This window comes from Dendrobates tinctorius, unplaced genomic scaffold (assembly GCF_039654945.1).
Source record: "Dendrobates tinctorius isolate UK_male_01 unplaced genomic scaffold, ASM3965494v1 ptg000069l, whole genome shotgun sequence".
In the NCBI taxonomy this organism is placed as follows: Eukaryota; Metazoa; Chordata; class Amphibia; order Anura; family Dendrobatidae; genus Dendrobates; species Dendrobates tinctorius.
In genome coordinates, this window is record NW_027361737.1 from 26,172,136 (window position 1) to 26,460,493 (window position 288,358).

Consider the following 288,358-nt stretch of genomic DNA (forward strand, 5'->3'; position numbering starts at 1 on the left):
TGAACCGACACGGATACACCTGCCACTGGTATTTGGTCCCCTCCGACCAGTCTCACTGCCTCGCTCACCATTTGCTCTCCCTGACCCCATCCCCGGGATCCACGCCCCCACCGGTGACACCCCGGACACTCCCCGGGTACTCCCGCCGCAGGTGCTTGCTCCCCTCCAACCGGTCCCAATGCCTCACCCGCCATGGCTGGCCCAGGCCCCGTCCCCAAGGTCCATGCTCCCACTGGTGTCACCCCGGACCCGCTCGCCGCCCCACCTTTCATCCTCCTTAAAATTTGTCACATGCTAAGCAAAATATCACACAGGCAAGGCGCCTCTGTTCCAATCGCTCCCCCTATCTACCGATCCAGACCCCCGACTCACTCCTGCTACATTAGTTACAGCCCCTATGGGCGACAGACAATACATAGACTCATGCTCACCAAGCTGCGCGGGTGCTGCGTCCCCGCCAGCTGGACATCCTGAATCCTGCCGCTCTCCGTCCTGCTGCTGCTCACTGGTGGAGTCGGAATCTTCTGCGCCGCTCGGCTGCCCCAGGCCCGCGCCCCTGGCCTTCTCATCACCAGGGGGGACCGGAGCGCCCGCAGCGCACAGCTCCACCGACTGCAACCTTGATCGCGAACGTGTCCGCCCGTGAGACCCAGGCAGACCAGCCTGGTCCGACCCACGTCCTCTGCCAGGTAGCTCGTCCCTGCTGCCCGCCGCTCCCCGGCCAGCTGCTAAGTGCCAGGGCCTGGCAGCAGAGCATCCCACTGCTGCTGCCTGCCCGCCGGAGTCCTCTGCCTCGTGGTCTTCTTCGCTGGCCCCCCTCTATGGCCACCAGGGGTGCCAGCTGCGCCGCTGCTCCCAGCGTCCACGACGACATCTTGGCTGGCCGCCGCCGGCCTCCTCGCGGTCACCGCTGCAGGTACGTCCACTTCCCCTCTCCCGGGTGTGCAGCGGGCCCTTGCCGCCGCCCTGCACAGCGGTGACCCGCCGCCTCCCTGCGCCTGCCGGCCGGCTGCTCTGGTTCCTGCCGGAGGTGGTGCCGCGGGAGGGAGCTGCACCGCTGCACCCAGCCTCCACAGGGTCCCCGGAGCCCAGGGGCATATCTAGGGGGGGCAGCCGGGGCAGTTGCCCCAGGCGCAGCCGGCAGGGGGCGCAGTCCGGGCCGCAATGCAGCGGTCCGCAGTGTCCTCCCTGGTGGCTGCGTTCTGCCGCCCCCCCTGGCCTGGGAGTCGGCGGTTCTCTGTGTCAGCTGTCAAGCTGACAGCTGGCGCAGAGAAGGTGCGCGTGCCGGCTCCCAGGGAGCAATTGTACTGGCGTCTGTATAGACAGCAGTACAATTGCAGCTCTGACCGCCGGGCCAGAGTGACGTCAGCAGCGTGACATGTCATGTGATCACGCTGCTGACGTCACTCCCCGGCGCTCAGAGTGCTCAGTGAACGCTCAGCGCTGGTGGTAAGTGTGCTCCAATGTGGAGCTGAAGAAACCACCGAAGATGGGGGGGTGTTAATGTGTGGCGATGGGGTTAGTGTGTAGTGGGGTTAATGAGTGGGGATGGGGTTAATGGATGGGGGTTAATGAGTGGGGGGGGTTAATGAGTGGGGATGGGGGTTACTGTGGGGGGGGGGTTAATGTGTGGGGATGGGGTTAATGAGTGGAGATGAGGTTAATGGATGGGGGTTAAAGAGTGGGGATGGGGGTTAATGTGGGGGGTTAATGAGTGGGGATGGGGGTTACTGTGTGGGGGGGTTAAAGAGTGGGGATGGGGGTTACTGTGTGGGGGGGTTAAAGAGTGGGGATGGGGGTTAATGTGGGGATGTGGGTTAATGTGTGGGGGGTTAATGAGTGGGGATGGGGGTTATTGAGTGGGGGGTTAATGAGTGGGGATGGGGGTTAATGTGTGGGGGATTTGGAGTGGGGGGTACATAATGTGTGGGGGGGATTTGGAGTGGGGATGGGGGTTAATGAGTGGGGGATGGGGTTAATGTGTGGGGGATTTGGAGTGGGGGGTACATAATGTGTGGGGGGGATTTGGAGTGGAGATGGGGGGTTATTTAATGTGTGTGAGGGATTTGGATTGTGGATGGGGGGTTACTTAATGTGTGTGGAGAGATTTGAGGACACAGAGTATGTATGAGGAAACAGTATGGGGTTGGGTGCAGACAGTATGGGGAGCGAACGGGTTAATGTATGTGGACACAGTATAGGGAGTCAGGGGTATGTGTGAGCAGACAGTATAGAGAGTGAGGGGGTAAATATATGATGAGACAGTATGGTGAACAGAGGGATGTTAGAGGAGGAAGGGGAATAGTGTGAGGCGACAGTATATTGCAGACATTTGTATTTAGGGGCATTATAATGACACTTTTATCTTTAAGGGCGTCGTGTGGAGATTTGCTGCAGAAGACCGGAGAAGATGAAAGTCTGCAGAGACGAGATGTGGGTGAGAAAACTCATCATGGGGTCTGGACAAGAAGAAGAAAAGGAGAACGACTCCAGAGACGTCATCTATAAGGTTCCTGGTTGTAAATGTTATTTGTGATACTGACTAATTGTCATGTTTTTATTTGTTAGAAACATTAAAGGGGTTCTCCAGGTTTGCGCTGAGTCTGCAGTCATTCTATGTGACTGCAGACTTCTGAATTCTCACAGTGCTCACTGAACGCTGTTAGGATTCTCTTATGTCGGTAATTTACATACATACGGTCACATGCTGACTAGACGTGTGTGGCCTCACTCAATGAAAATGAACAGAGCGAGGCCGGGCACGTCTAGTCGGAATGTGGCCAGAAATATATAAATCACATACTTGTGCTGACATGACTGTTCATCGGCAAGGGAGAATCCTAAAAGTGTGCAGTGCATTCGTTGTGAGAATTCAGAAGCTGCAGTGTCAGGATTCAGCTCTGCAGGTTCCAGTAGTCATCACACGGACACTTTACTCATATGCAATTTTCATACTTGACAACGAGCTTCTCTTCCTGCTTCTCTCAGTTTTTTACTGAACATTGAGAGCATTAGGGAGAGCAGCTCGTGGGTACATGGCTAAGAGTGCAAGTCGCATATGTACTTGCGGGGCGCCGAACTAAATTCTTGCCCCGGGTGCCAGGAAGCCTAGATACGCCTCTGCCGGAGCCTGCGCCTGCCGCGCGTGGCTACCTCCGGAGAAAGTCTCTCTGGGGGCCGCGTTCTCCTCCTGCCCGCGTTCTCCCGGGTCCCGGCTTCACCCAGCAAAGAAGACAGCTGCTCTTCCAGCCATCCTCCCCTTCTGGACCTCGCCACGTCCCGCAGCCTCCCGACCAGTGCCTCCACAGACTCCATCCAGCCAGGTCAGTGATGTCTTCTCTCGGTGTCCTCCTGTGCAAGAGTGTGGTTCTCCCTCACTTTTCCCCCCCAGCATCCTCCGCTCCTCCCTTATCCTGCCTCCACCAATCCCCTCCAAGTCCACCCTGTCTTCACAAAAAACTCCACACTGATGAGGGGCACTACCCCGAAACAGCTGTCTGTGGATGGATACCATGTTTTGGCATAGGTGGTTTCCTTCATTGGAGACTGCTCTTCCCGTGGTTGTTCCCTTCCGGGGAAAGACCTGGCTAGTCGTTGCTTGCGCTGAGAAACATGTGATGGTGTCTCCGCGGCTTGTGTTCTGCATATATTTACATATTTCCCATAAGGGTGGGGGCATTGTCCTAGAATCACTGCATTGAGAAACATGTGATGGTTTCTCCGCAGTGTTGGATGTTGATCTCCACGAGTTCATTCATCCTCATTTTTCACAAAAAACCCTGACCTGCCCAGCGCAGTCATGGGGGGCCTCCATCTAGCTGCGCTTATTTCCAGCCGCCGTCTGGAAACATACACTTGTCTCATGAAAGGGCTACACGGTGGCTCAGTGGTTAGCACTGCAGCTTTGCTGCGCTGGTTCCTGGGTTCAAATCATACCAAGGATCTGCAAGGAGTTTGTATGTTTTTCCCCGTGTTTGTGTGGATTTCCTCCGGTTTCCTCCAACATTCCAAAGACATACTGATGGGGAATTTAGATTATGAGCCCCATTGGGGACAGTGCCAATAGTGTCTGTAATGCGCTGTGGAATTAATGGCACTATATAAATGAGTAAAATAAAAAAAAAATCTCCACACTGTGTCCCTGAATACAAACGTACCCCACCATTAATATGTAATTAGCTACATACCATTCAAAATATAAATTAATAAGCACTAAGCAGTAGTGATGAGCGAGTACACTCGTTGCTCAGGGGTCCTCCGAGTATTTTGCCATGCTCAGAGATTTATTTTTCATCGCCTCAGCTGCATGATTTACGGCTGCTAGACAGCCTGAATACATGTGGAGATTTCCTAACAAACAGGCATTCCTCACATGTATTCAACCTGTCCAGCAGTCGCAAATCATGCAGCTGCTTCGACAGAAACGAAATCTCCGAGCATGCCAAAATACTCGGAGGACCCCCAAGCATGCTCGGGAAAACCCGAGTATACTCGCTCATCACTACTAAGCAGCACTGTGTCCCCCAATAAGCGAAAACATTTTGATGTCCAATAAATATAAATTAATCAGTCACAATGACACTCCCGCAATTCTTTTTAAGTCCTTGTCCTGTGTTATCTCTTTCCATAATTCATTATAAGTACCTGTTTCATGTCATCTCTTCCCTAAATTCATTATAAGTTCCTGTCCTGTGTATAGCATCCTCTCCCACTCCTTACTTCATTATATGTCCCTGATAGAACTCTCCCCATCAGTCAATTAATTATAAGTCGCTGATAGCATACGCCTCCTATTCATTATAAGTCCCTGCAAAATGTCCTCCCCACCTTCCAAGTCATTATAAGTCCTGTGACAGGGTCACTGGCGTGGTATATTGGATGGGAGACGTGTCACTGTGCATAACGGCGTCAGTAATGTAAAACCAGAGTATTTTCCTCCAGCACACTATGTGTTGTGAAGGTTTGATTAAAGTTGCATACATGGGCTTGTTTTAGGTGGATATCTAATATCTATAGTGTGGGAAGATGCCCAGCTATCTCCACCTGCAGGACCTGTGTGATTTCACAGTCATGTGATCAGTCACATGGTCTGGGTTTAAATGGCAGACCTTGAGAGGAAGTGTGTGCTGTTTTTGGAGAGGAAAGACTCCAAACAGTGGCTCCAGGTGGAGCTGAAGACACATGGTAGTCTGAGCGGGCAAATCCCTCAGACAATTGGACTTTGTTATAAGTTATCTTTTTTGTTTTGCCGTAATTCCTGAATGGCTCTGTTTACTTTGCTGAACCCTGCTATGATTTATGCTGTTCCCTAATAAACCAGCAGGTGTTTTACCACAAGAAGCATTCCTGTGTCAACCTTGGGAAGCAGCCGAGTGAGTCAACCCCTTACACGAGGTATTTTGAGTGCGGGCAGCATTCCAGGAACATGCATAGAGGCTGCAGACAACTGCATGTCCTGGGTAAAATCCTCCATCCAGTACGAGACGTTCGGCAGCATAGAGTAACTTGTGAAGCATCTGGTCCTGGTCCAACAGCAGCACCAGCTCGCCAGTCAACAGCAGCAAATGATGCAACAGGAGACAAATAAACTGTTGGCACAGCAGCAGGAGGCGCTAACGTAGCAAATGGGACTGCTCGCAAAGGCGGTTCATGGAAGGCTGGCCGTCTCCTCCCCAACTCCAGGTCATAACTCGTACGTCCGAAAAACGGTAAGACGAGCCATGCAAAAAATTACCCCAGGTGATGATGTGGAAGCCTTTTTGAGAGGGTGGTTGAATGGGAGTAACTTCCACCAGAGCAGTAGGCGGAGGTGCTGGTGCCTTATTTGTCGGGAGAACATCAAAAAGCATATTATGATTTAGCCCTCCAGGATGCCAAAGAATACGCCAAATTAAAAACTGAAATCTTGGCATGCCTGGGAGTTACAATGTCCGTTAGAGCTCAGCGAGTCCACTGCTGGGCGTATGCTTGCAGCAAACCCCCTTGCCCGCAAACGTTTGCGTGGTTGTACTTAGTCCAAAAGTGGTTGCAGCCGGAGACTTCCTCTCCTGCCCAGATAGTCGAACGGGTGGTAATAGACAGGTTCATCCACTCCCTTCCCATGCCAATACAGACCTGGGATGCCCAGAGCGACCCTTGGAATGCGGACGACCTGGTTAGCCTGGTTGAGAGATACCAGGTTGTTGAGAAATCCCTCGGGAAAGCAGACATTGCCACTTCTCCATACTAGGATACCCAAAGGGGGGCGCGCTCACCATAGAGGGTGGCTAGAGCCACAAATGGGCGGTGTCACAATCCCGTTGAGAGGTCTAATAAGGCTGTTGTTAAGTATGTGGTCTGTTGGTGCTGTCACAATCCTGGACACGTAGTCGGCCAGTGTCATATGTCCCCTGGACCAATGGACTGCAGCCTAGACAGGCACTGCTCCCATTATGCCTATCAGGCCTGCAGTGTGGACTGTCAACCCAGAGAGGGGCCGAAGTCGTGTACTGTGTCATCAATGGGATAATGGTTGTTGGACTTTTTGACTCTGACAGTCTAGTGGCCCTAATCAGCGCTACACTGCCCCAACAGTTGATCCCTAATAAGTTTGCGGGCGTCCGTTGCATACATGGAGATGCCAAGGACTAACTTGTAGCTAGAGTAACCATGGAAATAGACTGTAGTAGTAAGTCCCATGAGGTTGGGGTAGTAAAAAACTTAATACATCCTGTCATACTGGGGCAGAATTTTTCACTGTTTAGGAACTTGTGGCATAGGGGATGAACAGAGTGTTCCAGACAAAAGCCAGGTCCCCCTGGAAGAGACTCCATCAAAAGTAAAGATGGAGTAGTTTCCTCTTTGCGTCCTCCCTGGAGAGGAAGATGAGATGATAACAGAGGAGCCCATCTTCTCTAAGTTGGAAGTGCCTGAAGAGTACTTTGGGACTACTCAACTTAGAGGTCTTACATTGAAGGGTGAATTTGATAGGGCATTTGATAATAATACTGTATGTAATGGGGTTGCTGTCAATGGCAAATTGTTGTATTGTGAGGGGAGGTGAGATAGTGGAGCAGCTGTTAGTTCCGGGACCCTACTGGCGGAGGGTTTTAGACATGGCCCATTCGCATGTTTGGGGGGATATTTGGGGATAGAGAAAACTCAGGAGAGAGTAGTGAGGAGGCTCTATTGGACAGAATATTACCAGGAGATCCTAAATTATTGTAGGTTCTGCCCCACCTGTCAGACAACCGCTCCTACTTCTCACTTCCGAAGTCGCTTAGTCCCATTGCCGGTGATAGAGGTCCCCTTTGAGAGGATTGCCGTGGACCTAGTAGGTCCCCTAGTTAAGTCTGCACGGGGCCATCAGTACATCCTAGTGGTCATGGACTATGCGACCCGGTACCCTGAAGCAGTGCCACTATGGAACTCTTCGGCTAAGAGTATAGCCTGGGAGCTGGTCCATATCTTTGATAGGACGGGCCTGCCAAAAGGAGAGTTTGACAGACCAGGAAACCCCCTTCATGAATAAAGTGATGAGGGAGCTGTGTAGAGTCCTCCAGATTGCCCAGCTGCGAACCTCAGTTTACCATCTGCAGACCGATGGCCTGGTGGAGCTTTTCAATAAGAGGGTCAAGAGGGTCAATGAGAAGGACGGTTGAGACTGGGACTATCTGCTTCCATTTCTGCTTTTTTCCATCAGAGAAGTCCCTCAAGCCTCCCCTGGGTTCTTGCCGTCCGAGCTCCTGTATGGACGACATCCGCGAGGGCTCCAGGACATTGCCAAGGAAACCTAGGTAGCCAAGGTCATGACGCACTGGAGCGTCATCGAGCATGTCGCTCAGTTGCAGAAGAGGATGGTGCTCGTGATGCCAATTGTGAAGGAACATCTTCTCCAGGCACAGGAAGCCCAGGCAAGGGTATATAATCGATCAGCAAGGTTGAGGCAGTTCAAGCCCGGGGACTGCATGCTAGTGCTTATCCCCACAGCGGAGAGAAAATTCCTAGCCAAATGGCAAGGCCCATAAGAGGTGGTGGAAAAACTCAGTGAGGTGAATTACAAAGTACACAAGCCTGGCGGTCACAGGAAGCCACGCCTAGTGTACCATATGATCTTGCTCAATCCATGGCGAGATCAGGAATCACTGAAAGCTCCTTGCCTGGGGGCCCACCCCGAAGCCAAAGTGGAGGAGGTCACAATTGCTGAGACACTAATGCCGACCCAGAAGCAACAGTGTCAAGAACTGCTGCAGCGGAACCATGACCTACTCTCAGAGTTGCCAGGGCATATACAGGTGGTGGAACACAACGCGTTAATAGAGCCACATGTAAGAGTGAACCTCAAGCCCTTTAGAATCTCCGAAGCATGCTGGGAGATAATATAAAAGGACGTGAAGAGAATGCTAGACCTCGGTGTGAAAGAGGAGTTAAAAAGTGGATGGTCAAATCCCATCGTCCTCGTGCCGAAGCCCGATGGTGAGTGGCGATTTTGTAACAACTACCACAGGCTCAATGAGGTGTCCAGTTTTGATGCGTTTCCGATGCCCTGCGTGGACGAACTCATTGAGAGGCTTGGGCCGCGAGGTACATCACAACCCTAGACCTGACAAAGAGGTACAGGCAGATCCCGATGTCTCAGAGTGCCAAGGAGAAGAAGGCCTTCTTGACGCCTGATGGACGTTTCCAGTACACCAGTGCGGTGGTCTGAGTGGGCGAATCCCTCAGACAGTTGAACTTTGTTATACGTTATCTTTTTTGTTTGTTGTAATACCAGAAAGGCTCTACTTAGTTTGCTGAACACTGCTATGATTTATGTTGTTTCCCAATAAACCAGCTGGTGTTTTACCCCAAGAAGCATTGCTGTGCGTACCTTGGAAAGCAGCTGAGTGAGTCAACCTCTCACAGTCCCTAATAGGGTTCTCGCCATCACCAATTCATTATAAGTCCCTGTATAGCCTCCTTACCCACCCTTAATTCATTATAAGTCCTTCTGTAGCTTCCTTCCCCACCCCTAATTAATAAGTCTCTGATAACATCCTCCTTCACCCTTCAATTCCTTCAAAATCCTTCTATAGCATCCTAGAGGAATGGACTGGTACTGAAATGTCAGAACTGTCATTTGAAAGCACTCAGGCCCATGCTGTCCCCAGTCACAGAAGGGTTTACAGCCCAACTTTTCAAGACATGGTTATTTTACCCTTACTGAGGCCAGTTAGTGTTCTCATCTCCTTCCATTGACCTCATAGAGTATAGTGAACATAAAATGTCTCCACATTCCTGCACCTTATGATTGCACCACATACCCCAAAGACCCACAGCTCTACAGCCAATTATACCCACACAGTATGATATCAACACCCCACAGACTATGCTGGTCCCCCCCATAATGCATATTGTTCCCTATACAGTCCCCTTTTACATATGGTAGCCCTAACTCAACCCCCATATTGTATGATATTCCCCACACAGACCGCCATAACATATGCTGGTCCCCACACAGCCCCCCGTATTGTATGAAGGTCCCCATGCGGCCCCCATAACATATGATGTCCCCCAGACAGCTCCCCATAATGTATGATGGCCCCCACACAGCCCCGAAAGGAGTATGGTGTTCCCCACACAGATACCAATAAAATATGTTGGTCCTCACACAATCCTCAATAACATGTGCTGGTCCCTACACAGCCTCCCATAACATATGCAGGTCTCTACACAGGCCCCAATAATGCATGAGAGTGCTCATACAGCCCCCTATAATGTATGATGTTCCCCACAGATCCCCAAAAATTAGTCTGTGTAGTCCCATATTCTGATGCCACCACAGCTGTTGTTGCCATCTCTTCTTGTACCTTGTCTCACAGTAACTGGCGCAATGCAGTGCTTCCATATGGGTATGTTGATGGAAAAAGTTTTGTTTTAAAGGGTTTCTCCACTACCTAGGCCAACAATATCTGATTAGTGGGGGTGCGACACTTGGCATGGTGGTGATAGGAAGTTCTCGGATGTTGTTGGATCGCAGCAGCTCTGTCATTTCTTTAGTGGCCGCGGCCAGGTACTATAGAATTACCCCCTATTAGTTTGGATATAGAGGGGATCTATAGTACCTGGCCATGGCTACTGTAGTTTTAATGGAGCTGCTGTTTTCCTGCAGGATCCAAGACCTTGCAGCCAACATGGGTAACATCTGATCAATGGGGTGCTGAGTCTCGCACTCCCAGATATTGATTGCATATCCTAGGGAAAGCAATACAAAAGTAATGGTCAAACCCTTTAAGTATTTTGCTTTAGTATTTGTAAGTCAAAATGAGTATTGGATACAAAAAAGAGACGTTAACATGAATCTTTCTAATATATTCCCCCTCTGTTTAGGATCCATTCCTAGTTTTGGCTTAGAAATACCAAGCCTCCCAACCGTCCCAGATCTAGCAGGACAGTCCCGATTATGACTGCCTGCCCTGCTGTCCTGGGCGGGAGCTTATTATTCCTGCACTGCACTGAGCCGCCACACCCCCCCATGCACCGACCCCTTCCATTCCTCGCCCTCCCAGAGACCTACTGCAGCCCCTCACTGATAAATCCCAGCAATGACGTCACTGGGCTGCTCTGTGTGCACAGGACCTGTGATAAGGTCACAGGAGGGGAGGAGTCAGGGGTCAAATGATCAGGGGCCTCAGTGTATGCAGGACTCTGCTGTGCTGGTTGTCAAGGTGCTGGATGTGGGGAAGTTTGTGTGGTGTCAGGAGGGGGATACAGGGTGGATGTAGTAGAGCGATGTGTGTACGATGTGTACGGAGCGGAGCTGCGTGTGTATGGGGTGTGCAGAGCAGAGCTGTGTGTGTACAAGATGTACGGAGCGGAGTCGTGTGTGTATGAGATGTGCCGAGCAGAGCCACGTGTGCACAAGATGTATGGAGCATAGTCGTGTGTGTACGAGGTGTACGGAGCAGAGCCATGTGTGTACTTCGTGTGAAGAGCGGAGCCGCGTGTATATGTGGTGTGCGGAGTGGAGCTGCGTGTGTACGAGGTGCGCGGAGCGGAGTCGCGTGTGTATGAGGTGTGCGGAGCGGAGCCGAGTGTGTGCGAGGTGTGAGGAGCGGAGCCGTATACGTACGAGGTGTGCGGCGCGGAGCCGCGTGTGTACGAGGTGTGCGGAGCCGTGTGTGTATGAGGTGTGCGGAATGGAGCCCTGTGTATATGAAGTGTACGGAGCCATGTGTGTACGGGGTGTACGTAGCGGAGCCGTGTGTATACGAGGTGTGCGGAATGGAGCCCTGTGTGTATGAAGTGTACAGAGCCATGTGTGTACGGGGTGTACGGAGCGGAGCCGTGTGTATACGTGGTGTACAAAATGGAGCCCTGTGTGTGCGAGGTGTACGGAGCGGAGCCGTGTGTGTACAAGACATGCAAAGCAGAACCGTGTGTGTATGAGGTGTGCAGAGCCGTGCGTGTACAAGGTGTATGGTGAGGAGCATTCATACCTCCCAACCGTCCTGGATCCAGCGGGACAGTCCTGATTTTGACAGTCTGCCCCCTGTCCCAGACGGGAGCTTACTTTTCCCGTGGACACAGGCGTACACGGTGAAGCCCTGAGGAGCACTTTAAAGCTCGCACGTGACGTTCCACCGGAAGTGATGTGCTGGAAGCTGACTGGAAATGAGGTAATTTCGGGAGGAAATTGTGACGGAACCATGGAGGCACTTCAGGGAATGCTTTAGATCCATCACCGTGTCCTCCTCCGACAGTGCGGACAGCGGTATCGCCTTGGAATAGGTGGAGGCTCGGGTGAGCATTACAATGGGAGTCGGACTGCTATAGTATCTTCATAAAATCTTTCTCTCTGTTTCTTTCTCTCTCTCTGTTCTTTCTTTCCTTCTCTAATCTTTCTTTCTCTTGCTGTTGCTTTCTTTCTCTGTTCTTTCTTTCATTCTCTCTGTTTCTTTCTCTCTCTGTGTTCTTTCTTTCCCTCTCTAATTTTTCTCTCTGTTCTTTCTTTCTCTCTCTGTTCTTTTTTCCCCTCTTTCTTTCTCTCTCTTTTCTTTCTCTCTTCTCTTTTATCTCTCTTTCTTTCTTTCCCCTCTTTCTTTCTCTCTGTTCTTTCTTTCCCCTCTTTCTCTCTCCCTCTGTTCTTTTTTCTCTCCCCTCTTTCTTTCTCTCTCTGTTCTTTCTTTCTCTGTTCTTTCTTTCTTTCTTTCTCCTCTTTCTTTCTCTGTTCTTTCTTTCCTTCATTCTTTCTATTCTTTCTTTCCTCTTTCTTTCTCTAACTCTGTTCTTTCCTTTTTCCCCTTTCTTTCTTTCTTTCTTTCTTTCTTTCTTTCTCTCTGTTCTTTCTTTCCTTCCCTCTCTCTCTGTTCTTTCTTTCTCTCTCTGTTCTTTCTTTTTTTCCCCTCTTTCTTTCTCTCTCTCTCTGTTCTTTCTTTCTTTCTCTCTCTGTTTTTCTTTCTTTCTCTCTCTCTATTCTTTCATTCTTTCCCCTCTTTCTCTCTCTATTCTTTTTTTTATCCCGTCTTTCTTTCTCTCTCTGTTCTTTCTCTGTTTTTTCTTTCTCTCTGTAATTTCTTTCTCCACTTTCTCTCTGTTCTTTCTTTCCTTCTTTCTCTCTCTCTGTTCTTTCTTTCCCATCTTTCTTTCTCTGTTCTTTCTTTTTTCCCCTTTCTTTCTTTCTCTCTGTTCTTTCTTTCCTTCCCTCTCTCTCTGTTCTTTCCTTCTCTCCCTGTTCTTTCTTTTTTCCCCTCTTTCTTTCTCTCTCTCTGTTCTTTCTTTCCCCTCTTTGTTTCTCTCTGTTCTTCCTTTCTTCCCCTTTTTTTCTCTCTTTCTGTTCTTTCTTTCCCCTCTTTCTTTCTCTGTTCTTCCTTTCTTCTTGCTCTGTTCTTTCTTTTTTCCCCTTTTTTCTCTCTCTCTGTTCTATCTTTCCCCTCATTCTTTCTCTCTCTCTGTTCTTCCTTTCTTCTCGCTCTGTTCATTCTTTCTTTCTCTCTGTTCTTTCTTTCTTTCTTTTGCTCTCTTTCTTTCCCTCTGTTCTTTCTTTCCCTCTGTTCTTTCTTTCCCCTTTTTCTTTCTCTCTCTGTTCTTCCTTTCACTCTCTTTGTTATTTTTCTTTCTTTCTCTGTCTGTTCTTTCTTTCTTTCTCTGTCTGTTCTTTCTTTCTTTTTCTCTCCTTTCTTTCTTTCTCTGTTTTCTTTTTTCTCTCTCTGTTCTTTCTTTTGCACTCTGTTCTTTCATTCTTTCCTCTCTTTCTTTCTCTCTGTTCTTTCTTTCTCTCTCTCTGTTCTTTCTTTCTCTCTCTCTGTTCTTTCTTTCTCTCTCTCTGTTCTTTCTTTCTTTCTCTCTCTCTCTGTTCATTTTTTCTTTCTCTCTGTTCGTTCTTTCTCTCTCTGTCTCCTTTCTTTCTTTCTCTCTGTTTTTTTCTCTCTCTCTGTTTTTTCTTTCTTTTCCTCAGTACCAGTCAGTGTGCCCACAGTACCAGCCACTGTGCCCATAATGCCAGCCACTGTTCCCTCGGTAACAGTCAGTCTGGTCAGCAGTGCTAAATGGGTGCGGTTGGGGCATGGACATGGGTGTGACTAGTCGTGAAATGGGTTTGGTCGGGGGGGCATGGCCTACAATTTGCCACGGCACGCTGGGTGTGCCGCAGCCTTTGTCCCTCTTTCCCTTCTTCAAAAGATGGGAGGTATGGAAATACTGATGAAAAATACTAACCAAATGTGCAGTATGTGGATGAGGACATATGACTCCTATATTGTTGCGCAGTTTTATCCATAGAAGACTGTTTGCTGGTGGCAGCTTCAGTGTAAAGCTTCCCATCTCATTTACTAAATTCATCCCGCAGAATTAAAAATAACTACAATTTGAGAAAATTGCTCCTAGTAAAATCCAGCTGCCTGGTGCTATAGTACAAATTTGTCATGCGTTTCAGCCACCCCCTCCCTTCTCAGCTGTGGTTACAATAAGGAAGTCCCCATGTTACTGTTTCCTTTGCATCTCTGCGTTTAAAACAGGAAACAATGTAACACACCGAGAACAAGAGAACTTAGGGAGAACATTTGGACTCCTGAACAAGTGCAGAAATTGATCCTGACTGCAGAGAGGACAAGCAAGGGGGAGACCTATGGAAATTCTGCATTGACACTTCCTGAGATGTCTTTAAGCTGGTACCATGGGTACATCACTCGCTCCAAAGCTGAAGATCTGCTGTCACAGGCTGGCAAGGATGGCAGTTTCCTTGTGCGAGATAGTGAATCTGTGTGCCGGGCATATGCTCTTTGTGTGCTGTAAGTGACATGCTACTTATTGCTATTATTGTTATATTGCCCTTATCTTGGAAACGCCAAGACGTGTTTTCTGAATTTGTCCAGTGTTGCAACTATAAATACTTTAGGGTATTTTTTTATATGCAGAACGCATGTTGCAGACATTTCTGCTAGCTTGGGCTTGTTCACATGTTGCGTTTTTGGCATCAGTTTTTTACTGCGCATTTTCGCCGCTGAAACAAGCAGTATTTTACAGTGCCAGCAAAGCGAATGAGCTTCCTAAAATCTCATGAACACGCTGCTTATTTATTCCTTGAAGATTTGAAACTTCAACACGTATTTTCAAAACTTTTAGTGTTTTTATGCAGCGTTTTTCCTGCCAACACGCTGGTTTTTGCAGCTGAAAAAATCTGCTGCAAATACTAAACGTGTGCACATAGCCTTAGTATTTGGCCCACACATATGAATGGAGTTTGCTCTGTAGCAGGTGCAATGATTCTTCAAGCCCCATGTAGATGAATGGAACAGCAGCAGGAATCTTTGCAAATATTTGCCATGTTTGAATATATCTTCATACGTTAAAAGGATGTATTGGATAGTTTTTTCTATGGTTCTGTTTAGTAATTTCTCAATCTCATATTATGAGGAACTGGGTAATTGCAACTTGTATAAATTACTGCAGATTGTATCAACTTTGGGAAATGAATTTTAATAAAATTGGGTGAAATCCAATATGCCACCATTACATGTCTCCAGCTTTTCTATATATGTACTACAAGCCATCTGTTACATGTCAATGCAAAATGCAAATCAAGCTAATAGAAGAGGAAGTAGAATGGCCCTTTCAAAAGTTGAGGAAAGCTTGGTGACAACCCAAGAGGAAGATGCTGCTTTGAACATTTTGGTTCGAAATTTTCATTATTTGTAAATAATATAAAGTATAGAAATCTTAACGACGTGACAGAATGGAAAGTCTCAGGGATGTGTATCTATAAAAAATCTATACATGCCTTATATAAAACAGTTAAGCTAGTAATAATGAAACTGTTGGAAAACCCGGGAAAGTTATCACAAAGTTTTTTTGGTAAGAATAAAAGATATTTTCATTGACAAAAGATTTCTCACTAACCATTACACTGAGATAACTGACAGTGATATTTGGTTTCCACATCACATGATTCCTCGGTAACTAGATGTCTGCTATTATTTTATTCATATAAATTATTTCACAAATTTACATTTTCCTAAATTTGTGTTTTGGCACCAACCAGACTACAATGAATTTAAGTTAGACCCCATTCACAAGTCTTTGTTTCACGCACGTGTTTTATCCGTGTTTTTCCATTAGAGTCTGTGGGCATGTTCAGGTATCATTTTTTTTTTTGCAGACCACAAATACCTCAAAGACTTGTCCCTTTTTTATCCAATTTGCAGATTAAAAATGGTTATTCAGGTCAATGATTTCATGACAACACCGGAATCCTATTCACAGGGCTGGTTTTAGACAAAGTGGGGCCCTAGACAAAAGTTTAAAGTGGGGCCCCAAATGCTAACATTGTAAAATCACACATTTAGGTTACATTACATGAGCAGGATGTGGATACAGGTGGCAGAGGGGCCTGTGCTGGCACTGTGGCCCCCATATTCAGGGGCCTTATATCAGCCAACGGGTCTGCCACTATTAGCATTACACAGGAGCGTTGCTAGGGTCAGAAACGATTGGGGGGCCCAAGCCCCAAGACAAAGAGTTGTCCCCCAACCCCCTCTTAATTTTTTTTTAACACTGCAGATAACACAGCAGAGCTCCCAACTGTCCTGGATCCAGCGGGACAGACCCGATTTTGATACTCCCACTCGCTATCCCGGTCAGGATTGTAGTTTTCCCGCACTGCGAATCAGCCACCACGCCCACCTGTCATTTCAGAAGGGGCTGTGTACCGATCGCCATACAATTCCCTCTATGCACAGCACACTCCAGAACAGAAGCCCTCCCCGGCTCACGTGACCAGTCACATGACTGTGACCTCATCCTACGTAACACCATAGATAGCAGTGATAACTTTCTGAGAACAGATAATATAGTAGATATCACCTGCAGTCCTATGTAACACCACAGATAGTCTTACTCTGAAACGCTATGGCTATGTTCACATGCATTTTTTTCAGTAGCCAAAACTTGTTCTATTGGCAGTAAAAATGTTGCTTTCAAAACACCTGTTTTTCAGCTTGTTTCTGGTGTTCTTTACACTTTTTTCAGCTTTTTTTAAAGTGAGGATGTTTGCATTGTCTACAGTATGTTTAAGGCCACGTTCACACGTTGAGTATTCGGTCAGTATTTCACATTAGTATGTGCAAGTCAAAACCAGGAGGGTGAGAAATACAGAAGTGGTGACGTGTTTCTACTATAGTTTTCCTCTGATTGTTCACTGCTGTTTCTGCATTACAAATCCTGATGTGAAATACTGACCAAATACTGAACATGTAAACGACACTTAATAGTTTAATTCACCAAAACCACTTAAAAAATTGCAGTGAAAAATGCCGTTGCAATATCTGCAGCTTTCTTTTTTATATTCTTTCATTGCTTTCTACGGGTGAAAACACACTGAAAGAAGTGACACACTGCAGATTTAAAAAGCGCTACAGTTCTGAAATTCAGTCAGAAAAAAAGCAAGCGCATGCAGGAGATTTCAGAAATCTGATATGTTTTGCTAGTACTTTAAAAAGCCGTTCTTGGCCATGTTCATATGCAGAATTTCTGCAGCTTTTTCTTCTGCAAATAAGAAGTTTACAGCACAAGCAAAGACTGAGATTTTCAGGAATCTCCTACACACCCTTTTATTTTCTCCTGACTGAATTTCACAACTGCAGCAATTTTTAAATCCGCAGCGTGTCACTTCTTTCAGCAATTTTTTTCACCCATAGAAAGCAATGAAAAAGTTTTAGAAAAGCTGCAAATGTCGCAACGTTGTTTTTCGCTGCGTTTTTGGTGAATAAAACGAACTTTATTAAACATGTACTGTAGACAAAATTAATACTATCCAAAAAAACCCAGCAAAAGCTCTAAGGGTCTGTGTCCACAATCAGTAAACTCTTGATGCTGCGTACATCCGCAGCATCCAACCAGCAGCGGCCAGATGTTACAGCATAGTGGAGGGGATTTCTAGAAATTCCATGTCCATTATGCATGCACATACGCCCGCACTTCACCTGCAGAGACGGACATGCAGCACGTCTCTCCAGACCGCAGCATGTCAATTTATCTTGCATAGATGTGAGTCTCCGCAAGAGAAATCTCACCCCTACGATGTATTGGGTGTGGTGATTCCGCACGGTTCAGTGACCACACGCAGAATCACCTGCATTCAACAGATGGCATTACTTTAGACGGAGTACATGTCCACTGCATCCAAAGTGCTGCCATTTCCGGATCGTCTGCACATACCCTAAAAAATGGGTGTTTTGAAAGCAGTGTTTTTACTGCCAAGAGAGCAGGCTTTGGCTGCAAAAAAATGCTCCAAAAACGCTGATTCCTATGCACACCTGTACTATATATATGTATGGTTTACCCTTATTATTTCACATGGGAATTCATTTATTTCCATATCATAAATCCCCTGACTCAGCAGACAATATCCCTGTCTTGTGTCATCCAGACAGTAGTGACAGGAGGTCGTCCTGTCACGTTACAAGCAGTGATTAGTGACTGTGGTCAGAGCTGATGCTGATCGCTGCTGTATGTGGCTGTGAATCCTGATCCTGCAGCGATCAGCACAGAGCTCCGGACCACAGTGAGGAAATCACTGCACTCTGACCTGTTATTGCTGCTCTTACCAGGTTCTATGGCTTCACTTAGGCATATCCATTCTCACGACAGTGCTAGGAGCAGCCATGATCAGGACTCAGGAGGAGACATACAGAGCTTCAGGCATCTTCCTGGCTGTCACTGTGCTGTAATCGGCCCCTCCCCCTCACTCTCAACTTTTAACCTGACTGCAGGGAGAAAGAGACAGGGGGGCTCAAGGGGCTTTGCGAGAGATGCTCTGGGACTTCAGAGCAATGCACAGCATTATTCACTGCTGTACACCCTCTGGGCACTTCATAAATGGACTGCAGATGCAGGGGGCCCCCTTGTAGGTGCGGACCCCAGGCATCTGCCTGGTCTGCGTGGTCCAAACGCCGGCCCTGCCTATTCATGTTGTATGTGAGTACTGTCCATTTTTTCATTGTCTAAGTGGTAGAAGAAGTTGGGAAACTTGTTTGTTTCTCTTTTTTCATGCAAAAAAAAAACAATGTCACCCTTATGGTAAAATGGAGACAGGCTGAAAACTGTATGAAAATCAGGAGAAAAACAGAAATTCAATCATTTTTTCTTCTACACAGATATAAAGACCCATAAATGAGGCGTAAATGGTAGACTACAGACCACGGTGTCTGATTTCACGTCCTCCTTCACTAATTAAAAACACTTCTCCACCTTATTAAACAGTGCAGGTTTCTGCTAGCAGTGCAGGGATTAATCTGTTCAGTTGAGAGCTCCTAGAGCCTTCCTGCTTTGATGGTTCAGCTATTCAGTATTAGCCACTTCCTTCTTCTATATATACTCATCTCTGGCAATCAGGAAATGCTAGTGTTAGTTTCATACTGCCTGGTTCTGGAGTTGGAGGTGCTGGTTGTTTGAAGAGGCGTTTGGAGTGTTGTTCTGAAGACTGTTGCATGGTGATTTGTATTTGTGCATATCCTCATCCTCTCCTATCTGGATTTTCCTTCCTTTACTTCCCAGTGTTCCACTCTGTTGTTTGTGAGTGCATATTTGTATGATTAGTATTTTCATTTATCCCTTTGCATCTTCCATTGTTAGTCTGGTTTGTGTATTCTAATGCACTACAACTCCCCACTTACCTGGGTGGAGGAGGGTACAGATAAGGGCTGGTTTAGGAGCTAAGCAATGCACATGGCCCCGACGTCTTCACCATCAGAAGTAGTCCAGGGAGCAGTGATAGCTAGGGTTCCCCTAGCTTTAGGGATAGAAAGGGAGCCCCAAGCCCTGGGATATCCTGCAACAGTGCCATTACATTAACACTAACCCAAACCATTTTTTATAATCCATTATGGATCCAGTGACTGCTCTGGCAGGGCAACTACAGCAACTCAGCATGGAAATGGCAGACCTACAAATGCTGTTTTGCAGTGCTCAAAAACGTCTGGTTTAGGGACCACGACTCCCAGGCAACCCCTTGTGGAGCCCAATATCGCTTTGCCTGTCAGGTTCTCTGGGGGGTGAAACAAGATTGTTGTTTTACTTTCAATTACGTCCTCACTCCTCAGGAAACTGAGGATCAACGAGTGGGAATCATAATTTCTCTCCTTCAGGGTGACCTCCTGTGAGGTCCGAACACAGGTATATCCAGAAAACAGCACAACATATAGAATACAATGGGATGACAAAGAGAGATAAAGGCCCTAATGATAGGGAGCGAGGGATGGGACAACTACTGATACCAACCTGTGTTGGACCAAAGGAAGAAACTACATTTAAATTCCCAGAGCTGCCACAAATCACTTAATGATTCATGACACCCCCAAGCCTGGGCATTTTCTTTCCCAGCAGACTCTCAGTCACTTCAGAAGGTTGAAGAATTTTTTCAGGCTCTAGGTCATATAGACGACGACCCCGACCGTATCTCCTTGACTGAGTATACACTACGTCAGCTTCAGCAGCAAGACCGATCAGTGGAGGAATATTGCTCTGAGATTCAGATGTTGTCTACAGATACTTAGTGGAATGATTCTGCACTCCATACCCAGTTCTGTCAAAGGCTAACTGTGAGGGTAAAGAATGCCTTTTCTCTGTTTGAGACTCTGGTTTCTCTTGAGGTGGCCATGTCTCTGGCTATTTATATGTACCACTGTCTATGCCAGAGACATAAAGAAACCCTCCAATTAGCTGGGGGTCTGGGGTCAAGGGAACCTAGGTCTGAGTCAACTGAGGAACCCATGCAGTTGGGTGAGGCGACTCATTCTTTTGGTCCAGCTGTAGTTTGGCGTAAAGGGGGAGTGTGTTTTTTCTGTGGTGGAAAGGGTCATATAGGCGGGGAATAAAAACATTAAGGCAGATGCCTTATATGGTGTTTTCCTGGGGTTGGAGATAATTGTGAACCTGTTCCTCTACTACAAAAAGGGTGGTTATTGCATCTATATGTTCTGACCCTGAGAAATTGGTGGTAGAGTCTCAGTGGGATACCCCTGCTGCCTGTCCATTAGGTAAACTGTCTGTACCGGACATCTGGGTAGTAATGCCACCACAGATTTCCTTACTTGGCTTTTTGGTGGTCTGGGGTACACCAGTATGTTCAGGAGTAAGGAGCAGACTGCAGTGTTTGTGAGGTTCCAAGACCCCTCATACTAGTTCATCTGAGTCTCTCCAACCATTGGCGATTCCCAGTAGACCTTGGACTCATTTATCGGTCGATGTCATCACTGTGGACAGATTCAGCAAGATGTCTCATTAATTGTGCTACCCGCTTTACTCAATGCCAAGACCTTGGCACAAATTCTTATCAAAGAAATTGTGAAATTACATGGGATTCCTACCAATATTGTTTCTGACCAAGGGGTGCAATTTGTTTCCAAATTTTGGAAAGCATTTTGCGCTCGTTTGGGGATCCATCTGTCATTTCCTTCAGCTTTTCATCCACAGTCTAATGGGCAAACTAAACGTGTTAACCAGAATTTTGAGACTTATCATAGGTGTTTTGTGTCTGAGAATCAGGAGGATTGGGTTATTTACTAACCTCTAGCTGAATTTGTGGTGAATAACCATTGTCATGAGTCTACTGGTAAGTTCTTTGGGGCATATGAGTTTCATCCTCAGTTCTGCTCTTTTAATAGGAATCATTCTTCAGGGATATCTGAAGAGGAATGGTTTTCATCTTCTATTACATCTATGTGTCATGGAGTTCTGAATAATTTGAAGAGGATAGGGTCCAAATATAAATGTGAGGCTAATCGCAGATGCTTGGTGGGTCTGGACATGTACAGTATGTTGGTGATTTGGTGTAATTGTCCTTGAGGAAAATTAAATTGAAGGTTCCTTCTTGAAAATTGGAGCACAGTTTCATCGGACCTTATAAGATTGTTGCTGTCATCAATCCAGCAGCTTTCCGCCTTCCTTTGCCATCCACTTTTAGGATTCATAATGTGTTTCACCAGTCTCTATTCCAAAAATATGTTGTGTCCTCTGAACCATCACTACCAACTCCATCCCCAGTCATTGTTGATGGGAATTTCAGATAGCTAAGATCATTGATTCTCATTTGGTTCATCGGTTTCTTCAGTATCTGGAACACTGTAAGGGTTATGGTCCAGAAGAGAGAATGTGGCTACAAGTATCTGATGTCCATGTGGTTAGGTTAATCTAGACTTTTCACGTCGCACACCCTGATAGACCTGGCCTGAGATTCCGGAGGTTCCTCTTAGAAGAGGGGTATTGTCACAGGTTTACAGAGAGGTGCCAGAAGACCGCGGTTCCTGATTTAACATACTCCTGCACTGTTTAGAAGCATTTCACCATCATATTAAACAGTGCACATTTCTGCTAGCCTTGCAGGGGTTAATCTCTTCAGTTGTGGGCTCCTGGAGCTTTCCTGCTTTGATGGTCTCAGCTATTCAGTGTTGGCCTCTCCCTTCTGCTATATATACTCACTTCTGGCATTTAAAGATTGCCAATGTTGGTTTCATACTGCCTGGTTCTGGAGTTGGAGGTTTTGGTTGTTTGAGGAGATGTTTGGAGTGTTGTTCTGAAGACTGTTGCATTGGTGATTTGTCTGTGTGCATATCCTCATCCTCTCCAATTTGTTTTTTCTTTCTCTTCCTGGTGTTGTTTGTGAGTGCATATTTGTATGATTGCTATTTTCTTTTATCCCTGTACGTCTTCCCTTGTTAGTCTGGTTTGTGTATTCTTGTACAATACAACTCCTTCTTGAGGAGGGGACAGATAAGGGCTGATTTAGGAGCTAAGCAAGGCACATGTCAGCGTCTTCACCATCAGAAATAATCCAGGGAGCATGGATAGCTAAGGTGCCCCAGCTTTAGAAATAGGGAAGGAGCCCCTGGCCTTGGCATTCCTATCACAGAATTTTGTGGCATGGTTTTGTGCATAAGTAGGATAATCTTCACCTCTGATGCCAAAATACTTCTCCTGTTCTTACCAAATTCCCATTTTCCGGGGTGGAGGAGGAAGGTGGGGTATGCTCCCGAAGATTGACAGTTCAGATGAGTGGCATGGTTGCGCTTCTCCCTTGGCTTCTCTGTACCATGCTAATATCAGAGGCAGTTTTGTGTCTACAGCATTGGAGAAGTATTGGGAAACTGTAGCAGGGCAGAGTCAATGATCCAGTTGCTTCAGAGCGGGGTATGTAGGCTCTAAAGCAACCAGCTACTTTTCATTGACACCTGAGCTGCATAATGCAGATAACAAGACACCAGTCTACACTTAGATGTTCTTAGAATGCACTGGGCTTTACCTATGTACCAGATCTTTAAGGACTGTGTAGTTAACATTAACTGCTGTAACAGGCTTTTAATTTAACATCACAACCCACTGGCATACACATTTCCTAAGCAGTAACATACAAGCAGAACAGTTTTACTTCCTTTAGATGAGAATGAGAAGGAAGCCAGAGGGAACTATGCCCAACTTTAAATAGTCTTTGACCCTGTGCTTTGCCCGATATTGCTTGGGGGTACTATAGTGGGCTGCAAATGTACCACCCTAACAGCCTTTTCTTTAATATATATATATATATATATATACAGTTGTGGACAAAAGTATTGACACCCCTGCAATTATGTCAGATAATACTCAGTTTCTTCCTGAAAATGATTGCAAACACAGATTCTTTGGTATTATTATCTTCATTTAATTTGTCTTAAATGAAAAAACACAAAAAGAATGAAACAAATAGCAAAACATTGATCATTTCACACAAAACTCCAAAAATGGGCCAGACAAAAGTATTGGCACCCTCAGCCTAATACTTGGTTGCACAACCTTTAGCCAAAATAACTGCGACCAACCGCTTCCGGTAACCATCAATGAGTTTCTTACAATGCTCTGCTGGAATTTTAGACCATTCTTCTTTGGCAAACTGCTCCAGGTCCCTGATATTTGAAGGGTGCCTTCTCCAAACTGCCATTTTTAGATCTCTCCACAGGTGTTCTATGGGATTCAGGTCTGGACTCATTGCTGGCCACCTTAGAAGTCTCCAGTGCTTTCTCTCAAACCATTTTCTAGTGCTTTTTGAAATGTGTTTTGGGTTATTGTCCTGCTGGAAGACGCATGACCTCTGAGGGAGACCCAGCTTTCTCACACTGGGCCCTACATTATGCTGCAAAATTTGTTGGTAGTCTTCAGACTTCATAATGCCATGCACACGGTCAAGCAGTCCAGTGCCAGAGGCAGCAAAGCAACCCCAAAACATCAGGGAACCTCCGCCATGTTTGACTGTAGGGACCGTGCTCTTTTCTTTGAATGCCTCTTTTTTTCTCCTGTAAACTCTATGTTGATGCCTTTTCCCAAAAAGCTCTACTTTTGTCTCATCTGACCAGAGAACATTCTTCCAAAACCTTTTAGGCTTTTTCAGATAAGTTTTGGCAAACTCCAGCCTGGCTTTTTTATGTCTCGGGGTAAGAAGTGGGGTCTTCCTGGGTCTCCTACCATACAGTCCCTTTTCATTCAGACACCGACGGATAGTACGGGTTGACACTGTTGTACCCTCGGACTGCAGGGCAGCTTGAACTTGTTTGGATGTTAGTCGAGGTTCTTTATCCAACATCCGCACCATCTTGCGTTGAAATCTCTTGTCAATTTTTCTTTTACGTCCACATCTAGGGAGGTTAGCCACAGTACCATGGGCTTTAAACTTCTTGATGACACTGCGCACGGTAGACACAGGAACATTCAGGTCTTTGGAGATGGCCTTGTAGCCTTGAGATTGCTCATGCTTCCTCACAATTTGGTTTCTCAAGTCCTCAGACAGTTCTTTGGTCTTCTTTCTTTTCTCCATGCTCAATGTGGTACACACAAGGACACAGGACAGAGGTTGAGTCAACTTTAATCCATGTCAACTGGCTGCAAGTGTGATTTAGTTATTGCCAACACCTGTTAGGTGCCACAGGTAAGTTACAGGTGCTGTTAATTACACAAATTAGAGAAGCATCACATGATTTTTCGAACAGTGCCAATACTTTTGTCCACCCTCTTTTTTATGTTTGGTGTGGAATTACAGTATATCCAATTTGGCTTTAGGGCAATTCTTTTTGTGTTTTTTCATTTAAGACAAATTAAATGAAGATAATAATACCAAAGAATTTGTGTTTGCAATCAATTTCAGGAAGAAACTATTATCTGACAGAATTGCAGGGGTGTCAATACTTTTGGCCATATCCTCCATCCCATAGTCGAGTGCCCATATACCCATCACACATCCTCCATCCCATAGTCCCATGCCCATATACCCATCACACATCCTCCATCCCATAGTCCCATGCCCATATACCCATCATACATATCTACGATCCCATAGGCCCGTGCCCATATACCCATCATACATATCCTCCATCCCATAGTCGAGTGCCCATATACCCATTACACATCCTCCATCCCATATTCCCATGCCCATGCACCCATCACACATCCTCCATCCCATAGTCCCATGCCCATATACCCATCATACATATTTGCCATCCCATAGTCGAGTGCCCATATACCCATCATACATCCTTCATCTCATAGTCCCATGCCCATATACCCATCATACATATCCTCCATCCCATAGTCACGTGCCCACATACCCATCATACATATCCGCCATCCCATAGTCCCATGCCCATATACCTGTCATAGAGATCCTCCATCCCATAGTCCAGTGCCCATATACCCATCACACATCCTCCATCCCATAGTCCCGTGCCCATATACCCGTCATACATATCCTCCACCCCATAGTCCAGTGCCCATATACCCATCACACATTCTCCATCCCATAGTCCCGTGCCCATATACCCGTCATACATATATAGTCCAGTGCCCATATACCCATCACACATCCTCCATCCCATAGTCAACCATTATGACACCATAGTGAGCGGCGGGGCTTGCAACCTATGATGACATCAGCGTCGCCATGGCAACCATTATGACATCATAATGAGGGGCGGGGCTTGATACACACACTTTTTCCCCGTTATGTAGATAGGGGCAAAATTGTTTGGTGACTTGGAACGCGCGGGGTTAAAATTTCGCCTCACAACATAGCGTAGGACACTCTCGGGGTCCAGACGTGCGACTGTGCCAAACTTTGTGACTGTAGCTGCGACGGTGCGGATGCCAATCCCGGACATACACACACACACATACACACATACATACATACATACATACATACATACATACACACACTTGAGCTTTATATATCTAATATATAAAGCTCAAAGTGTGTATGTATGTGTGTGTGTGTGTGTGTGTGTGTGTATGTCCGGGATAGGCATCCGCACCGTCGCAGCTACAGACACAAAATTTGGCACAGTCACACGTCTGGACCCCGAGAGCGTCCTAAGCTATGTTGTGAGGCGAAATTTTAACCCCGCACGTTCCAATTCACCAAACAATTTTGCCCCTATCTACATACTGGGGGAAAAAGTGTGTGCGTGTCAAGCCCCGCCCCCATTGTGATGTCATAATGTCCCTATTTGCATACTGGGGAAGCAGTGTGTGCGTATGAAGCCCCGCCCCTCATCATGATGTCACAACGATTGCCATGGCAATGCTGATGTCATCATAGGTCACAAGCCCCGCCGCCGCTCATTATGATGTCATAATGGTTGACTATGGGATGGAGGATGTGTGATGGGTATATGGGCACTGGACTATGGGATGGAGGATATGTTTGACGGGTATATGGGCACGGGACTATGGGATGGTGGATATGTATATGGGCACGGGACTATGGGATGGAGGATGTGTGATGGGTATATGGGCATTGGACTATGGGATGGAGGATATGTATGACGGGTATATGGGCACGGGACTATGAGATGGCGGATATGTATGATGGGTATATGGGCATGGGACTATGGGATGGAGAATATGTATGATGGGTATATGGGCATGGGACTATGAGATGAAGGATGTGTGATGGATATATGGGCACTCGACTATGGGATGGCGAATATGTATGATGGGTATATGGGCATGGGACTATGGGATGGAGAATATGTATGATGGGTATATGGGCATGGGACTATGGGATGGAGGATGTGTGATGGGTATATGGGCATGGGACTATGGGATGGAGGATGTGTGATGGGTATATGGGCACTGGACTTTGGGATGGAGGATATGTATGATGGGTATATGGGCATGGGACTATGGGATGGCGGATATGTATGATGGGTATATGGGCATGGGACTATGGGATGGAGGATGTGTGATGGGTATATGGGCATGGGACTATGGGATGGAGGATGTGTGATGGGTATATGGGCACGGGACTATGGGATGGAGGATAATTATAATTTGCTACAACTAACCACAGTTAGTTACTATGCCCAGGCAGCGCCGGGCTCTTCAGCTAGTTAGATATATATATATGATATATATATTTACATTTTCAATCTGTCACCTTAGAGATCTTGAACCTGTAACAGTCTGATCACCTATACAATAGACTGCTATACTGGTGCTGTGAATGTGCAGACATGAGGGCCTTCAGTAGACTCAAAGCTGCTGTGACAACCTGTCAGCACCTCACTATCATGTTGTGTGAAGGGGGGGCCATGAGATCAAAAGCAACTGGACACTTTTTTGTCTCCCAAATTCCTTACCACTTAAAGGGAACAGCTGATATATGAAGCCTGATCCACGAACCATACATTTGTAACTATGAACTGCTGAAGACTAATCGGACAGGTGGCTTCTCCCCTCCTACTACTTTAGAGTGACAGGTCTTTCCACACATGAGTGTATAGACAGATACCTACCACTCCAGGGCAGCGGATGGGGAGAATCCGCCGGGTACCCACCTGTCACACTAGTTTCCTGTGCGGCTCTGTCCCTGGCGACTTTTAAATTATGTTTTTTTTTTTAAACTCTGAAACGTTTTATACTTAAAACTATATGGATGAAATCATATAGCCAGTGGCTGATACATGCTGCCATGGATTGGGTAACATGTTTAAGCTGCCTGGTTTACTTTCAATGCTGATGTCACAATTCAATCACAGGTAATAAGGTCCCCACACGCATTAGTCTAATGTCGCCCATTCCTGCCTATATCGATGGATTCAGCCAACAGTCTAATGTATATGGGGGCGCCGGCAGATTGATATTCAGTGGAGTTGTTGATCGAGCATGTCTGATTTCAGATTTGCAATCACATTGTTCTCTCAGTGATATTGCGCCTGTCGACAGCTTTCTCATGGAAAACAGAGGAGCGCTGTACTGAACAAGAGCTCCTGTGTACAGGAGAGTCGGCTGAGATGGCTGTCGACTGCATGATTGGCTTAAGTATTGTTTGACTGACAGCCATTGAATGTGTATGGCCAGTTTTACTCTTGCATGCCAACAGTATATAACAGCCAGCACCCTTGCTATGTAGAGTAGGCTTATCTCCTGAGTCTGCTCCATTTAGTGATGGCACATATCACCAAGGGGTTAATTGATTTAAGGGGTTGTTTCATAAAGAAATCTCCTTCTTATAAGCTGCATTAGTAGGCTGTATAGATACGCTCTAGAAGACAGAGGATTGCTAAGTAAGAGCATCTCCTGCTATTTCAGACTGGTCTGGGTATATAATAATAATGTGTGCAAAACTGTAAAGCGCTGCGTAATATGTTAGCGCTATATAAATAGAGATTATTATCATTATACAGTATATTATATATTTGGCCATTTCTCCTGCAGTGAGAAAAAGCCAATATTATAAGCTGGTCTTATTAAAATGTGACAACCCCCTTTTTTTTTAATCCCTTAACGACCACCCATACGCCTTTTAACGGCCGCAGTTAAGGGTACTTATGCCTCAGCGCTGCTTTTTAATGGTGCTGAGAAATAAGTGTATAGTGCCCCCAGCGTCGGAATTTCTCCAGCGTCTCGGCTACCCGGGGTAGCTAAGGCTAGTTTCACACTTATGTTAGGAGGCACAGCGCACGGCCGCTGTGCAGCTCTGCCCACTGCCGCGCAACCTCCGGTCAGCTCCTCCTATGGGCGCATGATGCTGCTTGCGACCTGCATACCCTATCTTTAGCATTGGGTGCGCAGGCCGTGCGCTGGTATACTTTTGGCGGCGCAAGCGCCCTTTTAACGGTGTGCCGACGTGCGCCAAACGCACCGTGTTGCATTGTGTACTCAATGCTAAAGATAGGGTATGCAGGTCGCATGCAGCGTCATGCGCCCATAGGAGGAGCTGACCGGAGGCAGCGCGGCAGGGGGGGAAGCAGCACAGCGGTCGTGCGCTGCGCCTTCTAACGCAAGTGTGAGACTAGTCTAAGACCCCAGAGAACATGATTCGGGTCGGTTTTTATCGACCTCAGTGTTGCAATCACCGTTATTAATGCAAAAAAAAAGTTTGATTTCCCATTTAATTTCTCTCTCCTATGATGTGATCGTACATTAGAGGAGAGAGAAATGGAGTCCCCTGATCGCCCCCATACCTCCGGTGTCCCTGCATCCCCCCGTGTAGTCCCTCGGCCCCCGGCGTCTTCTTCCTGGCAGAAAATGGCGGGCACAGTGTGTCCACCAAGATCTGCCAGCACCCGGCAACAATAGGAAATTTTTCCTATTGGTTCATTTTGATCACAGTGATAGACCCTATCACAGTGATCAAATTAAAAAAAAATAGTAAATCAAACTCCCCTTTCTCACCTCCTTAGTTAGGTAAAATAATACAATGAAACAAATGTATTTATTTAAATTTTTCCATTAGGGTTTGAGTTGGGCTAAAGTTAGGGTTGGGCTAAAGTTAGGGTTGGGGCTAGGGTTATGGTTAGGGTTGAGCTAAAGTTAGGGTTGTGTTATGGTTAGGTTTGTGGTTATGGTTATGGTTGGGATTAGGGTTAGGGGTGTGTTGGCGTTAGGATTGTGGTGAGGGTTATGGTTGGGATTAGGGTTAGGGGTGTGTTAGGGTTAGGGATGGAGTTAGAATTGGGGGTTCCACTGTTTAGGTACATCAGGGGGTCTCCTAATGCATCATGGTGCCACCATTGATTCCAGCCAATTTTGGCTCCAAAAAGTGAAACTGTGCTCCCTCCCTTCTGAGCCCTGCCATGCGCCCAAAGAGTGGCTTTCCCCCACATACGGGGTTTCGGCATACTCAGGAGAAATTGCACAACAAACTTTGTTGTCCTTTATCTCCTGATACCTTTGTGAACATAAAAAAAATTGATTCCAAAGTAAATTTTTTGTGAAAAAAAGTAGAATGTTCATTTTTTCCCTCCACGTTGCTTTAGTTCTTGTGAAGCACCTGAAGGGTTAATAAACTTCTTGAATGTGGTTTTGCACACCTTGAGGGGTGCAGTTTTTAGAATGTTGTCACTTTTGGGTATTTTCTGTTATATTGATCCCCCAAACTCATTTCAAATGTGTCGTGGTCCCTAAAAAATGGTTTTGTAAATTTTGTTTTAAAAATGAGAAATCGCTGGTCAACTTTTAACCCTTATAGCATCCTAACAAAAAATATGTTTCCAAAAGTGTGCTGATGTAAGGCTACTTTCACACTTGCGTTTTTTTGCTGCGCGTTTTTTGCGCACACAAACGCATGAAAAAAACGCATCATGCGTTTGTGTGTGTTTTTTTGCGGGTTTTGGTGCATTTTTTTAAAAAACGCATGCTTTTTTTGTGCATACGTGCGCATTACAATGCGCACATATGCGCACCCATAGACTTTAATGGGTGTCTTGCTGTAAAAAAAAAACGCATTGCGTGCGAATACGTTTTTTTGGGGCAAGTCGGATGCAAAAAAAATGCAACAGGATGCATTTTGTGCGCCCGAGCGCACACTGAAAAATGCGCACCCATGTTAAAGTATAGGGGAAAAAACGCATGCGTTTTGCACTAAAAAGGCTAGTTTCACACTTGCTTTTTTTTGCAGCGCGTTTTTCCCGCAAAAAAACGCATTGAAAAAACGCATACATAAGCATACAACTGCTGCGTTTTTTTCAAGCATTTTTATGAGCATGCATGAAAAAAACGCAGCGTTTTTATGCGTTTGTATGCGTTTTTACTGCGTTTTTACCGCGTTTGCGTTTTTTTCCAACATTTTTAGGTGGCCCCTCACACTACCCAAACCATGACTTTACTAACCCTAACCCTGACCCTAACCCTAACCCTAACCCTGACCCTAACCCTTAACCAAATCATACTTAACCCTAACCCAAACCCTAAACCCTAACTAACCCTAACCCTAACCCTAACCCTGACCCTAACCCTAACCCTGACCCTAACCCTGACCCTAACCCTAACCCTAACCCTAACCCTGACCCTAACCCTAACCCTGACCCTAACCCTTAACAAAACCATACTTAACCCTAACCCTGACCCTGACCCTGACCCTAACCCTAACCCTAACCCTAACCCTAACCCTAATCCTGACCCTAACCCTGACCCTAACCCTAACCCTAACCCTAACCCTGACCCTAACCCTTAACAAAACCATACTTAACCCTAATCCTGACCCTAACCCTGACCCTAATCCTTAACAAAACCATACTTAACCCTAACCCTGACCCTAACCCTAACCCTGACCCTAACCCTAACCCTAACCCTGACCCTAACCCTAACCCTAACCCTGACCCTAACCCTTAACAAAACCATACTTAACCCTAATCCTGACCCTAACCCTGACCCTAATCCTTAACAAAACCATACTTAACCCTAACCCTGACCCTAACCCTAACCCTGACCCTAACCCTAACCCTAACCCTGACCCTAACCCTAACCCTGACCCTAACCCTTAACAAAACCATACTTAACCCTAATCCTGACCCTAACCCTGACCCTAACCCTTAACCAAACCATACTAAACCCTAACCCTGACCCAAAACCCAACCCTAACCCTGACCCTGACCCTAACCCTAACCCTAAACCCCCTTAACTAACCCTAACTCTAACTCAAACCCCTAAATTCCATGGTTAAAAAAAAAAACGCATATGCAAAAAAACGCTTACATGAGCATGCCAGTGCGCACATATGCGCATCCATAGGCTATAATGGCCATTTTTAGCGCAAAACGTGCGCATATGTGCGCATGCGCTTTTTTGCAGGGCCAAAAAATGCAACATGATGCGTCTGGAAAATCCAATCGCACACCCCAAAAAAACGCAGCGCATGAAAATCGCATACATGCGCTTACAAGCGCGCAGGTATGCGCACCCATGTTAAATATAGGGGAAAAAACGCATGCGCAGGTTAGCGTTTTTTTCCAGCGCTAAAAAACGCAAATGTGAAACCAGCCAAAGCAGCGCAAAAAAACGTAAGTGTGAAACCAGCCTAAAGTAGGCATGTGGGAAATGTTATTTATTAACTATTTTGTGTGATACCACTCTCTGATTTAAGTGTACAAAAATTAAAAGTTTGAAAATTGCTAAATTTTCTAAATTTTTGGCAAATTTCTGTTTTTTTTCATAAATAAACCCAAGTTATATTGAAGAAATTTTACCACTAAGGCCGGGATCACACACAGCGAGATACGGCCGAGTCTCGCAGGTTAAAACCAAGCTCTGGCACCGGAGCGGAGCTTGCAGCCGCACAGCAATACGTGGAGCTGCACGCTCCGCTCCGGAGTGCCGGTGCCAGAGCTTGGTTTTAACCTGCGAGACTCGGCCGTATCTCGCTGTGTGTGATCCCGGCCTTAGTGGTAAAATTTCTTCAATATAACTTGGGTTTATTTAGTGTGACTCCGGCCTAACATGAAGTACAATATGTCCCGAAAAACTCTCTCAGAATCAGTGGGATCCGTTGAAGCGTTCCAGAGCTGTAACCCCATAAAGCGACAGTGGTCAGAATTGTAAAACTTGGCTTGGTCTTTAAGTACCAAATTGGCTCTGTCACTAAGGGGTTAATATTGTAAAACAAAAGTTATACATAGCACCTGCTGGAAAGTAAGGAGGGTGCAAAGCTATTTTCGAAATTCTACCCATCAACATTATATCTTTTATTTCTCCAGTTTACTACATCTGAGCACACATGAATAGAAAGTTCTGAAACAAGCATAAATCTAAATGTTCAGTCAGTCAGCAGAGCAAATATATTGAAGAACGCCTCCAGGATCGGATGGGTTAAAATGACTTGTGTATCTTCCAAGGTACTAGAGTAAATGAGAGGAAACTCTATAGAGTGAGGATATTACTGAGTGAGGTCCATACTATGGATATTGTGTGACAGTACAACTTGTGATTTCAGATTCCAGAAGTGCGTCTATACATACAGGATTTTACAGAACAATGAGAACCAGCTTACAGTGCAGGTAAGAGACATTTACATACATTTATTTATATGTAAAAATCCTTATTAGTGATGAGTGAGTATACTCGTTGCTTGGGTTTTTCCGAGCATGCTCGGGTGTTCTCCGAGTATTTTGGAGTGCTCGGAGATTTAGATTTTGTCGTCTCAGCTGCATGATTTGAGACTGTTAGACAGCCTGAGTACACGTGTGGACTGCCTGTTTGTTAGGGAATTCCCACATGAATTCAGGCTGTCTACAAGTCGCAAATCATGCAGCTGTGGCGACACAAACTAAATCTCCGAGCACGCCAAAATACTCAGAGGACACCCGAGCATGCTCGGAAAAACCCGAGCAACGAGTATACTCGCTCATCACTAATCCTTTTCAAATTCTATTCTCAAATAACAATGGCCTAAAAGAATTCTCTAGAAAAACAGATATAATGTGTTTTGGCAGGTGTCTGACCCAATGGCATTGCATATACACTACCACGGTATCTTTTGTCATGTACCACCATTTACACCCCGCAGTAAGCATACAACAGAATATGTGTTATTTACGTACATATATTTTTATTACTTGGTGCAAATGCCTCTATTCTCCAGATTTTGGCATCATTTTTTATTTTTTTCCTACGCCTCTCCATTCCTGAGATATGGCCATCTTCTTCCTGTATTTAAAACTAGTTGTGAAAACCAAGTGGGCGTGGCCCTCAACTCTTCCCAGTGGGCGTCATCTCGAGGACCACGCCCAGTTGGCTAATAAGACTAGATTTACAAAATAGGGAAGGGTGGGGCCATATCTCAGGAATGGAGAAGAGGAGGACCAGAAGGAAAACAAAGCCACATTCTAGAGAACGGCAACATTTCTACCAGATAAAGTACATATCTACAGCAGGGGACAGGTCCTATTTAACGTCCTGTTCAAGAAACACTTTTAAATGACGCTGATTGTTGTCTGAATGTTAACTGACATTGTCATCCTGTACATCTGATCAATCATTGGTCACTTTTTCCCACTTGGTTTGTAAAATTTAATGAAAAATCAAGCAGCAGGTGACATACAATCATCCAGTGTGCTATCAGAGAAACACATTGCGCAAACTTCATTAAATGATTCACTTGATCCCAGTGATCCCACCTTTGTAGTGTCCATGCCAATATGGGTTGCGCTTATTGAAAAGTTGCTGGTGAATGACGAAGATTTTGAATGCAGTGATTTGATTTTGTCTCAAATCTTGTTTAGATGTTGGCTGGCACGTCCTTAAGGCCATGTGCACACGCTGCGGATCCGCAGGTAAAATGACCTGCGGTTTTACCTGCGGATTGGCCAGCGGTTTTCCCCTGCGGTTTGACACCTGGACAATGGAATAGGTGGCAAACCGCAGCGGAATCCGCAGAAAGAATTGACATGTTAATTCTTTCTGCGGATTCAAAACCGCAGCTTTTCCGCAGTGAAAAAAACGCAGCATGTGCACTGCGGATTGTAAATCACATAGACTTACATGCTACTGTACACTGTCTGCAGGACTGCTGCGGATCCGCAGAGGCCAAATCCACAGCAGGATCCGCAGCGTGTGCACATGGCCTTAGTGTTATGAGTAACTCTGTGATCATTTATTACCTCTCCGATACAATACTGGTCTAGTGCAGCTGAAATTCTGAGGACCTAAGAATAATTCAGGAATATTTGTTTATCCAAAACCTTCCAAACTCGAAATGATGATGTTGGGATGTATTACTGCAGTTGATGTAGTAGTGCCTGTTGTGTACTGCGCCTTCTGTTCACGTCACGTGTCATTACATGAAGCCCTGCTGTTTAGTAAATATGGCTGATCAGCACACAGGATACCATTACCACATATCATTACCAGGATCTCGGCTTATCTCGCTGCGAACAAAGTTGAACTGATCTTTACAGGTTGTGAGTCACCCATGTGAATTGTCAGTAAATACGGTATATTTATAAGCCTCTGTGTTAAATAATCTCTGCACATTTCCTAGAATGGCTCACCATTCTGACTTTGTGTTAAATGCTTTAATCTAAATTTAAATAATTTCCTTTCGGAAAAAAAAATGTAGTATGAACTGACTTGTATAATCACCAGCAGCGGATAGCATGGTGATTACATGGTGGCATGGGCCCGAAAATGTTTAATTTTATGTGGTTTGTTTAATAGCTTGTGCTATTTGGCAGTGCTGAAGTCAGTGTGGGCATTTAAGGGTTAATGCCCTTCATGTGGTAACACGAGCAGGCTGCTGTGATTGGTCAGCCTGCTGCGTTGTGTTTAATGGTGTAGCTATGGAAGATTAATTTTGGGGTTAATCTGCCCTCAGTGAGTAACGCGAGCAGGCTGTGTGATTGGACAGCCTGTTGCGCGCCTATTTTTGATTTATGCTATTGGTGGAGAAAGAAAAAGCACAGGAGCCTTACCTTTATAAGGAGCCAGCTGTGAGCCAACTGTGTCAGTGACAGTTGTGAAGCAAGAAGAATCCAGATGGAGTCCCTGCTGGAGCAGATGATGGCCCGGGTCGGCGCAGCAGACGGCGAGGAGTGCTTGAAGAAGTGTCTGGCACCGGTGAATGAAGCCGCTGAAGTACCCCTGGTTCCAGCTCCGGCTCCCGCTGAGGTTTCTGCGCACATGGAAGAGCTGCTGCAGTCCGGGGATGGAGAAGATGTCCGGAGGTCCCTGCGAAAGAAGAAGAAGAAGAACGAAGTATACTCACCGCCTGAATCCTGTTCCCAACGGTTCAGTGGAGGGAGGAAGAGGTCGGCGTCTGCTTGCGGTCGGCGCGGCTCCAGGAGGAAAGCGCCAGAAGCATCACGAGAGGCAGGAGTGTCAGCGAGAGGAGGGATCGTGACATCGCGAGATCGCACACGAAGCCGACGAGGCTTGGCCACGTCATCGGCACACGATTCACAGAATGCCCGGCAGGCGATTATCCTGGAAGTCTCCGCCGGGTATGCCGCATCAGCTGCTGTGGCCAGGCACAGCGCGAATGCGGCGCCGCTCACAGGCCTGCACGTGCCGTCAGCCCCATTGCAAAAGAGCTCTGCTGGGGTTTTGGCGGCGGCAACACAGGTATGGAACACATCGGAGGAGTCAGAAGAAGACGTCGAGGCAAGTGGCGGTCGGCACCCCCTGCACGACGCGATGGATGGATCCAGGAACGAAGGACATGGTGAGAGCCCCCATGCTGGAGCACTTATTGTGGGTAGTGATTGTGTTAAGGACATTGTCTTTAGGACTTTGTCTGATCTGCTTGGGGACAGGTCGTACCTCAGGCGCCTGCTGCTGAATTGTCTATTCAGGACAGGTTCCCTGGGGTGGCTGAGACCCATTTAAAAGAAGCACTGACATGTGATGTTTCCCCTTTGGGCTTTCATCTCAGTGCTTCCATTAAAGAGAAGATATGGAAACAAGAGTATGTGGATATTTTTTCTCTGTTACCGGTTGCTAGGGAACTGCATCATAAAATGGAGAGGCCTGAGGGAAAACAGGAGGATTCAGATAGAAAGAAAAATTTTAAATAATTTTATTCATGGTTGCAGGCCTTCTTCATTTATGCGGCAGTTTTAGGGGAAAAGTTTCCAAAATTGTGTTCAGGTTTGTTTCAACACCAAGACTGTATTCTGGAGGCTTATCGTAATTTCGGCGGTTTAGCCTGGCTGAATTATGACGAATCCTTCAGACAAAAATTGGCTGTTCACCCTGCTGTCAGGTGGGGTGGGAAAGATGTCGGGTTGTGGCTGAATTTAATGCTACCGCAGCGACAGAACCCCCATAGGCCGCAAGTGAATGTCATTGCGAAGAAGGGGGTGTGCTTTGCATTTAATGAGTCCTCGTGCAAGTGGCAGAATAACTGTCGCTTTCACCACGAGTGCTCGTATTGTGGTGGGGCCCATCCCTTGTTTAAATGTTTTAAAAAGCATGGTCAGTCCACAGTACAGCCATCTGGTTTTAGGGAGCAGTTTTTCAAAGGCTCAGACTCCAGTGAGCCTGGAAAGAATGCTTCCCTGGCTAGGCCGTTTTCCAGACAGGCTGAAAGCGGCGCTGGTACATAAAGGTTTTCAGTCGGGTTTTCCTGTGCCTTCTTTTGAAGGTATAGGTTGTACTGTAACAAAGAACTTAAAATCAGTAGACTGTCACAGGGAGGTAGTCAGGGCACACATTGAAAAGGAACTGTTGTTAGGAAGAGTGTCTGGTCCTTTTGAATTTCCTCCATTTGCCAATTTTAGGATATCACCTTTGGGAGTTGTACCCGAGAAGGAGATTAATTCTTTTAGGATCATACATCACTTGTCGTATCCAACAGGTAGCTCACTGAATGATGCTATTGATCCCAATGCTTCTTCGGTGAATTACACGTCATTTGATCAGGTGGTGGATTTGTTGCGGAAGTTTGGCCGTGATTGTTTCATGGCCAAATCAGACATCAAGTCTGCTTTTTGGCTTTTACCAATTAACCCTTTGGGTTTTAATTCTTTGGGTTTCTGTTTTGAAGGTTCGTTCTATTTTGATAGGTGTCTCCCTATGGGATTTTCGTTGTCATGTTTTTATTTTGAGTCATTTTCCACGTTCTTGCATTGGGCGGTTCAGGATGGGTTTTTAGAAGGGGGTGTGTTACATTATCTGGATGATTTTTTGTTTGTGGGTGGGCCGAGTCATTGTTTGAGGTTATTGAATAAATTTTTGAGTTTGATGGAATGGTTTGGGCTCCCGTTAGCCCATGACAAAACAGTCGCCCCTTGTAAAGAGCTTGAGTTTTTAGGGATTGTGTTAGACTCAGAAAAAATGGAATTGAGAGTCCCTTGCCAAAAGATTGTGAAGTTGAGGTATTGTATTGCGGGTTTTTTAGTGAGAAAGAAATGTACCCTTCGAGAGCTTCAATCTCTGTTGGGTTGTTTGAACTTTGCACTAAGAATTTTACCAATGGGGAGGGTCTTTTCTAGGCGTTTGTATGATGCAACTAGAGGTGTTAGATGTTCTGGGTCACATATCAGAATTTCGTGGGAGATGAAAATGGATTTAAGAATTTGGGATTAATTTTTACGAAGTTTTAATGGCATTAGTTGCATTCAGCAAGATTTTGTATCGTCTCAGGATTTATTGTGGTTTACTGGGATAACTAGTGAGGTTGGTTTTGGTACAACTTTTCAAACGCATTGGTGTTTTTCTTCGTGGCCCTCGTCTTGGTCTGCTCAAGGTTTGTTAGACAAACAGGTTTTCTTGGAGCTCTTTACAGTTTTTGTTTCACTGCATATTTGGGGGGAGGAGTTAGCGAATAGGAGGGTTATGTTCGTATCTAGTTGCCAAGGTCTGGTTTTTGCTTTAAACACATTGGCGGTGAAATGCAGGTTTTTAGGCAGTGTTTTACGGAAATTAGTCCTTTTGTGTTTTGAAGTGGAACATTTGGTTGAAAGCTCGTTTTTCCCCGGAGTACAGTAATGCTTTTGTTTTTCATCTCTCTTCTCAGCGGTTAGAGGATTTCAAGAAAAGTACAAAAGAAATGGATCCCCTACCGACTGTCTGCCCGTCCCAATTATGGGAGGCAGTTTTGAATTAGTGTTCGAATCTATTAGAAACTCCCTTGCGCCAGGGACATGGAGAGCATACTCGGCTGCTTGGCTTACATGGAATCAATTTTGTGTTGCCAGGAATCTGCTTCCTTATAAGTGTGATGTTACTACAGCACTTGGTTTTTTGAATTTTTACATAGGTTTAGGTTATCGTTACACTTTTTTGTATAAATCGTTGTGTGGGGTCTCTTTTTTCTTAAAATTGTATGGCGAAGAGTCTTTATTAAGCCTTTTTCCGGTTCGACAAGCTTTAAAAGGTTGTAAAAAAGGTTGGTCTGTGCCTGATAGCCGCAGGCCTATATCTGTAAATCTATTAGAGAGGTTATGGTCGGTGTTATACGAAGTTTGTTTTAATAATTTTGAGTTGTGTTTATTTCGGGCAGCTTTTGTTATTTGTTTCTTTGCAGCTCTTAGGATTAGCGAATTGTTGTCTCATAGTCGGTCCAACACCTCGGGTTTGTGTAGAAATGATGTTAGTTTATCCGATGCTCGGGCTATACTGTTTATCAATAGGTCTAAAATGGATCAGCTGGGTAAGGGGTGTGTTTTGAAGTTGCGATCTTTACAAGGTTCGTCTGTATGCCCTGTCACTAATTTGTTTAACTGGCTTTCATTACGGGGGGATACTCCCGGTTTGTTATTTTTACATGAAGATGGTTCTCCTGCCACTAAGTTTCAGTTTAATGCCATATTAAAAAATGTATAGTCAAATTACAGTTGGATAGCTCTAATTTTTCATCACATTCCTTTCGTATCGGGGCTGCAACCGAGGCAGAAAGAGCAGGCCTTAATAGAAAAAGTATCTGTAAAATTGGTAGATGGGCGTCGAACCGATATCAGTTGTATATCCGTCCCAATTTATTATAATTAATTTATATTGTTTCTCTCCAATTCTAGGCCCAATGGTCATTTGGCTGGTAGGTCACTAATTTATACATTGGGCGCAGAGGAGAGCAGCTTGCAGAAGCTACACAGAGAACCTATCTTTTAAGTATGACATGGTTAACGTTTTTTGGTATGGTGTAAGAGGTCTGAAATTTTCAAATTTAGTGGCCAGCTTAAAAAGCATGCTGTTGACTCACCCTTATCCTGATCTCATAATTGTTCATATTGGAGGTAATGATTTAGGAAAGATTAAAACATTGGAGTTATTAGCTAATTTCCGCAGGGATTTTGCCTTAATAAAGAACATTTTTCCTGATTCATCATTGATTTTCTCCGAAATTGTTCCGAGATTGGCCTGGAGTGGTACCCAGTTTGCCTTTTTGGAAAAAATAAGGAAACGGGTAAATCGGGAAATGGCAAAATTTTCTATTAATTTGAGTGATTTTTCATATCGCCATATTGACTTAGAAGGTTTCACAGCTGGCCTTTACAGATCGGATGGTGTGCATCTTTCTGATGTGGGTCTAGACATTTTTAATGTGGGTATTCAGAATATGATTGAGAAATGGCTGTGGTGTTTGGGGGGGCCTCGTATTTTTAATACTCGGCCGTTTGGGGTAAAATCGCCCAACTATGTTGGGTGGATTGTGGTTTGTATATGTGTTTTGGTATTTATGAATTTTTATGGTTACTAATGATTTTAATAATATGGTGATTTATTCTAAATTATAAAGTTACCAATAGTAAAACACCACGGCCATTTTTTATTCCAAAAATAACGTGTCTGAGTATTTATTTATTTAGTGACAGTAATTTAAAGGGTTATGGTGGGCTTTATGCTACCATGTATAATCACCAGCAGCGGATAGCATGGTGATTACATGGTGGCATGGGCCCAAAAATGTTTAATTTTATGTGGTTTGTTTAATAGCTTGTGCTATTTGGCAGTGCTGAAGTCAGTGTGGGCATTTAAGGGTTAATGCCCTTCATGTGGTAACACGAGCAGGCTGCTGTGATTGGTCAGCCTGCTGCGTTGTGTTTAATGGTGTAGCTATGGAAGATTAATTTTGTGGTTAATCTGCCCTCAGTGAGTAACGCGAGCAGGCTGTGTGATTGGACAGCCTGTTGCGCGCCTATTTTTGATTTATGCTATTGGTGGAGAAAGAAAAAGCACAGGAGCCTTACCTTTATAAGGAGCCAGCTGTGAGTCAACTGTGTCAGTGACAGTTGTGAAGCAAGCAGAATCCCCCGCCCACCCTCCCATTGTTAAGATTATGTTTTTTAACGTTTCTTATTTTTGCCGTGCTGTTTTATTAGTTGGGGTAAAATCGCCCAACTATGTTGGGTGGATTGTGGTTTGTATATGTGTTTTGGTATTTATGAATTTTTATGGTTATTTATGATTTTAATAATATGGTGATTTATTCTAAATTATAAAGTTACCAATAATAAAACACCACGGCCATTTTTTATTCCAAAAATAACGTGTCTGAGTATTTATTTATTTAGTGACAGTAATTTAAAGGGTTATGGTGGGCTTTATGCTACCATGCTAGAATGCACTCATAATGTAGGGGTGTGCAACATGGAACTATCCAAGCAGGAAAAACAAAACAGTCTAAGTTTGTAAAAGGGCCTCCACTGCTGCAAACATTTGTATTCCTTCTATGTCGGCATTGTGACATTCCGCTATTATTCTACCGGTCAGGCCGAGTTGTCCTTCAGTCATCGCACAGAGGCCGGACAGACATCTGTCTGGGATGATTTAGTGAATTCGGCTTTGAGCAGGGGGTTGGACCAGATGGCCCAGGAGGTCCCTTCCAACTCTACCAGTCTATGATTCTCTCATCTGGGAGAATATGGCCAATTATGCTAAACTCTGATCAGAATGTGATCATAGTGTGATCCGATTTTATTGGATGAGGAGAAGATGAAAATGAAATTTTTCCATCTTTTTCATTTTGTCAATCTGTGAGATTCAGACTACACTCAGATGTCATCCTAGTGAAGTCTCATGTTTTCCTATCACTCATTGACTGGTATGGCTGGGTACGATCCGAATATCAGATGCAAATCGTGCATGTTGTGTTTATAGTGATGAACGAATGTGCTCGGATAAGGTCCTATCCAAGCGTACTCGTGTGCTAACCGATTGTCTTCGGCGTGCTCAAATAATATGTTCAAGTCCCCGTGGCTGCAAGTCTCGTGGCTGTTCAACTTTCACAACACATGCAGCAATTGCCTGTTTGATAGGCAATCCCTCCATGTGTTGTGGCTGTTTATCAGACATGTACCTGGCCCCGAAGAATAATATTGGTCCAAGTGCGATCCGATGTTACAGATAATACGGGTATCTGCGCAAGCCCTAAATGATTAACTAATTAACAACGGGTGTTACATTTCCTTTTATTAATAGAGTGTTTGTACACATACTGTCATTGCCACAGTCCTACATTGCCAGGGGGCAATACAGAGGAACAGCAGAGTTCTAACATAAGATGCTCCAGAATGAATATTATATGGGGATTACAAATACTTACCTAAAAAGAGATCAAGACTTTTGAGAGGTCAGAAAATGTGTAATATTCAAGGACTGTTGAATTGGTAGTTGATGGCATTTCATCTCATAATTTTATGAGTTTGATATTAAAGTCGATCTGTCACCAAATTTTACAATACAAACTGCATACAATATTAGATTGATGTCTTAGACCTAATAACCTGATGCCATTTACTGAGCCAATCCTTTACTAATGGTTGTATAAAACTTTTTGAAAGTTTAAACTCAATTTCCAAATTGACAGCTCCTCAGTGTGCTTCATCCCTGCAGCTGCTGAAATCTCACACTGCTCAGTACAAGCTGCAGATGTCAGTCACGCTGGGTAGGTGGAGACCCTACTGAGCCATTTAATAATATATACAGTTTCTTTTGTGAAATCTGGTGACTCATCAGCTTTTAATAGGATTTCACATCCAAGTATCCTCCAATTATGGCAACAATTCTCCATTTCTGACCATTCCTTCATCTGATCTGCTGTAGATGACCCTTAACTTCTCTCACAATGGCATGCGAAATGACAAACCACTATTTCTTATGATCAATAGCATCAGTCAGTAGAATCAATAGCATCAGTCAGTAGAATCAGGCCAGTTTCAACCAACCATATTGGTCCAATTCTGATCTAGGCTTGGTTCAGTAGAACCACTTGCTATCACTGTTGCAGTTATATTATGCCCATCTGAAGCTAGCCTTATGCAATTATATTATTATTAACCTTTCTGAAACTAAAGTGTTCTCAATCCAAAAAAATAAGCTTATAGGCTGCAGCAGTTTGCACTCCTTTTCTTGTAAACTCGTCTCCTTGTGCTCCTACTTCTGCTTTCAGTTTTGGAACAGCAGTGTCTAACAACCACGATTGTGAGCTATGATGAAGAGCTCATGACTAGTTTTTTCTGTTCCCTGGTAAACCAGAAGGCTTGCCACATGTTTGGTGTGTCTCCCAGGTGGCTTGTTGCAAACTTTAAACAACACTTTTTATGGATATCTTAGAGAAATGGCTTTCTTCTTGCCACTCTTCCATAAAGGCCAGATTTGTGCAGTGTACGACTGATTGTTGTCCTATGGACAGACTGTCCCACCTCAGATGTAGATCTCTGCAGTTCATCCAGAGTGATCATGGGCATCTTGGCTGCATCTCTGATCAGTCTTCTCCTTGTGTGAGATGAAAGTTTAGAGGGACGGCCGCTTCTTGGTAGATTTGCAGTGGTATGATACTCCTTCCATTTCAATATGATCGCTTGCACAGTGGTCCTTGGGATGTTTAAAGTTTTGGAAATCATTTTGGATCCAAATCCGGCTTTAAACTTTCCACAACAGTATCACGGACCTGCCTGTTGTGTTCCTTGGTCTTCATGATGCTCTCTGTGCTTCAAACAGAACCCTGAGACTATCACAGAGCAGGTGCATTTATACGGAGACTTGATTATACATAGGTGGATTATATTTATCATCATTAGTCATTTAGGACAACATTTGATCATTCCGAGATCCACAATGAACTTCAGGAGTGAGTTTGCTGCACTGAAAGTAAAGGGGCCGAATAATATTGCACGTCCCACTTTTCAGTTTTTGACTTCCTACAAAAATGTAAAATAACCAATAAATTTCGTTCAACTTCACAATTGTGTTCCACTTGTTGTTGATTCTTCACCAAAAATTTACATTTGGTATCTTTATGACCATTCGCAGTGTGGTACAGTAAAGGGTGTTTTACTGGATGGGAGATACATTTCTCCCAGCAGTTTAATGTTTGGCCGGGTTTTTCCCTAAAGACAGGACCTGCGATGATGTCATGGTCACGTGATCAGCCCATGTGATGTTTACCTCACTTGTAGGATGGGGTTATGGGCTATGTAAGGGAGGTTGGTGTTTGGCACATAGTGAGTGTGTGTCTGGAAGTTACAGGAACTTGGCTGGACTTAGCCTGAACTTGTATACAGGATCCCCGTGCTGCAGGACTATAGCAACAAGACTCTCAACAACCCTGGGAATGGCACCTGGTGGATGCCGTGGACCTGGCAGCCGCTTAGTTAAGCCCAACCCGTGCAAGGGGTGAGTCTGGGACCAGTGGTTCTCCAAGCTGGAGTATATTTATGTTTTTCCTTACTTACTGTTAATCTGCTATTTGCAACGTGACATTAAACCACTGAAATTGGACTTTAAGCCTGTGTGTTGCCTCGTTACTGCAGCCCTGCCATTACCTACCAGAGCGAATCCCTACAGCAGATTTGGCTTTCAGTATCATCTTTATGCTGATGACACACAACTATAGACGTCATTCCCTGACCTTACCCCCGCTGTACTACAGAACGCCAGTGACTGTCTGTCCGCAGTCTCCAACATCATGTCCGCTCTCTATCTGAAACTCAACCTCTCCAAAACTGAACTTCTTCTGCTCCCGCCGTCTACTAACCTTCCTAAATCTGACATTTCCCTCTCTGTAGGTGGCACCACAATAACACCCCGGCAGCAGGCGCGCAGTCTGGGTGTTTTGTTTGACACGAATCTCTCCTTCACATCCCATATACAATCTCTTGCCCGCTCTTGCCACTTACCGCTAAAGAACATCTCTAAAATCCACCCTTTTCTCACAATGGAAACAACAAAAACCCTCACTGTAGCATTGATCCACTCCCACCTGGATTACTGCAACGCTCTATTAATTGGCCTCCCCGTTACTCGACTATCCCCTCTCCAGTCCATACTTAATTGTTATGAGCTGATTTTCTGCTCCACCAGTTGAGAGTTCTCCTTCCATTCTCCCTCTGGTGGTGACAGGAGGCAGTGAGGTTGGTTTAATTGGTAGTGATCTGCCACCTGATGAGGAAGATAACGATTGGATTTCTGGAGTATTAGACTGGATATAAGACAGCCGACGCCTTATCCTGTTGCTGGTGATTCAGTCTGCTTCTCAGGTCTTGGACCAGTCTTCTCAAGTTAAGTTTGTTTTTGCTAATGTTCACACTTGATCTTGTTGGTCAATTCAGCTTTTTGTGTGGTCAGCCAGCCCGGCTGGGCTGGGCTGAATTTCCACTCTTATTTATCTGTATTTGCCAATTTGCCTTTTTTTTGTCCCTTTATTAGATTGGCCTCTTTTTGCTCTGTCTCAGAATATTTCAGAGTGCTGATATCTTAGGAGAAGTCTAGTGACTTCAGGGTTAATTTTGCTATCAGTTGTGTTGGACATTATTTTTGGTAGGGTTTTTGGCAGATTGCAGACAGTGGCTTTCCTTTCCTGTCCTTTCTAGTTGGTCGGGCCCCATCGTTTGCTCAGCCTATTTTCCTGCCTTTGTGTGTGTTTTCATCTTGTTTCACCGTCAATACATGTGGGGGGCTGTCTTTCCTTTGGGGTCTGCTCTGGGGCAGTTAGGTTTCCTCTTTTCCTGCTTTAGGCTTATGTAGCTCTCCGGGTGTGACGAGGCATCTAGGACCAATGTAGGAACGCTCCACGACTGCTGCTAGTTGCTGTGGTTAGAATCAGGGATCTGCAGTCTGCACAGTTACCAACTTCTCTGGTTTTCTGAGACTTAGCTTGTGTTGCTTTTTTTTTCCTCGGTGACCCATTCATAACAATCACCAGCCATACCGCAGATTCTAGGGTACTCAAAAGCAGGAAAAAGTTGTTAAAAAAAAAAAGTGTCAGAATTTTTTATTTTTTTTTTCCTCTTTTTTTTTTTTCTGGGGCCGTAGGAGGATATTTTTCCTAATGGAGATTAAGCAATTGTCTGATCATGTGGAGCAACTTGCTGCTGAAATGCAGGGAATTTTCACCTATCTCATTCAGTCACATGCTGCTGAACCTAAGATCCCTACTCCTGATGTGTTTTCTGGGGATCAGTCTAAATTTCTGAATTTTAAGAATAATTGTAAATTATTTTTTGCCTTGAAGCCTAACTCATCGGGGAGCTCTGTGCAGCAGGTTAAAATTGTCATCTCCTTGCTGCGCGGCGATCCCCAGGAATGGGCGTTTTCTCTGACACCTGAAAATCCTATTCTGACTAATGTGGACGCATTTTTTCAGGCCTTGGGGTTGTTGTATGATGAACCTAAATGCCATTGATCAAGCTGAGAGAACCCTGTTGGCATTAAACCAGGGTCAGGATCCTGCAGAGTTATACTGTCAAAAATTCCAAAAGTGGGCGGTCCTTACTACATGGAATGATAGTGCATTGGCAGCCCTCTTTCAGAAAGGTTTATCAGAGACCGTAAAAGATGTTATGGTGTTCCCTCTGGTCTGGATGGCTCTATGTCATTAGCCATTCAAGTTGATCAGCGTTTACGGGAACGTAAAACTACACGGGAGGCGCTGCCACCTTTTGAACAAACGTCTGAACCTATGCAATGTGATGGGGTTTTGTCTAGGGTGCAATGTCAGGAGTTTAGAAGGCGTAGTAAGCTGTGTTTTTTCTGTGGAGACGCCTCTCATACTATTTCTGTCTGCCCTAAACGAGAGAAACGTTTTGCACACACATTTGCTGTGGGCAGTGTACAACCTAAGTTCCTTTTGGCAATTACTCTGATCTGCTCCTTGTCCACGTTTTCCACTAAGGCTTTTGTGGATTCAGGAGCAGCTCTGAATCTGATGGATTTGGACTTTGCTAAACGTTGTGGTTTGTCCATGACACCTCTGCAGACACCTATTCCTTTGAGGGGTATTGATGCCACTCCTTTGGCGGAGAATAAGGCCGGGGTCACACTGGCGAGGAATACGGCCGAGTGAGAGGCGCTAAAAGCACGCATTAGACACGGACCAATGATTCTCTATGGGGTCCCTCGCACCAGCCGTATATTTCTCATCCGTATTCTACGCTCCGTGCCAATCGCAGCATGCTGCGATTGTCAGCGTACTACGGCCGTAGTACGCCAATGCAAGTCTATGGGTGCGCAAAAAATACGGATTACACACGGACCACACATGTGACTTGCGAGAAATACACACCAGGTGTCTTTTAGCAAAGGCGGCAATTCAGTGCGCTATACAGTAAACTCACACTGACAGGTTTAATAAAGAAACGAAAGAATAGATATAGACACATAGAATACATATATATATGTATTCTATGTGTCTATATCTATTCTTTGGTTTGTGTTATAAAACCTGTCATAGGGATCCATTATATGTCCATTTTGCAAGCCTGCGAGAAAATCTCGCCATACAGATGCCATACGGATTACACACGGATGCTTACATGCGCAAAATACGCGACCACACCTTGATTACGGATGACATACGGAGCACCGTTTAGGGGCCATTCATCCGTATTACGCATGTAAAATACTGACCGTATTTTGCGTCGGTTAGTGTGACCCTGGCCTAAACCTCAGTTTTGGACCCAGGTGATAATGCGAGTTGCCCCAGACCACCAAGAGAATTGTAAATTTTTAGTGCTGCATAATTTGCATGATACTATTGTTCTGGATTTCCTCCAGTTGCAAACTCATAACCCATTTTTGGATTGGAGATCTGTGTCTGTGGTGAGTTGGGGTTGTCAGTGTGTTCTTAGGGACGCTCCTGTGTTCTCCACCGCTCCTCAGTCTCATGATATTCCTGATTATCTGGCTGATTTCTCTGATGTATTTAGTGAGAGTAAGTCTGCGTCTTTGCCCCCTCATAGGAGTTATGACTGTGCAATTGAGTTGCTGCCTGGGTGTAAATTTCCCAAGGTTCGGCTTTTCAACTTATCTGTAACCGAACATGATGCTATGCGATCCTATATTAAGGAGTCGTTGGAGAAGGGTCATATTAGACCATCCTCGTCACCTTTAGGCGCTGTTTTTTTTTTGTGGCCAAGAAAGATGATTCATTAAAACCGTGTATTGATTATCGTTCCCTTAACAAGATGACGGTTAAATATCAGTACCCGCTACCTCTGATGTCTGATTTATTCTCCAGAGTTAAGTATGCCTGCTGGTTTACTAAGCTTGACCTCAGGGGGGCATATAATTTTATTCGCATCAAGCACGGGGATGAATGGAAGACGGCGTTTAATACTCAGGAGGGACATTTTGAGTACCTGGTGATTCCTTTTGGGCTCTCTAATGCCCCTTCTGTCTTCCAGTCCTTTATGAATGATATTTTCCGAGACTTTGTGGATAAGTTTTTGATCATCTATCTGGATGATATTTTGATCTTTTCTAGTGATTGGGATTCCCATGTGGAATATGTCCGGACTGTGTTCCGGATTTTGAGGGAGAATTCCCTGTTTGTTAAGGGATCGAAATGTCTCTTTGGTGTACAGAGGATTTCATTTTTGGGATTTATCTTATCTCCATCGACTATTGAAATGGACCCGGCCAAGGTACAGGCCATTTATGATTGGGTTCAGCCTACTTCTTTGAAGGATCTTCAGAAGTTTTGGGGTTTTGCTAATTTCTATCGTAAATTTATAGGTAATTTTTCTAGTATTGTCAAACCGCTGACTGATCTGACCAAGAAGGGAGCTGATGTGCTGAATTGGTCTCCTGAGGCTGTCTCAGCATTTCAGGAGCTTAAGCGGAGATTTACTTCAGCTCCAGTTTTACGGCAACCTGATGTCTCACTTCCATTTCAAGTGGAGGTAGACGCTTCTGAGATTGGTGCAGGAGCTGTTTTGTCCCAAAAAGACCCTGTGACTTCTAAGATGAATCCCTGTGCCTTCTTTTCTCGAAAGTTCTCCCCATCTGAACGCAACTATGACGTGGGGAATCAGGAATTGTTGGCCATGAAATGGGAATTTGAGGAGTGGAGACATTGGTTGGAGGGAGCTAGACATCAATTTGTGGTCCTCACCGATCACAAGAATCTGACTTATCTGGAGTCGGCCAAACGCTTGAATCTTAGACAGGCTAGATGGGCCTTGTTTTTCACGCGTTTTAATTTTGTGGTCTCTTTTCTTCCGGGCACTAAGAATGTTAAGGCAGACGCCCTTTCTAGGAGTTTCTTTGCTGATTCTCTTAATGTGACTGAGCCTACTACTATCCTAGGTGAGGGGGTAGTTCTTTCTGCCATTTCGCCCGATTTGAGACGCGCCCTGGAAGAATTTCAGAAGGATAAACCTGAGCGTTGCCCTATGGGAAGATTGTATGTTCCTGACCAGTGGAGAAAGAGAGTGATGTCTGAAGTCCATTGCTCCGCATTGGCTGGTCATCCAGGTATTTTTGCTACCAGAGATTTGGAGAGTTGGTCGTTTTGGTGGCCTGCCTTATCTCGTGATGTCAGGAATTTTGTACAGTCCTGTGGGACTTGTTCTCGGTCTAAACCCTGTTCTCGTTCTAGTGGGTTGCTGATGCCCCTGCCGGTGTCCAAGAGGCCATGGACCCATATCTCAATGGATTTTATTTCTGATCTTCCTGTCTCTCAGAGAATGACTGTTATCTGGGTAATTTGTGATAGATTTTCGAAGATGGTCCATCTTGTACCACTCCCAAAATTGCCATCTTCCGCTGAGTTGGTGCCCTTGTTTTTACAACAGGTGGTTCTGTTACATGGGATTCCTGAGAACATTGTGTCCGACAGAGGAGTCCAGTTAGTTTCCAGATTCTGGAAAGCCTTTTGATCCAATCTGGGAATTCAGTTATCCTTCTCCTCCGCGTTTCATCCCCTGACCAATGGGCAGACTGAGAGAACAAACCAGACCCTGGAGTCTTATTTAAGATGTTTTATATCTGCTGATCAAGATGATTGGGTCTCATTTTTGCCCTTGGCCGAATTTGCGCTGAACAATAAAGCTAGTTCTGCCACTTTGATGTCACCCTTTTTCTGTAATTTTGGGTTTCATCCTCGATTCTCTTCGGGGCAAGTGGAATCTTCGTCCTGCCCAGGTGTGGACACTGTGGTTGAGAGAATGCAGCAGATATGGGACCAAGTGGTTGATAAATTGTCACTCTCTCAGGAAAAGGCCCAGCATTTTTCCAACCGACATAGGACCAGTGGTCCCCGGATTAAAGTGGGTGATATGGTTTGGTTGTCGTCTAAGAATATTCCTATGAAGAGGTTGCATCTCCAAAATTTAAGCCAAGATTTATTGGACCTTATAGGATTTTGGAGATTCTTAATCCTGTTTCTTTTCGATTGGCTCTTCCAGTTACGTTCAAAATCCATAACGTATTTCACAAATCACTGTTGAAGAGGTTTGTTGAGCCAGTAGTTCCTGTGGCGGCACCTCCTGACCCTGTATTGGTTAAAGGCAATGTGGAATATGAGGTAGAGAAAATATTGGATTCTCGTTTGGTTAGACGGAGACTCCAGTATTTGGTCAAATGGAAGGGTTATGGCCAGGAGGATAATTCTTGGGTCTCTGCCTCTGATATTCATGCCAATAAATTGGTTCGTGCTTTTCACCGGGCCCATCCTGATCGGCCTGGTGGCATGGATGAGGGTTCGGTGACCCCTCCTCAAGGGGTGGGTACTGTTATGAGCTCATTTTCTGCTCCACCAGTTGAGAGTTCTCCTTCCGTTCTCCCTCTGGTGGTGACAGGAGGTAGTGAGGTTGGTTTAATTGGTAGTGATCTGCCACCTGATGAGGAAGATAACGATTGGATTTCTGGAGTATTAGACTGGATATAAGACAGCCGACGCCTTATCCTGTTGCTGGTGATTCAGTCTGCTTCTCAGGTCTTGCACTCAGCTCTGTTCCAGTCTTCTCAAGTTAAGTTTGTTTTTGCTAATGTTCACACTTGCTCTTGTTGGTCAATTCAGTTTTTTGTGTGGTCAGCCAGCCCGGCTGGGCTGTGCTAAATTTCCACTCTTATTTATCTGTATTTGCCAATTTGCCTTTTTTTTGTCCCTTATTAGATTGGCCTCTTTTTGCTCTGTCTCAGAATATTTCAGAGTGCTGATATAGTGGGAGAAGTCTAGTGACTTCAGGGTTAATTTTGCTATCAGTTGTGTTGGACATTATTTTTGGTGGGGTTTTTGGCAGATTGCAGACAGTGGCTTTTCTTTCCTGTCTTTTCTAGTTATTCAGGCCCCATCGTTTGCTCAGCCTATTTTCCTGCCTTTGTGTGTGTTTTCATCTTGTTTCACCCTCAATACATGTGGGGGGCTGTCTTTCCTTTGGGGTCTGCTCTGGGGCAGTTAGGTTTCCTCTTTTCCTGCTTTAGGCTTATGTAGCTCTCCGGTTGTGACGAGGTATCTAGGACCAACTTAGGAACGCTCCACGACTGCTGCTAGTTGCTGTGGATAGAATCAGGGATCTGCAGTCTGCACAGTTACCAACTTCTCTGGTTTTCTGAGACTTAGCTTGTGTTGAGCCAGGGTCATCTATCTGGCTAATCGGTACTCGGACATGTCCACTCTTCGCCAGTCCTTACATTGGCTGCCCATTCATTATAGGATCCAGTTCAAAGTACTTGTTCTCACCCACAAAGCTCTCCACAGTGCAGCACCCCCCTACATCTCCTCCCTTATTTCTGTCTATCATCCTAACTGACCGCTGCGCTCTGCAAACAACTTTCGACTAACCTCTGCACTAATCCATACCTTCCTCTCCCGACTCCAAGACTTCTCCCAAGCTGCGCCAATCCTCTGGAATGCTCTACCCCAAGAAATTAGATGTGTACCTTGGTTACAAGCTCCCTGCATCAGCACGCTGGTAACTAAGGTACACATCGGGTTTCTAAGCACAGCCCGGTGCTTAGAAACCCTGTGTTTACCTTAGTTACCAGCGCGCTGATTGCTGGTCTCCCGCCTGTCACACGCAGCGATGCGTGCTGGCCAGCGGGAGACCAGCTATCACAAAAATGACTCAGCAGCGATCTCGCTAGCGAGATCGTTGTGTGACGGGGGCTTTAGCCACTACTGTAAGTTTTTAGCCCCATAGGAAACGAAAGTCCTGGCTAACCTCTTTAAGTGTTGTCTTTGAATATATATATATATATATATATATACACTGTGTATATATATATATATATATATATATATATATATATATATATATATATATACACTGTATATGCACACTGGATTACTGTGTATTCATGACTGTTGGATAACTAATCTGCTTAATTTCAAGACTGTTTGATCTAAGTTGGTTTACTTTCTGCTAAAACTGTACACCTCAAATCTGACATCTGTTAGATCACAGTGTAGGAGGAAGTGTCCCCGCTGTGTAGCCAGGCCCTAACCAAGGGGACTGTCACCAAGGTGCCTAGGGGGACTGTTTCCGGGTGACCTAATTAGAGGACGGACCAGAGAAAGTTCTAGAAGGGATGGGGGCGGAGCAAGTATAAAAGGGGCTGAGGGCGCCAGCAGGGGGCACTCGACTGAGCAGAAGAGAAGGAGCAGGAAAGCTAGAGGGCACCAGAGAGCCAGAGCGAGAGCCAGAGCAAGAAGAAGAGAGCAGCGACTGGAGGGACTGGAGAGAGACTCACCACAGACAGGAGAGAGACGTCACCGAGCCATCCAGCAGAGACACTGACTGCCCGACCGTGCTCCTCGCGGCCGCCACCACCCGACATCAGCCCGCGGCTGCTGTCTGCCCGCTGCTGCCCGCTGCAGCTCCACTCCAGCCCGTGGCTGTGGCCTGCCCGCTGCCACCCGCGGCCGCCACCGCCCAACTCCAGCCCGCGGCTGCGGCCGCCGGAGCTCCACTCCAGCCTACGGCTGCGGACTGCCCGCTACCGCTTGCGGCCACCACAGCCCGACTCCAGCCCGCGGCTGCGGCCTGTTCACGCCTACCCGCGGCCGCCGCTGCCCGTCCCCAGCTTGTGGCTGCGGCCTACACACCCCGGTCCCCGGGCAACGCCGTCCCGCCTCCACTGGGAGGCGCAACGCAGAGGAGCTCTTCAGGGGCCTGCTGTGCCCCCGCTTCGCCTGGGCGTAGGAACGCCCGAAGTCTCCGCCAGATCCTCGTCGGCTGGGCCTGGCGGCTGAAACGCCGAAGCAGCACCGACCACCACTCTGACGGACGTCAGAGAGGATAAGTGACACGTTGTAGTTAATACCCAGGACCCGTAGTCGGTCATACCGCGGCCCTATAGTGACCAGTCTTGACTGGGTAGTTGTGTTCATGATGTAGGAGGAGAGGCCTCCGCCGAGTACCCGGGCCGGAACCGAGGGGACCGTCTTCCAGGTTCCTGGGGTATCTGTTTCCAGGGAGCAGAGCTAGGGGATGAACTGCTGAGACTGATAGGGCAGTTGGGGGAGGAGTCCAGAGAAGAGGGGCGGCAAGGGCCAGACTGTGTGAGTCAGCAGAACGAGGGAGAAGGAGGTGGAGACTTGGGGAGGGCCAGAGAGCGAGAGCCACGAGCAGCTTCCAGAGAGGAGGACAGCGACAGGAGGGAGGCTCTCGGTGGACCGCAGGGAGACGGCGCCGAGCTTACCGACAAAAGAAGACTGCCTTCTCACTCCAGATCTCGGCTGCGGCCTACTCGCAGCCGTCCGCAGCCAACGCCGCCTCATTCCAGCTCGCGGCTGCGGCCTCCTCACTGCTGCCCGCAGCCACCACCGCTTCACTCCTGACCATGGCGGTGACTCCTCCTTTGCCGCCCGCAGCTGCCACCGCCCCGCTCCAGTCTGCGGTAGAGACTCAGCCTGTGCCCGCTGCGGATCCTCAAGTGCGGCTGTTGGCTGCGTAACAATAGCCCTAATGGCATTTATCTATAAAAGTTAACATTTAAAGTCATTTCTGTCTCGCGTCTTGTGACTGCATCCTGCGTACTTGCTATTACCACATTTGGCATAGTCGGCAGGATGCAGTCTCCGAGCGCGGACAGTGGCTCCCCAGGCCAGAGTGGGGCCATAGACACAGCAAGCAACCAGGGACGCCGGTCCAGCATTTCTCTGGGGGCTATGCTAAACAACCTGCCCAGGTTCTCAGGCTCCAACACCATGTTGTGGAGCTGGGCAGAGCGAATGCGAGGCCTCTTCTGAATGCATCCGATGACCCCTGACCTGGAAGCCGAGGTAGCTCTCATGGCATTAGAAGGGGAGGCCCGGGTCTTGTGGATACTGGAAGAGACCCATGGGAATCCGACAGATGTGGGAGAGTTGAGGACCCGGTTGTTCAGTCGAATGCAGGGAGAGGGGGAGACTATTACCCAGCATTTGAATGTCCTCCAAGAGTTATACACGGCCATTGAGCAGAAGGACGGTGTAGGGGTAGGACCCATCGACATTACCCTACGCGACTTGTTAGTGACTGGACTCCGAGACCCGTTGATAAAGCAGGCACTATGGGAGCAGGTCTGAGAGAACCCACATTTAGCTTTCTCTGAGGTGGGGAGTCAGGCGCCTGCACGAGAGCAGGAGCAGGGAATGACGGTACCCGTGGGGAAGGTCCGGAGTGTGGAGGCCGCTGTGACTGCTGTCGGAGAGCCCCAATGGATAGAAAAGATGAAACAAGAGCTGAAGAACATCAGGGGTGAGTTGGCCGAAGTGAAGAGAAGAACCGAGGTCACGTCTGGGCGGCCTAGTCTCAATCCTGGGCCCTGGGGGCCTCGCAATGCTCGGAGCGGCCAGCCCTCACAACCCCAGTTCTATGAGTGCGGGGAGCTGGGCCACTTCGCACGAGAGTGTCCGCGGCATGGGAGGCACCCACCCCAGTCGCCGTTAAACTAGAGGGCTCCGGGCTGGGGGGATGCCACTCGGAGCCAGAAGCCACGACATGGGGTGGTGGAAGTCCCGAAGATCTGGTCGCAAAGTTTCCGGTGGTATGGGCAGAAGTCGAGGGCCATGCCATACGGTGCCTAGTGGACACGGGGTCGCAAGTTACGACCATGCCTGCAACTTACTTTCGGCAGCATTTCCCTGAGGCAGTGAGACCCCAGTGGGGACCCATGCTAAAACTGCTGGCCGCCAATCAATTACCGGTCCATGTCGCCGGGGTGGTTTGGGTGCAGATGGCGCTGTGTGGAAAATCCCTCGGACGCCGGGGAGTGGTCCTGACTCATGGAGAAACCAATGACAAACATCCAGTTATCCTGGGCAAGAACATCCTGCGGGAGTTTAGCAATTTACTCCTCAATGACCCCACGCAAGAGACTCTGAACCAGTGGGGTTCCCGCACGGCCCAAGGGCAGGTCTTCCAGCAGTTGGTGCTGGAGACGCGAGTTCTCCAGGACTGCCAGGAGGACGAGGGCAGACAGTGGTGGCCCTGCCCATCCAGGCCCCGGTGCCTCTGGAGGGCGTGGAGATGCAGGTGGAGCCATTCTACTCGGAACACCTGCCTCCTGGCATACTGGTAGCCCGCTCCCTGGCCACTGTGCGGAGAGGGACCGTCCTGGTGCGCTGTGTCAACCTAGAAGACCAAGACATCATCTTAAGGCCCCGGGTTGAGATGGCCTAGCTAGTGAGGCCGTTGGAAGAGGTGCTGCCAGCCCCTATGGTCCAATTGAAGGTTCAATCCGAGGACCCTTGGGCAGTGACTATTCGAACTCTGCAGGCTGCCGAGTCCTCGACTCAGGAAAAGGGCCGAAACATCCTGGAAAGAATGCGGGCTGAACTCTCTGTCCTGGCTCCCGCCCAACTTCTCCAGGTAGAATGCTGCGGAAGGGGGTCATACGAGAGAGCCAGAACCCCTGGGCGGCTCCCATCGTGTTGGTCCGCAAAAAGGATGGCACCCTGCAGTTCTGCGTGGACTATAGAAAGCTGAATGCCTGTACCATCAAAGACTCGTACCCGTTGCCTCGTATAGAAGAATCCCTGTCCTCCTTGGGGAAGGAGAAGTACTTTTCAACGTTAGATCTGGCCAGCGGGTATTGGCAGGTGCCGATGTCGGAAGAAGACAGGGCTAAGACGTCATTCATTCTTCCTATGGGACTGTTTGAGTTCAATCGAATGCCGTTCAGGATGGCCAATGCCCCGGGGACCTTTCAGTGGTGTCTGGGGGATCTCAACTTCGAGGCCACGCTGATATACCTGGATGACATAATCATCTATGCCGCCACGTTTGAGGACCACCTGCGGCAGTTGGGGCAGGTGCTCGGCCGGCTGCAGAAGTACGGGTTGAAGGTGAAGCCCCAGAAATTCCACCTGTTTCGCACCCAGATTGAATATCTGGGGAATGTCGTCTCTGCCGAGGGTGTTAGACCGCCCCTGGAAAAGGTTGCTGCCATTCAGGGATGGCCTACCCCCGAGACGATAAAAGACGTGCGGGCCTTCCTGGGGCTGGCTGGATACTATCGTCGTTTCGTAAAGAATTTTGCACGCCGGGCTCGAGCCCTGCAGGACCTACTAAAGGGGGCTCCTGCCGGGGTGAATGGACGGAAAACCCAGTGGCAACAACCGCAGGAAGAGGCCTTCCAAGACCTTAAGGCTGTGCTCTCGGGTGCCCCATGTCACGGTCACGCGTGGCTGGACACAGCGCCTCCAGCAGGGCGGATTTAGATGACACGTGTGAACCTGGATACACTGCCTCCAGTTGGACGAATTTAAATAATAATAAAACGTGCAGCTGGATACGCCGCCTCCAACAGGCGAATTTCGGAAATACACGTATGTCTGGAAACCCCGCCTGTTATGAGCTCATTTTCTGCTCCACCAGCTGGGAGTTCTCCTTCCGTTATCCCTCTGGTAGTGACAGGAGGTAGTGAGGTTAGTTTAATTGGTAATGGTCTGCCATCTGACGAGGAGGATAGTGATTGGATCTCCGGAGTGTCAGACTGGATATAAGACAGCCAACGCCCTATCCTGTTGCTGGTGATTCAGTCTGTTTCTCAAGTTTCGACTTCAGCTCTGCTCCAGTCATCTGAAGTTAAGTTTGTTTTTTTGCTAATGTTCACACTTGCTCTTGTTGGTCAGCTCAGTTTTTGTGTGGTCAGCCAGCCCGGCTGGGCTGTGCTGAATTTCCACTCTTATTTATCTGTATTTGCCAATTTGCCTTTTTGTCCTTTATTAGATTGGCCTCTTTTTGCTCTGTCTCAGAATATTCCAGAGTGCTGATATAGTGGGAGAAGTCTAGTGACTTCAGTGTTAATTTTGTTATCAGAAGCTTGGACATTATTTTTGGTAGGGTTTTTTGGCAGATTGCAGACAGTATCTTTCCTTTCCTGTCCTTTCAAGTTAGTTTGGCCCCATCGTTTGCTCATCCTATTTTTCTGCCTTTGTTTGTGTTTTCATCTTGCTTCACCGTCAATACATGTGGGGGGCTGTCTTTCCTTTGAGGTCTGCTCTGGGGAGTTAGTTTTCCTCTTTTCTTACTTTAGGCTTATTTAGCTCTCTGGTTGTAACGAGGCGTCCAGGACCACCGTAGGCACGCTCCACGACTGCTTCTAGTTGTGTGTTAAGATCAGGGCTCTGCAGTCTGCATAGTTACCAACCTCTCTGGTTTTCTGAGACTTAGCGTGTTTTGTTTTTTTCCTCCTCGGTGACCCATCATAACACCCGCCTCCAGTAAGGCGAATTTAAACAATAAAAGGGAAAACCTGGGTAACAATAACAATGGTGGCCCTGTGATAGGGAACGGGGAAGTGGCGACCTCCTGCACTCCCCTGAGTCAGTGTCTCTACACTCCTAACGTTCCCTAGGCCAGTTCCGCACCGGGCGCCACTCAGAATACCTTTAAACCCTAGCTCGCCCTCCACCTACCCCTTTCTAGTGAAATGGCCGGTGCGGAAACTAATCCCACCACTGCACTAAAACACACATAAGGAAAAGAGACAAAACAGGGAAACACTACTTAGCTTTGCTCTGTTGCTTACGCTCACAGCAACAGAGCCCACCACCTGCGTGCATCTTTTCCTCCGACTGGATCCAACACCATAGTGCAGCGTTGGAGCAAACAGAGTCCACCACCTGCGTGCAGCTGTCCAGAAACAGAGTCCAACATATGAGTCCAGCTTTCCAGTAAAAGAGTCCAGCATTTTGAGTCCAGCTTTCCAGCAACAGAGTCCAGCATCATGAGTGCAGCTCTACACCATAACTGCCACTCCACCAAGCCATGCAAGAACTCCTTGCTAACACCATAGCTGCAACTCCACCAAGCCATGCCAGCCCTCCTCGCAGACACCATAGCTGCCACTCCAGGACTCTCACTGAGCTGCCCGGGACTCTCCTTCAGCTCCATCCTTCACCCAGGCTTGCTTGTAACTGAGGACTATCACCAACGCTGATTGCAACACCTGTGACTCTTTTATAGCAGAGCCAGCAATCACACCTGCAATCTAATCATGTGCACTTAACTAAAGAAACAGAGTGCAATGACGCTCACCACCACCGGGGAGCAAAACTAGGAAAAAGACACCACCGTGTAATAACCCTTAATGGCCACTGGGGGCAAAACCAACCCTGAGCAAACAGCTCACAGGAAAAAAAAAGGTTACTTGTGCATTTTCTCTGTCATATCCAATATGGATCATGACACCCCAGTGTTAGCTTATGCGGATTTCTCGCAACCGTTCATACTACACACTGACAGGAGCCTCCACTGGCAAGGAGCTGTATTGTCACAAGTTCAGGACGGCCGGGAGAGAGTGATCACGCATGGTAGCCGATCACTTCATGACTCCGAGCGAAACCCTGTCAATTACAGCGCCTTTAAGCTCAAGCTCCTCGCAGTAGTGTGGGCCATGACGGAGCAGTTCGAAGAGTACCTGGCGGGCTCCAAGTGGTGGTGCGGACCGACAACAACCCGCTGGCCCACCTGGAAAATGCCAAATTGGGGGCTCTGGTGCAACGATGGGTGGCCCGGATGGCCAAGTTCAACTACAAGATCATCTACAAAAGAGGAGCAGAAAATGTGCACGCGGATGCCCTCTCCAGAATCCGGCACACAACGCCAGGGAAAAGTCGAGATGAGAAGAGACACCGTATGCCCTCACTGAAGTTGTGCTCACGGCTGTCTCGCAAGAAGGACCCCCAAGGGGTGTGCTGGAGCAATCACATGATAGATAGATCCAACAGCAGCAAGAAGATGATGAAATTGGGCTCCTACGCCGATGGGTGACCACCGGCAGACTACCCACCGATTCCCAGAGACAGACTTCATCTCAGGATATGTTGCTGATGCTACACCAATGGGAGAAACTAGTCATCAAGAAAGGACTGTTGTATCGTAAGACAGTATCACGGGTGACGTCTGCAACAACTTGGCAGGTAGTCGTGCTCAGAGCCCAACTCAGTGAACTGGCACGGGAAGCCCACGAAAAGGGGGCTCACTTCGGAGTCCAGAAAACCTTGCAATGGTTCCAGCAGATAGTTTACCATCCGCGCTTGCATGCTGCTGTGGAAGAAACATGCCGGGCCTGCTGCCTATGCGAACTAGCTAAACCACCCGCACAACGGGCCCCGGTGCAAACGATAGTGACATCAGCACCCCTTGAGCTCTTGACGGTGGACTATGTGACCATTGACCCTGCATGCCAGGGGTTTGAGCATTGTCTCGTCATGGTGGATCACTTCACCAAATTTGCCGTGGTAACCCCCACCCGAGATCAAACTGCGGAGTCAGCCGCCTATGTAATCTGCAAGAACTTTATCCAAGTGTACAGCTGCCCTCAACGGATACATTCAGATCAGGGAGCATGCTTCCTGGGGAAGGTCATGGAGGAGCTACATCGTCTCTATGGTAGCAATAAATCTCAGACCACACCATACCACCCACAGGGAAACGGGGCCTGTGAGCGCTTTAATCGGACACTAATTCAAATGTTGCGTACCCTGGAGAGTGACCGGTAGGCCCGCTGGCCTTAGTATGTCCCGGAACTAGTGTGGGTCTATAACAACCGGGTGCACCGAGTTACCGGCTATACCCCCTACTCACAGCTATTCGGGCGAGAAGGCAAAGGGATCACGGAGGTAGAACTAAACCCGGAGGAACCCCAACCCTGGTCTGGAGTGTCATCATGTCATCATTTGTCCGAAACCACCGACACTGGCTACAGACCATTCACCACATCGTCCAGACAAAACTCCAGGACCTAGAGCACCCAGGGGGGACTCTACCTCCACCCACAGACTTTCAGACTGGGGATCGAGTACTCATACTAGACCAGCACCCCCAGAACAAGCTAGAACCTCGGTGGGAAGAGAGTACTTACTGAGTATTGTGCCGAATAAGCCCCGATGGGCCTATGTACGAGATACGACCTGAAAGGGACGGGGCACTTCCCACTCATACTGTGCACCGTAATATGTTGCGGCCCTGTACATCCAACGATCCCGTGCAACCTGAACCCACTCCTCAGGCCCCCGAACCAATGCCCACGGTCTGGGACCTAGATGACAAAGAAAATAGCCCAGCGGTACAAGTGGGCCATCCAAGGAACAATATCTCAGCAAGTCACGCCAGCCCACCAGAATTGGCCAGTCCACCACCGGCCACAACCCCAGAAAGCTCCACCACAGTCGAACTAAGACGCTCAGAGCGGTCAACAGCCGGCAAACCCCCGAACGCTACGAACAGGATCAGTTCGTATGGCAACAGGAACTTTTGTCTCAAAAGGCCAACCCGAGCCTACCAAGACCCTCGCCCGAGGACTGGCAAGCATACAGGATGGGGGAGTGTAGGAGGAGAGGCCTCCACCGAGTACCCAGGCCGGAACCGAGGGGACCGTCTTCCAGGGAGCAGAGCTAGGGGATGGACTGCTGAGACTGACAGGGCAGTTGGGGGAGGAGTCCAGGGAAAGGGGCGGAGAGGGCCAGACTGTGTGAGTCAGCAGAGCGAGGGAGAAGGAGGTGGAGACTTGGGGAGGGCCAGAGAGCGAGAGCCACGAGCAGCTTCCAGAGAGGAGGACAGCGTCAGGAGGGAGACTCTCGGTGGACCGCAGGGAGACGGCGCCGAGCTTACCGGCAAAAGAAGACTGCTGCCTCACTCCAGCTCTCGGCTGCGGCCTACTCGCAGCCGTCCGCGGCCAACGCCACCTCACTCCAGCTCGCGGCTGCAGCCTCCTCGCTGCTGCCCGCAGCCACCGCCGCTTCACTCCTGACCATGGCGGTGACTCCTCCTTTGCCACCCACAGCTGCCACCGCCTCGCTCCAGCCCGCGGTAGAGACTCGGCCTGTGCCCGCTGCGGATCCTCCAGTGCGGCCTCAGACTGTGCCTGTGGCCTATCAACCGCCACTTATCACCGCCGCTGCCAGTCCCTGTCAGGAAGTTGCAGCCTCCACTCTCCCACTCCCAGGCGGTATCCCGCTGCCTCCGCTGGGGGACATCCCGCCAAAGAACACTCCACGGGCCTGTTGTGCCCCTACTCCTCCTGGGCGTCGGAACGCCCGAAGACTACGCCAGATCTTCAGCGGCTGGGCCCAGTGGCGCAGACACACCATGGAACAGAACGCCGAGGGACGTCAGGACGGATAAGTGATACATAGTGACTAAGGACCCGTAGTCGGCCATTCCGCGGCCCTATAGTGACCGGTCTTTGCCGGATTAGTCGTGTTCTCCCAATCCTTGTTTATGTGTATTGGCTCCCTGCGAGGACAACTACTGTTATTCTGTTGGTTGCGTAACAGTAGCCCTAATGGCATTTATCTATAAAAGTTAATGTTTAAAGTCATTTCTGTCTCGCGTCTCCTTACTGCATCCTGCGTACCTGTTATTACCATAGTGTTACCAGTGTATTCTTGTTTTGATCACTGCGAGGATAACTGTTGTTAGCTTGTTGGTTACTCAGGATAGCCCTATAGGTATACATATATATAAAAGTTACATCTTAAGTTCATCTCGTCTCCCGTCTCGTCACTGCATCCCGTGTACCTGCGATTACTACAACTGTGCAATTTTTTTATTTGCAGTATACGGTGATGGGAGCATTATATGCAGCAATGCATGGCACTATTATTTGGGTATATGCCTATGCTTATAATTAGACACTGACATGGCTATTTGTCCAGTGTGTGTGTGCCCATACAACACATGGAAGGGAGCCAAGAATAGGAGCTGTTCGGGTCATCTTCCAACTGACACAGGCGCTGTGGAGTCCTGCACCCAATAATACCGACACAAAGCAACCGTCGCTGACTTTACTTCTTCCTCATTTTCAAAACCACAATAGTTATTAATGTTAATTTTAGAGATGAACAATGAACCATAAAGAAAGTGAAAAAGAGCTGGAAACTCTGGTGTGACTGAGGTTTAAAACATCACGGTTATTCTGAGCCATTTTTCTGGCCTTGCTATAGATATGACTTTTTGTAAGAAGGTTCGGAGAACATGGCTGTGCTGCTTGCCTAAGGCTTTCAGTGGGAGTTAGCAGACGGATTCTGGCTACGGTACAGTGATTAGATACTTCCCTTTTTTTGTTTCACATGTACAGTTTGTTCTACATTACACAAGTCATTTTTACAACAATGACACAAGTTGTGGATTTTACACCCCTATTTTATTACAGAGGAGCTAAACTAGATTCGGTATGTAGAAATTGCTAGAAAAAGTGCCAGAATATCTGTGGAGCTCAACGATGCTAAAGCTTTCTCTATAGCTGCTATGTTCTGCAAATTCCTGGCTATGTGAGATCATAGCCTTCACCAACACGATCCTTTTACATGAACCCTGAAACAGTTGTCTGTAAATGGAGGTTGTTTTCTTTTGGAGAAAGAGCTGTCTACCTATGGCGACAATTTTGTATTCTTACATAAATGCATGTATTTTGGGCTAAAAATAATGTTTTTTTGTAATTGGGTGTCATTCAAAATTTTGCATCATTTGCCATCTTTAGATTTTGTGCTGCACTGACTATTGCTGGCTGCAACTGAGAATCCGTCAGTGTGAGCTTGTCCTGACAATCTGATGGGGGGAGTTTCTTTTTCTGAGCTCCTCTCGGATGATTTCTCACCACAGACCACATCAAAGTTGCTTTTAAAAACAAAATGGTGCCAAATTGTTAATAAAATCAAATTGCAAAATTGATTTTTAGCTCGAACTTCTTACATTTAAGTAAAAATTTCTCAGAAATAGACAATTCCTTTAAGTTATAAGGCAAGGATCTTTAAATCAGGGTTCCCCAACTCCGGTCCTCAAGGCCCACCAACAGGTCATGTTTTCAGGATTTCCCTTGTATTGGACACGGACAGGTGATGCAAATATCACCTGAGCAATACTAAGGAAATCCTGAAAACATGACCTGTTGGTGGGCCTTGAGGACTGGGAGTTGGAGGATTCTGCTTTAAATGATCACTATTGACATCTAAGATTGTTACTTCCAGTAGGTGGTGCTAGAGACCCAGTTCGCTGTGAAGAGGCTATAGGTATCCTTTGCATATCTATGACATGTTGGAGGGTTGTCTTGAATTATCTTTTCCCTTATTGACGCCTGCATCTATGGCCATTAGGACCCCATTACTTTAACTCCTTACTGACATATAACATACAGTTACATCATACACCGGCTCCATGACTTTGATGTTGGCTCAGGAACTGAGCCTGCATCTTTTCCAGCAGATGATGGCTGTGATATTCGTCCATCATCTGCCTCTAACAGGCAGCGTGCCTGCGGCTGTTAAACTGTTAAATGCAGCTCTCACTCTCTGACAGGGGCATTTACATGTAACTGGCAGGGATGTACGTCATTCTATGCACCAGTCCACGCCCCCGTGATGTGATCGTGATGCGCCAATGATTGGCATGACACCCGGGGTTCTGCTGAAGACCCCCGTGTCTGTCATGACGGTTCTGCTGTGGACACTAACTTCTGACTGGTGTTCACAGGAGACTGTGATTTTTCCTTTATACAGCAAACTGTGCTATTGCTCTATGCAGCACAATCATTCAAATGATCATTGGTTCAAATCCCCTAAGGAAACTAACAAGTACAGTGAAAAATAAAAAAAAGTTTTTTAAAATATGAAAAAATTGAAAAATTTCAAAATTCAAATCACCACTCTCTTCCCCCCTATTAAAATAAATAAAAATACACATTTGTGGTATTGTTACACCATTAAATGTCCGATCTATCGACACACCCCCATTGACCAAAAAAATCGAAAATGTTACTGGGTTGAGGGTCAATCAGAGGCCAGTACCTGATGTCACCGTGCATGTGACTGGGGATGCAAGGCAATGAAGTCATGCGCTCCCATTATTTGCACGCTAAAGACAGCTGCAGGCTTCAGAAGATGACACCGGGTGGAGGAGGAATGGAAGGAAGATGAGTGTAATGATTTTTTTTTCTATGCATTAAAGAGTAGCGGCAGAATAGGGGACATATACCAGGAGGGCTCAGGATGGGGAACATATATATCAGTATGCAGTGTCGGACTGGGGTGCCAAGGGCCCACTAGTAACATTGACTTTGGGGGCCCACTTTTCACCTGCATACAAATATTATATGACCCTGGTTCACAAATTTACCTTTATCTCTATATAAAAATAAACTGGGTAGTTTGGTTCATGAATGATGAGATGCTGCTTTTTTTCTGTACAGAGTGATTCAAGTGAATTATGACAAGTACTGCCCATACAGTAAGGTTGGGGCCCAGATCTGCACAGGGGCCCACCAGAGGATTCCCCTGTTCCCCTGTGGGCCAGTCCGAGCCTGTCAGTATGAGGGATATATATACCAGGATGGGGCCTAGGGTAAAGGATATATATACAGCTATGGCAAAAATTATTAAAGGGAACCTGTCACCCTACCCAGGGCAATTATCAGTTAAAGAGCCACCTTCAGCAGTACTAAGGCTGCTTTCTGTGAAGGTGGCTCTTCTTTTTCTGACCCCCAGTAATGCCAAAATATTGACTTTTATAATTAGCTCCTCATACCTGTAATGTGTCCCACAGGTATGTTGTGTCCCCCTCTATCAGCAGCCTACCATCCGTCCATCATGCCTGTCCAATGCCTCGGCGCCGCCCACGATCTGTCCATCATGATATCCCTGTGCGTCGCTGCCTCCTCTTGATTTGAATCCCGGTACCTGCGCTATAACAAGTGTTCTCGGGCATGCGCAGTGCTCGCTGCCTGAGAACCGACATCAGGCTACTGCGCCTGCGTGTTGTGGAGGCCCCAGCCCCGCAGTGTGAATACATCATAACACACTGCGGGGCGGGATCTGGGGCCTCCACAATGCGCAGGCGCAATAGCCTGATGTCAGTTCTCGGGCAGCGCATGCCCGAGAACACTTGTCTCTACTCTCAGTCTTCCGATTCAACTGTCAGTGATTTATAATTCTGTCTCAAAGCCATGTTATCTTCAATGTCGAGGATATATGTATGAAAGTAAGCGTACTACACTCTGAATCCATTACATTTATGGTGTTTCCTTCTTTACTTTTAAAAGTAATGTTATGCTTACCTTGGTTAGTTAAGCACAATTCTACTATTAAATTGGGATACTCGGGAGGTTAAGTCTTGGGGCAACTCTTGTTTTTCAGGTTGTTTAACAAAGTCCTTGGACTCTTTGAGGTCTCACCTTCCAGAATTCATTCAGGATTTTGATGATGTGTTCTCTGAGACATATGATTGCGCTATTGGATTCTTACCAGGTGCTAAGATGCCAAAGTCTCGTTTGTTTAGCCTCTCAATTCCTGGGAGGGAGGATTTGAAAGAGGATATACAAAAAAGTCTGGCCAAGGGTCATATAGGGCAGGGTTCCCCAACTCCAGTCCTCAAGGCCCACCGGCAGATCATGTTTTCAGGATTTCCTTAGTATTGCTCAGATGATAATTGCTTCACCTGTGCAATACAAAGGAAATCCTGAAAACATGATCTGTTGGTGGGCCTTGAGGACTGGTGTTGGGGAACCCTGATATAGGGCATTCCACCTTTTTAGTCACCATGGGGGGTTTTCTATGTTAAGAAAACAGATATAGGGTTCCTTCCATACTTGAACTATAGAGAGATTAATAAAATCACGGTTCGCATTCCCTATCCATTACCCCTTATACCGGAAATCTTTAATCAATTAGTTGGAGCTAAATGGTTTTCTAAACTTGACTTGGGGGGGCATATAATCTCATACGTGTTTGATATGATGAACTTTTTTGTCCTCAGATCGACTTGGTTCGAAGAAAAAAATCGGACATATGCACGACCCCATAGATTAACGTAGGGATGAGTGCTATATTTTAAGGTTGTGTGCAGAAGCTCTAAGGATACACTGTCAACGTTAAAATACCAGAGAGCCAATTTAAAAACTTTGGTTTAACTTTACCATCCTGGATAGTTGGCTTCATTTTGAAGCATATTGTTTCATTTCAAGCCACTCCCTTTCCTGGCAAACCACAACTCTTTATATATGGTCATGCACCATTGTTGAATAAGACGGAAACAGTGCTGGAAACCTATAAATAATGTAGTGCGCGGCATGTGTGACAGGTTGGGGTGTAAATTGAGACAGAATTCTGATGCATTTGCGGTAGCTTTGTAAATCTCTTATTTGCGCTAACAAATTGTGAAATCCGAATCTAAGAGAAAAAAAAACAAAACATACCATGCAGTAAATTCAACTGTCATGTCTGGATGACAACTTTTATGCATGTTTATTACTGTATATACTCGTGTATAAGCCGACCCGTGTATAAGCCGACCCCCCTAATTTTGCCACAAAAAACTGGGAAAACTTATTGGCTCATGTACAAGCCGAGGGTGGTGCTGCACAAGGGTTAATGGTGGTCCAAAAAGATGCTCCATAGATAAATACCCCCATAAAATGCTGCACAAGGGTGGCCCAACAAGATGCTCCAAGGATAAATACCCCCCATATATTGCTGCACAAGAGTTAATGGTGTCCCAAGTAGATGCTCCATACATAAATACCCCACATATATTGCGCCAGCTCGAGGTTTTCGTGGCCCCGGGCAAAAGAGTCTCAGTGGGCCCTTTAACACATGCCACAATTCATGATGCACACATACAACAGAGAAATATAGGTATAGTGCCATGCCAAAGATTTCACCTACTTCTTCTTACGTTACATAAGTGACACCAATAGCTCAGAAACCAGACAGTACAGGGTGGACCATTTATATAGATACACCTGGGTGGGCCATGTATATGGATACCCCTAAATAAAATGGGAATGGCTGGTGATATCCACTTCCTGTTTGTGGCACATTAGGATATGGGAGGGGGAAAACTTTTCAGGATGGGTGGTTACCATGGTGGCCATTTTGAAGTTGGACATTTGGATCCAACTTTATAAATGGCCCACACAGGTGTATCCATATAAATGGCCCACCCTGTATAGTCCTCCATACAGTATTACGGGCACCACATAGTGCTCCATACAGTATTATGGGCACCACATAGTGCTCCATACAAAATAATGAGCAAATATATTTCTCCATACAGAATAATGAGCCCCATATAATGCTCCATACAATATAACGAGCCCCATATAATGCTCCATACAGGATATGATGGGCACCATATAATGTTCCAGTATATGATGGACACCATATATTGCTCCAAACAGAATGGGCCCCATATAATACTCCATACAAAATATGATTGGCCCCATATAATGCTCCATTTATAATTTGAGCCATAAGATGCTCCATATGTAATTGGCCTCATATACTGCTCCAAATATAATTGGCCATATATACTACTCCATATATAATTGGCCCCATATATTGCTCCAAACATAAAAAAATGAAATACTCACTTCTCCTTGCTGGCCGCTACTCTGCACCAGACTCCTCAGTGTCCCGAGGGGGCACACTAGTGATGTCATCGCGCCCTCTGACCTGAACATCACAGTCAGAGGATGAAAGACTCCTCAGTGCAGGAACAGGGACAGGTGAGTACCGCAAGTACCGGGGCCCGGAGCAAGCAGCAGGTGCCGACACTGGCACAGGCAAAGGGCTTCCATAGCATGCCGGTGTTCCCGACAGTGAGTTGGCCCCCCGCCTGCTCAGGGCCCAAACACTTGCCAGGGTGCTGATGCCGGCCCTGAAGGTGGCCTACAAACGTGAATAAGTTACACCAGTTTTGTCAGGGGAAATGGGCCCAAATTCCAACCAACTATTGTGAGAAGCTTGTGGAAGAATATCCCAAACATTTGACCTAAGTCATTCAGTTTAAGGGCAATGGTACCAAATACTAACAAAATGTATGTAAACTTTTGACTTTGCAGTAAGTAATAAAAATGCCTTAAACATTCCCTCTTTCATTATTCTGGCATTTGGCAAATATTAATAATTTAAGAATGGTTTATTCTGATTTCATGTCAGATATTGAGAAAAACATGGATATGTGTCTTTTTATGTAGTGTATGTAAACTTCTGATTTCAACTGTAAATAAAAATGGTATCACTCAAAACATCATCTTGTCCCACAAAAAAACAAGCCACCATTCAGCTCAGCGGAAAAATTAAAGTTATAGCTCTCAGAATAAAGCGATGCAAAAATAATTCTTTTATCTATAAAATAGATTTTATTGTGTAAAAGCACCAAAACATAAATTATATATATGTATTATCACTGTAATTGTACTTACCCGAAAACCACATGCGGAACGGCATAAAAAAACTTTAAAAAAACAATTCCTGAATTTCTTGCTTTTTTTCCATTCTGACTCCCCAAAATTAGAATAGAAAGCGATCAAAAAGAATCATGTGCCCGAAAATGGTTAAACGTCAACTCGTCCCGCAAAACACAAGCACTCATATGACTCTGTTGGCAGAAATATGGAAAAATTATAGTTCTCAAAATATGGCAATGCAAGTTTTTGCAAAAAAAATTGTCTTTTAGTGCGTGACAGCTGCCAGACATAAAAAATCAATATGAATTTGGTATCACTGTAATCGCACCGACCCGAAGAATAAAGTTGTCTAATTACTTATACTGCACAAGGAACAGCGTAAAAAATAAATAAAACCAATTCTTGACCTACTTTTGATTTGTTCATTCTGCCTCCCAAAGATCACAGTAAGGCTCTGCTAACATTTATCCTGCGCGCTACGCTGTGCGCTGACACTGTTGTTTTCGTGTAAATCTCTGAAATCCACGGTTTAGACAGAATCCCAATAAAGAGGCAGATGGAGGCACTGTGGATGCCGTCCAGCCTTTGACCTGGCGGTGACCGTCAGCCACAGTTTTGTGCACCTTTGAAAAGGACACTGCTGAACAGGGGCCAGACAGAGTCCAGAGTAACTCTGCTGGACACGTTATAGTGAAGGGATCCTTTGGGGGTTTCATATGAATCGGGTCATTTGTCGATTTGGATGGAAACCCCAATATAAGTGCTAAGCATAGAGCGCCGGATAAATGTGATCCCACATGTTATGTAAAATGTTCCCAGTAAAAAATTCAACTCAGTTCACAAAAAAAAGCAAGTCCCCACTCAGGTCCGTCATCTGTTAATGGAAATATAGGGGGTTTCCACGTTACTGCTAGTACAAAGGCTCTGGAAAAGCACTATGGCTCCTAGACCCCCAAAAGAAAGCCAGCAAATTCTGCACTTCCAAATCCAAATGCCTCTCACCCTTCTGAGCCCCACGGTGTGTCTAACCCACATTTAACATCCACATGTTAAATGCCCACACATACTGAGCACTACACCATACTGAGCACAACATGGGGTCACTTGAGGGGGGATTCTGCTCTTCCAGCACTTAGGGGCTCTGTATATGGAGTCTGCAAACTATTCTTGGAAAATTTGAGCTCCAGGATGCTAATAGCGCTCTGTCCTCGCCGTGTGGATAAGCAGGACTGTACAGCCAATTTTCCATGTGAAAATGTCAAATCTGGAGCTAAAACAAAATTTTTGTTGTAAAAACATTATTTTTTCTTCACTGCCCAATGGTATAAAATTCAGTGGCACACCCATGGTGTCAATATGATCACTGCACCCTTAAATGAATTGATTGAGAGGTGTAGTTTGTAAAATGAGGTCACTTATGGGGGGGTTTCTAATGTTCTGGCACCTCATGGGCTCTCCCAGTGGGTCATTTCAGCTGCAAACCATAACAGTAAAATCTGCACTAAATGATGCAAGTTTTGCACTGTGCCTCAAATGTAGTTCCTGATAACATTGGCATACTCAGGAGAAAATACACAACAAACTCAGAGGTCCATTTTTTCCTATTAGTCCTTATATAACAATTAAAAATGTGGGGCTAAAACAACATTTTAGCAATAAAAATGTAATTATTCATTCTTCACTGCCCAATGGTATACATTTCTGTGAGGCTCATGTGGTGTCAACATGTTAACTGCACCATAGATGAATTCATTGGGGGCTGTAGTTTTTAAAATGAGGTCTCTTATGAGGGGTTCCTTTTGTTTTGGCACCCTCAGGGGCTCTGCCAATGTGACAGAGCACCCTCAAACCATTCCAGCATAATCTGAACTCCAATATAGCGATTCTTCCTTTCTGAGCGTTGCACTGTGCCTCAAAAGTAATTTTCATCCACATATGGGGTATTGGTATACTTGGGAGAAATTACACAAATACATGGTGCCATTTTTCATGTTACCTTTGTGAAAATAAAAAATTAGGGCTAAAAGAACATTTTTGTGGAAAAAATGTGTTGTTTTTTATTTTCACGGCTCTACGTTGTAAATTTCTGTCAAGCACCTAGGGGTTCAAGGTTCCCATCACACATCTAGATAAGTTCCTTGAGGGGTCTAGTTTCCAAAATGGGTTCACTTGTTGGGGTTTCCACTGTTTCAGAGGGTCTCCAAACGCAACATGGCGTCCGCTCTTGATTTCAGCCAATTTTGCATTCAAAAAGTCAAATGGTGCTCCTTCCCTTCTGAGCTCTGCCATGCGTCCAAACAGTGGTTTACCCCCACATGTGGGGTATCACTGTACTCAGGAGAAATTGCACAACAAATTTACTCCTGTTGCCTTTGCAAAAATAAAAAAAATGTGGGTTGGAACTAAAAAAAAATTTGAAAAAAAAGTAAACTTCATTTTTTCTTTCTACATTGCTTCAGTTCCTGTAAAGCACCTGAAGGATTAATAAACTTCTTGAATGCAGTTTGAGGGGTGAATTTTTCATAATTGTGACAAATGTGGGTATTTTCTGTCATATAGGCCTCCCAAAGTAACTTAAATTGTAATGTGGTCCCTAAAAAAATGGTTTTGTTAATTTTGTTGGAAAAACTTACTAACTCTTAAAAAACATGTTTCAAGAATTATGCTGATGTAAAGTAGACATGTGGGAAATGTTATTTATTTCCTATTTTATGTGATATAACTCTTATGGGCATAAAAATTAAAAATTTGAAAATTGCAAAATTTTTGCCAAATTTCCAGTTTTTTTCACAAATAAACGCGAGTCATATTGAAAAAATTTTACCACTATTACAAAGTACAATATGTCACGAAAAAACAGTCTCAGAATCAGTAGGATCCATTGAAGCGTTCCAGAGTTATTACCACATAAAGTGACATTGGTCAGAATTGTAAAATTTGACCTGTTCATGAAGGTGAAAACATGTTTGGGGTATGAAGGGGTTAACTCTTGCTCCATAGTCTGGAACAAAAATCTTTTTTAGAACTCATCCACATGCGCTAACATTTGCTGGTGGACTGATCTAATAAAAAGCACCTTATGTAACCACTACTCCTCACATCCTGAATTATAAAAAGGGGAAGTGAAGTTTTACATGATGCAACCTGAAACTAGAAGGAAGTTCATTTCATATAATCAGTTATATATTGTGTGATTATTTAGAGGCAGTGTATATCACCTCTATAACCTACAACAGTCCACAATGGAAACACTGTAATAAACTGATCATTTTCCCCAGACAACTCCTACTATGACTGGAACATAATTTGCCATTTTCTATGAGCCATAGAAAAAATTGACCTGCATAATGTTTAGAAAATGAGGTGCCGGTGTAGGACCTATTACAGTCAAGACATCCAGGAAAATAAATCACTTGTTATGAATAGTAATTTCATTATTTTGTTATGATGTGACATTTGACATTTTTTATGTTACGTTAATGAATTAACATTAAAAAGGTCCAAGGTGATCAAAACTTCTGATGCTCACCAAGTGGCTAACATACTGTTCTTCTTGTTGCCTAAGCTTGGATAATTTTGTGTCATTAAAAAAAGGATTAGGTATTAGACACACTTGCCTTCAGGAACATTAGTAAACTCTTTAGTAACAAGGAGTAGGAAGAAGATTTTGGACAGAAAGCACAAGGTCATGGTAGACATACCAGGAGATTAGACTCAGCATTAGAGCAGGTGCAGAAGACCATTTTCTCTCCATCCAAGAAGATCGGTGTTGTTATTCTAATCACAATCCGATCAGAGTGGGATCCGATTTTCTTGGAGGTGGAGAGAAAAAAAAGTTTTTCCACCATCTCCATTATGTCAAGTCTGTGAAAATTGGACTGCACTTGGATGTCATCCGAGTGTGGGTCAATGTTTGTTTTGAAGGACTCAAAGACATGAATGGGCTTCCTAACGTAGAGCCTGTAGTCAACAGAGAAGTTGGCCCAGTTCTCCAGGATCCCAAAACTCTCCTTCCTACACCAAATTCTGAGATCTAAGCTACTGCTGCCTCTCTGACGTGGCACGGGCATTTCTGGAAATACTACCTTCAAGGTCCTTGCCTTAAGTTTATGACTTAATTCCCTTAGGCTATGTGCACACGTAGATTTTGGTTCTGCGGATTTTTCCGCGTGGATTTGGAGAAATACGCAGGTAAATTCTCAGGTCAAAAGACCGGTTTACCTGCGGATTAGCCTGCGGTTTATCTGCGGATTAGCCTGCGGTTTAGCCCTGCGGTTTCACACCTCTACAATGGAGAAGGTGTGAAACTGCAGCAGAATCCGCACAAAGAATTGACATGCTGCGGATTTGCAGCAAATCCGTGTGGAAAAATCCGCAGCATGTGCACAGCGTTTTTCAGTTTACCATTGAAAACAATGGCACTGTACAACGCACCCAAATCTGCTGTGGACCCGCAGAGCCTGAAACGCTGCAGATCCGCAGCAGAATCCGCACCGTGTGCACATAGCCTAAGGGTATGTGTCCACATTCAGGAATTGCTGCGCTTTGGAGGCAGCGGATACCCGCTCCGCCCAAAGCGCCGCCCACTGTTGTATACACGGTGATTCCGCATGTGTTCAATGAACACATGCGGAATCACCGCATCCTATTCATAGAATAGCGCTATTTATTGTCAGGATCCCCAGGACTGTTATACCAGACCAGTGCCTTGGTCCCGATGAGTATGTGGTTATACAGGGGCTTACCCACAGTGTGGGGAGTAGCGTGTCCAGGTGCGACAGTCAGCATGCAGGGTCTACGGCACGTGACTGCCGGGGGGCGGAGGCTGAGGCGGAGCCAGCCGCGGCTCTCCCAGAGGGAGCAGCCACTGAGAATGCGGCCGCACAGGAGACGGAGCTGACAATGACCGGCGACCCGAACGGGCAGATGAGCCAATGAGCGCAGAGTATAAGGGAAGACCTAAACAGAGCCAAGGGTCCAGAAGTCAGGATATCAATGCAAATGTGGCGACCCTGAGGCCTCAGTCGCCACAGAGGTACTGCACCTTCTCCTAAGGCGTAGTGTCCCACTATCCAGGTAGGCTGGGAACTCCTTTCCGCATTCCAACACCTGCACCCCACACACAGGATAGTTCAGCAGGGACACATCCATGCTTTATGCTGGAAAGGTCATAGGGTGCCTTTTGTGGTCCCTGGCTTCGTAACACGAAAGGTGCTGGGGAGGCGGGTGGAGTTAGATATAAAAGAGAGGGAAGGTGTAGGATTTCAGGTCATTCTGGGGTGAGTCCCAGAGAAGGAAGTCAGTCAGACAAGGGTCTGAGAGAGAGAGAGAGAGAGCAGGCTGACAGCAGGTCAGCCTGAGAGGAGCTCAAGGAGGAGGAAGGCAGTCAGTCAGGAGAGGCTGAGGACTGGTCTTAGTGGAACGAGCTTCCTAGGGAAGGAAGAGAAGGAGAAAGAGATGTACACTGGAGACTACAGATTCCATAAGAGAGATAGAACAGATCGGAACGAATGAGAATTGAAGGACGGTGGGAAGCTGGTTGAAGAAAGATAGAGAACCCTTCCTGTCCAGAGAGCGCAAAGGCCGGGGCCCGGTCCCCGAGATTGATTGGATCTTTATGTCCGGCAACAGACATCGGAGGAGTAGTGAGCCGCTAACGCCTTGCTCCCATCATAGACTTGGGACACAACAGCAACTGAATAGAGAGCCGGGACGCAGTGAGGAGTCCCCGAAGCAGGCTACAGCTGTCTGTCATACAAGTAAAGACTAGGAACACCTAGAGAGAGGCATTCCAGGGTAACTAAGTACTGGAGTGCTTCGCACCTAAAGGCGCATTGGAGGAATCGTTCAGTATGTTGGCGGAGTGTGGAAGGGAGAATCCTATCCTGCCTGGAGGTTGGCTGGAGCCCTGAACTGGAGAACACGGTACAGAGGCAGGCAGTTGAGTGAACTGCAAACAGTGAGTAAAGCTTTGGAACCGCATACCCGGGTGTCCTCCAGTTATTCCTGCACCGCTACACCTGCGTACCAGCATCTATACCATCCTGCGCCTCTCCTCAGCCATTGCACCTACACTGCCCTGGGACTACAGCTCCACCTGTGGGGAGCTACACCATCTTTGCTGCACCACACCATCAGTCCCAGTGGATCTGCATGCAGCGTTGGCTCAACATCTTACTTGCCAAACACCACGGGTGGTGTCACGAACTATTCTAATAAACTTTAACACCATTAACATCACCGCCATTGATATTGGGCGCCCAGGGCCACGGACCGGGTCACCGCTGCTGTGACACATTCCCACCTTGACACCAGCCCGGTACCGGTTACCCCGCTGCCCTGGGTGTGCGAGGGCGACCCACAAACACCGGAGGGAAAGACAGTAGAGTAGTCGGGGAGCAAGCGGAGGTCAGGCACCAGAGAGTAAAACAGATAGAACCGAATCAGCAAGCAAGCACACAACGGTGATGGACCGGGTCAAAAGCCAGAGATCAAACACAGAAGCAGGCACATGACACTAGCACAAATACACAGGTGTCTCTTAACTAAGCCGAGGGCTAAAGTATAACTGAGGAGGATGGAGGTCCACAGTGGCTATAAAAACCCTCCCCATGCCCAAAACAAGGCCACAGAGTTAACCTCCGAGGCTCCAGGTCAAACTTCACCACAGGATCATGACATTACCCCCCTCTCAACGGGGGGCCACCGAACCCCCAGGTTTCCCCGGATGCCTGGCATGAAAAGCTCGAACCAGACGGTCAGTGTGCACTAAGCGAGCAGGAACCCACAAGCGATCCTCCGGCCCATACCCCTTCAAGTGCACCAGGTACTGTAAAGAGCAGCGCACCAGCCGAGAATCAATGATGTGCTCAACCTCATACTCGCCATGACCCCCCCACCAACACCGGAGGGGGCACTGACCCTGATCTCTCTTTGACAGACCCCAACGGTTTTAACAGGGATCTATGAAACACATTGGACAATTTGAATGAGGCTGGAAGGCGCAACCTATAGGCTACCGGATTGATTATCTCAGTAATCTTGTATGGCCCAAAGAATTTAGGACCCAATTTGGCCGAAGAGACCTTCAGACTGATATTCCGAGTAGAGAGCCAAACCTTCTCCCCAACCTGAAACATGTGACCCGGTGCTCTCTTTCTATTGGAAAACAACTTATACCTCCCCTGGACCCTGGAAATATTACGCCGCACCTCAGCCCACAGATCCTTCAACCGCTGAACAGACCCCTCCGCCCCAGTCAAATGGAATCCAACCATGAGAATTCCTCAAATTGAGGACTAAAGCCATAATTGACCAGGAATGGGGACATACTAGTGGACTGACATACTAGGTTGTTGAAGGCGAATTCAACCAATGGTAATGCGTCATATCTTGTCTAAAAGAGGTCAGACACCTAAGAATCTGTTCCAAGGATTGATTGGGTTTGTTCAGTTTGTCTATTACTCTCCGGATGGTATGCGGAAGAAAACGACAAAGAAATACCCAATTTCTTACAGAACACCCTCTAAAACTTGGCCACAAACTGCACACCTCTGTCAGACACAACATTCAGGGGTACCCCATGCAATCGGACCACATGCTGCACGAACAACCTGGACAAAGTCTCTGCTGAGGGTAAAAATGCCAAAGGGATAAAGTGAACTTGCTTGGAAAACCTGTCCACATGTTTGGCAGCTCACTAGCGACCATTTAGCGATGCACCAGCGATCCTGACCAGGTCATATCGTGGTCGGGATCGCTGGTGCATTGCTAAATGTAACGGGGCCTTAAGTCTGACTTGACTTATTAGTTGCAAACCCATGCTGACTCTGTTTAATCACTTCATTCTTATCCAGGTACTTACATACATGTTGTTTAATAATTTGTTCAAAGATCTTTCCTGGTATAGAAGTCAGACTCACCGGCCTATAGTTGCCTGGGTCCACCTTCTTCCCCTTTTTGAAGATAGGAACAACATTTGCTCTTCTCCAGTCTTCTGGGACTTCTCCTGTTCTCCAAGAATTTTCAAGTAGTAGTCCGGGAGCCATCGGAGGTCAGGCACCAGAGAGTCAAACAGATAGAACCGAATCAGCAAGTAGACACACAACGGGGATAGACCGGGTCAAAAGCCAGAGATCAAACACAGAAGCAGGCACACAGCACTAGCACAAATGCAAAGGGGTCACTTAACTAAGCCGAGGACTAAAGTATAACTTACCAGGATGGAGGTTCACAGTGGCTATAAAAACCATCCCCATGCCCAAAATGAGGCCGTAGAGTTAACCCCCGAGGCTCCAGGTCAAACTTCACCACAGGATCATGACATTTATGTTGCAGAGACCGTGCGTCTCCGCAAGATAAATAGACATGCTGTGGTCTAGAAAGACACGCCGCATGTGCGTATGTAATAACGAGCAGGAGCGATATATGTCACCATGGAGCAGGCAGACCAACAGTAAAAAGGGAGGTTTATTTACAAGGCGCAATACAGGTAAAACATAAAGTATACCAGAGAAAATGCTGTAAAAGGTTTTATCGGGAACAGAAGAAATATAAGGGGTGCAAAACAACAAGAAGTTATTCTATTATGGGAGGAATCTTATCAGTTCTCCGAGATCTTGATTGCAGAGATCACTCTTCTCCAACGTAGGCACCGAGGCACAAGCGGTGCTTGATGTCCTCTGTCTCTGGGGTCCTGGATATAGTCCAACTGGAATATGGGGGGTTAACGTGGGAGCCCAAGGGGTATGCGGATAGCGGTATCCCCCTGTGCTCAAAGTCCTTCCCTCTGCAGCGACGGCGGCGTTCTCTCACCAGAGTCAGGGGCTCTGCCTGGGACAGTCTCTCTTGGCAGGTCAGTGTCTCGTTATGGTATGTTCCTTGGTCACAGGGACGCGTCTCAGGGTAAGATAGAGTTCCTCTGCAGGGGAGCGTCTTGTCAAGGTTTGCGGTCTGTCAGTGTGACAAAGTCTCTACAAGGAGGGGAGCGACCAGCCCTCCAAGCGGTGCAGTGACAAGCTTCTCGTACTCAGTCTCGTGCTCAGTGCTCACCGCCTGTGTCTGCGGTCCCTCAGTGTTCCGTCGCTGCACCCGTCTCCTCTGCCCTCCTGTGTCAGCATCCTCTCTGCTCCCGTCCCTGCGCGGCTCTGCCGAAAGCCCATGCAATTCTCCCGCTCCCAGACCTGCACTCTTCCTGTTCCTGGAGACAGTCCCATCCTCTAAAGCATCCCCCGGGGAACCTAAAGACCTGCTCGATGGTTTCGGGCACGGACCCAGGAAGGCAACTCCCTCTCGGCTCCTCTGGTGCTTCACCCCCTTACACGTATACGCAGGGAAGCCGGAGGCATCCCTGCATGCATAGTGGAGATGAGATTTCATAAAATCACCTTCACTATGTTGTAACATCTGTACCATGCAGATTCGGCGCTGCGGCTGTACTCAGCGTTCAATCCGCAGCAAATCCTGACCGTGGGAACATACCCTAACATTATTTTTAAGGACTTTCCATCTACTTGTAATTTTGTCATTGGTGCTGATGTGTAGCCTTTCTGCAACCTTCCCTTTATCCCGCCTAATTGTCCTACAGTATGAGAAAAAAGAAACGTCACTCCGAAATATAGTTGAGGGGTGCTCAGAGAAGGATACCAGTCCCAATCTAATATAGAGGAAAAAATCCGGCACTCCCAAATGCAGAAAAATAGAAGATTCTTTTTATTCACAGCTTAGTAATCCCCACGGTGTACATTCAATATGTGCGTAACGTTTCGGTCACTATTATGGACCTTCTTCAGACATGTGGAGCTGTGAAAAAAGCCACGATTGAGAAGGAAAGCGCTGTCAGGTATGTGCTATCATGCTGATGAGAAGTGCGCTGCATGTTACTGTCTTCCCCCACATCTACCTTAGTGAGCATCTGCTCAGTGAGAAGCAAACTACTTTCCATATTGTCAATGGGTCTCAGGGTTGCAAGCTGCAGAGTCAGGCCCAGTACCTGGGCTTCCAAATGTACAACGTATGTACCCTTAAAGAGTTTCTCTGAGAAACTCAATAAAATAAAAAAAATACATTTAAATTTTACACATTTTACTAAACATCTTTAATTAGCAACATTTTTGCAAAAAGGTAATCTTTAGTGAACTGTCAGGATTTTAAATATGTTAGCGTCCATTTATTTTTATTTTACTCACTTACTGTATATAGAGCCATTAACCCCATCGCCAAAATGTGCTGTATATGTATGGCGCTGTGGGATCTGCGTTCCCGCAAAGCACCATACGTATACTGCTTCACGATCGCATGGGTTCACGCTGAGCGTGATCAAATGCAGGTATCAGCTCTGTATGAGAGCTGACAACCTGCAGCAACTCCCACGATCAGTGCTAGCACAGATCGCGGGTGTTTAACACCTCTGTTACCACTGTCAATAGTGACAGCGTCATGGATGAGCATCGCAGAGAGAGGGAGCTCCCTCTCTGCTCCCATCAACACATCGCAATTGAAATTGCATTGTGCCGATGGCCTCCCTGGTGATCCTGGGCCGAAAGATCGCCGCGGGGTAACCCAGTACACTCTTCCTCTCTGCCTGCTATGCACAGATCTAGTGCACTGCAATGCAAAAACATTTCAGAGTATTGGATCATGATCAGGGCAGGGAAAATTGAGGTCCCGTCCTGTAAAAAAGTTTAAAAAAAGTTATTAAAAACTGTGAAAATATATTTTTTTTAAATCATAAAATAAAGAACAAAAAAAAAATGTAAAAAATATTATTCCAATTAAAGTACACATATTTGGTATCGCCACATCCAGAACAACCTGATCTATAAAACTCTCCCACTAGTTAACCCCTTCAATGAACACCATAAAAAAATTAAAAGCAATGCAAAAACTATGCTTTATCATCATACCACCAAACAAAAAGTGGAATAAAATGCAATCAAAGAGATGAATGTAAATAAAAATCTTGGCCCGCAAATACAAGCCACCATACAGCACTGTGAGCTGAAAAATAAAAAAAAAGTTATAGCTCTCAGAATAAAGATGTGCAAAAATAATTATTTTTTTCTATAAAATAGTTTTTATTGTTTAAAAGCATCAAAACATAATAGATATATATGGTATCACTTTAATTGTAGTGAACCTAAGAATCAAGCTCCCTTATCAATCTTACCACATGCGTAATGGCATAAAATAGCACAAAACAACAACTGCTGAATTGCTGTTTTTTGTTCATTTGCCTCCCAAAAATCAGAATAGAAAGTGATCAAAAAATGTGATGTGCTCGAAAATGATACCAATAAAAATGTCAACTTGTCCACCCCAAAAAAGCCACCGCATGATTCTGTCAGCTGAAATATGGAAAATTTATACCTTATACCATATCTAAATATGAGGATGCAAAAACTTGTTTTCGCAATCAAAAGCATCTTTTAGTGTGTGACAGCTGCCAATCATAAAACCCAATATAAATCTGGTATCACTGTAATCGCACTGACCCGAAGAATAAAGTTGTCTAATCACTTATACCATGATTCAGACAGAACCTCCAGCAGAAGATTCTCTATAATGAGGGAGATGGATGCACTGTGGCACTGTCTGACCTGTGATCTGGCGGTGATCGTCTTTTTAGGCATACATATAAGTGCCGTCGGCCACAGTTTTGTGCACTTCTGAAAACTAGGACACCACTGTACAGAGGCCAGACAGAGTTCAGAGTAACTCTGCTGCCTCATTATAGTGAATGGATCCCTCGGAGTTTTCATCTGAATGACGTCACTCAGAGATTTAGATGGAAACCCCAAAGAAAGTGTTCAGCATAGAGCGCAGGATAAACACGATCCTAAATGTTACGCAAACTGTTCCCAACAAAAGCTTCAATTCAATCCAAGAAATAAGGAAGTCCCCACTCAGGTCCGTCATCTGTTAATGGAAATATAGGGGCTCCCACGTTACTGGTAGTACAAAGGCTCCGGAAAGCACTGTGGCTCCTAGCCCCCTAAAAGAAATTCAGAAAATTCTTCGCTCCAAAATCCAAATGCCCCCTTCCTTTCTGAGCCCCAGTGTCCCTAAACCACATTTAGTGTCCACGCATTTGGCATTTCTGTAGCAATGAGAGTCCACCTAATTTACAGGTGCATGTCTCCAGAAGCCTGAACTGGGCACTACAAAGTACTGGGCGCTACAACGTACTAGTGACGACAACATACTGGGCACCACAATGGTTGTTTGCAATTTTCACTTAGCAACATCTACTACTGTTTTTTTTCTGGAAAACACCCATGGAGTCAAATCAGCACTACATCTACTGTATAGATGAATTCCAAGGGGTATAATTTCAAAAATGGGGTCATTTGAGAGGGGGATTCTGCTCTTCTAGCACTTAGGGTCTCTGTATATGGAGTCTGCAAAGTATTCTAGGAAAATCTGCACTCCAGGAGGCAAATAGAGCTCCGTCCCTCCCAATTCTCGTCATGTGGCTAAACAGTACTGTACGGCCACATATGGGGTATTTCTACATTCAGCAGAAATTGTGTGACATATTTTGGTGCTATTCTTACCCATTTTCCCATGTGAAAATGTTAATTCTGTGGCAAAAGTATAATTATTTTTTCTTCACTGTCCAAATACATAAAATTATGTAACACACCTGTGGTGTCGTTATGATTACTGCACGAATTAATTGAGAAGTGTAGTTTGTAAAATGGGGTCACTTATGGGGGATTCTGCTGGCACCTCAGGGCCTCTACCAGCGTGATATGGAACCCTCAAACCAGTCCAGCAAAATCTGAACTCCAATATAGCGCTTCTTCCCTTCTGAACTTTGCACTGTGCCTCAAAATTACCACATATGGGGTATCGGTGTACTCAGGAGAAATTGTGCAACAAATTTTGCTGTCCATTTTCTGCTATCCTTGTAAAAATGAAAAAAATTGGGGTTAAGGCAACATTTTTGTGGGAAAAATATATATTTTTTAATTTTCACAGATCAACGTTGTAAAATTCTGTGAAGCACCTGTGGGTTCAAGATGCTCACCACACATCTAGATTCATTCCATGAAGGGTCTAGTTTCCAATATGGAGTCACTTGTGGGGTGTTTCCACTGTTTAGGCACATCAGGGGCTCTCCAAATGCAACATGGTGTCCGCTAATGATTCCAGGAAATTTTGAATTCAAAATGTCAAATGACACTCCCTCTCTTCCAAGCCTTGCCGTGCACCCAAACAGTAGTTTTCCTCTACATATTGGGTATTGGCGTACTAAGGAGAAATTACACAACAAATAAAAAAAGTGGGTCTAAAGTAATATTTATGTGAAAAAAGTTAAATGTTCATTTTTTCCTTTCCACATTGGTTCAGTTCCTGTGAAGCACCTTTTTTAATGTGGATTTGAGCACCTTGAGGGGTGCAGCTTTTTTAATGGTGTCACTTTTGGATATATTCTGTCATATAGACCCCCTCAAATTTACGTCAAATGTGATGTAGTTCCTAAAATAAATGGTTTTGTAAATTTTGTTGGAAAAATGAGAAATCGATGGTCAACTTTTAACCCTTCTAACTTCATAACAAAAAAAATTATGTTTCAAAAATAGTACTGATGTAAAGTAGACATGTGGGAAATGTTATTTATTAACTATTTTGTGTGACATAGCTCCCTGATTTAAGGGCATAAAGATTAAAAGTTTGAAAATTATAATTTAAATTTCTGCTTTTTTCACAAATAAATGCAAGACATATCAAAAACATTTTACCGCTATCATCAAGTACAATATGTCACAAAAAATAATCTCAGAATCAGTGGGCTCTGTGGCAGCATTCCAGAGTTATTACCTGGTAAGAGGATTGAAGAATGTTACTGCTTTCCCTTTCCTTCTCAGGTGGTCCCGGTACCGCATGTTTGTAAATTCTACGTATGATTGTTGATATATTGTGGTATTGCTACATGAGTAAATGTATTACCGCCTATAAGTAATGGTACTGCTACACGATTATGTGTATTACCATTCACTGTAAAATGTAGAGGGTGGCCGCACCCAATCTCCAGCACAGGCCTCAAGCCGTGGTCTTTTCTGCTGGCTGTGATTGCACGGAGGTGGGTGGGCAGGCAGCGGCGGGATCTGGCGCGTGTAGTCAGGCGGTGGGTCCTGGCGGAGGTCCGGCGGCAGCATCCTTCTCATTACACCCCCTTCATTAAACCCCTCTCGTGTGATCCCAGTGGCGATCGGGATCGCAGCGGCATTCGGGATCGCAGTGGCGGCCTGGATCTGAGCGGCATCACTTGGGTGTTCCATAATGGCGGTCGGCGTACTTCCGAGGCGGCGCGGTGGATTGTGGGATTTGGGGGCATCCAGATGGAAGTGGATGACAGACAATTTAAGGCAATTATATATATAGATGTTATACAAGTATATTCCATGCCTGGATGAGTGCATCGTCATGTGTGTGTAACTGCATTTTGCAAGTTTGCTTTTCTATTCCCCTGTTCCCCTATTGGTGTTATGCATTTTAAAGTATTTTTTCATAATAAAATTTGTATTGATTATTTGATAATTTGGCCTTTTGATCATCGTTTTTTGATTTGGCTCTATGAGGTAATTGATGATAGGCTCTACTAATCCCTATGGACACATGGAGAATGTGAATTATAGGCATTAATTGATACCATGTGTCCATGTCATACTTGCTATGTTTGTTCTACATGAGTAAATGTATTACCGCCTATAAGTAATGGTACTGGTACACGATTACATGTATTACCATTCACTGTAAAATGCACATATCATACTATGTTCCTTTACACTGTATATTGTAGTAATGTAAATTATAGGGAAAGTGTAGTGCTCGCTTTTGGCCACTAGATGGGGGGAATTCTAGTGGGTACAGTTGTAACTTAGGAATTAGTAGAATAAATGGTTAAACATAGGAGGGGCTGCTGTGTAATAAGCCAGGGTAAGTGTTAGGTTAAGCCAGAGGGCGAGGGATGCCCGAACTGTCCACATGGGCTATAGGTGCCGGGCACCACATCAGCTTAGCAACATTAACCCCTTCACGACCTTTGACGCCACGTAGGCGTCATGAAAAGTCGTGCCAGAACGACCCATGACGCCTATGTGGCGTCATGACTTTAAAGCCCCCCTGCGGGTCTGGTGACCTAGGTCACTGAAAGGTCACCCGACCCGCAGATACAGGGGGCTTTGTTCATCGCCACAGGGGGCGTGGCTTCGCCCCCACATGGCTACGATCGCTCTGATTGGCTGTTAAAAGTGAAACAGCCAATCAGAGCAATAGTAATATTTCATCAATGAAAATTGATGAAATATTACAATCCAGCCATGGCCGATGCTGCTGTAGCATCGGACATGGCTGGAGACACCGATTCCACCCCCCCCACCGGCGATCGCCCCCACCCGCAACTGAATGACAGCGGCGATCTGCCGCCGCTGTCATGATCTGCCCCCTCCCATTCCCTTCGCTCCCCGCCAGCTTCTGATCCCCCCCTTACCCCATCTCACCTCCCCCGGCACCTTCTAAGTCCCCCCGTCGCTCCCGGTGTCCGGCGGGTCCGGTTCATGGGCGCCGCCATCCTAGAAAATGGCGGGCGCATGCGCAGTGCGCCCGCCCGAATCTGCCGGCTGCAGATTCAATTCTTTCATTTTGATCACTCTCACAGTGATCAAAATGAAAGAAAAAGTAAATAAACCCCCCGATTATCACCCCCATAGGTAGGCACCACTAATAAAATAAAGAAAATATTTTTATTTTTCCATTAGGGTTAGGGTTAGGGTTGAAAAGAGGGTTAGGGTTAGGGTTGAAAAGAGGGTTAGGGTTAGGGTTGAAAAGAGGGTTAGGGTTAGGGTTGAAAAGAGGGTTAGGGTTAGGGTTGAAAAGAGGGTTAGGGTTAGGGTTGGAAAGAGGGTTAGGGTTGGAAAGAGGGTTAGGGTTAGGGTTGGAAAGAGGGTTAGGTTTGGAAAGAGGGTTAGGGTTAGGGTTGGAAAGAGGGTTAGGGTTAGGGTTGGAAAGAGGGTTAGGGTTGGAAAGAGGGTTAGGGTTGGAAAGAGGGTTAGGGTTAGGATTGGAAAGAGGGTTAGGGTTGGAAAGAGGGTTAGGGTTGGAATTAGGGTTAGCGTTGGAATTAGGGTTAGGCTTGTGGTTAGGGATGTGTTAGGGTTAGGGCTGTGGTTAGGGGTGTGTTGGGGTTAGGGTTGGAGTTAGAATTGAGGGGTTTCCACTGTTTAGGCACATCAGGGGGTCGCCAAACGTGACATGGTGCAACCATTGATTCCAGCCAATTTTGCGTTCAAAAAGTCAAACGGTGTTCCCTCCCTTCCAAGCCCTGACGTGTGCCCAGACAGTGGTTTACCCCAACATATGAGGTATCAGCGTACTCAGGAAAAATTGCGCAACAACTTTTGGGGACTAATTTCTCGTGTTACCCTTGGGAAAATAAAAAATTGGGGGCTAAAAAATTATTTTTGTGGAAAAAAATGATTTTTTCATTTTCACGTCTCTGCATTATAAACTTCTGTGAAGCACTTGGGGGTTCAAAGTGCTCACAACACATCTTACATATGTTCCTTGGAAGGTCTAGTTTCCAAAATGGGGTCACTTGTGGGGGGTTTCCACTGTTTAGGCACATCAGGGGCTCTGCAAACATAATGACGACCGCAGACTATTCCATCAAAGTCTGCATTTCAAAACGTCACTACTTCCATTCCGAGCCTTGACGTGTGCCCAAACAATGGTTCCCCCCCACATATGGGGTACCAGCGTACTCAGGACAAACTGGACAACAACTTTTGGGGTCCAATTTCTCCTGTTACCCTTGTGAAAATAAAAAATTGCGGGCTAAAAAATCATTTTTTGAGTAAAAAAAGATTTTTTATTTTCACGGTTCTGCATTATAAACTTCTGTGAAGCACTTGGGGGTTCAAAGTGCTGCTCACCACACATCTAGATAAGTTCCTTGGTGGTCTAGTTTTGAAAATGGGGTCACTTGTGGGGGGTTTCCACTGTTTAGGCACATCAGAGGCTCTGCAAACGTAACATGATGCCCGCAGACCATTCGATCAAGTCGGTTTTTCAAAACGTCACTACTTCCCTTCCGAGCCCCGACATGTGCCCAAACAATGGTCCCTCCCCACATATGGGGTATCAGCATACTCAGGGCAAACTGGACAACAACTTTTGGGGTCCAATTTCTCCTGTTACCCTTGTGAAAATAAAAAATTGCGAGCTAAAAATTCATTTTTTGAGGAAAAAAAAGATTTTTTATTTTCATGGCTCTGCGTTACAATCTTCTGTGAAGCTCTTCGGGGTTCAAGGTGCTCACCACACATCTAGGTAAGTTCCTTGGGGGGTCTAGTTTCCAAAATGGGGTCACTTGTGGGGGGTTTCCACAGTTTAGGTACATCAAGGGCTCTGCAAATGTAACATGATGCCCGCAGACCATTCCATCAAAGTCTGCATACCAAAACGTCACTACTTCCCTTCCGAGCCCTGACGTGTGCCCATACAGTGGTCATCCCCCACATATGGGGTATCAGCGTACTCAGGACAAACTGGACAACAACTTTTGGGGTCCAATTTCTCCTGTTACCCTTGTGAAAAGAAAATTGCGTGCTAAAATTCATTTTTTTTGAGGGAAAAAAAATGATTTTTTATTTTCACGGCTCTGCATTATAAACTTCTGTGAAGCACTTGGGGGTTCAAGGTGCTCACCACACATCTAGATAAGTTCCTTGGGGGGTCTAGTTTCCAAAATGGGGTCACTTGTGGGGGGTTTCTACTGTTTAGGCACACAGGGGCTCAGCAAATGTAACATGACACCTGCAGACCATTCCATCAAAGTCAGCATTTCAAAATGTCACTACTTCCCTGCTGAGCCCCAACGTGTGCCCAAACAGTGGTTCCCCCCCACATATGGGGTACCAGCGTACTCAGGACAAACTGGACAACAACTTTTGGGGTCCAATTTATCCTAGTACCCTTGTGAAAATAAAAAATTGCCAACTAAAAAAAATTTTTTTAGGGAAAAAAAAAGATTTTTTATTTTCACTGCTCTGCATTATAAACTTCTGTGAATCACCTGGGGGTTCAAAGTGCTCACTATGCATCTAGATAAGTTCCTTAGGGGGTCTAGTTTCCAAAATGGGGTCATTTGTGGGGGAGCTCCAAAGTTTAGGCACACAGGGGCTCTCCAAACACGACATGGTGTCCGCTAACGATTGGAGCTAATTTTCATTTCAAAAAGTCAAATGGCGCTCATTCCCTTCTGCGCCCTGCCGTGCACCCAAACAGTGCCCCCCCCCCACATATGGGGTACCAGCGTACTCAGGACAATCTGGACAACAACTTTTTTGGTTCAATTTCTCCTGTTACCCTTGTGAAAATAAAAAATAGCGTGCTAAAAAATCATTTTTGAGGAAAAAAAATGATTTTTTATTTTCACTGCTCTATGTTATAAACTTTTGTGAAGCACTTGGGGGTTCAAAGTGCTCACTACACATCTAGATAAGTTCCTTAAGGGGTCTAGGTTCCAAAATTGTGTCACTTGTGGGGGAGCTCCAATGTTTAGGTACACAGGGGCTCTCCAAACGCGACATGGTGTCCGATAACGATTGGAGCTAATTTTCCATTCAAAAAGTCAAATGGCGCTCCTTCCCTTCCGGGCCCTGCCGTGCACCCAAACAGTGGTTTATGACCACATATGAGGTATCGGTGTACTCAGGAGAAATTGCCCAACAAATTTTAGGATCCATTTTATCCTGTTGCCCATGTGAAAATGAAAAAACTGAGGCTAAAAGATAATTTTTGTGAAAAAAAGTACTAATTTTTTTTTTACGGATCAATTTGAGAAGCACCTGGGGGTTCAAAGTGATCACTATGCATCTAGATAAGTTCCTTGGGGGGTCTAGTTTCCAAAATGGGGTCACTTGTGGGGGAGCTCCAGTGTTTAGGCACACAGCGACTCTCCAAACGCGACATGGCAAGCGCTAAATATTCCAGCATATTTTCCATTCAAAAAGTCAAATGGCGCTCCTTCCCTTCTGAGCCCTGCCGTGCGCCCAAACAGTGGTTTTTGACCACATATGAGGTATCGGTGTACTCAGGGGAAATTGCCCAACAAATTTTAGGATCCATTTTATCCTGTTGCCCATGTGAAAAATGAAAAAATTGATGCTGAAAGAAAATTTTTGTTGGAAAAATTAAAATGTCCTTTTTTTCCTTCCATGTTGCTTTAGTTCCTGTGAAACACCTAAAGGGTTAATAATCTTCTTGAATGTAGTTTTGAGTAGCTTGAGGGGTGCAGTTTTTAGAATGGTGTCACTTTTGGGTATTTTCTACCATATAGACCCCTCAAAATAACTTCAAATGTGAGGTGGTCCCTAAAAAAAATGGTTTTGTAAATTTTGTTGTAAAAATGAGAAATCGCTGGTCAACTTTTAACCCTTATAACTTCCTAACAAAAAAATATTTTGCATCCAAAATTGTGCTGATGTAAAGTAGACATGTGGGAAATGTTATTTAGTAACTATTTTGTGTCACATAACTTTCTAGTTTAACAGAATAAAAATTCAAAATTTGAAAATTGCAAAATTTTCACAATTTTCACCAAATTTCTGATTTTTTCACAAATAAACGCAAAAATTATCGATCTAAATTTACCACTAACATGAAGCCCAATATGTCACGAAAAAACAATCTCAGAATCGCTAGGATGCGTTGAAGCGTTCCAGAGTTATTACCTCATAAAAGGACACTGGTCAGAATTGCAAAAAATGGCCAGGTCATTAAGGTCAAAATAGGCTGGGTCATGAAGGGGTTAAAGAAGTATAGCCAAGTCATCGACAGTATCAGGACATCTCAGCAGCGGGCAGACACAGTTGGGGAACCAATAGTGGTTCCAGTATGTGGCAACTCATCGCATGGGCAGATAATCTAAGGGCCTGGGCAAAATGGCTGGAGGAAGCTCCAGATGCACTGAGTTTGGACAGAAAGGACGTGGTGCAAGTGCAGGGAACAACACAGATGGGCAAGTCGCTCTCCAAGTGTCTACTGACTCCGGGAAATAATGATCTTGCGTCTGGGGTGAAACAGAGCAAAGGATGCATATCCGTAGCAGAGCTGTGTAGAGATGATGCTGAGGAATTGTCAGGGACGGTCCAACCCTGGCCTGCGCCTTGTGACCATGAGAGTAGCGCCGGGAAAGAAAAGGAATATTGTTTTGCGAAGCCTGTTGTAAAAGCTGTGAAGACTTTGGATCTGCTGTGTAACTAACCCAGTAAAGATGTTCTTGTTAAAGTACAAATGGACTGTGTCTCAGTTAATGTAAATCCACCTGGAGAGTGTCCCCCGTGACGTAGGGAAGATCCAGAAGGAGCCAGACCTGCAGACACAGGTATGCTGACCAGTGGACATTATTTTTCTGAGGGGGGAGGCCAGGACACTAAAGCTCAGATGTCCTCAGCTACGACTACTGTCCTGGCCGAACCTTACAACCTCATAAAGTGACAGTGGTCAGAATTGTAAAATTTGGCCTGGTCATGAAGGTTAAAATAGGCTCGGGGTTAAAAGGGTTAATTCCACAGTGCTTTACATACATTATCGCTGTCCCCATTAGGGCTCACAATCTAGATTCCCTATCAGTAGGTTTTTGGAGTGTGGGAGGTAACAGGAGAACTCAGAGGAATCCACGCAAACACGGGAAGAACATACAAACTCCATTACTATTTCCCAGCCGTCCCAGCTGTGACGAAGTAGGATAGGTTGCGTAAAAACATTTGCTCTTGACTTATGTCGGGTGACACCAGCATCCTCTCAGGGATCTTTCGGAATGTGTAGTCCTCTGTTCACTGAAGCTGACAGGACGAGCGGAGGAGTATAGCGACTGAGCAGAAAAAGATAACCTTTCTTTACCTGACTGAGAACATTTTTGCCATTCATTCTGATAGGTTCACCTGCATGCTCCTCTGTACATGCTGTATTGGGGCCATTACTGTGTAAGAACCTGGGCTTAAGAGTCTAGTCTCCTGGATGGCTAGATTGTCCCCAATTGAAACTGAAAACACAGCTGCCTGGTTGTATGGTTCCATTTTGCAGCCATGTAACATATCGCTGTACTCCTGGGTTTATATAAAAGCATAAATCAAAGGAAAAGAGAGAAGCTATGTGCCATAGAAGTATAATAAGACAACATTTTATTGGAACAATAATAAAATTACCATAAAAACAGTTACAGAAAATGGAGACCCAATGCACAAAAAGGTCACCTAATTAAAGTAAGTAGGCTAAAAAGTATGCGAGAGAAGCCCATAGGAAAATGTTTAAATGGTCTGTGGGAAAAAACCCTCACTCAAATATACATATGTGGCGCCCCCAGGAGTATGGTCGCCACAGTGGCATTGCCTTCCTCCAGGGAGGGTGATGTCAGGCTTGGAGGCAATGAAGGGTCTCTCTAACAGTTAACCATGTGATGCAACACAGTTCCCACTCCAGGCCAGCAGAGGGAACTCTGAACCAGGATTGGGGGAGGAGTGCTCTCTGAGGGCCAGGAAGGGAAATGAGGAGTTAGTGTGAGGAGGGCAAAGAGTGTAGACATGTGGAGAGAAGCTGGAGGTTGAGCCGAGGATAGAGTGCTCCCTCCCAGTGACAGTGCATGATCTGGAGCCTGGTCTCCACAGTTGTATGGATACTGAAGGTCCTGCAACAGAAACCAGAGGAATAGGAAGCTGTAAATGCTCTATTCCCAACTTAGACTCGGAGGCACAACAGTGACGGGTGAGCCAAGAGAGATAGAGGGCTACATCTGTCTGCCATACGAGGTAGTTCTAAGAGAAGATAAGAAGGAGGAACTTCAGTGTAACACTGTACTGGATGTACCTCAAGCCAGTGCTAGGAAGGAGACTACACAACCCATCTGATAGAGAGATCCCTGAGTTGCTTCCAGGCTAGCCTGCTCCTGTGCCATCTGTAACTAGGACCCTGGACTGCGTTTGCCAAGTAAAAGTAAAGAAATTGCACCCTGTTGTGTCCTTGCCTCCTTCTTGCAACATCCTCAGCACTGCTACATCTCTGTGCCAAATACTGCACCCTCTTCCTAAACATTCCGCTACACTGCCCTGGGACCAATAGCCCTACCTGTGGCGGGCTACAACATCATTGCTGCACTACACCATCTGTCCCAGAGGATCTGTCTGCAGCGTCGGCTTAACACCTCCCTTGCCTAACACCACAGGTGTCATCACAAATCACTTATAAACTTTATTCCAACTCAGCCCCTTTTACATGGGCGCCCAGGGCCACGGACCGGGTCACCGCTGCTGTGACAATCCCCTCTGAGAGACCGGCCCGGTACCGAGTACCCCACAGCCCTGGGAGGGCGACCCATATACAGCTGGCTCAATCAGCAAAAATAACGGCCTTCCATGATATATATGAGTCCCAAAGTGTAAATGCACAACTGTATAGACTAGAATAAATATAGCTTAAATGAGCAGAAGTAAACAGAAATAATCTGAGAAAATACCAGCCCCAAAAAATATATATGACAAATTGAGAAAGCTGAAATAAATAATGGAGGAAAAGGTGTTGCCTACATTACCTCAGGCGGTGGCGGTACCCCGACGCACGTTTCGCTAGGTGCTTTTTCAAGGGGAGTGTGAAAATACCTTTATATAAAAGGTATTTCCAATCATTAGCATATTTTAAAAAATTTTTAGGAATGCCCTAATGTATATAGATCCACACTTGGTAAACCTATTCATTTTAAGTGTTGCTTGTTTGTATTTAAACACTCCTGAACTTTTCTTTACCCTGAAACCACAACTTTAATTCACTAACATCTACAAGCTTTATCTGTCATTGTAGATACACAGTAATATCTCATATATTTTCTGTCATTTCTAAAACCAATTTGAATGGCAGTATGCCAACGACAGGACTGCCATATAGCCTGTACGAAGAATACACTAGTGACGTACATAAAAGAATAGGTGTTAAATAGCTGTAGCTTTGGAATCCGCTGCCCCACTTACACATACCAAAACTCGCAAAATCAACAGACAGCCCTGGCACACCAGCCTGACCAAAGAGCTGAGGCGAGCTTCCAGGGCTGCTGAGCGCAGATGGAAAAGATCCCACTCCAACGAGCACTTCATCGCATTCAAACAGTCCCTCACTACTTTCAAGACCACACTCGCCACAGCTAAACAAACCTACTTCTCATCTCTCATATCCTCCCTGTCTCACAACCCTAAACAGTTATTCAACACCTTCAATTCTCTCCTCCGCCCCCCAGCACCTCCTCCCTCCCCACTCATCTCAGCTGAAGACTTTGCCTCATTTTTCAAGCAGAAAATTGATAACATCAGGGACAGTTTTGGTCAACAACCCCCAGAGCCCTTCCTCCCGACTTCCCAGCCCTCCACCTTCAAAACCAACTTCTCCACCATTACAGAAGATCGACTCTCCACTCTACTCTCAAGATCACATCTCACCACCTGTGCACTCGACCCGATCCCATCCCACTTCATCCCAAACCTCACCACAGTCTTCATCCCAACCCTAACCCATCTCTTCAACCTATCACTAACAACTGGTGTTTTCCCCTCAAGCTTTAAACATGCCTCCATCACACCTATCCTCAAAAAGCCCTCTCTTGACCCATCCTCTGTATCTAGCTATCGCCCTATATCACTTCTCCCATACGCCTCCAAGCTACTGGAACAACACGTCTACCTTGAACTGTCCTCCCATCTCTCTTCTTGCTCCCTCTTCGACCGCTTACAATCTGGCTTCCGGTCACACCACTCCACTGAAACTGCCCTTACTAAGGTCACCAATGACCTCTTAACTGCCAAGAGCAAGCGACACTACTCTGTCCTCCTCCTCCTGGACCTGTCGGCTGCCTTTGACACAGTGGACCATTCCCTATTATTACAGACCCTCTCATCCCTCGGCATCACAGACTTGGCCCTCTCCTGGATCTCATCATACCTAACAGACCGGACATTCAGCGTCTCCCACTCACACACCACCTCCTCACCTCGCCCTGGGACAGCTCATAGAATCTCATGGCTTTCAGTATCATCTTTATGCTGATGACACACAGATCTACATCTCTGGACCAGATATCACCTCCCTACTAACCAGAATGCCTCAATGTCTGTCCACTATTTCATCCTTCTTCTCCACTAGATATCTGAAACTCAACATGAACAAAACAGAATTCATCATCTTTCCCCCATCTCACGTGACCCCCCCTACGAACCTATCAATTACAGTAAATGACTGCCCACTCTCCCCAGTCCCACAAGCTCGCTGCCTCGGAGTAATCCTTGACGCTGATCTCTCCTTCAAACCACATATCCAAACCCTTTCCACTTCCTGCCGACTTCAACTCAAAAATATTTCACGCATCCGTTCATTCCTCGCCCAAGAATCTGCAAAAACCCTAGTCCATGCCCTCATCATCTCTCGCCTTGACTACTGCAACCTCATGCTCTGTGGCCTCCCCTCAAACACTCTCGCACCCCTCCAATCTATTCTAAACTCTGCTGCCCGACTAATCCACCTGTCCCCCCGCTATTCCCCAGCTTCTCCCCTCTGTCAATCCCTTCACTGGCTCCCAATTGCCCAGAGACTCCATTACAAAACCCTAACCATGACATACAAAGCCATCCACAACTTGTCTCCTCCATACATCTGTGACCTCGTCTCCCGGTACTTTCCTGCACGCAACCTCCGATCCTCACAAGATCTCCTTCTCTACTCCCCTCTTATCTCCTCTTCCCACAATCGCATACAAGATTTCTCTCGCGCATCACCCCTACTCTGGAACTCTCTACCACAACATATCAGACTCTCACCTACCATCGAAACCTTCAAAAAGAGCCTGAAGACCCACTTCTTCCGACAAGCCCTTAACCTGCAGTAACCACCGATCGACCAAACCGCTGCACGACCAGCTCTACCCTCGCCTACTGTATTATCACCCATCCCTTGAAGATTGTGAGCCCTCGCGGGCAGGGTCCTCTCTCCTCCTGTACCAGTTATGACTTGTATTGTTTAAGATTATTGTACTTGTTTTTATGTATACCCCTCCTCACATGTAAAGCGCCATGGAATAAATGGCGCTATAACAATAAATAATAATAATAATAAATAAAAAAAAGTGTGCAGAACTCATTGTGGTTAAAGTGTATCAACAAGGGATATGACAAGAATAGAAGACAAACATACAAGAAATATTGTTCTATGCATTATCATGTACATAAGCTGAACATGCACACAAATGAATGAGAATGTACACAGCTACAAGCAATTAACGGAGAATAATGCAACAGTTGTATAAAAGCATTTTCAATGGGAAATGCATCCAAATTAATCTTCTGACACATAGATGCTCTAAAATATCATAAGTATGAAGAACACTCTCTCTGCCCAGCACTGATTTCCAGTCTATAAGCCTCGATTCACATTAGATTAAAGATGTCAGAGCCTGTCAGTTTCAACAAGATCAACCAACCATATGTTGTTTCTTTCTGACACATGATGTCAGGGGAGATTAGAGTCGAGTTTGAATTTAAATAATAATAATAATAATAATAATCTTTATTTATATAGCGCCAACATATTCCGCAGCGCTTTACAGTTTAACAGTTTCAAAACACAAGTCATAAGTAACAACGCTAACAATACAATAATTAACCCTCCGTCAGGCGCAATAGATCTGACAGGCACACAGTAATTAGTTTCACTTCTCTCTCCTTGCCCACTTATCAGAAAACCCCACCCCTCCTAGTTATCTCCTGACTCTCCAGGCTCTGTGAAACCTGATATCACGGTGACGGTTCACGGTGGTAACCGACCACAACCCTCTGAGCTGGTTGCACACAGTGTCCGGAACCAATGGAAGATTGCTCCGCTGGAGCCTTGCCCTTCAACAGTACGATTTTACTGTAAAACACAGGAAGGGCAGTGAAAACGGCAATGCCGATGGGTTGTCCCGCCGGGGCGAACCCGCTGAGGTGCGCATGGCCGATTACGAGAGGTAATGCCTCCTTAGCGCCCTCTTAAGGGGGGAGGTGTGATGTACAATATCTGCAAGATATGTTTTCTGTTGCAATGTGCTAACAAATCCTCCATCCTAGGACATTGTAAACTGTCGGTAGTAGGAATTCCTTCCCCCCAGGTTTTACCAACCCTGCCACTTCCTCTGGAAGAGCAGGAATGTTAATTAGCTAGACCATCTTCCTCACACCATTTGGCTTCTCTCAGCTGAAAGAAAAATGCGGGAAAAAGGTCTTTGTTTGAAATAAAACTTTAAGAGCCTGCCCTGCGAAAACCGTACCAAGTAGAGATATGAAAATCATATTTTTGTAACCTGAGCGGTCCCAGCTTCGAGACCGCGTATGTTTCGAAGTTCTACCCTGTCCAGAACATGAGATAGGATTTGCGCCCAAATGGATGGTCATATCGCATAGATGTTTGATGTTTTCTTGATAGGCTCATTACGCTGGGAAACATGATACCACTGATGAGTCCATACCAGCTTCTCCCATAAAGTTATAGCTAATCTAAGTTTTGTAGCCAAAACATAACTCGGATGAGAGAGGAGGGATCAACCCAGAATGCATCTCTCCGTGATGTCACACAGCAAAGCCTATAAGGCCTTCCCTGGGCAAACCAGCTCAGAACAGCTGCAGAGTCCGTGCTGACAAGAACTCAGATGAGCGGAGAAGTGCAGCTCCGCCTCCACCCACCTTAAAGCCACATGGTCTGCCTAAGGAACAATATGGAACTGTGAGTGTAATCTCTTTGTTTTCTCCACTTTTATTTTATACCTGTACTGTACATATTTTATGTCTCAATTTTATAGCAACTTTTATCTGTAATCACTGTCCTCTTTCGGAAAATAAATGAAATAATTATTTAGATCTGTCTCTATGCTCTAAGACTCGAACTATACGCCTTTGATAGATAATCGCTACTAATTCAAGGGGTTTGCCACGGACCCTCTTAATTTAACACTGTGAATTAAGTAACCGTGACTGGTGGCAGCGCGTTGTGTACGGCTATTACGGCTTGCTGGCAGTACAGAAGGGTCTTATATTGCTGAATAAGGGTCTGCGGCCACAGCATTGATAATTCCCTTACTGCAGAAGCCTAATTGCCGGTTCACAACAGGCAGCCCGTCCGGCGACCAATTATCCTAGGTGCAGTTCCCTGACTGACCTGAGGGTAAGGGGGGCGCCGGAGAGCTGCGAGTTCCAAGGTGGAACTGAGAAAGTGGGATATACACAAATCCCCGCAGTACTTGGAAGATTGATAGCAGTGGTGGGGCATCCAAATTAAACTCCCCCTGCGGCAAATTGTAGAGCGAGATTAGCTTGCTGGATATTTTTGTCACATGGTGCCAGTGGTGGGATAACTAAGATAAGCCCTCCTGCGCCTGTGATAGCCGTGTGCCGGCATTGTGTCACGTCCCTCCGTCCGCTGATACACCGGTGTCAGTGGTGGGATTGTGACATAGTGGTGACACAGGGTCCGCTGTCCATCGCGTTTTGGTGGCAGCGGGACCCCCGTTGGTGTCGCCCGTAAGTGGACGAACGGCCGTGGGCTGTTCGTCACATATTTAAACGCCTGAACCTACTGGTTAGGAGGTAGGCTATTGCCAGGGTGTCTGACAGCGACTTTCTCTAATCCACCTATTGAAAATAAATGATTTCTTGGCCAAGTTGAAGATTCATTTGTATGGGAGAGTCAGGAGAGATGGCCCTGGGCGCAATACAATGCGATGTGTCATGCAACAAAGAAATCATGGTGTTGCACGTGTGAGGCAATGACCCCTGTTACAGCTAGAGGGCGCTGTATGTGCTCCTCAGGATACGCATGGAGGCGTAACTGTGACAGTGAAACAGTGACGTGTTGCAGAGGAGATCCTCTCCACTGTAAGCCAGTAATGTTGCTCTGGGACCTTAGTCCTATGAGCCTTGTTTTGTTTGTTTAATTACTAGGGGGTCTTACAGGGTTAGTTGGAGAGCTGGGCGGGACTGACTAACCACACATACACCGCCCACGTGTGGGGGTGACTACAGCTGGTTGGGTCACATGGTCAGAGTGTATGGACCTGAATGGTCAGAATGTAAGATCTTGGATGGCCTGTGTTGGAAGATCCTGGGAGTAGGGTCGGATTCCCGATAGCACATAGTGAGGCCATGGACCTGAAGGCCTGTGTGTTTGAAGGTCCAAGGAGTGGACTTCCTGAAGAGCACACGGAGAGGCCGTATGTGCAGAGTCTGTGATGGCACTGCATTGGGGAAGCACCATTCCTTCTGCGGATCTGCACTGTCGAGAGTGCCCTGGTCACAAGGACGGTGATCCCAGTATGGCAGCTTGCCCCAGGAGAGAGGACTGACAGGAGTCAGTGTGTGGAGCAAGAGCTCCTGTAAGGTAACTCCAGATAAAAGGGGTTTCTATGATCTGTGCCGTCACCCACAGTAACTGGACAAAGTGGGGTCCAGCGTGATTAGAGACTGCGAATTAATGTCGTGTATGCTGTGCGAGTAGGGACATTGATACGCGCACGGACACTCCCGGGAACTAGTCAGAGGAGGACTGGTGGGTGCAGTGTCTGTAAAGTGATTAAAGCCGTGGGCTATGAAGTATCTGCTATTGGAACTTACTGTTAGTGCCTGTGATGTTCCGTGGATGTAATGTACTGGACTTTACGGTATGCCCTCTGTTACAGCTAGGGGGTGCTGTGTGTTCTCCCCAGGATATGCATGAAGGTGTATTGAGGCTACAGCTGTCACAGGCATAGCTGGGATTGCAATGGGGAAGCAGTGACCGATGTCACAGGTAGGGGTTGCTGTGTAGTCTCCCCAAGATCTGCATGGAGGTGTATGAAGGCCATAGGTGTGCATGGCAGTCATGGGTGTAGCTGTGACTGCAATGCAAACTGAAAATAAGTGTTAGTCTTGGACATGCTAATGTCCAAGGCAGAGGTACAGAAAATCGGCTCTGAATGTTGTGTTTGAAGCAGACTGCAGGATAGTAGTTTGTGCAGTTTGTTCCATTCCGGACCCAGATTTTCCATGTGGCTGAAAGCCACAGGTTGCTGTGATAAAAGCCCTTCAGGAAAGGGTTAGTGAGGTCTGTGTAAGGCTATGTGCACACGCTGCGGTTTTTGCTGTGGATTTGGCCTCTGCGGATCTGCAGCAGTTCTGCAGACATTGTACAGTACAATGTAAGTCTATGTGACTTACAATCTGCTGTACACATGCTGCGGATTTTCAACTGCGGAAAAGTTGTGGTTTTGAATCCGCAGAAACAATTGACATGTCACTTCTCCAGGTGGCAAACCACAGGGGAAAACCGCTGGCCAATCCGCAGGTAAAACCGCAGGTCATATACAAATCCGCGGGTGAATCCGCAGCGTGTGCACATAGCCTTAATCTGAGTGAGTGCTTAGTGAGTCTCAGGTGTGTCAGGGCCAGAGTGAGGACTGGCAACCTGGAGTGTACACAGAGATGCAAGTCGTCCACAGTGACTGGTCTCGGATGTGGCGGTGAGAGTAGGAAGTCATGCAACCTGGGATTTTCATACATGCAGTCATGTGCCAACTAGACAAGAGTGGCCTCACTCAATATAAGTGAATTCAGTGAGGTCGGACACATCTTTCTGCAAAATGTGAAAGATTGCATGCTTGCAGTTACATTACCGTCCACTCTTGCCTTCAGCACGGGAGAATCCTGACAGCATACAGTGCGCATGTGGTGGGAATTCAGAAATCTGCAGTCACCTAGAGTCACTGTAGATTTTCATGACAAATCTGGATAACCCAGATCTGGATAATCTGGATAAGCCGGCAAATGTTTCTGCGGCTATTCTGCTATGATGAACTGTATGAATTTGAAATATATGTATAAATGTGTCTCTATGACATGTACAAAATATATATATATATATATATATATATATATGTATTTAATGTGTCTAGATCTATTCATTCTTTGTGTGGGTAAACCTGTCATTGGGCTCCATTATATGTCCATTTAGCTATCCTGCGAGGAAATCTCGCCAGACGGATGTCAAACGGATCCTTACATGCAATTAAAATCGCATCAATGAAGAAAAATCGCATCAAAAACGGATCACTAGTTAAGATACCTTTGTGCGATTTCGGACCGTTAAAATGGGACCGATTTTTTTATTTGTTGTGTGTGACTCCAGCCTAAACGTCAAAAAGGTTTCCCAGCCATTAAAAAAAGGATTGTCAAACTATGTACCGTACAGATCAGGTGGAAGATATCAATCTAATAGTGCATGCAGGTTATATTGTAAAATCTGGTGAAAGATTACCTTTAATTTGACATTTATAAAATTATGAGTTGCAATGAACTCAAAGTTCTGTGCACTATAAAGATGTTTTATAAGTAAGTAAAATAATAAACCAAACTGGCCATGTAACCCCAGTTTGAAATGGTTCCATGGACATTTTCAGACCCCAGTGACTGCTAAGCAATTTCTATTACTATTGAGCAGCACAGTGGCTCAGTGGTTAGCATTGCTGCTTTGCAGTTCTGGGTTCAAAGACAACATGTAACCCCACAACATGTAACTTCACACTAGACCTTGAAAATCCAAGGTCCCAGAGTCTGGAGGAAGAGTGAAGAGGAACACAATCCAAGCTGCTTGAGGTCTAGTGTGAAGTATCCACAGTCAGTGATGGTTTGAGGAGCCATGTCATCTGCTGGTGTAGGTCCAGTGTGTTTTATCAAGACCAAAGTCAGCACAGCTGTCTACCAGGAAATTTTAGAGCTCTTCATGCTTCCCTCTCCTGACAAGCTTTTTGGAGATGGAAATTTCATTCTCCAGCAGGACTTGTCACCTGTCCACACTGCCAAAAGTACCAATACCTGGTTTAAAAACAACAGAATCACTGTGCTTGATTGCCGAGCAAACTCACCTGACCTTAACCCCATAGAGAAACTATGGGGTATTGTTAAGAGGAAGATGAGAGACACCAGACCCAACAATGCAGACGAGCTGAAGGCTGCTATCGAAGCAACCTGGGCTTCCATAACACCTCAGCAGTGCCACAGGCTGATCGCCTCCATGCCACACCGCATTGATGCAGTAATTGATGCCAAAGGAGCCCCGACCAAATATTGAGTGCATTTACTGAACATACATTTCAGTAGGCCAACATTTCAGATTTTAAAATCATTTTTCAAGCTGGTGTTATAAAGTATTCTAATTTACTGAGATAATGACTTTTGGGTTTTCATTGGCTGTAAGCCATAATCATCAACATTAACAGAAATAAACATAGATCACTCTGCGTGTAATGACTCTATATAATATAGGAGTTTCACTTTTTGTATTGAAGAACTGAAATAAATTAACTTTTTGATGAGATTCTAATTTTGTGAGAAGCACCTATATATGTCTTTTTAGCTTGTACATATTTTGCTATGCATGCTATTACTATAGTTTCCATTTTTATATTGCGGTATTATGCTTTCCTTTGTATGCTCAGCAATACTTTCTATAACTATTCTATTTCTGTGGATTGAAAAAGGAACTAATATGAATATTTCTATGCAGGCATCTGAAGGAGTTCCCATGCGCTTTTTCACAAACCTACAGGAGCTGATTGACTTTTACAGAAAGGAAAATGTAGGACTAGTCACTAATCTACAGAACCCTGTACTTCAAGAAGAAGAAGGACCGGAAGAACCAGATGAAGATCAGGGTAAGACATTAGAAGAAATATCAAAATCTGTTCAAACCTTATGCTAGAATAGGCGAGTGGATGTGTGCATCCTTATGACCTTTGATTTGGTTTTGAAGATGTCACCAGATTTACAGTCAAAGTCTCAGAGGAGATTAGAGCAGTGGACGCTGCAAAATCTGGAGCTCATGACTTGTCAGCCATAAATCTAACCCAGTGTCCTTTCTACATCTCAGACATTTAAAGATGGGTGTGCTGAGTTACCATGCTTTCTGATCAAAGAACACCTACGCTCACTGTCGTGCAGTATCGGGGACTTTCATGCATGCTGTTTGGTCTGCTCTAAACTGATCCCATTCTGGTCAGAGATAGTCTTAGTATAAAAAATAAACAGACATTACAACACTGGATGGCAAATAATTCTTTCTTTGAGGTAAAACATTTAAAAAAAAAACAGGCAGAGAAATGCTTTGTCTCACAAAAAGAATCCCATACTGTCCTGTCTGTATCCTCTCTTTTGCTTCCTCCCCTGCCCAGGAGCTGTGGTATGATCAGACCTTGTCCCGCTACAGTCAGACACAGCCATTACACAGGACACACCAGAGGCACATTTATAGGATTATCTCAGCACAGGAACATTTTCTCTAAACACATCCAGTTGTGGAAATTATTATTATTCCAAGATGTATTGATTAAAATCAATTTTAAAATGAACTTATTTGTGGGAAAACCCCTTTAACTACTTTTGGATGGCCCATAGACTTTAAATATCCAGGCGGTCTGTGTTCTATTCTGCACTGGCACGCAATCGTGCAGCAGCAGAAGTGGGGATCCGGCTCTCAGACACAGCCAGACTCCCTATAGGGAAGGCAGACATGGTTTATTACCTTCTCTGCCTTCTCTATCACTGTATAGAGAGTGCTGAACAATTGTTGCTTATAGCGTAATAGGAAGCATTAACCCTGGACCCAGTGGTCATGTGATCACTAGGTGTAAGGGGGAGAGCTGCTGGGTCCTAGGAGACCCCAGTTACAGGAAATATAAGACTGAAAAAAAGTATGAAAATTTTGAAAAGCCCACCAAAGGTCTTTTATGACATTTCAATGGGCACAATATGTAAAATAAAACAGAAATAAATAAACAATAAGCTTGTAAAAAAAAAATGAAATGTGAAGAAAAAGTGTCTGATACATAAAAAATAATTGTTAGAAAAGGGAAACAAATTTTACATTTATTTTTATTTTAGTTGTCTTTAGTTGTTAAAAAAAAAAAAAAAAAAGGAAAGAGCACATCCATATTGCCTTTATTGATATCACTGATTTCATCCGATCTTGGTAAGAGTGTGAAAATGGCATAAAAATGAAACATGACAAAAAGAGACCAAAATATTTAATTATCGAAAAGAGTAAACTATTTAGAGCCCTTTAAACTGCATGTATGAAAAGACACAAATATGTGCCTAGTCAGGAATGGGGGTAAATGGCCTGGTCTTGAACTGGATAAGAAATTCAGTGCATTTAACAGATTGATAAAACTTTTTTCTATACATGTGTGAATGAGTCCTTACTGGTTTCCTAATGGATTGTGTAACCCCAGTTACGTTTTGTCAGCATGTTTGGTATTGAGGTAGCCATTATTCTCAGAGTTTTCTCTAAGCAAAAGCCATGTGCATTAGTTGGCAGATGAAATCTATTTAACAGCTTGTAGATGTGAACAGCAGAGCTCCAGCAATACTGCCGGGAATACTAGCAGCGACATGATGACTGAAGGACAAGAAAATGTACAACCATAATGAATAATGAATTAATGTCTTGTATGTGACTCAGACGCCGCATAGAATGGCCACAACGTTTATTGAACATGTCTGCATAGCTTCGCCCATATAGTGGTACCAATGCAGAGTTATCTATGGACTAAAAAACACTATTTTTTTTTTATATTTCCCCTTATAGTCAGGAATTAATTGCTTTTTATTCTACTTACTGTCCAATGGGCTTTTCTTCAATTTTTTTTGAATAATGCAATACACTGAGCTGTCCATTTCCTGTCAGTCTGCAAAAGTTACAAAATTGTACTTTGGAAACTCTGCTAAATAGACATATTGAATTTCTCAAAAGTTGAATATATTACCGTACTTCAATATTTACAGCTAATTAAAACTAAATACTGGAACATATTAGTGCAGCTTTACTACACTGCTCGACTTTGTAGGTAATTGTGCCATAGCGCCATTCACTTCTTTGTGCGTCCTTCTTCAGTTTCATAGAAGTTAACGTAACAATGGTCAAACATGAACACTACTTTTCCAATTGCACATAAGTTACAGCCCCCAGTCATAATACATGTATCTGTTATCCTATCCTGTAGACTGGTAATAAGTGTTATTTACGGGAAAACCTTTTAACCCATTAATGACTGCCAAGGCGTCTTTTCTACATCAGTTAATCAGGGGCCTCATTCCTTAGCGCTGCCTTTTTATGCCACTGTAGAGCCCCCTGATAGGCAAAAAATGCAGCTGATGTATAGCTGAAACTTGGCTGCACTCGCCATGATTGGTAAACAGCCAATCATGCCTGTTTACCCTCATTGCCCCTGTCACTAGCTGCATCATCTAGATGGTTTACAGAGGGTGAGGGCTTCTCTCTAACCATATCAACACGTCTGCACAAGCAATCGCAGGGTGCCACTGGTTACTACAGCCAACTAAGGCCAAGTTAGGGCTGGAGGTTTGTCAGCTATGTTTGCCTTACACTGACAGGTCTAATGCACTGCAATACAGAAGTATTGCACTTCACTTGTCCAGCAATCAAACTGCAAAATGTTTAAGTGTCATTGCGGAACTAGGTAAAAAAAAAATGTGTAAAAATGAGAAAAAAAAACCACAAACATTTCAGAAAACTATTTTAACATTAAAAACACTAACTTTTATGTGGTAACAAAAATGTACACATAATGGGTATCAACATGTCCAGAACAACCCAAACTATAAAACTGTCACACTATTTATCCCTGACGCTGGTATTGTCCACATATCCACACCTATCTTCTTAGTGTGGTACCACCCACTCTTATCAACCAAACCGTCTTTTCCCAAAATAAACACAGACACAAAGGGTTTGGATAATATTGGCCATAGCCATAGTCGCCTTTATTATAATCAATACAAACATTTATGAAACCACTTGTAAAGTGTTGTAACTGGTCCTTGAAGCTACAAGATCTGGTGACCCAAAACACCATAGTAAAACACGATTACGCCCAGCCACAACCCACAGGCTCAGGAGCACCAAGAACCCAAAGGATTCTTTAACAAATAACGGGTAACCCGCAATCCGACATTCCTTTGCCAAAAACTCCACCAATCACCAGGCCAACTAAACCAACTTATAACTGAGGGATTCATGTCCTTATGTTCTCCCATACCAATTTAAATCCAACTTCAAGGAAACTACGACACGCCACTAGCCACTGTGACCCATATTTAACAAATTCCCCATGATGAACTAAACAAACAAAAGGGAGGATGCACAAGACTTGTTGTGTGACTCAGAGAGCCGTAAATTGAGGAACTCCTCCCCAAAACTGCCCTATAAATGCCCTTATACAAACCTCCTCCTTATTATCAATTGCCCCTCCTCCCTCCAAAACCTCATCATGCCGGCTTCCACAGACTGTGCTGTCCCAGGGCTTCGTCCTCTCCTATACAGTGATCACTAGAGATAAGTGGATCTCTTGAAATTCTAATTTGTCGGCTTTGGCAAATTTTACCCAAAAAACTTGACTGAACTTAAATGTATTTGTGTGGATCTCAGTACTGGAAAGGGGGGGGACAGAAAGAATGATATGTATATTCCACTTAATCAGTGGAATTGAGAGATGGAAACTCACTCTGCCGTACAAGCTGCCAGTCCTGTGCCTGACTGGGAACCGCTGATCTCTAATGACCAAGGTTCTGAATTTAAACAGTAAACCACAGCTACAGAGCATTATGGGGAGGACAGCACGGGCTATTTTTTTCTAGTTAATTTTGTTTAGTGTGGCGCTTAATAAAATTAGCCCAATAATTGATTTTTCAGCAGGGTGGGAAATGGTGCAGTGCAATTTTTTTTTTTGCAAATCATGAATGGAATATAAAAGCTTTAGAATTTGTGTGGAACCGCAAATCTCAAGAAATTCAACTCTAACTCAATCCTATGCTATGCGATCTGCTCATCTCTAGTGAACACATTAACAAAGATAAATGAAAAAAAAGGCAAAAATATAGTTTTTTGCTGACACGCATTCTCCCACTCAAAAAATGTACTAAAAAGTGATGAAAAGTAGAGATGCGCAAACTTTTTCGATAAACGTTTGCCAATCTCAAATCAGTATGAACATTGCACATTCGGATTCATGTTCAGATTCCCGAGCATTTTCCTCAAAATCGGCAAAATTCAATCAAAGCAGGGGGAACGTGTTCCATGAGGGGAGAGGTAGGAGTAGTGGCAGATTGTTATTTTTTTATTTTTAAATTAACTCAATGTGTGGAGATTCCAGTAGCCAATCAGGGCGCAGAACATCCAGACACAAGGGCTTGTGCCATTGGCTGCCAAAGTCACATGTCCCGCTCTATATAAAAAGCGGACGTGTGGCTTCAGCGCCATTTTGTGACTATGATACGCCATGGACTTCTATGGCCCCCACCCTGGATCTGCCTCATGCCCCCCATCCACCTTCCCTATGCCATGGACTTCTATAGCCCCACCCTGGATCTGCCCCATCCCCCCATCCACCTTTCCTATGCCATGGACTTCTATAGCCCCATAATGGATCTGCCCCTTCCCCCCCATCCACCTTCCCTATGCCATGGACTTCTATAGCCCCATCCTGGATCTGCCCCCATCCACCTTTCCTACAGCCCCTACCCAACATCCCTACAGTCCCTATCCCTATTCCCATTTGTACACTTGCTTTGGCAAAACTAATGTGTATTTAGTCCTGCCAATAAAGCTTCTTTGAATTTGAATTTGACTGTAACAGTGTAGTGAGGCTACTGCTGCTGAAAGTAGTCAGATAGCTAGGTGGTTTGTTCTCAGCTAGTTCAGAGAGAAAGTATCCTATGTCAAATCAACCTTCCAGCAAATAAATCTGGAGTGCTATTTCTGTGGTGCAACCACAAGTTCCACTTCAGCATATAAATCCTTTGTGCTCATTGTGAGCTCCAGCCACCAGTCCACATTTCAGCATCTAAATCCTTTGTGCTAATTGTGTGGTCCAGCCACCAGTCCACATTTCAGCATCTAAATCCTTTGTGCTAATTGTGTGGTTCATCCACCCATCCATATTTCAGAATATACTATATTTTTCGGACTATACAACACACCAGACCATAAGACGCACCTCAGATTTTCAGAAGGAAAATAGGAGAAAAAATTAATGTGTCAAATGGGGGTCCGTCTTACAGTCCGAATTCAGCTTACCCAGGGGGGAGCAGCAGCGCTGGTGGAGCGGGGTCCCAGGTTCGACGGTGGTGTTCTGTGGTGCGGGGGGCTCTGCCGGCATCTTGTGAAAGCCCGGAGGCCCCACATATCCATTGCTGCAATGCGGCGGCCTCCGGGAAAATAGCCACCGGGGGCGGCGCATGCTCAGATTGAGATCTCGGCAGCGAGATATCGTCCCCCTGCACCTGCTGCACCAGCCTGGGAAGGGAGTGTGATCATCACCCGGCAGCGTTGGACTGGGACCACCGCAGAATTGCCCGACTCCTGCTACCGCCACAGTATTTGTAAGTATATTCCAACTATAAGATGCACCCCCATTTTCTCCATAAAATTTTTTGGGAAAAAGTGCGTCTTATAGTCCGAAAAATACGGTAAATCTTTTGTGCTAATTGTGTGGTCCATCCACCAGTCTGCATTTCAGCATCTACAGTAAATCCTTTGTGTTAATTCTGTGGTCCAGCCACCAGTCCATATTTCAGCATCTAAATCCTTTGTGCTAATTGTGTGGTCCAGCCACCAGTCCATATTTCAGCATCTAAATGTTTTGTGCTAATTGTGTGGTCCAGCCACCAGTCCATATTTCAGCATCTAAATGTTTTAGATGGTGGCTGGACCACACAAATAGCACAAAACATTGCACTAAAAACATCTTTTGTGCTAATTCTGTGGTTCAGCCACATTATGTCAGCAAATAAATACTGATTGTTAATTTAGTGACAGGTGACTGACAGGTCTGGGCCTATTGTTGTCAAATTGCTCCTGTGTACAATGTCACCAGTGAACACTGTATTACCTGTACACTGACATTATATACAGAGCTCCTGTGTATAATGTCAGTGATCATTGTATTATCTGTACACAGACACTACATGCTAAGTACAGATCTCCTGTGTATAATGGTACTTATGGTGATATATGCATTGTGGGTTTTTTTTATTAATAATCAGTGTTGTAGTGTTTTGGTCACTATGTGGTGGTAATATATGGTGTGGCTGTATTTATTCCTTGTATGTGGTATTATTCAGTCACTGTGGTGGTAATATGTGATCTGATCATGGTGTGGTGGTATTTATTCCTTGTATGCAGTATTATTTAGTCACTTTAGTGGTAATAAGTGATCTGGTCATGGTGTGGCGGTATTTGTACCTTATATGTGCTATTATTCGGTCACTGTGTGGTGGTAATATGTGGTCTGGACATGGTGTGGCGGTATTTGATCCTTGTATGTGGTATTATAGGTCACTGTGTTGTGATAATATGTTGTCTGGTCATGGTGCAGTGGTATTTGTCCCTTTTATGTGATATTATTGGTCATTTTAAACATTGAAAAATAAATTAAAATATACCAAAATTGTATTGGATATGTTAACAACTGATTAAAAGGATAAAGTAGAGTAGGGCTCAGCCAAAAGAGTCGACCTTGTTGTGGTGGCGGATTAAAAAATGTTTGGCGAAAACAAAAGCTGCTGGCTATGTATGTAATCTGGTGATGGGAACTGTTACAGTTTGATTGGTGAGGACGTGGGGCAGAAATGGAGTTTTTCCAAGAGAGGGCGGTGGGACTGTGGACAGTTCAAGGGATGGAGGTGGGGCTGGGGTGGAGCCTGGGCAGAGTCTCAATGGGACCCCAAAAATGTTGCCAGTATGGGGCCCCGAAACTCCTAGTGGCAGCCCTGGGTTGCATTATACTATATAGGGGCTGTATAATACTCTATATCAAGGACCATGGGGAGTGCATTATACTATGTGTATTATATGGGACCTGCATTATACTGTATCGAGGACTGTGGGGAATGCATTATACTATATGAAGGATTATGGGGTGCATTATACAATGTGAAGGACTATGGGATGCATTATACTATATGGAGGATTGTGGGATGCATTATACTATACGGAGGACTATGAAGAGTGTAATAAAGAATATGGAGGGTTGTGGGGCACATTTTACTATATGGAGGACTATGGGGTATATTATACTAAACAAGCAAAATGCAGATTATTCATCGACTGATTGTATTGTTTATGCCAAAACAGAAATCAGTGTTCTTAGCAGCACATTGCCTGGTGAAAACTGCAGATGTGCTGCTGATAACATGATACTGTATGGGGACAGATTGATATACTAGTGATTGTTCTGTGCACATCATTCAATATCCTAAATCACACTGGTTTAACAGCCTGAACACAGCGCATGTAAAAAAGCCTAAATGTTTCTGTGATGTGATGTTTCTGTGTGATGGTGCAATATGTGAGTATTTGGACCCCACTTTAAACTTTTGCCCAGAACCCCACTTTGTCTAAAACTGGCCATTCATGTAGCAGTAGGGCTCCTAGAACACCAGGTCTGCACTTACTTTCAGTCAATTACCTGTGTTACTATCCTTAAATGTTTCTCACAATAGTAGTTTACGAAGCTGATATTGGTTCCACCTGAGTGTGGCTGAGCAGAAAAGCAGTTTGAGCTGTTGCATGAGGTATCACGGCTCCCAACACAGCAGGCCTACTCCCGTCCCTCACCCACCTTTTAATTTAAGCTTAATTTCAAAGCTGTATGTACTACCAATAATAATATGGAAAATGCGGAAAACCAAAACATTATGCCCCTTCATTTGCTATTGACTTGTTGGGTGATGAGGAGGACTTCATAGGGACCGTCATACAAGGGTTCTAGTCCGTGCTTCCTGACATGCCTTTTCACGACTACCAAATCACCAGGCTTCAGGTTATAGCAGGTGTCGGTTTCTGCTGAATCTGGAAAAGAAGAGGAAACTAGAACATGGGTGTTAGTAAAAAATCTTGCTAAGCTGAACAACACATTGAACAGCACGGTCAGTTTCTTCTGATAACTGCTGAGGCTGGAAATTTGCAACTGGGGGCCTAGCACCAAACAATATCTCATATGGGGACAGGCCATATTTTACAATAGGGGTAGTACGAATATGGTATAGTACAATGGGTAGGAGCTCTGGCCATGGAGCCGTAGTCTCCTGCATCATTTTGGTCAATTGTCCCTTCAGTGTGCCATTCAACCTCTCAACTTTCCCACTGGATTGTGGGTGGTACGGAGTATGGAGGGCTACAGTGGATGCAAGCATTGTCAAAACTTCTTGGTACACATGAGAAGAAAAGGCCGGACCTTGGTCACTTTCAACAACTTCTGGAACCCCATATCTGCATATAACTTCCATCACCAGTTTCTTCGCTGTGGTTTTTGCAGTCATGTTGGTAACAGGGAATGCTTCCGGCCAACTGGAGAACCGGGGCCCAGTAGAATTTTTGCACCAGTGCAAGGGCCTGATTCTTTCCTCGATGTGTAGGCCCATGTGCCCATGTGGCAATAGCAGGGTACATCCGCTTAGGGAGACACACAAGTTGGTCCTTTTTCCAGAGACCATTATCCATTCGTGCCCCATCAGTCTTCCATTGCTTCACCTCTTCCTTTGGAGACATTCTCTGCATCGTCATTAAGCGGTCTCGCGGGGTCCGACAGCAAACTTCAGTCTGTTGTAGATCATCAGGTTCTTGTAGGGTCAATGCTTCTTGTAATTGTTTACGCTGAGAGCGTGTGGTCACCATAGTTGGTATGGTTGGTTCAACAGGTAAAAGAGCGGCGGCTTTTGCTTGCATATCCGCAAATGCGTTGCCAACAGTCTGTGGACTGTTCCTAGGACCGTGTGCCTTAACTTTGATAATGGCCACCTGAGTAGGTAATTTAATTGAGTCCATGAGGGTTTTAACAGCTTCAGCATTTTTCACTGGGGTTCCGGCAGTAGTAATAAACCCTCGATTGGCCCATAGAGCCCCAAAATCATGAGCAATACCAAATGCATACCGTGAGTCCATGTATATATTAGCCCGTCTGTTCTTGGCCAAAGTACATGCAGTAGACGGAGCCTGGAGTTCTGCTTCTTGTGCTGACTGTGAGGGCGGGAGTGCAGCTGCGTGCACTACAGTGTCCTCTGTGGTAACAGCATATCCCGAGTGGAATCTACCAAACTCATCAGCATATCTTGAACCATCCGTGTATAACACCAGATCAGGATTTGGGAGCGGATTCTCACTGGCATTTGGTGGAGTAGCTGTTTCTTCAGTCAGAAGTTGGGAACAATCATGTTGGAGGTAATCCTCATCACTGCCATCTTTCCTTCTAGTTCATTATATCGTCTTTCAAGGCGTTGTAAAGGGGTTGCATTATGCGGGATGCATCCGGTATCCACTGACAAAAATAGGTGCATAGGAAAACGCTGGAGTTCAGTTTCATCTTTTTGGAAAGGAAGGGAGCTGACAGCTATTTTTCTTTCTTCTGTGAGGTGTCTGGCACCCTGAAGGAGACAGTGACCCAAGAATATCACTTGACCAAGGCAGAACTGAAGTCTCGAGGCCGAAACCCGACAATTCAGTGCTGACAGATACTTAAGGAGGCTAGCAATGGCAGAAATGGCAAAAGACACCTGCTCATATTTTTTTGCAAACTGGTTGGGACTGTTTTGGGCCCCTTGTGATATAACTGTCCATATTAACTGTCGTCCCTGATAAGTGAATGCAAATAGAATGGAATGCTAAAGGCGTTGGTAAGATCAATAACTGTAAACCAAGCAGCATCCTGGGGTATTTGCGACAAAAGAGTATGAGGATTAGGCACCAGGTTTGAGAAACACTTTTACTGGTTCTACAGGCATTTTCCCTATATCATTTGGCCCTTTTGACCAGAGATAAGATAGTATCTCTGAGAGGTATGGGGTGAGTCATTGATCCTCAGGCAATATTGGAGGTGGATCTGGGCCTATCAGGGCCATCATAATTGTAGGAAGGGCATGCAAAATACAGATTTCCTCACTGTCTTCATAACGTAAGAGCCATCTGACCATCATCTTGGAATTGTATTCCGGAGCGGAACTGTGATAATAAATCTGCCCCTAGTAAATTTACTGGACATATCGGAGAGATTACGAATTGAACAGCAACCTTGGGAAAAGGTCCCACAGAAATAGGGTTTATAAAAGTATATTAATTGGGTCTACCATCTACTCCGATTAAAATAGCAGGGGAATGACAATCTCTGAAAGTGTTCGAGTCTGGCACAGCGCCAGCATTAGCAGGGAGGGGCTGAGGAGCAGGTTTACCAGTAGCTGAAGTCTGGGGGGGCGAGAGTTTGCTGTGTGGGCTGAAGGGCACACTGTGTGCTCGCAGCTGCGGTGGGGGCTAGAGACTGCTATTTGCTCTTGTTTTTTTTCTCTGTACGCTGAACAGACGGGTTAAATTCTTCTGAAAACTTTTTTTTTCCTCTGGATCGGGTGAATGGGGATTGAGGCTGGCAGCAAAGGTGGGGGCTGCGACTCTCGGTCTCCTTGTACCATTGTCATCTAGCAGGGAGACCTCTTCTTTCAAATCACCACTTTTAACTCTTCGTCTGCCTAACACATTAGTATCATTAATCTCAGTTCCTTCTTTTAATCACTTCCTCACACCACAGTCACTTGCTTGAACCACAAAACATCCAGTCCTTGCCATAATAATAGACAATTTTTCCTTCTTCAACATAGCAGTAACAGAAACAATCAGAATTCACTTCCTCTGAAAACCTTTTTTTTTCCTCTGGATCTGGTAAATGGAAGGGGGTGGATACTCATAACCACTAGCAATATTAGACATAGCAGGGACTGAGGCTAGCGGCGGATGATAATAGGTACCGTCAGCGTCTCCCGGTCTCCTTGTACAATTATCATCTAGCAGGGAGACCTCTTTTTTCAAATCATCACTTTTAACTATTTGCCTGCCTGACACACTAGTATCAATCTTAGTTCCTTCTTAATCAATCACTTCCTCACACCACAGTCACTTTCTTGAACCACAATACATCCAGTCCTTGGCATAATAATAGACAATTTTTCCTTCTTCAACATAGCAGTAACAGAAACAATCAGAATTCACTTTCTCTGTTCTTCCTAACATCTTCGTCACACAATTCATGTGCCAAGCCACAAAATTCTTCTTTTCCTTCCACAGATTCTTTCATTTAGAGCTAAATATCCTTTAGTTGTGCACAATACTGGAGCGGCCATCTCAGTTTGTTCCACCAGGTCAACCCCCTCTGGGAAGCCCAAAATTCGCGGTACTCAGTGAAAAGAGGAGGGCGTCTCAGACTATCCCTCCGGACACCTCTGGTTATATATATATCTATATATACCTGAGTTACGTATCCTACCCATCTTCGATCACATGACCACGCCTGATTACTAACAATGATCAGGAATTCAGGATATTTTGACTATAAAGAGAGCCACAATCACTGGTCAATCCGGGGTGTCCGTCCCTTATGAGGTACGGTTCGAGCACTGGGCCCCCAACGGGACTGCACCTCTATATGATTCCACCCATGAATCACCCCACCATGAGGACAAACCTCAGATCCTCTTTGCAGCAACAAGCACAGGAAAACCACACCAACGGTCAGTCTGAACAGGATAACTGCCAACTTACCGTGGTTGTCGTGGGGGGGTGATCAGTCCCAATTTTCCAGCACCTGTGTCCGCTCCGAGGGTCCTTTGTCTTGTTGTCCACCGGGGGCAGAGGCGTCCCTGTTCGGGGGCCGCACATTGGGCACCAAAACTGTTGAGGTAGGGCTAAATTAACCCTTCATGGTTGATCCAGTGATTTCCAAATTAGTTCACAGGGCATTGCTAGCAACTGGGAATGACCACACGGAGATGGGGGTCTCTCTACGGGAGGATCCAGGCAGATCACTGAGCCCCTTTACTGAATCTCACATTACATAGCATTCTGCTTAATTATGCAAAGTATACAGCTACCAATAGAATTGTAATACATTTAAGCCAATAGTATTGCAAGAAAATCAGAATATGTCCCTAGCTGCGTGACGTAGAATATAGAACAACAGCACATTCTTTTAGGGTCTCATCTCATATATCATATCTTGTACAAGCTGGAACAGTCTGGTTTCATAACAGCCGTGAACTTTCATCTAGTTAAGTTACAAAATTTAACTCGTAAACAGCAAAATGGCGTCGCAAGCACAAAGATGGATCCCGGAGAACAAGATGTTCCGTACATCTGAATACTGTACTTCAAACGTAGACATCCAAGATTTCAGATTCCACATTAGAATATAGACTCGGGACGTTACATGGTAATGCATATGCCCTAACCCGAATGACATAAAAAAAAACTATTGCTGGCTTTTGTTCATTCTGCCTCCCAAAAATCAGAATAGAAAACGATCATAAAATGTCATTTGTTGTGAGTTCATTTTCCCCTCCGTCACTGAGGCCTGGTGAACTCCCTATTCTAGTGAAGGAAGGTAGTGAGTCTGATTATCAGACACCTGGGACTAATGAAGACGATTGGCTGAGTGGAGTCACTGACTGGATTTAAGGCAGCCCACGCCCTTTCTGCCCTGCGGGTGATTTCTCTGTGGACTCTTGGACACCAGTCTGATTCCTGCTCTCCTAAAGCTAAGTTTTCTGTTTGCCTTTTTGCATCTAAGATTTGTTTTTGTTTTTCTTGCTTTTTGGATTCTGCCACTCCCTGCTAGAGTGTGCAGTGTTCCGTGAGCTCTGTCTTCTGAAGGTACCTGAGTGCTGATTTAGTTTTTGAAGCTTAGTTGCTTCAGGGCCATTTTTTATATCAGCTTGTTGGCTTTTGTCTCTGATAGGGTTTTGGCAGATTGCAGACAGCAGCCTTCCTATCCGTTCCTATCTAGGTAGTTTTTGGGCCCCGTCTTTGCTCAGCCTGTCTTTCTGTCTGTGTAAGTGTTTTCATCTTGCTTCACCGTCATTATATGTGGGGGGCTGCCTATTGCTTTGGGGTCTGCTCTGGGGCAGTTAGATTTCCCCTTTCCTTCTTTAGGCCTATGTATCTCTCCGGCTGTGATCGAGAGGTCTAGGTCATCGTAGGAACCCCCCACGGCTACTGCTAGTTGTGTTGATAGGTTCAGGGGTCTGCAATCTGATAGTTGCCAACTTCTCTGGTTTTCAGGACTTAGCTAGCATTTCTGTTTTTGCCTCCTACGGTGACTCAATCATAACAGTCATGTGCCCGAAAATGGTACCCATGAAAACATCTAACTTGTCCCACAAAAAACAAGCCCTCATATGACTCTGTTGGCAAAAATATGGAAAAATTATAGCTCCCAAAATATGGTGATGCAAAAACTAGTTTTTGCAACTGAAAGCTTCTTTTAGTGTGTGATAGTAGCCAAACATAAAAAAAGATATAAATCTGGTATCGCTGTTATAACACCGACCCGAAGAATAAAGTTTCCTAATCATTTATACCTCACGAGGAATGGCATAAAAAATAAATAAAATAAATAAAACCAATTCTTCACCTTCTGTTGATTTGTTCATTCTGCCTCCCATAGATCGCAGTAAGGCTCGGCTCACATTCATCCTACGCTCTACGCTGAGCATTTACACCAATGGAAATCTCTGAAATACATGATTCAAACAGAACCCCCATCGTAAGATTCCTTATAAAGAGGAAGATGGAGGCAATGTGAACGCCGTCCGGTCTATGATCTGGTGGTGTCCCTCTTTTTAGGTGTGCTTAAAAGTGCAGTCAGCCACAGTTTTGTGCACTTCTGAAAGGGACACTGCTAAACAGAGGCCAGACGGAGTCCAGAGTAACTCTGCTGCCTCATTATAGTGAATGGATCCCTCAGGGGTTTCATCTAAATCACATCACTCAGATTTAGATGGAAACCCCAATGTAAGTGCTCAGTGTAGAGTGCAGGATAAATGTGATCCCAAATGTTATGTAAAATGTTCCTAATAAAAGCTTCAACTCAATCTACAAAAAAGCAAGACCCCACTCTGATCTGTCATCTGTTAATGGAAATATAGGGGTTTCCATGTTACTGGTAGTACAAAGGTTCTGGAAAAGCAAAATTGCTCCCCACACACTCCAAAAGAAATTCAGCAAATTCTGAGCTCCCAAATCCAAATACCCCCCTCCCTTCTAAGCCTCACAGTGTGCCTAAACCACATATAGTTTCCACATGTCTGGCATCTCTGAAACGATGAGAGTCAGCCTAATTTACTGATGCGTGTCTCTAGAAGCATGGGCTGGGTATAACGTACTAGTCATTATGAGGTACTGGTCACTACAGCGTACTGGTCTCTACAATGGCAGTTTGAAATTTTTACTCAGCAACATCCACTGATGCTTGTTTCTGAAAAACACACATGGAGTCAAAATCGTCACTATACCTGTAGATAAATTCCGAAAGGTGTATAGTTTCCAAAATGGGGTCACTTGAGGCAGGATTTCTGTTCTTCTAGCATTTAGGGGCTCTGTATATGGAGTTCGCAAATAATTCTGAGAAAATCTGCACTACAGGAGGTAAATAGCGCTCCGTTTCTCCCAAGTCTTGCCGAGTGGCTAAGCAGTGCTGTACAGCCAGAAATGGGGTATTGTGGGACAAATTGTGGTGCCATTTTTGCCGACTTCTTGTGTGAAAATGTAAAATATAGGCCTAAAACCAAACTTTAAGAGTCAGTGATAAGCGGTCATAAAGGAGCGCTTAGGAAGCAATCCTGGGGCAGACAAGGATGTCAGGTCTCCACCGCAGCTCCAGCCGAAAACCTCCAATGGAGGATAGGAGCAATGAGAAAATGGAAATGGTCTTAGGAGCGCAGGAAAGAGACTCAGACAAGGGATGGGTTTAAACCACAACTCGTTTCGACGGAGGATCCATCTTCATCAGGTGAAACTTCCACCTGATGAAGACTGATCCTCCGTCGAAATGCGTTGTGGTTTAAACCCATCTCTTGTCTAAGTCTCTTTCCTGCGCTCCTAAGACCCTTTCCATTTTCTCATAAGACCAAACTTTAGCAGTAAAAATGTAAAAAAATGCATTTTTTTTTTCACTGCACAATGGTATAAAACTCTGTGGCACACTCGTGGTGTCAATATGATGACTGCATCCCTAGATAAATCTGTTGAAAGATGTAGTTTGCAAAATGGGGTCATTTATGGGGGTTCTTCTGTTCTGGCAAATCAGGGGCTCTCGCAGTGGGTCATGGCACCCATAAACCATAACAGTAAAACCAGTATTATGGTGCGCCTTCCCTTCTGAGCTTTGCACTTTGCCTAAAAAGTATTTCCTGGTTACACGTAGGGTATTGGATCACTCAGGAAAAATTGGACCGCAGTTTGCAGTAAAAAAAAAAGGTTGAAGTCAGCTCACCTTTCTGCTATGTGCAGCTTGTCTCACCATCAGCCAACGCCCTGCACGGATTCAAGTGAGCTTAAGGAAACATCAGTACAAAAAATGGAAGGATCCAGCAATGTCGGGTGACGGTTAAAATCAAATATTTATTGTCAAAATGGCATTAAAATATTTTCAGGCACATAATGTCTGGCAACACTGCATGGAAACACCGATCTATGCGTTTCGATGTAAGGTCTTTATCAAGATCAGTTTGCAGTAAAACATTTTCCTATTAGCCCTTAGAAAAAATACAAACTTGGGACTAAAAGAACATTTTAGTGATAAAAATGTCATGTATTCTTTATTCACCGCTCAATGGATTCAAAATCTTTGAGACACAGGTGGTGTCAATGTGGTAGGGGCCGGGCTTGGGGGGAGTGGACCACTGCTTACCAGACGAGGCAAAGACGAGACAGAGACAGATTTCACTTGTAACAGTTCCAGATTTTATTCGTCGTCCTCTTGACGACCACAAACCACGCACCGCAGCTTCTTTAACCTACTCTGTCTCCAGGCCCGGGTACCTGCACCTTTGCTCCAGTCGCAGTAACGTCCTTCGCAGATCTCTCGCTGGGGCTGTCCTAGACCAATCTACCGCCAGGGCTTTACCTGCCCGAGGTCGTCGTCCAATCAGTACCCCCGGGGCCTCGTGTATCCTGCGGTCCATCGGGTCAGGGCCACCCCCTGACTGTCTCTTCTCTGTCTGTCCCCTGGTCGAGCTCCTCAGCGGTCTCCGTCTCCTGTCCTGCTTCTTCCTTTGCTGAGCTCCTCCCGGGACTAGCCTGTCTGGAACCCCTCTCAGTCCTATTTATCTCCTCTCTCACTGGGGAATTCCCTTTCTTGGTTCCTATCTCCCCGCCCCCCATGACTAAGTGTATCTTGAGCCATAACCTGATGTTCAGTCCTCAACTACTCTCCCCTGCCATCTTGTGGTCATTTCTTGGTACTACACCGTCCTGTCTACCTTTCTCAGCTGTCACCCTTCCGTCCTGTCAATCTCCGTCTCTGGTATACAAACCGTCCCCTCCTATTGCCAGTCACGTCTGTCCGTCAAGTCACCTTCCCCACATCAATATGATCACTGCACCCCTAGATGAATTCATGGGGGGGTTAGTTTGTAAAATGAGTTCACAAATGGGGGGTTTCTGTTGTTCGGCACCTCATGGGCTCTGCCAATATGACAATGCACCATCAAACCATTCCAGCAAAATCTGAACTCCAATATACCACTTCTTGTCTTCTGAGCTTTGCACTGTGCCTCAAAAGTAGTTTACCCCAACATATGGGGTTTCAGCGTACTCAGGAGAAATTGCACAACATATTGTGTGGTGCAATTTCTCCTGTTACCATTATTAAAATGCTGAATTTTGGGCTAAAAAACATTTTTGTGGGGAAAATATGATGTTTTTACTTTCATGGTTCAATGTTATAAACTTTTTAAGGAACACCAGGGGCTCTCCAAAGGGGACATGGCATCTGTAAAGGTCGACCAGGACTGTAGTCATGACCGAGGTTACTGCAGCACCAGAGCCCTGGCCTCCCTTCACAGACACACTCCGATTCCTGTGGAGCATACATGCCTCCTCACACTGGGGACTGTAAGGCTCCTTTGATGAATGATCAGATGCACAGTCAAAAATCAACTTGAAATGTAACACTTTAATATCCAAACTTCTCAGAACATCCAAATCCAGCACAGTGTTAATAGCAGCCTTTAAATCACATATTAAAGGGAATCTGTCACCCCTTTTTTGAGATATCATATAATTATTCAACTGCTCCCCCCTCCCTGTCTTGCTCTACACAAGAAGAAATGCGTAGCGCAAGACAGGGAGGGGGTGCAGGTGAATAAGCCCCGCCCAGCGGACCGGACAGCGGCAGTTTACATACATCTGAACCGATATAAACAAGGTATTTATGCATGAAAGGTGCGGGGTCAGGGGGAAGCAAAAGTACTAAGAGAATCCTTATGTGACACACAATTGAATGATATGATTATATGATATCTCAAAAAAGGGGTGACAGATTCCCTTTAACTCTTCCTTTCTTTTCCTGCTTGTCCTGTCACACGGTTCTACAATGGGTCGTACCGCTCTGTACGCTTCACCGGTATGTTCCCTGGCTTCTCTTGGGAGTTCCTTTCGCTGTTTCGCCCCAGCTAGAAAGGCGTCTGCCCGTGCTAAGTACTGTCACATGCTGAACATCCACCCGCTTGATTTTGCTGTGACAATTCTCTTAAGAAATGTTCCTGTCAGCTCCTCTGACTATATTTGTAGCACCAACTACCTGCTTACACTTGTGATGTGTGCTTCTGCTGCTGCTCGGGGAGATGATGCTGCTTCTCCCCACTATCTGGATGCCTGGGCACTGTCTTCTTGCCAACGTTGCGGGGTATCTATCATGCCCGGGCCAAAGGTCACCCAAGCACACCGGGCGTACTCACCCCACTACCTCCAACCAGGAAGCCCTGTCTCTATTAACTTAGTGACCCCTCCTACAGTTAACTCTTATGTTCTTATCACTACAGTAGAGCCCTAGATGCCCTCATCTAGTAGCCACTCCCCATACTGTACTGTCCCTATACTTTACATGGCGAGGTAGCATGAACATATGTACACATTGTGCAAATAGCAGCAACATGACGGAACAACGACATCACATACAGATATTACTGTAACATGGGGGTTTAAAAGGATAAAGCCACCATCCCCTTACACATCCGATAATGATTCCAGCAAATTTTGAGTTCAGACAATTTTTGAACTAATATTTGTTCTTTCAGCCTCCCAAAAATCAGAATAGGGACCCCGTCACACACAGCGTGATCGCTAGCGAGATAGCTGATTTTGTGACGCATCAGCGATCTCTCCAGCGATATCGTTGTGTGTGACGGGGATCAGCGACTGGCCCCCCTGCCGGGTATCGCTGATCGTGCACGATCATCCTGGGCCATTTTTTTATCGTTGGGCTCCCGCTGGCCAGCATGCATCGCTGCGTGTGGCAGTGAGAGACCAGCAATCAGCGACGCTGGTATCCAACGTAAACATCGGGTAACTAAGAGCCACGCAGCTCTTAGTTACCCAATGTTTACGTTGGATACCAGCGTGCATGTTGGCATCTGGGGTAAATAGCGGGTATCCAAGAGCCGCGCGGCTCTTAGATACCCGCTGTTTACATTGGAAACTAGCTTGCTCGCTGGTCCTGATCGCTGGAGGGGCTGTCTAACGATGTCCCAGCGATCCCATCCATGTCGGATCATTGGTGGGATCGCTGGGATATCGTTATGTGTAACGGGGCCTTAAGACTTGGTTCACAATTATTGCTTCACACTAAGAACTTATGCAAAGGGTTCCCATCTAGACACACCCGTAAATGGACTCCCCATGGGGTTTAGTTTCCAAAATAATGCCACCTTTTAGAGGTTTCTGCTTTTGTGTACCTTCGCTTCCAAGCCCCATTATGAGCCAAAATGATAGTTTTCCATCACATCTGGGATATCACTGTGTTAGGAAGAAACAGCAACGAATTTTGAGATCCATTTTTTCCTATTACAATTAGTGAAAATAAAAAATGTAAAGGACATTTTAGCAAAAAAAAAGTTTGTTTTTTTTTGTTTTGGCCAAAACTTGTAAATTTCGTCACAGCAAACTACTTAGTGGATCCATAACCTTGAAGGAGTGGTGCCATGTTCCAATCATCGTCTCTTTGATAGTGCACAACCTGGTGCCCCACAGCACCCATGCTGCAATGCTGAGCCTCCATAGTGCCAGGCCACATCACCCAACAAGCACAGCACCACAGTAACAATGCCTGCAGCACTAACACCAGGTGAAAGAAGAAACAACTCACCTTCCACACGTTCTCAGACTGTGAGCTGAGCGTAAACTTACCGCATTTGTAGAAGAATACACAATATAGTGGGCAGATGTAATGTACTGTATGTAGTGAAGTATTGGAAAACACTGCAGTTTATATTATAATGGACACCGGGACTTAGCAGTCACCTTGCTTGACATCTGAGTAATATGTCCATGGATTTTATTGTTTGATGATGCAAATCCCTTGACACTAACCATTGCTCTACTTGGTATATCATTGATCACAGAGCCAGCGCCTCCAAATGTACCTCCAAGAAACTTTGTTTCTACATTGGCATCAACAGAAATGAAAGAATATCCTTTGGCTACAGAAAAAGCCGATGCTGGAATTAACTCCGTGCTGCTGTCCGACACATTGTTACAGAGGATGCAAGACATGGACACGCGCAGGTAGACGGCTTTAAGATATTTTGATAGGAAAAATACATCCTAATATGTTGAGGATTAACAGAAGTCACTCGATGCCACTATAGTAGATAAACTAGAAGCAGTAGGGACGGGACTCCAATCTGAGCGGAGGGAGCAAAGGGAGGCAAATGAAGGGCGCCAGGTAAGTGACTGACTATGCATGAGGAAAGCACAGTCACTTTTCAGTCCCAGTGTGTAGAGTAGCCTTAATTATTTCCAGAGAATGCTTTATGTATTATATGTATAGCGAGTTTTTCTAATTCCTCTTCTTCAGATTATATGAGCTACAGTTGTGTGAAAGTGTTTGCTCCCTTCCTATTCCTTTGCATGTTTGTCACAGTTAAATGTTTCAAATCACCAAACAAATTTAAATATTAGACAAAGATAACACAAGTAAACCCAAAATGTAGGTTTTAAGTGAAGGTCTTTATTATTAAGGGAAAAAGAAATTCAAACCTACAGGGCCTTGTGTGAAAAAGAGCTTCCAGAAGACATCCGATCCTACTTACCCTCCAGCGTGCCCTCGTAGCATCTTGTTGGTCCCGGCGCCCTCGCAGCATCTTGTTGGTGCCGGCTTCCTGCAGCTCCTCCTGTACTGAGCGATCACATGGCACAGCTCATTAAGGTAATGAATATGCTTGCGTCTCCACTCCCATAGGCGTGGAGCGGATATTCATTACCTTAATGAGAGTAGGATGTTTTCTTTTTGTAATAGGAAGCACGCATACCAGGAAAGGACGGGGGAGCCACACATACCAGGACAGGACAGGGGAGCCACGCATACCAGGACAGGATGGGGGGAACCACGCATACTAGGACAGGACGGGGGAGCCACGCATACCAGGACAGGGCGGGGAAGCCACGCATACCAACACAGCGACAGAGGGAGCCATGCATATCAGGACAGGACAGGGGAGGGAGCCACACATACCGTGACAGGATGGGGGAGCCACACATACCAGGACTTGACGGGGGAGCCAAACATACCAGAACAGCGACAGGGGGAGATACGCATACCAGGAAAGGATGGGGGGAGCCATACATACCAGGACAGTGACAGGGGAGCCACGCATACCAGGACAGGGATGGGGGGAGCCACGCATACCAGAACAGGGATGAGGGGACAATGCATACCCGGCTTATACTTGAGTCAATAAGTTTACCCAGTTTTCTGTGGCAAAATTAGGTGCCTCAGCTTATACTCATAGAATCATAGAATGGTAGAGTTGGAGGGGACCTCCTGGGTCATCTGGTGCAACCCTCTACTCAAAGCAGGATTTACTAAATCATCCCAGTCAGATGTCTGTCCAGCCTCTGTTTGAAGACTTCCATGGAAGGAGAACTCACCACCTCTCGTGGCAGCCTGTTCCACTCATTGATCACCCTAACTGTCAAAAAGTTTTTTCTAATATCTAATCTGTCTCCTCCCATTCAGTTTCATCCCATTGCTTCTAGTCTTTCCTTGTGCAAATGAGAATATAGATGATCCTTCTACAATGTGACAGCCCTTGAGATATTTGTAGACATCTATTAAGACTCTTCTCAGTCTTCTTTTTTTGCAAGCTCGACTCGGGTCGGCTTATACTCGAGTATATACGGTATCTCTGTTTTCCCTATTCACTGTACATTAGAAGAAGTGCATGCATTAGCATCCATCAGGTTCTGTGCATTTTACATTTTACATGGCTATGAAAATACAAAAAAAAACACATTTTTAAACATAATTTTTACAAAAGTGATTTTCAGGGGGAGAGGCATATGACAGTCCCTGTCATACCCTTACATAGTCTCATTGCTCACCTAGCTGTATTTCATGCATCTGAATTTGTATGTCCATTATCTGTTTTTAATTATGTGTTAAGGGAAAATATATGCTTTTATTTTCTGAAGCGTCACACAAATGTTGTATAGGCAGGGCTGCCAATAGGAATTTCGGGGCCCCATACTGGCAAAATATTTTGGGCTCCCTTTGAGACCTTGGCCCAGGCTCCACCCTAGCCCACCTCCACCCCTCGAACCATCCACATTCCCATCACCAGATCATATACAGTACATAGCTATTAAAGTACAGTACAGAGCTATTGTTTTGGCCAAAAGATTTTTTAATCTGCCACTACGACAAGGTAGACTCTTTTGGCCGGGCCCTACTATACTGTAACTTATTAAACATTTGTTAAAACATTCAATACAATTTTAGGTATATTTTTATTTATTTTTCAATTTTAAAAATTAATTATATGACATACAAGGGACAAATACTGCCACACCATGACCAGATCACACATTACCACCACAGTGACCGAATAATAACACATACAGAGAATAATGATGCAGCCCCACAAGGGTATCATGCGCCCCCATAGCAGTATAATGCACCCCCATAGCGGTATAATGCACCCCCATAGCGGTATAATACATTCCCATATGGGTATCATGCACCCCTATAGGGGTATAATGCACCCCCATAATATATTGCACCCCCTTAGGGGTATAATGCAGCCCCATAAGTGTATAATGCACCCCCATTGTATAATGCACCCCCATAATATAATGCAGCCCCATAGGGGTATAATGCACCCTCATAATATAAAGCTCCCGCATAGGGGTATAATGTACCCCCATAGGTGTATGATGCACCCCCATATGGGTATACAATGCACCCCCATAATATGATGCTCTCCCATAGGGGTATAATGCAGCCCCATAGGGATATAATGCACCACAATATTATGCTCTACCATAGCGGTATAATGCACCCCCATAGTATAATGCTCCCCCATAGGAATATAATGCTCCCCCATAGGGGTATAATGCAGTCTCATACCGCAGCTTTGCAAAAAAAAAAAAAAAAAGGTTCTCCTTACCTGGCCAAGTCCTTGACTAGATACATCTGAGATGCGCAGCGTCGTTCCAGCGTGTGACAGTGACATCATACCCTGGTGACGTGCCCGCTGACATCAGCTGCTGGCTTGTGATTGGCTGGCAGCTGGTAAACTCAGACGCACGGGCAATTACTGAGCCGGCAGAAACCTGCCACTGGGGCCCAGGAAGCAGAGGAGAGGGGGCCTGCTGCGGGCCCCCTCTGCCCATCAGGCCCCATAAGCCAGTAAGGGCAGTAATGCCCTGATGGCTGCCCTGTGTATAGGCATCTATTGAGCTCACTATGCAAATATGTTTTCTATACATAATCTTAGTATTTTTATGTTGGTTTGCTATATAACTACAATAGTTACAAAAATGTATTTTTAACAAAACTCTATTTCTGTTACAGCATACCCGAGGAACACTTACAGGCAATTCGTCAGTATTTGGGTCTTCAAGTCACCAGCGATTGTGAGATGGTGCGCAATGGATGTCAGAACCTCCCTCAGTTCAAAAAGCTCCTGATGACTCTCTGCACAGGGCTTTACAGGTAAAAGGAAAGATAATTATATGGACTCCCTTCTAGTTTAAAAACTGAAGCCCAAAGTACATATGGGCTTTGTACTTTTCACTTTCAATCCAAAATCAATGCATTTACTTTAATGCTCTCAAAAAAAGAAACAATCCTGAATCGCCCTCATCTGTCACTGTTGAGTGTCTTCTAGGATTAAACTTTAAAAAGTTAACATTCTTAAAGGGGTTAACCTGCTGTAACTTCTTCTACGCAACAGGCGCAGAGACTGATAAAATAATACACTGACCTTTTACTCACCCTCCCCAAGTAGAGCAATGACTTCCGCTGCTGCTCCTCCGATCTTTGTTGATCAGCTGCAGCGGTGACGCCACCTCTATAGTGCTCAGAATCGCTGCATCCAATCACTGAGTTCAGTGGCAAACTTGATGTAAATGACAGGAACCACTGAGCCCAGGAGGACTGTAAAAATGATGTCACCACTGCAGCTAATCAATAAAAACAAAGTCAGTGACAGAGAGGCAGCACTGGACTTGTAGAAGGTGAGTAACAGCTCGGTTTGTTATTTTCTCAGTCTCTGAGAGGTAAGAAGGGATAAAACAGGACAACCCATGTGGGGTCCCACAGCAGAATACCCCCAAAAGGACAGAACAGGGCTGCCCTCACATTTTACTTATTGCTGATGATCACAGGGGTAAGACATCCATTTGTGTTGCAGTGGCATGTAAAAGTGTAGGCACCCCTGGTCAAAATTACTGTTATTGTGAACAGTTTAGCAAGTTGAAGATTAAATGATCTCTAAAAGGCCTAAAGTTAAAGTTGACACATTTACTTTGTAGTTTACGCAAAAAAAGAAAAATATATATATATGTTATATACAGTTGTGCTCAAAAGTTTACATACCTCGGCAGAATTTTTGCTTTCTTGGACTTTTTTTCAGAGAATATGAATGATAACACCAAAAATTTTTCTCCACTCATGGTTAGTGACTGGGTGAAGCCATTTATTGTCAAACTACTGTGTTTTCTCTTTTTAAATCATAATGACAACCCAAAACATCCAAGTAACCCTGATCAAAAGTTTACACACCCCATTTCTTAATACTGTGTATTGCCCCCTCTAACATCAATGACAGCTTGAAGTCTTTTATGGTAGATGTGGATGAGGTTCTTTATTTTCTCAGATGGTAAAGCTGCCCACTCTTCTTTGCAAAAAGCCTTCAGTTCCTGTAAATTCCTGGGCTATCTAGCATGAACTGCACGCTTGAGATCTCCCCAGTGGCTCAATGATCTTGAGGTCAGGAGACTGAGATGGCCACTCCAGAACCTTCACTTTGTTTCTGCTGTAGCCAGTGCCAGGTCAACTTGGCCTTGTGTTTTGAATTGTTGTCATGTTGGAACATCCAAGTACGTCCCATGCGCAGCTTCTGGGCTGATGATTGCAAATTTGCCTCCAGTATTTGCTGATAACATGCTGAATTCATTTTTCCTTCAACTTTGACCAAGTTTCCTGTGCATTTATAGCTCACACATCCCCAAAACTTCAGCGATCCACCTCCGCGCTTTACAGTGATTTTTTTCTCACGGTGCTAGCGGGGATCTCACCGATGTCACTGCAGTTCAGCCAGGCTGGAAACGGAGCCTCAGTGACCGGACGTAACCTCGATGACGTCACCACCAGTCACTGAGGCCGCGCTCGCAGCTGCTCAGTCACCAGTGGTTCTCAGCCTGGACGATCGCATCGTGGCAGCATCCAGGTTGAAAACTTTATCCCACAGACATGGATTATGACGTGGGACAGAATGAAGGACAGGTATGGTATATTGTTGTTTTTTATTTTAGTTTTATTACAAGAGATTGAGGGCTTCGGTGGAATTAAGCGAGGTCGTAAGTATGGTTTAATTAAGATTATTATAGGAGTTTGTGTCAATCTTTCAATTAAAGGATTTTTTTCTGGGTGTCTGTGCTTTCTTACAATGTGACTATGGGATTAGTAATGGGGGCGTTTTATTGACGCATCTCCATTACTTATCTCGGGGCTTGATGTCACCTGACAATACAAAGGTGACATCAACCCCTCAAATATTACCCCACTTGCCACTGCCACAGGGCAAGTGGGAAGAGCCGGGCAAAGTGCCAGAATTGGTGCATCTAATATATGTGTCTTTTCTGGGCACCTGCAGGCTGCTATTTTTAGGATAGCGGGGCCAATATCCATGGCCACTTACCAGCCTGAGAATACCAGCCCCTAGCTGTCTGCTTTAGCAAGGCTGGTTGTCAAAAATGGAGGGGACCCTAATCCATTTTTTTATTATTTAAATAAAAAAACAGCATAGGGACCACTCTATTCTTGATAACTAGCCTTGCTGAACCTAACAGGTGAGGGTTGCAGCCCCCAGCTGTGAGTTTTGACTGGCTGGTTAGCAAAAATACAACGGAACCCACACAGTTTTTTTTTTTAATTATTTATTTACAGTGCAGGAGCGGCTGATGAACACTCCAATCCGCCGCTCCTGCTCTCACTGTAATTAACGGCAGCAGGTGTCAGGTGATGGGACGAGTAGTCCCATCAGCTGACACCAGTGACCGGAGGTAAACTTTATACCTCTGATCACAGCTGAGTGTTCACGCTGTCTTTTGACAGCGTGGGAATCGTGTCTCTCTGATCAGCGGGGATGATTTCACCGATCAGAAGCGGTATTTGCCGCGCTATCATGCATATGACAGCGTGACAAACACCCAGTGTTCGGGCATCCGAACCCGAACAGTAACACGGACTTCCTGGTGAAGTGTGAAGTCCATGTTCCGTGTCCGTGCCCGAACAGTAGGTGTTCGGTACGGACGCCGAACTTTACTGTTTGGGTTCGCCCATCTCTATTCTCTGGCCTTATAAAGTGATTTGCACTATGTGGTAAATCTGGTTCACCTTTGCCCTCCAATGGCCAGCCTTTGGGATAAGATGGAGCAGAGATACAAGCAAACATCAGACAATGGGGGCAATAAGCCCACACAACTCAAAATCTCCCAAGAATCATATAAATCAACAGCAAACAGAGGTTAAATAAATCTCCATGTTTTACAATAACAAACACTAAACATAGGACTATTTGTGAGGTAAAAACCTTCAGACAATGGGAGTAAACAGATTCTGTCATTATGAACATTGTCTTTCTGTAAATGTATGAACAGTAATGCAGCTTTGTCATGGTTTGAATGCATTCTGTGTATTTCAATATGGACTCAAAATATTAATTTTTATGTTCACACTACACCCACATAAAAAGAATGTGAAGGTCTGTAATTTTTATCGTAGGTGCACTTCAACTGTGAGAGACAGAATCTAAAAATAAAAAAAGTAGAAAATCATATTGAATGATTTTTAAATTATTTAATTGCATTTTATTGCATGAAATAAGTATTTGGTCATCTATCAAACAGCAAGAATTCTGGATCCCACAGATCTGTTTGTTTTTCTTTAAGAAGCCCTTTTATTCTTCACTCATTACCTTTATTAATTGAGCCTGTTTGAACTTGTTACCTGTATAAGAGACACCTGTCTACACACTCAGTCAATCATTCTTCAACCTCTCCACCATGTCCAAGACCAAAGAGCTATCTAAGGACATCAGGGACAAAATTGTAGACCTGCACAAGGCGGAGATGGGCTACAGGACAGTATGCAAGGAACTTGGTGAGAAGGCAGCAACTGTTGGAGCAATTATTAGAAAATGGAAGAAACACAAGATGACTGTCAATCTTTCTCGATCTATAGCTCCGTGCAAGATCTCGCCTCGTGTGGAACGGATGATTCTGAGAAGGGTCAGGAAGCACCCCAGAACTAAACTGCTGCTCAATGACCTGAAGAGAGCTGGGACCAAAGTCTCAAACATTACAGTTAGTAACACAATACACCTTCATGGATTAAAATCTTGCAGTGCACGCAAGGTCACAGTGTTCATACCTGCACATGTCGAGGCCCATTTGAGGTTTGCCAGTAACCATCTGGATGATCCATAAGATGTATGGAAGAAGGTCATGTGGTCAGATGAGACCAAAATAGAACTTTTTGGTATCAACTCCACTCACCGTGTTTGGAGGAAGAAAAAGGATGAGTACAATCCCCAAGTACACTGCCAAGTACACTGTCCCAACCGTGAATCATGTTGGCGCAAACATCATACTTTGGGGGTGCTTTTCCTCAAAGGGGACAGGATAACTGCACCGTATTGAAGGGAGGATGTGTAGGGTTCAGCAGGTTCGCAGGATGCAGTGACGAGACACGAGACTGAGTGTGGTTTGTGGAATAAACTTTTATAAAACTGTAGCCGCTGGGGCTATATTGAGCAAACAAAAAGTGTTAACAACAAACTAGTCCACGCAGGGACTCAACAATCCTAACAACACTACCTTATTGTAATGCGATTAACCCGGTTTGCCCCGGTGCTATAGGCCACGTATGACCAAACTACGAGTCCTTATCTCCTATATTAAACTTATCCTTCCAGGGGGTCTGTTAGGATCACAAGCGTGGCCGCGTAGGGGTCGCTGATGCGGCTGCCTTGATATTCCGGGACGGAACTGGGCTCGACAGGCCCTGAAGAGACGATACCGGTGGGGCGCAACAGGCCCTGAAGAAACAATGCCGATGGGGCGCAACAGACCCTGAAGAAATGATGTCGGTGGGGTGCAGCAGGCCCTGAAGAAACTATGCCAGTGGGGCACAACAGGCCCTGAAGAAACGATGCCAGTGGGGCGCAACAGGCCCTGAAGAAACAATGCTGGTGGGGCACAACAGGCCCTGAAGAAACAATGCCGGTGGGGCACAACAGGCCCTGAAGAAACGATGCCGGTGGGGCGCAACAGGCCCTGAAGAAACTATGCCAGTGGGGCACAACAGGCCCTGATGAAACAATGCCGGTGGGGCGCAACAGGCGTCTCCTTGCGGCTCTCGTCCCACCGCGGAGTTATGACGCAGTCTCTAAATATAACCGTTCACCAACCTCTGCTTGGGGCCCCTTAGCAAACCGGACGGGGGCCTCTCCTGCCGCCTGTAGCGAGGTGGGGCCTCCTGGGCCCAGTGATGACAGGGCCGCAGCTGAGGGAGAAGGCAGGGAGGCAGTGTCCTGACCGCTGTAAAGGAATGGTGTGTCGTCGCAGCGGTCCGTAGAGGTCGTGGACTTGCCACAACAGGGCGGGAAACAGCGGGGGCGGCTGTATGCGACCGTATGAGGGGAGCGGCCGCCGGTGACCGGCTCTCAAGTCTCACGTGTCGGTGAGTCCGCAGCTTTCCTTTCACAGGCCCCTGTCGGTCTCTCCAGAACACACCGTCCGCTCCCTCGGTTCTCTCTGTCTCACACGGCTCCCTGTCTGTTGTCCGGCTCTCTGTCAACTGCCACTTCAGTGCGCCCCCTGCTCCCTTTAAACTTGCCCCTTCCCGTTTCCCTGACAACTTCAGTCAAGTCTTTCCTTTTACTGCCCTCCCAGTATCGTTCCCTCAGGAACCCTGATGGCGGTCCCCTGGGTACCTGCCCATTCACTGTCTGGGAGTCCTCCTCCCCACAGATGGATGGGGTCATGTATCATGAGATTTTGGCCAACAACCTCCTTCCCTCAGAAAAAGCATTGAAAGTGGGTATTGTCTAGGTTTTCTAGTATGACAATGACCCGAAACACACAGCTAGGGTAACTAAGGAGTAGCTCCATAAGAGGCATTTCAAGGTCCTGGAGTGGCGTAGCCAGTCTCCAGACCTGAAACCAATAGAAAATCTTTGAAGGGAACTGAAACTCAATGTTGCCCTGAAATCTGAAAGATCTGGAGAAGATCTGTATGGAGGACTGGGCTAAAATCCCTGCTGCCATGTGTGCAACTTGGTCAAGAACTACAGGAAACTTCTGATCTCTGTAATTGTAAACAAAGATTATTTGCAAATATTAAGTTCTGTTTTTCTATTGTATCAAATACTTATTTCATGCAATAAAAATTAATTATGTAAAAATCATACAATGTAATTTTCTGCACAGTCTAAAACTGTCTCTGTAAAATTGTCGGCACAGACCGAGCCTGTCCCTATGGCCATCCCGTCTGCTGTCCAGAGATTGCGCAATCTGACCCTGTCCCTGTGACCCTGCTATTGGCACAGTCCAAACCTGTCCCTGTGGCCATCCCGTCTACTATCGGGAGACAGCACAGTCTGAACCTGTTGCTGTGTCCGTCCTGTCTGCACAGTCTGAACCTGCCTAAGAGGCCATTCTGTCTGCACAGTTTGAACTTGCCATTCTATCCTGTCTAGGAATCTGGATTAACAGCTGAGACAACTCGTGGTCAGCTGCTACTGGCTGACATTGCCCTGGAGTGGTACCTGGCAGCTACCACAAGCCTGATTTCACCACTAGAGGCTCCAGCGAACACCAAGGTAGCTGCTTAGTCACACCCCTTCAGGGTAGGTCCGGTCCATGGCACAGTGGGTCCACGAACCACATGCACCACCTGCGTGCAAATAGAAACGATAAGTTTTGGTACAAATAATGGGAATGCAAAAACAAGCAAAACAGAAAATCGTCTATGTCAGGCCTTCTTCTATATTTGTAATAAATTGTGCATTCGTAACTTGACAATAGAATAAGTCGGAAAGGTAAGAAGCTAAAACCAACTTTCTAGTGCCCTGACCGGTAGACGGGTATATATTCTCTTACTTGCCAATGTCTATTTTGTGGTTTTAACTCTTCAGTGCAGATTCTACACTGATACATACACGGCAATGACAGAGAACATAAGACTGGAGATTTCTGCTAGCTTTCCTTAGTTCTCGCCTCCTCCCCTCGCTATCTCTGCACATCTGGGACAGACTCGCCCTTCAGTGGCTCATCCTGCCATTGTAGAGATGCTTTACAGGAGTGTCTGTCAGAGCAGTTACTGATACGCTGCCTTCCTCTGCGACATAATGTAGGGCCATGGGATAAGGAGAGCTCTTGTACATGTAAGAATATCTTTCTTGCAAATGAAATCTTCCTCTTACTTGGGTGTCTGCCTCCCTGCTGTCCCCTCCTTCTTACTGTACTGCGCGCAGAGGGAAGACAGCCAAGCATCACAGCACAAAGAAAAGGTATGGAAAGGAGGGGGCAGCGGCAGACGAGTTTGGTGGCAGCTGTCTGAGGTAAGGGGAAGTGCAGCATCTCTTCTCCTTCTTCAATTTCTTTTTGCCCCTTTCCCTTCCTAGAATTCATGTCATTGTGTGATGCATCTCATACACAGCGTGCTCGTTTCATCTACCAGCATCTCCATGTCTCACACCCATTGAACAGCCCAAAATGATTATTTTTCCGTAAGTCGTCTGTCCTCTGCCATCCATGGAAGGAATATTTCTACCCCTGGGCCTATGAGTTAATCACCTATTGCCAGTTATGGCTGATTTATAGTCCTTCCTTAAGGCCCTGTCACATACTCTCACCTTCGTGTAATAAGTCAAGGAGCTATGATGTCACCTTTTCACTACTATTTTTCACCTGAACCTCGATCTTCAGTATATTGGTCTAATGTCTGACACTTCTATTGTTCTCTTAGTGAAATCACCCGTACACTGCCGGCGCTGGAATCCCTGCAGAGCGCATTTGAACCCCAGTTCTCCCCCGGATTCAGGCAGCGCTCCCCCGTAAGTTTAACATAGTGTGTATGGTGCAAGACCCAGCATCACACCTCCTTCACTCATAGTAATAGGAAAAGTTAAATCACTGCTGATGTCAGCGCCATCACACGCTGAGCAAAATGTAAACTTTAATCTACTTAAAAAGCGGGTGTGACAGAACCTGCGTTCAGAAGCGTAATGGTGCAGGGGTCGCAATCGGTCTCACACCTTGGAGCCAAAAGAGGCCCAAAAGTCACTTTGACTATGAGAAGATCAGTGATAGTCGGGGGCCTTGTTGGAGATTTTGCATTTGAACCATGAAGTTACACCACTATCTGTATTGAGGTTCTTTATCATGAAGTTTCAGTTCGTTATCATTTTTTTAAATGGCTCATAGATGAGCGATGGGTACGATTGTATCTGGTCTAGGCAATCCTCTATGAGCTGAGCCCAGCAGCACAAAACTCTCGCCTCTCCTGATAGATTGCTACATATGATCAGTGTACATAAGAGGTACCATTCTTCCTCGAGTTTGGATAGATCAGCTCTCAGAGGATTGACATGGCTGAATATAATGGGATCCACCTCTCCGATTGGTTTTCAGGCCATAGATTTGCAAATGTGTATTTATCCAATGACAATGAAAAGAAATCATGAAAGTGATGAGGCTTTAAAACAGGGAAATGAAAAGTTGGTTATGGGTTCTCATTTGGGACATTAATTGCATGTCAGTAGGATGTGCACTTATGCAGTTTTTAGGGATCACATACAAATTAATAGCGAATGTGCAGCCACTAGAGATGAGCGGATCGATCTGAATTTCCTGAAACTAACGGTATCACGCAAAAATGTCCTCATCACCATTTCCCACACTGCTGAAGCATCAGAGAGTGGGCTAATGTCTTTGTTGCTGCACAGGCCTACCCACAATACCCTGCAGCTATGACATCTAGCAGATTCTCATACCTTGTACAGTGGTGGTCAGTACCAGGGCCATCACAGATTAGCATTTCCCAGTGGAGCACAGTTTGTGTGGCAGTCATTTTCCATCTCCAGAGTCACTGGGTAAGTCTCTCTCTCTCTCTCCTGCAGTATGTAAGCTCTTATTGTCAGCGGGGTCCTCTCTCTCTCCTATAGAGTGTAAGCTCTTATGGTCATCAGAGTCCTTTCTCTCTCTCTCTCCCATGGAGTGTACACTCTTATTGTCAGCGGGGTCCTCTCTCTCTCTCCTATAGAGCGTAGGCTCTTATGGTCAGGAATTACCTCTGTCTCTCTCGAATAGAGTGTAAACACTTATGGTCAGTAGGGTCCTCTCTCTTTTCTGTAGACTGTAAGCTCTTATGGTCACGGGTGTCCTCTCTCTCCTATAAAGTGTAAGCTCTTATGGTCAGCAGAGTCCTCTCTCTTCTGCAGTCAGTAAGTGCTTATGGTCAGCGGGGTCCTCGCTCTCTCCTATAGAGTGTAAGCTCTTATAGTCAGCAGAGTCCTCTCTCTCTCGCTCCTATAGAGTGTAATCTCTAATGATCCGCGGGGTCCTCTCTCTCTCTCATGTAAAGTGTAAGCTATTATGGTCAGCTGGGTCCTCTCTCTCCTGTAGAGTGTAATCTCTTATGGTCAGCGGGGTCCTCTCTGTCTCCAATAGAGTGTAAACTCTTATGGTCAGCGGAGTCCCCTCTCTCCTATAAAGTGTAAGCTCTTATGGTCAGCAGGGTCCTCTCTCTTCTGCAGTCAGAAAGTGCTTATGGTCAGCGGGGTCCTCTCTCTCTCCTATAGAGTGTAAGCTCTTATAGTCAGCAGAGTCCTCTCTCTCACTCCTATAGAGTGTAATCTCTTATGATCAGCGGGGTCCTCTCTCTCCTGTAAAGTGTAAGCTATTATGGTCAGCGAGGTCCTCTCTGTCTGCATTAGAGTGTAATCTCTTATGGTCAGCGGGGTCCTCTCTGTCTCCATTAGAGTGTAAACTCTTATGGTCAGCAGAGTCCCCTCTCTCCTATAAAGTGTAAGCTTTTATGGTCAGCAGGGTCCTCTCTCTCTCTTTTCTGTAGAGTATAAACCATTGGTTCCCAAACTCCAGTCCTCACGGCCCCCAACAGGTCATGTTTTCAGGTTTTCCATAGTGTTACACATGTGAGAGAATTCCTGATGCCTTGATGATACTTCCATCACCTGTGAAATACTAAGGAAATCCTGAAAACATGACATGTTGGGGTCCGTGAGGACTGGAGTTTGGGATACACTGGTATAAACTCTTTGGTCAGTACTAGGGTCCTCTGTCTCTTTTGTAGAGTGTAAGCTCTTATGGTCAGCAGAGTCCCCTGTCTCTTATATAGTGTAAGCTCTTATAGATAGCGGGGTCCTCTCTCTCTCTCCTGTAGAGTGTAAGCTCTTATGATAAGTGGGGTCCTCTCTCTTTTCTGTAGAGTGTAAGCTCTTATGGTCAGCGGGGTCCTCTTTGTCTCATATAGTGTGTAAGCTCTTATGGTCAGCAGTGTGTCTCTCTCTCTCTCTCTCTCTCCTGTACAGTGTAATCTCTTACGGACAGCAGTGTCCTCTCTCTCCTGTATAGTGTAATCTCTTATGGTCAGCGGGGTCCTCTGTCTCCAATAGAGTGTAAGCTCTTATGCTCAGCGGAGTCCCCTCTCTCCTATAGAGTGTAATCTCTTATGGTCAGCGGGGTCTTCTCTCTTTAATGTAAAGTGTAAGCTTTTATGGCCAGCAAGGTCTTTTCTCTTTTCTGTAGATTGTAAGCTCTTAGAGTCAGCAGTATTTTTTCCTCTCTCTTCTCCCCTACTTGTATTTTTTGTGCCCTTTCAACCTTTCCATTGTCAAGATTTGTGCAGCTATTTTTACATATTTTTTTGCAAATTTGACCAAGCCAGCGAATTTGAATTTCAAAAGATCCACTCATTTCTAGTGGCCACCTTTCCATTCCTGACAGTGTGCAACCCCTTTAATCCAAAAAAAAACTTGTCTGGTTGCCAGGTTGGATCAGCAGGTAAGACAAGAAGTGAGCAGAGAGGGAGCAGAGCTGGAGAAAAAGTTCTCTCAGTCCACACTGCAATAACTGCTGATGGATAGTGTCCCACTCATGTACCGGCCAAATATTGTCATGTTTTGTCAATGATGAAAAACACACAAAGGCACCAAGCAGATCCCCATGCCAAAAGGCATTTTAAAGAATTTTTTACACTGATTTTTCAGCCTGAAAAGTCCACAAAGAAACCTATGGCCTAACATACCCTTTTATGTCGATGCAACATAAAATCCCTTGCAATGAGTGTTGGTTGATGCCATGTGTGTGGTGTGGTATAACAGGTACCATTACAGAGATCCAGAATACGGCACTGAATTAAAATTATTCCACCGTTTTTGGCTTCCTATTTTGATGCTTGGGGAATAACTGGTCATGTAAGGTTCTCAGTTGTCATGACCTTTGTGGAGTGGCAATAAGTTATTCCTCCGAGGTCAGGAAATTTAGGACTGGATGAGAAAACAGAATCATTGCCCAAAGCCTCTGATCTTAAATTAGTACAGTAAATATATACAAACTAGCACAGACATGTGGACCGAAAAAGTACAAATATCAGAAAAATTTTATTAGCAAAAAATCAGGATAAGGCATGGAAAGGGTAAAATGTACAAATCCAAACAGCATCCTTATAAGAGCCGGTAAAAGCCACCATTGATATGTAAAAAATAATAATATTAATATATCATAATGGAATTATGCTACAAAATATCCCCAAAATAAGATGAGGTACCATTAAAGGCAATAAATCCAATTACACCGGTTGCATCCCAGAATCACAAAACTGAATCACAGCGTTAATACATAGAAAGGTGTAAATACCTATGCAGAATGCAGCGGTGAAATTGCAGATGACTTGTAGGTGGTATACCGGCCCACCCCGACGCGCGTTTCAGAGGGTAACTCCTTCCTTAGGGAGCGTGATTATAATACAGTATATAAGCTGTTTACATGTCGGAACAGACTAATTATACTGTCTATTGCCCTGTTCTAGCCCCAGTGATCTCCTTCTACTAGCGTAGCTTGAGGTGCCTCCACATTAGCGGTAGATATAGCAGTTTGCATGCGGTATTGTTAGTATGGCCTTGATCTATGAGTAACTAGTATTATGTGTGATCTTTACAGCTTCCTGGTGATTCGAGCACGAGTAGCATGATGAGTAAACTCAACCAGCTGACATCCATGGTGTCCAGCCTTGAGGAGAAGGTATGACCGTACAACCCAAGAAGAAGCAGAAATGACACCTAAAATAAGCTATAACCAGAGATGACATGTAAAGCAGTGAGACATAATATGGAGCATTCATTTCTCGCTACATTCTGCAGAGCTTAATCACCGACTGATTGCTAAGCAACACAACTGTTCTTAAAATGTCCAATCTGTAACCATACCATTCAGAAATTATTTCTATAATAGTTCTCATCTCTGTTGTGCAAGTCTTACCGACATGTCCCTGTCACTATAAAACACACAGACATTTTATATATATATATATTTATATATATATTATAATCATAACTTCAAGGGATTAAAGGAAATCTGTCACTAGATTTCTGCTATAAAATCTGTGAGCAGTATGATGTAGGGGCTGTGTCACTTGCTGGTCTACATGCTGTTATTTTGATACAATCCCTGCTTTTCTCCGCTGCAGATCTAGCAGTGCTCAGAATGCTGAGCTCTATATAAACCCACCCATACCACTGTTTGGCAGCTTTCTGTGTGCACTCGGCATTAACACAAATCTGCTAATTAGTGGTGTGGATTGGGTTACATTGAGCAGTTCACTAGAGGGCATGAGACACCTATTCCAGTAGTGATAATCTGTTGCTGATAAAACACTGATTTTATTGAAACAGTGACATACAGCCTGTTTGAGCAAGGCATTGAACTATGAACTATCCTCCTATCTTGGACCATTCTCATGACCACCAAAAATGTTAGTGAGCTGGAAGACTTTAGTAGTCATTACAAGTGGCATTGTCTGTTGAATTTGGATAAACCACTTGTTATATTAGTTCTGTTGAGATTTTTAAATTGTTAAATTGTTCTTTTTTTGATTGGTTTATTTCAAACAGCAGAAAGTTTATAAACTTTGCTAATAAACCTGGTGGTTGAACACTTTTGATTGCACCCCTTTCATCTCTTGTGTCCGTGGTGTAATCTAAATGACTCTGTCATCCCTTTGTCAGTTTCTGAATTCACATTTCTGCTCTTTAAGAGTAAGTGGGAGCTTCCTTCTTTCTATAGCCAGTTTTACTGTGTGCCATACACATGCAATGTGTGTTGGCCAAATACTCATTTCTCCAACAGACATCTGTCCCAACGTTCCCATGCTCAAGAATTTTTACGCAAATTATATGTTTAATGGGGAGACTAAAGAGAGTCGCTAACATACAGCTCTGCCTATCTCCTGGAGAACAAAAGTTTAAACGTCCAGACCCTTATTTTCCCCGACAACTTTATCTTAACGGAAATCTGTCACCAGGTTTTTGCTACTTAATCTGAGAGTGGCATGATGTAGAGGTAGAGATCCTGATTCCAGCGATGTGTCACTTAATGGGCTGCTTAGTGTAGTTTTCATCAGCAGGAGATTATCACTAGAGGACTAGTGTTAAACCTGCCTCCATGTAATCCAACCACACCCCCACCACCGATTGGCAGCTTTCTGCCTATGCACAATTTATACAGAGAGCTGCCAATCAGTGCTGTGGGCGGGGTTATACAGAGCTAGCGCAAATAGATCTGGTAGATATGCAGCAGATATGATTTTATCAAAACTGCAGAAACCAGTAAAGTAAGTGACACATCACTGGAATCAGGGTCTCTGCCCCTACATTATGCTGCTCTCAGATGAGCTAGCAAAAATTTGGTGACAGATTCCCTTTAAAAAGCTCAGCTTTACTCTTTGAGCCTCTACATTTTTGCAGCCCTTCCCTTTGGACAGAATACATCATACATGTAATCAGAGATACAAGATGGATTTTTTTTTATATTAAATAGGTTCCTGAACATTTACAGAGAGCCTTCAGCTGGGGAAACAGGGGGCTGCAGACTGCTGTAATGATAGAAAGATTTATGTCCCCCATATGGGGCTCATTACCATGTTTTATGTGTCCACATATACCACTGTGAATACACCAACTGCTGTCACTTTCACCCCGTTACCCTCTTCAGTCCCCTGGATAAAAGCTGCAGTGTTAGCATTTTTGTGAAACCCTAATCTGTGATCCCATCTCATATTATCAGTTTTCAGGTCTTTTCTCCCTATGTTCTGCAGTCGTATTTTTTGCCATATCATAATTTGCTGATGATTTTTATTATTATTACCCATGAATCCTAGTATTGCAAATACAGATTTTTTTTCCCCTGGTTGCTCTTGGTTGGGCCCTGATGTAGAAGTTGCTTGGGTCTCCCTCCTGACCCCATCATTTATGACAAAACCTTTTTACAATTGTGTTTACATCACTAGAATGTACACATGGTCGTATAAGACATAAATAATGCAGCCATATACTAAAAATATATACACAAACAATCCTCCATAAAACAGATGTATGAATAATACTGAGGTATACGATACACATAAATAATACATTCATCTAGTGTATACACACATATCACTGGCATTTATTGTAGAATGCTGCCACATACTGTGCACATAAATATTGCTCCTATACACCATGTTCCAAATTATTATGCAAATGATATTTTTCTCCGATTTTCCTAAGTGGTCGGTGCAAATGACAGTCAGCCTAATAAGTCATCACCCATTAGCTTATACATCAAATTTTATTGAAGAAATCTCCCAATGATAACAGTATAATCTCCAAAATGAATAAAAACTCAAATTGCGTTGTTCCAAATTATTAGGCACAGTAGAATTTCTAAACATTTGATATGTTTTAAAGAACTGAAAATACTCATTTGTGGAAATTGCAGCATTAGGAGGTTACATTCACTGAACAAAAAAGCTATTTAACTCCAAAACATTCTAACAGGCCACGTGACAAGTTAACATAAGAACCTTTCTTTGATATCACCTTCACAATTCTTGCATCCATTGAACTTGTGAGTTTTTGGAGAGTTTCTGCTTGTATTTCTTTGCATGAAGTCAGAATAGCCTCCCAGAGTTGCTGTTTTGATGTGAACTGCCTCCCACCCTCATAGATCTTTTGCTTGATGATACTCCAAAGGTTCTCTATAGGGTTGAGGTCAGGGGAAGATGGTGGCCACACCATGAGTTTATCTCCTTTTATGCCCATAACAGCCAATGACTCAGAGGTATTGTTTGCAGCATGAGATGGTGCATTGTCATGCATGAAGATGATTTTGCTCCTGAAGGCACATTTCTACTTTTTATACCATGAAAGAAACATACTTCAACTTTTGAAGAAGGGAAAGAGGGACAAAGCATGTGGCGCGTAGCACGCCACTGCAAATTTTAGGCCACGCCCCCCGACCGCACCCATTTTACAACTAGTCACACCCATGTCCACTCCCAACAGCACCTATTTAGCCCTGCTGATCATACTGACTGGTACTGAGGGCACAGTGGCTGGTACTGTGGGCACACTGACTGGTACTAAGGAAAAGAAAGAAAGAAAACAGAGAGAGAGAAAAAAAAGAACACAGAGAGAGAAAGAAAGGAGAGAGAGAAAGAAACAGCGAGAGAAAGAACAGAGAGAAGAAAGAACAGAGAGAGAAAGAAGAAAAAACAGAGAGAAAAAGAAAGAGGGGAAAGAAAGAACAGAGAGAGAAAGAGCAGAGAGCGAAAGAAAGAGCAGAGAGTGAAAGAACAGAGAGCGAAAGAAAGGGGAAAGAAAGAGAGAACAGAAAAGTAAAGAGGGAAATAAAGAACAGAGAAAAAGAAAGAGAAAGAAAAAAGAACACAGAGAAATAGAGGGGACAGAAAAAAGAACAGAGAGAGAAAGAAAGAAAAAGGGGAAAGAAAGAACAGAGAGAGAAAGAGAAAGGAAGAACCGAAAGAGAAAGAAAGAGGGGAAAGAAAGAACAGAGCAAAAGAAAAAGGGGACAGATAAAAGAACAGAGGGAGAGCAAAAGAAAGAGGGGAAAGAAAGAAAGAACAGAGAGAGAAATAAAGAGGGGAAAGAACAGAGAGAAAGAAAGAAGTAGAGAAATAAAGAGGGGAAAGAAAGAAGGGAAAGAAAGCAGAGAGAGAGAACAGAAAGAAAAAAGAAAGATTAGAGAGAGAAAGAAAGAACAGAGAGAGAAAGAACAGAGAGAGAAAAAGGGGAAAGAAAGAACAGAGAGAAAGAAAGAGGGGAAAGAAAGAACAGAGCGAAAGAACAGAGAGAAAGAAAGGTGAAAGAAAGAACAGGGAGAGAAAGAAAGAACAGAGAGAGAGAGAAAGAAAGGGGGAAGAAAGAAAGAACATAGAAAAATAAAGAGGGGAAATAAAGAAAGAACAGAGAAAAAGAAAAAGAAAGAAAGAACACAGAGAGAAAGAAAGAGGGGACAGAAAAAAAAACAGATAGAGAAAAAGAAAAAGGGGAAAGAAATAAAGAGAGAGAACAGATAGAAAGAACAGAGAGAGAAAGAAAGAACAGAGAGAGAAAAAGAAAGAGGGGAAGAAGGAACAGAGAGCGAAAGAAAGAACAGAGAGAGAAAAAGGGGAAAGAAAGAACAGAGAGAAAGAAAGAGGGGAAAGAAAAAAGAAAGAACAGAGAGAGCAAAATAAAAAGGGGAAAGAAAGAACAGAGAGAGAAAGAGGGGACAGAAAAAAAGAACAGAGGGAGAGCAAAAGAAAGAGGGGAAAGAAAGAAAGAAAAGAGAAAGAAAGAGGGGAAAGAAAGAAATAAGTAAAGAAAGAAAGAGAAAAAACAGAGAGAAAGAAAAAGAGGGGAAAGAAAGAACAGAGAGAGAAAGAAAAAAAGAAAGATTAGAGAGAGAAAGGGGAAAGAAAGAACAGAGAGAAAGAAAGAGGGGAAAGAAAGAACAGAGAGCGAAAGAACAGAGAGAAAGAAAGGTGAAAGAAAGAACAGGGAGAGAAAGAAAGAACAGAGAGAGAGAGAAAGAAAGGGGGAAGAAAGAAAGAACATAGAAAAATAAAGAGGGGAAATAAAGAAAGAACAGAGAAAAAGAAAGAGAAAGAAAGAACACAGAGAGAAAGAAAGAGGGGACAGAAAAAAAACAGATAGAGAAAAAGAAAAAGGGGAAAGAAATAAAGAGGGGAAAGAAAGAACAGAGAGAGAACAGATAGAAAGAACAGAGAGAGAAAAAGAAAGAGGGGAAGAAGGAACAGAGAGCGAAAGAAAGAACAGAGAGAAAAAGGGGAAAGAAAGAACAGAGAGAAAGAAAGAAGGAAAGAAGTAAAGAAAGAAAGAGAGAACAGAGAGAAAGAAAGAGGGGAAAGAAAAAGAAAGAAAGAAAGAAAGAAAGAGGGGAAAGAAAGAACAGAGAGAGAAAGAAAAAAGAAAGATTAGAGAGAGAAAGAAAGAACAGAGAGAGAGAAAGAAAGAGAGGGAAAGAAAGAACAGAGAGAGAAAGAAAGGGGAAAAAAGAAAGAACAGAGAGAAAGAAAGAGGGGAAGGAAAGAACGAACAGAGAAAAAGAAAGAAAGAAAGAAAGAGGGGACTGAAAAAAGAACAGAGAGAAAGAAAGAACAGAGAGAGAAAGAGAAAGGAAGAACAGAGAGAGAGAAAAAAAGAGGGGAAAGAAAGAACAGAGAGCGAAAAAGGGGAAAGAAAGAACAGAGAAAAAGAGGGGAAAGAAAGAAAGAACAGAGAAAGAAAGAAGGAAGTAAAGAAAGAGAGAAAGAAAGAAAAGAAAGAAAGAGGGGAAAGAAATAGAAAGAAAGAAAGAGGGGCAAGAAAGAACAGAGAGAGAAAGAAAAAAATAAAAATTAGACAGAGAAAGAACAGTGAGAGAGAAAGAAAGAGGGGAAAGAAAGAACAGAGAGAGAACAGATAGAAAGGAAGAACAGAGAGAAAGCGAAAGGAAGAACAGAGAGAGAGAAAGAAAGAGGGGAAAGAAAGAACAGAGAGCGAAAGAAAGGGGAATGAAAGAACAGAGAGAAAGAAAAAGAGAGGGAAAGACAAAACAGAATGAGAAAGAAACAGAGAGAAAGAAAGATTCTATAAAGATACTATAGCAGCCCGGCTCCCATTGTAATGCCCACCTGAGCCTCCTGGTGCAGGACATATCATGATACGCTCACATGGCCGGCATCCCCGATTCCAAGGCGATCCTGCTGTCGGAGGAGGACATGGTGATGGATCTGCATTCCTGGTTCCGTCACAATCTCCTCATGAAATTACCTCATTTCCGGTCAGCTTCCAGCACATCACTTCCAGTGGACCGTCATGTGCGGGTTTTAAAGTGCTCCTCGGGGCTCCGCTGTGTACTCCTATGTCCGTGGGAAAAGCCCGCTTTGTATGCCTCGTACACACTTGGCTCCACTCCTAACATCCCGTACACATATGGCTACACTCCGTATACACACGGCTCCGCTTCGCATACCCCATACACACACGAATCTGCTCCGTACACCTCACACACGCACGGCTCCACTCCGTACACCAAGTACATACATGAATCTGCTCCGTACACCTCATACACGCACGGCTCCGCACACCTGCGGCTCCACTCCATACACCTCGTACACGCGCGGCTCCGCTCCATACGCCCTGTACAAACGTGGCTCTTCTCTGTACACCTCATACACACATGGCTCCATACACATCGTACACACGTGGCTCTGCTCTGTACGCCCTGTACAAACGTGGCTCTTCTCTGTACACCTCATACACACGTGGCTCTGTACACCTCGTAAACGCGCGGCTCTGCTCTGTACACCTCGTACACGCACCGCTCTGCTCCGTACACCTCGTAAACACGTGGCTCCACTCTGTACACCTCGTACACACGTGGCTCCGTACACCTCATAAGCATGCGGCTCTGGTCTGTGCACCTCGTACACACGTGGCTCTGCTCTGTACACCTCGTACACACGTGGCTCTGCTCTGTACACATCGTACACACGTGGCTCCGCTCCTTACACCTCGTACACACGTGGCTCCATACACCTCGTACACGCGGCTCCGCTCCGTACACCTCGTACACACGCGGCTCCGCTCTGTACACCTCGTACACACGTGGCTCCGCTCTGTACACCTCGCACACACGTGGCTCCGCTCTGTACACCTCGTACACACGGCTCTGCTCCGTACACCTCGTACACATGTGGCTCCGCTCCGTACACCTCGTACACACGTCGCTCCGCACACCTCGTACACACGTCGCTCCGCTCCGCTCCGTACACCTCGTACACACGTCGCTCCGCTCCGTACACCTCGTACACAGGTGGCTCCGCTCCTTACACCTCGTACACACGTCGCTCCGCTCCGTACACCTCGTACATACGTCGCTCCGCTCCGTACACAGGTGGCTCCGCTCCTTACACCTCGTACACAGGTGGCTCCGTACACCTCATACACACGTCGCTCCGCTCTGTACACCTCGTACACACGTGGCTCCGTACACCTCATAAACATGCGGCTCTGCTCTGTGCACCTCGTACACACGCGGCTCTGCTCTGTACACCTCGTACACACGTGGCTCTGCTCTGTACACCTCGTACACACGTGGCTCCGCTCCATACACATCGTACACACGTGGCTCCGCTCCTTACACCTCATACACACGTGGCTCCATACACCTCGTATACACGCGACTCCGCTCCGTACACCTCGTACACACGCGGCTCCGCTCTGTACACACGTGGCTCCGCTCTGTACACCTCGTACACATGTGGCTCCGCTCCTTACACCTCATACACACGTGGCTCCATACACCTCGTACACACGCGGCTCCGCTCCGTACACCTCGTACACACGCGGCTCCACTGCGTACACCTCATACACACGTGGCTCCGCTCCGTACACCTCGTACACACGTGGCTCCGCTCTGTACACCTCGTACACACGTGGCTCCGCTCCTTACACCTCGTACACACGTGGCTCCGCTCCGTACACCTCGTACACACGTGGCTCCGCTCCGTACACCTCGTACACAGGTGGCTCCGCTCCTTACACCTCGTACACACGTCGCTCCGCTCCGTACACCTCGTACACACGTCGCTCCGCTCCGTACACAGGTGGCTCCGCTCCTTACACCTCGTACACACGGCTCTGCTCCGTACACCTCGTACACACGGCTCTGCTCCGTACACCTCGTACACACGTGGCTCCTCTCCGTACACCTCGTACACAGGTGGCTCCGCTCCGTACACCTCGTACACACGTCGCTCCGCTCCGTACACCTCGTACACAGGTGGCTCCGCTCCTTACACCTCGTACACACGTCGCTCCGCTCCGTACACCTCGTACATACGTCGCTCCGCTCCGTACACAGGTGGCTCCGCTCCTTACACCTCGTACACAGGTGGCTCCGTACACCTCATACACACGTGGCTCCGTACACCTCATAAACATGCGGCTCTGCTCTGTGCACCTCGTACATACGCGGCTCTGCTCTGTACACCTCGTACACACGTGGCTCTGCTCTGTACACCTCGTACACACGTGGCTCTGCTCTGTACACCTCGTACACACGTGGCTCCGCTCCATACACATCGTACACACGTGGCTCCGCTCCTTACACCTCATACACACGTGGCTCCATACACCTCGTATACACGCGGCTCCGCTCCGTACACCTCGTACACACGCGGCTCTGCTCTGTACACCTCGTACACACGTGGCTCTGCTCTGTACACCTCGTACACACGTGGCTCCGCTCCATACACATCGTACACACGTGGCTCCGCTCCTTACACCTCATACACACGTGGCTCCATACACCTCGTATACACGCGGCTCCGCTCCGTACACCTCGTACACACGCGGCTCCGCTCTGTACACACGTGGCTCCGCTCTGTACACCTCGTACACATGTGGCTCCGCTCCTTACACCTCATACATACGTGGCTCCATACACCTCGTACACACGCGGCTCTGCTCTCTACACCTCGTACACACGCGGCTCTGCTCTCTACACCTCGTACACACGTGGCTCTGCTCTCTACACCTCGTACACATGTGGCTCTGCTCTCTACATCTCGTACACACGTGGCTCCGCTCCGTACACCTCGTACACACGCGGCTTCGCTCCGTACACCTCGTACACACGTGGCTTCGCTCTGTACACCTCATACACACATGGCTCCATACACCTCGTACACACGCGGCTCCACTCCGTACACCTCGTACACACGTGGCTCCGCTCCGTACACCTCGTACACACGTGGCTCCGCTCCGTACACCTCGTACATACGTCGCTCCGCTCCCTACACCCCGTACACACGTCGCTCCGCTCCGTACACCTCGTACACACGGCTCTGCTCCGTACACCTCGTACACACGTCGCTCCGCTCCGTACACCTCGTACACACGTCGCTCCGCTCCGTACACAGGTGGCTCCGCTCCTTACACCTCGTACACAGGTGGCTCCGTACACCTCGTACACACGGCTCTGCTCCGTACACCTCGTACACACGTGGCTCCGCTCCGTACACCTCGTACACGCACGGCTCCGCTCCTTACACCTCGTACACGCACGGCTCCGCTCCTTACACCTCGTACACACGTGGCTTCGCTCCATACACCTCGTACACGCGTCGCTCCGCTCCGTACACCTCGCACACACGTCGCTCCGCTCCGTACACCTCGCACACACGTGGCTTCGCTCCGTACACCTCGTACACACGCGGCTCCGCTACGTACACCTCGTACACACGGCTCTGCTCCGTACACCTCGTACACACGTCGCTCCGCTCCATACACCTCGTACACACGTGGCTTCGCTCCGTACACCTCATACACACGGCTCTGCTCCGTACACCTCGTACACACGTGGCTTCGCTCTGTACACCTCATACACACATGGCTCCATACACCTCGTACACACGTGGCTCTGCTCTGTACGCCCTGTACAAACGTGGCTCTTCTCTGTACACCTCATACACACGTGGCTCTGTACACCTTGTAAACGCGCGGCTCTGCTCTGTACACCTCGTACACGCACCGCTCTGCTCCGTACACCTCGTAAACACGTGGCTCCGCTCTGTACACCTCGTACACACGTGGCTCCGTACACCTCATAAACATGCGGCTCTGCTCTGTGCACCTCGTACACATGCGGCTCTGCTCTGTACACCTCGTACACACGTGGCTCTGCTCTGTACACCTAGTACACACGTGGCTCCGCTCCATACACCTCGTACACACGTGGCTCCGCTCCTTACACCTCGTACACACGTGGCTCCATACACCTCGTACACGCGGCTCCGCTCCGTACACCTCGTACGCACACGTGGCTCCGCTCTGTGCACCTCGTACGCACACGTGGCTCCGCTCTGTACACCTCGTACACACGTGGCTCCGTACACCTCATAAACATGCGGCTCTGCTCTGTGCACCTCGTACACACGCGGCTCTGCTCTCTACACCTCGTACACACGTGGCTCCGCTCCTTACACCTCGTACACACGCGGCTCCGCTCCGTACACCTCGTACACACGTGGCTCCGCTCCTTACACCTCGTACACACATGGCTCCATACACCTCGTACACACGGCTCCGCTCCGTACACACGTCGCTCCGCTCCGTACACCTCGTACACACGTCGCTCCGCTCCGTACACCTCGTACACACGTCGCTCCGCTCGGTACACCCCGTACACACGTCGCTCCGCTCCGTACACCTCGTACACGCACGGCTCCGCTCCGTACACCTCGTACACACGTGGCTCCGCTCCGTACACCTCGTACACGCACGGCTCCGCTCCTTACACCTCGTACACGCGCGGCTCCGCTCCTTACACCTCGTACACACTTGGCTTCGCTCCATACACCTCGTACACACGTCGCTCCGCTCCGTACACCTCGTACACACGCGGCTTCGCTCCGTACACCTCGTACACGCGCGGCTCCGCTCCGTACACCTCGCACACACGTCGCTCCGCTCCATACACCTCGTACACACGTGGCTTCGCTCCGTACACCTCGTACACACGCGGCTCCGCTCCGTACACCTCGTACACAGGTGGCTCCGCTCCGTACACACGTGGCTCTGAGCGATAATACATATTTCTATGTAACAGTACCGCAGACGTTTATCATAAACATTATCATTTAGCAATACATACACAATAACATAGGAGAGGCAATCTGAGGAAGAGAAGCAAGAAAAGCTTCAGATCTCACTCCATACACATGAATCAATTGACTTGACTGTCTCTGTGAAATTAAAGCTGCGCTCTGTAACGCTATATCATGCAAACATGAAATCTATCAAATTGGAATTGCATTTCTGCTCTAGAAAAAGAGTTAAATGAAGATACTTTGAGCATGAATTGACCAATTTAAGCGCTAAGTATCTTCATTTTTAGCTTTTACCTGTTCACGCTTGTTTTTCTGTTAGGAAGTGACGGTCAGTCTTTAATATCTGAGTGTCTCTATGGCATGTATGACCATGTAGCCTTTAGTAGGCCTCATGCAAAAGGTCATATTAGGGATCCTGATTGTATTAGGTGTACAATGGGCTCATGCTATACCTTCAACCATTTATCAAGAGAATCAAGGGAAAAATACGGTGTCTTATAGTGCACAATACAGCAACTTGCGACTCGAGGTAGTCTGTGCTGAGAATGAGATCGTCTGTGCCGTATTCTTTGCCGATTAGTTTTGGTGATCTTCAAGATAGATCTGTACTAGTGATTGATGATGAGCGAACGTGCTTGGGTAAGGTGTAATCTGAGCATGCTCATGTGCTGAGTGTCTTCGGCGTGTTTGAGACCCCACGGCTATTAGACGTATGCATCGATTGCCTAACAAACAGGCAATTCCTGCATGGGTTGCCGCTGTCTAACAGCTGCGAGACATGGAGCCGCGGGGACTCGAACATATTTTTCAAGCACGACGGAGACACTCGGTTAGCACACGAGCATGCTCGCTCATCCCTATTATTTGGGGACATCAGCTGTCAAAAATCGCATAACATGTTTCCTAATAAGGGCTATCAAATATATTGTTTTAGGTCTCAATGAAGGAAGTCATTCCACATATCCCATAAGTGTAACTCCTAATAGAGTCACCATCATCCTGGGCTGATATCGGCCTACGTATAATCCGACCAGACACCGCCCACACAGCGAGGCTCGGCTACAGCGTGCCTTGTTCCTTACTGCTTTAGTTACAGTAATTTGGTACCCATCCTACAATATCTCCTCATCATCATCAGTTAGGTGCATTTAAAATGTTTCTTGCCGATATATTTTTTATTCTTGCATTTTTATCTTTCTTTCGCTCTTTTGCATGTTTGCACAATCGGATTTAGGCGATTTTATAAGATATTTTGAGAAGTTAATTTCGTAGCACTAAATCCGAATACAGATGCAGTTTTGTCATTTCTTTAATTCTTATTTCAGGTAAAAACAGTCTTAATGGAAGGGGCTGCAGTGAAACACCGGAGATCGCTCATACCCCCCATAATATTTGAGGTAATTATTTCATCCAGCTCAGAGTTTCTTAATGTTTTTATGGTGGTATTTCTATTCTCCAATCTAATATGCAAATAAAGTCCGCGGAGCCTCATTTAAGGCCGGGGTCACACTAGAGAGGAATATGGACGAGTGAGAGGCGTTAAAAGCACACATTACACACGGACCAATGATTCTCTATGGGGCAGCTCCCAACAGCCGTATATTTCTTGTCTGTATTCTACGGTCCGTGCCAATCGCAGCATGCTGCGATTGTGAGCGTTCTACGGCCGTAATACGCCAATGCAGTCTATGGGTGTGCAAAAAATACGGATTACACACGGACCACACATGTGACTTGCGAGAAATACGCACCCGGTGTCCTTTAGAAAAGCCGGCAATTCAGTGCGCTATACAGTAAACTCACACTGACAGGTTTAATAAAGATAGAAAGAATAGATATATACACATAGAATACATATATATATATATATATATATATATATACAGTGGGGAAAAAAAGTATTTAGTCAGTCAGCAATAGTGCAAGTTCCACCACTTAAAAAGATGAGAGGCGTCTGTAATTTACATCATAGGTAGACCTCAACTATGGGAGACAAACTGAGAAAAAAAAATCCAGAAAATCACATTGTCTGTTTTTTTTTTCATTTTATTTGCATATTATGGTGGAAAATAAGTATTTGGTCAGAAACAAGCAATCAAGATTTCTGGCTCTCACAGACCTGTAACTTCTTCTTTAAGAGTCTCCTCTTTCCTCCACTCATTACCTGTAGTAATGGCACCTGTTTAAACTTGTTATCAGTCTAAAAAGACACCTGTGCACACCCTCAAACAGTCTGACTCCAAACTCCACTATGGTGAAGACCAAAGAGCTGTCAAAGGACACCAGAAACAAAATTGTAGCACTGCACCAGGCTGGGAAGACTGAATCTGCAATAGCCAACCAGCCTGGAGTGAAGAAATCAACTGTGGGAGCAATAATTAGAAAATGGAAGACATACAAGACCACTGATAATCTCCCTCGATCTGGTGCTCCACGCAAAATCCCACCCCGTGGGGTCAGAATGATCACAAGAACGGTGAACAAAAATCCCAGAACCACGCGGGGGGACCTAGTGAATGAACTGCAGAGAGCTGGGACCAATGTAACAAGGCCTACCATAAGTAACACACTACGCCACCATGGACTCAGATCCTGCAGTGCCAGACGTGTCCCAATGCTTAAGCCTGTACATGTCCGGGCCCGTCTGAAGTTTGCTAGAGAGCATTTGGATGATCCAGAGGAGTTTTGGGAGAATGTCCTATGGTCTGATGAAACCAAACTGGAACTGTTTGGTAGAAACACAACTTGTCGTGTTTGGAGGAAAAAGAATACTGAGTTGCATCCATCAAACACCATACCTACTGTAAAGCATTGTGGTGGAAACATCATGCTTTGGGGCTGTTTCACTGCAAAGGGGCCAGGACGACTGATCCGGGTACATGAAAGAATGAATGGGGCCATGTATCGTGAGATTTTGAGTGCAAACCTCCTTCCATCAGCAAGGGCATTGAAGATGAAACGTGGCTGGGTCTTTCAACATGACAATGATCCAAAGCACACCGCCAGGGCAACGAAGGAGTGGCTTCGTAAGAAGCATTTCAAGGTCCTGGAGTGGCCTAGCCAGTCTCCAGATCTCAACCCTATAGAAAACCTTTGGAGGGAGTTGAAAGTCCGTGTTGCCAAGCGAAAAGCCAAAAACATCACTGCTCTAGAGGAGATCTGCATGGAGGAATGGGCCAACATACCAACAACAGTGTGTGGCAACCTTGTGAAGACTTACAGAAAACGTTTGACCTCTGTCATTGCCAACAAAGGATATATCACAAAGTATTGAGATGAAATTTTGTTTCTGACCAAATACTTATTTTCCACCATAATATGCAAATAAAATGAAAAAAAAACAGACAATGTGATTTTCTGGATTTTTTTTTCTCAGTTTGTCTCCCATAGTTGAGGTCTACCTATGATGTAAATTACAGACGCCTCTCATCTTTTTAAGTGGTGGAACTTGCACTATTGCTGACTGACTAAATACTTTTTTTCCCCACTGTATATATATAAACACACATGTCATTGAGACACATATATATTTATATGTCACAGAGTTCTTCATAGCAGAATAGCCGCTAATTCACTTGCCGGCTTTTGTCATATCATTCCCCAACCCGACATGAAATGACACATGGTTTACATACAGTAAACCATTTCATTTCATGTTTTTTTTGTATGTCTTTCATTAGTAATTAGATGAGGGCTGAGGTGTAAAATTTGGGAGGTGTAGGTGTTAATTTAAGGAGTTAATTCGTTGTAAAAAAATGTGTGGGCATACAAAAAAAACATGAAATGAAATGGTTTACTGTATGTAAACCATGTGTCATTTCATGTCGGGTTGGGGAATGATATGACAAAAGCCGGCAAGTGAATTAGCGGCTATTCTGCTATGAAGAACTCTGTGACATATAAATATATATGTGTCTCAATGACATGTGTGTTTATATGTATATATATATATATATATATATATATATATATATTCTATGTGTCTATATTCTTTCGTTTGTGTTATAAACCCTGTCATAGGGCTCCATTATATGTCCATTTTGCAAGCCGGCGAGAAAATCTCAGCATACGGATGACATACGGATTACATACGGATGCTGACATGCGCAAAATACACGACCACACCTTGCTTACGGATGACATACGGATCACTATTTAGGGGTCATTCATCCGTATTATGCCTGTAAACTAGGGACCGTATTTTGCGTCGGTTAGTGTGACCCCGGCCTAAGAGTCTCAAACACGGGACTAGCCAGATCTTCCTACAGGGAAGGACCCAGCCAAGGAGTGGCTCCTTTCGGAAACCACCATTACCACCATATTAAGTGGCCCTTTAAGTCAATATCCAGCTCTTTACGAGTTTACAGATATGACAAGGGAAATAGCAAGGCCAGGTATCCATCCACAGACAGCTGTTTCAGGGTGTTGCCCCTCATCAGTGTGGAGTAGGATTCTGGCTAGGTGGAAGCAATGCCTAGTAGACCAACATCACGAAACAATCACTGACCTCAGGGAGACCAATTCTCCAGAGATTCTCCAATCTAAGGGTATGTGCACACGCTGCGGATTGCAGTGCGGATTTGGCAGCGCGGATTTTGTAAAATCCGCAGGTAAATCTGCAGGTCAAAAGACCTGCGGATTGCTCTGCGGTTTTGCCCTGCGGTTTATCATCTCCACAATGGAGATGGAGATTGACATGTCAATTCTTTCTGCGGTTTCAAAACCGCGCGGAAAAATCCGCACCGTCTGCACTGCGGTTTTTTTATTCCCATAGGGAATAATGGTACTGTACACCGCAGCAAAAACTGCTGTGGACCCGCAGCGGCCAAAATCCGCTGTGGAACCGCAGCAGAATCCGCAGCGTGTGCACACACCCTAAGAGTCGGATCGCAATCATCAATCTTTCTGCTGCTATTACACAATTCCCCATAGCAGGGCCACTGCCCTATTACATCATTTCCAGGCAATAACGCTCCTCCAGTGTATTAATGGATACATTTTACCAAAGTCATTTTTTCTTAATTCAGAACACGCTAAGATACCTACTGCAAAAGCTACTGTACTGTAATTTCAGCCTAAACGTCATGACAATTGTAAATGCCGTTCTGGATAAGAATGTGCACAAACTGGAACTTGTCATCAGACCAAAAGAAGTTAGATGCTATGTAATCTGAGAGCAAATTTATATGTGCACTGTGCATTGTCAGCAAGTTGTCAACCAATGCTAGGGGCGGAGTTACACCGATTAGCTTGACTGCCGTGCACGTGAGACCTAGTCAGGCAGTGATACTTTCCTGCAGATAAAACATTGATTGTATTGAAACTATTGCACATTGCCTAATAAATGACACATCCCTAGAATCAGGCTCTCTTGCCCTATATTATGCTGTTCTTAGATTAAAAAATAAAATCTGCTGACAAGATTCCCTTTAAGCAGTATGAGATACTGATACATATAGAGATTATATACCAATGTAAACTTTCCAATGGAACTCAAAAGTGGACGCACTTTAACTCCTTAACGTTCAATAAAGGATATATCGAACATTGGACGCATTCCCCTGTTTGGTGCTGGCACCGGAGCGCGCACCTTTTCCGGCACATGACTGCTGAACTAATCAGCTGTCAGGTACCTCTAATAGTCGTGGGTGGTATCGCGATCCACCTGCGGCTGTTAACATCTTAAATGCCACTGTCAATCTCTGACAGTGGCATTTAACATGCAGGCGTCGGAATTGTCACCAATCCTGCCCATCGGCACCCGTGTCACATGACCATGGGCCACCTATGGGTTGGCATGACAACCCGGGGTCTGCAGCAGACCCCTGTGGTTGTCTCAGCGGTCAGCGCGCATAGCAAGAGAACATTTCTGCTATACACAGCACGGCTGCACAAGTGATCGGATGATTGAAGCTTCTAGTCCCTCATGGAGACTATTGAAACAAGTAAAAAGAGTAAAAAAAAATGTTTTTAAAATTATATAAGTTCAAATCACCCCCCATTCGCCCCATTCAAAATAAAACAATTTAAAAAAAAATTAAAATACACATATTTGGTATTGCTGCGTTCAGAATCACCTGATCTAGCAATATATAAAAAGAATTAATTCGATTGGTAAACGACGTAACAAGAAAAAAAGTTAAAACGCCAGAATTACGTTTTTTTTGCTCGCTGCAACATTGCAATAAATGGAATAGCAGGCAATCAAAAGATCCTATCCACACCAAAATGGCATCAATAAAAACATCAGATCGGCGCATAAAAAAATAAGCCCTCACCCAGCCCCAGATCCTAAAAAATAGAGACGCTACGGGTCTCGGAAAACAGCAACTTTTTTTTTTTTTTACAAACTTTGAATTTTTTTTTCACCACTTAAATAACACAAGAACCTAGACATGTTTGGTATATACGAGCTCATAATGATCGGGACATCTGTAGCTGGATGTCTGGCTCGTAGCCCAATTTCATGCAAATGCCTTCTGATGGATTTTGTAGACTGGTGCACAACATTTTTTGGTCTAATGGCTGCAACAACATACTGAACCAATCCAGAGGGCCGCAAAAAATGTAACGGTTGCTTACATGAATACATCAACAGAACCTCCATCAGGACATTAATTCACCACCAGAACCAAGTTTTGAGTTTTTGAGGATGATTTTGAGAAATTCTGCTTGTGCCTGCTCCAAAAATCGTATTGAACATCCTCTGACTGACACTGCTCTTTTAGAGCCGACTCTAAGCAGAATCTCATCAAATCCTCCTCATAAACTCAAAACTCTAACTTCTGAGGATTTTAAGTTTTAACATAGCCATGAAGCACATTTTGGATTGCTACATATGTACCTTATCAGAACCACTGTCAGCACATGAGTGCAGCGCCAGAACCACCATCAGTACATGAATGCAGCATCAGAATTACTGTCAGTACATGCATGGATGTCTATCCATCTTGTGATTTTTATGATTCCATGATTCCATGACTTCCTGAATATGAAGTTGATTTATTTGGTTCCTGTGTCTCTCCATTATCAAGATGTGGCCCTTTCTTTCCTGTATGTAAATCTACTCTTTCTAGCCAAGTGGGTGTGGTTTTTTAAGTCTCCTATATGGCAGTCTTCTAGAGGACCATGCCCAGTTGGCTAATAAGATGAGATTTATAGGCAAGGAGGAAGGGGCCATATCTCTGGGATGGAGAGGTGCAGGAACAAAAGAAAAACAACAGCAGATTCAGGAATACAGTGGCATTTACCCTTGGTTAAAAAACCTACATATAACCAGTTCACATAAACTGTGGATATTTGAGAAAGTGACACATCATGTAGTGAGTTAAAAAAAAATGTGCAGCATTGTTTTCTCCAATTTGTGCCATTTTCTTTAAACCTTTTTTTTTTTAAATAGTTCATAGATCTACTAAAATATTATATGTTCTCATAGGTAAAAGTGGATTCTTTAGGCATATCTCAAAAGACTCATCTGAAAGTTGATGTTGAAACTGGAAAACTTATCATCAAGAAAGCAAAAGATGGGCCAGATGAAAAATTTTACACCAGCAAGAAGAGTATGGTTTTTTTTAACCCTTCTGTTCTGTAACGAATACGTCTGTCAATAAATTATATAAAAGTAATAAACATTAATATAAAATAAAAATAAAAAAGCAATTTGGAGTAATAAATTAGTAGACTGCAGCATTTTGGGGGGGGCTTTCTCTTAGGCTCTGTTCATACTGTGTTAGAATTCGGTACTTTTATTCTGTGTATACAACTCTATGGCCCCAGTTCAACAAAGCTTTTATGCCCCGAAAAGTGGTGTAAAATCATTGAAAGTCACACATTTTATGTGCAATTTGGTCTTGTGCCACAATTTTTGGATTCTTGGCGTTTTAAAGCCAGTTTGCCCCGTTGGGGTGGGACATGGGTCGTGACGATACAGTTCGTCTGATTGGAGTGAGATTTCTGGGTGTGCACCTCTTTGTGAATAAAGAGCATCTGACTCCACCACGCAACCTCATCAAAACTGGCATAAAAATCACCGATTTTGATGAATCAGGGACTTAATACGAAGATAAAGTGGAAAACATTTTCTAGAATTTTTGCCATGACTGGGATGACTGATGTTTCTACAAATTGATGCTGATTCCTGACTTCTTCTTTGCTTATCTCCCCAGTTCTACAACTAATTAAGTCCCAGAAATTTCCAAATAAATTGACAATTGTGCTGGAGACTGAAAAGGAAAAGATACAACGTAAAGAATATATCTTTGCTGATTCTAAGGTATGAGAACTCTACGAAGTCCTGAGTATGTAGATTTACTCTAGAGATCCACTTTCCTGTCTGTCGTTAGCAGATACTACAACCTGTACTGCATAAGATGATGTGCTGCCGGGAACAATGATGAAACTCATTTCACCCGACGGACGAGCGTTTTCTCATTTGACAGGTGATTGGCAGCCTGTGCACTCTGTCCAAATATCGGGAAACAATCATAGAAACGCTTGTTCCCAATAATCATGCCGCATAAATGCATCTGAGCATTATCTTCTTTCACAGTAATATATGTGATTCGGCAGCATCTATTTCTTAATGTCAGTCCCGGTATTCCTTGTCCACTTGTAACCGTGAAAGAGAGAAGAGCAGACGGCTTCTAAAAGATAGCAACGTCTAATGAGGCCAAGTAGAAATATCAAAACTACAACATTAAAGGAAACCTGTCTATATTCATCCTCCCAGAGCCGCAGGCAGCATGATACACAGCCCGGCTGCATCATTGTAGCCAGGTATGTTTTCCTGCAGTGTTTCATAGAAAACATAGTTTGGTGAGTCATCCCTGGACGAGTCATCCCTAGAGAGACGAGACTAGTCTCCACGAACACACATAAGAGAGACATGCCAATCAACTAGAGCGCTATGTTGAGAAGCAGGTGGGCCACGCCGGACTAGTCACATCTATACCTACAGTAGGGTGTCATACCTGGCTGCCATTGCGCCTGTGATTTGTGACAGGTTACCTTTAATGCCAAAGAACATCACTTATTTCAGACCTGTATGAGCCTTAGGCTGGGATCACACATGCGAGAAACTCGGACGAGTCTTGCATCTTAATACCCGGCAGCATGTATTTCTGTGCAGCCACACGCTCCGGTGCTGAGTGCCGATGGCAGTGCCGGGTATTAAGATGTGAGACTCGTCCGAGTTTCTCGCATGTGTGATCCCGGCCTTAAGGCCCTTTTACATTTAGCGATGCACCAGCGATCCGACCAGCGATCCGACCCGGTCAGGATCGCTGGTGCATCACTAAATGATCGCTAGTGAGCTGTCACACAGGCAGACCTCACAGCGATGCAGCAGCGAAGCAGCGCACGATACTCACCTTTCACACACAGTGATCCTGACGTCCTCCCGCCCGCCTCCACGCGTCGCTCGTCGTCACAGCAGGAAGCCCCAGCAGGAAGCTGACGACGAGAAATGGAGCCGGACATTCTCGCGCGATCAGCGATGGACAGCGGGGGAGCAGGTCGGAGGTAAGTATCACACATAGCGATATCGCTAGCAATATCGCTGCTGCGTCACAAAATCGGTGACGTTATAGCAATATCGCTATGTGTAAAACCCCCTTTACTCATATCCTATGTAATAAGCTTTGTAGGAAATGTAGATTATCTCCACGCTACAGCAATAGATTAATTCCAGGAGTTATTGAAGGATTCAAGTGGTTTATTCAACGCGTTTCGGGGTGACCCCTTCATCAGGAAATACCACATACAATATGAAGAGATAATATGCTTGCAGGGTATAAATACATGCTACATTCAAAAAAACGGTGCCTAATGATCAAATGACGCATGGTGTCAGAGTTCATGGTTGACAAAAGGTTAACACATCTAGATTGATAAAGCATTAGAAATATACATTAAGGATCCCTTTCTTAATCATCAGTTCAGTAATAAGACACTCCTTGAGTATAGATCCTATACTATAGATCCATATATCCTATACTATAGATCCATAGGTTCTGTACTATAGATCCTCCACCACTCCTGTGTTGTTAATTATGGTAATCTCACAAACCAATTAAATCAATAGAACCAATACAATATGTTGGCAAAAGAGAAGGTCAAAACATGAAAAATATAGTTTTTATATCAAATAATAATTTAAAATACAGTTTAAAGGGAATTAAGTGTTTGCTACCCCATAATGTAGGGGCCGAGAAACTGATTCTAGCAGTGTGTCACTTACTAGGCTGCTTGTTGTTGATTTCATAAAATCACTATTTTATCTGATGCCGATCTACCAGTTCTCTGAATTCTGAGTCCCCACCCCGACCACCAATGTGTACACTGTACGTCAGTAATGGGGGCAGAGTTATACAGAGCTTATGAATATGGTGGACTATACATGGCAGCAGGTTTTCTAATGATAATCTCCTGCTGATAAAACAGTGATTGTATCAAAACTACAGCAAGCAGCCCAGTTAGTGATACATCGCTGACATCAGGGTCTCTGTCTCTATAATATGCTGCTCTCAGACTAGGTAGTAAAAACCTGGTGACTGATTCCCTTTAATGTATAATTGAGTCTTTATGGAAATGTAGTATTTTACATAAGAGTCCACAACTCTTCTTGCTAAAAAGAACACTCCTCCTGACCTCTCCGCTGCTGGTTAACTAACTCTTTCAGTACCATTGAATTGGAAACTGGAGAGACCACTTGTGTGGGACTGAAAACAATTTTGTGAGGCATTTAAAGGACTAGGAATAAAGACCCTACTGGCAACAAAACATAGAGAATTCAGTATTTTATTAATTGTATTACCTTACTTGGCTATTGTATGTCATTAAAATGCTAAGAGTAAGGAGCTACAGGTCTGAAACACATCAGTCCAGTAATGGTGTTTTTTTCATCTATGTTGGGAATTCAATGATTTTACTTGGACTTACAAAATAAAGTATTTAGCAGCTCTCTAGCGCTTGCCTTCCCTCAATTATTAGGATTATTGTTACTGCAGGAGAACACGAGCACAGAACAGAGGTACGCTGGCCAAAATCCATACCTGGCAAGCATTGTCCACTGCCTCTCCTATTACACTGCTTCTCGCATTACTGATTACTTGTACTCTTCTTAATCTTTTTTCCATCTCTAATTTCCTCAAGAATATTGGATTATGTAATCAACTAGAATTACAAACCAGAGACCTTAATATACACAGTTCAGCTCTATCATTAAAATCACCTAACTAAAATTGTTTAGATATATCTTGAGATACTGTAGGGGATTGGGATAGAACATCCCTTTATTGCCTCCTCCCCTTTAAGAGCTTTAATGTAAATATACTGCCAGCGTCGGACTGGAACACCTTGGGCCCACCAGAGAAAATCATTCTTGGGGCCCACTATGTAGCTGCATAGAGTTAAATACCAGACCACCAATTATGCGGTAAAACACGCTAATATCCGGGTATAATATAAGGTTGTACATGTCTTAATTATGTAGCAGGAGTTGTTGTAGCCCCCTCATAGAATATAAAGCAGCCCCCTCACATAGTATAATGCAGCCATCTCATAGAATATAATGCAGCCATCTCATAGAATATAATACTGCCCCCCTCATAGGGTATAATACTACCCCCCTCATAGGGAATAATGCACCCCCTCATAGGGAATAATGCACCCCCTCATAGGGTATAATGCACCCCCTCATAGGGTATAATGCACCCCCTCATAGGGTATAATGCTGCCCCCCTCATAGGGAATAATGCACCCCCTCATAGGGTATAATGCTGCCCCCTCATAGGGTATAATGCTGCCCCCCTCATAGGGTATAATACTGCCCCCCCATAGGGTATAATACTGCCCCCCTCATAGGGAATAATGCACCCCCTCATAGGGTATAATGCTGCCCCCTCATAGGGTATAATACTGCCCCCCTCATAGGGTATAATACTGCCCCCCTCATAGGGTATAATACTGCCCCCCTCATAGGGAATAATGCAGCCCCCCCCTCATAGGGAATAATGCTGCCCCCCTCATAGGGTATAATGCTGCCTCCTCATAGGGTATAATGCTGCCTCCTCATAGGGTATAATGCTGCCTCCTCATAGGGTATAATGCTGCCCCCTCATAGGGTATAATACTGCCCCCCTCATAGGGAATAATGCACCCCCTCATAGGGTATAATGCACCCCCTCATAGGGTATAATGCACCCCCTCATAGGGTATAATGCTATATAGATATATAGATATAGAGTTAGATAGATATAGATAGAAATATAGATGTAGAAATAGATAGATATAGAGATAGATAGTAGATAATGGATAGAAAGTAGATAATGGATAGATATAGATAGAAAGATTCATAGAGATAGATAGAGATAGATATAAAGATAGATATAGAAAGAAATATAGATAGATAGATCGATAGGTAGATAGAAAATAGATAATGTATAGATAGATATAGAGATAGATAGCTATAGATAGATATATAGATAGAGATAGATAATAGATAGAGATAGATAATAGATAGAGATATACAGATATAATAATAATATAGACATATATACAGCCCCTTCCCAACATCCCTACAGTCCCTATCCCAATTCCCTTCTGTACACCTGCTTTGGCAAAACTAATGTGTATTTAGTCCTGCCAATAAAGCTTCTTTGAATCTTGAATTTTATAGATAGATATAGAGATAAATATATATAGATAGATGGCTATAAATAAAAATAGATATAGAGATATATATAGAGATAGATATAGGAGATAATAGATATAGAGATAGATAGATAGATATAGAGATAGATATAGAGACAGATAGATATAGAAAGATAGATATAGAGATAGATATAGAGATAATAGCTAGATATAGAGATATGTATAGAGATAGATAGATATAGAGTTAGAAAGATAGATAGATATAGAGAGAGATATAGAGATAGATAGAGATAGCTAGATAGATAGATGGATAGATAGATATAGATAATAGAGATAATAGATAGATATAATAGATATAGAGATAGATCATTAGATAGATAGATAAAGAGAGATAGAGATAGATAGATAATGAGATATAGAGATAGATATAGAGATATAGTGTTAGATAGAAAGATAGATATAGAGATAGATATGGATATAGAGATAGATATAGAGATAGATAGATATAGAGATAGATAGATAGATAGATATAGAGATAATATATAGATAGATATAGAGATAATATATAGATAGCTATAGAGAGAGAGATATAGAGATAGATATAGAGAGAAACAGATATAGAGATAGATATAGAGATAGATAGGTAGATAGATATAGAGATAATAGATAGATATAGAGATAGATAGATATAGATATAAAGATAGATAGAGATAGAGAGAGCTGTAGATGGAGAGAGAGATAGATATAGAGAGATAGATACAGAGATCGATAAATAGATAGAGAGATAGATATAGATATAGATAATAGATAGAGATAGATAGATAATAAATATAGAGATAACAGATAGATATAGAGATAGAGTAAGATAGAAAGATATAGAGATAGGTAGATATAGATAATAGAGATAGCTAGATAGATAGACATAATAGATAGATATAGATATAGATAATAGATAGAGATAGATAGATAATAAATCTAGAGATAACAGATAGATATAGAGATAGAGTAAGATAGAAAGATATAGAGATAGGTAGATATAGATAATAGAGATAGCTAGATAGATAGACATAATAGATAGATATAGATAGATATAGAGATAGATAGAAAGATAGATATAGAGATAGATGTAGAGATAGAAAGATATAGAGATAGAGCGATAGATAGATAGAGATAGATATACAGAGAGATAGATATAGAGATAGAGATAAATAGATAGATATAGAGAGAGATATAGAGAGAAATATATATAGATATAGAGATAATAGATATAGAGATAGATAGATATAGATATAGAGAGAGATAGATACAGAGAAAAGATATAGAGATAAATAGATAGAGAAAGATAGATATAGAGATAGAGCGATAGATATACAGAGAGATAGATATAGAGATAGATAGAGATATATAGATAGATAGCTATAGAGAGAGATATAAGATATAGAGATAGATATAGAGAGAAATAGAGATAGAGATAGATAGAGATAGATATATAGATATAGATATAAAGATAGATATAGAGAGATATAGATATAGAGATAGAGCGATAGATAGCGAGAGATATAGAGATAGATAGATACAGAGAAAAGATATAGAGATAGATAACGGATAGATAAATAGATAGGTATAGAGATAGATAGATATAGATATTAGATAGAGATATATATAGATAAAGATAGATATATATAGATGGTAGCTAGATAGATAATAAATATAGAGATAATAGATATAGAGATAGATAGAGTAAGATAGATAGATATAGAGATAGATAGATAGACATAATAGATAGATATAGAGATATATATAGAAAGATATAGAGATAGATAGATAGATATAGAGATAGATGTAGAGGTAGAAAGATAGATATAAAGATAGAGCGATAGATAGAGATAGATATAGAAATAGATAGATATAGATAATAGATAGATATAGAGATAGATAGATATAGAGAATAGATAGAGATAGAAAGATAGATATAAGAGAGATAGAGAGATATATAGAGATAGATAGATAGATAGATAGATAGAGAGAGACAAATAGAGAGAGCGAGAGAGATATAAAAAAAACAACAAAACACAATACTCACCTCTCCTCCTCGCTCCCACGCTGATCCCGGCTTCAGTGTCAGGAGCTGCCCCCTCTGCCAGACACACAGCGGGTGCGCGATGTAGTGACGTCATCGCGCACTGGCTGTGAGCCAGGAGCAGAGAGGACTGAGGGCGGCGCCGGCCCTGATTTATAGATGCAGAGCAGCTTACTGGGCTGGGGGCGGGGCCTCTGGGGGTGGAGACTGTGAAATGATATTCACTGCTTCGCAGTGAATATTCATTTCTCTTTAGCAGCGGGGACAGGGTCTCCTGCCTCCTGACACCCGCTGCTGCTCCACTGGAAGGGGCCCCCATAGCAGCTGCATGGTGTGCGACACACCACTGGCTGGGGGCCCCTGGAGCAGCGGGGGCCCTAGGCAACTGCTGGCCCTGTATGCCAGCAGGTGCCAGGGCCCACCAGATGCCAGGGCCCACCGGAGAATCCTCCGGTTCTCCGTGGGCCAGTCCGACTGCTACATGGCTGTGTAGACTGTTTTATTGGTAATGCCACATGATGTGTTACCATACTGTATATACTGTAAGATATTATGCTTTATTACGTCTTTTGTATTGTATTTCTGTACAGATTAGGGCAAGGCTAGGTTCACATTGTGTTAGTGCATCCGTTTAACGGATCAGTTAACGCTGATGTCATTTTTGACATCTTTTGTGACCTAGCTCTAACAGTATGCTTTAACGCTAGGTAGCGCTCAGGTACCATGCGCTATCTAGCGTTAGCCCATACAGTTCTATGTACAGCAAACGGGTCCGTTCGCTATGCGTTACTGCCAACGCACCCAAAAACGCTGCAAGCAGCGTTCGAGGGTGCGTCATGAATTAAAGCATAGTTGCTAATGTATGCCGATCTTGGCATGCGTTGGGATGCGCTACATTCATTCCGGGCAATGGCGGCATTAACGGGTCCATTACATAGCGTTAGTGCCGCTATGTAAGGCCTGTTTCATACCTCCGTCGGCGGCGGTCAGTTGAAATCCGCCAAAAGGTTCCAAACAACTGATCCGTCTCCTTTTCGTGACCTACGGATGACAGCGGACCACGTTACAGTACGGATCCGTGGAAGATGTAAAGCGGCGTGATTTAAAGGGACCGCGGGCTGGAAGTTCGCCGCGATCTCGCGGCATTGCGCATCGCCGCAATATCTCATGGTCGGCTGCGACTTCGCGGCTATTCTCATGGCTGCGATCTCGCGGCGATCATCGCAGCAATCTTCATGGCCGCGATCTCGCGGCAATCTTCATGGTCGCGATCTCCCGGCAATCTTGAGGACGTGATTGGAATCGAGGGAGCTCAGGTGAGATCGGGAGAGAGAGAGAATTTTAGCGGCTCCCGGGACGGCATTTCAGGGTTAAAACTGCTCCCGGCTTTCACCTTTCGGGCATGCGCAGTTAAAAATAGCGGACCGTCAACCAAAAAAAACGTTGCAGTATACGTCTGGTGCGCCCGGGAGCCGCTAAAATTCTCATGGATTCGTCAAAAAACAGACCCAACGGACGACCATCAGTCAAAATCCGCCACTGATGCAAATCAATGGGCGAAAAAAACGGATCCGCCCCTTTTTTGGCGGATCCGTTTTTTATAAAATTGGCGGATTTTGACTGATGACCAAAAACGGAAGTGTGAAACAGGCCTAATGGATCCGTCAGCGCATTGCCCCCTAGCGCAATGTGAACCCAGCCTAAGATAGTGCTTCCTTTGGGAACATTAGAGGAGGAGACTTATAGTTTAGAGTTCATAGATATGGGTAAGTGTAATACTGGAATGGGCCACTAGATGGGGGTGTCACGATCCATGTTTGGCCGCTGGTGTCACTGCAACTTTAGTCTGCTGGTGGGTTACCCCCTGTGTTGTGATTAATTATCTATGCAGGTGGAAACCACTCCCACCTTCCTATTTAAGCTCACCAGGTGCACCAGCTAGCTGTTGGTGATATTGTTCCTCTTTGGAGACCAACCAAGCTGGAGTTCAGGAGCTGACAGAGTTCTGTGGTGCTTTAGTTGCATGCTGTTCTCAAGTGGCTAACTCTGCTGTCCTGGAGCATTGCAGCAGAGCAAGCTAAGTCTTGTATTTTACTTTATTTAACCCCGAGGTGTCTGTATTGCCTTTTCCTTGGGTTTTGGTGCAGTTTACTTTATTCCCTGTCTCACCTCCTGGGGAGGGGGTTGGGCTAAACAGGAGATAGGGACAGGTCGGGGACTTGGGCCTCACTACCATTAAGTGTACCCCCAAGTTAAGGAAAGTCAGGGCTCCCCCTTAGTCTGAGAGGCAGTTCAGGGGCCCTGGTTCCACGTCTCCTGTTTTCCCCCTACTGCCCCGTGACATGGGGTATACTAGTGGTTCCTTGACAGGTATAGCTGTAGGAAGTTTCTAGATGGTTTAGTAAGAACAAACACATAGTTAACTGTAGGAGGAGCTGCTATGGGTTAAGCAAGTGTAGGTTGTAAGAATTAGTCAGAAGGTGCACACGTCCGACAGGTCCACAAGGGCTCTAAGCCCAGGACAACATAGCAGCTATGCAACGTTGTTTAAGTGAAGAAGCACGGGCACAGTCAGACGGGTGCTGGATAAGACCGGAGCACACGGGGAAGTTACAGTTCACGTCAGCAGCAGGAACGGAGAAGGAAACATGGTCCAAAAGTCATGCAGGGTGCAGAATGTTCATGATGTGGCAGATCCTCAATAGGGCTGAAGCTGGCAAGTCCGGGGTGAAACAGATGAGTGGGATCCCCTATGTACTGAGGTCCTACAGTAGTGAAGCTGCAGTACCGGCAAGGGTGCTACTACCCCATAATGTATGTGAGGGTGAAGAAAGTTAGAAAGGGAAAGAGCAGGAGGTATGCTGTGTGGACTGTGATGTAACTGATGTGTCCGGGACCGTTGAAGAAGAAAGTAAAAGCGTTGATTTAGCATCAGAACCGGTATCTGTGTCCGTTATTTCATCTTCATGCACTGGAAACAAGTGTGCAGGAGCTGGGTCGCACCGCAGTGGAATCCCTGACCATGGACCAGCAGCAAGAATAGGTACACCGGTAGATGCTGAAGGTATTTCTGTGGGAGGAGGTCAGGACACCAGAGCCTCAGTGTCCTCAGCTGCGACGACCGTCCTGGCCCCCTCTTACAATACCAGTACAGCTCTGATCCATTTAGTCAGGGGCTCTACAAGACATTTGTATTGGCCCAATAGCAGCAGATCCTTTAAATCCTATAAGTTGGGACCTTAAAGAGGTTTTTCGACCTTGGTGAACAAGTCTGCAGGTACTCTATGTGACTTTTGAATCCTCACAGCACTCACAGTGCATGCTGTCAGGATTTGCCAGTGTCGAGAGCAATTTGCCTACTACCAGGCACATTCCGACTAGACGAATCTGGCCTTACTTAATTCACTTGTATTCAGCAAGGCACTGCATGTCTAGTCGGCATGTGACCGCATGTATGTAAATCACATATTTGCAGTTAGGTGCCTGCCAGCTCCCGGCGGAGGATCCTGACCGCGTGTACTGTAAGCACTGTGAAGATTCACAAGTCTGCAATCACACAGAGTGACTTCACACTTGTACCCAATTTGCCAGACAACCCTTTTAAAGGATGAGACTTGTTTTTCCAGCTCATCTCACAGATGCTTAATCGGATCGCAATGTGTAGGAACTATTTTTTACCAGCATTTTATCTTTTTGTCTAGTAACTATTACAACTGTCCAGTATGTGAACAACTTTTGATAACATAATTAACCTTTCTGCTGCCATATAGAAAAGGGAAGGCTTCTGCCAACTTCTCCAGCAGATGAAAAACAAACATTCTGATCAGCTAGAACCTGACATGTTGACTATCTTCACAGGGACGTGGAATATGGGTGAGTTATGATCTTTATCGCATATACTGAATTGGCTGTACCTAGGTTATTAAATACTTACATGTTGTGACACTTATAACAGGAGATGCTCCTCCACCAAAGAAAATTACCTCCTGGTTCCTCTGCAAAGGGCAAGGCAAGACACGCGACGAGACGGCTGACTACATAGAACATGATATATATGTGATTGGAACCCAGGAAGATCCTCTGAATGAAAAAGAATGGGTGGAAATATTGCTTCGCTCCCTAAATGAGATCACCAATGCTGAATATAAACTGGTAAATATATCGGCCATCGAACTGATGACTACATGAAATATATTGCACTGTGAGATAATGCAATTATCATTGCTACTTAGATTACAATTCAAACACTCTGGAATATACGAATTGTTATCCTGGCAAAGCAAGAACATTCCCACCGAATCAGCCATATTTGCACAAACAGTGTGAAAACAGGAATTGCCAATACACTGGGTAAGAAACGAGAGCGAATGTGCGTTGTATTCCGCATGTAGGGTCTGATATGTACTCTAAGGCCGGGGTCAGACGTGCGAGAAACTCACACAAGTCTCGCACGTCAATAACCGGCACTGCCGCAGACACTCAGGACCGGTGCGGTCAGCTGCATAGAAATACATGCAGCTCAACGCTCCGGTCCGAGTGCTGAAGGCAGTGCCGGTTATTGACTTGCGAGACTCATGTAAGTTTCTCGCACGTCCGACCCCGGCCTAATACTGTAAATGTCTCCATGTACATTAAACGAACGTCTGGCAGACCCGTCAATGTAGCTGAGATTGGCCAACTTTCTAATGTGCATAGGAGTGTCCCATCTCTCCCTCCATGGTATATGTTGGGGTAAAGAAGGATCAGGCATGTATATTTCACCATGCCCAATCATTTGCTCTTATGGGAAAAAGCTGTTGATGGAGTCTAACAGGAATTAAGTCCTTCATTCCTTTAAAAAATTGCAACCTTAGCCCAGCATATATAGGGGGGAGAAGGGAGAAAAAGCTAAAGTGTATGGGCAGCTTAAGGGTATGTGCACATGTTGCGGATTCGTCTGCAGATTTTTCCGCTTGGAATCTGCAGACTCCGCAGGTAAAAATGCCAGCGTTTTACCTGTGGATTTACTGCAGATATATAGCGGATTTCGCCTGCGTTTTTACACCTACGGATTCCTAGAATTGAATAGGTGTGAAAACGCTGCAGAATCCACAAAAAGAATTGACTTGCTGCGGAAAATAAACTGCTGCATTTCCGTGTGGAATTTTCCGCAGCATGTGCACAGCGGTTTTTGTTTTCCATAGGATAACATGGTACTGTACATCCCACGGAAAACTGCTGCGGATGCGCAGGGCCTAATCCGCTGCGGATCCACAGACAAATCCGCAACGTGTGCACACACCCTAATTCTATTAATTTATGTCATATATTCTTGTACATAGGTAATAAAGGAGCAGTTGGGGCCTCATTTATGTTCAATGGGACATCATTTGGTTTCATTAACAGTCACCTTACTTCAGGGAGTGAAAAGAAACTCAGGTACCAATTACTTCTTCTATGTAGATACATCCATACATTTGTATTTGTAGTTGCCTATGTTAAAACATACGTCCATCATTTTCTACTAACAGACCTAGAGGTCCTTTTGAATCTCTATGGTATCTGAGTGCAATTTGAGCTGAGCGGTGTCTTTATATAGACAAGCACAATTATATGAATTGCAGTCTCTAAACTTCACACCTAGATTAGCCAGTGGAAGATCATATAACTTGGGCTGGCACAACTGATGTCAGGGCTTCCAGTCAGGCATCGAGAGTCTGCAGATGGTCCAAACTTTTTTCCTGGCTCTCCCGCTGGTAGCTCAGCTGGTGACAGTTCCGAGCGCAGGGAGGACTGGTGATGAGTGGGGTCCATGGCCGAAGCAAACTGTTACCCCCAACAGGGGTGCACGTGGTTCGTGGACCATCTGTACCACAGGACCGGGCCTGCCCAGGAGGGGCGTAGCTAAGCGGCTACCTGGTGTTCACTGGAGCTCCTGATGGTGGAGACAGAATAGGCTGCGAGTAGCCGCCAGTTACCACTCCTAGGCAGATCCCGGTACTATAGCTGCCGATCCCAGGAGTCAGGTTCACTGACACTGATTAAGGACTAGGGCTCTGTTCAGACTAGTAAGTTCTGGCACCTCTACAGAACAACTACTGACATGGATTCAGGTTACGTTCAGACTTGGCTGATTTGTAGACTAGTTCTAGAAGGCCGGATAGAAATGGACCAGTGGACAAGGTCTCAGGCACTGGCTGCCCACGAAGCAGGGGAGCAGGTTCAGGGACTGGATGCCCACACTGACCAGGGGAGCAGGTTCAGGCACTGGCTGGACATGGACCAGGGGAGCAGGTTCAAGATTTGGCCACACACCGACCAGGGGTGCAGGTTCAGGAACTAGCTGCTTATGGACCCAGGGTTCGGGTTCAAGGCACTGGCTGCATACAGACAAGGGTTTTGCGTTCAGGACTCTGGCCGCACACAGACCAGGGGTTTGGGTTTAGGACACTGGCCGCACATGTACCAAGGGTTTGGGTTCAGGACACTGGCCACACACCGACCAGGGTTTCAGGTTCAGGACACTGGCCGCACACGGACCAGGGTTTCGGGTTCAAGACACTGGCCGCATACAGACCAGGGGTTCAGGTTCAAACCTCTGGCCGCAAACAGGGCATGGGTTCGGATTCAGGCCGCTGGCCGCACATGTACCAAGGGTTCGGGTTCAGGACACTTGCCACACACGGTCCAGGGGTTCGGGTTCAGGACTCTGTCTGCAAACAGAGCATGGGTGCGAGTTCAGCAGACTGGCCGCACATGACCAGGCGACCTTCCAACTCACTAGTATGAGAAACTGCACACTAATATATATTATATATCCAAAAGGACTGGGCCTAAATAAATGGCACTTCTATGCAACAATATATCCAACACGACAAAGGAAGTTATGCCATAAAATAAATAGCCTTTATTAATGCACTATGCCAAAAACATAAAAACACTTTAAAAGGAGATACATGTCCAATGCAGCCTTACAAGGAGAATGTACGTATATATTCACTGCCACATGGCAGACAAACACCAAGAAAGAGCATTCAGTATAAAGATATAAACTCATCTAACAGTACAGTGACTGAAAAAAGTATATATAAATTGCTTCAAATTGTGTTTATCTAAAAGTCACTCTGCAAGCATGAAGATAGAAAAAATACATCTGCAGAAAGGTGCTATAACACAGACATATGGTACCAAGAAAATATCCTATACAGGAAAGATATAGTTACCAGTAAAATGTGTTCTGGTACTACCAAAATGTATGCAGTATAGCCTGAGTGAGGAATTATCCAGTATAGTTAGCAATGGCCCAGTTAAATTATACTATCATATCAGTCAAAAGATAGTCACGGGTGGCTTTTAATGCTGAAAAGTGCAGCGTGCATATTTGTAGATAACATATAGTCCCTCATAATAGAAGACCAGTGCTCAAATCAAAAAAGTTAACATATATAATAATAATAATAATAATCTTTATTATTATATAGCGCTAACATATTCCGCAGCGCTTTACACACATTTTCATCACTGTCCCCGATGGGGCTCACAATCTAAATTCCCTATCAGTATGTCTTTAGAATGTGGGAGGAAACCGGAGTGCCCGGAGGAAACCCACGCAAACACAGGGAGAACATACAAACTCCTTGCAGATGTTGTCCTTGGTGGGATTCGAATCCAGGACTCCAGCGCTGCAAGGCTGCAGCGCTAACCACTGAGCCACCGTGCTGCGAACAATATATATATTGTTATATATATATATACCTTGCAAAGTGCAACAGTGTGCAGGCAGAGGTCCAATATAGAGTCTATAACACTGGTCAACAGCATTTTTGGTGCCAAAGATATTTCATCGAATTTAGGGTATTTTTGGGGTGCTGATTCTGAATATGTCATCAGTTTTGCCAGATTGGCTCAAGTTTTTGAGATTTTTGGTATCTTATTTATAGCACTTGTTGGTAAATGCGACGCATCATCTCATTAATTTCTTTGGATTAGTACTTGAACTGAGCAGTTCTCAATATAGTTTTGTGTTAATTAGTGTTCTAAAAGTTTGTTCATAGCTTGATTTTTGCACTAACTTTATGTTGTTGTCTGTTTTCCAGTGAAAAGCATGAACTCATCAAGAAGAAGTTGTCTTAACGATCCAGACTCATTCTGTTACATTTGTGGTGAATACACACTGCCAAAACATAGAAGAAACATAACAGACTTCGTAAAAAAAGTGTATTTTGCCTATTTTGGGGTTATGCTTGGGGACCAAGACAAGTTTTGGGCACCACACATAGTGTGCAAAGCATGTATCGAATTATTACGAAAATGGAGCAAAGGACAAAGAAAAAGCTTCAAATTTGGTGTTCCAATGGTGTGGAGAGAGCCAAAAAATCATCATGATGACTGTTATTTATGGTAAACACAGGTACAGGCACATCTTCACAATGAGGGACAGGCCTTCTTGCAGATTCCATGTTACTCCCATTTTCGTTTCTTATGCTTATTGAATCCTTGCACTTGCACTGCACAGAAATAACAGTCATCATGATGATTTTTTGGCTCTCTCCACACCATTGGAACACCAAATTTGAAGCTTTTTCTTTGTCCTTTGCTCCATTTTCGTAATAATTCGATACATGCTTTGCACACTATGTGTGGTGCCCAAAACTTGTCTTGGTCCCCAAGCATAACCCCAAAATAGGCAAAATACACTTTTTTTACGAAGTCTGTTATGTTTCTTCTATGTTTTGGCAGTGTATATTCACCACAAATGTAACAGAATGAGTCTGGATCGTTAAGACAACTTCTTCATGATGAGTTCATGCTTTTCACTGGAAAACAGACAACAACATAAAGTTAGTGCAAAAATCAAGCTATGAACAAACTTTTAGAACACTAATTAACACAAAACTATATTGAGAACTGCTCAGTTCAAGTACTAATCCAAAGAAATTAATGAGAAGATGCGTCGCATTTACCAACAAGTGCTATAAATAAGATACCAAAAATCTCAAAAACTTGAGCCAATCTGGCAAAACTGATGACATATTCAGAATCAGCACCCCAAAAATACCCCAAATTCATTAAAATATTTTGGACACCAGAAAAAAAAATTTTTTTCGTTGACCTGTGTAATATATAGAGTAAGACTTCTATGTAGAATGAACTACCAGCTGACTCTGATGTAGTAATCTACACCACCAGACTATGACCATACATGTCTGCTGACCATAAAGTGCAGAGTGCATACAGAAAACACATACAACCTTGTAAGGCGCAGGTCCCCGACGCGCGTTTCGCTCTAGCTTCGTGTCAGGGGGGTGAGTCTTTTATACAAGATGCCTCCCAGCTATTGGCTGGGAGCCACCTCGCAGGTGTACTCTGATACTAAAGGCCTCACAGCCATTGACTAGGGGGCATTTTATTATGTGCACGTGCTGCCCTGTTAAGAACGTGGGAGCACATGCGTGCCCACTAGGCATGCTGCCAGGAAGTGTGGTGTGCACATGCAGATGACATGCCAGCAGAAGGGGGGACCACACCATGGGGCCGGAGCAGTGAATATGCTAGCGTCCCTACATCCCGGGAAAATGGGGGTACTGGCAATAGTGTTACAGCTGTCAGTCAAAGAAGAGAGTGGAGGGTGAAAATAGAGGGAAAACAAGTAGGTGGGAAGGTGCACTTAAATATTTGGCAACACCAAGGTTGCACCGAGCGCCTGTACTTTGTTTGAACAGTCATTCTGTGCTAACAGTCCCTTTATTGACCTATTTTTGAAAAGTCAGGGCAGCAGAGAGGTGGGCAATGCAATATATCTTGGCTCAGCTGATTGTCTGGTTTTAATTGGGGAGCACTCATTATGACCCCTTGGTATAAACATATTAGATGGAACCCCACCTACTGAATCAAATTTACGCTGGTCTATTAGGCGCCGTAAATGTGTTTTTTTTAAATATATATTTTTCCTAGTTTTCTATATAATGCAGTGCATGTCACATTTAATGGAGCTGGTATCTGTGGAGAGACAGGATGCTATCATAATCCGTCCATCTGTTGTTTTCTCTCAATTAGGAGAAAGCAGAATTACTTTAACATCCTGCGTTTCCTGGTCCTGGGTGACAAGAAGCTGAGCCCTTTCAACATCTCACATCGATTTACTCATCTTTTTTGGCTCGGCGATCTTAATTATCGTGTTCAACTACCGAACAGTGTAAGCGGTATAGATAATGGCAGCCAGATCTGCCCCAGCTCTGAATCTGGAATCATTATATTAGTCCACAAGCCATTAAGTTACTGTAACACTGTGTTTTGTGTACTTGTTGGATATAGAGGCTTAGTACATGATTTATATATTAGCAGACCAATTTAGTTCTATTTTGTCTGTGTAATTAATAGGAGGCAGAAAATATCATTCACAAGATCAAACTACAGCAACACCAAGAACTTCTGCCCAATGACCAATTAAATATGGAACGTAAGGAAAGTCAAGTCTTTCTCCACTTCAGTAAGTAATCTCAGGCAATCTTCTAAATTTAAAGACAACCCCCATTTCACGTAGTTACAGATTCGGCTTCTGATTTCAAGCGGTCAATATTTATGAACGAACGTGTTTGAATAGGTGTTATCCGAGCATGCTCGTCTGCTAACCGAGTGACCTCGAAATGCTGTTGCATGTCTCGCGCAGGGATTGCCTATCAAACAGGTAATCCCTGAATGTGTTGCGGCTGTCGAACAGACACGAGGCAAGCATCCGCAGGGACTCAAACATATTTTTCGAGCATGCCGAAGACACTCAGCACCCGAGCAAACTCAGATAAGACCTTATGCAAACATATTTGGTCATCACTAGTGGTCAACCCTCCTCTGTGTCCGTCATAGACCCTAGTTGCGAATTTGTAGAATTTTTTTTCAAGACACTTTTCTTTTTTGAATAATGGTTTTCTTCAAAATGGCGCAGAGCCTACAATTTATTTTTCTGTATTCAACTGGTTTTGCAACTCTTCAGTGTAAAAAGTTGCATGTTTCACAAAATTTGGCAAAAAATGAGCTGAAATAAAATCCCTCGGGGAGACTGAAATTATTTTTAAAAAGTTGCATTTTATGAATCTGTCTAAAATCTCTTGAATTTGTTCAAAACCTCTGGAAAAGGCACACTGAGGGGAAAAAAAATCAGAACACTAACTAAACTACAAAAGACAACTTAAAATAAGGAGCAAATTGGTTCTTTTGTCAGAAATTAAAAAACACACTAAGATAAAGCTGTCCATACATAAGAGATCTATCATCTATCCATCTATCTATATTATAGATCGTTTATATACATATATATAATTCAAAAAAATGAAGGCAGCACAACATTTTAGAAAAAAAAATTGAAAAAATATGTATATCTTAGGTAAAAAATATCTGAACGGTAGCTCCGCCTACCGGCGCTTGACGCTGCATGCGTCCTGCGTCCCCTATCTTTATCACTGGGGGCGCAGGCCGTGCGCAGTATACGTTTGGCGGCGCATGCGCCTTTTTGACGGTGCGCTGAGAGCAACCAAACTGCAGCAGGTTGCGTTTGGCGCAGGTCGGCGCACCGTCAAAAGGACGCATGTGCCGCCAAACGCATACTGCGCGCATGGCCTGCGCCCCCAGTGATAAAGATAGGGGACGCAGGACGCATGCAGCGTCATGCGCCGGTAGGCGGAGCTACCGGTGGAGGAGCGGCAGGGGGCGGGGCTTAGCGGCGGCCGTGCGCAGGCCGTCGTTGCGATCAAAAGCGCTAGTGTGAAACTAGCCTTAGATTTTTAGTTCACTTACGACACATTCAAATTGAGTCCAGCCCCCAAAAAAACTTAATCGGCTCGCTGCATTGCATTGCAGAGAGTCCAATGAACGATGCACAATTTTGATGCCGCTGTCAGTGATTTACAACAACATTTAAATGGTTAAACATCAGTGATCAGAAATTGCTCTGGTCACTGCAATTAGAGGTAGATGCAACACAGTCAGCATCAGTTCAGTACCAAGCAGGTTCAGCTCCTGAGCCCGCTCTATACTTCCCGCACGCAATCGGTGACAAATCTGACCCAGTACCCTTATTACTCAAAGTGCAAGCATCACGAGAGATCTCTTTACATCTTATCCCAAGTCAATGTGTCGTTTTAGCAAAAATATCAAAAATTAAGCTTCATGACCGCTCAGATAGTATACTAATTAGTGCTATTTAGTCAAGGGGGTGGAGATGCTGCAGAGTCAAATTAACCTTTCCACACCTTTATCCCACCTTATATGGCTTGATTGACAGCCCATGTGCAGAGCAAAGGGCTACTGCAGGAGGCAACTGGAAACTACGTATCTCCTCTAAGAACAAAAGGTTTGAATCCCCCGACCTGTCCAACAGTCTCATCTAATTGAAAAACACCCCAAATGGTAAAGCAGTTTCTTTAGTTGGGGTGATTGATGGACAGGTCCGGTCACACGCTCCTTTATCAACCCTTATACTGAGAACGCGAGAGCCGTGCAATTTATTAGGAAGGCTGCGCGAATAAGCAGGAGGAGAACATGTAATACCTCTGTATTAGAAAGTAGGACAAACCAATGCCCAGAAGAAAATAGAGATATTGCATAGTGGGAAGCATGTTTAAGTTAGAGTATATATGTCCAATATGTTAAGAGATCTATCACTCATTGCAGATGAAGAAGAGATCACATTTCCCCCAACGTACCGCTATGAGCGAGGAGCAAGAGAGCGTTATTGCTACACAAAGCAGAAAGCAACAGGAGTAAGTAATCGGCACATAGGGGTTATATTCATGAAGAATAATGGTAGATTATAATAATATTGTCATTAATGGTCAATTTACAGACACAACAGATACAGTGACTGCAAGTGAAGGACATGATACACAATAAATGTGCTGCATTTGCTAGAAAAGTGTAATTTAACATTACATATTAAAAATTTTCTGAGGTTATTCTTCGTTAACCAACACAAATTATGAGGATAAAGGTGGAAGGCAAAATGTAACGCACTGTATCTAGATGCTGCTGTCAGTACATTAAACCAGGGCGCTTTGGCTCCAATGAGTCCTCCTCGACGCAATGGATCACCATTGGTTTATCACATGTATCTTTTCTTCTTTTTTTTTTTAGATAAAATACAATTTACCTTCTTGGTGTGATAGGGTGCTATGGAAATCCTACCCTCAGATGCATGTTGTATGTCAATCATATGGTACGTACTTATATTTTACCTGAATTTTGCAAGATACATGTACAGTCATGGCTGAAAGTGTTGGCACCCTTGAAATTGTTCCAGAAAATTAAGTATTTCTCCCAGAAAGTTATTGCAATTACACATTGTAATACATGTTTATATTCTTTGTGTGTATTGGAGCAACACAAAAAAAGAGAAAAAAAGACAATTTGGACATAATTTCACACAAAACCCCCAAAATGGTCCAGACAAAATTGTTTTCCATAAATGTGGGTAAACAACTTTGTTTCACCCATGTGATGCTCTCTCAAACTCACCTGTGGCAAGTAACAGGTGTGGGCAATATGAAAATCACACCTGAAAGGGGAAAAGTTGACTCCATCTTTACATTGTGTGTCTGTATGTACCCTACTAAGCATGGAGAACAGAAAGAGGAGGAGAGAACTGTCTGAGGGTGGCCAAACTTTAGGCCATGACTGTATAAGACTGAAACACAGAAATGTACATTGCATTTGCTTTCTTAGGAATATTGGCAGCATCCATTGATATACAACACGGCCGTGTGAATCCGTCTGATGCACCTGTGTAGTATTATATAACTGTTTTTTCCGCTATGTCAGCATTGATGATTTTTTAGTTTTTTTAAAAGCATGCACATTTTAGTACATGTAACAGTACAGTAACAACGGTGGCTTAATAAAATGAAAGAACAGATTAGTAGAAGTCTATAAAAAGTGTTTTTATGCTAGATAAAGTCTTGGTACAGGATACTTCCATCATAGAGGTTTTCCAGCCTCTAGAAAAATCTGCTCTGTTGCTCTATGCGACTGCTCATTGACATATTGTGACACTGTCATGATTCCCCTGTATTAGCAAAGTTGGGGGGAGGTCATGTGACCGCAAGTTTGCGATTTGCATAGTTACGGTCTGTATGGATTAGATTGTCAATTGTCATTCCCTCCTTACAGTGTATTGAAAGAAGCGCAAGAAAATCTAGTTGGCACATAACCATAACTATACAGGTACCGTACTTGTGATCACATGTCTGCAGTACCCACTTGCACTGGTAATGCAGGGAAATCATGACAGTGTATGCATTGCACACTGCCACTATTCCGCAATCTGTAGTCACATTGAGTGACAGCAGAAATTTGTCTAGAGCCCTGAAATCTCCTTTAACTTATTCCCATCTTATAGGCTCATTTCACACTACGATATTGTCAGTCTTAGTGTTGCCCATGGAAAAAAACTGACACCACTCGGACCAACGTTACTCAGTAGGTCCTATGTTCAGATGACCATTTATTCACATGGATCAAATGTAAAAAACAAACAAAACAGCATGAACTATTCTCTTCCTAGTATCAGATGAGACTTGCCTATTCAAGCCTATGAGTGCAGAAAAAAACCCAGTTCATACATGTTGTATCCAATTATACAGATACATTGCAATTCTTAATACAGGAAACTGTATTCGTTCCTGTAAATTTTGCTGATGTATAAAAACAGATGCCATATGGATGACCATACTGGTGAAACTCATGTTTTTTTGGTTGAATATCGGCCGATTTTGTTTATATATACACTTGTGTGATGGCCTAGTGCTAGGATAGGCCATCATTTTGTTATTAGAGGCGATTTGAGCTTTACACCTTCTATCAATCCTGTGAATGAAGTGGCTAGTGCTGCAGTTTTGGTTTAGGGCTGTGGCCCCTTCACTATTTTTTTTCTTTGACATTAGTGCTTTCCAAGGCAAGTAAATAGGGAAATCTTTGGATCAATGCTAAATTAATACTGTAATCCTTTGGGCCTCATTAAAATTTTTCTGATAATCACAAATCAAAAAGTGATTTATAAGATAGAAATAACACTTAAACGAGTGTATGTCAGCCCAAACTGACATCATTTAGGGATCTAATCGCTGTCTACATCTTGTAGAAACTGAAGTTTAATCAGATATGTTAATTCAGGCTTGGTCTGGCCCACAGGAGAACAGGAGAATTCTCCGGTGGGCCCTCATGCAGGAGTGAGCCACCACCCTCTTATATGAGCAGTATTTGCCACGATACACTAGATTCACCATATATAGGCAATGGCAGCAACAATCACGCCAATTTATAGCCATAGATTTTTTTTTGAATGAAGATAAAGTCATATTTGCATGTAGATGAGAGGGAGGCCCTGGAGCTGATGTTACTGGTGGGCCCTTGGCACCCCAGTCCGACACTGTGTTAATTAGGTTGCTAGGAGCACCCTTGGGGTGGCCAAGAGGCTCAGTGCACGATTCCGCGCCCTGATTTGCATGTCCCACCTCCCACACTGCTGATTGACAGTCCTGGCTTGTGTAGAGCAACCACTGTCTGTACAGAAAATTCAGGCAATCCATCACTGTCACTAACCTGGGAGGAAGGTTGGAGCATAGAAAACTAGTGAGCGGAATGGTGCACTGAGCCTCTCGGCCACACAGAGGGTGCACTGAGCACCTTAATTAGCATATTTGATTGAAATTCAGTTTCTGTAAAACGGAGGAAGCGATTAGAACACCTAAGGAGCGATTTTTAAAGGGGCATGAAGAGATGAGCAAATCAATTTGTAGGACTCTGATCCAGATTCCCCAGGGACCCTTCTGATTCATAGTCCTGGCGCACCGTCATCATTGAGGCATGACAGAAGCATGTTGCTGTACCTGGTCTACTAATCAGAAGAGGTGCCAGGAACGCTAGCAGGTAGGAAGATGTTTGAAGATCTCCTATCTGCGGGATATGGACTACTTATATGGCCGCTACATCGGGACCCTAGAAAATAATTTGCTGAACTCTACCTACCAGATTTTGGGCTTGTTTCATACCGTAAGTGTGGGCTAACAGATTCCCTTTAAATACTTCTCAGCTAGATTTATACAGCACGTGATGTAGGTAGCAGAGCTGTTTTGTGCTTTGCATATCCGTAACTTCTCTGCATATGTTTTTGTCTGAAGGATGCACTGAAGATATAACTACCAGTGATCACTCACCTGTATTTGCTACTTTCCAAGTTGGCGTAACTTCCCAGTTCGTCTCAAAAAACAGTAAGGAAACTTTGGGTTATCAAATATGATTTATTGTGGTGTCAGGACATGTCAGTGTTCTTTTTATTTTCTGTGGGAAATTATTTTAATAAGACTGTACTACTGCTGGTAACTAGTTAAATGGAATGTGTTACCAGGTTTTTGCTACCCCATCCTAGGTAGGGGCAGATACCCTGATTCCAGAGAAGTATCACAATCTTGGTTCCTTGCTGCAGTTTTGATAAAATCACTGTTTTATCTGCTGAAGATTTACCAGTTTTCTGAATGATGAGTTCTATTCTAACCCCACCCACATCATTGATTGTCAGTACATTTGTGAGTGCATATTTGTATGATTGGTATTTTCATTTATCCCTGTACGTCTTCCCTTGTAGTCTGGTTTGTGTATTCTTATACACTACAACTCCCCACTTCACTGGGTGGTGGAAAGGACAGATAAGGGTTGATTTAGGAGCTCAGCAAGGCACATGGCCCCGGCATCTTTGCCATCAGAAGTAATCCAGGTAGCTGGGATAGCAAGGGTGCACAGATATTACTCACTGTCCCTAGTGACTTAATAATATATTTAGTTCGCATTGCCGATATTGTGCCAACATATTCTGCCACAGTGTACAGAGATTGTCACTATTCATATCAGTGCTGACCTCAATGGTGCTCACAATCTAGTTTCCAAATTTTCGACATGCACATCAATTTTAGGAGTGTGGAAGGAAAACACAGACAAAAGCCACAGAAACAAGGAAAAAACTTATAAACTCCACGCTGATGGTTAGATTCAAACCCAAGACCTCAGCAATGCAAAGCAATTATGCCAATCACTAAGCCACTCTACTACTCCAATCTTTTACTGGTGCAAACACTCAAACCGGGAATAATAATAAATTTCTCTTCTTTAAAGACTAAAGACACCATGGATCTAATTTTCACATTTATTAGTGGTTAACTTTACATAATAAAATTGCACTAAGTTACCGTCTGTAATCTTTGTTTCTTCATTCGAGACCTCATGATAGTAGTTTGTAGACGGATTCATGTTTCAGATTTTTCTCTTGTTGGAAAGCCTCTCCCAGTAATATAGGCTGGAAGTGAGCTCTGTGTGTAACCAGGCTGCTGCAGGATTTGGAGCGCCCCGCAGGGCCGTGGGTTACTCGGTACCCTGCCGGTCAGGTTCTTAAAGGGGATGTGTCACGGTGGCAGTGACCCGGTCCGTGGCCCTGGGCATCCAGTAAAAGATGATAAATGAAGAAGATGATGGTAATTGAGAAAATGGTAGGGAAATGAAGTCGTGACGCCACCTGTGGTTTCCAGTCAGAAGTGACCAGCGCGGCAGAACAGATCCTCCAGGACTGATGATGCAGCTGAGTTGTTATAGCTCTCCACAGGCAGAGCTTTTGTCCCGGGGCAGCCAAGATTTTAACGGTTAAGTTGGTGACTGTGGTGGTGCGTGCGGTGTAGGGCAGGCGAGACTCAAATGACACGAGGGACACGGCTGGGTGAAGTTTCAGAGTTTTACTCACGGTTGTGCACTAGTGCCCGCTTGGTACATTGTCCTTTGGGTGAGGGGTCCAGCCAACTCCCAGGCAGGTCAGGAAACACTCCACCAAGACTCCCTTTTATGTTTGCCTTTCCTCTGGCCGTCTCACTGCGCTGATTGTCACTTCTTTTACTTCGCGCCTTCACAACCAGTTTCCCTAAGCCAGCAGCCGCGGACTTTGTCGGGCGATGTGAGTAAGGCCCCGGGATCCTCTATGGCTATCTTTTCAAGGAATAGTTGTGAATGTGACTGAGGTACTTGAAGTCACCTCAGCCTCCGGTTTGCTAGCTGAGCCTTGTAGTTCTCCACTAGTCTCAGGGGCCAGCTCCCCCACTGCGGCCTGGTCCCTCCAGTACTGGATACGGGCACCACGGGTGGCTTCCACACTTCCCGTGCCCCAAGTACCCCTTCTCTGTTCAGGAGCTTCTTTCAGATGTTCCTCACGCCTCTCGGACCCTTGCTCTTCCTACGTCCGTCCTGCCCCTCCACTGATCCGCCACTGACTGACTGGATCGTTCCAGAACAATCTTTTTACCTCACCACTAACTCCTCCCACTAACTGTCACTGATTGGTTGTCACCTCTCACACCACTCACCAAGCTGTGCCCCTTCTCTACCTTTCCCCACTTTCCTACCAACAGCCTTTCCTAGCCAGCCTGGGATGAGGCCATCCTCCTGCAGGGTACACCCAGATGCCCTGATTGAACTGGTGTGTGTTGGGTGCAAGTGTTAGAGTCCTGGCTGGTGCTCCCTCCTTACCTGAGGGTGGGATACCACACCTCTGGATGAGGTGCAGTACCTCTGTGGCGACTGGACCCTCAGGGGCACCACATATTCATTAGTTCATATAGCTCGTATATTAGCTTTCATCCTCCACCGACTTCCCAATTATGGCTCATCTCCTTTTCTGTAGCCCGTTTTCTCTGCACTCCTTGAGATATTTTCTGTGTTCTAAATTCTATGGAGATCTGTGTAGTCCTAATACTGACAGAAGTGGGGGGAACAAAGACAGTGTCAGAACCAGGAGCAAGTCCTCATTGTAACATTCTTGAAAAATAAAAATACTCAGATATAGGACTTCTAGACACTGCATAAGCAATATGATAGAACATGTTTAATGGGAATCTGTTACCAGATTTTTGCTAACCCATCTAAGAACAGTATGAAGTAGGATTAGAGACTCTGATCCCAGGGATGCCTCATTTACCGTATATACTCGAGTATAAGCCGACCTGAGTATAAGCCGACCCCCCCTAATTTTGTCAAAAAAAAACAGGGAGAACTCATTGACTCGAGTATAAGTCTAGGGTGGGAAATGCTCCATAGATTATTCCCCCATATGGTGTCCCCATAAGAAGCTCCATAGATTGTTCCCCCATATGCTGCCCCCCATAAGAAGCTCCATAGATTGTTCCCCCATATGCTGCCCCCCATAAGAAGCTCCATAGATTGTTCCCCCATATGCTGACCCCAGAAGAAGCTCCAGATTATTCCCCCATATGCTGACCCCAGAAGAAGCTCCATAGATTGTTCCCCCATATGCTGCCCCCATGCTGCTGCTGCTGCATGTAAAAATAAAAAAAAAAGACATACTCACCTCTCCGTCGCTGGGTGTCAGGTGCCGGTGTCACTGCTGGCACCTGAGATACTCACGTGTCCTGCGTCCATGGCTGCTCACCGCTATCTGCCACGTCATCAGTCAGTGACGTTCAGACTGCAGGGGGCGCGGCGCGCACTAACCACGTCACCGCGCCCTCTGCTGTCTGAAGTCACTGACCGATGACAGACAGCAGCAAGCAGCCATGGACGCAGGACAGGTGAGTATCGCTATACTTACCCGTCCTGACGCTGTGTCTTGAGGCCCCAGCTTCTCCGCGCTCTCTCTTCCTGCCTTCAGCGGTCATGTGGTACAGCTCATTAAAACTCAGGAATATGCGCATATTCATGAGTTTTAATGAGCGGCACCACGTGACCGCTGAAGGCAGGAAGAGAGAGCACGGGGAGAAGCTGGGGGCTTCAAGACACAGCGTCAGGACGGGTAAGTATGACCTGACACCCCCGCCCCCCCTCCCCCTCTGACCCCCTTTGTATATGACTCGAATATAAGACGAGAGGGGGACTTTCAGCCCAATTTTTTGGGCTGAAAATCTCGGCTTATATTCGAGTATATACGGTACTTAGCTGCAGTTTTTATTAGAAACAGTCTTATCTGCTGCAGATCTATCAGTTCTCTGTAGATTGAGCTCTGTACAACCCCTCCCCTGTCATTGATTCACTGTACACTGTACATAGGCAGAAAGTTGCCAATCAGTGCTGGGGATGTGGTTGGACTACCTGGAAGCAGGTTTACTAGTCTTATAGCGATAATCTCCTACTGAAAAAAACAGTAATTTTATAAAAACTAAATCAAGCAGCCCAGTAAGTGACACATCGCTGCAATCACGGTCTCTGCCTCTCCATTATGCTGCTCTCGAATTACATAGCAAAAACCTGGTAACAGATTCACTTTAATGAACACTGTTTGAAAAACTCCCTAGCTTTGCATTTAGGGAACAAATGAGCAACAAAAAATGTACAAAAGTGTACATAGCCTTAAACCTCTCATATACGTCCTATAAACTCTCTTCCTGGCTCAGGCATAACAATAATAAAACTTGCATGTCTTCTTGGACACTGTACTAGTAGCACTTTTTTTGGACTGTGTTAACAGGGTTGCATTTTTGATCATAGTAGTGGTGTTTCACTCTTGCTTGCTTCTCAGATCCAGGTGAATCTGATGTACAAGGATACATTGAGCTGCTTAACTGCAAGGCGACGCTCTACACCAAGAGTCACACCAAGTTCTACATAGAATTCCACTCGTGCTGTCTAGAAAGTAAGTCATTTATGTCTCCTATAATCCTTTAATAAAGCCTCTTAGTATTTGGTTTCCAGGGAGCAAAATAATAGAGTATGGTGCAATGGAAATCTGGATTCATCTGACCAGGCAATGTTTTTTCCATAGCTCAGGGATCCAATTTTTTTGCTTGGAGTCTTACTTTTGTTTCGCATAAAGCCCATTCACACTGTACGATAATCCGTCAGTCCTTACATCAACGACTTATCCATCGTTCATGATAATTGAGTAATGTGAATGGGTTGAGCGATTGAACGATGTGTCCAAAAACGCGTATTTCATGCATGAAATCGTTTAAAGGAGCGAAAAAATTCTTGTTCAAATTTTGAAGGCAGTGTAATGTAAATGGAAATTGGTCTCTCATTCAACAATTAGAAGGGCAGAAAGAATGATCACTATTCAACTATTTCATTCACGATTCTCGTCTTGTATAAACACTTGTCTGATCTGACATCACTTGCTGGTCGTGATCTACGATCACATTGTTTAAACGACAATCTAATTGTGTAAGCGAACCCTTACAACGCTGCGTCAACTGGTCATCTGCTGGTATAGCTAACTCATGTTAAGACAAGTTCCACCTTTGTATAGAAATATCAAAGACTTACAGTCATTTTCAACCAAAAAATAGGTGTGTACAGGTGCATACTAAGAGTAGCCGCCTCCATCTAAACTAACAAATAAAGTAGGACTCTGTAGCGCTATAGCAGGCAAACATGAAATTAGATTTGCATTACTGCTGTGGAAAAAAGAAAAAAAACAAAGATACGTAGAACATAAATTGGCCAATTCATGTATGCCCACCAGCCACAATATGGCGATTCTCTTTGCTGGGAACCTAACCTAATGTGAATTTTCTCCTGGGTTGATAGCCTACATTTATATGGGTAGGTATGATCCTTGCTGCAATTAAATCCTGCATCATGTGTCTCAGTCCCATACAGGGAAACCTCAATCTTGAAGGAGCAGGTGTCTCTAATAAAGTAGCCACTCACTAAAGAAGTTGTAATGCAAGATGTCATTATTTACTTCATAGTGTAATATTATTCAAAGTCTATTTCCATTATTTTTACAATTTGCAGTGTGTTTGTAGGAGGAGGGGCCCCCGCCGAGTGTCCGGGTCGGAACCAAGGGGATCGTCATCTAGGTTCCTAGGGGGTCTATTTCCGGGCAGCAGAGTTAGGGGATGGACCGCTGAGACTTCAAGGACTGTTGGAGGAGGAGCCTATATAAAATGGGCGGGGAACGCCAGTCAGTGTGAGTGAGCAGAACGGGAGAGAAGGAGCAGGATACTGTGGGGACAGCCGGGAGCAAGAGCCTCCAGCAGTAACCAGAAAGGAGGATAGCGACAGAACGGAGACTCAGTGGACCACAGGGAGATGGCGCCAAGCCGACCGACAGAAGACGGCCGCTTCCCCGCCACCCGCGGCCGTCGCCGCCTCACCCCAGTCCGCGGCTGCGGCCTGCCCGCAGCCACCCATGGCCGTTGCCACCTCACTTCTGTCCACGGCTGCGGCCTGCCCGCAGCCGTTGCCGCTCCACTCCCATCCGCGGCTTGTCCACTGCCGCCCGCAGCCGCCACCGCCCCGCTCCAGTCCGTGGTAGGGGCCGGGCCGTCACCCTCCGCGGGTCCCCTAGTGCAGCCGCTGGCTGCACCGGTGGCCTACCAACCGCCACTCAGCACCACCGCTGCCCTCCCCTGTCCGGGGGCTGCTGCCTCCACTCTCCCACTCCCAGGCGGTATCCCGCTACCTCCGCTGGGGGGACATTCTGCCAAAGAAATCTTCTAGGGCCTGTTGTGCCCCTGCTTCGTCTGGGTGTTGGAACGCCCGAAGACTACGCCAGATCCTCAGCGGCTGGGCTCAGCGGCTGCAACGCCGGAGCACCACCGAACGATACACAGAGGGAGGTCAGGACGGCTAAGTGACACATAATAACTAAGGAGCCTTAGTCGGCCATACCACGGCCCTGTAGTGACCGGCCTTTGCCGGAGTAGTCGTGTTCTCATAATCAGTGTTTTCTTGTATTTGGTCCCTGCAAGCACAATTGCTGTTATTTTGTTTGGTTGCTTAGGATAGCCCTACATCTATCTGTAAAAGTTTCTACCTAAAGTTTAATCCATCTCGCGTCTCGTCACTGCATCCCGCATACCTGCCATGACCACATTTGGCATAGTCAGCAGGATGCAGTCTCCGAGCGCGAACAACGGCACCCCAGATCAGAGCGGGGCTGTAGACTCCGCAAATAACGAGGGCCTCCGCTCCAGCATCTCTTTGGGGGCTATGCTAAGCAACCTGCCTAGGTTTTCCGGCTCCAACACCATGCTGTGGAGTTGGACAGAGAGGATGCGAGGGCTCTTCTGAATGCATCCAATGACCCCTGACCTGGAAGCCGAGGTAGCTCTCATGGCATTAGAGGGGGAGGCCCGGGATTCAGTAATGTTGAGGCCCCCGGGACACCGCAACACCTTTGCTAGGGTCTTGAGGATTCTGAAAGAGACCCATGGAGATCCAACAAATGTGGGAGAGTTGAGGACCCGGTTGTTCAGTCGTATGCAGGGAGAGGGAGAGACCATCACCCAGTATAAGAATGTCCTCCAGGAGTTATACACGGCCATCGAGTGGAAGGACAGCGTAGGGGTAGGACCCATCGACATTACCCTACGCGACCTGTTAGTGACTGGACTCCGGGACCCTTTGATAAAGCAGGCAGTATGGGAGCAGGTCCGAGTGAACCCACGTATGACTTTCTCTGAGGTGGGGAGTCAGGCTCGTGCTCGAGAGCAGTAGCAGGGATTGACGGTCCCCACGGGGAAGGTCCGGAGTGTGGGAGGCCTCTGTGAACGTTGTCGGGGAGCCCCAATGGATAGAAGAGATGAAAGAACATCAGGGGCGAGTTGGCCAAAGTGAAAAGAAGGACCGAGGTCATGACTGGGAGGCCTAGTTCCAATCCAGGGCCCTGGAGGCCTCGCAATGCCCGGCGCAGCCGGCCCTCGCAACCCTGGAGTTATGAGTGCGGGGAGCTGGGCCACTTCGCACGAGAGTGTCCGCGGTGTGGGCTCCGGGCTGGGGGACGCCGCTCTGAGCCAGAAGCCACAACATGGGGTGGTGGAAGTCCCGAAGATCTGGTCGCAAAGTGTCCTGTGGTATGGGCAGAGGTTAAGGGCCGTGCTGTACGGTGCCTAGTGGACATGGGGTCGCAAGTAAACGACCATGCCTGCAACTTACTTTCGGCAGCATTTTCCCGAGGCAGCGAGACCCCAGTGGGGGTCCATGATAAGACTGGTAGCCGCCAATCAACTACCGGTCCCTGTCGCCGGAGTGGTTTGGATGCAGATGACGCTATGTGGCAAATCCCTCGGCCGCCGGGGAGTGGTCCTGACCCAAGTGGAACCCAATTACAAACATCCAGTCACCCTGGGTATGAACATACTGCGGGAGTTCGACAATTTACTTCTCAATGACCCCACGCAAGAGACCCTGAAACAGTGGGGTTCCCGCACGCCCCAAGGGTGGGTCTTCCAGCAGTTGGTGCGAGAGGCGCGAGTACTCAAGGACTGCCAGTAGGGTGAGGCACTGGGCAAAGTAATCGTGCCAGCGGCTCCCCTGCTCGTGCCCCCCCGGGCAGACAGTGGTGGCCCTGCCTATTCGGGCCCCGGTACCTTTGGAGGGCATGGAGATGCAGATGGAGCCGTGCTACTCAGAACGCCTACATCCTGGCATACTGGTGGCCCGCTCCCTGACCACTGTGCATAGAGGGACCGTCCTGGTGCGTTGCGTCAACCTAGAAGACAAAGACATTGTCTTAAAGCCCCGGGTCGAGATGGCCAAGTTGGTGAGGCCTTTGCAAGAAGTGCTGCCAGCCTCTGCGGTCCAAGTAAGGGTGCAACCCGAGGACCCTTGGGCAGTGACTATCCGAACCCTGCAGACTGCCGAGTCCTCGACCCAGGAAAAGGGCCGAAACATCCTGGAAAGAATGCGGGCTGAACTCTCTGGCCTGACTCCAGCCCAACTTCTCCAGGTGGAAACATTACTAGGACAGTACCACGAGATATTCGCCAGGCACGAGGATGATTTTGGATGCACCACAGCCATCACGCATGGAATTCCCACAGCAGGAACGGCCCCCATTTGAGAACGATATCGGCAAATTCCTCCACAGCTATACCAGGAGGTGAAAACTTTATTGAGCCAAATGCTGCGGAAGGGGGGCATTCGAGAAAGCCAGAGCCCCTGGGCAGCTCCCATCGTGTTGGTTCGCAAAAAGGATGGCACCCTGCGGTTCTGTGTGGACTATCGGAAGCTGAACGCCTGCACCATCAAAGATTCGTACCCGCTGCCCCATATAGAAGAATCCCTATCTGCCTTGGGGAAGGCGACGTACTTCTCGACGTTAGATCTGGCCAGCGGGTACTGGCAGGTGCCGATGTCAGAAGAAGACAGGGCCAAGACGGCGTTCATTCTTCCCATGGGACTGTTTGAATTTAATCGGATGCCGTTCGGGCTGGCCAACACCCCGGGGACCTTTCAGCAGCTGATGGAGCGGTGTCTGGGAGATCTCAACTTCGAGGCCACGCTGATATATCTGGACGATATCATCATCTATGCCGCCACGTTTGAGGACCATCTGCGGCGGTTGGGGAAAGTGCTCGGCCGGCTGCAGAAGTACGGGTTGAAGGTAAAACCCCAGAAATGCTACTTGTTTCGCATCCAGATCGAATATCTGGGGCATATTGTTTCTGCCGAGAGCGTTAGACCGTCCCTGGAAAAGGTTGTCGCCATCCAGGGATGGCCTACCCCCGAGACGGTAAAAGACGTGGGGTCCTTCCTGGGGTTGGCCGGATACTACCATCATTTCGTAAAGAATTTTGCACGCCGAGCCCTGCAGGACCTGCTAAAGGGGGCTCCTGCCAGGGCGAATGGATGGAAAATCCAGTGGCAACAACCGCACGAGGAAGCCTTCCAAGACCTTGAGGCTGCACTCTCTGGTGCCCCGTTGTTAGCTTATGCGGATTTCTCGCAACCGTTCATAATGCACACTGACGGGAGCCTCCACGGGCTAGGGGCTGTATTGTCACAAGTCCAAGACAGCTGGGAGAGAGTGATCGCTTACGGTAGCCAATCACTTCATGACTCCGAACGTAACCCTGACAATTACAGCTCTTTTAAGCTTGAGCTCCTCGCGGTAGTGTGGGCCATGACGGAGTGGTTCGCAGAGTACCTGGCGGGCTCCGAGGTGGTGGTGCGAACCGACAACAACCCGCTGGCCCACCTTGAAAATGCCAAACTAGGGGCTCTGGAGCAGCGATAGGTGGCCCAGATGGCCAAGTTCAACTATAAGATCATTTATAAAAGGTGAGCAGAAAATGTGCACGCTGACGCCCTCTCCAGGATCCGGCATGCAACTCCGGGGAAGAGACGAGACGACGAATTAGAAGGGGAAGAGACGCCGTTCGCCCTCACCGCCGCCGTGCTCACGGCTGCTACTCAGGACGAATCCAATCTAGGACCCCCAATGGGTATGCAGGAACAATCACGTGATGGATGGATCCAACAGCAGCAAGAAGACGATGGGTGACCACCGGCAGACTACCTACCGACTCCGAAAGACAGACCTTGACTCAGGATAGGTTGCTAATTTTACGCCAATGGGAGAAACTTGTCATCAAGAAAGGACTATTGTATCGGAAGGCAATATCACGGGCGACGTCTGCAAGTAGTTGTGCCCGGGGCCCAACTCAATGAACTTGCTCGAGAAGCCCACGAAAAGGGGGCTCACTTCGGAGCTCAAAAGACCTTGCAATGGCTGCAGCAAATAGTTTACCTTCCGTGTCTGCACGCTACTGTGGAAGAAGCTTGCCGGGCCTGCCGCCTATGCGAGCTGGCTAAACAACCCGTGCAACAGGCCCCGGTACAGACGATAGTGACATCAGCACCCCTCGAGCTCTTGATGGTGGACTACTTGACCATTGGCCCCGCATACCAGGGGTATGAAAATTGTCTCGTCATGGTGGATCATTTCACCAAATTTGCCGTGGTAACCCCCACCCGAGATCAAACTGCGGAGTCGGCCGCCTGTGCAATCTGTAAGAACTTTATCCAAGTGTATGGCTGCCCCCAACGGATACATTCAGACCAGGGAGCGTGCTTCCTGGGAAAAGTCATGGAAGAATTACATCGTCTCTATGGTATCAATAAATCCCGGACCACGCCGTACCAACCGCAGGGAAACGGGGCCTGCAAACTATTTAATCGGACACTAATTCAAATGTTGCGGACCCTGGAGAGTGACCGGAAGGCCCGCTGGCCTGAGTATGATCGTGATCTAGTGTGGGTTTATAACAACCGGATGCACCGGGTTACCGGCTATACCCCCTACTCGCTGCTGTTTGGGCGGGAAGGCAGAGGGATCACAGAGGTGGAACTGAACGCGGAGGAACCCCAACCCTGGATCGGGGTGTCATCATGGGTCTGAAACCACCAACAGCGGCTACAAACCCTCAACCGAATCATCCATACAAAACTCCAGGACCTGGAACACCCAGGGGGGACTCTGCCTCCGCCTGCCGACCTCCAGACTGGGGATCGAGTACTCATACTAGACCAGCGCCCCCAGAACAAGTTAGAACCTCGGTGGGAAGCAAGTCCTTACCGAGTATTGCGCCGACTAAGCTCCGACGGGCCTGTGTACGAGATACAACCTGAAAACAACAGGGCCCTTCCCACTCGTACTGTGCACTGTAATATGTTGCGGCCCTATACATCCATCGATCCCATGCAACCCGAGCTTCCTCCTCAGGTCCCCGAACTGCTGCCAACAGTCTGGGACCCAGATGACAAAGAAGAAGACCCAGCGACACAAGCGGGCCCTCCAAGGAGTAATATCTCAGCAGGTCCAGTCAGGCCGCCAGAGTCGACCTGCCCACCACCTGCCACCACCCCAGAAAGCCCCAGCACAGTCAAACCAAGAAGCTCTGAGCGGTCAACAGCTGGCAAACACCCAGAACTTTACGAACAGGACCAGTTCGTATGGCAACAAGAACTTTTGCCTCAGAAGGGCAACCCGAGCCCACCAAAGCCCTCGTCCGAGGACTGGCGAGCATACAGGATGGGGGAGTGTAGGAGGAGGGGCCCCCGCCGAGTGTCCGAGCCGGAACCAAACGGACCGTCATCTAGGTTCCTAGGGGGTCTGTTTCCGGGGAGCAGAGTTAGGGGACTGACCGCTGAGACTTCCCAGACTGTTGGGGGAGGAGCCTATATAAAAGGGGCGGGGAACGCCAGTCAAGGTGAGCCAGCATAATGGGAGAGAAGGAGCAGGAGACCGTGGGGACGCCTGGGAGCCAGAGCCTCCAGCAGTAACCAAACAGGACAGCGACAGAAGGGAGACTCTCGGTGGACTGCAGGGAGACGTCCCCAAGCCGACCGACAGAAGACCGCCGCTTCCCCGCCACCCGCAGCCGTTGCCGCCTCGCTCCAGCCCATGGCTGCGGCCTGCCCGCAGCCACCCACGGCCGTTGCTGCTTCACTCCAGTCCGCGGCTGCCCCGCAGCCACCCGCGGCCATTGCAGCCTCGCTCCAGCTCGCGGCTGCGGCCTGCCTGCAGCCACCGGCGGCCGTTGCCGCCTCACTCCAGTCCGTGGTTGCGGCCTGCCCGCAACCACCCGCGGCCGTTGCTGCTCCACTCGTCCACAGCCGCCACCGCCCCGCTCATTTAAATATACTCGGGGCCCATAGGTCTCTTATCTCTTGCTATCAGACACTGATCACCAATTCTGTGGCCACATGATAAGGTGACATCATGGGGCAACTCTTTAACCTAGATGAACTTTAGCTGATTTTGGAGACCCAACTCTCCCCTGGCAGCAAATCTCACAAGAAACAAGGGTCAGGCATGTTGAATTACTTCCACCTCCCTATTGAAAAATATGGGGGTGGGAAACAAATATCTTTATGGTATTGGATAGAGTAGCAGCCTGTGCTAAGCTATACAGTAAAAAGAAGTTTACAGATTCTGCCTAGATGTTAGAGCCTCTTTTTTTCATGTTTAGATCATAAAAACCTATGATACTCCTGACAAACCAATGAGCATAATGTGAAAAGGATTTAATATAGTTTTGTTTTCCCTTGTGTACCAAAATAGCTAAAGATGTCAATACATTCTTGACTTTTATAGATATGGTGAAGAGCTCAGAGGCTGAAGACCAGGAATGCGACAGTGGAATTTTAGTAGTTAAGTTTGGAGTTCTACCAAAGGTGATTAATCCCTATTGTACATTAATCTCTCATCATTGTGTACATGTGTATGTGCAATTATTCTCAAATATTCATCACAATGGGGCATTAAACAGCACGTGGCAAGCCATAATTTAAAGCAATGTTTCTATAATATGGTCAAACTTATTGTTCAGTAAAAAAAAAAAAAATATAGAAGTCTACTCAGATCAGGTCCTCACAATCCAGACATCCATAGTTTATGGAAACGAACAGACTATTTCAAGAGATTATCTATATAAAGATGTTTCTAAAAGCAAGCTAAGGCAAATAATTTTAAAAATTCAACTTGGGATACAGCTTTGTATAAATAATATGAGCATGAATAAGGCCAGATTCACACAGTGCAGAATTAGATTTTTTTAAGCCAAAACAAAGGCTGGGTACAATTTTAACCATCTTTCCTGTCCCTGCTGAAGAAAAGCAGGCCCAAACCATGATGCTGCCACCACCATGTTTGACAGTGGGGATGGTGCATTCAGGGTGATGAGTTGTGTTGCCTTTACACTAAACAAATCGTTTTGCATTGTTGCCAAAAGGTTTGACTTGGGTTTCATCTGACCAGAGCACCTTCTTCCACATGTTTGGTGTGTCTCCCAGGTGGCTTGTTGCAAACTTTAAACAACACTTTTTATGGTTATCTTTGAGAAATGGCTTTCTTCTTGCCACTCTTCCATAAAGGCCAGATTTGTGCAGTGTACGACTGATTGTTGTGCTATGGATAGACTGTCCCACCTCATCTGTAGATCTCTGCAGTTCATCCAGAGTGATCATGGGCCTCTTGGCTGCATCTCTGATCAGTCTTCTCCATGTTTGGGATGAAAGTTTAGAGGGACGGCTGGGTCTTGGTAGATTTGCAGTAGTATGATACTCCTTTCATTTCAATATGATCACTTGCACAGTGCTCCTTGAGATGTTTAAAGTTTTGGAAATCATTTTGTATCCAAATCCAGCTTTAAACTTCTCCATAACCGTATCACGAACCTGCCTGTTGTGTTCCTTGGTCTTCATGATGCTCAAACAAAACCCTGAGACTATCACAGAGCAGGTGCATTTATACGGAGACTTGATTACATACAGGTGGATTATATTTATCATCATTAGTCATTTAGGACAACATTGGATCATTCAGAGATCCACAATGAACTTCTGGAGTGAGTTTGCTGCACTGAAAGTAAAGGGGCCGAATAATATTGCACACCCCACTTTTCAGTTTTTGAATTTCAATAAAAATTTAAAATAACCAATAAATTTCGTTCAACTTCACAATTGTGTTCCACTTGTTGTTGATTCTTCACCAAAAATTTACATTTGGTATCTTTATGTTTGAAGCATGTGTGAGGTAGCGCTGTCATTTACTTAGGGGATTCTCACTTGCAGCGAACAAAAACCAGGTCCGGCACGGATTTTCCATCAAATCATGCAGTTCCTCAAAAACCACAGCAGCAACAGAAAGTTCACTTAATAGCATTACCAGCATAGCGTCCATTATAATGCTTCACTCTTATTATCAATGTCCAGTACGCAGGCTCACTTAGCCTCACAATGATCTCACCCACGTCAGGGTTCCTCATGCGGCTGCAGCATTCCGCACACATTCGTTCCCTCCAGGGAACTCTCAGGCACACATCCACATTGCTCCCAGCCACTTCACACGTGCTGTCTGGGAGGAAGCTCCATCTCTGCAGGACCTTCCACACTGGACCAACCAGGTCCCAGCATTCACCACATGTGACCTACCCTGGCCACATTATATGGTCTATTGCCACACCTACCGGGTCACGTGACTATGACCTCATCACAGGTCCTTCACACCCTCACATAGTCTTTTACTACAGGCGTTTTCAGACACACCTCTGGGTGGGTTTGTAGGTAACCAGAACCCGCCCATCTCTTTAGTTACCTGGAGGCTTCTCCCTTACACTTTAAACAACACCTCAGCAACATCATTGCTGTTCAATACGCATACCTTAGCCTCCATCTCAAAGCCACCCCCTTTGAGATACACAACCATCCTTCAGGATTCTGCCACTCATCCTCTCCCTTGGAACCTCCACACAGCGCCCCCTAGCGGACATAGTGGTGGTTACTACACCACATACCTCGCCCCTCTGTTCAAACTTGTGGGGTTGAACACACAACATTACATCAGGCTCTTGAGACCGGGCACTCACCACACCTTGCCCTACAGGTCGAGAGAACCTTTTCCACCCGTCATACGGACTCCTCTCTACGTTAGGCCTCCTGTTGTGAGTTCATTTTCCCCTTCACCGTTGATGTCTGATGAACTCCCTCTGCTGGTGAAGAGAGGTAGTGAAATTGATTGGGATGGGAAGAACCTGTCATCTGAACAGGCGGAGTGTGATTGGACATCTGGAATTTCTGAGTGGATATAAGGCAGCCGACGCCTTGCAGGGTTTGCTGGTGATCCTTTCTGCTCTGAGCTCTGGCATCCAGTTTTAGTTCCTGTCTACTAAAAGCTAAGTTTTTTGCCCTGCTATTATTCCATAAGATTTTGTCTGGTTTCCTTAGTGTTTGTATTCAGCCAGTCCTGGTTGGGACTGGCTGAATTCCATTTTTGTCTCTGATCAGTTGATCTCTTTGCTCTGTTTTCAGAATATACCTGAGTGCTGATATAGTGATTTTGAAGTCTAGCGACTTCAGGACTTTTTTTCCTATCAGACGGTTGGGACTTTTTTGTAGGGTTTTTTGCAGATTGCAGCCAGCATCTTTTCTGTCCTGTCCTATCTAGTTAGTTGGGCCCCATCGTTTGCTCAGTCTGTCTTTCTGTCTGTGTTTGTGTTTTCATCTGTTTTTCACCGACAATACATATTGGGGGCTGTCTATTGCTTTGGGGTCTGCTCTGGGGCAGTTTAGATTTCCCCTTTCTTTCTTTAGGCTTATGTAGTTCTCCAGCTGTGACGAGGGGTCTAGGGCACCGTAGGAACCCCCCACGGCTACTGTTAGTTGTGGTGAATAGGATCAGGGGTCTGCAATCCGATAGCTACCAACCTCTCCGGTTTTCTGGACTTAGCTTGTATTTTTGTTTTCTCCTCCTCCAGTGACTCATTCATAACAGCCTCCCCCGCCCCCAGCGGTCAGAATATCGGTCCTGCTCTTTGACCCTCCAGTTACAGTGCGTCATCAGACACAGTCCAGTCACCACCTTCCTCTCTGTTTATTCCATTCCCCAACCAGCTCCCCCGGTTGGTACGGTCATCAGTCCTAATCAGGCCTACTGTCTGGCCTGAGTCTGATTAATTCAGGGTCTCACAGGAACTACGGTCTCTCAACGTCATCCTGCTAGTCGAACTACCACTTGCTGACATTCTTCGGCCATCTGCCCTGTCACTTCTTGGCGGAACTCTTTGAGTTCTTACATCTGGTTGGGTTGCAGGCGGCCGCCACCTGATATTCCGTACTTCTTTATTAATTCGCCAGCGGTCCTGCCTCAACGGCTCGATCTCTTGCAGGTACCTCACTCGATACTCCAAGAGCATCTGAAAGTCTCTCAGGCTCTCCCCGGAGCCAACCACTAGGATGGGAATCCTACCCACTTCACTGGATACTTGGTCTTCATCATCAGGAGGGATCCTCACTCTCACCACACCGGAGATATTCACAAGGTCTTGCATTACCTTCCCGGATCTTCCAATGATTCTCCCAATCAGAGCTTTGGGTACCAGCACCACCTCTTTCGGCAAATCCAGCTGATCCATAGCCTCCCTTGCTAACTCTAGGCGTCGAGCAGCGTTCACATTACTCTGCCTGACCTGTTGTTTAGTGTAGAGACATTGTAGATGCATCTCCTTTAGGACAGCTACTCGGGTAGACGTATCTTCTCTGTCCGATACTATCACCAACTGCCGAGTCTCAGGTGCCCAGTGCACCTCACACGCCTTGACCGCCTCCTTGAAAGCCTCATGCACACCTTTCTCTGCACAGGCCCCTTGCATGTCCTCTGGTACATCAACTACAAACTGGAAGGTTGTGGTCTTGCTCTCCTCCTGGACCGGAGGCTCTAGCTTTACCACGGACCCTTCCCTCACTGCCATTGACCCAAGCGGGTGACTGTCTTCTTCCGTTCTTAACTCATCAAGTTCACATGACTTGGTCCCTTCATGACCCTTTGCCCCGAGGGCTACTGGCCATTCTGTCCTGTGATCACTTGCGCTCACTCGCGGTAAGTCTTCATCCAACTTCTCCCACAGAAGACTTTTAACTACTCCTCTGAGTTCTTCCATTTCTTCTGTATGGGTCTTGTTCACACTGTGCCACGTTGACAGGTGACCTCTGAGCTTAAGGACTTCTTTCTCAAGCTCCTCCACTCTGTTCTCGGCCGTTTGTCTCATCACACTTTCTCGTTCGAGCGGTTCCTTCACTGTGTCAGCACCGCTCCCCGTTCCGCTGCCCCCGCTCCCACTGCCATACTCGCCGCCTCCGCTCCCGGCCCGACTCCCTCCTCTGACGCAGCCTGGACACGCGCCCCCGCTCCTCTCACTTTCCGGCAGCTGGCGTCCCGACGCACTCCTCCACTTCCCTCGGCCGTGCGCACTGTGCCTCTGCGCACGCGCCAGAGGGTTAGCCCACGCGCCTCTGCCGTCAGCCGCCTGCCCTGCGTGACCTGACCCGGACCAGCCTCCTGACCTATCAGACGCCACCACCAGGTATTTCAGGCCGCCCTCCCTTAGTGGAGGCGCCTGACTATTGAGTTACCTCTCTGTTGTCTAGGCCGCGCTCGCTGCTACTAGCTGCTTGCTAGCAGCTCGCCACTCTGGTTGCCCTTGAGTCTTCGCCTCTTCCTCCTGCTTACCCCTGTTTCTCCCGCCTGTGCCTCCTAGTAATCCTCTGTGTCTTCTTCCCTTTTCAGTTTGCCTCTTCCTGGTTCCCGCCATCCGCCTCCGTCCTTCTTCACCTCCCTCCGCCTCTGGACCCTGGTAATCCTGTTTCCTCTCCGGATCTTCCGCTGCTCCTCATCCTCTGCTCACTCTCCTGAGCCGACCCCTGGTCCTGGCTGCCGTGGCGCTTGAACTCCCCGAGTCTGTTCCCTAACGGTCCCTGTATAGGGGTCGGTCCACTTGGTGCGCTCGCTCGGGGAGGGTTCGGCGTCACGGTCCAGAGGGTCCACTCTCGCTATCGTCATCCGCAGCGTAACAGTATAGTCAGGCCATGGACCCCGCCGGGGCTGCTGCCCAAAAGGAGTTGGTTTTATGTCTTTCATGAAGACCATGGATTCCCGCTTGTCGGCCTTGCAGGCCGCTGACCCTGGTAATGCCTCCCAACTGGCCAGCCTCCAGCAGGAGCTGGTTCAACAACGGGACACCCAGTCCCATATTCTCTCCTATATGGCTTCGGTCGACGATCGACTGCTTTCCCTTCAGTTGGCTGCCGGGCGCGATTCGTTCCGCAGCTCTGATCCCGTACCTTCCCCGCCTCCCAGGCTTGGTAGACCGCCTTGGTATGGCGGCGATCCAAAGTTGTGCAGAGGCTTCCTAAATCAGTGCAGGTTGCACTTCGAACTCCTGCCCCAACAGTACCCCACTGACCGGGCCAAGGTCGCCTTCATTGTCTCCCATTTGGAGGGAGAGGCACTCTCCTGGGTGAATCCCCTGTGGGAGCGGGATGATCCCATAGTCTCCAGCCTCCAGACCTTCACAGACACTTTCCGTAAAGTCTTTGACGAGCCCGGACGGTTGGCTTCCGCCACGGAGTCTCTTTTTTGCCTCACCCAGGGTACTCTTACGGTCAGACAGTACGCCATCCGGTTCCGCACCTTGGCCTCTGAGGTGGGGTGGAATAACGAGGCTTTGGTTGGGGCTTTCTGGCGTGGTCTCTCTGGCAAGATTAAAGACGAACTAGCAGGGCAAGGTACCTCGACCTCCTTGGAGGATCTAATTTTTTTGGCCACACGAATCAACCTCCGGTTCCAGGAGCGCGCTCGGGAGACTGCTAAAGATAGGAGACCGCTTCGACCATCTGCTTCTTGTCACAGGCCATCCAGTCCACGTCCCCCTGGGGCGCCCTCCAGTCCGGCGCCAGAGCCGATGCAGGTGGATCGGGTCAAGTTGACAGAACAGCGTCTTAAGGAGAGACTGATGGAGGGTTTGTGCCTGTATTGTGGCAGCGCGTCTCACTTCCTACGCTCCTGTCCTGAGAGGTTGGGAAACTCCTCCACCTAGGGCAGGTAAGAGAGGCCGACCTAGGTGTGTCTCACTCCTCTCATCCCCTTACCCTTTCGGTTCAGCTGGTTTTTGGTCAGAGACGTGGTTCGGAGGTGGCCTATGTGGACTCGGGCGCGGCGGGGAACTTCATTAGGTTGAAGGAGGTGAAGAAGTACCGGATTCCCGTGATTTCCCTGAAGACGCCACGTCATCGCCTCAGTAGATGGAAGACCCCTACAAGAATCCGTGTCCCTGGTTACAGAGGAGGTGTGTGTGTGCAAATCGGGGCCTTGCACCGGGAGTGGATCGCTTTCTACGTTCTTCCCAACCTTTCCCATGCTCTGCTGCTTGGTCTTCCGTGGCTTAGGACACATGAACCTGTCTTGGATTGGCGCTCCGGTGAGGTCCTCCGCTGGGGGCATCCTTGCCAAGAGAGGTGCCTGGGGCCTGTCCGCCCGGCCAATCCCCCTCCAGCCTCCTCGGGTCCTGAGGCCCTACCAGCCGCATACTGGGCGTTCTCTGACGTGTTCGATAAGAAAGAAGCAGAGGTGCTTCCCCCGCATCGCCCGTATGACTGCCCTATTGACCTGCGGCCCGGGACCACCCCGCCCCGAGGGCGAATTTATCCCTTGTCTCCAGCAGAGACTACGGCCATGTCCGAGTATATTCGTGAGAATTTAGCCAGAGGTTTCATACGGAAGTCTTCCTCCCCGGCCGGAGCCGGGTTTTTCTTTGTGAAGAAGAAAGACGGTTCTCTCCGTCCTTGCATTGATTTCCTGGGTCTGAACGACATTACTGTAAAGAATAAGTATCCTTTGCCTCTCATCCCAGAACTCTTTGACCGGCTGCGGGGAGCCCGCATCTTCTCGAAGTTGGATCTACGCAAAGCTTACAACCTCATCCGCATTCGCCCTGGTGACGAATGGAAGACCACTTTTAACACCCTGGACGGGCATTACGAATACCTGGTTATGCCCTTCGGTCTCTGCAACGCTCCCGCGGTCTTTCAGGAGTTCGTCAATGATATCTTCCAAGACCTGATATACTCCTGCGTGGTGGTGTATCTGGACGACATCCTTATTTTTTCCCCGGATCTGACGTCCCATAGGAGGAGTGTTCGTCTGGTTCTACAACGTCTGCGGGAGAATCGCCTCTACGCGAAGCTTGAGAAGTGTCTCTTTGAGCAGTCTTCCTTGCCCTTCTTGGGCTACATTGTTTCGGATTCCGGGCTGGAGATGGATCCTGAAAAACTGTCGACTATTCTTCGATGGCCCCGCCCAGTGGGGGTCAAGGCGATTCAAAGGTTCCTCGGCTTTGCCAACTATTATCGTTAATTTGTGCCACATTTTTCATCCGTCATCAAACCCATTTCCAGTCTCACTCGCAAGGGTGTCAACTCCTCGTCCTGGCCTCCGGAGGCTGAAGAGGCCTTTTCCTGTTTAAAACAAGCCTTCGCGACTGCACCTGTCCTACATCGACCCGAGGCTAACAAGCCATTCATCCTGGAGGTAGATGCCTCTTCCACCGGAGCGGGTGCAGTGCTCTCTCAGAAGTCCCCGTCCGGCCGACTGATTACCTGCGGGTTCTTTTCAAAGGCCTTCTCGCCGGCAGAATGTAACTACGCCATCGGGGATCGCGAGCTGCTGGCCATAAAATTGGCACTGGAGGAGTGGCGCTACCTTCTTGAGGGGTCGGTCCATCCGTTTACCATCTTTACCGACCACAAAAACCTTGCATATCTCCAGTCAGCCCAGAGACTTGTCCCTCGGCAGGCCAGATGGTCTCTCTTCTTCGGACGGTTCGATTTTGAATTGCGTTTCCGTCCCGGGTCAAAGAACGTCAAGGCGGATGCATTGTCCCGGTCTCTGCAGTCTCCTGGTCTGGTGGAGGAACCAACTCACGTTATCGATCCAGCTAAGATCATCACAGTGGCTCCTGTGAGATTGATTACTGCTCCTCCCGGCAAGACCTACGTTCCTGACTCTGAAAGGAAAAAGGTACTGCATTGGGGACATTCCTCTAAAGTTTCTGGACATGTCGGAGTCAAAAAGACGTTGGAGCTCATCGCTCGTTTTTATTGGTGGCCCCCACTCCGCCAGGATGTGACGGACTTCACGGCCTCCTGTCCCTCTTGCGCCAAGGTCAAGATCCCTAGGCGACCACCCTCCAGCCTTCTGCTTCCTCTCCCGATTCCCTCGGTTCCTTGGCAACATATAGCTTTGAATTTCATCACGGATCTGCCTAACTCTTCCGGATCTACTACTATCCTGGTAGCGGTCGACCGCTTCTCCAAGATGGCCCATTTTATTCCTCTTCCGGCACTGCCCTCTGCTCCAGAGTTGGCGAAGATTTTTGTCCAGCACATCTTCCGCCTCCACGGCTTTCCGCAGCATATTGTTTCTGATCGAGGTGTACAGTTCACCTCTCGATTTTGGCGGGCCTTGTGTAAACTTCTGGAAGTAAGATTGGACTTTTCATCCGCGTACCACCCCCAGTCCAATGGTCAAGTAGAACGCGTTAATCAGGTGCTAGTGTCCTACTTACGGCAGTTGTCTAACGCTCATCAAGATAACTGGGTTGATCTACTCCCCTGGGCAGAATTCTCCTACAATAATCATCCCAGCAAGTCATCAGCCAAGTCTCCGTTCTTCGTGGTCTTTGGCATGCACCCCGGTGTCCCTCTACCTATATCCGCTTCCTCCGGTGTGCCTGCAGCCGATTCCCTGACACAAGAGTTCTCTAGGATCTGGTCCGAGACTAAGGAGGCTCTCAGGAAGTCTGGGGAGCGCATGAAGAGGCACGCTGACAAAAGATGCTTGGATGCCTCAACTTACCTCCCGGGTCAACAAGTTTGGCTTTCGGCCAAGTACATTAGGCTAAAGCTCCCTTCTTACAACCTGGGACCGCGCTACATTGGGCCTTTCAAGATTCTCAAACGCCTTAACAACGTATCTTACAAACTGGATTTGCCTGCGTCGCTTCGGGTCCCCAACTCCTTCCACGTCTCTCTCCTTAAGCCAGTTGTCTTGAATCGGTTCCACCCGGCCCCGAACCCCTCTCCTCTTCCTGTCTTGTCTGATGATGTCTTTGAAGTAAAAGACATTCTGGCCTCGAAAAGGGTTAGGGGTAAAACCTTTTTTCTGGTCGATTGGAAGGGTTTTGGTGCCGAGGAGAGATCTTGGGAGCCGCAGGGGAACATCAATGCTCCACGCATTCTTAAGAGATTTTTAGCGGGGGAGGGGAGTGTAAGAGAGGGGGTACTGTCAGCACCGCTCCCCGTTCCGCTGCCCCCGCTGCCATACTCACCGCCTCCGCTCCCGGCCCGACTCCCTCCTCTGACGCAGCCTGGACGCGCGCCCCCGCTCCTCTCACTTTCCGGCAGCTGGCGTCCCGACGCACTCCTCCACTTCCCTCAGCCGCGCGCACTGTGCCTCTGCCGTCAGCCCTGCGTGACCTGACCCGGACCAACCTATCAGACGCCACCACCAGGTATTTCAGGCCGCCCTCCCTTAGTGGAGGCGCCTGACTATTGAGTTACCTCTCTGTTGTCTAGGCCGCGCTCGCTGCTACTAGCTGCTTGCTAGCAGCTCGCCACTCTGGTTGCCCTTGAGTCTTCGCCTCTTCCTCCTGCTTACCCCTGTTTCTCCCGCCTGTGCCTCCTGGTAATCCTCTGTGTCTTCTTCCCTTTTCAGTTTGCCTCTTCCTGGTTCCCGCCATCCGTCTCCGTCCTTCTTCACCTCCCTCCGCCTCTGGACCCTGGTAATCCTGTTTCCTCTCCGGATCTTCCGCTGCTCCTCATCCTCTGCTCACTCTCCTGAGCCGACCCCTGGTCCTGGCTGCCGTGGCGCTTGAACTCCCCGAGTCTGTTCCCTAATGGTCCCTGTATAGGAGTCGGTCCACTTGGTGCGCTCGCTCGGGGAGGGTTCGGCGTCACGGTCCAGAGGGTCCACTCTTGCTATCGTCATCCACAGCGTAACACACTGTCTCTTTTATTAACTGTATCTCCTGCTCTAGTTCTCTTTTGGCCAGTATGTGTTGCACCATTACTTCTTTAATCATATCGTCTAAGGTTACCCCTGGGTTAGTCCCGTCAGTTGAGTGAACCCCCCCGTTACCCTCTGACTGTATCTCAACTTCCGTTATCTTCTCGACCAGGTTACCATCAGTCCTGTCCCGAATTTCATTCAGCACAGCACTAGATTCTGTCCTAGTGGTGGCTACTGGCAACAACACGTCACCATCACACCACCCCGTATGGTGAACCCCCAGGACACTCTCTGTCCGTGTGTCAGCTCGGCTCTTTTTGCTTCTCACACCTTTCTCACTCACACCGTTGTACCCTTCAGGTGACGTCTGGTCCATAAGTTTGTCCGACGTCATTCTTTCTCCGGTCGCCCCTACGTCTGGCCTGTCCACGTTGTGAGGCGTCAGCGTCTCAGTGTCTGCTAGCTCTACAGTAGCAACGTCTCTATCCTCCAGGGACATGCCATCAAACCTAATCCAGTCCCGGCCCCACTCCCAGGCATACACTAAGTCAGATGGTATACTGCCCCCTTGGTGCTCCCTGCCTCTGAGCCCCTCAATCACTATTCTGTCTACCGCATACTTCACTGTGACCCCATGTGCACAGCGAACCTGGACCATTTTCTCAGTCAGACAGAGAGTGAGAGGATTTCCTACCAGCGTCACCTGACTCTTTGAGTCCCACCGGCCCGAGATCCCTTCCCGGAGTATCATCACGGAACACACTTGCGGCCGGTCACCACTCGGAAAGAATATCCCACATTCTGGAAATGACATGCACTCACACTGCGGTACTCCAGACATACCCACTGAGTCACCCAGTGCTGTCATTCCTTCAAACTTGGCCCCTTTCTTGACCACCACCCCACTTTGTGTTGCTGCCCCCTCCCGGACTCCACCCCTTTTTGGGTTACCACCCCGCTTTGGGTCACCATCCCCCTTCTGGGACTCCACCCCCTTTCGGGATCTCCCCATGTCCGTTAAACCGGTATTCTCAGACCACAGTTCACACAACACAGTTTATGTCTTAACGATACCACACAAGTCCTTGTTGGCACCACCACAGCTCCTGCTGTCACCGATCACCGACACCACCGGCTGCTGTTCACACACACAGCAGCTGGAATCACTGCAGCTCCTGCTGCGCCGTCTTTGTGGACCCGCCGATCCACCGGAAGCCGCTTGTCACCTTCGTAACCCGCGCCGAGTTACCGGAAGCCGCTTGTCACCTTCGTGACCCCACTGAGCCACATCAAGCTGCTTGTCACCTTCTTGACTCCCACTGAGCCACCGCCGGCTGAGTTGAGAAAAGAAGAAAAAAAACACCACACAAAAAACTCAAACTCACGTGTCCTTTCTGTGTGCTATTCAGGACGTACCGTCTCCGCCTGAGACCGTCCAACACACAGGGTGAACCGGGTGCTATTCAGGGAGCGACCCTCCTCCCAGAGTTTCCCCAACACCGGCCTCACCAACACAAAACTCACGTGTCCTGTCCTGTCTGTGTGCTATTCAGGACGCACCGTCTCTGCCTGAGACCGTCCAACACACAGGGCGCACCGGGTGCTATTCAGGGAGCCGAACCTCTTTCCAGGGTGTCCCAACACACCGGCCTCACCAGGTCCAGGAGCTCAGCGGGTGCCATTCAGGACATCCGTCTCGGTCTGAGACTTGCCCAACACTTACGCCTCACAAGGTCCAAGGTCATACCACGTGCTCCAGGACTCTTCCCAACACTGACCCTCCAGGACCTTGCTCACTGAACCCTCCAGGAACAGTCTTTACCACTGACCCAGGTCAGTACACCACGAACACCAGTCCGTTGCCTGTCAGCCACACAGGTCCTCGGATACCTCTTCTCCTCAGAGGCACCCTATAGCAATCACCAGTCTCTTGCTCACTGAGCCCGGTCAGTAAAACACTTTTTCTTTTTTTTTTTTTTTTTTTTTTCTCTTTTTCCCGACCGTCACCTGTTAGCCGCGCAGGTTCTCAGACCCCTCTACCGCACAGGTGTCCTATCAGTCTCTTTCTCCTGAGGAAACGGCTGCACTGGGCTCACCGATCCGGACAGTGCCTTACTCACTAGGCCACCCCACGGTTCCAGCACCACAGCCGGGCAGTGGCTTCCTCGTCAGCCTTCCTGGCTCAGCGTTGCCAGCACTGCAACATGCACTTTTTGGAAACCGTTGCCCTTAGCAACCGATTTTGCGACAATGCCCATAGCTTTCTCCACCAAATGTGAGGTAGCGCTGTCATTTACTTAGGGGATTCTCGCTTGCAGCGAACAAAAACCAGATCCGGCACGGATTTTCCATCAAATCATGCAGTAATTGCGGTTTATTCACGCCTCATAAACCACAGCAGCAACAGAAAGTTCACTTAATAGCATTACCAGCATAGCGTCCATTATAATTCTTCACTCTTATTATCAATGTCCAGTACGCAGGCTCACTTAGCCTCACAATGATCTCACCCACGTCAGGGTTCCTTATGCGGCTGCAGCATTCTGCACACATTCGTTCCCTCCAGGGAGCTCTCAGGCACACATCACCATTGCTCCCAGCCACTTCACACGTGCTGTCTGGGAGGAAGCTTCATCTCTGCAGGACCTTCCACACTGGACCAACCAGGAACCAGCATTCACCATATGTGACCTACCCTGGCCACTTTATATGGTCTATTGCCACACCTACCGGGTCACGTGACTATGACCTCATCACAGGTCCTTCACACCCTCACATAGTCTTTTACTACAGGCGTTTTCAGACACACCCCTGGGTGGGTTTGTAGGTAACCAGAACCCGCCCATCTCTTTAGTTACCTGGAGGCTTCTCCCTTACACTTTAAACAACACCTCAGCAACATCATTGCTGTTCAATACGCATACCTAAGCCTCCATCTCAAAGCCACCCCCTTTGAGATACACAACCATCCTTCAGGATTCTGCCACTCATCCTCTCCCTTGGATCCTCCACACAGCGCCCCCTAGCGGACATAGTGGTTACTACACCACACATGATATGTGGGAAAAGGTTGAAACGTTCCAGGGGGCCGAATACTTTCGCAAGGCACTGTAAGCCGTGAAAGGCGGTGGCCGTAACTCGTATCGGCCTAATCTGGTGTCAGGTTCCCTTTAACTCTTTGCAACACTTAATGTACTGAAGGAAAAACTTTTTAGTTTTTAAATCACTGAAGCCATTAGCCTCAGCAAAACATATCTCCTCTCCAGCACCCTGCCAGCGACTTTGTCACACTAGTCACCTAGACCTAGTACCCATCACCTGTCCTCTATTATAGACCTGGAGCTACTTTAAATTTAGATTTCCTTTTCTTTACTGAAGACTTTCCATAAGTTTCATTATCATCAGGGGCAGGAATAAAAGGTTAGGTAACACCACTATACACAGCTTATAACACAGAATCCACTATTCAAAATAAGCCAGGTCATTTTTACCACAAAGCCCCCCCAAAAAGTGGCAGAATGTAGGGTTGTTTTTTGCTTATTATTTTTTTTTTTTATAATTTCATCATACTTGCATGCGGTGCACCAAGTAACTTGCAAATCAAGAACTTGTGGCCAAGTGGGAAATCCCGGTGATCCCTGTTAGGGCTAGTGTAACATTTGGAGCTGCTTAGAAAAAATACATCAGTGACAGGCCCAGTGGTGAGAGTGACACCCCTTAAGCTGAAACATTGACTAAGCATTATTGATCCACCATCATTTAACTGCTAAAAATAGAGGACAGTGTAGTGTATATAAATGGAACATTATATAGTGTATTGCAGTGGTAGCACACTTATGCAGTGATGAGGCAGTGACCCAGCAGAGTTCAAAGCAAAATGTCTCTTTAATGTTTAACTCCGCAAAACAGAGCACACGATATCCTCCGGATCGCAGCCAGGAAACATATCCTCTGGATTACAGTCACTAAACACACCAGTCCTCCTCTGACGGGTTGCCGTAGATGACGGCACCGCCATGTTTTTGTGCTACTCACAACTTTACACAGTACACGATATCCTTCAGTTTAAAGTCACTAAACATGTCAGTCCTCCTCTTGAGACCATTGCCGTGGGCGACTCCACCACTGTGTTAATGTTCTACTAACAGCATTACACAGTACACAATATCCTCTGGATTGCAGCTGGAAACCATAGCCTCCAGTTTACAGTCACTAAACATTCCAGTCCTCCTTCGGGCACAGGACAGTCTACCTCCGGTTCACAGCCGGGCACAAGACAGTCCACCTATGAAACCGTGGTTACCGTGGGTGAGTGCAGCGCTGTGTGCACTGTGGGTGCCAGGCTGTTCAGCTGCCCTGGCTCCACTGGCCTGTGTTTCCTCACACAGGTGGAGCTGTGCAGAGACTCCTGCTCTGTACTCCTGCCAACACCAGACTTACACTGAACCTGACACACCCAAACCCTATACTGCAGGGTTTTTAACTAGCAACCTGTGGCCTTGGGCAACATGGAAAACCTGGGCCAGGTTTGAAATGGACTTAAACACTACCATCTGCAGTCTGTTTCAAAACACCAAAACCCAGAGCAGGTTTTCCCTAAATCTGCCTGGGACAACTAGCATGTCAAAGACCTATACTCACTTTAGTCTGCATTGCAATCACAGCTATGCCTGTGACTGCAATGCACTCTCATGGCCTTCAAACGCCTCCGTGCGTATCCTGGGGGGGAACCACAGTGACCCCTACATGTGACATCGGTCACTGCCTCACAATGGATATCGTATTTAGTTGAATCACTGTGTTCTGATTGTGTCATAATAGATTGTATTGACTTGTTTCTTGTTACCCACAACATCGTGCCTCTAAATATATATATACAGTGTATATATATATATATATATGTATTATAATGCAGTGGTGTCCACGCTGTGCAGTGATGAGGCAGTGACCCAAGTCCAAAATAAAACATGTTTAATGTCCAAAGCTCACACAGTGCTCAGCACGCTGTATCCTCCAGATCGCAGCCGGTAAAAAACACAAAATAGTCCGTGACCGGTTGCCGTGAGCGACCGCACTGCCGTGTATGCAGGGGTGCCAGAACCTTTGGCTCCACTTGGCCCTGTGTTGCCTCACACAGGGAGTGTTCTGCAGACCAACTGCTCCGTCTGCTTGCAGGGACCAAAACTGACACACCCAAACTCTTCCTGAAGGGTTTTTTTCCTTCACTACAATCTGTGGCCATAGGCCACTTATAAGATCTGGGCTGGAGAAAATGGACCGGACCCCTCTACCTTCCTGCAGTCTGCTTCAATAATAAAAGCCCATATCGGGTTTTCCTGAACAAGCTCCTTGGTCAAAATAACTTGACCAGATTCAAACTTACTTTTATTTTGCCTTGTGACTCACGGGCACCCTGCTGTGACCACAAGGCACTCCAGCAGATCTAATACGCTTCTGAGCGCATCCTGGGGAACACATAATGACCCTCATATATGACTCCGGTCACTGCCTCACAGTATGTACAGTATAGACAGTGTGTATTATATATATATATATATATATATATATATATATATATATATATATACATATACATCACTGCTCAAAAAATAAAGGAAACACAAACAATAGAATATAACTCCAACTAAATCAAACTTATGGGAAATCAAACTGTTCACATAGGAAGCAACACTGATTGAAAATCAATTTCACATGCTGTTGTGCAAATGGAATAGACAACAGATGGAAATTATTGGCAATTATCAAGACACCCTCAATAAAGGAGTGGTTCTGCAGGTGGGGACCACAGACCTCATCTCAGTACCAATGCTTTCTGGCTGATGTTTTGGTCACTTTTGAATGTTGGTTGTGCTTTCACACTCGCGGTAGCATGAGACTGACTCTACAACCCACACAAGTGGCTCAGGTAGTGCAGCTCATCCAGGATGGCACATCAATGCGAGCTGTGGCAAGAAGGTTTGCTGTGTCTGTCAGTGTAGTGTTCAGAGGTTGGAGGCTCTACCAGGAGACAGGTCAGTACACCAGGAGACATGGAGGGGGCCGTAGGAGGGCAACAACCCAGCAGCAGGCCCGCTACCTCAACCTTTGTGCAAGGAGGAATAAGAGAAGCACAGCCAGAGCCCTGCAAAATGACCTCCATCAGGTCACAAATGTGCATGTGTCTGCACAAACGGTTAGAAACCAACTCCATGAGGATGGTCTGAGTGCCCGACGTCCACAGATGGGGGTTGTGCTCACAGCTCACAGATGAAAGTAGGTTCACACTGAGCACATGTGACAGACGTGACAGTCTGGAGACGTCGTGGAGAGCGATCTACTGCCTGCAACATCCAGTGGTGTGGGGTGGCATTTCTTTGGAGGGCCGCACGGTGTTGGGCCGTGAGCACAATCCCCATCTGTGGACATCGGGCACTCAGACCATCCTCATGGATTCAGTTGAGTGTGTACTACCAGGACCCCCTCATCGACCCTCAACTCTTGAATTCAGTCTCAGGCTCTATGACAGTCATCTCTTGGAAATTCTGCATCCCTTGAACTTTTCCCCAACTGGGCTGTTCCTCTCGATCATTTGGCTTAGGATTTAAAGCAACAGTAGCTAAGCGTTTGTCAGCTCTCTCGCTGCTAGAATAGCTTCCTCTTGTCGCATTTCCTTAAGCAACTGATGTACCCTGATGCAACAGGGTATCTGCTCTTTATCACAGCACATCAGTCATTGAGCAATGGGATCATGGGTCAGAGCCCTCTGTAGCACTTGTTCCAGATGACATTGGTCAACTTGTTCAGGGAGATATCTGCTCTTAGATACTATTCTGTGCACCAGCTTGTCTGTTAGGAACGGTGGAACGTACTAAATAAAAATATAAATAAAGTGCGTTCACCGCTCAGGGTCCACCGTGCAGTAGGTGAAACAACAGCTGCTAAGTGGTGGCAGGAGCAATATGGCGGAATTGCACACAGGGTTAAACTCCACCCAGGTGCGCAGAGCAATCTCAGTTAAACTCAGGGAGATGCCAAAAGTACAAACACAAATAACTGAGCCTGTGGTAGTCACAGTACTCAGTAAAAAACACACACACGGTATACGGTCACAGGAGTAGCCCAAGAGGGCGGCACTATGTCCGTCTAGACCTACCGTGTGCGCGGCGTTGCAACTGTGAACGCAAAGGAGGCTGCTACTGCAGCGCGGCGTGGACACTGCCGCCAAACAACAAAGGCAAGGCGCAAGCGCAATGTCGGACGCTAGCAGCTGTGCAAGTTGAAGCAGAGGAGCGCTGGCGATGAATCTAACTCAGTCCCTATTCACATGTGTAATATCAAAGGGAAGGGGTTTCAAATGAGTCAGTCACCAGAATCATGCATCCGTCCTCATACATACAGCAGCAAGTATGACTATACTAGCGCATGGCGGAACAGCCATGCGCACCTTTTATAGCAGCCGGGACCTTCTGCACGCTTCCAGATCTCTGAGATGGACCAATGAGAACTGGAGCGGGACCTGAGCACATGACTCCCGATCTACAATGGGAGATCGTCCAATGAGCATGCCCAGTACGAGGACAGAAGGACTAAGCCTCAGGAGAGATTTGCTGCAAGGCAATCTCCTCTGCAGTGGAAAAATAGGAGGAGAGTGCAGAATGTGAGGATCTGGATCCCTGCTGAGTAAACGCAGGAATCCGACTCCTAACATTGTCCAGTCGATAAAAATAATCAGACATTTTCTCACCAATGTTCTGATAGATGGTGCAGAGTTTATATAGGAGGTCTATGGCATCCTCTTGGGATCTAAAAGCATCTTCTAGGACAACCATCTAGTCTTGATTGGACGCCTGTGGCTGACCATCTAAGCAGATTGTACTACTTCTATAGCAGGACCTTTCAGAATCTTCACATTCTTCTAGATACTGCAGAGCAACATCCTTTTACGTGTCATACCATTCTTCCCCAGCTGGGATGGGAGTGGCACCCGAAAAACTTCTCAGTTGATGGCAGGTCCCTTCAGGCTGCATCTGTGTAAACCCGGTGACTAACTTCTCCAGAGCGGCCACAACCACATCAACAGTAGCAGCAATTTCCTCAGATTTGTCACAAGCAGAGGTGGAAGATGGACATTTACTATGCCTCCCAGGCAGTGGGCTTAATTATTGAGATGACGCCTCTGCTGCAGGCATCTCAGGCCAGGTGATCTTTCACGGTTGCCCATGTTTTAATGGCATAGCAGTGACTGATGGGAAGTACTTCTTCTCCATGGTCCTTTCAGTAGTGATCGGGGCTGCTGATAATTGACTCTCTTCATCACCCCACCTGTCAACCATTCTGGGATGAACAACTTCTTGGAGTTGGTTCACGATCTGTAGTATCTCTTTATCAGATGTATTAGCGATTTCACCACATACTGCAAAACTATGTTCCTCGGTTATGCTCATCTCATCACACCACGTGGACACTTGTGCTTCAATTAAAGCCTCCATACTTGCTGCACCTGTCTTGATCTATCTCACTGCAACATCCCTTTAAGCCGCCTCTGCCTCAATACAGTGCAGGGTTTCCACCCGAATCTTGCTGGGAGGAGTAGTGTTATGTAGTAGGGTCTTCTTCTTCTGACAGGGGTCGACATGAGAATCTTATGTCCACACTCCGTACACACTGACAAAAGATGAGTTTGAAACAATAGTTTATTTACAGAGGAATAAATCCCTGAAGATTCCTGAATCCAGTGCCCATAGAAGGGAGGATGAGCTATGGATTTCTGAGGGAGTGCGGGGCACGGGTGCGGGATTCCTTGGCCGTAACTGACACTGATGGGAGGGAGTTAGTATTACAATGAAGACAGGAGGCAGGGAATCCTTACTGCACCGCACACCCCAGAGCCTGGAAAAATCATTAACTTAAAGACAGAATATAAAATTTCTCAGCTTCAAGACCATTAATATGAGGCATACAGATAGGACTGGTGTAACATTTCTATTACCTGTATGCCCATATTAATAGGTCATATACAGTGGCCCATATTAATAGGTCATATACAGCAGCTGACTGAGCATGGAGGCAGCCGCATAATCAATGGCGGATCTTAATAGGGGCGGATGGGGCGGTCGCCCCGGGCCCAAGGTTTTTTGGGGGCCCAGGGCAGGGGCCAATCCGGTCGGTCGGCATCTGTGTGAGCCGCCCGCCGCCGCCCAGTGGCGTAGGAACTTGGAAGGGGGGCGGGCAGTCCCAGGCGGCACGTGTGTGGGGGCGGCGCAGCACGGCAGGAGCAGAAATTCCTTCTCTCTGTGCTGTGGCCGGGACTCGGGAGAGAAGCGTGGAGGCGGCCGGCCGAGGCACAGTGAGGAGAGAAGAGAGAGTATATCAGGCTCAGCCCAGGAGATTTTGGCAGTGGCTAGCGCAGGTGGGTCACTCACCGTCACCATTTGGGAGGAGGATGCTCTGCCTCTCCCCAGCCTCCCTGGCTGCTCCCGCCAATCCAATGCATTATGCAATTTATGCGGCTGCCTCCATGCTCTGCCTCTCCCCAGCCTCCCTGGCTGCTCCCGGCTCCAATGCATTATGCGGCTGCCTCCATGCTCTGCCTCTCCCCAGCCTCCCTGGCTGCTCCCTCCAATGCATTATGCGGCTGCCTCCATGCTCAGTCAGCTGCTGAGCTCTCCCTGCGGGCAGCTTCCTTCCACTCAGTGTCACTCACAACTTAAGTCACACTCACACACACAGCAGCCAGGCAGCCGCAGGCAGGCAGCGTGTGTAAGGCTGTGTGCACACACTGCGGATTTTGCTGCGGTTCCGCAGTGGTTTTTGACATCCGCAGGTAAAACCGCAGGTATTTTGACCTGCGGTTTCACCTGCGGATTTTACAAAATCCGCGCAGATGAATCCGCACCTAATCCGTAGCGTGTGCACACAGCCTAAGTGTAACTTATATGTTAACACAAAAAAATGGAGTGAAAGTCCAAAATATTTTAGAAACGTAAGAAATTTATTTAAGGAACAACCCCGTTATCCCATGCTAAAGTGCTTACCCATCATGTGCTCCAGGACAAGTGCAGCGCCGCCACCAGCGCAAGTGCAGCGTGGCGGCGCTGCACTTGTCCTGGAGGCTGGAGCCTCCAGCCTCCAGGACAAGTGCAGTGCCGCCACGCTGCACTTGCGCTGGTGGCAGCGCTGCACTTGTCCTGGAGCACATGATGGGTAAGCACTTTAGCATGGGATAACGGGGTTGTTCCTCAGGGTGCGCACCTGGGTTCTTCCCTACACTTTGTGTCCCGGCTTTATAGCCCATCATTATATTTTGACTGTTGATTTTGAGGAATATTTAATATTATTTATATTGTTTGACCATACAATACAATTTCTTGTGAGAAAAAAGTAATTTTTCTTTGTTTTTATGGTCTAATAAATGTTACAATTTGTATACCTAAAAATCAGCATATGCAGTGTTTTTGTGAGAAGAGCCACAAAATTTGGACAGAAAATGTTTTCCTGGGAAGGGGGGTACAGGGGCCCAGGTTTTATGAACAGCCCCGGGCCCATAGTCCACTTAATCCGCCACTGCGCATAATGCATTGGAGGGAGCAGCCAGGGAGGCTGGGGAGAGGCAGAGCATGGAGGCAGCCGCATAATGCATTGGAGCCGGGAGCAGCCAGGGAGGCTGGGGAGAGGCAGAGCATGGAGGCAGCCGCATAAATTGCATAATGCATTGGATTGGAGGGAGCAGCCAGGGAGGCTGGGGAGAGGCAGAGCATCCTCCTCCCAAATGGTGACGGTGAGTGACCCACCTGCGCTAGCCTCTGCCAAAATCTCCTGGGCTGAGCCTGATATACTCTCTCTTCTCTCCTCACTGTGCCTCGGCCGGCCGCCTCCACGCTTCTCTCCCGAGTCCCGGCCACAGCACAGAGAGAGGAGGAATTTCTGCTCCTGCCGTGCTGCGCCGCCCCCACACACGTGCCGCCTGGGACTGCCCGCCCCCCTTCCAAGTTCCTACGCCACTGGGCGGCGGCGGGCGGCTCACACAGATGCCGACCGACCGGATTGGCCCCTGCCCTGGGCCCCCAAAAAACCTTGGGCCCGGGGCAACCGCCCCATCCGCCCCTATTAAGATCCGCCATTGGTCATATACGTCCCGGGGGGTGATAAATTCCCTTTAAACAGTAATTCATTTGCTGATGACACATTCCCTTGTATATGAAGCAGTAAATATATACTGTATTTCTCAATAGTATGGAAGTAATAAATTAATCTTAATTAATAATCTAGATAAAAAGGTTAGTCTCTTGGCCTAAGCTGATCCCTTCTTCTGCCTTAGTCACTAACATCAGTGCTACATCTTTTTCCAAAAAATGCCCACTGTAATGTCATGGGGGAGCATTTTTTTAAAAACTGGACAGTGCCTTTTGTGCCATTCCGTTCATGTGGAATGGACTAGCACTGATGATTCTGTGTCCCATGGAAGTATGGAAGGCATGGGAGGATTATAAATATGTAGTCACAGCTAATATGAGGGTAGAGGGTTCTCGTTAAGTCCTACAATGCATTGTATTTCTTAGTCTAATAACATTTGTACATTTCATGTAGTTCTCCTGTGTGAATTTTCGTTTTTGAACTATTTTGCCTTCATATAAACATATTGTCCTCCCTTGTCCATCCCTTGTCCTTTCTGCTCATCACACCAGCCTTCCATCTTCCTACACATCCTACTGTGTTGTTTCCTACCTTTTGGTCTCTATATATTATCACAGTTCTGTCCTTGCAGCTAACACCAATCATCTCAGATCTCGAGTACCTTCTGGACCAGCACCTGCTGATTTGTATCAAATCTTCGGACACAGACGAGTCATATGGTTAGTAGACATACTCTAGAACTGTCATAATGATGAATTTTCTGCAGTCACTCCTGTGTACAGGCTATTCTGTTGAGAATAAAATTAAATGGCAGATAACATTGGGGGGTTTATAGATGGTCAAACAATTGCATATCAGCATTTGGAAATTTGGAATTAATTAAAATTTTAAGAATTGTAAATAATGGTGAAAAGTGTCATGGTGGCATTACTTTCATAGCCTCCTATACAGTATCATAAGCCTCCAGATCAGAGATTGGGTTTATTGCAAAATATTAAATTAGCCAGTATACAGGGGATAAGGGATAACTTCCCAATCACTGGGAATCCTACTGCTTGAACCCCCATCGATTCTAAGAATGGGGCTCTGCATACACAATGTCTGCTCCATTTATTGTATATAAGACTCCCATAGAAAGTGGAGTACAGCGCTTGGCTTAGACCCATGGAGAATAAGTGTAGTAGAGATGCACATGCTTACCTTCCACTTCATTCAGATTTGTCTCTCTCTCTATGGGATTTGTGGAGATCCCAGCAGTTGGAGCCCCAGGGATGGGAAAATTATCACCTATTTTACGAATGGAATAAGTTCAACACTTGGCACAAACCCTTTAGGTGAAGTTACATGGAATATACAATACTTGCTATGCAACAACACTAACAACTAGTATGGATTAAACCAAACCTGTCAGCAGGATTTTGCTCAGTAAACTACAGACATTGTCATGTTGCCTTTGTTAAACTGATTAAAATAATACCTGGGGTGAAGAAATCCATCTTGTGGTTCTTGTGTAATCGTTTTTTTATTTCAGCCCTCATAGGTAGTGGGCGTAATTGCACAACATATTAAAGCACCACGTCAATGTTATTCTTTAGATTGTGAGCCCCATCGGGGACAATGATGATAATGTGTGCAAACTGTAAAGCGCTGTGGAATATGTTAGCGCTATATAAAAATAAAGATTATTATTATTCTTTATTTTACCACTGGAGTTGTGTCACTAATCTAAGTCTCCTGCCCCTAGGATTATATTCACCAGCCACAATCCTTCTCTGCTATCATATCCGCTCTAGTCAGACTTCTGCAGGTTCAAGCGTTTGCTTTGAGATCTAAGTCACAACTCCATGTAAGCCTATGATAGCAAGAACGAGGCCAGAATGAGGACTCATGGACTTATAGTGAGAGCTTAACAGTGTTACCTCTGAGTTCTGGTCAGTCAGAAGTTGCAGTCACAAGATGGTGGAGCAGGACCGATGCGGTGCTGGGAAGAGTTGAAGACAGCGGCCGATGAGTATAAAACTAGGGTCAAGAACCATTGTCAAGGACCTTAGTGAATGACCTAGGGTGGTGACACACCTAGGGTCAAGGATCTTAGTGACACCACTCCAGCACTAAAATAAAAAAACAATCAAGTGGTGCTTTAAGGTATCATGCATGCTTATGCCTTTGCTTTAATAACTCAGTCATTGTGACAGGTTCACTAAAAATGCAGAAATTGCTTAAAACTAGGGTAGGGAATATGGTAAGAGAAGAAGGTAAAAACACCGGCTTTATTTGACTATTAGATGACCATTCCAATGCCCGTAATTCAATGACACAGAAGAGCATGGAGTTTGCAGTCTCTATTCTCCCATCTGTTATAAAGAATACAGAGCATATGTAGATATGTTCTGTTCCTTGGCAGCAGTTAGATTTTGATTCATACCATCTTATCTGTCTAATTGATATAAAAATAGTTCAGGTTCTTTGGCATCTTATTATATTTATAGCACATCTCCCTCTTTTCCTGTCAAACAAATTATTGCAAAAAAAAAAAATAGAGTGCGGACATGCCAAAATGTGCCAGAATTCTGGAAAAGTTTTACTATTTAAAATGTAACAGAATTCTGAGATGTACCAAATTATACTAAAATTGTGGCACAAAAAATTATTTAAAGTTCATTAAGGAGACTAGATTATCTAAAAATTATCTAAATATTTCCAAATGTATATTCCAGCGTGAGCCACTGTGTGATTTTGGCACAATTTTAAAATGCCTAATTGTTAGTAAATCCGCCCCTATATAGGAAGCCTAATTCATTCTTTCCTGTGACAGGTGAGGGCTGCATTGCACTTCGAATGGAAGATCCTCAGCAGAAACAGTTCCCATTCTTCACCCTTCTGACACATCATGGAGAGGATACAGGTCAATTTCAGGGAGAAATCTGTCTTCATGCATCCTCTGGAAAACAGAGAGAGAAGCTATATGGTAAATCATGCAGGATAATCAGTTAAAAAAATTATAAGATTTAGTTATTATGTAATCTATGAATATCATAATTTTTAATCTGAAGTTTTGGGAGATTGCAGATTATTTATCACCCAACTCTGCTAAAAAAAACATATGGACAAATTATTTTTCTGCTTATATGATGCTAGACAGAAAAATATATTTGTCTACCATACACTGATTTTTTTCATGCTTTTGACAGCCCTACAGTTTATTACACATTATCGTATGTAAATATTTGTGTTTTAGATTTTGTGAAGATTGAGAAAGATGAAACTGTAGCACAAAAACAACAAATAAAAGCACAATGCAGTCAGCAATGGGAACAGGCATCCAGGTAATAACAAAGTGTTATAATCTCTTCTTACATACTACAGTTAGGACATTGCAGAATAATAATTATTATTTTATTCATCACAATTAGAGATGGGCGAACCTGAACAGTAAAAAACTTGTTGAAAGGCTGGAGCCAATCAACAAGCTTTCATATGTGGACACTTCCGACTAAGTCACAGCCATGTCAAATATTGGCACGACTGTGATTGGCCGGCACACGTTTGTAAAAAAAAAAAAGAATAAAAAGACGTGGGGTCTTTTCTATTTTTGATAACCAGTGCAGGCAAAGCTGGCAGTTAAGGGTTGCAGCGCTCAGCTGTGAGTTTTGCCTGGCTGGTTATAGAAAATAGAGGGGAACCCACACCGTTTTTTACTAATTATTTACAGCGGAGGAGCCAACCGATGAATACTCCTGCTGTCACTGTTATTAGAGGCAGCAGGTGTAGGCTGATGGGAGTAACAGTCCCATCAGCCCGCCAATTGCTCTCATTGTTTTAACCTGAATACAACTCTCTTCATTCTCCCCTGCTCGCGCTGATCGCCAGCAGGGGGAGAATGATGAGAGCGGTCTTCAGCACCCGGCGCTGGGGAACCGTGCTTACTGTACCGCTAATTCTTAGGGCCCCGTCACACATAGCAACTCACCAGCGATCCTGACAACGACGTGAACTTGTTAGGATCGCTGGTGTGTCGCTACATGACGCTTAGAAACCCGATATTTACCTTGGTTACTAGCTCCAGCTCGCTGATCGCTGGTCTCCCGCCTGCCACCCGCAGCAATGCGTGCTGGCCAGCGGGAGACCAGCGATCAAAAACACATCCAGGCCATTCGAGGACGATCAGTGATACCCGGCAGGGGGGCCGGTCGCTGATAAGTGTCACACACAGTGATTTCGCTGGTGAGATCGCTGTTGCGTCACAAAACTTGTGACTCAGCAGCGATCTTGCTAGCGAGATCGCTGTGTGTGACGGGGGCTTTAGGCGTCGGGACATGTCACATCCATGTGTCATCTGCGTGCGGGATGTTTTGCCGCCCGTGCTGCCGGTAAAAAATGAACTTGTCTACGTGTGGATCAGACGGACACACAGTCCATGGAAACACACAGACATGTGCACAGCAACATACAGTGGGTACGGAAAGTATTCAGACCCCTTGAAATTTTTCACTCTTTGTTTCATTGCAGCCATTTCGTAAATTCAAAAAAGTCCATTTTTTTTTATTAATGTACACCTTGCACCCCATCTTGACTGAAAAAAACAGAAATGTAGAAATTAATGCAAATTTATTAAAAAAAGAAAAACTGAAATATCACATGGTCATAAGTATTCTGACCCTTTGCTCAGTATTGAGTAGAAGCACCCTTTTGAGCTAGTACAGCCATGAGTCTTCTTGGGAATGATGCAACAAGTTTTTCACACCTGGATTTGGGTATCCTCTGCCATTCTTCCTTGCAGTCCTCTCCAGTTCCGTCAGGTTGGATGGTGAACGTTGGTGGACAGCCATTTTCAGGTCTTTCCAGTGACGCTCAATTGGGTTTAGGTCAGGGCTCTGGCTGGGCCAGTCAGTAATGGTCACAGAGTTGTTCCGAAGCCACTCCTTTGTTATTTTAACTGTGTGCTTAGGGTCATTGTCTTGTTGGAAGGTAAACCTTCGGCCAAGTCTGAGGTACAGAGCACTCTGGAAGAGGTTTTCTTCCAGGATTAGTGTTGAGCATTCAACACATTAGCCGGATGATGGGACTACTACTGTCCCATCATTGGCTAATGTGTCAGTCACTGTCATTGTAGCAGGCATCGCCCGATGGAACTTGTAGTCCCCCGGCAGCCGGCACAGACCCCCGGCAGGCCCGTACAGACCCCCGGCAGCCGGCACAGACCCCCGGCAGGCCCGTACAGACCGCTGGCAGCCGGCACAGACCCCCGTCAGCCGGCACAGACCTCCGGCAGGCCCGTACAGACCCCCGGCAGCCAGCACAGACCCCCGGCAGGCCCGTACAGACCGCCGGCAGCCGGCACAGACCCCTGGCAGGCACATACAGACCGCCGGCAGCCGGCACAGACCCCCGGCAGGCCCGTACAGACCCCCGAGAGGCCCGCACAGAGCCCGCCCGCACACACAGACACGCGCAGTGTCCGCCCACGCACCGCCCACACTCTTCCCGCCTCCCGAACTTGATGTACAAGGAAAGAAAGGGTTTTTTTTAAATCCGATATTTCTGTCCCATTTACTTGAATGGGACTTCCGGTATCGGAATCGGCGATACCCAATACTTTTTGTGTATCGGGCCGATCCAATCCGATCTGATATTTCTGGATATCGGATGGTATCGCTCATCACTATCCAGGATATCTCTGTACTTGGCCGCATTCATGTTTCCTTCAATGGCAACCAGTCCTGTCCCTGCAGCTGAAAAACACCCCCATAGCATGTTGCTGCCACCACCATGTTTCACTGTTGGGATTGTATTGGGCAGGTGATGAGCAGTGCCTCGTTTTCTTCACACAAACCCCTTAGAATTATCACCATAAAGTTTTATCTTCGTCTCATCAGACCAGAGAATCTTATTTCTCATAGTCTGGGAGTCCTTCATGTTTTTTTTAGCTAAGTGTATGCAGGCTTTCATATGTGTGGCACTGAGGAGAGGTGTTGTGAACATTCTTAACCTGACTTCTAAGTTTGGGCTCCCTCTGGTGGTGGCTGTGGGTAGTGGAGCTGGTCGGGTTGACAGAAGTCCATCACCTGAAGACGATGAGTGCAAGTTAGGTGTTACAGACTGGGAAGATTTAAGTGAGCAAGCTTCCCTCAGTTGCTGCTGATGATTTGTTTTTCTTCCTGTGCATCTTGAAGTCCGCTTGTCCCCTGCTTGGTCCTGCATCATTCAGATAAGTTATTTGTTTGCTGGAATCTTTATGCATTTCATCCAGTTTTGCCTTTCTCTGCTTTCTGCTGCGTGGGTTCAGCATTGTTCCCTGCTGGGACCGGTGCTGGACCCCGCTCCATATGTCACAGCTTATGTCAGTCTGTTCAGTATTGCTAATCCCCTGTTATAGCAGTGTATTTGGTTTTGCTTCCAGTTCACACCAGAATGCTGATCTAGTGGGGGAGAGGTCTTGTGGCCTGAGTATTTTTGTATATCAGACGTGTTGTATTTTTTAGGGTTTTTGCGTGATTGCAGACAGTATCTTTTCTGTCCTATGCTATCTAGACAGTTTGGGCCCCATCATTTGCTTACTCTATTTTCTGCCTTTGTTTGTGCCTCATCTTGTCTCACCGGCAATATATGTTTGGGGGCTATCTATTCCTTTGGGGTTCTGCTCCGGGGCAGTTTAGCTTACCCCTTTCTTGCTTTAGGCTTAGTTTACTTTTGGGCTGTGCCGAGGCGTCTAGGGCATCGTAGGTACGTCCCACGGCTAATTCTAGTTGTGTTGTTAAGTTTAGGGGTCTGCAATCCGCTAAGTTGCCAACCTTTCTGGTGTTCTGGTTGCCTAGCTTATTTCCTGGTTATCTTCCTCGGTGACCTAATCATAACAAAGAGGCTTCCGTCGGGCCACTCTGCCATAAAGGCCCAACTAGTGGAGGGCTGCAGTGATAGTTGACTTTGTGGAACTTTCTCCCTACTGCATCTGTGGAGCTCTGCCACAGTAATCTTGGGGTTCTTGTTTACTCTCTCACCAAGGCCCTTTTCCCATGATTGCTCAGTTTGGCTGGACGGAGTGGTCTAGGAAGACCTCTGGTGGTCCCAAACTTCTTCCATTTAAGAATTATGGAGGCCACTGTACTCTTAGGAACCTTGAGTACTGCAGACATTCTTTTGTAACCTTGGCCACATCTGTGCCTTGCCACAATTCTGTCTCTGAGCTCCTTAGCCAATTAGTTCTCATTTGGTCTAACTTTCACGGTGAGCTATGAGGTCTTATATAAACAGGTGTGTGCCTTAACAAATCAAGTCCTATCAGTTTAATTAAACACAGCTGGACTCTAATGAAGGAGTACAACCATCTCAAGGAGGATCACAAGGAAATGGACAGCATGTGACTTAAAGGGAATCTTTCACCCTTTTTTTGCCCTATTAGCTGCCGGCATAGACATCGGGGGCTTATCTACAGCATTCTGTAATGCTGTAGATAAGCCCCCGATGTAACCTGAAAGAGAAGAAAAACACGTTATATTATACTCACCGAGGTGGGCGGTCCGGTCCGATGGGTGTTGCCCTTCCGTCCGGCACCTCCCTTCTTCATGCGTTGACGTCCTCTTCTCCTGTCCTGAAATGGCTCCGGTGCAGGCGCATTGCTCTGCCCTGTTGAGGGCAGAGCAGAATTCTGCAGTGCGCAGGCGCCAGACCTCTCCCGACGCCTGCACACTGCAGGACTCTGCTCTGCCCTCAGCAGGGCAGAGCAGTGCGTTTGCGCCGGAGCCATTACAGGATGGGAGAAGTGGACGTCATCGCATGAAGAAAGGAGGTGCCGGACGGGACAGCGACACCCATCGGACCGGACTGCCCACCTCCGTGAGTATAATGTAACGTGTTTTTCTTCTCTTTCAGGTTACATCGGAGGCTTATCTACAGCATTACAGAATGCTGTAGATAAGTCCCCGATGTCTATGCCGGCAGCTAATAGGGCAAAAAAAGGGTGACAGATTCCCTTTAAATATGAGTGTCTGAGCAAAGAGTCTGAATACTTAGGACCATGTGATATTTCAGTTTTTCTTTTTTAATACATTTGCAAAAATTTCTTCATTTCTGTTTTTTTTCAGTCAAGATGGAGTGCAGAGTGTACATTTAATGAGAAAAAAATGAACTTTTCTGAATTTACCAAATGGCTGCAATGAAACAGAGTGAAAAATATAAAGGGGTCTGAATACTTTCGGTACCCACTGTAGATTTCAATGTTTCTATGTGTGTCAGTGTGTCAGATACATGTGAAAACTGTCACCACATATACCGGAGACACGGACGTGTGAAAGTGCCCTAAAAGAGGATTTTTTGGTCATGTGCCACTATATTATTTCTTGCGTGATTTTCACAGTCTGCAGAGCTTTTATTGCTGTCAGAACTACCAGAAACCATAAGGAACACATTATTTGTGTCTATTGGCATTTGCGTGAAAAAAAGATTAGTCCCAGTGGTCATGACTCCGTTATGCACCAAAACCATTGCGGCTGCGATGTTATTAGTGTAATCTGTGATGCCAGTGTAAAGAGTGGAGTCATCTAGTAAGGAAATGCAAAGATTTCTATAATATTGGTCATCAATCACACTGACTGCATATCTATTAAAAAAAGTCTGCTAAGTCTACTCTATTCTTCTGGATTGCAGGAGTGGGAAAGGCTTTGCTGATAAAATGGCGCGGGTGCTAGGTGTTCCACTGTGCTCGCCAGAGGCATTAAGCAGGTATTCTTCTATTTAGAACTAGCAATATCACCTGCAGACGTAGTGGGAGGTGGGCAGTTCTATCGGAAATTTGTTAACCAGTGTCATTGAATAAACCTAATTTCTCATGAACGTTATGAGTACACATAAGATGTATGTCAGATGAATTTAATCCTTTTTTTAAGGTCAACCAGCCATCATAATGTACAGTGGGTGAAATAATTTAATTCATGTCTAAGGCCTCATACTCACTGGCGATAAAATCGGCCGATTGCAATCCGATTTTTAATCGGATTGCACTCTGACCCATGTTAGTGAATGGGTGACATCTCACTTGCGATTTTTTTCTCAGCCAAAATCGGTCTGAGAAAAAAAATCGCAGCATGCTGCAATTTGCAGCGATTTTCCACAATAGAAGTCAATGGGTGCGATTAAAAAAACGGACCATACGTTTTCCATCCGTTTTTAACGGATGCATCACTATTCTGTGGTATAGAACACTGTAAATGGTCCTGTAAATGACTGTAGAAAAAGAGTGGCTGGGAAAAAAAACGGATGGAAAACGGATGGAAAAATAAAAAATCACATAGAAATCGCATGACACTGGCATAACACTCAACCCTTTTTTCCAGTCCAGAAATCGGACCGTTTGTTTAATCGCCAATGGGTATGGGGCCTAAAGGTGCTAATGACATGAATTTCTGACCAGATGTCAGTAACAACCCATACAATCCACACAGGCAAAGAAATCACACCATAGATGTCTGTAAATTAAGTTCTGCACAATGATGAGAAATAAATTCAGAAAAAATAACACAGGGAAAAATAGGACTTTTTTTTTCTTACTTGTCTTGAGTGTGCAATCCTTATACAATCCGTTTTATACATCAGCAGTTATTAATAATTTACAATGTTCAATGTTACAGAACTGCAATGTATCCATAAAAATTGGATTCTATACTGTGGCTCTATATGGCATCTGATTTTTTTTTTATGCACCCATAGACTTGAATGGTTGAGTCTCATCCGATTTATGGGAGAAACTTGTGCATGCTGCAATTTTTTTTTACACACATATTCGGTCAGGGAAAATAATTGCTCATCTCCACTTCCCTATTGAATAACATTGGTCCAAGTGCTATCCACTATTTCCACGCATGACGCTCGGAGCAAAAATACGGTTGTGTGAACAAGTCCAAATGCAGATAAAAGTATAAGAACAATAAAGCTACTTTGCACCATCTTATATACCACATAGAGCCCCAGTGTAAAACAAAACTAAATAAAAATCATTGTTCTACAACACCAGAGTAGCATTATATACAAAAACTCATAAAAAGACAAAATATATCAAAATTACAAAAAGTTAGGTAAAGGGCATCCCTCTATTTTTGGAAGATGTAACACTTTTATTGGAAATATGTTTAAAGGGAATCGTCACCCCATTTTAGCCCTATGAGCTGCTGCCATCGCCATCAGGGGCTTATCTACAGCATTCTGTAATGCTGTAGATAAGCCCCGATGAAATATGAAAGATAAGAAAAACACGTTACATTATACTCACCGGGGGCATGGTCCGGTGCGGTGGGTGTCGTGGTCCGGTGCCTCCCATCTTCATACGATGATGTTCTCTTCCTTGCTCCTCCCTTGGCTCCTGCACAGGCGTACTTTATCATCCCTGTTGAGGGCAGAGTAAAGTACTGCAGTGCGCAGGCGCTGGGAAAGGTCAGAGAGGTCCAGCGCCTGCGCACTGCAATACTTTACTCTGCCCTCAACAGAGATAATAAAGTACGCCTGCGCAGGAGCCGCGGCAGAAGGAGAACATCATCGTATGAAGATGGGAGGCGCCGGATGGGACGGCGACATCCATCAGACCGGACCGAACGCCAGGGTGAGTATAATTTAACTTGTTTTTCTTATCTTTCAGGTTACATCGGGGGGCTTATATACAGCATTATACAATGCTGTAGATAAGCCCCTGATGGTGGTGCCAGCAGCTGATAGGGCTAAAATGGGGTGACAGACTCCCTTTAAAAGGAATCTGTCAGCAGGTTTTTGCCATGTAATCTGAAGACAGCAGGAGATAGAGGCTGAAACACAGAATTCAGGGAGGTGTCACTTGTTAAAGTTGTCTAATAAGTATGAAGCATTTATAACTAAAGGTGCTTTCACATTGCGCTCAGACACCCGTTCAGTGGCCCCGTCGGACTGACGTCCAATACACAGGTAAAACGGAATTCAGACATATGCGCTAAAAGGACAATAGACTATAATGGAGCCGGCAGAGCTAACATGCTCTCTGCCGTGCCTCATTTTCGGGCATATATACCTACTGGAGGCGGACACCCAGATGCAGTCTACTGTTGTGAGCTCATTTTCGGGTTTGCCTCTGGCTTCTGGTGAGGGTTATGGAGCTGGCTGTGCTGACAGAGGAGTAGTGAGTTCTTTATCTGGACTCCCTCTGTGGGTGAAGGGAGGTAATGAAGCTGATCTAAATGGCAGAGACCGGCCACCTGAGGAGGAGGACTGCGATTGGACATCAGGAGTTTCTGATTGGATTTAAGGCAGCTGACTCCCTAGTTTCTTGCTGGTGATTTTTCCTGACTCTGGCTCCTGGTTTCCAGTTTCATTCCTGCCTTCCTAAAGCTAAGTTTTCTCTGCTATTGTTCATATGAGTTTTTGTCTGGTTTACTTAGTTTTTGTGTTCAGCCAGCCCTGGCTTGGACTGGGCTGAATCCCCATTTTGTCTATGATCTGTTGATCTCTTTTGCTCTGTCATCAGAATATACCTGAGTGCTGATATAGTGATTTGAAGTCTAGCGACTTCAGGGCCTTTTTTTATCAGACGTGTTGGACATTCTTTATGGCAGGGTTTCTTGCGTGATTGCAGACAGCAGCTTTTCTTTCCTGTCCTTTCTAGTTAGCGAGGGCCCCATCATTTGCTCAGCCTATCTTTCTACCTGTGTCTGTGTTTTCATCTTGTTTCACCGACAATACATGTTGGGGGCTGTCTATTGCTTTGGGGTCTGCCCTGGGGCAGTTTAGATTTTCCCTTTCTTTCTTTAGGCTTATTTAGTTCTCCGGCCGTGACGAGGCATCTAGGATCACCGTAGGCACGCTCCACGGCTACTGCTAGTTGTTGTGGATAGGATCAGGGGTCTGCAATCCGCTAGTTACCAAACTCTCCGGTTTTCTGGGCTTAGCTTGCTTTTTGTTTTTTCCTCCTCAGTGACTCATTCATAACAGAATCACTAGCCATACCGCAGATCCTAGGGTACTCAAAAGCAGGAAAGAATTGTAAAAAAAAAAAAAGTGTCAGAATTTTTTTATATGTATATATTCTCCTCTCTTTCTCTGGGGCCGTAGGAGGATTCTTTTTTTTTTTTCTCCTTGATGGAGATTAAGCAATTTTCTGATCGTGTGGAGCAGCTCGCTGCTGAAGTGCGGGGAATTTCCGCCTATCTCACTCATTCACATGCTGTTGAGCCAAGGATCCCTGCTCCTGATGTGTTTTCTGGGGATCGGTCTAAATTTTTGAATTTTAAGAATAATTGTAAATTATTTCTTGCCTTGAAGCCTATCTCATCGGGGAGCTCTGCGCAGCAGGTTAAAATTGTCATCTCCTTGCTGCACGGCGATCCCCAGGATTGGGCGTTTTCTTTGACACCTGAAGATCCTGTTTTGACTAATGTGGATACATTTTTTCAAGCCTTGGGATTGTTATATGATGAACCTAATGCTATTGATAAAGCTAAGAGAGCCCTATTGGCATTGAACCAGGGTCAGAAGCCTGCAGAGTTATACTGTCAGAAATTGCGAAAGTGGGCGGTCCTTACTACATGGAATGATAGTGCATTGCCAGCTCTCTTTCGGAAGAGTTTGTCTGAGACTTTAAAAGATACTATGGTGGGATTTCCTGTTCCCTCTGGTCTTGACGATTCTATGTCAGTAGCCATTCAAGTTGATCGGCGGTTACGTGAACGCAAGACTACACGGGAGGCGCTGCCACATTTTGAACAAATGTCTGAAACTATGCAATGTGATAGAGTTTTGTCTAGGGCGCAACGTCAGGAGTTTAGAAGGCGTAAAAAGCTGTGTTTTTTCTGTGGCGATGCCTCTCATGTTATTTCTGTCTGCCCTAGACGAGAGAAACGTTTTGCACACACATTTGCTGTGGGTGGTGTACAACCTAAGTTTCTTTTGGCAATTACTCTGATCTGCTCCTTATCCACATTTTCCGCGAAGGCTTTTGTGGATTCAGGAGCGGCCTTGAATCTAATGGACTTGGATTTTGCTAAGCGTTGTGGTTTTCCTAGGACACCTCTGCGGGGGCCTATTCCTTTGAGTGGTATTGATGCTACTCCTTTGGCGAAGAATAAACCTCAGTTTTGGACCCAGGTGATAATGCGGGTCGCCCCAGACCACCAAGAAAATTGCAGATTTTTGGTGTTGCATAATTTACATGATACCATTGTTCTGGGTTTTCCCTGGTTGCAAATCCATAATCCGGTTTTGGATTGGAAATCTGTGTCTGTGGTGAGTTGGGGTTGTCGGTGTGCTCTTGGTGACACTCCTGTTTTCTCCACCTCTCCCCAGTCGCATGATGTTCCTGACTATTTGGCTGATTTTTATGATGTATTTAGTGAGAGCAAGTCTGCGTCTTTGCCTCCTCATAGGAGTTATGACTGTGCAATTGAGTTGAGACCTGGGTGTAAATTTCCCAAGGGTCGACTTTTCAATTTATCTGTACCCGAAGACGAGGCTATGCGATCTTATATTAAGGAGTCGTTGGAGAAGGGTCATGTTAGACCATCCTCTTCGCCCTTAGGTGCTGTTTTTTTTTTCGTGGCAAAGAAGGATGGTTCATTAAGGTCTTGTATTGACTATCGTTCCCTCAACAAAATTACGGTTAAATTTCAGTATCCGTTACCCCTGATTTCTGATTTATTCTCCAGAGTTAAAGGTGCTTGCTGGTTTACTAGGCTTGACCTCAGGGGGGCGTATAATCTTATTCGCATCAAGCATGGGGATGAATGGAAGACTTGCGTTTAATACTCCGGAGGGACATTTTGAGTACCTGGTGATGCCTTTTGGGCTCACTAATGCCCCTTCTGTCTTCCAATCCTTCATGAATGATATTTTCTGGGACTTTGTAGATAAGTTTTTGATCATCTATCTGGATGACATTTTGATCTTTTCCAGGGATTGGGATTCTCATGTGGAACATGTTCGGACTGTGTTCCGGATTTTGAGGGAGAATTCCTTGTATGTTAAGGGATCGAAGTGCCTTTTTGGTGTACAGAGGATTTCATTTTTGGGATTTATTTTGTCTCCGTCAACTATTGAAATGGACCCGGCCAAGGTACAGGCCATTTATGATTGGGTTCAACCCACTTCTTCGAAGGCTCTCCAGAAGTTTTTGGGTTTTGCTAATTTTTATCATAAATTTAGAGCTAATTTTTCTGGTATTGCTAAACCACTGACTGATTTAACTAAGAAGGGTGCTGATGTGCTGAATTGGTCTTCAGAGGCTGTTTCGGCCTTTCAGGAGCTGAAGCGGAGGTTCACTTCTGCTCCGGTTTGGCGTCAACCTGATGTCTCACTTCCTTTTCAGGTGGAGGTAGACGCTTCAGAGATTGGTGCAGGAGCTGTTTTGTCCCAAAAAGATCCGGTTACGTCTAAAATGAATCCCTGTGCCTTCTTTTCCCAAAAGTTCTCCCCATCTGAACGCAACTATGATGTGGGGAATCAGGAATTGTTAGCCATGAAATGGGCATTTGAGGAGTGGAGACATTGGTTGGAGGGAGCTAGACATCAAGTTGTGGTCCTCACTAACCACAAGAATTTGATTTACCTTCAGTCGAACAAACGCTTGAATCCTAGACAGGCTAGTTGGGCCTTGTTTTTTACGCGTTTTGATTTTGTGGTCTCCTTTCTTCCAGGCACTAAGAATGTTAAGGCAGACGCCCTTTCTAGGAATTTCTTTGCTGATTCTCCTATTGTGACCAAGCCTACTACCATCCTAGGTGAGGGGGTAGTTCTTTCTGCCATCTCGCCTGATTTGAGACGTGCTCTCGAAGAATTCCAGGAGGACAAACCTGAGCGTTGTCCTATGGGAAAATTGTATGTTCCTGACCAGTGGAGGAAGAGAGTGATGTCTGAAGTTCATTGCTCTGCATTGGCTGGTCATCCAGGTATTTTTGGTACCAGACATTTGGTGAGTCGGTCGTTTTGGTGGCCCGCCTTATCTCGTGATGTCAGCAATTTTGTGCAGTCCTGTGGGACTTGTTCCCGGTCTAAACCCTGTTCTCGCTCTAGTGGGTTGTTGATGCCCTTGCCGGTGCCTAAGAGGCCATGGACCCATATTTCAATGGATTTTATTTCTGATATTCCTGTCTCTCAGAGAATGACTGTTATCTGGGTGATTTGTGAAAGATTCTCTAGATGGTCCATCTTGTATCACTCCCAAAGTTGCCATCTTCCTCAGAGTTGGTACCCTTGTTTTTACAACAGGTGGTTCGGTTGCATGGGATTCCTGAGAACATTGTATCGGACAGAGGAGTTCAGTTTGTTTCCAGATTATGGAAAGCCTTTTGTTCCAAGCTGGGAATTCAGTTGTCCTTCTCCTCTGCGTTTCACCCTCAGACCAATGGGCAGACGGAGAGAACAAACCAGACTTTGGAGTCCTATTTGAGATATTTTATATCTGCTGATCAGGATGATTGGGTTTCATTTTTGCCCTTGGCCGAATTCGCTTTAAATAATAGAGCTAGTTCTGCCACCTTGATGTCGCCCTTTTTCTGTAACTTTGGGTTTCATCCTCGATTTTCTTCAGGGCAAGTGGAATCTTCAGCCTGCCCAGGTGTTGACATTGTGGTAGACAGAATGCAGCAGATTTGGGACCAAGTAGTGGATTAGTTGTCTCTCTCCCAGGAAAAGGCACAACGGTTTTCTAACCGGCATAGGACCATTGGTCCCCGGTTTAAGTGGGTGATATGGTTTGGTTGTCATCAAAGAATATCTCTATGAAGGTGGCTTCTCCAAAGTTCAAGCCAAGATTTATTGGACCTTACAAGATTTTGGAGATTCTTAATCCGGTTTCTTTTCGATTGGCTCTTCCTGTTACGTTTAAGATCCATAACGTGTTTCATAAGTCGCTGTTGAAGAGATATGTTGAGCCAGTAGTTCCTATGGCTGCACCTCCTGACCCTGTATTGGTTGAAGGTAATGTGGAATATGAGGTAGAGAAAATACTGGATTCTCGTCTGGCTAGACGGAGACTCCAGTATTTGGTCAAGTGGAAGGGTTATGGCCAGGAGGACAATTCATGGGTCTCTGCCTCTGATATTCATGCCGATAGATTGGTCCGTGCTTTTCATCGGGCCCATCCTGATCGGCCCGGTGGCGTGGATGAGGGTTCGGTGACCCCTCCTCAAGGGGGGGTACTGTTGTGAGCTCATTTTTGGGTTTGCCTCTGGCTTCTGGTGAGGGTTATGGAGCTGGCTGTGTTGACAGAGGAGTAGTAAGTTATCTATCTGGACTCCCTCTGTTGGTGAAGGGAGGTAATGAAGCTGATCTAAATGGCAGAGACCGGCCACCTGAGGAGGACTGCGATTGGACATCAGGAGTTTCTGATTGGATTTAAGGCAGCCGACTCCCTAGTTTCTTGCTGGTGATTTTTCCTGACTCTGGCTCCTGGTTTCCAGTTTCATTCCTGCCTTCCTAAAGCTAAGTTTTCTCTGCTATTGTTCATATGAGTTTTTGTCTGGTTTACTTAGTTTTTGTGTTTAGCCAGCCCTGGCTGGGACTGGGCTGAATCCCCATTTTGTCTCTGATCTGTTGACCTCTTTTGCTCTGTCTCCAGAATATACCTCAGTGCTGATTATAGTGATTATACCTCAGTGCTGATTATAGTGATTTGAAGTCTAGCGACTTCAGGGCCTTTTTCTATCAGATGTGTTCGACATTCTTTTTGGCAGGGTTTTTTGCATGATTGCATACAGCAGCTTTTCTTTCCTGTCCTTTCTAGTTAGCAAGGGCCCCATCGTTTGCTCAGCCTATCTTTCTACCTGTGTCTGTGTTTTCATCTTGTTTCACCGACAATACATGTTGGGGGCTGTCTATTGCTTTGGGGTCTGCTCTGGGGCAGTTTAGATTTTCCCTTTCTTTCTTTAGGCTTATTTAGTTCTCCGGCCATGACGAGGCGTCTAGGATCACTGTAGGCACGCTCCACGGCTACTGCTAGTTGTTGTGGATAGGATCAGGGGTCTGCAATCCGCTAGTTACCAACCTCTCCGGTTTTCTGGGCTTAGCTTGCTTTTTGTTTTTTCCTCCTCGGTGACTCATTCATAACAGTCTACTACTTCTGAGTGTCCGCCTCCAGTAGGCGTTCACTCCTGAAAATGATGCACTGCAGAGCACACGTTCGGTTTATCGGCATCTTTATAGTCTATGGCCCCATTGATGCATATGTCCGAATTCCATTTTTGCAGTGAGTTCGGACGTAAGCCACTGAATTGGTGCCTAAACGTAATATGAATACACCATAGGAGATTAACATTGCCTGAATACACTAGTCCAGTAACATCACCTTTCTTTGTGATAAGCAGCTCACTGTCTATGGACTTTGTACATACAGGGCCTGGTGTTGATGGGGCTAGCTTTCTCAGCTCTACTGCATTGTAAATCTAAAAGCTCTGATTGTGTGAGAATGGCTGCACCCAGTAATCTAAGGGATACATCCTTCGATTCAGATTCTCTTTTCCTACGTTAAGGTGCTATCAGATAAGGTTGCCAAACCTACGGACAGATTCCCTTTAAAGTCTACATATTTTTGTCTACAGAGCAAAAAAGAGTACAAGATTGTGTAAGGAAGCAGGGAACGAGAAGTAAGGTGCTGTCAGAAACGTCTTATCCTCTATGAGAACAAAGAATAGGGCATTAAAATTCAATTTGTCCGATCCTTAGTAAAATAGTCGTCTCCTGATAAGATCTGCAAGTTTGGCAAACCTTTCTCCTATGTGTATATGTAGTTTGAGTCTTATGTTTATCCTGTTTTATTTACAATTTAGCTAACATGTTTTTATCTGTTTCCAGTACAGACCATATTCTTGTAGCCCAGGGCATAAGCAATCAGGTAAAACAGAGTCCTCCAAATACCCCACAGGGATTTAAAGGAAACGAGCAACGAAGCAAGCCAAGTTCCCCAGTGATGGGTCGTGGAGACACACCAATCACACCCCCAGCTCGCCCTTCTACGCCTAGTCAAAAGTTTTTACCTTGCAACAATCCTCGAGGAGCTCCGAATATTCGTCAGCAGGATTCCATGTAAGTACTATCAATAAATGTCATCTTGAACAATGCCGGCTATAGATTCATAGATGTGATAGTGAGAGGAGGAGAGGATTCTGCTAATAACCTCTTGTTGAGAGAGTAAGGGTACCGTTACACCTAGCGATGCACCAGCGATCCCGACCAGCGATATGACGCGGTCAGTATCGCTGGTGCATCGCTAGGTGGTCGCTAGTGAGCTGCCAAACAGGCAGATCTCACCAGCGACATCGCTGGGGACGGGGATCGCTACTTACCTGTCAGACGCGGCGATCCTGCGTCCTCCCGCCCAGCTCCACACGTCGCTCGTCGTCACAGCAGGAAGCGCCGCAGGAAGTGACCGACGAGGAATGATCCAGGAGCCTCTCGCGCGATCAGCGATAACCAGCGGGGGAGCCGGTCAGAGGTATCACATGTAGCGATATCGCTAGCAATATCGCTGCAACGTCACAAAATCGGTGACTTTACAGCGATATTGCTAGCGATATCGCAGTGTGTAACGGGGGCTTAAGAGATCTAGTATGGGGAAATCTTGCTTTCTTCTTCAGGATGTCCCCATCCCCACTAGTGCCAGTACTGTGGCCTCTTCATTGTCTTTTATATTGGTTCACACTTACACAAACTATTACTCTTTGCAATGATTATGCTTGGTATCGTATCACATCTTTGTTCCATTCTTCAGGTCATATTCACACACTTTTTCTGCAGGTGTCTACACCAGAATACACAATAACAGCCTGGTCATTGTGATTTTGTTGGTTTTTTTATTGCGTCTTCGCCTTTTTATATGACATTTTGGTGCAGATTTGATGCAGCGCTTTTTATACATTTTTAAGTTCTAAAATGTTGGATTCTACATTAAAAAATCAATTACAGTTTTTTACATGTTTTTTCAAACTCATCATAGAAACCTCTTGAAAAAACTGACTAAAAAGTACAAAAAAGCACACAAACAGCAGGCAAGATCTTTCATGATATTAGGCTAGTTTCACACTAGCGTTTATTCGACGCAGCGCACGGCGCCGCTAAGCCCCGCCCCCTGCCGGCTCCCTGCCCGCCCCATCCTGTCATCGCCGCCTACTATCGCACATGGATGCTTGCGATCTGCGCACCCTATCTTTAGCATAGGGTGCGCAGATTGTGCGCTGGCCGTGCGCTAGTAGGATTTTGGCATGCGCTGCACACTTTTGAAGGTGCGCCCGTGCGCACCGAACGCAGCATGTTGCATTTCGGCGCGCACGGCGCACCTTCAAAAGTGCCCAGCGCACGCCAAAATCCTACTAGCGCACGGTCTGCGCACGATCTGCGCACCCTATGCTAAAGATAGGGTGCGCAGATCGCAAGCGTCCATGTGCGAAAGTAGGCGGCGATGACCGGATGGGGCGGGCAGGGAGCCGGCAGGGGGCGGGGCTTAGCGGCGCCGTGTGCTGCGTCGAATAAACGCTAGTGTGAAACTAGCCTAAAACTGTTAAATGTAGCAGATTTTCTGCACAAAAAAAGCAGCAGAAAAACAGCAGTTATGCTGCACATAGGAACATGACCTCAGCATCAATTAGCTGAATGGTGAGAGTTCTTTAAAAGGGAATATGTCACCAGGTTTTTGCTACCCCATCTGAGAGCAGCATAATGGTGGGGCAGATGCTCTTTATCCACTATGTATCACTTACTGGGCTACTTGCTGTCATTTTGATAAAATTGCTATTTTTAAGCCGCAGATCTAGCAGCTCCCTGAATGTTGAGCTTTTTATAACCCCATCCACACCGCTGATTGGCAGCTTTCTGCCCATGTATACTGTACTGTAGAGTACACAGTAATCTGCCAATCAGTGGTGGGTGTGGGCTTATACAGAGCTTATGAATATGGAGGACTACCTGGCAGCAGGTTTACAAGTCCACGAATGATAATTTCTTACTGATAAAACTGTCATTTTATAAAAACTGCAGAACGCAGCTATGTAAGTGACATATCACTGGAATCAGGGTATCTGTCTCTACATCATGCTGCTCTCAGATAAACTTGGTGACAGATTCATTTTATTTAAAACTTAGGATAGAGAATCTGCTTTAAAAGCCTGGATAACCCTTTTAATGGATATCCAATAACTCCAGAATTCCAGTCATATTAATGAGAGATTAGGAAACCTACATGTGGAACCACTCAAAAAAGTCTGTTCTAAAATTTACCTAGAGATTCTGTATTCTGTGAGCCCAGGACTTTACCAAGAGTAACTTATAATATTTTTAAAACTTTCTAAAAATTTCTATTTAACACAATTAACTGATTTATAAATAATCTATTAATGTCCACATTTTGCTTAATTATGTAGCCACTTTAGCTTTTTTTTTTTTCATCTGCAGTCGTCCCGCAACTCAACCTGATGTACCAGAAATGGTTGATAATCCTCTATATGGTCCAGTGAACAGCGGCTGCCACCAACCACCACCGGCCCAATGCCGACCACTTAAGCCACCTGAACCTGCTACTCGCACTACTTCTGCCATTCGTCAGCGATCTATGACTTATTCATCTTCAGATAAAAAACCTGTGGCTCCAGATAAAACTGCAGCAAAAAACATAGTATCTGTTACCATCAACCGTCCTGAAGTAGCTCCATCTATATCCAAACCTCGTCGTCCTCTTCCTTCAAAAATCCAGGGTGGCCGTGATGGTCAGCACACTTAACCTTGCCATTCCTTGAAGCACAGTGGAATTTGAACAGATTCTGTATTTTGTCAAAATTATATTGCTGTTTTTGACACATTACACTCTGAAAAACATGTTCTATGTGTTTGTCTTTTCCATTTTTACTTCCATCTCTGAAATCCATATATTTTATTTTTGGCTGAACGATGAAATGAGTTATCTGGGCATCATATTTTGTATAGGTAATCAATATCAGATCAGCTGGGGTCTGAATGCCTGCACTCCCAACTAATCAGCTATCTTAGCACTGGTGGTAGACGTACCTGGATGCAGCCACTACACATTAAGGCAGTGGTCCACAATCTTTCTTACCATAAAAGCCATATTCAGCTCTGACAGAGGATTGTGAGCCACATTCAACTCTGAGAGAGGGTTGTGAACCACCCTCAGCTCTGAGAGAGGGTTGTGAACCATCTTCAGCTCTAAGAGAGGGTTATAAACCACATTCAGCTTTGAGAGAGGATTGTGAGCCACATTCGGCTATGAGAGAGGGTTGTGAGACACCTTCAATTCTGAAAAAGGGTTGTGAACCACATTCAACTCTGAGAGAGGGTTGTGAGCCACATTCAACTGTGAGACAGGGTTATCAGCCACATTCACCTCTGAGAGATGGTGTTGAACCACATTCAGCTCTGAGGGAGGGTTGTGAGCCACATCCAGCTCTGAGAGAGAGCTGTGAGCCACATTCAGCTCTGAAAGATGGTTGTGAATCACATTCAGCTCTGAGAGAGAGCTGTGAGCCACATTTAGCTCTGAGATATGGTTGTGAGCCACAATCAGCTCTGAGGGAGGGTTGTGAGCCACATTCAGCGTCCCATCCCTACAAAGTAGTGACACCGAGAACCTGGTGTAAAGACAGCCAAAGCTTGCCCACAAAAAGCACATAGTGACTTTGTGCCCCTTTCATTATAGGCAGGATATTTACATCCTAGAGTGTCCACTTTACCCCCATTCAATATTCATACCTCTCTAACTGGTAGTTTCATTCTTTCACCAGCTTACTATATTTATCCCCCCCCCCCAATATATGAACATCCAAATCTGCTCTTCTGTGTAAGGCTACTCAGAAAAGTCACCATCTGGAGACCTGATCACAGATGTTTTCTAGATCTTGTGCTAATGCAGTAAGCTGGTACACAACCGAGGGCCACAGATCAGGGCTCAAGAGTCACATGTGGCTTTCTAGCCACAGGTTGGGGACTCCTGCATTTAGGGCTCATGCAGATGTCTGTGCAACAAGGTTCAAGCATGGACCGCAATGCATGGACTGGCCATAGGTCTCCTGACCTGACCGTGACAGCTTCATATAATTTTCTGAGGCTGTCATGCTCGGGTTGGGAAACCCACGGCCAGTCCCTGCTGTTCAGACTCATTCAGAGCTTACATCCAGCGGCCACTGTAGCAATATCAGCTGATCAATGTGAGTGCTGGGATTCAGATGTGCATGTTTTTATAATGATGACCTATCCCAAGGATAGGCCATCAGTATATTAAGCCCAGATAACACTTTTAATACATGCCCTGTCTTTTGATTGGTAATATCTATATATGTATATTTAAAATAGAGCATCTTTGTAATATTATCTGATGTCAAATTCCACCATTTTTATTTTACTGGAACCCAAAGCAAACAAATTATTTGCTGATGACAGATCTTAAAAGTTATTTTCCTAATTAATTCTTTGGCTGACATAAGAACCTCCAGTTATTAAGGTGCTAATGATAATGTCAATCACACCCGCAAACATTTTAGAACATTTTATAAAAAAATTATACAAAAAAATTACAGAACTGTCAACAGCAGCTAGTTGGTGGTTTCAAGATAAAGCGAGATGCTTTTATTTTTGCTGCTTACTTAACTATTGTTAATCAAAGGTCGAGCTTCATGTTATTAATACTTGGTACTATGCATAAGACCAGCATTTTCCACAAGTCTATTTGAATATGAAGAGATTGTCCAGTGAAAACAAGTTATCACCTATCTACCGGATAGGTGATTACTTGCTGATCGGTGGTGAGGCTGATGGGTGGGGATTGGGCCACCGGTATCGGCATTGATCAGAAAGGGGAATTTTTATCCCCATCTGGGAATTTCTATCAATGTTACAAAATGGAGCAGCAGAACAGATGCCAGAATGCCGCTCCATTCACTCTTTATGGGACTGCTGTAAACAGCAGAGTGCAGCACTTGCAGCTCCATAAGGAATGAATGGAGCAGAAGTTGAACATTCTAACTGGAATAAAGATTCCCAATTCTGCCGCTTATTGGTGAGGGACCCCACCAATCAACAAACTATCACCCATCTTGAGGATAAGTGCTTTTTTTCACCGAACAATCCCTTTAAGGCCTGTTTTACATGTCATGACATGGTCTGTATATGGACTGCAATGTCTGGACTGCCCATGGGTGTCCTGACCAAAAATCAGCAGCCTTTTGGGTAGATGTAATATGAGTCTGTTGAGTTCTTCGAGATTCTTGGCTGGCCAGGACAACGCAGCCCATATTCAGACCATGAATATTGGAATTGTGAATCTGGCCTAACATTCAATTATTCTTGTAGTGACATTAATAAATACTCATACATTCCATATTGGTATGAAAAACGTATTCCGTGCATGATACATGTATTTCATACTATGCATATATAATACTGTGGTCAAACACATCTTCTATAAAACTGCTCCATGAACCCGTTTCTTTCTGCTGATTATAGTGTAGATAGCTTATAGGACCAGTTACAAAATTAAGTAGTGGAGCACCACAAAGAAACATTCCTGCTGTATCAACATTTCAGGTCATCACTAAAGGCTGCAAAGGTATTTAGGCACAGAATATGGTAGGTAAAGAGTTTCTCCATCAAATCAAGGCTGTAGCTAAATGTTCTTTAAATAGTCTCAGTAGTTCTGTGGTGCCTATTTCACGGTAGCCCAAGCTCTTTGGGCCCCGACTACCTAGCTTCAGGTCCTGTGCTTAAAAGTGTTGGATCCGAGACAAAAAAAGAGTCAGCTCACTGCTGGGAACAATGGGAGCCAACATCCCATTGAGAGCCACTAAATTCTGTGAATGGCACTTACAGTTGTAAAATTATGGAGTTCGGCGGCCGAAACATCGCCCACACAAACGCAAAACGGCCACAGGTGGGCGGGGCATTGGCTGCGTTAATTTAATTTTTAATATGTAGTTCACCTACAGTGACCACATATTTAATAAGGATCCATTTAGGATCCAAAGGAACCTGCTGTTTTTGGTGAGTGAAGCGAAGTGAGCCAGATCACCAAAAAGAGCCGAACTGCCCGCCACTAGCGCTCAACACGAGCATTTACTATGACAACACTGGACCAGAGGAGTGAGTGAAGGGGATGGCTGACTGCTTATTTCAATAGTCAAGCCCGCCCCCTTCTTTAGTACTTAAAAAGAAAAGGGGGATGACTTACCTACCAAAATATGTCTTCTGCCGTTCCCCATCACTCACTCATCTGGAGAGGTGCAGATTTAGGTAATTCTGTGCGGTGTGAAGCCCATGACCAGAAGAGAGGTGGCCAGAACCTGAAAGGCAGCAGCTAGTAAAGGGACTTGTCACCAGGGCGAATAGAACTAAAGTGTATTAGTAAGTTATATATCTTACAATGTAAAGATCATTTATTACATTTTTTGGTTAGCTGAAAAAAAGAACCTTTAACCACGGTACTGAAGAAAAAAAATTACAATATCACGTTATACTCTTTGTATTTTATTTTGTACTGTTTGTAAATGACTGTTTTTGCAACTTTTTGTGTAATCCACATTATTTAAAGAGCTTTACTTGAATGAAGAGATGAATTTCCATGAACAGTGCCAAAGTGTAACGCATAATCTCACTCTTCTTTTTGTCCACTTAGTTAATTTAACATACAAAGAAACTGCACAAATGTGATTACCGTAATTACATCGTCAAGTTTTATTTCTCTTTGAATTGGTAGATTTTTAATGTAACACCTCCTCCCTCATCTATGAGTGCACTTTAAATATGGAAGGTACTGTGAGAAATGCTGAAATTCTAGGTGTACATGGTTTTTGAGGTCCAAGGTTTTGAAAGAAACAGGCCCATCTATGCACCCGTTACACTTCTGCTGATCGCTGGTCAGATACATGGGTACTGGCCACTGGAGATGAGCAGCGCTAGGACATTGTGATGGTACAGTGCAGATGGATTTCATGGTTTGCATGTGCGACAGAGAGCACTATTCAGCATTACTGTAAATAGCAAAGGTTTTACTGTTTTGTATATTTCTCTGGAAGAATATCATATTTAAATGTGAGCAGAATAAAAGTATTTTATTCATTGAAACAATCGGCTCTAGTAAATCATTTCTATGCAAAATGTTTAATTTTCTTACTTTTAATAGCTAACAACTGAAATCTCTTCCCACACATCCTATTATAAGAAATGTATCAACTACAATAGGCCGTGTCGCTGAGCAGGCCCCAAGGGCACACTGGTATTCCCCTTTCAAGGGTAGCACTCCGTTCCAAAGTCCATGTCAATGGCTGCCAGACCAGAATCCTCAATGTATCACAAAAAATGACTATTAAGAGTAATTTAAGTTAGTTCACCATGACTCCTATACTTAAAAATAAAATATCATCTTTATTTCAATTTATTAAAATGCCAAATAGTGCAACATGAATTCTACACTATCACCAAACATATAAGGTTAAAACACCACAGGGGGGTGCCTGACCCTGCAAATGCCTATTCCTCCCTGCCGGATAGCAGAGGTTAGCACCCTATCACCTGCGCAATGGCACCCCCGCTCTTCGATGGCTGCCCCTGCTAGGCCTATAGGCCCCTATTCATGGCAGGGGGTGCAAAAGATCATATAAAGGATGAGACAGAGAGAATATATATAGGAGATAAGAGATATTCTATTATCTGACTAATATCATCCACATTGACTTGTTCATTGAATGTTTGTCTAAATAGACTATTCTGTGACAGCAGGAAGACTATCTACATATGTTCATTGAACTGTCCGTCCTTTGATAAATCATCAAATTGCGGGAGTAAACCCCTGGGATCAAAGATCGGTCGGTGTCCCTGCTAGTACAGCAAACTATCCCTCTGTCCCTCTCTCTTAGGGTAAGTTCACACAGGACTTTTTTGCTGCATTTTTTTCATGTTTTTTATGCCAATTTCCAGCTGCTTTTTCCATTGCCAGCAAAGCATGCCGACTTGGGAGGAGCTGAACGGAGAAGGTGCGGCAGTGGGCGGAACTTCACGGAGGAAGTCCGTATCCTTCCGCAGCTCTGCCATACACTATTGGGAAACTAGCCTTAGACTAGCATTTCTTCTGTGGTGTTGCTATCAGTGTGTCTAGAGTGGGAGAAGAGGGTTGCATTGACGATCCAACACAATGGGCAGCACTTTAACACATTTTATGTGGTCATAAATGTGTAAATAACTCATGAAATAATAAAGTTACATTAAAACCAAGCACACCATAGTTTTTCTTGTGAAATTCTCGATAAGTTTGATGTGTCACACGACCCTCTTCCCATTGGAAAACATAAAGTTGGATCCAAAATGGCTGACTTCCCAATGGCTGCCATGGTCACCATCCATCTAGAAAAGTTTCCCCCCTCCCATATACTAATGTGCCACAAACAGGAAGCCACCCATTCCCATTTTATTTAGGTGTATCCATATAAATGGCCCACCCTGTATAAAAAACACATTATACTCACTTAACACCAAATCCCCGATGCCCATGTCTCCTAGAAAAAATGTAAAATAAAAAATCAACATATACTTACCTTAATACCCAAGCCCCAATGACCTTGTCTCCTAGAAAAAAAAAACATCACACACTCACCTGTCCGCCGTAGTCCACGTAATCCCGAGTGTCCCACGGCGATCTCACATGTAGAACAGTCACATCGGGAGATGTGACTGCTCTAAACGGCTGGCAGCGATACACTGACAGGTGTTAATCGCTCCCGCAGTGTATCACTGAGCTACCGTGAGAGAGTTCACTACTGTTGTGTTAGAAAATTCTCACGCAGCAGTGGTGCCATGAGAACACCGGAGGTGTTCACCTGATGAACTCCGGTGAACTCTCTCAAGGCAGCTCAGTGATAGACTTCAGGAGCGATTACCTCCTGTCAGTGAATCGTCGGCTGTCTTTGAGAGCAGTCACTAATGTGACTGCTCCCAAAGTCATCAGGATCATCGTGGGACATTATGGACTATCTGCTCTGAGGACAGGTGAGGGATATTGTGGTTTATTATTTTAATTTTGTTGCAGGGGACGTTGGCGTCATTGGATTAGGCGTTCGGTGAGTATGGTTTAATTTAGATTTAATAAAGGAGTCGTTGTCATTATTTCAAATAATGGCTTTATTCTGGGAGTCTGTGTTTTTATAATATAACTGTGGGGTTAGTAATGGGGGTGTCTTATAGACACCTCTCCATTACTAACCTGTGGGCTTGATGTCACCTGATAATACAAAGGTGACATCAACCCCCCTAATCATCACCCCACTTGCCATCGTTACAGGACAAGTGTCATGATCCAGTGTTGGATCTGGCGGTATTAAAAGCACAAAGTGAACTTTTTTTACTTTGGTTAAGTTCAAAGGTGTTTTGACTGTCCCCGGTGGTGGTTAGCGGTATCGCACCTTAGGTTTAGGTTAGGTTGCACTTAATTAGGTATCAGGTGTGACACCCTATAAAGGTGTGCTAGAGGTGTGCAATCACTGCCTGTGATATTGTGAGAGTGAGTTCACTCTGTTTTTGGGAGAGCCTGGATGAAGGATGGAGCTGTGAGGAGTCCTGCGCAGCTAAGCCAGGGGGGATGTGTTTCAGCTATGGTGTCTGGACGAAGGGCTGGCATGGCGTGGTGGAGTCGCAGTGATGGTGTCAGCGGGAAGTGTCTGTATGGGCTGGTGGAGTGGCGACTATGGAGAGTGGCACTCACCATGTGGGACTTGGCCGCTGAGCTGGACTCAAGCATGCTCGACTTCGTGTCAGCAGCTGAACTCATCCTTGGGACTCTGGTTCTAAGCAGCTGCAACTGGTGGTGGACTCTGCTCCAAGACTGCACTAAGGTGAAGGATCCTGTTATGGTGATGGATCCGGGTGGAGGAGAAGATGCACTCAGGTGGAGGGCTCTGTTGCTAGGAGCGCACGCAACAGAGCAAAGCTAAGTGGTGTTTCCCCTGTATTGTCTCTTTCCTCATGTGTGTTATTAGTGCAGTGGTGGGATTAGTTTCCGCACCGACCTATTCCCTAGTGAGGGTTTAGGGTCAGGGCGAGCTAGGGCCTTGAGGTACGCGTGCGGCGCCCGGTGCGAAACCGGCATAGGGAACGTTAGGAGTGCAGGGACACTGGCTCAGGGGAGCTCAGGAGGTCTCCAATTCCCTTTTCCCTATTGCAGGGCCCACCATTGTTAAAGTTACCCAGGTTCCCCCCTTTATTATTTAAATGCGCCTTACTGGAGGCGGTGTTTCCAGATATTGTATGTATAACGTGTAATACCTAAATTCGCCAGGTGGAGGCGGCGTATCCACCTGCACGTTTTATTATTTAAATGCGCCCCACTGGAGGCGGTGTATCCAGGGTCACGTATGTCACATGGGTTCGCCTTGCGGAAACATCTGCGTCCTGACACACGTGACCATGACATTATCACAGGCCCTACAGTTTTTTTTTTTTCTGGTGAGCCTTGGCCATGTGGAGACCTATGGTATCTGCTGCCGGGCCTCACTGAGGTGTGGGGAGCGGCAAGGTGTGTTAGTGCCGCTGCAGCAGCAGTTATCAGGGTCTGGGGCTTCTGCTCAGCTAACCAGAAAATAAAAAAAAAAAAAAAAAAAAAAAAAAATGGCGGCTAAAAGCCCCCTAGAGTCGCTGCTGGGGAGCAGGACTGGTTCATGCATGCGGGCGCACCCAGGCAGGTGGGAGGAATGGTGCCCCACGGAGCTGCCTGGTATTCCCCGAGGTGAAGGGGTACGCCCCTGTGATGAGCTGACTGGTGTGATAGTCCACGGGGTTTACGCCAAATCTTCTATACCATCGAAGAAGCCGCCCCTCCTGGTCGTATGGAGGTGACCAGCGAGAGTATATTTCCTCCATTTCCTGGTCCCCTTCTCCTCCTGGTGTGTGCAGCAGGTGTGCTGCGGGGGAGTAGGGACAAATATCTACCCTCGCCATTAACCAACCCTAGGAGGCGCAGTCCTCATGGTGAAAGGGTTGGAGGGTGTGTCCCTTGGTGAATAGTGGGGGGGTGAGTGTGGTGACACAGGGGGACGCCTCTGTTGTCAAGTCCAGAGTGAGTTCACCAAGTTATGACAAATGTATGTGTGCAATAAACGTGCAGGTCCGGACCTGTGTGTGAACGAGCATGTATGGGTGCCACCAAAAAACATCTTGGAAATGTGTTGTGGAGTCTGATCAGCTCTTAGCATACATACACATACATAATCTCGTTCCCCAGGTTGGCGCTGTGGAGATGAGTGGTGCCTCCAAAATGAACATGTATTGCCAATACCAGCGGTGTTTGTCATGGACCTGAAGTGTCAGGTAATGGTGGGGTGAACTCAGGATCTGGGCGTCCCCGCTGTAGGTGTTTCCCTAATGAGGGGTGGTCTTGAGGGTCCAGAGGCCCCTCATTAAGGAGGGGGTACTGTCATGATCCAGTGTTGGATCTGGCGGTATTAAAAGCACAAAGTGAACTTTTTTTACTTTGGTTAAGTTCAAAGGTGTTTTGACTGTCCCCGGTGGTGGTTAGCGGTATCGCACCTTAGGTTTAGGTTAGGTTGCACTTAATTAGGTATCAGGTGTGACACCCTATAAAGGTGTGCTAGAGGTGTGCAATCACTGCCTGTGATATTGTGAGAGTGTGTTCACTCTGTTTTTGGGAGAGCCTGGATGAAGGATGGAGCTGTGAGGAGTCCTGCGCAGCTAAGCCAGGGGGGATGTGTTTCAGCTATGGTGTCTGGACGAAGGGCTGGCATGGCGTGGTGGAGTCGCAGTGATGGTGTCAGCGGGAAGTGTCTGTATGGGCTGGTGGAGTGGCGACTATGGAGAGTGGCACTCACCATGTGGGACTTGGCCGCTGAGCTGGACTCAAGCATGCTCGACTTCGTGTCAGCAGCTGAACTCATCCTTGGGACTCTGGTTCTAAGCAGCTGCAACTGGTGGTGGACTCTGCTCCAAGACTGCACTAAGGTGAAGGATCCTGTTATGGTGATGGATCCGGGTGGAGGAGAAGATGCACTCAGGTGGAGGGCTCTGTTGCTAGGAGCGCACGCAACAGAGCAAAGCTAAGTGGTGTTTCCCCTGTATTGTCTCTTTCCTCATGTGTGTTATTAGTGCAGTGGTGGGATTAGTTTCCGCACCGACCTATTCCCTAGTGAGGGTTTAGGGTCAGGGCGAGCTAGGGCCTTGAGGTACGCGTGCGGCGCCCGGTGCGAAACCGGCATAGGGAACGTTAGGAGTGCAGGGACACTGGCTCAGGGGAGCTCAGGAGGTCTCCAATTCCCTTTTCCCTATTGCAGGGCCCACCATTGTTAAAGTTACCCAGGTTCCCCCCTTTATTATTTAAATGCGCCTTACTGGAGGCGGTGTTTCCAGATATTGTATGTATAACGTGTAATACCTAAATTCGCCAGGTGGAGGCGGCGTATCCACCTGCACGCTTTATTATTTAAATACGCCCCACTGGAGGCGGTGTATCCAGGGTCACGTGTGTTATGGGTCCGCCTTGCGGAAACATCTGCGTCCTGACACACGTGACCATGACAACAAGTGGGAAGAGTGAGGCTAAGCGCCAGATTTGACAAATCTTATAGATGCACCTTTTCTGGGGTGGCTGAGAACTGATGTTTTTAAGCTATCCTTTGCTGGTTAGATTTTATCGGGGGACCAAATGTCAATTTTTTTCTGGGATCCACCTGTAAACTAGCCAGTAACGGCTAAGTCAACAGCTGTGAGCTCATATTAATATCCTGGGAACCTTTATGGCGGCTATTGGCTCCTTCCCAGTATATTAACATTAGCCCTCAGCCGTCGGCTTTCCCTCTGCTGGTTATGAAAATTAGCCTACGCTATTTTTTTTAACTGTTTTTCTTTAAATTAAGAGTTGCTGTTTGGTTACAGCCTATGTAAAGCCACTCACTAATGAACCGAAATGTCGCCATGATGGGCTATTACACAGAAGCTCCTCTATTTTTCATATTGAACGGTGTGCTGCCTCCATTTTTTGAATTTATACATAAGGTTTGGTGCTTATGTAAAAGGAAGAAGTTCGGTGGATGCAGTGGAGAGCCGGAGACAGAGAAGGGGTTAACAGAATTTACTGTACAGGCAGTTAAACAGAGAATACTCCACGCAGGGAGGCAAGACTAATAATAGCAACTATGAAAATTGAGCACAAACACAATGCACAAGAGAAAGATATGCAAAAACAAGGTAAGTTATCGCTTGCAGTTCTTGCAGGGGAAAGGCTGGACAATCTCCACACGGCATCACAAATTGTGGACAAAGTCTTTGGCCCTATTACGGAGGAACGAGAAGCACTGTCTCCCGACAGTGCTGATGGATCCGGTCCTGTTTGGCTTGAGTGCGCTGGAATGTAGAAACAGTCCTTTGTGTAGATTCCTCATGGATGGTGCCGAACACGAGCTGTGGGCACGCTCACAGACCGCGGCAGTGTGCGGTCCTCTACAGTAGTCTCTAGGAACGGAGCAAGTCAGCTTATCTGTTACCACAGACAGGACAGGACTGTCGAAAAGAACAGGTTCAGACGATAACTTATTTGCGTCAAAGTCAATCTGTCATGGTATATGACATGGTTAATGTCCTGTTCTCTCAGGGTTAACTTTTGCTGGTCTCCCTTTGGATCTGGAAGGGGTATTTATACTCACTCCAGACTAGGATTCCCTGTCAGCTATACTGTTCTGGCTGTGTGTTTGACCCCCTGGTGTGCATGTGTTAGGCGTCGGGTTCCTGCCACTGCACAGCAGGAATCCAGAGCCTTGCACCCAGCGGTCTCCCATTCTTCGGCCGCAGTGGAGTCTGCTCAGCAGATTCATCAGTCCCGACGCTCTGCCCAGGCCAACTCCGTGGGTTTGCTTGCTGCTGCCACCTCTGGCACAGCTATGACAATGCAGGCTGCTCAGCAGCGAGATTCTCCAGGGACTAAGTCCTCATGTCGGGCCACTGAGCATGCCCGTGGAGTGATCTCCCATTGGAGATTGAGGGTCACGTGCTCAGGTCCTGCTCGTGTTCGGATTGGCCCATCCGAGAAGCCAGGAAGGTCCCGGACGCCCGTGGCTATAAAAGGTTTGCGTGGCCGCCCGCCCATGCACTAGGATAGACTGTATTTACAGACTATAAGGTGTGAGAGATGTATGCACGTATGAATGCATCTGGTGACTGACTCATTATGAAACCCCTACCCTTGGTACGCATGTGTTGTGCAGCCTAGCCTGCTAGTGCCCAGGCTTAGGTGTAGGTAGCTCAGGGTTTGAGTCAGACATTGGTCCTCACCAGTGATTCAGCACGCCTCAGTGCACGTGCTCCACACTCCACTGCCAACATCTTTAGTGGTCCACGTGGCAGTGACGCCACACGCTCAGTGGGCCTAGAGGGACTCTAACCCCGTGTCCTTGGGGTAGCGTTCTGTGGCCGTACACTGTGCGCTCTTTTAGCCGAGCTCTGTGAGCACAAACAGGCTCCGGCGTTTATGTTCAGCGGTAGTGCGTCTCTGTGAAGCAACAGAGTCCGCCCCCGTACACACCAGGTGACGATAACCCGCGTGTGTTTTTTATAGTATACCACCATATAGCATCCGCCATTACTGAGCAGCAGGTTACCACCCCTGCACGGTGGACCCCGGGCTGCGAACGCACCTTATTACCATCTTTATTATTTGGTGCGTTCCGCCAGCCTTAACATTATCCTAGTGCCAAGGTCTGGCTAGTAATGGCGGATGAACAGCGACTGCTGCAGTACATCCGGCAGCTGCAGGGCAGGTTGGCTGCTCTCGAGCGTTCAGCCTCAGCTGCGGATGTTACTGCGGTCGCTGTTCAGGCAGCCACAGAGGCTGTCTCCCGTGTGACCACAGCCATCCCTGCCCCGACTTTGTCCCGCCTCCTGCTGCCCGAGAAGTTCTCGGGTGATAGTGCTTCTTGTAGGGGTTTCGTAAGCCAGTGCTCTATACAGCTGGAGCTGCTGGCTGCACGATTCCCCTCTGAGCAGGCTAAAGTGGGATTTATTATTTCCCTCTTGTCGGGCAGGGCTCTGGAATGGGCCACACCACTGTGGGAGCGTGGTGATCATGTGGTGCAGACTGTCTTGCGGTTCTTGGACATTCTGAAGCAGGTCTTCCTGGGACCACAAGTCACCCATGACACCGTGCTCCGGCTGCTGGCATTGTCACAGGGCTCATCCATGGTCAGCCATTTTGCCATCCAGTTCCGGACGCTGGCCTCAGAGTTAGAGTGGCCAGATAAGGTCCTCATTCTGGCATTCTGGAGAGGTTTGGCTGGCCATGTGAAGGACGCTCTGGCAACCAGGGAGATTCCCGCTACACTGGAGGAGCTTATCACTGTCTCCACCCGTATTGATCTTCGCTTCGCTGAGCGAAGGTTGGAGCGGGCCCAGTGTAGCCAGAGGTTTAGGTTGGCACCTAGTTTTGCTAAACCTCTGGAATCTTCTGATCGGGCGTCCAAGCATCAGGGGGCTTCCCGTGAGGGATCCAGGCCCCGGTCCGCTCAAGCTCCTGTGAGCTGTCATGTTTGCCGGCAGTCCGGTCACCTTGCCAACCGGTGCCCACAGCAGCTGGGAGAACGCTCACGCCTAGTGGCTGTAGGAGGCGGCACACTAGAATCAGCGGCGTTTTCCTCCAAGCTGTCCTTTAAGGGGACACTTGAGTTTGATTCTTCCACTCTGGCGGTGGAGGTTTGTGTGGATTCCGGGGCAGAGGGCAATTTTATGCCGTCAGCCTTCGCTCAACGGCATGCTATACCCCTGGTTATGATGTCTACACCAGTCACCGTCAGAGTGGTGTACGGTGCCACTCTACCCTCACAGATAACCCACCAGACCGCCCCCTTGTTACTCTCAGTGGCTCCATTTCATCAGGAGACGATATCCCTCCTCATCATGCCGAGGGTATTGACCAGGTACTTCTAGGGGTCCCCTGGTTGCGGTACCACTCCCCCCATATAGAGTGGTCCTCAGGGAGGATTATTGGGTGGAGTAAATCATGTGAGGGTAGATGTCTGAGTTTGCCAAGTTGGAGAAGTGTGTGTTTGAGCAGGAGTCCTTGCCTTTCCTGGGCTATATCATCTCCGCCCGGGGATTGGCCATGGATCCTGCCAAGCTACAGGTGGTGATGGATTGGCAGGAACCTCATTCTCTCAAAGCGGTGCAGCGCTTTATGGGGTTCATAAATTACTATCGCCAATTCATTCCCCACTTCTTGACTTTGGTAGCACCCTTGGTAGCCCTCACTAAGAAGGGTGCAAATCCCAAGTTATGGTCGGAACCGGTCTCCAAGGCCTTCTCCTCCATTAAGTCCCATTTCGCTAGCGCTCCCATTCTACATCGCCCCAATGTAGATAAGCCCTTCATTCTGGAAGTGGATGCCTCTTCCGTCGGTGCTGGAGCGGTCCTGTTTCAGAAGGACATGCAAGGTCGGAAGCACCCATGCTTCTTCTCCAAGACGCTCACACCGGCGGAGAGGAATTATGCCATCGGGGACAGGGAGTTGCTAGCGATGAAGTTGGCCTTCTTGAAGTGGAGACACCTCCTGGAGGGGGCTCGCCACCCTTTCCAGGTGTTCACTGACCACAAAAACTTGATGTATTTGCAAACAGCCCAGCGGCTAAATTCTCGCCAGGCCAGATGGTCTTTGTTCTTTTCCCGGTTCCACTTCACCCTCCATTTTCTCTCCGGGGAGAAGAACGTCCGGGCCGATGCTCTCTCCCGCTCTGTGGTGTCATCGGAGGAGGAGCCTCGGCTGATCGTCCCATCCGAGAGCCTGAGGACTGTGGCTCCGGTTGCCCTTGAGTCAGTACCTCCGGGCAAGACATTTGTCCCTGCCTGTCTGCGACCGGAGGTCCTCTCTTGGGCTCATTCATCCAGGATGGGTGGACATTTCGGGACAAAATGGACCTCTGAGTTTCTGGCGAGGACGTACTGGTGGCCGCATATGGCCCATGATGTCAGGGACTATATTCAGGCTTGCGTCTCTTGCGCCCAGAATAGGTCCTCTCGGCAGCAGCCCGCTGGGCTTCTTTATCCTCTGCCGGTAGCGGACAGGCCCTGGGAGATGGTCGGTATGGACTTTGTGGTGGGGCTACCCAAGTTCAGTGGCAGCACGGTCATTTGGGTTGTCACTGACCATTTCTCTAAGGCTACTTTCACACATCAGGTTTTCGGCGTCAGGCGCGATCCGGCGTCGTGCCGGAATGCCGGATCCGGCAAATGTTTTGTAAAACCTGATGTGCCGGATCTGGTTTTCTGCCGGATCCGTCTTGTTCTTGACAGACAAAACCGGATCCGCCTCATCCGGTTCATCCGTTTTTCTATCCGTTTTTCGACGGATTACGCCGGATCTGGTTTTTAAAATTGACCCTTGTGGCCTTCCGAACGGGATTGGCTACTGGAAAACTATATATAGCATGTTCCTACAGCCCTTCTTTGACAGGTTGTAGAGGAGAAAGTGCAGGTTGGAGAGAAGAGCAAGTTACTGGCGAAGATGGATGTTGTCATTGGAAATATTACCACTAGAAGTTCTGTGACGGTTTCAGTAATGAGGGACAATTTTGCACTATACTTTATGTCACCTCAAGGCAGAGTACACTGGCAGGATGACAGAGTGTGAAAGATTTGTGCCCTAACCAAACTTGTGTACCTTCTGGACCAACAGTATATACCTTTGCCAACCAAAGTTGGCTATCTTGTCATGGTCTTACTATTTTTAGCTTTAGGCCACAGGTGTGTACCTGGTTGTGTTTTATGCAAAGTATTTCACCTTTTAACAAAAGTTGTGTACATTGTTAGGAAATCACCAACAATAAACACAACTTTTCAGGTGAAATACTTTGCTTCAAACACAACCAGGAACACAACTGTGGCAAAAAGCTAAAATTTACCCACAGTTATATACCTGGTTTTGAATACCTTTTTACCTTTTAAATACCCTGTATTTAACCTTTTTTTTAAACATATTTCGCCGCAGAAAGAAATGACAGACAACCAGTGTAAACAATAATTTAACTTTTATTTAAAATATTTTTTTTTGTGTAAACTGTTTTTAAAGTTAAAAAAACTTTTTTAATAAAGGTTTGAAACCAACCAAATGGGCATTTTTATTACAAAAAAAACATTATAACTCGGTGTAGTGTGGGGTGGAAATACTGCTGGAGGGGCTGCGGGACACTTCGACAATGGGAGTGTGGAGAGAGGACTGGGATCGTGGTGGGGAAGGAACAGTTAGAGGTGATGGTGTGGAAAAAGCTACAGAATGGGTGGACATGTGGGAGGCAGAAGAGGTGGTGGGCGGTGGAGTGGAGGGTTGGGCAGGGACTGTAGGAGCAGATGATGTTGATGGAAAGTTGTATGGGGAAGGAGTTTGGTATGGGGAAGGAGTTTGGTACGGGGAAGGAGTTTGGTACGGGGCAGATTGCTGGAAGTGGGGAGATGTCTGGTACTGGGGAGGTTGCTGGTACTGGGAAGGTTGCTGGTACTGGTGAGGTTGCTGGTATGTAATAGGAGGGGGAGGATGGAAAGTGGCTGGAGGGGGTGCAGATGTAATAGGAGGGGGAGGATGGAAAGTGGCTGGAGGGGGTGCAGATGTAATAGGAGGGGGAGGATGGAAAGTGGCTGGAGGGGGGGCAGGTGGAGGAACTACAGTGGTGGGAGGTGGAGGTTGGGAGGTAACCTGCTGTAGAGCACCGTGGCACGAATGCATTACATGCATCTGCTGGGTAGGAGATAGTGTTGCCATGCGCTCCACAACAGACCTGAAAAAGGTGTGGTTTGGCGAAGATCTTGCTTCTGAATGCATGGTTTGCAGAAGTGTCTTCACCTCCAGAATGCTGGAGTTGATCTGCTGAAAGCCTGCGGAGATTTGCTCTGACAAGACTTTTAGACAGTTCTGGAAAGATGCATTCAGATGCAAGAACTCTGGCGCATAACTCTTTTCCTGACCCCTCTGCCGCTGCCGCCCAGTACCCGCAGGTGTACTAGAGGTGGCAGGGGCAGAAGGGTGGGGTAAAGGGAAAGCGATCTCCTCACCAGCAGCTTCATGTAATGTAGGCAGCCACGATGCTCCTGTGCTGGTGGATGGGACAGATGGGTCGAATGTGTGGGAAGGCTGGGAAGGTGCAGATGTACCGGGGCGGTCGAAGTGTCCCTCGGTGCCGGTCTCCTCAGGGATCGCCTCAGAAGGGTCCAATCGTGCAGGCTCCCGAGTGCTGCTCACCGTGCTGTGGAATAAAGAGAAAAAAAAACAATTAAAATACTGACATGGTATGGCCCTGGCTGAAAAAAAAAGTTACATCTAACATTTTTTTTCACATGTGGTGTGTAATATTTACCTTCTAGTGACCATTGTTTCCCGGAGGAACGACAGGGCTTGTGCGTACTTGTACTTGCTCCTGCGTCCTCCAGATCCACTCGGGGCCCGCATCTCTTTATTGAACTCCTTCTTGAAACGATCCCTCACAGACCGCCACCGATTCACAATTCTGTTCCCTGAAACGAGAAAGGAGTGGTTAGTATACAACATCAGTGTTTCACAAACTCCAGTCCTCATGGTCCCCAGGGGTCATGTTTTCAGGATTTCCATAGTAAATAGAAATCCTGAACACATGATCCGTGGGGACCACGAGGACTGGAGTTCGGGAAACACTGGTTTACATCAAGCAACCGGTACTGTATATACTTACGCTCTTTAATCTGGGCCCGAACATCGAGGTCCTCCCAGCGGCCCACAAGGAGCGAACAGATTTCCTCCCAGAGTCATCGGGTAACGATAAGGTCAGCGTGGCGGCGGTCAGCCATATTCCAGAGCAGCTCCCTTTCTCTGACGAGATCGATGAGGTGGTCCACATCGAGTCCTCCATCCTCACCGTCAGAGTCGGGAGCACGCTGTGAAGGCTGTTAAAGAAAAAGACAAAAATAACATAATTAGCCTCCACAAAAGAAATGAAATAAAAAGTGCAAAAAAACAAAGCAAAAATATTTATACTTACACGCTGGTGACCGCCGCGTTGCTGTCGCCGACGACCCTGGGAGGCACTGCGAGGACCTCTTGGCCGAGCACCAGATTGGGAAGACTAGAGAAGAAAACAAAAAATGTTATGTCTTTGGATGTAGGCATTTGTTTGCTGTGTGTGGTCTGCAGAACATTGTTTTCTATGTGTTGTGTGTAGTGTGATGTTGTGTTTCTGCGTTTGATGCAAAAAACTTACCAATTGTGAGCCCACTCCAAGTGTCTGTCCACCCCTTCCTTCTTCTTCTGGGAGCTCCTCTTCATCTTGTGAATCCTGTTTTGAAATAAAAGGCAATGAATAGACATATATTTACAGAGATGATGGATTTTGGAAATAAAAACTTACCGTCAAACGCTGACGATGCGAGGGAGGGCTCCCAGAAGATGATGTGCTGTCTTCCTGGTGGCCACACTCCATGCCTGTGGGTGGTGTTCCAGCTGCTGCCATTGCTGCTGCTGCTGCATCATCTATTGGGCGGCTGTTGAATAAAGAGAAACAAAGGGCCAATGAATATCTTGATATTCAATAGCCCTAGTTTGGAGGAATGGGGGATTTGATAATTACCGTCTCTCATCTGCTGCTGGCCTCCCCTCCTCAGCATGTTCCATTTGCTGCTCCATTTTGGGTGGTTTTGGTGCTGATGGTGCTGCAGTGGTCTCCTGCCTTCTCCTGCTGCGCTTGGTTGCTTTCTTGGGTGGCATGTTGGGTGTGGCTGTGGGTCCCACTGTCTTGCTTTTATATATGTCTTGTGGGCAGAGCTACTGAGCATGCTCAGACCAAAAAAACCGGATCCGGCCACCGGATCCGGCTTTCGCCGGATCAGGTGCATTGCGGCGCTCATAGGCTTTCATTGTGTGAAAAAGCCGGACGCGCCGGATCCGGCGTGTCCGGCTTTTTCGCCGGAGACAAAAAACGTTACAGTAGCCGTTTTTTCCAGACGCCGGATCGCGACACATTGCCGGATCCGGCGAAAACCGAATGAAACGCATGGCCATCCGGCGCGATCCGGCGCAAATGCAAGTCAATGGGGGGGAAACCGGATCCGGCATTGCATTTCGCCGGATCCGGTTTCTGTCAAAAGCGCCGGATCGCGCCTGACGGGAAAACCTGATGTGTGAAAGAGGCCAAAGATGGTGCACCTGGTACCTCTCTCCCGGTTACCTTCTGCGCGGGGCCTGGCAGTGTTGTTCATTAAGCACGTTTTCCGCCTGCATGGCATGCCGGACAAGATTGTCAGTGACCAGGGTCCTCAGTTTGCGTCCCGGTTTTGGAGAGAGCTTTGTTCCCTGCTCTGCATTGAGCTGAATCTCTCCTCGGCCTATCATCCCTAGACGAACGGGTTGGTAGAGAGAGCCAACCAGACCCTGATCACATATCTTCGACATTTTGTCACAGCCAGGCAGGACGACTGGGTATCCTTGCTGCCGTGGGCAGAGTTCGCTTTGAACAATGCTGTGGCCGACTCCACCGGTCAGACCCCATTCCTCCTAAATTACGGCCAGCATCCGCGTGTCCCTGTGCCCATGCCCATCACATCCACCGACTCCAGGGTGGCAGACTGGGCGGTGGAGGCACGCGACATTTGGGATCGCACCCAGGATGCTATCCGGGCTTCGAAGGAGAGAATGAGGACCTCCGCTGTCGCACACTGGCGCCCTGCTCCAACTTTTGCCCCTGGCGACTTGGTGTAGCTCTCCGCCCGAAACATCAGGCTGCGGGTATAGTCCGCTAAGTTCGCACCGCGCTACATTGGCCCCTTCAAGGTCCTCGAGCAGATCAGCTCTGTGGTCTACCATCTGGCCCTTCCACCACACTTGGCTATCTCTGACACATTCCATGTGTCCCTCCTTAAGCCTGTTCACTTGTCCCGGTTCTCCGAGTCATCTGCTGGGACATCAGACTTGTCTTCGGACGAGTTTGAGGTCAATGCCATCGTGGGATGCAAGGTGATGCGGGGCAAAAAGTTTTATTTGGTGGATTGGAAGGGTCATAGTCCAGAGGCTTGGACCCAGTGGACAACATCCATGCTCCGCTCCTCATTGCGGCGTTTGAGCGTAGCTAGGCTCAGAGGGGAGGGGGACCTAGGAGGGGGGTAATGTTAGGTGTCGGGTTCCTGCCACAGCACAGCAGGAATCCAGAGCCTTGCACCCAGCGGTCTCCCATTCTTATTCGGCCGCAGTGGAGCCTGCTCAGCAGATTCGTCGGTCCCGGCACTCTGCCCAGGCCAACTCCGTGGGTTTGCTTGCTGCTGCCACCTCTGGAACAACTATGACAATGCAGGCTGCTCAGCAGCGAGATTCTCCAGGGACTAAGTCCTCATGTCGGGCCACTGAGCATGCCCGTGGAGTGATCTCCCATTGGAAACCGAGGATCACATGCTCAGGTCCTTCTCGTGTTCGGATTGGCCCATCCGAGAAGCCAGGAAGGTCCTGGACGCCCGTGGCTATAAAAGGTTCGCATGGCCGCTCGCCCATGCACTAGGATAGACTGTATTTACAGACTATAAGGTGTGAGAGATGTATGCACGTATGAATGTATCTGGTAACTGACTCATTATGAAACCCCTACCCTTGGTACGCATGTGTTGTGCAGCCTAGCCTGCTAGTGCCCAGGCTTAGGTGTAGGTAGCTCAGGGTTTGAGTCAGACATTGGTACTCACCAGTGATCCAGCACGCCTCAGTGCACGTGCTCCACACTCCACTGCCAGCGTCTTTAGCGGTGCTCGTGGCAGCGACACCGCGCACTCAGTGGGCCTAGAGGGACTCTAACGCCGTGTCCTTGGGGTAGCGTTCTGTGGCCGCACACTGTGCGCTCTTTTAGCCAAGCTCTGTGAGCACAAACAGGCTCCAGCATTTATGTTCAGCATTAGTGCAGCTCTGTGAAGCAACAGATTCCGCCGTCGTACACACCGGGTGACGATAACCCGCGTGTTTTTTATAGTATACCGCCATATAGCATCGGCCATTACTGAGCAGCAGGTTACCACCCCTGCACAGTGGACCCCGGGCTGCGAACGCACCTTATTACCATCTTTATTATTTGGTGTGTTCCGCCAGCCTTAACAGGGTGTATACTGCATTGCTTGTTTGCTTCCTGTGTATGACCCGGTCTGTCCGCTCACTCTGTTCTCTGTCTCACGTTTTGGTACTATTGTCTTCTCCGGTTCTGACCTCCTGGCTTGGCTATTGTTACTCCGTTAGAGTTTGTCCCCATTGTACCGTCTATTGCCTGTTCTGGTTTACTGATCTATTGCTATGTCCTGACTATCCGTTCTGTCTAATTCTTTGATACCGTCGTGCTACCTCGTGCTTTGACCCCGGCCTGATCTGGTTTACGTCCCTGTCTATTCCCCTTGGTAACCTTGTCCTGTAGATACCCTTCTAGGAGTTTTCCTTCAGCTCCTAGCTCTGTGAAGCTTAGGCCATGCCCCCAGCAGTCACATGCTTCAGGTCCTGTTAGTCTGAAGCACGCATCTTCACCGCTGCTGCCACCCTCCACAGGTATCGTTGAGCACAGTTTTTGTACTCAGGACACGCGCACTGGCTCAGTGAGCAAGTGCAGTATGGTGCACCTGACACAATCTTAGGGTCAGCACTCTGAGGGATGAGTGGCGTGGAGTTCTCAGCTGGAGCAGCAGAGAGGGAGTCAACCTTCTCCTGTCGCTTTCCCACCAAGTCTGACCCGTTCCCGTGCTCAGTCCTTTTTATATTCCTTGCGCCCCCTGCTGTCCAGCGTGAATGTCCTTCCTTCCCAGAAGAAACCGGCAACAGTGGTGACAGTCCTAAAGGGCACTGGAAACCTCTGACTCTGTCTCGGCTCATCTTCTTACATCCCCCCTCTTTTCACTCGCCATTCCACCGGAGAGGCATCCTGAGCATTGTTAGAGAGTTTTTTGCTTTTCCTAGCAGTTTGCCACCAAATAAACTGATCGTGATTGTAACAATTGGGAAGTTGTCCAGCCATTGTGAGTTCAGAGTGACGTAGATTGGAAGGAATAGTGGAGTCCTCCAACGTAGGCAAAGCTGAGTCTGCACCTGCCGTGACGTTTTCTTCCGGGGTCTTAGGGTCCTGATCTACAGACGAATTTTCAGATGGCTGTTCTAAACTTTCTTCCTCTTCATCCTCCACGGCCACGAGAGGCACCTCTTTGGGAACCTCAGGGGTTTCTTCCCTTTGCATGGGGTCCTCAGAGAGGCATGGCTGGAGCATACTACTGTGGACCACTCTGGTAGACGCATTCTCTTCCCCTTCTGGCTAGATCTCTTACACGGGCCCTTCCGTACCTACCTGACGCTTCACTCTGTATGGCCTACACTCCCATCAATTTTCCAGCTTGTCATGTGGACGTTTCTCCCTTACCAACACTCGATCACCAACCTTAAGATCTGTCTTCCGCAGAGGAAGCTTCTCAGGGTGCTCCAATTCCCAGAGCCATGTCTGAACTAGACGATGTAAGGTCTGTAGACTGTTCTCGGATCCAGGTGGACACCCCCTTCTGTGGGTAGTCTTCTACTGGATCCAGCTCCAGCTTCGTGATTTCTTTTCCCGTTCGGCTGAACAACAAGGAGTAAGGTGTGTAACCGGTGGTTTGATGGACTCAATTGTTGTAGATCCACACGAGTTCAGAGCCATACTCTGGCCACCTGGCCTTTCTATCGTCTTCCAAGGTCCTAAGCATTTGGATTAGCGTACGGTTGAATCTCTCACAGGCCCCGTTTCCCTGAGGATGGTACGGTGTGGCGTGTTACCTGTCGAATTGATAGATCCGCTGTATCTCATCCATTACGTTTCCAAAGAAACAAGCTCCTTTATCCGAATGGATCCGCTGTGGGCATCCATGCACCTGGATAAAATGTTTACAGATGGCGTACACAGCGGACTCAGCCGTTTGGGCCCTGGTGGGCGTCACTACCGCAAACTTCGTTAAATGATCTACCATCACTAGACAGTGGTCATATCCTTGGTGGGCCGGCCCTATGGTCAAATGGTCGACGGTCAACAGTTCCAGGGAAGCTGAGGTTTCTATCGTCTGAGTAGGAGCTCTTTATTCTGGGGATTTGACCAATTCACAGGCCCGACAAAGTCTAGAAGCCTCCTCGACCGCTGCTCTTAGCCGTGGATGGTATACGAACCACTGTAGTCACTGGAAAGTTTTTTTAAGACCGAAGTGAGCCTCTTTTTTGTGAGCTTCAGTGGCCATGGTAGTCAGCACCATCTCTGGAATCACTACCTGCCAGGAAGCCCCAAGTTCCCTCTGTAGTTGAACCTTCTGATATAACAGCCCGTTTCTCATCTGGAGGCGCTCCCACTGCCGGAGCATCTTCAATGCTTCTGAAGTCAGAGCACTCCACTGTTACTGACTAGGCAGCTTCTTCAGTGTCACCCGCTGTCTGAACAGAGCAAGTTCATGATCATCTTGCTGCAACCGAACCCACACATCCCGAGACCTTCCCAACACTCCTTCATGATGGGGGGCCTGTACTTGAACTAGCGTAGCCGCCACCGTCCCAGCGTTTTTTCGGAACCGGGGAACCTCCTCTTCCTCTAGCATCTCATCCTTACTCTTTCCTGGTGGTGCATGTCTTGCTCTGGATAGGGCGTCAGCGTGGGTTTTCTCCGCCCCCCTTTTATAGGCGATTCTGTATCGGAACGTCACCATCCGGGCCACCCAACATTGCTACAAGGCCCCTAACTTGGCATTCTTCAAATGCGCTAACGGGTTGTTATCAGTGCGCACCAGCACCTCCGAGCCGGACAGGTATTCTGCGAATCTCTCCGTCATGGCCCACACTAATGCCAGCAACTCAAGTTTGAAGGAACTGTAGTTATCCAGGTTGCGATCGGATTCGTGAAGGGACCGGCTAGCGTAAGCGATCACCCTTTCTCCTCTGTCCTGTACCTGAGACAACACAGCCCCAAGTCCGTGCAAGTTGCCGTCAGTGTGGAGAACGAACGGTATAGAGAAGTCCGCATAAGCCAGTACCGGAGTTTCGGTCAGTGCCTTCTTCAAGTCACAAAATGCCTTCTCTTGCCTCTCCTCCGAACAGATGGATCAACCCTTGGCATTTGGGGGTACCCCTTTTACAGTTGTGGCCAAAAGTATTAACACTCCTGCAATTTTGTCAGATAATAGTTTCTTCCTGAAAATGATTGCAAACACAAATTCTTTGGTATTATTATCTTCATTTAATTTGTCTTAAATGAAAAAACACAAAAAGAATTGTCCTAAAGCCAAATTGGATATAATTCCACACCAAACATAAAAAAGAGGGTGGACAAAGGTATTGGCACTGTTCGAAAAATCATGTGATGCTTCTCTAATTTGTGCAATTAACAGCACCTGTAACTTACCTGTGGCACCTAACAGGTGTTGGCAATAAGTAAATCACACTTGCAGCCAGTTGACATGGATTAAAGTTGACTAAGCCTCTGTCCTGTGTCCTTGTGTGTACTACATTAAGCATGCAGAAAAGAAGGAAGACCAAAGAACTGTCTGAGGACTTGAGAAACCAAATTGTGAGGAAGCATGAGCAATCTCAAGGCTACAAGTCTATCTCCAAAGACCTGAATGTTCCTGTGTCTACCGTGCGCAGGGTCCTGCCTATCAGTGGTATGAACATTGTCTCGTTATGGTGGACCATTTCACCAAGTTCGCCGTGGTCACCCCCACCGAGACCAAACAGCGGAGTCGGCCGCCTATGCGATTTGAAAATCTTTATCCAAGTGTACGGCTGTCCGCAACGAATACATTCGGACCAAGGAGCGTGCTTCCTAGGAAAAGTTATGGAAGAGCTACATCATCTCTACGGTATTGATAAATCTCGGACTACGCCGTACCACCCGCAGGGAAACGGGGCCTGCGAGTGATTCACACGTACATTAGTCCAAATGCTGCGCACCCTGGAGAGCGACTGCAAGGCCCGCTGGCCTGAATATGTCCCTGAGCTGGTGTGGGTATATAATAACCGGGTACATCGAGTGACTGGCTACACCCCCTACACATTGCTGTTTGGACGGGAAGTCAAAGGGATTACGGAAGTGGAGTTGAACCCGGGGGAACCCCAACCCTGGAATGGAGTATCCTCGTGGGTTCGAAACCACCGGCACCGGCTGCAGACCCTCCACCGAATCATCCACACAAAGCTCCAGGATCTAGAACACCCGGGGGGAACACTGCCCCCACCCATTGACTTTCAGACTGGGGATAGGGTACTCGTACTTGATCAACGTCCCCAAAACAAGTTAGAACCACGGTGGGAGGTGAACCCGTACCGAGTGCTGCGCCGGATAAGCCCCGACGGGCCTGTGTACGAAATACAATCTGAAGAAAACAATGCGCCTCTCACTCGGGTTGTGCACCGTTACATGCTACGACCTTGTACGTCTACTGATCCCCCGCGACTCGAACTGACCCCTCAGGTCCCCGACCCCCCGCCCACGGTCTGGGACCTGGATGACGAAGAGGACTTCCCCGTCACATCTGTGGGTCACCACAGTAGTGGCACTACAGTAGACCCAGGAATCCCACCAGAACCAATAATTCGACCACCCTCCACCACCCCAGAAGACTCCACACCAGCTCAGGGACATATTCAGGCCAGCGGGCCTTGCAGTCGCTCTCCAGGGTGCGCAGCATTTGGACTAATGTACGAGTGAATCGCTCGCAGGCCCCGTTTCCCTGCGGGTGGTACGGCGTAGTCCGAGATTTATCGATACCGTAGAGATGATGTAGCTCTTCCATAACTTTTCCTAGGAAGCACGCTCCTTGGTCCGAATGTATTCGTTGCGGACAGCCGTACACTTGGATAAAGTTTTTCAAATAGCATAGGCGGCCGACTCCGCTGTTTGGTCTCGGGTGGGGGTGACCACGGCGAACTTGGTGAAATGGTCCACCACAACGAGACAATGTTCATACCCCTGATAGACAGGACCTATGGTCAGATAGTCCACTGTAAAAAGCTCCAGAGGGGCTGATGTTACAATAGTCTGCACGTGGGGGTTTAGCGAGCTCGCACGGGCGGCAGGTTCGGCAAATTTCTTCTACAGCAGCGTGCAAGCGTGGATGGTACACTATCTGCTGCAACCATTGTAAAGTCCTTTGAGCACCAAAATGGGCCCCCTTCTCATGGGCTTCCCGGGCCAGTTAGTTGAGATGGGCTCCGGGCACGATCACCTGCCATATCGTAGCTGACGTGGTTCGTACCATGGCTTTTCGATATAAAAGTCCCTTTTTGATGATTAGCTTTTCCCACTGGCGCAACATCAGCAACATATCCTGGGTCGAAGTCTGTCTCTGTGAGCCCGTGGGCAATTTACCAGTGGCCACCCATCGGCGCAGGAGTCCAACTTCTGTATCTTCCTGTTGCTGTTGTTGCGGGGTTGTTCCAGCATCCCTCCTAGGAGTCCCGGATGAGGCGCTTCTTGCACACTGACTGTAAGCGCGGCGGTGGTGAGGGCGAACGGCGTCTCTTCTGCTTCTAATTCATCATCTCGATTTCTCCCTGGGGTGGTGTGTCGGATTCTGGAGAGCGCGTCGGCGTGCACGTTTTAAGCTCCCCATTTGTAGATGATCTTATAGTTGAATTTGGCCATTCGAGCCACCCACCGCTGCTCCAGGGCCCCCAGTTTGGCATTCTCCAAATGGACTAACAGGTTGTTATCGGTCTGCACTACTACTTCGGAGCCCGCCAGGTACTCTGCGAATCGCTCCGTCATTGCCCACACTTCCGCAAGGAGCTCGAGCTTAAAGGGGCTGTAATTGTCCGGGTTGCATTCTGAGTCGTGCAGCGACCGGCTACCATAGGCGATCACTTTCTCCCGGCCGTCCTGCACCTGTGACAACACAGCTTCTAGTCCCTGGAGGCTCCCGTCGGTATGCAAGATGAACGGTTGCGAGAAATCCGCATAAGCCAATACCGGGGCATCCGAGAGGGCAGCTTTGAGATCTCAAAACGCATCTTCTTGCAGTTGCTGCCACTGGATCTTCCGTCCATTTGCCCCGGCAGGAGCCTCCTTCAGCAGGTCTTGCAGGGCTCGGGCTCGGCGTGCAAAATTCTTCACGAACCGACGGTAGTAGCCAGCCAACCCCAAGAAGGCCCCCACATCTTTTACTGTCTTGGGGGTAGGCCACCCCTGGATGGCAGCGACCTTTTCCAGGGATGGTAGGACACCCTCTGCCGAGACGGTATGCCCCGGAGATTTGATCTGGGTGCGGAACAGGTGGCATTTCTGGGGCTTTACCTTTAACCCGTACTTCTGCAGCCGGCCCCAACCGCACCTGCCCCAACCGCCTCAGGTGGTCCTCGAACGTGGCGGAATAGATGATAATATCGTCCAGGTATATCAATGTGGCTTCAAAGTTGAGGTCTTCTAGACACCGCTCTATCAACCGCTGGAAGGTCCCGGGGGCGTTGGCCAGCCCAAACGGCATCCGATTGAACTCGAACAGTCCCATGGGAAAGATAAATGCCGTCTTGGCTCTGTCTTCCTCCAACATCGGCACCTGCCAGTACCCACTGGCCAGGTCTAGAGTTGAAAAGTACGTTGCGTTCCCCAAGGCGGATAGAGACTCTTCTATGCGGGGCAGTGGACACGAATCCTTGATGGTGCAGGCGTTCAACTTTCGATAATCCACGCAAAAACACAGAGTGCCATCTTTTTCCCGAACCAGGACAATAGGGGCCGCCCAAAGGCTCTGGCTCTCTCGTGTGACCCCCTTCCGGAGCATTTGGGCTAATAGAGTTTTCACTTCCTGGTACAGCTGCGGTGGTATTTGCCGATATTGCTCCCGGATGGGGGCCGCTCCTGCCGTGGGGATCCCATGCGTGATGGCTGTGGTACATCCGAACTCGTCCTCATGGCTGGCAAAGACACTGTAAAATTGTCCAAGAAGTGTCTCCACCTGGAGAAGCTGGGCTGGCGCTAGGTCGGAAAGTTTGGCCCGCATTCTCTCCAGGATGGCTCGACCTTTCTCTTGGGCCGAGGACGCGGCAGTCTGTTGGGTTCGTACCGTTACCGCCGAGGGATCTTCGGGCTGCACCCTCAACTGGACTGTGGGGTCCGGCAGCATCTCCTCCAATGGCCTTACTAGTTTGGCCTTTTTGGCCCGGGGCTTCAGGGCGATATCTTGGTCTTCCAGGTTGACACAACGCACCAAGACGGTCCCCTCCCACACTGTGGCCAGGGAGCGGGCCACCAGGATGCCAGGGTGCAGGCGCTCCAAGTAACACGGTTTCACCTGCACCTCCGAGCCCTCCAGTGGCATCGGGGCGCGGATCGGCAGAGCCACCACCGTCTGCCCTGGAGGACGCACGAGCGGGGGGCCACCGGCGTGATGACCTTGCCTAGCGCCTCACCCTCCTGACACTCCTGGAGCACTCGCGCCTCCCGCACCAACCGCTGTAAGACCTGCCCCTGGGCCGTGCGAGAACCCCACTGACTTAGGGTCTCCTGCGTGGTATCGTTGAGGAGTAGATTGCCGAACTCCCGCAGTATGTTCATGCCCAAGATGATCGGATGATGGTCGTTAGTCTCTCCTTGAGTTAGGACCACTCCCCGGCAGCCGAGGGATTTACCGCACAATGTCATCTGAAGCCACACCACTCCGGCGACAGGTACCGGCAGTTAGTTTGCAGCCACTAGTCGTATCATGGGCCCCCACTTCTGGGAAATGCTGCCGGAAGTAAGCTGCCGGCATGGTCATTACCTGCGACCCCGTATCCACTAGACACCGCACAGCCCGACCCTCGACTTCGGTCCACACTATTGGGCACCTAGAGACCAGTTCTTCAGGACTTCCACCACCCCTTGTTGTGGTTTCCGGCTCCGAGCGGCGTCCCCCATGCCCGGAGCCCTCTAGTTTAATGTCCGCCGGGGTGGGTATTTCCCACGCCGCGGACACTCCCGTGCGAAGTGGCCCAGTTCTCCACACTCATAACACCGGCGCGATGAGGCTCAGCCACCCCGGGTATTGCGGGGCCCCCAGGGCCCGGGATTGTAGCCAGGCCGGCTGGGCACGGGCTCCGTTCTCTTCTTCACTTCAGCCAGCTCACCCCGGATACTCTTCAGTTCTTGTCTCATTTCCTCAATCCATTGAGGTTCTTCGACAACACTTACGGAAGACTCCATGCTCCGGGCCTTCCCCACGGGAGCCGTCATCCCCTGCTCTTGCTCTCGTACCCGGGCCTGACTCCTCACTTCGGAGAAAGCTATACGTGGGTTCACTCGGACCTGTTCCCGCAATGCCTGCTTGATTAGCGGGTCCCGGAGTCTGGTCACTAGCAGGTCACGCAGGGTAATGTCGATGGGTCCTACCCCTATTCCGTCCTTCCTTTCTATGGCGGTGTATAGCTCCTGGAGGGTGTTCATATACTGTTTGATGGTCTCCCCCTCCCCCTGCATCCGATTGAACAACCGGGTTCTCAACTCCCCCACGTCTGTTGGATCCCCGTGGGTCTCTTCCAGGATCTGCAAGACCCTGGCGAAGGTGTTGCTGCGCCCCGGGGGTCTCAACATCACCGACTTCCGGGCTTCTCCATCTAGCACCATAAGGGCCACCTCAGCCTCTAAGTTGGGGGTCATGGGGTGCATACGGAAAAGGCCCCACATATGTTCTGTCCAGCTCCACAACAGCGTATCGGAGCCAGAAAACCGGGGCAAGTTACTTAGCATAGCCCCCAAGGAGATGCTAGAGCGGGGGGCCCCATCATCAGCAGTGCCCGTGGCCCCACTCTGATCAGGCGCACCGCCATCTGTGCTCGGAGACTGCATCCTGCCGACTACGCCAACGGTTTCGTGCTTTCTATATTAACGTTTATAGGACTAGAGGTGACTTCCCTCAGTCCCGGCCTGATCAACAAAAGGGATAACAAGGGTTGCCCTCACAGGTGCTCTATACAAGCAAACACAAACGGGGTAGAACACGACTACGTCCGGCAATAGTCGGTCACTATAGGGCCACGGTATGGCCGACTACGGGTCCTTAATTATATAGTCAACTTAGCCGTCCAGACGTCCCTCGCCGTTCGGGATGGTGGTCTTTCGGCGCAGCAGTAGCTGGGCCCAGTTGCTGAAGCATAGACGAAGTCTTCGAGCGCTCCGGCGCTCTGATGACACGGGGGCACCACAGGCCCCAGCAGAGTCTTTGGACGGTTGGGCCGCAGCCCCCAGACTGGGGCAAGCGGCAGCGATGTGGGGTGGCAAAGGGCAGGCCACCTGCGCAGCTAAAAGCCGCGGAGGGGAATCCGCGGCAAGCAGAGGCTCGGCTCCTGCACGGTCCGGAACGGGACAGTGGTGGCCGCCGACGGCACTGTACTTGCCGCGGCCACTGGTGAGGGCAGGGTGGCTGCGAGTGGCGAGGGACAGGCCGCAGCCGCCGGCTGAGGTGAGGCGGCAGCGGCCGCGGGCGACCGCGGGTAGGCCAGAGCCGCTGGCTGAGGTGAGGCGACGGAAGCTGCGGGCTGGACTGGGGCTGCAGTGGCCGCGGGCTGGAGCGGGGCAGCAAGTCCCGGATGATCGTCTTGGCGCCGTCCCTCTGGAGTCCTCAGTGAGCGTCTTCCCTGGCACTGGCAAGTCGCTCTAGCTCTCGGTCGCTTCCACTGTCTCCTGCTGCCTCTGTCCCGGTCTGCTGACTCATCGTCCCGGGGATTCCCCGCCCCCAGCCCATCTGTCTATGACAACGGTCCGTCCCCGAACTCTGTCCCCCGGGAATCGTTTCCTCCGGAACCTAGATGACGGCTCCCTTGGTTCCGGCCCGGACACTCGACGGGGGCCGTTCCTCCCACACGTACACATGCACACTTGCCTGAACATACACATACAAATGCACACACCTATACACTCATCTCAACACAACCACACATGTATGCACGCTCATGTACATCCGTACACTAAGGCTCACTTACACAACCATAGATTCTCTCATCTGAGAGAATCAGCTCGATCGTGCTAATGAAACTCCGATCTGAGCTTGAGCCGAGTGTCATCTTACTGTGATTCGATTCTCTTATGTGAGACAAGCGCAGCACAAGTGCTGAGAAGATGAAGAACTTAATTTCTCCATTGTCTGTGACCACATATGTCAGACTGTACTCGAATGACGTCCTAGCGCAGACTGATGTTTCACATGCACCTATAGACATAGACTGGGTGCACGGAGTCTGATTTACGGAGCCACTCGCAGCATAAGATAAAAAATGCAGTTCTGCACTTCCCATAGAATAACACTGGGCCGAGTACCATCTGATAAAATATCTCGGCCATGTTATACACTCAAGTGAGCGAGCTCTTAGGCAAGAAACAAGGCAGTCATCTACACTATTCCATACAAAGGTGTTCAGAATATTTGTTTTTTTTCACAAGGAAGACTATCAGCAGCATAACCCTCTGTATCACACAGTGGGAAATATTGCAATCTTCCATCAGACGTCTGAATCTGGAGAGCCTCCAGATGTGCACCTCTAACGATGACTTACGTCATGTGTACAGTGCCCTGATAGCTGTTGGCTGAACAATCAATAGACCAACAGGCGTTCCTCCTGACACTCACGTACCCATGCACACTCGGTTGGAAGTTTGACCACAATTTCCATTGTTTTGACAGGAAAAATAGCGTTACAGGTCGTGCTATTATTTTTCTATCAAATCTCCAGAGTGAAATCAGCCAAGTGTGTATAAGGACTAGTCAATGGTAAAGAAGAAAATGACTGATAGGTAATAAATCATAACCTGTCTTCTAATATCTTGTTCTACAAGACTCCGAGATATCATGTATTACATAGAGACTCATTCTTTTCACAGAGCACCATGTAATACCACAAGTGTCCTGAAGAGGCTGCTATTTTCTCCAGCAAAAACTGCTGAGGGTTTCCACTGCCAGACCTGTGACTATACAACCCCATACTGACACATAGGGCTCACACGAGTGTAAACCTGGCCTAGTGCTATCTGATGTTGTATTGCACAGCACTTGGCCCAGTGTTAGGGCTCATACTCACTCGCATGAAAACCTGGCACTGCCGCCGGCACTCGGACCGGGAAATGTTGTGAGTTCATTTTCCCCTTCACCATTGATGTCTGATGAACTCCCTCTGCTGGTGAAGAGAGGTAGTGAAGTTGATTGGGTTGGGAAGAACCTGTCATCTGAACAGGTGGAGCCTGATTGGACACCCGGAATCACTGAGTGGATATAAGGCAGCCGACGCCCTGCAGGGGTGCTGGTGATCCTTTCTGCTCTGAGCTCTTGCAACCAGTTTAGTCCTGTCTACTGAAAGCTAAGTTTTTGCTCTATTATTTTTCCATGAGATTTTGTCTGTTTGCTTAGTGTTTTGTGTTCAGCCTGCCTTTGTTGGGACGGGCTGAGCTCCATTTTTGTCTCTGATCAAGTTGATCTCTTTGCTCAGTCTTCAGAATATACCTGAGTGCTGATATATTTATTTTGAAGTCTAGTGACTTCAGGGCCTTTTTCTATCAGACGTGTTGGACATTACTTTTGGCAGAATTTTTGCGGATTGCAGCCAGCATCTTTTCTGTCCTTTCCTATTTAGTTAGTTGGGCCCCATCGTTTGCTCAACCTGTCTTTCTGCCTGTGTTTGTGTTTTCATCTGCTTTTCACCGACAATACATGTTGGGAGCTGTCTATTGCTTTGGGGTCTGCTCTGGTGCAGTTTAGATTTCCCCTTTCTTTCTTTAGGCTTATTTAGTTCTCCGGCTGTGAACGAGGGGTCTAGGGCACCGTAGGAACCCCCCACGGCTACCGTTAGTTGTGGTGAATAGGATCAGGGGTCTGCAATCCGATAGCTACCAACCTCTCTGGTTTTCTGAACTTAGCTTGTATTTTTGTTTTTTCCTCCTTCGGTGACTCATTCATAACAGGGAAACAAGTGTTGAACGACTTCAATATTGTCGATCACACTCATTTAGCGTCCTGAACTCAGCGCATGTAACTACAATCGAAATGCTTCTGTGTGATGTACAATATGTTAGCATTTGGGGCCCCATTTTAAAATTGGCCTAGGGCCCCACTTTGCCTAAAACCAGCCCTGCTCATACACATGACATGATGCAGCATCACAGATCACAATCTCTGCCAGGGCCTCCTATATAAGATACACACACACCACACTCTTATATGGCCTAATACAGTATGTCATATGAGGCCTGTATACCGACTGTACAGACCACACTATCATCCTCCTGTATGCAGTACATAGGCAGAGAGTGCGGTCTGTACAGTATCTAAGAGGGCGACAGTCTGTATGTCTTATAGGGGGCCTAATAGGAGGCCGACACTCAGTATGTCTTATAGGGGGCCTAATAGGAGGCCGACACTCAGTATGTCTTATAGGGGGCCTAATAGGAGGCCGACAGTCTGTATGTCTTATAGGAGGCCTAATAGGAGGCTAACAGTCTGCATGTCTCATAGGAGGCTTAATAGGAGGCCGACATTCTGTATACCTTATAGGGGGCCTAATAGGAGGCCGACAGTCTGCATGTCATATACGAGGCCAATATGCCATACATACCGCAATGTCGGCATCCTATATACTGTACATACCACACTCTCAGCCTCTTATAGAAAGTATCTGTTATAGGAGGCCGAGAGTGCGGTTTGTATGTGATATAGGATGCCAAGAGTGCAGTGTGTACGATATATAGGAGGCTGAGAGTGCGGTCTGTATGTGCTATAGGATGCCAAGAGTGCAGTGTGTACGATGTATAGGAGGCTGAGAGTGTTCTCTTTTGCACACTGTACAGTACAGCTTGCTAAATGGCACATGTTTTAGTGGGAGAGCCCAAAAAATGAACACGTAATAAAACCCTTTATGGTAGCCATAGGGTGGGCCCCTAGAGTCAATTCCCCTGGTGGGCCCTAGGCACCTGAGTCTGACCCTGCTGGCAATGTAGGAGACAGAGACATACTTTCTCCGTCTCGTCCGCACCTGTGCTGTTATTCTCTCATGTGAGATGGAGCACTGACACTCAGCTCATGCTCGCAGCAGAGATTGATCCTAGAGTATATGCAAAATCGTCCCTGTTAGAATCAACGGCTGTGTGAACCCGGTCACATACATACACATGCACACTTGCCTTAACACACACACTCACTGATTGAAAATACACACTAATTCTATATATATATATATATATATATATACACACTCATGCACGCTCACATTAACACACACATACAAACACATACACATGCATACTCACCTCAACAAATACAGACTTACCCGAACACATGCAGATATACACATACATGCACACTCACCTCAAAACACAAGTATATACAAACGTACTCACATACATACTCACCCTAATACACACACTTATGTATTCTCACCTCAAAATAAATACACACTCAACTCAACACACACACTCACATACACACTTACGTCAACAAACATACACACATGCTCACTTAACTCAACACACACGTACACACTTACTTGTGTACAAACCCTTCAGTGGTGCAGTGCTGAGGACACAAGCAGACACCCCTTTAGCACTGGGATTCACAAACCATCACACACACACACTCTCCTTCGGTGCTGGGGACAAAACACACAACGACACACACATCCCTTTATTGCTGGGGCCATCACACAAACCAACACACATACCGCATTAGTGCTAGGGTCATACACACACCCCTTTAGTGCTGGGGACATACATAAATAACTTCAATGCTGTGTGTTTTGGGGACACACACGGATGTACACACACACACACACACACACACACACACACACACACATACATACACAGACACATGCAGGCACACCCACCTTCTGTTCTAGACCTTTAAAAGTTTTCTCCCTTGATAAATGCAGTTCTTATGATACTCACTCCACAATTCTCAGTACAGCATTGAAGAAGGGTCAGGAAAGAAGGAAACAATGTAGTTAAAAATCATCTGCACAAATCATGGGCATGAGGACACAGTTCACACAGAACACACTGCAGATCACCCACACAGGACACACTGCAGATCACCCACACAGGACACACTGCAGATCACCCACACAGGACACACTGCAGATCACCCACACAGGACACACTGCAGATCACCCACACAGGACACACTGCAGATCACCCACACAGGACACACTGCAGATCACCCACACAGGACACACTGCAGATCACCCACACATGACACACTGCAGATCACCCACACATGACACACTGCAGATCACCCACACAGGACACACTGCAGATCACCCACACAGGACACACTGCAGATCACCCACACAGGACACACTGCAGATCTCCCACACAGGACACACTGCAGGTCACTTCCTGGCCCTGCTGTGCTGTGCCTAATGCTGTACAGAGAGTTATTCCTCATCCCTATCTGATGTGACCAGGTTTGGGCGTTTATTGGAGAGCTTCCTACCTGGACTTGTGCTTTTTAAGCTGTGACATAAGATGGTTCCGAATTAAAACCTTGTATGTTCTATAGCAACTGTGATATCATGTGAGATATATGATGACAAGCGTCCTGTGGTCACATATCGCTTTATTGCTGGGTCATCATACAAACCCCTTCAGTGTTGCATGGTTTGGGGACACACACGTCATGTGCCTTGTGACGTCATCATAATTGCCAATGCTGTTTTATATATTAAGTTTACAACATCAGAAATAGTTATATGAATTAATAAAGAAAATCATCAATCACAGACTGCAAATAACTCACAGCCTCATGGGATTATTATTATTATTTATTTATATAGCACCATTGATTCCATGGTGCTGTACATGAGAAGGGGGGTTACATACAAATTAGGGATAATAATGGGATAATTTGTGACACTAATTCAAAGGAACTCTTTATTTTCTATCTCAATAGATTTTTGTTTATTTTCAAAAAAGAAAAAAACAAAACTTTTTTTTAACAACAATAACAAGCTGTATATCTGGCATAACACTTCTATCTTTTAAGTGTCTTCTCTCAATATTTTGCTATACTAAGGACATGTTATTTATTGTAATGGGGGAGATAGGCAGGGTAGGAACTCTTTATTTTAATCTGTACCACCTACTACTCAAAGAACTAAAGGAAAACACAGGAATGCATACTGCAATTCTTGGCCACAATAAACTGAAAACTTCAAATCTCTCCATGATCCAAAAGGATCAAAAGATCTGACAACAGAAAATGATAGCATTTTGCAGTTAGATTTCAGTTAACATATATACCGTTTCCCCGAAAGTAGGACCCCCCCGAAAGTAAGACAGGGTGGGGGTTACGGGGGGGTCCTTCAATGTAAGACCTCCCCCGAATGTAAGGCAGGGTTGGGGGCCGCTGTGAAATGTAAGGCCCTTACCTTTGGGCCGCCGCTGTCCCCCATTGGGTCCTCAGGCTCCAGAGGTGTCCTCAGGTGCAGCTGGGCGGGTCCAGCGCTCATGGGGTTAACTCGCCGTGTTAACCCCGCAATCCGCCCAGCTCAACAGCTCATTGGCCGCCCCTGTTCCCCACGTCACCGCCGGCCCCCGGCTCGAGCACTGATTGGTCCAGCAGCTTGGGCTGTAATTGGCCGCCCCAGCCCCACGTCACCGCTGTTTCCCTGCTGATTGGCACAGCGTTCCCTGCAGCACAGGCCTTCCGCACCCACAGCCGCACCGCAGAGGAAAACGTCCAGCATTTAAAAACCAAGTAGGGAAACATGTACTGTATAGGGTATGGGGCTGTGTGCAGTGGGATACGGCACTGTTATGGGGTGTGGGGCTGTGTGCAGTGGGATACGGCACTGTTATGGGGTGTGGGGCTGTGTGCAGTGGGATACGGCACTGTTATGGGGTGTGGGGCTGTGTGCAGTGGGATACGGCACTGTTATGGGGTGTGGGGCTGTGTGCAGTTGTTATACGGCACTGTTATGGGGTATAACAGCATGTTAATAAATGTTAATTTATTGGTTAAAAAGAAATTGTCATTTTTTTCGGCTAATGTAAGACCTCCCCCGAAAGTAAGACAGGGTGGGACTTTTTGGGGTAAAATTAATGTAAGACAGGGTCTTACTTTCGGGGAAACACGGGTATGATATTTTTCGTCCACTTAATTGGACTTGAAGTTGTCCCAATAGCGCAACCTACTATATATATATATATATATATATATATATATATATATATAATATATATATTTATTTATTTATTGTGATGCAGTGACCCGTGTCACAGGTAAGGGTCACTGTGTGTTCTCCCCAGGATGTGCACAGAGGCATATGGAGGCTATAGTAGTGCATGGCAGTCACGGGTGTAGCTGTGACTGCAATGCAAACTAAAAATAATAAAAATAAGTGTTAGTCTTGGACATGCTAGTGTCCAAGGCAAATGTAGGGAAAACCTGCTCTGGCATGTTGTGTTGTAAAACAGACTGCAGGATGGTAGGCTTGCAGTCCATTTCATTCCAGGCCTGGTTTTTCTCTGACAGTAGCATTTAACATGGACGCGCAAGAAGCGCGTTGCTTCCTGCTCCAATCAGTGCCCGTGTCACAGGACAAGACCCCTGTGGCTGTCATTGCTGCATCGCTATGAGCGCCACTTAGTGGTTGGCGCTCATAGCAAGCGAGCATTTCTGATACATAGAGCAAGGCTGCAGCCCTGCTCTATGTATCAGAGGCGATCGAACAGCTGCACCTTCAAGTCTCGCATGGAGACTTTTGAAGCAAGTAAAAAGTAAAAAAGTAAAAAAAATATATATATATTAAAAAAAATAAAAAAATATGAAAGTTCAAATCACCCCCCTTTCACCTCATTCAAAATAAAACAATACAAAATATCAAAAATACACATGTTTGGTATGGCCGCGTTCATAATCGCCCGATCTATTAATATATAAAAAGAATTAATAGAATCTGTAAACGGCGTAGCGAGAAAAAAAAGAAATGCCAGAGTTACGTTTTTTTGATTGCTGCAACATTGCAATAAAATGCAATAACGGGCGATTAAAAGAACATATCTGCACCAAAATGGTATCAATAAAAACATCAAATCGGCATGCAAAAAAAAGCCCTCACCCGGCCCCAGATCTTTTTTTTTCTTTACAAACTTTGGAATTTTTTTTCACCACTTAGATAAAAAAAGAACCTAGACAAGTTTGGCGTATATGAACTTGTAATAACCTGGAGAATCATAATGGCAGGTCAGTTTTAGCATTTAGTGAACCTAGCAAAAAAAGCCATACAAAAAACAAATGTGGGATTGCTCTTTTTTTTCAATTTCACCACACTTGGAATTTTTTTCCTGTTTTCTGTTACACGACATGGTAAAACCAAGACTCTAATATTGATGAAGCCTCATCAGAATTAAGCAAAGTAGATTCCACAGAAAGAGAAAGGGACGCCGCCGTGCAAGACGCCAAAGATAAAGCGAAGCTCCGTATTGCTCATCTGCAAGAATCAAGATCCCACAGGTCAGGCTCATCCAGACACTCTGCTCGGTCATACAAATCATCCTGCTCAAGAACTTCAGCCCTCAGCAACAGAATCCTAGAGGCCCGTTTAAATGCAGAGCGATCCAAACTAAGACGTTTCCTTTACAGAAAAGAAAGCCGAAGCAGAGGCAGAAGCCAAGAAAGCAGAGGCAGAAGCCTAGAAAGCTGAAGCACAGGCAGAAGCCAAGAAAGCAGAGGCTCAAGCAAAGATCCTTCAAACAGAAGCAGAGGCTCGGGCAAAGATTCTTCAAACAGAAATGGAGGAAGAAATCGTGCTAGCCGAAGTAAAAATACTTGAGCAAGCATTGAAGCAAAACCTCGACCCGATTTGCCTACCACCACTGAAAGAAGAGGACCCAGCTGTCTGTACCAGTGATTATGTGCAGAAACAGATATCTGCAGCCCAACCTTCTCCAGCGACGTTCAACCCAACAATGTGGAAACGTCCAAGTCAGCCCAACTTACGGTGCCAGTGTTAGCCACAGCATCTGCAGAGACCCAACACCAACACCATAATGTGTCCCCTCAGGAGCAGCAATCATCACAAGACGACCACAAGATGCACTCCAGTCTATCTCCACAGTTCAAGCCACAGTCATCGAAATCTCCAGAGGTTAAACCACAGCTCAACCCAGCAGCAACATCATTCTACCCGGGAACAATTCACCCTTCCACGTCACACAGCATATACGCCCGAGAGGCAACACTAGCTAACATGGTAACAAGGAGTGAAGGATCGGATATGACCGAGTTAGCCAGGTTTATGGTGAGCAAAGATCTAATCAGCACCAGCCGCACAAAGTTTGACGACTGTGCAGAGAACTACAGAGCCTGGAAAGCAACCTTCAAGGCCACCATTGCTGACCTCAATCTATCTGCAGAACGGGAGCTCGACCTCATGGTAAAATGGTTGGGTCCTGACTCCACAAACCGTATCAAGAGTCTTCGAACCGTCTACGTGGGGCAAGCTGAAGCAGGTCTCGCTGCTGCCTGGCTGAGACTCGAAAGAACCTATGGCAGCGCTGAAGTCATAGAAAAGTCCCTATTCAAGAGACTGCAGAACGTTCCAAGGATCAACCTTAAGGAAGCCCACAAGCTTCTGGACTTAAGCTACCTGCTTATGGAGCTGGAACTTGCAAAAAGAGACCTTGGTCTGGATTATGCTACCTGGACACTGCCCATGGGGTGAACCCAATCGTCTCAAAGCTGCCACATAGTCTGCAAGAGAAGTGGGCAGTATGCGTTTCCAGGTACAAAAGATCACCTTTCCTCCGTTCAATCAGTTCTGCAAGTTTGTCGACGAACAGGCCCAAAATGAGGAACGACCCTAGCCTAGACTTCCTGGAGTCTAACACTACAGTTCCAGCAACACCGTCATCAAGGTATGAAAGTGTGTCACATAGACGCAAGGACTTAAGGAGCAGTATAAGTGTCAGAAAGACTAACCTGCCACCACCTGCAGTAACTGCCGATAAACAGTACACTATTCCATCGAGAGATAAGTCTTTCAATCGTGAGTGTCCCATTCACAAAAAACCACACTCATTGAACAAATGTAGAGGCTTCAGGTCCAAAATCATGCAGGAGCGCAAGAAAATCCTCAGCGAACTTGGGGTATGTTTCAAGTGCTGCGCCTCATTAGAACACATGGCCAAGGACTGTAAATCTGCCATTAAGTGTGAAGAGTGTCATAGTGACAAACACCCATCAGCTTTGCATCCAACCTCAGCCACCAGCGATCCAGCAGTCGCAGTTACCTCTAGTCCAGCTACAAGCCATGGTGGGGAGCCACAGATTAACGCCAAGTCTACCACAGCTGTCTCCTGCTCATGCTCAGAGGTATGTGGGGAGAGCCAGTGATAAATGCTGTGCCAGGATATGCCTAATCAGAGTTTATTCAGAAGGGCAACCAGAGAAGGCAGTAAAAATGTATGCCATCATTGACGATCAGAGCAATCGATCCCTAGCTGGACCTAAGTTCTTTGAAGCCTTTGGAATCAAGGGACCAGCAACTCCCTATACTCTGAACACTTGCTCAGGTCGTATAGAGACTAGCGGCAGGAGGGCACAAGGTTTCATTGCTTCTCCTGTCAACGGAGGCGTAGAAATACCCCTACCTATGCTAATCGAATGCGATGAAATACCCAGCCAAAGGGATGAGATTCCTACCCCAGAAGCTGCGCTCCACCAACCACACCTAAGGCACCTAGTCAGCTTTATCCCACCTATGGACTATGCTTAAATCCTACTTCTGCTCGGCAGAGACAATTTAAGGATACATAAGGTCCGCCAACAGTGTAATGGTCCTGACTATGCCCCCTACGCACAGAGACTCGACTTGGGGTGGGTAATCATAGGAAATGTGTGCTTGGACCGTACAAGAGTCGATTGCTTTAAGACCTATGTACGCAGAGACGGACGAGCTACTTTCTGCAAACCATGCCCTCATCACTATGAGGTGAAAGAGAAGCCTTCTCCCTATGCAGACGACTTGGGAAGATCGGTGTTTCATACAACTAAGGATGACAACAATGTAGCCCCGTCAATGGAAGACAAGGAATTTGTCAGGATAATGGACAATGAGTTCCTTAAAGACGAGACTAATCACTGGGTTTTTCCCTTACCCTTCTGAGCTACCAGGGTAAGACTTCCGAACAATCGTGAACAAGCCTTGTCCAGATTCAACTCTCTCCAGCGCACACTTAGCAACAAACCGGAGATGAAAGAACACATTATAACCTTTATGAGCAAGATATTCCGGAATAACCATGCGGAGCCAGCGCCTCCCTTAAAGGAAAACGAGGAGTGCTGGTACCTACCCTCATTCGGAGTATATCACCCACGGAAACCTAAGCAATTTAGAGTTGTCTTTGATTCAAGCGCCAAACATCAAGGCGTATCTCTCAACGATGTCCTCCTCATGGGTTCTAATCTTACAAATAACCTAGTAGGAGTGTTGATGAGGTTCCGGAAAGAACCCATTGCCATCACTGCCGACATTGAACAGATGTTCCACTGTTTCATAGTCAGAGAGGACCACAGGAATTTCCTCAGGTTCCTTTGGTACAAGGACAATGACCTGTTGTGAGTTCATTTTTCCCTTCACCATTGAGGTCTGATGAACTCCCTCCTCTGGTGAAGGAAGGTAGTGAGACTGACTACCAAACACCTGGGCAGCTAGATGATAACTGGGTGGCTGGAATTGAGGACTGGATATAAGGCTGCCAACACCCTTCTTCCTGGCTGGTGACTTTCCTGCTGGATTCTTGGAGACCAGTCTGATTCCTGCGTCTCAAAGCTAAGTTTTTCTGCTCTGCTTTGTACTCTTCAGTTTTGTTTTTGTTTGCCTTGTTTTTTGGGAGTTCTGCCATCCCCGGCCGGGGGTGAGCTGAATTCCATTTTTGTCTCTGATCTGTTGATCTTTTGCTCTGTCTTCAGAATATACCTGAGTGCTGATATAGTCTTTTGAAGCCTAGCGACTTCAGGGCCTGTTTTTCCTATCAGTCGGTTGGCTCATTTTGATAGGGTTTTTGCGGATGGCAGACAGCAGCTTTCCTATCCTGTCCTATGTAGTTAGCTTGTGCCTCATCATTTGCTCAACCTATCTTTCTATCTGTGTTAGTGTTTTCATCTTGCTTCACCGTCATTATATGTTGGGGGCTGCCTATTGCTTTGGGGTCTGCTCTGGGGCAGTTTAGTTTTTCCCCTTTCTGTCTTTAGGCTATGTAGCTCTCCGGCTGTGATCGAGGGGTCTAGGGCACCGTAGGAACCCCCCACGGCTACTGCTAGTTGTTGTGGATAGGTTCAGGGGTCTGCAATCCGATAGCTGCCAACCTCTCTGGTTTTTCTGGACTTAGCTGGTATTTTGTTTTTTCCTCCTTCGGTGACTCATCATAACAGAATCACCAGCCAGGAAGAAGGGCATCGGCAGCCTTATATCCAGTCCTCAATTCCAGCCACCCAGTTATCACCTAGCTGACCAGGTGTTTGGTAATCAGTCTCACTACCTTCCTTCACCAGAGGAGGGAGTTCATCAGACCTCAATGGTGAAGGGAAAAATGAACTTACAACAGTAACTGTGCAGTGAAGAAGCAGAGGATGGAGGAGTCCGCGCTGGAGCAGCTCAAGAGCCACACAATGGTCGTGTCCGACACCGGGGACTTCAATGCTATTGATCAGGCTGAAAAGACCCTGTTGGCATTAAGCCAGGGTCAGGATTCGGCAGAGTTGTACTGTCAAAAATTTCGAAAGTGGGCGGTCCTTACTACCTGGAATGATGGTGCCTTGGCAGCCCTCTTTCGGAAGGGTTTGTCAGAAACTGTAAAAGATACTATGGTGGGATTTCCTGTTCCCTCTGGTCTTGACGATTCTATGTCATTAGCCATTCAGGTGGATCGACGTTTACGTGAACGCAAAACTACACGAGAGATGTTGCCACCTGTTGAACAAATGTCTGAACCTATGCAATGTGATAGAGTTTTGTCTAGGGTGCAACGTCAGGAGTTCAGAAAGCGTAATAAGCTGTGTTTTTTTTGTGGAGATGCCTCGCATATTATTTCTGTCTGCCCTAAATGAGAGAAATGTTCTGCTCACACGTTTTCTGTGGGTGGTGTTCAACCTAAGTTTCTTCTGGCAATTACTCTGATCTGCTCCCTGTCCACATTTTCCGCCAAGGCTTTTGTGGATTCAGGAGCAGCTCTGAACCTGATGGACTTGGATTTTGCTAAACGTTGTGGATTTCCTATGACACCTCTGCGGACGCCTATCCCTTTGAGGGGTATTGATGCTACTCCTTTGGTGAGGAATAAACCTCAGTTTTGGACCCAGGTTGTAATGCGGGTCGCCCCAGACCATCATGAAAATTGCAGATTTTTGGTGTTGCATAATTTGCATGATACCATTGTTCTGGGGTTTCCCTGGTTGCAAATCCATAATCCAGTTCTGGATTGGAAATCTTTGCCTGTGGTGAGTTGGGGTTGTCGGTGTGCCCTTAGTGATGCTCCTGTTTTCTCCACCTCTCCCCAGTCGCATGATGTTCCTGACTATTTGGCTGACTTTTATGATGTATTTAGTGAGAATGAGTCTGCGTCATTGCCTCCTCATAGGAGTTATGACTGTGCAATTGAGCTGTACCCGGGGTGTAAATTCCCCAAGGGTTGGCTTTTCAATTTATCTGTACCCGAGCACGAGGCTATGCGATCCTATATTAAGGAGGCATTGGAGAAGGGTCATATTAGACCATCCTCTTCACCCTTAGGTGCTGGGTTTTTTTTCGTGGCTAAAAAGGATGGTTCATTAAGGCCTTGTATTGACTATCGTGCCCTCAACAAAATTACTGTTAAATATCAGTATCCGTTACCCCTGATTTCTGATCTATTCTCCAGAGTTAAAGGTGCTTGCTGGTTTACCAAGCTTGACCTCAGGGGGGTGTATAATCTTATTCGCATTAAGCATGGGGATGAATGGAAGACGGCGTTTAATACTCCGGAGGGACATTTTGAGTACCTGGTGATGCCTTTTGGGCTCACTAATGCCCCTTCTGTCTTCCAGTGCTTCATGAACGATATATTCCGAGACTTTGTGGATAAATTTTTATTATCTATCTGGATGATATTTTGATCTTCTCCAAGAATTGGGACTCTCATGTGGAACATGTTCGGACTGTGTTCCGGATTTTGAGGGAGAATTTCCTGTATGTCAAGGGATCGAAATGCCTTTTTGGGGTACAGAGGGTTTCATTTTTGGAATTTATTTTGTCTCCGTCAACTATTGAAATGGACCCGGCCAAGGTACAGGCCATTTATGATTGGGTTCAGCCCACTTCTTTGAAGGCCCTCCAGAAGTTTTTGGGTTTTGCTAATTTTTATCGGAAATTTCTAGCTAATTTTTCTGGTATTGCCAAGCCATTGACGGATTTGACTAGGAAGGGTGCTGATGTGCTGAATTGGTCTCCGGAGGCTGTTTCTTCATTTCAGGAGCTGAAGCGAAGATTCACTTCTGCTCCGGTTTTGCGGCAACCTGATGTCTCACTCCCGTTTCAGGTGGAGGTGGACGCTTCTGAGATTGGTGCAGGAGCGGTGTTGTCCCAAAAAGATCCTGTGACATCTAAAATGAATCCTTGTGCTTTCTTTTCCCGAAAGTTCTCCCCATCCGAACGTAACTATGATGTGGGGAATCGGGAACTGTTGACCATGAAATGGGCATTTGAGGAGTGGAGACATTGGTTGGAGGGAGCCAAACACCAAGTCGTGGTCCTTACTGACCACAAGAATTTGATTTACCTGGAGTCGGCCAAGCGCTTGAATCCTAGACAGGCTAGTTGGGCCTTGTTTTTCACACGTTTTGATTTTGTGGTCTCTTTTCTTCCGGGCACTAAGTATGTCAAGGCAGACGCCCTCTCTAGGAGTTTCCTTGCTGATTCTCCTGTTGTGACTAAGCCTGCTACCATCGTAGGCGAGGGGGTAGTTCTTTCTGCCATCTCGCCCGATTTGAGACGTGCTCTGGAAGAGTTTCAGGAGGACAAACCTGAGCGTTGTCCCAGTGGAAAGTTGTATGTTCCTGACCAGTGGAGGAAGAGAGTGATGTCTGAAGTTCATTGCTCTGCATTGGCTGGTCATCCGGGTATTTTTGGTACTAGAGATCTGGTGAGTCGGTCTTTTTGGTGGCCCGTCTTGTCTCGCGATGTCAGGAATTTTGTGCAGTCCTGTGGGACTTGCTCCCGGTCTAAACCTTGTTCTCGCTCTAGTGGCTTGTTGATGCCTTTGCCGGTGCCCAGGAGGCCATGGACCCATATTTCAATGGATTTTATCTCTGATATGCCTGTCTCTCAGAGAACGACTGTTATTTGGGTGATTTGTGATAGATTCTCTAAGATGGTCCATCTTGTACCATCCCCTAAGTTGCCATCTTCCTCTGAGTTGGTGCCCTTGTTTTTGCAACAGGTGGTTCACTTGCACGGGATTCCTGAGAACATTGTATCTGACAGAGGAGTTCAGTTTGTGTCTAGATTTTGGAGGACTTTCTGTTCCAAGCTGGGAATTCAGTTGTCCTTCTCCTCTGCGTTTCACCCTCAGACCAATGGGCAGACGGAGAGAACAAACCAGACTTTGGAGTCGTATTTGAGATGTTTTATTTCTGCCGATCAGGATGATTGGGTTTCATTTTTGCCCTTGGCCGAATTTGCTTTAAATAATAGAGCTAGTTCTGCCACTTTGATGTCACCTTTTTTTTGTAACTTTGGTTTTCACCCTCGATTTTCTTCAGGGCAGGTGGAGCCTTCTGCCTGCCCAGGTGTTGACACTGTGGTGGAGAGAATGCACCAGATCTGGGACCAAGTAGTGGATAAGTTGTCTCTCTCCCAGGAAAAGGCCCAGCGGTTTTCCAACTGGCGTAGGCCATTGGTCACCAGTTTAAGGTTGGTGATATGGTTTGGTTGTCATCAAAAAATATCGCTATGAAGGTGGCTTCTCCTAAGTTTAAGCCTAGATTTATTGGACCTTACAAGATTTTGGAGATTATTAATCCGGTCTCTTTTCGGTTGGCTCTTCCTGTCACATTTAAAATTCATAATGTGTTTCATAAGTCCTTGTTGAAGAGGTTTGTTGAACCAGTAGTTCCTGTGGTGGCACCTCCTGACCCTATATTGGTTGAAGGTAACATGGAATATGAGGTAGAGAAGATACTGGATTCCCGTCTGGCTAGACGGAGACTCCAGTATTTGGTTAAGTGGAAGGGTTATGGTCAGGAGGATAATTCCTGGGTCTCTGATATTCATGCCGAAAGATTGGTGCGTGCCTTTCATCGGGCTCACCCGGATCGCTCTGGTGGCATGGATGAGGGTTCGGTGACCCCTCCTCAAGGGGGAGGTACTGTTGTGTGTTCATTTTTCCCTTCACCATTGAGGTCTGATAAACTCCCTCCTCTGGTGAAGGAAGGTAGTGAGACTGATTACCAAACACCTGGGCAGCTAGATGATAACTGGGTGGCTGGAATTGAGGACTGGATATAAGGCTGCCGACGCCCTTCTTCCTGGCTGGTGACTTTCCTGCTGGATTCTTGGAGACCAGTCTGATTCCTGCGTCTCAAAGCTAAGTTTTTCTGCTCTGCTTTGCACTCTTCAGTTTTGTTTTTGTTTGCCTTGTTTTTTTGGGAGTTCTGCCATCCCCGGCCGGGGGTGAGCTGAATTCCATTTTTGTCTCTGATCTGTTGATCTTTTGCTCTGTCTTCAGAATATACCTGAGTGCTGATATAGTCTTTTGAAGCCGGATAGCGATCTAGAAGTCCGCTCTGAGGTCAGTGCTTTGGCGACAAACACTAAACCAACCTCCAGCCTCGGTTGCCAGCGCTTCGAACGCTTCTCCAATTGGATGAAACTCGTCAAGAATATCGCAAGGTTAGTCCACATTGCAAGATCTTATCACAACTCACATGGAGACAAAGACTGTCACGGCTGGCACGTCTGCCACAAACCATTCTCTGCCGAGGACATTTCTCACTGTGAGTCTCTTATAATACGTTACGTCCAGCAGAGCGTATTCAGTACTGAATGGGAATGCCTACACCACAAACAGCAGATAGCAGATCCCTCTAAAAAGCCCCATTGCCAATCTGAATCCAGTAATGGACAGCTTCGGTTTGCTGAGAGTCGGTGGTCGTTTAAATCAAGCAAAGATTGCGGCTTCAGAGCAACATCCTTGCATCATTCCCAGTAAACATCATATCACTGATCTACTGATCCGGCACTTTCATGAAAAAACCGAGCACCAAGGCAGGCAGATCACAGAAGGCAAGTTACAGTCTGCAGGGCTTTGGATCATAGGTATGAAAAGACGTGTAGCAGGATCACTACATCGCTGTGTGCAATGTCGGAAAACCAGAGGAAAACAGGTACATCAACAAATGGCCGACCTGCCCTCTGACAGACTGAGTGCCGAACCGCCTTTCACCTACGTTGGCCTAGATGTCTTTGGGCCATGGATGGTATCTGCACGCAGAACTCGAGGTGGCCACGCCAACAGCAAACGTTGGGCCGTATTATTCACTTGCATGAGTGTCCGTGCCGTCCACATAGAGGTAATAGAGTCTATGGACACATCCAGCCTGATCAACGGCGGTTTCTAGCGATAAGAGGACCGGTGAAACAGTTGAGGTCTGACCGCGGAAGCAACTTCATCGGTGCATGTCGAGAGCTGGATATTGACATCAAGCCAATTCAGGATCAACTGGCAGAAAGAGGTTGCACCTGGATCTTCAATCATCCGCATAGTTCTCACATGGGAGGTTCCTGGGAAAGGATGATCAGGATCTCACGCAACATCCTGAACTCTTTGTTTATGGATGTAAACTCTTCAAGGCTTACGCATGAGACCTTGGTTACTCTTCTGGCTGAAGTTTCTGCCATAACCAACTCAAGACCACTTGTTCCATTGTCCATGGATCCCGAAAAACCAACCATTCTTACGCCAGCTACTCTTCTCACCCAAAAGACTGGGAACCTGCTAACAGTTAGTGGAGAGTTTACTCACGCAAACACCTACCAGAAACAGTGGAAACGTGTGCAGTACCTCGCTGACTACTTCTGGAACCGGGGGAGAAAGGACTATCTCGTGACTCTACAAGGAAGAAGAAAATGGCGACAGAATAAACTGAACTTGAAAGAAGGAGATGTGGTACTAATGAAAGAACAAGCCCGAAGGATCAACTGGCCTATGGGAATTGTTACAAAAACTTTCCCTAGTCAAGACGGTAAGGTCCGGAAGGTGGAGCTGAAGGTCCTTAGGAAAGGCGAGCCTAAAACATTTCAGAGGCCAATCCACAAGCTCGTATTGATACTACCAATTGAGGACATTCCGGGTGGATGAACCATGAACAGAACTCTGCCCTAGTGCTTCGTCCATTGGATTACCGTTGGGTCGGAGACAGTTTGGCCTAGTGAGGCTTCTCCGGTCCGAAGATGGGTATCATTGGATTGTCTCAGGAACTGACTGTCATCTACCTTGTATTGAAGTTGTTATTATTGCATGCATATTTGTGTTTTCTTTCTAGGTTATTGAACTTTACTTAAACAAAAAACATCAATATAGTGAAATCCCTTATGGAATTTCAGACGGGGAGTGTGCTGTTCCATCTAAAGTTATGATTATATGCTTATACAGATTGTGTTATGTTACCATTCTTTGTGTTCAGTTTTGCATTTGGTCTGCTGCCACCTGCTGTCCTTTTTCTGTATGGCAGACTGCAGCTAGTTAATTCTGGTACATGCCTTCCACTTCCAGGTCAGGTCACTCCTTCTCTTCCTGCTGGTGGCCATTATTAGTTTCATTTTCTCCTGGGAGAGACACGCTTACCAGGCTGTGAAAGGCATCAGTTTTTTGACCACTCACAATTTGCTCAATTTGCTGAATCATCTTGCCACCAACTTGCTGCACAAACATTGCTGTACCACCTTGGTCGCTACACCTGCATTTCTGGAGAAGTACTGCATTACCAATCATACACTTTATGTCCAGATTCCCAAATAAACAAGTCTAGACTTCACAATATCTGGTTTGTATCATCTCTCCGGACGCATGAACAGCAAAACAGCAACAATGGTTCTGTCTGCTCTGCATTGAGGAAACGGAAGGTAGGAATCTCTTCCAGCCCCAATCAACTACACCTCCATTCGCCTCATGTGGGGACAGAAAAATATGTCTAAAGGAATTAATCTGAAGTTGTACAATTAAATGTATTTTCTATCAGATAAAGACATTCAACATATACTGAATTGTGACAAATCTCAAATAGGTAAATAAATAGTGTGAAAATACGTTAGTGTCAGGAGATGTGCTCCTTGAGTTACCATCTTGTGATAAAAAATAGACCAAGGATTAAATTGCTACGTGTAGCGCTATAGATCAGTGTGATTGATAGTTCAGGCAAACTGATAGAAATGAATTGATAGTTGAAAATGAATTATTCACTGTGTTGTTAATCATGTAATGATGTATGTCCTTGTGACTTTTTAGTAAATATTTTTATTCATGTTTATTTTCATTTATTTATATTTTATTCTGTAAAAGTTAATAAAAACTAATATTTAAGTAAAAAAGATAATACACTGGAACTTCACTGCCTGAGGAGCTAAAGCATACACTGACAAAGACATTCACAGACATCCTTTTTATCGCTGGGGTCATCACACAAACCAACAAACACCCCATTAGTGCTCTAGTCATACTCCCACCCCTTTATTGCTGGTGATATACACAAATACTGCATGTTTTGGGGACACACACGTATGTATACACACATACTTACATAGGCACATGCACGCACGCCCACCTTCTGTGCTGGACCTTGAAAAGTTTTCTCTCTTGACAACTGCAGATCACCCACACAGGAAACACTGCAGATCACTTCCTGGCCCTGCTGTGCTGTGCCAACGCTGTCCTCATCCCTCTCTGATGTGACCAGGTCTGGGCGTTTATTGAAGAGCTTCCTACCTGGACTCGTCCTCTGCAAGCTGTAAGACAAGATGGTTCCAGGTTAGAACCTTGTATGTTCTAAAGCAACTGTGATATCATGTGAGGTCTATGATAACAGGCGTCCTGTGATGTCATCATAACTACCAATGTTGTTTTATATATCAAGTTTATAACATCAGAAATAGTTCTAAAAATTAATAAAGAAAATCATCAATCACAGACTGCAAATAACTCACAGCCTCATGGGATAATTAGTGACACTCATTCAAAGGAACTTATTTTAAAAACAGGGATAACATCATGAATACATTAATTCCCTTCAAAATCCTGTCCATTAGATGATATGCACTCGTTCCAATGATTTTTCCACTATTCAAAACATTTTCTATATTCTTCTGATCTAATGCTGTTAAATGCCTGCAGCTATTTTTTCTTAACCTCATCCTGAAAATACTTGACTTTTGGATATGGGACGGACCCCCACTCCATCTTAAAACAACCATAACTACAGTAAACCTAGACACTGGAATAAATACACAAAACACTATTTTGGTTGTCAAAATGGCCACAGTTTTATGTAAATCACAGGATTAAAACAATGACAGTAGGAGTCAGGTGAAGTGCTAGTACATTGGGATTCACGAGTACTGTGATACCCTAGCTGTCTGACATACAGCACCAGGACAGATAGTCATAAAGGGGCGGCACGCACTGGGGGCCATTCAAGCAGAGCCAGTAAACTTTCAGGGCACCAATGCACCTATTATCCTCACTCCTGTGCTTAACCACCGTGCCCGCCCCTGATTGACGTTACCATTACAACATCCTTGTGGCTGGCCACCGAAGCCGAGCCTGTTCACCACCATGAGATTTTACTTCCTCTATTAGTTAAAATGAGTCCACCTTAACTTGTCTGCAACCTCCACCTGACTCCTAAACCGCCACCAAAGAGGCCATTTGACAGCTTAAATGGACTAGACCACCATCAACTATGCCAAATAAAGCCATCACCCAGTTCTCCATGCTATGGAAAGACTGTGCATACAAGTAACAAAAGCCCAGAGCTACGACAGATTAATTTAGTCAATGAAACTCTACCAAATTGTGTTTGATAATATGGTAACTAAGGCGAAATAACAGTCGCTAAACATCCTGCAATGAGGATCCCATAATGGGGAATGTGGAAAGTAAACCATAATAAAGGGGGCAGCCACATTGTGAATACCTGTATACAGGGCCGGTGTTAGGGACAGGCAGACCAAGCAGCTGCCTAGGGCTCCCCCCCCCACTCCTTCTGGGGCCCCTCTGCTTCTGACTCAGAGGGCGCACAATGATGTCACATCATCATGCGCCATGCTGTGCCAGCAGTGGAGCTGATGAGACCGAAGTAGAGCCTGGAGTAGCGCAGGGAATGGGGAGGAGGGGTGAGTATTGTATATGTGTACTCTCCGTGTATGTATGTGTATATATGTGCATGTGTGTACTGTGGGGGCTGCATTATACTGTGAGTGGGGGGCTTCATTATGCTCTGTATGTGTTGGAGGCTGCACTATACAGTGTGTGTATGTCTGCACTATAGTGTGTGTGTGTGTGTGTGTGTGTGTGTGTGTGTGTGTGTGTGTGGGGGGGCTGCATTATACTGTGTGTGAGGGGGCTGCCCTATACTCTGAGGGGGCTACACTATACTCTGAAAGAGCTGCAGTTTACTCTGAGGGGGGCTGCATTATATTGTATGTGTGTGGGACTGCAGTATACTCTACAGTATGAGGGGGGCTGCAGTATACTCTAAGAGGGGGGTGCAGTATACTCTTGGGGGGCTGCATTATACTGCATTATACTCTATCAAGGACCATAGGGAGTGCATTGTACTGTCTGGGACCTATATTATACTGAGAGGCCAACGCCTGCGCACTGCAGTACTTTGCTCTGCCCTCAACAGGGCAGATAAGTATGCTGGTGTGGTGTTAATAAAAATATGGATATCTTATAGCCTACATATTGTAATAGATTGTTTATATGCTTTGATATAGTGTAGTCACTAGACCAAGGGTGGAAAGTATTGAAAATATGAAATATGGTTGTTTGAAACAAACAGTATATATTGCAATATACTACGGTGTAATATCATTAATGATGAACTTTGATACTGAGCCACAAAGCGTTTGCTCTGTGTTAATACCGTAAGACAAGGAATTGTTCTGTGGTCTTTGAAGCTATGTGTTTCAAAGATTCATTATCCTGATTTGCACACAAGTGACCACTGTGATATTTGCTTTGTCAAACAGTGATAGATACTGAATACTTTCACTTTTCTATATCCTGCCAATTGGGGGGTGGTTGATGGGAAGGAGCTTTCCAACTAATTCTGAGTGGTATTCTAATATAAGAGTTGTGTGGTGTATTCTTACACATGTGCTAGGAAAATTACAAGGACAATAGGAATAACAACTGTATAGATAATGAATATTTATGCTGCTTGAACAAGAAAGTCTTGTGTTCAATAATAGTGTGATGCTCGGAGACAAGAGAGACCAAAATGTTATGGTCTCATGTAGTAATGGTCATGCATGATATCATCAATAATCGAGGACCGATTGTGATACACATGAGACAAGTATGAGTGTGTGCCTGGGTTACGATAGGTATCCAGTTTTCAGAATAGGTGATTATGGAAGTAGAAATACCCCTACCTATGCTAATCGAATGCGATCAAATACCCAGCCAAAGGGATGAGATTCCTACCCCAGAAGCTGCGCTCCACCAACCACACCTAAGGCACCTAGTCAGCGTTATCCCACCTATGGACTATGCTGAAATCCTACTTCTGCTCGGCAGAGACAATTTAAGGATACATAAGGTCCGCCAACAGTGTAATGGTCCTGACTATGCCCCCTACGCACAGAGACTCGACTTGGGGTGGGTAATCATAGGAAATGTGTGCTTGGACCGTACAAGAGTCGATTGCCTTAAGACCTATGTACGCAGAGACGGACGAGCTACTTTCTGCAAACCATGCCCTCATCACTATGAGGTGAAAGAGAAGCCTTCTCCCTATGCAGACGACTTGGGAAGATCGGTGTTTCATACAACTAAGGATGACAACAATGTAGCCCCGTCAATGGAAGACAAGGAATTTGTCAGGATAATGGACAATGAGTTCCTTAAAGACGAGACTAATCACTGGGTTTTTCCCTTACCCTTCTGAGCTACCAGGGTAAGACTTCCGAACAATCGTGAACAAGCCTTGTCCAGATTCAACTCTCTCCAGCGCACACTTAGCAACAAACCGGAGATGAAAGAACACATTATCACCTTTATGAGCAAGATATTCCGGAATAACCATGCGGAGCCAGCGCCTCCCTTAAAGGAAAACGAGGAGTGCTGGTACCTACCCTCATTCGGAGTATATCACCCACGGAAACCTAAGCAATTTAGAGTTGTCTTTGATTCAAGCGCCAAACATCAAGGCGTATCTCTCAACGATGTCCTCCTCATGGGTTCTAACCTTACAAATAACCTAGTAGGAGTGTTGATGAGGTTCCGGAAAGAACCCATTGCCATCACTGCCGACATTGAACAGATGTTCCACTGTTTCATAGTCAGAGAGGACCACAGGAATTTCCTCAGGTTCCTTTGGTACAAGGACAATGACCTGTTGTGAGTTCATTTTTCCCTTCACCATTGAGGTCTGATGAACTCCCTCCTCTGGTGAAGGAAGGTAGTGAGACTGACTACCAAACACCTGGGCAGCTAGATGATAACTGGGTGGCTGGAATTGAGGACTGGATATAAGGCTGCCAACACCCTTCTTCCTGGCTGGTGACTTTCCTGCTGGATTCTTGGAGACCAGTCTGATTCCTGCGTCTCAAAGCTAAGTTTTTCTGCTCTGCTTTGTACTCTTCAGTTTTGTTTTTGTTTGCCTTGTTTTTTGGGAGTTCTGCCATCCCAGGCCGGGGGTGAGCTGAATTCCATTTTTGTCTCTGATCTGTTGATCTTTTGCTCTGTCTTCAGAATATACCTGAGTGCTGATATAGTCTTTTGAAGCCTAGAGACTTCAGGGCCTGTTTTTCCTATCAGTCGGTTGGCTCATTTTGATAGGGTTTTTGCGGATGGCAGACAGCAGCTTTCCTATCCTGTCCTATGTAGTTAGCTTGGGCCCCATCATTTGCTCAACCTATCTTTCTATCTGTGTTAGTGTTTTCATCTTGCTTCACCGTCATTATATGTTGGGGGCTGCCTATTGCTTTGGGGTCTGCTCTGGGGCAGTTTAGTTTTTCCCCTTTCTGTCTTTAGGCTATGTAGCTCTCCGGCTGTGATCGAGGGGTCTAGGGCACCGTAGGAACCCCCCACGGCTACTGCTAGTTGTTGTGGATAGGTTCAGGGGTCTGCAATCCGATAGCTGCCAACCTCTCTGGTTTTTCTGGACTTAGCTGGTATTTTGTTTTTTCCTCCTTCGGTGACTCATCATAACAATGACCCCAGCAAAGAGATGGTGGAGTATCGCATGAGGGTGCACGTATTCGGGAACAGCCCTTCCCCAGCAGTGTCAACCTATGGCCTGTGGAGAACCGCTCAAGAAGGAGAGACCGAATATGGAACAGATGCAAGAGACTTTGTAGAGAAAGACTTCTATGTAGATGATGGACTAAAATCTCTACCCACAGAAGAAGCGGCTATCGATCTACTCAAGAGGACAAGGTCCTAAGTTTCTGTTGGAACAGAAGGGAAGTGAACGTGTCCAGGAAGTCTTCAGCATTAAGGATCCGGATAGCGATCTAGAAGTCCGCTCTGAGGTCAGTGCTTTGGCGACAAACACTAAACCAACCTCCAGCCTCGGTTGCCAGCGCTTCGAACGCTTCTCCAATTGGATGAAACTCGTCAAGAATATCGCAAGGTTAGTCCACATTGCAAGATCTTATCACAACTCACATGGAGACAAAGACTGTCACGGCTGGCACGTCTGCCACAAACCACTCTCTGCCGAGGACATTTCTCACTGTGAGTCTCTTATAATACGTTACGTCCAGCAGAGCGTATTCAGTACTGAATGGGAATGCCTACACCACAAACAGCAGATCCCTCTAAAAAGCCCCATTGCCAATCTGAATCCAGTAATGGACAGCTTCGGTTTGCTGAGAGTCGGTGGTCGTTTAAATCAAGCAAAGATTGCGGCTTCAGAGCAACATCCTTGCATCATTCCCAGTAAACATCATATCACTGATCTACTGATCCGGCACTTTCATGAAAAAACCGAGCACCAAGGCAGGCAGATCACAGAAGGCAAGTTACAGTCTGCAGGGCTTTGGATCATAGGTATGAAAAGACGTGTAGCAGGATCACTACATCGCTGTGTGCAATGTCGGAAAACCAGAGGAAAACAGGTACATCAACAAATGGCCGACCTGCCCTCTGACAGACTGAGTGCCGAACCGCCTTTCACCTACGTTGGCCTAGATGTCTTTGGGCCATGGATGGTATCTGCACACAGAACTCGAGGTGGCCACGCCAACAGCAAACGTTGGGCCGTATTATTCACTTGCATGAGTGTCCGTGCCGTCCACATAGAGGTAATAGAGTCTATGGACACATCCAGCCTGATCAACGCTCTCCGGCGGTTTCTAGCGATAAGAGGACCGGTGAAACAGTTGAGGTCTGACCGCGGAAGCAACTTCATCGGTGCATGTCGAGAGCTGGATATTGACATCAAGCCAATTCAGGATCAACTGGCAGAAAGAGGTTGCACCTGGATCTTCAATCATCCGCATAGTTCTCACATGGGAGGTTCCTGGGAAAGGATGATCAGGATCTCACGCAACATCCTGAACTCTTTGTTTATGGATGTAAACTCTTCAAGGCTTACGCATGAGACTTTGGTTACTCTTCTGGCTGAAGTTTCTGCCATAATCAACTCAAGACCACTTGTTCCATTGTCCATGGATCCCGAAAAACCAACCATTCTTACGCCAGCTACTCTTCTCACCCAAAAGACTGGGAACCTGCTAACAGTTAGTGGAGAGTTTACTCACGCAAACACCTACCAGAAACAGTGGAAACGTGTGCAGTACCTCGCTGACTACTTCTGGAACCGGGGGAGAAAGGACTATCTCGTGACTCTACAAGGAAGAAGAAAATGGCGACAGAATAAACTGAACTTGAAAGAAGGAGATGTGGTACTAATGAAAGAACAAGCCCGAAGGATCGACTGGCCTATGGGAATTGTTACAAAAACTTTCCCTAGTCAAGACGGTAAGGTCCGGAAGGTGGAGCTGAAGGTCCTTAGGAAAGGCGAGCCTAAAACATTTCAGAGGCCAATCCACAAGCTCGTATTGATACTACCAATTGAGGACATTCCGGGTGGATGAACCATGAACAGAACTCTGCCCTAGTGCTTCATCCATTGGATTACCGTTGGGTCGGAGACAGTTTGGCCTAGTGAGGCTTCTCCGGTCCGAAGATGGGTATCATTGGATTGTCTCAGGAACTGACTGTCATCTACCTTGTATTGAAGTTGTTATTATTGCATGCATATTTGTGTTTTCTTTCTAGGTTATTGAACTTTACTTAAACAAAAAACATCAATATAGTGAAATCCCTTATGGAATTTCAGACGGGGAGTGTGCTGTTCCATCTAAAGTTATGATTATATGCTTATATAGATTGTGTTATGTTACCATTCTTTGTGTTCAGTTTTGCATTTGGTCTGCTGCCACCTGCTGTCCTTTTTCTGTATGGCGGACTGCAGCTAGTTAATTCTGGTACATGCCTTCCACTTCCAGGTCAGGTCACTCCTTCTCTTCCTGCTGGTGGCCATTATTAGTTTCATTTTCTCCTGGGAGAGACACGCTTACCAGGCTGTGAAAGGCATCAGTTTTTTGACCACTCACAATTTGCTCAATTTGCTGAATCATCTTGCCACCAACTTGCTGCACAAACATTGCTGTACCACCTTGGTCGCTACACCTGCATTTCTGGAGAAGTACTGCATTACCAATCATACACTTTATGTCCAGATTCCCAAATAAACAAGTCTAGACTTCACAATATCTGGTTTGTATCATCTCTCCGGACGCATGAACAGCAAAACAGCAACAATGGTTCTGTCTGCTCTGCATTGAGGAAACGGAAGGTAGGAATCTCTTCCAGCCCCAATCAACTACACCTCCATTCGCCTCATGTGGGGACAGAAAAATATGTCTAAAGGAATTAATCTGAAGTTGTACAATTAAATGTATTTTCTATCAGATAAAGACATTCAACATATACTGAATTGTGACAAATCTCAAATAGGTAAATAAATAGTGTGAAAATACGTTAGTGTCAGGAGATGTGCTCCTTGAGTTACCATCTTGTGATAAAAAATAGACCAAGGATTAAATTGCTACGTGTAGCGCTATAGATCAGTGTGATTGATAGTTCAGGCAAACTGATAGAAATGAATTGATAGTTGAAAATGAATTATTCACTGTGTTGTTAATCATGTAATGATGTATGTCCTTGTGACTTTTTAGTAAATATTTTTATTCATGTTTATTTTCATTTATTTATATTTTATTCTGTAAAAGTTAATAAAAACTAATATTTAAGTAAAAAAG

At 46.2% G+C, this 288,358-nt stretch overlaps 1 protein-coding gene across 2 annotated transcripts; it reads left to right on the forward strand.

Moving 5' to 3' along the window:
* Positions 1 to 13,969: 13,969 nt before the first annotated feature.
* INPP5D (inositol polyphosphate-5-phosphatase D) lies at positions 13,970 to 235,929 on the forward strand. 2 transcript variants are annotated; one of them, XM_073581250.1, is made up of 27 exons: positions 13,971 to 14,246; positions 32,684 to 32,747; positions 99,631 to 99,778; positions 119,577 to 119,739; positions 123,029 to 123,169; positions 130,712 to 130,799; positions 134,926 to 135,006; positions 147,247 to 147,318; positions 153,357 to 153,480; positions 154,087 to 154,193; positions 164,423 to 164,525; positions 164,608 to 164,804; positions 164,885 to 165,002; positions 165,974 to 166,070; positions 170,688 to 170,826; positions 171,012 to 171,120; positions 173,298 to 173,386; positions 173,757 to 173,838; positions 176,798 to 176,887; positions 181,183 to 181,296; positions 189,490 to 189,569; positions 211,499 to 211,586; positions 213,683 to 213,835; positions 214,106 to 214,193; positions 219,511 to 219,585; positions 228,661 to 228,891; positions 231,253 to 235,929. In XM_073581250.1, exons 1-27 carry the CDS (start codon positions 14,113 to 14,115, stop codon positions 231,575 to 231,577), a joined length of 3,300 nt encoding a protein of 1,099 aa, XP_073437351.1. In that variant the 5' UTR covers positions 13,971 to 14,112; the 3' UTR covers positions 231,578 to 235,929. The 2 variants fall into 2 exon arrangements, with proteins under 2 accessions (XP_073437352.1, XP_073437351.1); XM_073581251.1 differs by lacking the exon at positions 219,511 to 219,585 and having other exon boundaries at positions 13,970 to 14,246.
* The last annotated feature ends 52,429 nt before the right edge of the window (positions 235,930 to 288,358 follow it).

Coding starts and splice junctions, on each gene's coding strand:
- INPP5D (XM_073581250.1), top strand. CDS start 14,113: ATGTCTTTAAGCTGGTACCATGGGTACATCACTCGCTCCAAAGCTGAA. Junction 170,827..171,011: donor GTGTTCAACTACCGAACAGT/GTAAGCGGTATA, acceptor TGTAATTAATAG/GAGGCAGAAAATATCATTCA. Junction 173,387..173,756: donor CAAAGCAGAAAGCAACAGGA/GTAAGTAATCGG, acceptor TTTTTTTTTTAG/ATAAAATACAATTTACCTTC.